Here is a 231,300-nt window from a genome sequence, read left to right as displayed (position 1 = left end):
GGCAAAGGAGGCCAGGAACGCTGTCTGGGATGGCTGGGGCTGCACATGAGGGATAACGTGACAGGCTGGAGTCACTGCAGTGCCCTGCTGAAGAGCTGGGAGGGCTGTGCGCGAGGTGTACATCTGATGGCACAGTGGGAGGGTGTGGGGGCAGGGGAGGAGGAGACAGTTGCTGCTGCTTGGTAGCTGGCTTATAAATGCCCTCTGACTCAGATTTCGGGTAACACAGCTGAGCATCTTGTGGTTTCATCAGCCCCCAGATCCCCGCATTAAACTGGAATTCTCAGACTATGAACCTGCTGTGTTTCCTTAGGCTGTTGGCACAGGCTTAAACCGAGGCAAGAATCCGGCGTCTCCAGTACCGTATGCTTGTGAACACCCCGCAGGGGCGGGGAGGGCTGGGAAAGGGGGGGGGACCAGGCTGGTGGAAGATAAACAAGGCCATGAAAAATTCCTGATGTGAAATGGGTCCTGTGCTGTGGCCGGTCCTCTTCTCCCCGTACGAGCGTGATGTGCCTGCTCGGGCTGGACCTGGGATAATGGGCTTCTCGCTGGGTAGCAGGGGGTTGAAGGTTATCCTCGTTACTCAGTGGTAAACAATGCAGAGTCAGTGAGGCACAGTGGCCAAGTTGAACCAAATAGATTATGCTAGCAGAATTGCGAAGCTTTGCATCGGGCTTTGAATTGCAGCCAGCAGCTGGAGTCTGTCCAGGACTAAAGTGTTTTTGGGTTTTGTGGGTGGAGGGAGGCGGGGACAGGAGAGCTGGGTAGCACTAAAACTAACTGTCTGCTCTGTCGCTGCTGCCGCTATCGTCGTTGCTGGGGGGATTGCTGCCTCGAGCCTGTTGTCTGCTGTGCTGTATTGTGGAGTCCTGCTTTTGTGCTGCCTGCCTCTCTTGATTTACTGGAGCTGCACCTCTCTCCTCCTGCCTGCTGTCTTGCCTTTCGGGGGAAATCTTATCTTTTCTTCTTACCTTTATTTTGTAAGAGCTGATGCAGTTCTCTTGCATGGCTGAGTGACGTCACTGTCAGCACAGTAAGCATCAGCAGCCTGGTCACATGCTGACCCAGTCAGTAATGCAGACGGGATAGGAAGGTGGAGGGGCTGAGGGGGGTGGGGGGCTGGTTTCTGGACATATGGTAGCCCTCCCTTTTGGGGTGCAACTGCTAGTTGCAGAAGCCGCGGCACAAGACCTGGCTCAGGGCTTAACGCTTTGGAAAACTCCTTTAAAAAGAAAAAAGCAGCCTTGAACTCTCAAGCTTCTGTTTGTTCTCAATCTGAGCAGACTTCCAGGACTCTGAAGAAGCAGTGGCAAGCAGGATGCTTTTCCCCACCTCCACGCAAGAGTCTTCCCGTGGCCTCCCAGACACCAACGATCTGTGCCTTGGCCTGCAGTCCCTCAACCTGACAGGGTGGGACAGACCCTGGAGCACCCAGGACTCTGACGCTGCAGCACAAACCAGCACACAGTCCGGTGAGTCTGACGCATGCAGCAACAGTTGTTGGATTCCTTTTATTTTTTGGCCATTTTAAAGCTAATACAGAGCAACTTGCTTGTGTAACAGGGTGCTGGCAGTTACCAATGGGGGTTTCTCGACCCATAATGCTTGTGTAACGTGGCGATTGAGTTGAGGAGGCTGTGGCTGGCTGTGCCACAGCCCCCTCTGCTCTGCTGTCAGTTCACTGCAGACAAGAAGTGCCCAGGCTTATCTTTTTCTCGGTGCTGTAATGCTGGTGGAGGAATAGCCTCACTGAGAGAGGAGAAATCCTCTCTCTGCGTTTGGAGGGAGTAGGTGGGGGGTGTGGTGTCAGGAGGCTGAACATGCTGAGTGGGAGAGAGGCTGAACTTAGCTCCGGCAGCTTGAGAAAATCCGTGGTGGCAGGTAGCTGTGCAGGCAGGGGTTCATGTGCTTGCAGAGGGACCCCCTCTGCCTGACTGCAAAAGTCCAGGCAGCACCACTTGCTCCTATGCTACAGCAGCACCGAACTCTGCCTGTGGGGTGTGGTAGGTGCAGCTGGTACCTGACTAACAACTTCAGCCGGCAGCTCACAGGCTGGGTGGGAGACTTGGAGGGATCCTTCTCCACTCCCACGTTCAACTAGAAATAGCGGTCTGCTCCTAGCAGTGGGCTGGAGGAGATGCAGTGGAATGGCTCCTGGCTTTAACTCTTTTGGTCCAGCACAAACCTACGCGATTGGCAGGGTGTGGGCTTGCAGCCACGCGCTGCTGGCTGGCTTGCCCTTCCCCCTCCATTCTCTCCAGTCTGGTTTTGCAGCTGGATCAGACGGGAAGTTTTGAGGGTGCTGGGTGCTTCCTCAGAGTGATGCAGGGTTCAGTTAACGCATCCAGAGGCACCAGCCTTCTCTGTAAAATCGCAGGAGAAAGGGGTGATGTGTGCATAAACTTAATGTATCTCCTCGGCCTTGTGACAGAGCTGAGGGGGGTGGTGAGACAGAGGGAAGAGTTAATTTCCCAGCCTTTGAGGGCTGTAAAAACCAGTTTTACAAATGGTCGTGTGTTCGTTCAAGTATCAGTCCATGGAAAGATCTAGTGCTTTGGCAGAGTTTGTACAAGTTCAGCCTGGTTGCTACAGAAACTCATCCCTTTATAGCAGCACGCTGCCGCTTTGTTAAAAGGGTAGTGCATCTCTGCACAGACTTGGGTGACACAGGAGGCCCCGGGCGTAAAGTTGGTGCTGACAGGAATGTAGATAGCTTCTGAGGTGGCCTGGGCAGTGCGATACACCCATGTAGATGTTTGGGGGAGCAAGGGGGTGCTGTTGACCACCTTTGTACAGGGGGTGCTGCCCTTGGGATAGGAAGAGCTTCTAGGATACAACCCTGAATGTTGCTAGATGCATTGTGTGTGTTGAGGGGGAAATATCACTCGTGGGGGAGTGGAGTTTGAAACAACAGCTTCATCAGCACAGCTCACTTGGGTTTCTCCATCTAGTGTCTGCAAGACCTAGCACGTGGGCCCTAGCACAAGCACTTAGGCTGCAGTAGCTTTATTAAGCCTTGCTGTGCTCCAGCACATGGTCCTGTGGGCTTCCTCTAATGAACCAGGGAATACCACACACTTGGTATCTGTCCTTCTTTTGTTGCCAGCTGAGGCCTTGATGGAGGAGGGAGAAATGAAAGTTAATAGTGTGCAGTGGGCTGGACAGGTGCCTTAGAGCTGTGCACTGAGCTCCTTATGATTGTTAGACTCTGAGGCACTAAACTTACAGGATCTTTAACATAAAAAGCACCGTTAAAGCAGGCACCATCCATGCTGAACAGTTCTGCTGCTGCTAATCACAACATGCAGGCCTCGGTGCACAGTGGTGCTGCAGAACAAGGGCTGTCGCACACAGAGGCAGCTGCTCTGTACGGATGTCCCAGCCCCACCTGATCTGCTGTAGCTGTCTCCAGTGCTCTCTTGGCCGGCTTCCTGGCAGGCTGTCTTGGCAGAGGTGCGGACATCTCTGCAGCACTCTGGCAGGCAGGCAAGCAGTGTTCACACCAGACCGTGGCAGGCTCTGCACCTCGCAGGCTGGGTGGTGGGGCTGAGTGGACCAGGGTGGTGGCGGAGGTTCACTGCCAAGGGTGGAGGGGCTTCTGGTTTCAGCAGGGAGACTCATCTGGAGATGATTTGAAGGTGCTCTGGTGACCTCCCTGCTTGCAGAGGATGTATCTGGTGTCAGGTGCCCCCGCTGACTGCAGTGCATCGTGCTGGAGCTCCTGCCTGCCGCAGAGGCCTGGGAAGAGCGGTAGGAAGGATCTAACCGCAGGCTCTGCCTTGGGCTCGGGTGATCTGCAGCCAGTGGATGTTTATGACAACTTGTGGTAACAGCTGCTGGAAGGTGGCACCCAGTACTGTCTGGAGAGGCCTGCTTCCGCACCTCTCGCTCCTGGTATTCCCCTCAGTATGTGAGGGGAAGATTGCTAGAGTGTAAAACCAGCCCAAATGCAGCTGTTCTGTTTCCACAGAGGAGCCTCTGGCCTGCAGAGGCTGTGCACAGGATCTAGGGCTGTATAGCTGGGGGTGTTGTGATCCTGAGACCATGTTTTCCCTCTCAATCCCACCTTCCCTTCCCAAGTGTGTGGCAGCTGGGCCAGGAATGCTCTGTTGGCCTGAGCTGCTGTTACTCTCCTGCTCTGTGAGCTGTGGGGATGCCATGTGCTGGCTGGAGAAGTGAAAAGCTGTATCTGTGTGCAGCTGTTACATGGCTTCAGCCTGCCCACACACCTCACGCCTGCAGAGCTTCATCTTTCTCCCCTATGAGGACCCTGGAGTGGGTCCTCCCCTTGGGAGGGGAGACCTTGTAGTTCAGGAGTGTCTTTGGAAAGGCTGTGAAATGCTCCTCTCTGGGTGGCAGAGGAGTGTCCCTCTCTGAAAATGGTACAGATCTGAGGAGCTGGCAGGTGCCAATGCTTCCAGGTAGCCTAGCCAGAGGGAGGATGTGGAGGGGATGCTGCTGTGTCTGGGCACTCCTGATGCCCCGCGCTGAGGCCTGGGAGGCTGCAGCTGGCTGGGGTCTCCATCAGGGTGTCCTGAGAGCAGGTGAGGCTGCGTCAGTGCTGGGCTGTCTCTAGGGACTGGGGAGGGACGGCGCTGCCAAGCAGAGCTGTTGTGCCGCTGGCACCCAAGCGTTTGGAAGGTTCCAGCAGTGACTCAGCTACGCGAACCCGTGGGGAGGTGGCTGGAAGGGTGGAAATGCAGGAAAAAAAAAGCCCTAACAATCAGGATAAAAATACTGCTGATGTGGTCCCCTGCAGTGCCTGTGCTTGAGTGCTGATGAGCTGGGACCTCCTCTTTCTGTCTGCCTAGTCCCTGCCAGCACAGAGAGCTTTCTTAGCCTGGGAAGGACCTTTGGCTGCAAACCCTTCTGGTGTCACCTTGCACTTCCAGGGCGGTGTCACTGTGCAGCTTGGTGCAGTGGGATCAGGTGCCTGCTGCCAGCCTGGGCTGTGCTGGAGGAGGCCAGAGAACAGCAGGGCTGGCTTCTACACTGATCCTGCATAGTCCGCCTTCCCAAAGGCCTGCTGAGCCCCTTGCACCCGGACAAAGTTATTTGTAGTGAGTTTTCCTTCTGGGTCTGGCACCATAACGCACTGAGGATGTGTGCTTAGCCCTTGAGAGTGTGCCAGATGCGCTGCCAGTCCCTGAAGCTGGTATCTGGAGAGAGCCTCTCTGGGAGGCAGCAGCTGCTGCAGGCTTGAGCTGTCTGCATTTATTGGCTGTAGGATTGAACTGCTGTCTCATAGCAGGAAAGGCATCTCGAACCCACTGCTGCCACTAGATCTGTCAGGCTGGAAGTACTTCAGCAAGTCCCAGAAACCTGCTCTGTGGCCTGGGGAGGGGCTTTTGCAGGAAACTGGCCTTGAGCACTTCCAGTCCTGCTGTCCCCAGCTGTATTTCTTGAGGCAGCACTTCCCCTTCTTTAAAGTAGCCTCATAGCAGGCAAACACTTCTGCTGAGACCTGTGAGTTCAGTGCTTTGCGGAGGCAAGGAGGAGTTAAGCAGCAGTAAGATGGGACTGCCCTTGATGGTATCCTTTACCTTCACTGCCCTGTTCCTTAAGGAGCACAAGCAAATGGGGTCTTGATCCATTTTTTTGCCTGGAGAACAGGTGACAGCAGTACACAAGCAGATCTGTCTGGATTTTTGGGTCTCCCTGGCTGGTTTTTAGCCTGTATGCAAGCTGCGTGCTCTGGCTGGTCTGTCCTGTCCTACATTGGGAGGCTGAGGCTAACCCTATGTGGGACAGGCAGACTTGCCTACTGGGAAATCATCCTAAAACCAGTCTGTTAACACTGAGTTTGCAATGCTAACCTGCAAGGATGTTTTCGGGAGGCTCAGCTCTTCTAGACATCCTGTCTGCCTCTAGGTGAGCCCACCTGCTGGTGAGCTCTTCCTGATGGACCACCTTGCTGTATCTGCCCCTCTGCTTGGTGTGTGACCCTAAAGCTGCTGGTGTTGCAACAGGTTTGAGCTTTGTCTCTGATCTGCTCTTGCAGCTGCAGCTCCAGCATTCTCTGCATGGCTGCTGCTGTCTCATTCTCTAGCCTGCAAGGTTACAGCTCCAGTCGCTCTGCTGCTAGGGAAATGGCCTGTGGTAAGGAAGCACAGCTGGATTTTTCCAGCTGTTGATTCTCCTGCTTCCCAGAGCATGGTAACTTTTCTGCAGTAAGCTTGAACATGCTGATTATCTGTAGTTGCTTAAAATCTGCTAGGCTAGAACTGCAGGTAATCTGTTTTGTGTTGCCTGGCAGATAGCTGAGGCCTCTGTGATGAGTACAAGTTGCTCTGAAGTCTTCAAGGCAAAACCCTGTCTCTGAAGGATGAAAGAAAAGACCCGTTGCACAGAAGGAAGCACAGTTGTTGTCATGGACTCCTAGCCTTTCTTCTTGATAACAGTGGGAGGGACTCATAAGCTGTTCCCCCAGCACGGGCTGTTTTCAGACTGTTCTGAGAAATGCTGTGTGTATGGAGGCTGGCACCTGAGAACCCCCCCAGGTGAGTTGCTGATCAGTCTGGGGGTGCTTGTTGCTGGTGAGTACAACATAACAAGCACTGGCAGTTGGTTTGAGCATTCAGCTGCAGAGCTTGAGGAAGACCCTAGAGGGGCAGAGGATTTGAATGAGGGAAGTCCCCCAGATCTGTCTGTTCTCCCTGGCTGTTTAATTTGCTGCTAGACTAACCTGTGCTGCAGCATGGTGCCAAGTGCCTGCTTTATAGCATTCTCTTGTGCCCCTCTGTGTCCTGGTCTCTCACTGTTCTTTTACACTGCTCTTTTCTTTTGGACAAGTGGCTTTGGAAGACAGCTGCTGCCTAGGTGTGCCCTATAGCTGCATCAGCTCCAACAGGAGCATAACCCTTGATTCCTGTGTGTTCCTGCTTGGCTGCATGAAAATTCTCCTTGTGCTAGAGGAGAGCTTGGCATCTAGCTAACTGTAGGTTGCCACCATAGTATCAAAGGAGGATGTTTTCCACCTTCGAAAGGGGAGCTTCAGGTCCAGGGAGAGAGTACTTCACCTTGAGTGAGACTCTCTTCATTGGAGTTCACCTGCAGCCTCACTCAGGTTTGAGCCTTAGTCTGCCTGGAAAACTCTAAAAGATTCTTCCGGTTGTTGGTGTTGGAGCAATGAGGTGAGACCACCTCTTGCTGGCCTCAGACCTGCACCTGACTCAGGCAAGAGGGTAACCAAAGATCTGGTGGTGATGGGGATCCTGAATCCCCATGTTCTCAGTCTCCTTTGTTGCCTTGAAAGGAAGACAGGGTTTGCTGGTAGCTGTATGTTAAGCCCTGGACCTCCTGGAGCAGCCTGCTTACTGTTCAAGGCTTAGTAGTGGGAGCATGAACATGGTGGTGGTGCCTTGTATGTTGAGGTTAGTTATAATAATAGTGTAAGTGGAAAAAAGCTGGGAGCTGGCTTGACTTGCATGGTCTCCTGTATGGTGATTATACTTCAGGCACACCTGAGATGGCCTTACTAAAAGCCTGCTCCATGCCATCTTGGCTCTTGTAGGGCTCTTCTGAGGGTGTGCTTGGTGTGGATGCTTAATGAGCACACTTGAGTGTGTCTCAGTAAGGACTGCTCACATTCTGTGGGCTGATCTCTCAGCTGCTGGCCAGACCCAGCTGTGCTGTGGAGTAGAAAGCAAGGAGTGCTTAATAGCTGCGAACTGCTCATGTGGCAGCAGTATTTGATCCTTAACAGAATAAAATATGTATCAAATAAGTAAAAGTATCAAAACTCTGAGTTTGCAATGGTTTCTAGTGGAAGTTGCTCTTAATCTACCTCTTAAAGCTTCCATTTAAGCAGCTTCTCCTAAACAGACTTATTTTTATTTGCGCTGATGCTGTAAAATAGAAGATGCAAATAGATGAGTAACTGGAACAGGAACCCAACCAGCATCTCTGCATCCAGCTAGAACTGAAGTGGGTCAGGGCAGCCTCCAGTCTTATGCTGGTGATGGCTTGCAGGAGCAGGCATGCACCATCCAAAACCCGCCCCTTGACTTCTATCAGGGAAGGATTCTTTATCGTGGCCTCTGGAGCAACCCTGAGACTGTTGCTGCTGCCTGCATGCTCTCTGGAGGTAACAGTGGATGAGTGTGAGTGGAAGGAAGGCACAGACTTCTCCAGCATCTGATCCTACTCGAAGCCATTGATGGTGCGATGATGAAAATACTTCAGCAGTGGCAAGTTTGCACCCTTCACAGACATGCTGCCTGGTGATGCTGGGGTGTACGGACACATCGAGCTCGGAGCTTGCCTTGTCAGCCTTTGACTCAAGTTGTAGTCTGGAGCACGTGCCTCTTGGCTAGCTCCTGAAGGGACTCTTAACAAGTGTGTTCCCTCTGAGGAGAGCATCAGAGCTGCTGTTGGGTGGCCCTGAGCTGCCCCAGGCAACTCATAGCTTAGTCTTTCTTTCCTGTTGTGATTAATATTGGAGGTAGTGGCAGGGTGGTTTAGGTGTGTGCAAGCTTTGGTGTGGGGGGAGATTCATCCCCAAATTGTGCTAGTCGAATGAGAGATGAGGTGGGTAGGCTTTCTTCCAACTCTTGTACTGCTAGATGTCTAAGCAGCAGATGCGATGCTTGCTTGCTGGGCAGAGCAGATATGAAAAGCTTTGTCTGCTGCAGCTTCATCGGTGACAGTATGGTAGCTCCCTAAAAGAGGCCCTGAATGTGTTTTTGGCTTGGTGCCTTCATTACAAACTCCACAGTGCATGCAGGTCTCTGTGTTCCTGCTTGGAGCTGGGTAGGGGAGCTGCGTGGACTTCTGCATGGCTTTTGGAGCTGCTCTCCCAATGCGCTGGGGCTGCCTGTGGCAGCAAGTAGGAGCGATTCCTGTTCATCCCTGTCCCTGTTGGGACCAGCCCTGAGTTCAGCCTCTGCTTGTGCCTTAGTGTTGAGCTTGTCCCTGGCGCTGGCACAGAACGTGCTGTGGTCCTTGAGCTGCTATCACAGATGCTGTGCGGTGCCACTGCGGAGCTGAATTAATGACCTCCCAGAAGGTGTGGGCTGAGGGCAGGGGCACTGGGCAGGGTGTCTCCAGCCAGTGCCACGTCTTGCATCTCAGCACCTTGTATCCACGTCTCTGGGCTTACTTGCCTTGTGTGTGGTCCCTTAGGCGCTGGCAAAACAGCTGAATCACAGGTGATGTCTGTGCTCCTGCCAGCTCAGAGGCTGCTCTCAGACAAAGCAGCAGCTGCCATCCATTTGAGATGAACACAGAGAAGTGCCCAGCTTCCCTCCTTGCCCCTCTGGCTTCTTTTTGCTCCAGGAGTGCAGAGGGAGGGTGAAGGAAACCCCCAAGGCTGTCATTCTGTACCTGAGGTGTGCAGACCTCTGAAAGGTAGCTGGGAACCTGCAGGCATCACTGGGGGTGCTGGGTGTGCCAGTCTAGCCATTAAATATGTGGCTTTATGCCAGATGAACGTCTTGGGCTTGTGTGCCATTTCTCAAATAAGCTTGCGTTTGGGACTGAAGCCCGTCTTTTTTAGCTCTTCCGTTACTGCAGCCTGCTGCCTTGCCCGAAGGGGTATGGCCAGCAGCCTGCTCCTCTGGTCCCCCTCTAAAGAATGTAACCTTCTTCTAAAGGTGCTATCTTGATGGACTCAACACCCCACAAACTGTGATGCAGCTGAGTGGTGAAAATGAGTCAATCTCATCCTTGTTAGCACATCAAGTAACACGTGCTGCAGAGTTTGCACCCTGGATGTTGCAGCAGATAATTGAGAGGAGTTTGGTACTTAAATATAGAAGTGTTTGTTCCTGAGGCTTGCAAAGATGAAGCTTGTTGTGCAGAATTTGACCTGAATATGTTGGCTTTTAAATCTCTCTGGGACTGATACATGCTAAACCCCGCTGTATTTCAATGTTCTGATCTTTTTAAAGACAAACGCAGTTGTGGCAGCCTGCTTCGTGAATGCAATTACCTGTGCACTTCTACTCCTGAACTGCATTTTACGTGTCTTTACTGACTTTTATATTTACCTTGAGCATCTGTTTTCCCTTCCCAGAAACACGTTAGTAAATTCCCTGCCTCTAGAAGCAGCAAGGCTTGTTGTCATCCAGGTTTCACTCTGTGCAGGAGGAGGACCTGCACTCTCAAATGTTAATGCGATAGATTTCTCGCTGTTCCTAGTTCTGCTGCTGTTTCCATTTTTTCAGGGCATGCCAGAGAAGTAACTTACCATGTTGGTGCCAGAACCAAGAATAGATCTCAGGTGTCCTGACTCTAATTCTGTGGTTCAGCTATGGGATCGTGCTGCTTTTTTTTTATTCCCCTGCACCCTTCTTAGCAAACCAGAAATAACTGCCTGAATATCCTCAGCTCTTCTTTGCCCCAAATGAAGAATCCATCAAGCAGCGATTCCTCTTTTGTAGTTCAGAAACAAAAAGGGCTGTGCCTTAGTTCCTATTTAGTTGGTGGTTACTGCTGGTTTGATCACATCTGCAGTTCTGGGAGCTGCTTTTCTTGAAAGTTGGTTCAGGATGAGACCTCTGTGATGTACAGCTCTGGAGAGGGTGTGTGCATCTGACTTCAGATGGCTTTTCTCATAACAGCAGTGAATTATTTCTCTGGATTAATGAGATGATAATCAAATCAGGAGGATCTGAGCTGGACAAGAGCTCTGGAGGGTACCCAGTGTGCTGCTCAGGTGAGCTCTGAGGGCCTAAGGATGGAGATCCCCTCCATCTCTCTGGGCACTGCCCCATGGCTGTTCCACTTAAGAGGAAGAAACTTTTGTGCCACTTCTCTTGTTGCAGCTTATCTGTTTCTTTGTGCATCTGTAAGTCTGGCTGTTTCCTGTAGCCCCTGTTAAGGAGCGAATAGAGGTGGGCATCCAGTGTCTGCCTTCCCTCTGCCAAGCAAAGCCTGTTTCTGTACCATGTGCTGCAGCCCCACAACTGTCATCGCAGCTTCTGCTGGCCTTGGTTCAGTGGGTGTCCCCTGCACTGTGGCTGCAGGCATGCTGACTCCTCACAGGCAGCGTGAGGTCCCATGGCTGCAGGCGTGAAGTGCTAAAACTTCACTTAAGATTAGTCTGGAGTATTGATCGCCCCTTCCCCTGCGGTGAGCGGGTCATGTTTTAAGCAGCTCAGTGCTTGTGTGTGATGGAGGGGGAAAACTCACTCTGGCAGCCTGTCTGGCTGTGTCACTACCTTAACTACAGAGATGTTAACTGTAGCTGTAGGAGGTGGTTAAGGTGCCCGTTTGCCTTTCAGGCATGCAAATATTTTTTTCTCTTGCCATGAAGTTGCTTAGTTTCTGTAGGTGGTGCTGCTTTTTTGGCTGACTAAAACATTCAGCCTGCTCCCACCCCACCAGGGCAGAGTCTGGCTGGGCGGTAAAAACTGCAGACAAGCTGGTTTTCTGGAACTGCAGCAGGCTATTGTTTGGGACATCAGCCTTTTTTCCTTTACAAGCTTATTTGACAAATGACAAAAGAAACTGCACTGTGTTCAGTCTCCAGGGCCTCAGTCACGCTGCTTCCCTCCTCCGCCACCCTGCCCCAAATGTGCATGTGGCTCTGCAGCCTCTGGGTATGGCAGGTGTCTCCAAGTGGAAGCAGAAGCGCGGTGGCACTGAAACTCATCTCTTCTGCCCTTCTTCCCTTGGTAAGAGCTTTCTTATCAATCCCTTCACCCCTGTCTCTGTAAGGAGATCAGAGCAGAAGGGTGGACTTTCAGCATTAAGTAGTAGTTGGTGGATGAAGGGGAGGTCTTGACAGTCTGCCATCCTTTCTGTGCTGAGTAATCTCTCAGCAGACAAACTTCTAGTATCTCCTCCTCTCAGGAGATGGAAATGTCCCTCTGTCTAACCTTGGTGGTGCCAGCCAGCAAAAGTGACCCTCTGAAGGGCTCGGCATCATAGACCTGCTCAGACAAGTCCTGGTCCCTTTTAAATAGCCTTTCTCCAGCCCTGCGGTGAGCTTTCAAAGGCTGAAATATGTATGCAGAACATGACTTCAAAAGCATGTGCATGTGCTCATCTAGCAGTTGGTGCCACTGCCAAATGCGGTGTCGAGCTGACTGCACATTAAGCATGCAGGTGCCAGACGTCGCTGGTAATGTAAGGATCTGGGACCTGGCATGCTGCTCCACTCAACAGGAGTTTCTTGTGTGCATGCACGCGGTTACATGTGCCTTCAGGCTTGTGAAGAGACTGAGTGATGTGTGTTGCCCTATGGCAAATGCTGTTTTCTTCCTCTGTGGGGAAGCTTTCACTAACATTCTTGCAGTGTGGGGAAAGATCTTGAGCAGAAAGACCTGAACAGCTGTAAGGTGAAAGGATTTTTACTTCGGGCAAGACTCAGTTTCCAGATAACTTTACTGAAACTTGTGTACCAAGGAGCAAAAGGTGTAAGCACTCTGCTGCTAATGTGCTGTTGGCTTGTTCTGCTAGGTGGGCTCATGCAGACCCAAGCTAAAGCTGAAATAATCGTTCAGAGGACAGCTTAATAGTGGCAGAGCTTTTTGTCAATTTCAGCTGTCAGGAATAAATTCAGTGGATACTCTGTATGCTTATCTTAGGTCTTATTCAAGTGTCATTTGTCATCAGTGTAGTGGTACAGTGGTTTATTTACCTAGAGCCCCTCCCTGAGCTGCCAGCATTGGTCAGCCTGACTCCTTAGGGCACATCTTTACGTCGATCTTTTATAAAATGGGCTTAGTCAAAGCTACCAGGAAGGTCTAATTCTTAAATGGATGTAAAGCATAGTATGCAAGGAAGAAAGCTGTATCCTTCAAGGTCCTAAGCAGGTGCTGAAAATCTTAAATTGCAAGTCTAACCAACACATGGAAGAATAAAAGCTGTTCTGAGGATGGCTGGATGGGATGTTGGGCATCTTGCTTTTGGGGTGCGTTTGCCAAGGTGCATGCTGTGAACCACAGCTTGTGCTGGTGGGATGGTCTCTCTGAGATTGGGTAAGTTCACATTAAATGAGGCAGCCCAGTAGTTGGTAACTGGATTTAAGAGATGATTTGGGGTCTACAGGACAGAGTTGGCATAAAGAGTTGAAACTAGTCACTGTCTTGGGCATGATGGGTCCAAGATGCTTGCGCATACTCCCACCAATATCTTTAGGGGCCCCAGGATGATGCAGGAATTCAGAGGATGTATTGCAGCAGCATTGTTCTGATAGTTGAGTTTTCCCTAGTAAATGCTAAGGAGGAGGAGTGGTTTGTAAAATGTTCTTTCTCTAGAGAGCGACCTGAGCGCCCACAATCTGGAAGAGTGCCACGCTGGTATTGAGACTGCTCCACAGAGCTCTTAAATCTGTCAGCGTTTGGCTGATGTGCTCAAAGATGGAGCATGCTGGCTCTGAATCCGGTCATTAAAGCTGCAGCAGTGAGTCAAAAGTCGGAGCTGAGTTTCTATTAAAAGCTATCTTTTCTGCTGTCCCCTGCAAAGGAGCATTGGCATGTGCGTCTCTTGCAGCTCTGAGTGGAGGCACAAAAAGTTCCAGAAGCTCTCTGCAGACTGCCACACTCTGGACAGCAGGGCTGCTCTGTATGAGCGGGCGAACAAGACTCGTGTTGACCCTTCAGTTAAATTTTCCCCCATAGGTGTGAAAAATACTTAAGTTGTTTGTGCTTAGGGTTTTTTTTCAGTCTGAGTAGTTACCTGATGTTTGCTGCTTCACTTTGGGATCTTCAGGGATGCTCTTGACACCAGAAACTGCTGATGCATCTTGCATGTGCATTGGAGATGTTTGTTTTTTCTTCTGCAAGCTGTCTGCTTGGTAGGGCAGACAAGGCCAACTTCCCCAGAAGAACTGTGGGTTTGAGCGGCCCTGATGATTTGAGGGCATTTTTCAGGTGGGCAGTCTTTTTGTCAGGCTCTTGTCTCCTCCCCTCTGGAGAGGTTTTGGTGGCTAACCCTGCAGGCAGGGAGTTAGAGCAGGCTGCCTTTGGGTTGAGGGGGTGAGAAATAAGATTTGGTCTCTTATGCTGATGTTTCCTAGGCTACCTGCAAAGGCTGGCTTCAGGGGATGCAACCTGATTGCTAGGCAAGCATGAAGAAGGAAATGCTGAGTGTGGCTCACGGCTCTCCTTCCCACTGGTGTGCTGCTGTGAGTGGATGTAGGTAGCAAGTGAGGCAGAGTCAGTCCCACTGGGATGATAACAGGGTCTCCCATGAGCTCAGCATAACCTGTGGTGCTGGTAACCGAGTACTGCCTGTGCAGACCTGTCGAAGCTTCTGGAGTGGATAAAACCCGTCTGTGTTAACAGCAGGGTGTCAGTGCTGCCAGGATGTGAGGTTAGGGGTCAGTCAGTTGTAGCTGGCAGGATTTTGCTCGGTGGATAGGTGCTGAAACTCAGATGCCCAGACAGTAGATCCCTGTAAAGGCCAGTAATCCTACTACGTGAATGCATTGATACTGGCCTTACTAGTTTGCTAGCTGTGGTGACAGCTAAGAAATCCTGGAAGCAAATGTGTAAGTGGCTGCGGCAAGGCAGTGTGGTGGCAGAGATAAGGGTGAAACAAATAGGGCAGAGCAGTTGGACCCCATAACACCTTTGGGGGCTCCCAATGAGCCCCTGAACCCTTGCTGATGAATCCCAAATGGAGTTCTGGTCCTGTCTCTCTGATAACCAGGAGATGCGGTGCAGAGCAGCACTGCCTGGCAGCAGTCTGTGTGGCAGGCTCTGTTCTCTGGGAACGCTGCGCACACTGGGTCAGCGCAGGGCTGCTTGCTGCCCAGTGTTACAAACCCACTGTGCTTGATGGCTGAGGAGAAGGGTGTCAGCGCTGGAGTGTTTGTTGGTGGCGAGGCTTGGGCCATGGGATCAGCTGCTTTGCTTTGACTCCTGTACTGTTTAGTGACTAATCAGATTTTTGAGCCTGTTTAACAAATTCAGCTGTCTCCCTTGAACAATACACTGACTGTATTTTTAAACATGTCACGTGGCTTCAGAGAAGTCGGCAAACCAGCGTAGTGCGGCTTGCCTGGGCTGGGAGATGCTCTGTGCTGTGACTAGGAGGGAGCAGTCTCCTCCCCGGCTTGAGTCGTCTGCAACAGCTCTCCCTCGTACCCGCCGCAGCTAGCAGGGCAGCTGCTGCTCCTCGAGCTCTGCCCAGGGTAAGTGCTGTACCGCTGGGCTAGAGAGGCTCTTTTGTGGCTGCGGGGTTGGGTGTAAGAGCAGGTCTGGGAGAGCCAAGCAGATATTCAAAGGGCAGGAGGTCCCTCTCCAAGTGTGGTCAGAGGTCAGTTTGTAGTCCTGTGCTGTAGCCAAGGCACGGGTCTGCATGTCTGTTGGGGAAACTCGCAGGGATAAGGCTCTGCAAATGCAGGAAGGTGCTGTGACTCTCGCTGATGCCTCCTGCGCACTAGCTCTGCCTCAGGATGAGGTAGATACTTCAAGTAGAGGACCCACCTGTACCTGTCTGGGGTTTTTGTTGGTGTGTTGAGGTTTCTCACTGTGTGAGGCTAGAGATGCCAGCTCCCTGGCCGGTGTGCTGCTGGGTAACGCTGGGATGGGTACATTCCAGCATCTTTGGCCACGCTCAGCGGCCTTCTCTGATGCTAGCACAGAGTTGGTACTGGTGTCTGGCCGTAGTGTGCTACTTTGTGGTAGTGTTGTTCTACTCACCTGGTTTGGGCAGTGTTTTGGACTGCTAATCCTCTTCTGCACAAGAGCTACCTGAAAATCTGGGTTAAAAACCTTGTGGTCCTAGCTGGCTGAGATCAGGTGGGGCTGGAAGATATCAAGTGGATCCCAAACTTGCTTAGCTGAAAATGGAAAGCTTCAGGGCAAGCTGCCTTGTTTTGCAGCTCTGAATAATTAAAACCATTTCTGAATGGTTGGCTCTTCTCATTTGGTTTGGGGACGCATTCAGCTTGCTGAGACTTGCTCCTCTTGAATAGAGCTGGCTGGTGTCATGCCCCCGTGGGATCTCCTGTGGCTGAGTCTGCCTGGTGTTCCCTCTCCTGGGTGGCAGCTGACCCATGGAGCAGGATAGGACACTCATGACCCCTCGATGGCCTGGTACTCTGCTGGGGGGGGGTGGCTCTGTTTGTAGGGAGGAATTTGCTTTCCTTGGTGCTCCTCAGTGGGAGGAAACCCTGCTGCTGTGCGAGGGAAGCAGTCTGACGCGTACTTGTCTGTCAGCTCTTGGGCAAGGGCCTGACCAGACAGGCTTGTTGTAAACACGTACCAGGGACGGTGCTTGCTGCTGACTGCGAAGCATCTCCTTTGTGAGCAAGCTGGACTGGCACATTGCTGGCCGCCTGTAGCCAGCTCCTGTTGTGGCTGACGTGTGCAGCATCCCACCTCCAAGCCTGCAGATGCCTGCTCATGGGCCAGGCCTTGCTCCTCTCAGCCTGGCCATTGGTGTGTGCTGCAAACGCTGGCTGTGGGCCCGGTCTGTGCCCACTCATTGCTAAAACTGCATGGGTACCTGCCCCCCCCCACCGTGGTCCCAGCTTGCTCCAGTACAAGCAGCAAGAAATACCGGTGTGATGGTATGGAGTGGGCAGAGGGGCCTGTCTGGAGCACCTGTGAGGTTTGTAATCAGGACATGGGGTCTCAGATTCTGCTCCCAGATGAAGTGGGATCTCCTGTCTGACCTCAGCCTTGGGAGAGTAACCCACCCTTGCGTTTATCTGCTGCACCAGTCTACTGCAGTTGGTTCCAGCTGCGTGGCACCATGCTGCAACCAATGGCAAAGAGCACGCAGCCTTTCTGGAGCGGTGCAGAGGGTTGGTACCTGCCAGATGTGCCACCTCCAAGATGGAGCCATTCATGGGCTGCAGGGAGCCCAGTACCCTCCTGGGCCTCTGCCATGAGAGCTGGCAGGGAAAGGTGCGTCATGCTGCAGCACTGACAGGCTCTTCCTCTGTTGCAGTTCTCAGCATGCTGAGTAACCCTCTCGGGAACGTCCTGGGGAAGCCCCCACTGGGCTTCCTGCCTCTAGACCCCATTGGATCGGACCTGTCGGAAAAGTTTTCCACACCGACGCTGAGGAATTCCCGCCTGGACTCCCGCTCCCTTCTGGACTCCCGCTCCAGCAGCCCCTCGGACTCAGACACCAGTGGGTTCAGTTCTGGCTCCGACCATCTTTCAGACTTGATTGTAAGTTTGGGTCTTGCACCCACTCTGTGGCTCCTGGTCTCTTGCTGCATTTCTGGGGAACGTGGGAGAGCTGTGGGCTGCGGCCTTGCCTACTCAGGAAGGGAAGGGACTGCTGGAAGGATCTGTGATGCCCACACTGACACAGCAATGTTCTTCTGCAGCCCAGGGTTTGTAAGAAGGGCTGCTCGTGCAGTCCTCCTTCAGCACAGACTAGCACTATCCTTGTATTTTGTCTCCTAAATGTTTTGACCTTTTGACTTTGTGCTTTCAGCTCTAATGGGCTAAAGTAGCTCCTGGAGGGGTCTGAATGCTTGAGCTGGTGTGTGGTGGGAGGGTGTCCATGCCTTGATCCCAACAGGGAGGTGATCAATCAGCACGGCTGCTTCCAGGCTCCAGCCTGGGCTTCTTGGGAGCTCCTGTTCCTGCCTTTCATTGCCCTTTCCATTTGCTGACTGCAGTTCTCCGTCTCAGGGCTGTTTCTTCTAGAGCAAACTGGGTCTAGCCTGCTCCTGTTCCCTAAAGCATAGCTAAATTTGGAAGCCAGCAAGTGAGGCGAGTGTCTGTCTTGCTGACCCAGTCTGTGCTGCTGGGTCTGCGTTGCAGTGTGAGTGGCAGCTCTGGATGCCAGCAGGACAGCCTGGCTCTGATCAGCAGCAAGTGCTGCTACGTGGCTTGTCTTCAAGACCTGAGGCCAAAGCCAAGGCTCTGCTGTGACCCTGACCCCCATGTTGGGGTGGGTATGAAGGACACAGTTGGCTTGATGTGGAGTTGATTCTCTGATTCACCCTGGGGAATCAGGATCTCAAGCAGGGGTGCTGTAGGCAGCTGCAGCACCCCAGGCTCTGACATCAGGCAGTGTGGGGTAGCAGGGCTTTGTGCTGGCCTTGTTCCTGAAGGTCAGCTCTCCCCCAGCACAACCTTGGCGTGGGCGGCTGTGCCGCAGCAGCGCACGGCTGGATCTGCAGAGCAGCTGGCACTCTGAGCTGCACAGTATCTTGCATCCCTGCTGTTCTATTAATCTGCACTTTTACTCCTTCCACTCTGGGAGAGGCATGTTAAACCTGTGAGCAGCTGGGTCTGCAGCCACCTGAGCCCACACCCTGCTCAGGCAGGGCTCGGAGCTGGTCTGTGGAGGGGGAGAGCCGGCTGGCTGCCTGCAGAGCTTGTGGGTGCTGCCAGAAAGCCCTGCCTGCTGCAGGCAGGGCCTGAAGCAAAACATGAGGCTCCTCCTGGGGTAGCTGGTGCTTGCTGGGGGTGGCAGCTGTCCTTGAGGCTGTGCAGGCAGGGGTAGCTGTTGGCTTTGAGGTCTGCAAGGTGCCTCCTGCTTAACAATACCCTCTGCTGATAATTTGGCATGGGTTCAGTGGGAAATGGCTGCAGGGACAGGCCTTTCCTATAGAAGCTGTAGTCCCATCAGGCTGCTGGGACAGGTGAGGTCACTCCTTTCTGCTTCTGCCAGACCTCAGAAGGTCTAAAGAGAGCAGATCGCCAAGAGGCCCTTCTGCTGCCATGGGTGAGGGCAGGGCCCCAGCGTGATGCGTGACCTCCAGTATTATGTGCTCTTACTTGGAAGCTGGATTTTAATGTGGACTTTCTCTTGCAGTCAAGCCTTCGCATCTCCCCGCCTCTGCCCTTCCTGCCCCTCAGTGGGGTGTCAAGAGACCCCCTAAAGATGGGAGTGGGGTCCCGACTGGATCAAGATCAAGCTGCCCTGGCTGCAGTCACTTCCTCCCCAGCCAGTGCATCAAAAAGATGGCCTGGAGCATCTGCGTGGCCTTCCTGGGATCTACTGGACTCTCCAGAAGACCCCTTCAGTATTGAAAGAGAAGCCAGGCTTCATAGGCAAGCAGCAGGTAAGCTGGATGGTGGGTCTTGGCAGGCTTCAGTGCCTAGTGGTGGTCCTGTGCTTCTGGGAGGGTGTGTAGGTGGCCTCCATGCAAGTAATGTGGCTGGATGTGAGTTAGCAGCAGGTCAGACCTTTCTCCATGCATGAGCCTGGGTCTGGGTATGCCCGCTGACAGAAGACCAGGCAGAGTGTCTGGGCAACTGCCTGTTGCTGCAGCAGCTCTACTGAACCTGTAGCTGTGGAATACTGGGGTTTGCTTGGAGACCTATGGGAGAGAGGGAAGTAAATGGTCCTATAGTGAGTGTTGCTTGTGCTTGTCCCAGCTGTGAATGAAGCAACCTGCACCTGGAGTGGGCAGCTGCCTCCCCGAAACTACAAGAACCCCGTCTACTCCTGCAAAGTGTTCCTGGGAGGAGTCCCATGGGACATTACGGAAGGTGAGCTGGCCCTGCGCTGAGGCCTTGGGTTTTGATGTCAGGAGGTTGGAGGTGGAGGTTGTTGGGGGGATGCTGACTTCTCTCCTTCTGTCTGTAGCTGGACTGATCAACACCTTCCGTGTGTTTGGCTCACTGAGTGTGGAGTGGCCTGGTAAGGATGGCAAACACCCACGCTGCCCTCCCAAAGGTAATATGCCTAAAGGTAATAGCGACACGGTAGGGTTACTTTTTTCCCATGCTATGTTACAGCACGGATGCTGGGATGGTACGGCTGCATGCTGGTGACTGGATGGTACAGAGCACCCTAGGGTAAATGTCCCGCTCTCACTTGGGTCAGCACCAGGGTTGCAGAGCACTGTCACCTCAAACCTGGCATCCCCACCTGTCCCTTGCAGGGCTGGGCAGGAGTGGGGGGGTGGGGGAAAACTCTCTGGTGCTTCTGGAGCCCCACGTGGGGGCAATATTGCTCTGGGCAATAGCTGCTAGTCCCCTCTGCCAGCACAAGCACCCAAAGCATGTGCACCCTTGGCATAAAGCACACACAGTTAATCCAAATGTGTCTGCAGCAGGCTGGCAAGCTGGGGGGAACTGGTGAGCTGAACAGCCCCCAGGGCAGAATCCTGTCTGAAATTGCTGGGCAGATGTGTTGTATAAGCGGTAATGAGTTCTGGGGTAAGGAGTGGGTAGGTTGTAGGCTTGGTGGTGCTGAACAGCCTCGTTCAGTCACCAGAGCAATGTAAGGTATAGAGTGCTGGCACTGACGGAAATTATTTTAAAGCCCTGAACTTATATTTCTGGGCCAGGACATCCTAAATGTGAAGCAAAGTGTTTTCCTGCAGACCACACTGTGGCCAGGCTGGTGGTCCCCACTTGTCACATCTAGATGTGACTGCGTGTATGGGGGACAGTGGCCCACATGGCACTGAATGTGGGCAGCCTGTCCCCATGTGCTGTGCTGAGTTTGGGCTCTTTCCCAGCTTGGCCAGGCTCTGTGCACCACAGGCAGATCTTGTATGTAGAGTCTGCTGGGCCAGGTGCTGCAAATCACTCCCTCCCCTAGAAGGGGCTGGGGACAGCAAGGGAGCTGCAGTGCAGATACTTTGGGTGGCATTTGGGGGTCATTTTGAGGGTGTCTGCGAGCCAAGATGATCTTTCTCTGCTGCAGTTCTGATAATGGTTTCTTTTACTTTACCTCTAAAGGATATGTGTACCTGGTGTTTGAGTCGGAGAAATCTGTGCGTGCTCTGCTCCAGGCATGCTCCCAGGACCTGCTGAGTCCTGATGGGCTCAGTGAATACTACTTCAAAATGTCCAGCCGCAGGATGCGCTGCAAAGAGGTGAGCAGACCCATGAGAGTAGCCTTACAGATGACAGTGGGGATGCTGATGAGATCCTTGGAGACAAGGGGGTGCACAGAGTTACTCTGCTCCAGGAAAGCAGGGCTAAAACAGAGCAGGAGAAGTCAAACTGACTCTTGGTCATCTTTCATTGATGTATTCTTGCAGTAGGGCCGGATGCAGGCAAGGAGGGAAGGATCGGGTCTGTTTGTGCCCTTCACAACAGCTGGTGTCAGGAATTGTGACCTGGAGCTTCTGGATCTGTGGCAGATCCTGACTTCATGAAGCTGAGCAGCTTCAGTTACCTGGAAAGGAGCACAGGAACAGGGATTTTACTGTTTCATGCTTTGTTCAACACAGCTCTGCTTGCAGAGGCAGACTTTGATCCCTTTGGTGCTTTATTAGACCTCATCTACTTGCAGAGCGAATGGCTTTCATGCTTGCTGCAGGCAGATATTTTGGATCCACAGCTGTAACTGCAGCTGCTCCCCAGCACAGCCTTGGCTGGCTGACTTGTGCTCTGGAGGCAGAGGTGCTGAGGCTGCCAGAGGCTCAGGTTGGGCTTCCAGTAAAGGGGGACCTTTGCTGTAGATCAGGTACAGCTGCACAAGTTTGTGGAGTTAAAGAATGGAGATTCAGCTCTTACCTAGACGGGCACAATCTCATTGTGCTCCAGACAGCACTCCCAGTGTCTGGCTACTGGCAGAACTTCCATGCTTGGTGATTTAGCTCTGGCAGAAGTTTTCTCCTCTTTGGAGCCCTGTATCAGCTGTCTAGCAGATGGAAGCTCCTGTTAAAATTGGCAATGGGCAGGTTGTTTCATTGATTTCCTCCAATAACAGGCTTCAGGCATCTGACTGGGCTGTAAACATAGGTGCAGGCAGTAGGTAAAATCTACTCGTGCATGGATTGTTTCCTGGCTGCCAGCCCCAACAGACTAGTGTTTTGGATTCTGGTGTGGCTGGAAGTGGAGCAGTGTGGCAGTTGGTTTTGTTCCCTTGAATAGGCCTTGTGGGCTCTCAGAGGTGCCTGGAGCAAGGCTGGAGCTTCAGAGCTGTAATGCCCTGGATGTGGACCCTGAGCAGCAGTAACAAAGGGACATTTGCAAGTTGGGGATAAAGTCTGAGGGTCTGGGATGGCTTCTGCTGTCAGCTGAGGGCACTGTAGAGCAGCACAGCCTGTGGCTTTGCAGGCCCTTGGCTGACCTGACCTGCCTGTCTGTGGTTTCAGGTGCAGGTGATCCCATGGGTGCTGGCAGATAGCAACTTTGTGCGCAGTCCATCACAGCGGCTTGATCCCAGCAAGACGGTGTTTGTGGGTGCTCTGCATGGGATGCTGAACGCAGAGGCCCTGGCAGCTGTCATGTATGACCTGTTTGGAGGGGTGGTGTACGCTGGCATCGACACAGACAAGCACAAGTATCCCATTGGTAAGTGGTGATCCCACCCGGATCAGTAGCTGCCCACGGTGTGCTCCAAGGAGGCTGCAGCAGTGCCCTCTGCTTGGTCCCTCAATGGGGAAGACTGCCCAGGGTGCCAGGCTCTGCCTCTGCCTGCTCTGAGAGCAGATGTCCTGGCAGCCTCTTCCACAGGCCATGCTCCTCTTCCTCCTGGCTGTGTGGAGGTAATACAAGCCTTGGGGAGGGCTGGCAGAGCCAACATGCCTGGGAACTGGAAGGTCCTAGATCATTCCAGAGCAGCTTGAGGTTTTTAGTATCTCTTTAGACATTGCTGAAGTGTTTCCTGCCCTTGTTCAGGGCTGTGCATGGCCAGCCAGCTGTTAATCGTAGTCAGATGCTGCTTTAGCTGTTCTGTCCCGGAGTGCAGAGGTGGCTGTGGCTCTTGCCCTGGTTGCTGCTGCCTGTTGTGGTAAGCTTGGAGCCACTGGCTGCTGAACCTTCCTGCTAGAGAGGCAGCAGGAACAGAGCAGGGCTGTGGGCAGCTTGGTTGAATCAGCACTTGTGGGCAGCATCCTTTCCCTACTGTCCTCTTTGGTTCCCCTTCAGGGCGCTGTCGCTTTGGGCTTCCAAGGCAGCTGGTAGCACAAGTGGAGGGGTTTTCCCTGGTCTCCTGACTGGATCTGCTGGGGAATGGTGTGTCCACCTTGGCTCAGGGCATCAGCTTGCCTAGGGTCAGAGGGGCACTGAGTGACTCTTGGATGGCACTCTCCTCCTCTGGGGCTGAAACAAACTGCTGCAGGCAGCGAGTCATCTGCCCTGGGTTCTAGCTGCTGGCCCTGGACAGTGACCTCTGGTCAGGTAGGCCTGCTGTGCTCTTGCGGGTGGAAAGGATGGAGCATCTGAGATCCCACCTCCCAGACAGGGCTGTGTGTTTGAGAAGGCCAGGTCATGAGCACAGCCCCTGTAGTAACCTGGAGAGCAGCCCTGTCCCTATGCCCTGCTGAGATGGCCTCCCAGAGGGGAGTTGAGCACTTGCCACTCATGTGACAGGAATCGAAACATATCAATGTCACAGCAGTGTCCCATGTACCTCCCTGGTGGCCTTTATGGGACAAGGGACAGGACTGGGGTTACTGGTCTGTGTTAAAAAAAAAAAATCTACAGCTTGAGCATGAGGACCAGCTTTCCAGGCTCAGGCTGCAGCAAGTTGTGAATCTCCTGCGTGTTGCCAGGCAGGAACAACGTTAGTCTGGCGCAGAGCTGTCTGCGGCTTATTGCTGTCCTTGGACAGCTGTTGGGTCCTTCTGGCCAAGGCTTGGTGCCCAAGGCCTGGGTTAGGACGTGCTTGTGTTGCTGCAGTGCTTCACTGCTGAAGTGGCTTTGGGGGGACAGTCCTTGGGTGGGAATGGAATTATGAGATTTTAAGCAAACTCTTAGTTCCTCTGTGACCATGGATGAAGTCTTGCATACCAACCTGCCCCGTGCTGGCACTGTGAGGTCCTAGAGCACAACCTTAAAACCTCCTGTGGTTTCATGCAGAGTCCAGGTTGCTCCCTCCAGCTGGCAAGATGTCTGGCTCCCAACAGCAGGCTGGCACTTCCAGCCTTTGTCTTAGAGTTGCAGCAATATGAACTCAGTTTTGGTCACTAAATTGTACCCTCATTTGATTCAGTGTTGATTGACGCATCTCCTCTGCTGTGATGCCCTCCCAGGCTGGCTTGACTGCTGCCCCTGATTTGGCAGAAGGCTCTTCAAGAGAAGGCTGCCGTGTAGAACCTGCACCTCACCGAATCATCTCGGGTAGGGGGTGTCCCCCCTGGAGGCACACACTGTGAGAAATCAGTCTGACTGTACTCACAAGGAGCTGCCTTTGAGAGTGGCTGGTCTGGGTCAGCAGAGAAAGCTGTTGTCTGGATACCTTTCAGGGGTCCTGCTAGGAGATGGAGTTGACCCTCTTAGAAGGAGGAGGAGGATCCCTCTGAGTGCAGCTGCAGTCCCTGTGCGCAGCATAACCCCGAACCAGATCCAGGCCTCCAGCATCCTGTGTGGTGCTACAGGAGAGGAGTAGATGGGTTCTGGGTAGTGCTTAGCACTGTGGCTGTCGGTGGTGAGCTGAGCTTTATCAGCCTGCTGGCATGCAGGACAGCCTTCTAACAGCCACAGTGCCCCTTATGCTGAGAGAACCTTGTAGGTAAGCACAGATGTGTTTTCCTGGAGCTTAATGAAACTTGGCTGGAGATAAGTGGTGCAGGAATGCTGCTGACTGGCAATGAAGCTGCAAAATGCAAGGCTCTGGGGTGAGTGCGAGCCTCAAAATAAAAGCTGCTGAGCTGTCTCAGCACTGGCTTTTTTCAGGTGCAGGCATGGAGCCTGCTGCTGCACTGCCCTCAGCAGTGGCCTGGCAGCCTCCCTCCATCTGCTCGGCTGCTGCCAGTCCTCTTGGGAGTGCTGCTGCCTGGGAGCTCACATCGTAACCAGCCTGGAGGTGTCTGTGGAAAAGGCTTTCTGCTCTCAGCTGCCTGCTATGTTTTCTTACTGCCTGAGGATGGAGGCAGGCAGAGCCAAGCAGGCCTTGGATGTGGTCTTCCTGCAAAATCTCCTTCCCTGCCAGTGGCTGAATGGCACCAGGAAAGGGTGGTGCTGGCAGCAGCTCCCCCTCAGCCTCCCCTGGTTCCTGCCATAGGTACCAGCTCAGTCTAACGCTTGTGGTCTGGCTTGTTCCAGGGTCTGGCCGTGTCACCTTTAACAACCAGCGCAGCTATCTGAAGGCAGTGACCGCTGCGTTTGTGGAAATCAAAACTACCAAGTTTACTAAAAAGGTGAGTGGAGCTGGTGGGGCAGCCCGGGAAGTTGGATCTGTGGGTCGTACTGCTGGGAGCACCATGGCCCACATTCCTTCCACAGGGATATGGAGCAGGCTGAGGGAGGTGGTGAATTGCTACTCTGTGAGCTCTGGGGGGTGCTGGTGATGGGTTTGGGGTACCCAGGGTGGTAGGTTGGTGCCACAGGGGCTGCCCAGAAAGCAGGTGGTCACCCCCAGCACTGCGTCATGCCAACTGCCTTGTTCTCCTGCAGGTTCAGATCGACCCGTACCTGGAGGACTCCATGTGCCAAGTCTGCAGCACCCAGCCTGGCCCCTTCTTCTGCAGAGACCAGGTGAGGCTTCCTGCTGCTCACAGCAGTGTTTGCTTTAGTGTCTGGGGATGCCTGCTGTCCCTCGTAGAGTGGGGTGGACAGAGTGTTCACACAAGAGCCCCAGGTGGGCCCTTCTTTAGGAGGGGGTGCAGCCTTCCTGAGAGGCAGCTCCAGTGCTCACTGGGCTGCAAAGGCAGCTTTCCACCCTGCCTTGAGCTGGGGCTGCTGTGGCTGCTCTGCTGCAGTGCTGTGGGCAGCAGTAGGTGGACCCTGAGGGGTGGCTGTGGCTCTGCAAGCTGTGACAGTCTTGGAAGGTGGAGTGCTGTCACCTTATGGTCTGACCTGGGGCTGACTGAAGTGTAGGGGACTCTGGTTGACCTCTGCTGTGGGCAGAGGAGCTTGGCCAGGGTCTGGCGATGTCCCGCAGGGCCTAGGTGGGAGATGAGCAGCAGCATACTCTGCTCCGCTGGGAGAGATGGCAGTGGGAGCGCAGAGAGTGCTGGCAGAGCCCGGCTGCTGCTCTGTCCGGGTGCTGGGCAGAGGTGCCGCAGCCCCTGCCCGCAGGTGTCCCTGGGGAGGCTGCTGCTGCCCAGTGCCCAGAGCCTGGTATCTCAAACCTCTTTAAAAGGGGCCATGCTGGAAACTCGGCACAACCCGCCCTCCGGCAGCATTTCTGGAATTCCTTCCCTCCCTCCCCTTCAGAGATCAGCTGTGCTGGCCTGGGCTGCAAAACCAGGGAGGGGAGGGATGCCACTTCCCCCAGCGGGCCGGTGCCCGGTTGCCTGGCCTGGAAACTGCTGCCCCATGGCGTTGTCCTTCTGCTCTCCCCCCAGATCTGCTTCAAGTACTTCTGTCGCTCCTGCTGGCACTGGCAGCACTCCATGGAGGTCCTGCGTCACCACCGCCCGCTGATGCGCAACCAGAAGAACAGAGACTCCAGCTAAAGAGGCCGCCGGGGCTCGGGGGCTGCCGCAGGCGCAGGAGAAAGTCCTTTTGTTAACCTGCCAAGTGGAGAGCGCACGAGCGTGCCTGCTGGTGCCAGACCCAGGCTGGGAACGCGCTTCCTGAGGACTAACGGGGAAAAAAAATCTTACATTCACGTTTGCACTTGCTGGTCTTTTTGTTTCTGCACTAATGCACAGTGAATTTTGTCGGGTTTTGTTTGGGGGGTTTTTTGAGGGGGGGGAGCGCCCCTCAAGTGATTCTGCAGTTCCCAGACTTTGGTTCCTAGTTTGCTGATGAGAAGCAAAAAAAAATAAAAGGGCCACGTGTTGAGAAGGTGTTTATGCAGATGCCTTCACCTAGGTTTTTTATTTATTAAAGGCGCTTTTTTACATTCCTTGCAATACTGATGGTAATAATGCAGGTCTCATTGGCTCCATTTTTTTGCAGTTGCCATACAGTGCCTTTCCATTCATTTAACCCCCATCTGAACGGCATAAACTGAATGTTCAGCTGGCGTTTTTTACTGTAACAACAAGGAGACTTTGCTCTTCATTTAAACCAAATCATATTTCATATTTTACGCTCGAGGGTTTTTACCAGTTCCTTTTTACACTCTTAAACAGTTTTTAAGTCGTTTGAAATGAGAGATTTTTTTCTTTCCTGGCAGCTTTTAACATTATTGCAATTTGTGTCTGGGGGCTGCTGGTGGAAAGTTGTAAATCGAGGGGTTTGCAACAGAACAGGACGGGCTTTTTTGGATTTGAAACTGGACCGGATAAACGATCTCTGAGCTGCTGTATATAGTTTTAAATAGTTTGTTGCACTTTTTTAAGTTGCACTTAAGGGGGGTTGATAGAGGTTTTTAATCACACAAAGTCACAGGACTTACTTTTCTTTTGTAACTAGCTAAAAAAGGGCTGCGTTTCGGTGGACAGATGAAGGTTCATAGGAGCCCTTTCTCCTAGAGGGGACAAGTACTTTTCTTTTCCTTTATGAAACGTACAGAGTAATGGTGCAGTCGACTGAAATGCTGCTGCTGGGATTTGAGAACTTTAATTTTTTTTTTACTTTCCCCTCTATCGGAAGCTGTGTGCCAAAGAACCAGTGTCATAATTTCTCCCTTTTTTTTCCTGCTGAGCTGATGTTGCATTGTTGCATATCCCAGCTGCTCTTTGTGGGGTTTTGTGAAGCTGTGTGTGAAGTCTCTACCTCATTGTAGTATATGCAGGCAAGACTGCACTCTCCTACAGACGCGTGGAGTAAGCTGTGGTGTAGTTTTTGGCACATAATAAACACGTTGCAGCAAAAAATCACAACTCTCTTGTGTTCCTTGCTTCTGCAAGATCTCCACGACCTGGAGGGGTGCGGTGTCTCCTATCCTCAGCTCCCATGTTGGGGTGTACAGGTGCTGCAGGTGCCTCTGGGATGCCAGGCTCAGGCTGGAGCCCCCCCACTTCCAGCAGCAAGTCCGGGAGGTTGGTGAGAATGTTACACCCCCTGTGCGCTCCTGCCCTCTTTGGCGTGGGGATAGGGCCCTGCTGTGGGGGGTGAGAGGCTCCAGGGGGTCAGGGCTTCTCACAGCAGGCACCCTTAGGTGCCCCATGTCCCTGGAGGAGGGGAGGGGAGGGGGTTTGGGCTCCCTCCTTGTGCCTGCTTCCATCCCCTGCAGTGAGTAACAAGCTGGCCACCCCTTGGCTTTTTGGCCCCCGTGGGGCCCAGCACCCCTCTCGTGGGTGCAGTGAGTTTGTGTCCTCCTCCATCACAGCCCGGTGTGGAGCCAGCAGCCCCCGCACCAGCCCGGGGGAGCGGAGCGGTGCTGAAGCCTCTGCAACCCCCGACGGGCGCTGGATCCGGTCCCCGCGAGTGCCAGGGAAGCCGGGGGCGCTGGGACCCGGGGGAGCCCTTGGAGCCACGCCCCCAGCCAGGTCACGCCCCCCTTCGCTGTAGGTGTCCTCCGAGCCGCGCGGGGGCGCTGTGGGCACCGCGGGTTCCCGGCGGCCCCGCGTGCCTCCCGCCGTCCTTTGCTCTCTTTCCGCGGCCGCCGCCGACATGGTGGGTGCAGGCCGCGCCCGCCGCCGCCATCCGCCTCCATCCGCCGCCGGGGTCGCTCCGCCCGGGACGCTGAGCGGCTCCGGGGAAGCGAGGCGAGAGGCTGCGGCTCTGCGGCGGGGAGCGGGGACCAGGCGGTCCGGGGGGAGGGAGGGAGGGCCGGCGGGCCTGCGAGGAGGGACCGTTGCCGGGGCTGGGGTGTGAGGCGTGTGGCTGAGGGGCCGCGGCGCTCCGGCGGGCCCTGACCGGTGTTTCCTTCGGCTCCGACCCGCCCAGGGACGCGTCCGAACGAAGACGGTGAAGAAGGCGGCGCGGGTGATCATCGAGAAGTACTACACCCGTCTGGGGAACGACTTCCACACCAACAAGCGGGTGTGCGAGGAGATCGCCATCATCCCCAGCAAGAAGCTGCGCAACAAGATCGCGGGGTGAGGAGCGGGGCGAGGCGGGGGGAGGCGGTTGGGCACGGGTGGCGATCCCTGCCGCAACCTGCATTCGAAAGTGATCGCGGCCTGGCCCGTGGCCCGGTCATCGATAGTGCAGGGAGAGGAGCGCCGAGAGCTTTCCCGTGTTTGGGGGCGGCCGTCCCCTCCCTCCCAAACCCTGTTGCTGTCGGACACTTTCCCGTCCCTGACGTTCCCCGGGGTGGTGGGGCGTGAGTGGTCGGAGCTGCGTCTCTGCAGCCGGCCGCGATTTTGGGGGTGTGAGCGTGGAGAAGGGAGCCCTGGACAGTCCCCTGTGTCCCCCGCAGCTATGTCACCCACCTGATGAAGCGCATTCAGAGGGGACCCGTCCGAGGCATCTCCATCAAACTGCAGGAGGAGGAGAGGGAGAGGAGGGACAACTACGTGCCCGAGGTAAGGCTCCAGCTGCGCTCGGGTGCCCGCTGCGGTGGCGTTTGTCTGTCTGGCCTGTCTCAAGGTGTCCTCACCGTTACTGGCTCGGGGTTTCTTCAGATCAAAACCTCAGCCAGGAGGAGCTGAGGAGGGTTTGGGTCAAGGAGGGCTGAGGTGGATTTTGGCCTCGTATTTGGGACCTCCTTTCAAAACCACTGCCCAGGTTAGGAGGAGCAGCTGACTTGTTGTGTTTTTGCACAGCAGATGATACCCATCCTCAATTTTCCTAACTTAAAATGAGGAGACCTGTAACTTGGTGGGATGCAGGAGGATATTTCGGAGGGGCTTAAAACCTGTTGTACAGTAGGTGTCACTGAAGAGAAGGGGATTGGTGAAACCTCCACTTCTCTTGAGCCTTTATTTGCAAGAGATTGAGGTCTCACCTGTGACCCAGTCACACATGCAGGGAGAGGAGCTCCAGAAGTGTTTCTTGTCTTCCATGGGTTCGATCTCACTCCCAAACCCTGTAGCCTTCATCCATGGCGCATCTCACCCCTCTTCCAGGTCTCCCTGATCACCTTCTGGTGGAGCTGCTGGTTTCTGTACTGCACAAAAATGCTCGGTTCTGTTACCTCAGTGCTCCCACGTTGTCAGTGCTAGGGTTTGGTTACCTGGAAGGTTATTTTAGGAATGGTCTGGGAGGAACAGGTATGATGGGCTGTCACAGGAGCTGCGGCAGCACGGTAAGGTGGGCTGAATCTTTCCCCTCCAAGCTGCCTCAGGAACGCCCTCCCTGCTTTGCAGCCTTGGTTTCACAGCCCAGGGTGAGGTGACACGGCTCTTGGCAAGAGACATGGGCTCGGTTTGACTCCCTCCCTCCTGGCAGCTAGAAATGATGCATGAAACGTGGGCAGCTCCGTGCAGATCCTCTCACAGATGCCTCAGCACCCTGAATTTTAGGTGTCAGCACACAGCTGGTGTCGGGGGCATGGAGGAACCGGCTGGGGTGACTGTCGGTGTGTTGCATGTGGTGACCTTCCAGCTGCCTTTCGAAGGTCGGATGAGGTGGTGCTGGGGAAGAGGTCACCCCTGGAGGGACCCCGAGCTCAGGAGGAACGTCGGCGCTGTGGTTATTGGTGCAGTGTTAGCTGAGTGGGCATTATTGATGTTTTCTTACAAAAACACTGGTGTGATGTAGCCTCCTGGGGAAGGAAGTGCACAGAGATGGGTGTTTGGTGTCCGGAGAGGGTTTGAGGAGATTGCTCTGGGTTTAAAGAGCAGGAGACCTCATGTCCTGGGGGTGGGATGGCCCAGGCGGTCACTCAGCGTTGCTGTGTGGCACTGCGGTGGTCGGGCTCCAGCCTTGGGGACTCGCATCGCAGGATAAGCGTGACTGTTGGTGGTGGCCACTGGGACTGGTGCAGTTGTGAGCCTGACCCCACCTCGGCAGCGTTGGTGTGGAGCTGGTTAGCCCTCAGGTTTCCAAAGCCTTGCTGTAAGAGAGAGCCTTCTCCCTGTGCGGGGCCTTTCTGCTGCCGGGTGGCTCTCGTGGTGTTTTGGCAGGAGAGCTGGACTCCGTCAGGGTCCTCCCGGCTCTTTCTGTTCCTGGAGCCCTTCCCCACAACAGGCAGCGACATGTTTTTTGCTGTGGGACAGGACCCAAGTGGGTGTGCAGGGACAGCCTGATGGCAGCAGGGACATGGCTGTGGGGCCTTGTCAAACTGTGTCCGTCTCTCCTCCGTCCGCAGGTCTCTGCCCTCGACCAGGAGATCATCGAAGTGGACCCAGACACCAAGGAAATGCTGAAGCTCCTGGTGAGTGGCCCCAGCCCGGGATGACCCTGCCAGGGTGGTGGCGTGTCCCCTCCCACTGCCCTGAGGGACTGGATGGTGACGGCTGGAGGTTCCAGTGCTCTGGGCACGTGGCGGGGGTCCCCTCTGCCCTGGGACCTGCAGGCGGGTTAATTCCCCTACGGCTCGTGGGACAGGACAGGCAGGGTGGCTTTGCTGGCACCCCACTAGCAGGGTGGGTGTGCTCCTTGTCCTCCCCTCCTCTCACTGGGTGGAGGTGAACATGGGCTCGTCCCCAAGAAGACCAGATCCCCCCTGTTGATGAGCTGATCTCCAGAGCGGGGCAGTCGTCTCCCCTTCTCTGTGGAGATGCGAACCCACCGTTTGTGCTGCCATGGCACCTGCACCCTTCCCACTTCTCCTGGGAGGAATCTGCAGGCTTGAGCGCAGATGCTGGGCAGGGTGGCGTGACCAGTCCTGATCCCGTGTTGTTTTCCAGGACTTCGGCAGCCTGTCCAACCTGCAGGTGACGCAGCCCACAGTGGGAATGAACTTCAAAACGCCCCGAGGAGCGCTCTGAGTCGGTCGCTGTATGTCACTTTTCCAATAAATGTGGGGAAACCATCTCAGCCTGCCTGGTCTTTGGAAGCCTGCGTCCCCAGGGATGAGGAGAGAGGGCTCGTGCCTTTGGGGTGCCGTGTCCCAGATACCGGGTGTCAGAGGCTGAGGAGCGCTGAATGCCTTCGCATTTGCTGGCATCTTTTTGGGTTCTTTCCTGGCTGTTTGGGGTGTGAGGCGCAAAGCTTTTATTTTACAGGCTCTCCTCTGGTGCGCAGCTAGGAGAGGACAGCCATGGTGGCTCCTCGTCCCCCGTGCCTCCCAGGTTTGCCTCCAGGTGGGAAGCTCAGGGGTCGTGCTGTGCCAGAATGAAAGCTGCTTTTTGTAACCACGTTTGTCGCTTTTAAGTGCTTAAATGGAAGGAAGAAGTCTTGTTGCCGGTTTTCTTTGTGTGAGGGGAGTGAGCTGGGCTGAGCAGAGCGCTGTGTCTGGGGCTGGAAGCTCCCCTGTGGAGCTGGGTCCTGGGGAGGCTGGTGCCGCCCTTCCCCCTGCACTCAAGGCCTCTGCAAACCCATGGGCCTCCCCGCGTGCCGGGAGGTCGCGGTACAGCCCCGCGACGGCGCTGGGTCCCAGCAGTGAGCGTGTACCACGGGTGACTTCTCACCGCAAGGAGACCTCAGCGTGTTCCTCCAAGGAAAACTACTGTTGGCAGTCACAGCTTGGATCCCCCAGTACAGACAAAAAGACAAAGGATTTGTTTTGGGGGAAAATGTCTATATTTAAGTTTGCTGTCGAATTTAAATAGTTACTTAAAAGAAGAAACTGTTGACAGTAAGTGTAGCCAGGTATTTAAATACACATCGAACAGCTGAGCTGCAGCCAAGGTAAGCCAAGCAGGGATAACATATAAATCCCCTGTGTACCGTGGAGATTTTGACCCAGAGTTTGCAGCTCGATACCACCGATCTCTTCGCTATTTAACTGAAACAGGGAGAACACAGACTGATGGGTAAAACAACCGTCCCTCTGCAGAAGAGAGGGAGCAAGGAGGCACGCAGGCATCGAACTACAGGATTGAATTTCCAAATGACCCATAGCTCTCCAGCAGCCCTTACTGAAGTTTTTGATGCAAAGAGCCACCTGTTACTTACAATTTTCTCTTCATTTTAGTCTTCACGTCAGAGTAAATGTTAATTTCATTCTGAATCCAATACACCGCGTAGCCCGAGGTGCCGGGAATGAAATCACGGAGCTCTCCGACATATTTCTTCATGTCACGAGCGGAGGGGTAGCCTATGAAGGGAAGGCACGGTTCTCGCTGGGGGAGCCCCCCTCTTCTCCAGCCAAACAAGGACAATGGAAAAAGCAAAGCGCAGAGGGGAAGGGGGTGATTCCAGTTGCACCCTCAGCATTTCTGCTGCTGTAAGTACTGGGAGGAAGCGAGGAGCGCACTTGGGGTCCCTGCTTCACCTGCAGTTGTTTTCAGGGATATTTTCCACTCCTTAAAAATCTGCCAACACCAAACATTACCTGTCACCATGTTGGTCATCGGGTATTCCTGGAGGGCACGGTATGGAAATTCCCCCTGGGCAGGTGCTCTGGAGCCTGTTTCCTCTTCACTGCTGTATTGTGGGGGAGTCGAAATCTGTGTGTTATTTCCTATGCGTTGGGGATCTCTTGAAATTTGGGGGGCACATCTAAATACCTTTCGGCCAGGTCTAGTATATCCTCTGCTTCTTCCTCCCAGCCTTTTCTCGTCACCTCTGGTTCGTCCGTCAGATTTTCATTGGGCTGTGAGTATCAAGACACATTTGAGTTAAAATTTTGCCCCGAGTACCCCACAAAACACTAGAGATGTGGTCCAAGAGCGGAATTTTTAGGACTTGTGATTTCAAGCATAATTTAGAATCAAATTTTAAATCTAATCATGGTTTTGCTTCAAGAGTACTGATAAGTTGCTTTGAGAAGAGCGGGCAGTGTCTCGGAGCTACATGGGGAAGGAAAATGCCACACGAAAAGGCTGAGCTCAGACCTCGGTGATCGGCAGCCCCGGAAGGACATCCCAGGGAGACTGGGTGTCTGCCTGGGTGAGGGAGAAAAACCCCTCCTGCGCATTCCACGCGGGATCAGGTGCTGTTCCCCTGGAATGTCATGCTAGGAGGGACATAGCGCCACAAGCACAAGAAGATTTGATTCCATATCTGGGTTGAGGGTCTGGGATGAAAACGGCTCCCTGAGGTTCGTACAACCCATATATTTTTAAGCTACTCTTCCTGTAACATAAATTTCTCATCTTACCTGTTCCGCGAGGGAATCATCTGCCTGCTCCCAGATAAAGCTACCGATTTTCCTTCTGATTTCTGCCATGAACAAAAAAAATAAATTACTTTGAGAGCAGTAAATAATGAGACTGCGGCAGTCGCCGCCTGTGCCAGCCCCTGCCTCTCACAGGTGATAATGGAGGCACTCGACAGCCCTGGCAGGAGCTCCCCGCTCACTAATGCGATATAAAAGCTGAAACATTAATTCCTCTGTTCCTGGGGAGGAAGAATCGCTCCCAGCAGACGGAAATTCCCTCCACCTAGAGCAGAAGTACCCAGAGGTTCCGGTTTGCTCCCCCAAAAGGCTCTTCTCACAGGGGAACCCTCAGGGGGGTCAAACCCTGATGGTTTTTTAGCCCTGACCTTCTTGCAGGCAGGCAGGTGGCAGGACAAAGTGGCCCAGAGCCACCAAGGGCTTGACTCCGGTGCCGATGCTCGCCCACACAGAGAGGTAGCGGGAGTGAAAGACTGTAGCTCTGCCCTCCAAGTAATTGAGGCTCTCGTGTATTCTGGAAGAGAAAAACACAGCTGGTTTCCAAAGGTAAGCCTGAAAAAAACCCAAACCAAAAAAGCTTGCAGGAATATCATTGTTAAAACCAACCTGCTCTGATATTTTTGCCAAAAGCACCTAATTTTCTGCAATTTTCTAACTATGAGACTCTACAAGCAATATCCCGTTAGGGTCCCGGCTGCTGGCACCTGAGGGCAGCCTGGAGCAAGGACACCCGGGACCAGGTAAACGTGTATTTTTAGGGATTAAATGGTACCACTCCACAACCTGCTCTTGAGATGAGACCTGTTCTTCAGGGAGGGGGAAAAAAAGTGATTTTTTTTTATTTATTCTTAACCCCACCGGTCCCCGCTCAGGCTCACAGCATGGTCCCCAAACAGCAGCGGCACTGCAGCTGAGTGAGGAAGGGTGAGTGGGGGATGCGCAAGCACTCACCGTCCTCCTTAGAGGGAAATTAAATATTGTTTGTTGAGTTTAAGGATATGGATAACGATTGCATTTTTCCAAGAAATAATCTGAATATATACATTGACTATATAATTCCCCCTGGGGGAACAATTGTCCAGTGGGATGCTGCAGCAGAAGGAAGGTCATCGCTCTGGGTTTCTTGGGATTCCCCTCCCAAAGCTGGTGTGGGTGGCTGAAGGATTACAAAAATCTAAGCCTGTTTTAAGCAATCAAGCATTAAAAGAAGCTGCTTAGTCCAGCCCAGCAAAGCCTGCTGCAGCACATTGCAATAAAGGATTGCAGTTCCCTTTCATGTAGATATATTTACATGATATTTACTATGTATAAATACTCACTGGGTAGAGGAAGATGCTCAACAGCCTTTCCTTACATTTGTGCAAACATTGTTGAGCTCTCTGAATTTTTATTTATTTATTTATTTATTTTTAATTAAGCAAACAGAAGGAAAGTAGCAATTCAGCCCTTTTCCGGCCATTTTTACCCCCAGGTTTGCTTTCACAGGGTTAATGCACGCTGACTTTTTTGCACCTGGTTCCTTCCTTGGGGATGGTGTCACCTCTATTTTAGACTCTGAGTTTTCCAGTAGATCAGTTCAAAGGCAGCAAGAAACCCAGTGCAATTGGTTTAATTTAGATTGGAGTTAAGCCAGCCTAAGGTGGGGATGGTTTTTACTGTTATTTTCTGTTTTGCCTAGGTACGGTTTAGTCTGGGTGGGAGTTTTCAGACCCTACTAAGCAGTAAAAGCCCGGCAGACCTGTACCAGGCACTTCACAAACACCACCCTGGCTTTTAGAAGGATGTTGGCATCCATTAAATACTTTAAATACACTAAAACTGTTAATCTCTGCTTTCCTTTCTCTTTCGCTCTCTACATCCAACCATCAGTGCAACCTCGACCCTCCAGCATGCTGCAACGGCCCGACAGACGTCGCGTGGAGAGGGCTCGACGCTGGTGCGAAACGGGGCTGCAGGGATCTCCCAAGCGAGGAGGGGGCTGCCGCCACGGTGCGACACGGGACGGCCGGGGGACACAGCCCACCTGTGGGTGTCCGGGTGGGCGGCGTCGCTGCTGAAGAGGTAGTCAGCATCCTGCCAGTGGGTGAGCACCCCACCGCCGGCCGCTGTGGGGGGAAAAGGGGGTGAGGAGGACAGTGGACACCCCAAGGGGGTGGCCTGGGATGGTTGGGGGGCCGCAGGGCCGGGGCCCAAAGTGGGAGCTGTGATGGGCCCCCCCCATGGCTGTGGGTCCCCCACTGCCCCACTGAGGGCTCTTCTGGACTTTTCCTCAGTGCGTGGGCACCGTGCTGCGCCCCGGCACTGAGGGGACCTGCCAAACCCACGCCCTGCCCTGCTGCGGGGGGGCTCAGCCGTGCTCTGCCCCACTGCGGGGTGACGGGGCCGTGCCCCCCCGCTCTGCCCCACCGAGGGGATGTGTCACCTCCCCGTTGCCCATCCCCGGGGCTCCGCCGGACCCCCTCACCCCACAGTTCCCGCGGCCCCGGGCTGACGCTCTGCGAGAACCAGGCGCGGTGACCCCGGAACATCGCGGCGGGAAGCGGCGGGAGGAGGAGCCGGAGCCCTGGGGGGCGGCGGGGCGGGAACCCGAGTGCAGCGGCGGGAACGCGAGGGGCGGCGGGGAGGCGCGGTGCCCCGAGGGGCCGTGGCCGTTTCCAGGGCTGTCCGTTCGGCCCCTCCACGAGCGGTTCAGGCACCGGCAAGTGAAGCCCCACGGGTTTCAAACCGCCCTTCAGGTCCCCGCTGCCACCTCCCGGTGCCTGTCTGCCTTCGGCTGAGCCCCCAAAATGGCGGCGGGTGGGGCTGCCCCGGGTTTGCAACACTGGTGGCCACTGCCTGGTCTTGGCTCCTTCCCTCTGTCCCATGGGGAGAAGGAGCTCCCCTGGCGATGCTCTGTGTTCATGTTCTCTGTAGGTGGTGGCAGAAGAGGATGTAATGAGAAGAAGACGGTGTCTCCTTGCCTGGATTTTGTGTCCTCCCATGCTGTCTGCTGGATGGGAGCCCGGAGCTGCTCGCCAGACCTCATCCCCTTCAGATGGTGCAAGTTTTATGCTGCAGAGGGAACAAACCTTCCTGCCAGGCGGTCTGTGATCACCAAACGGGGCAAGCCCAGCCCAGCAGGACACAAGGGCGAGACGCAGCCACATGAGTGCACAAATGAGGCTCGTTTCCTGCTTTAAACTGCCAAGATGTCCCTCAACAACTCCATCTCCTGGGAACTTTGCCTGGAAAGCCAGCAGCAGCAGTGCAGCTGCACTCCAGGTACCTGCCCCGGCCCCCCCCACCCTACACCCCAAGGATGCCTGATGAAAAAGAAGGTTGTTCTAGATATGGTCTGGAAATTCAGATGATAATCAAAATTACCCAGCCTCTAGGACTGGTATGCATTGTTCTTCCCTGGAGGGGGAATTTTTTGAGTAAGCTGTCAAAACTTTTCCTAAGTAAGACCACAAAAAGCCCATAGATGCAATCAGAGTGTGGGAAGATGATGTCAGTTTCCTTTGGACATGTGGTCATCTCGTGTTGTTTTGCCACAGCTTCTTCAGCTTCTGCAGTTGCCTCCACTCCTGTCCTAATTAAGATGAGGTTTTCCTGTTGGTGTGAGGCACCCGGCTGTTACTCTGTGATGGTCTTGAGGATTGTTTTTGCAGGACAAGGCCAAGTGCAAGATCTTGCACATGGGTTGGGGCAATCCCAAGCACAAATACAGGCTGAGTAGAGAATGGGTCAAGAGCAGCCCTGAGGAGAAGGACTTGGGAGTGCTGGTGGACAAGAGGATCAACATGAGCTGGCAATGTGTGCTTGCAGCCCAGAAAGCCAACCACATCCTGGGCTGCATCAAAAGGAGCGTGGCCAGCAGGTCAAAGGAGGGGATTCTGCCCCTCTACTCTGCTCTTAAGAGACCCCACCTGCAATACTGCATCCAGCTGTGGGCCCCCCAACACAAGAAGGACATAGACCTGTTGGAGAGTGTTCAGAGGAGGCCACAAAGATGATCAGAGGGCTGGAGCACCTCTCCTGTGAGAACAGGCTGAGAGAGTTGGGGCTGTTCAGCCTGGAGAAGAGGAGGCTCCGGGGAGACTTTATTGAGGCCTTCCAGTACCTCAAGGGGGCTGATAAGAAAGATGGGGAGAAACTCTTTAGAAGGGCCTGTTGTGATAGGATGAGGGGTGATGGTTTTAAAATAGGAGGTAGATTCAGACTAGACAGCAGGAAAATTTTTTTTACACTGAGGGTGGTGGCACACTGGCGAGGTGTGGCAGAAGACCCACCCCCAACAGGGCTTCTCCATGGGGTCAGCCACTTGCAGAAGAGAAAACCAGAAATGAAAGTCACTGGCATGCACACCTCTGTTTCCCCTTGGCCCAGTTTTACACCACACACTCCTGAGAAGCCTCAGCTGGAGTCCTCCCCCTGGAAGTGAACACCCCATCCTGCCCATCACTCCTTTTCCTCTCACCCAACTTTAAGATCAGACCCAATGTCCCCAAGGTCACTTTTTTCCCTGTTTTTTTAAACCTTGTGCCACCCCCTCAGAGTAACTCAGGAGCCTCTGGCCAGGCAGATCCCTCTTAAACCATTAACACTTCTTCTTTTTTTTTTTCTCCCTTAAAAAAAAAAAAAAAAAAAAAAGGTTCCTGCACCTTTGCAGCAGGGTAAAAAGTGCATGTGAACACAGTGCCACCACCCTCCAGACCCACCCAGCAGCCATCAGAGCCCATGAAATCAGCTCGAGTTGTCATATGACTCTGAAGAAACATTTAAGGACTCCACCAAAGTCTTCCACTTTTATTTAGATAACAAATGTAAGCTTTATTAACTATTTTTTAATAATTGCTTGACAAACCCAGCCAACAGCAGTTGCAGCTAACATGGTTATAGAGAGCAGATGTTGGAACAGAGCAGTATTTTTTCAAAATTATGGGGTTTGGGGGGTATTCATGGTTTGGGGGGTTTTGAATGGTGGGAGTTTGCATGACAGATCTCCCACAACACAGCCAAAATTTTCAGAATTACGCCACCCAACACCCTGACCAGCTCACACTGGCCGCTGCTTCATCATGACCATCAGGCCAGGGTAGCCTCAACAGCACTGCTGGACGCACAGAACATCTGCCACACGCCTCAGGGGTGCAAGCCCACCCTCCCTACATGTGCTTCTCCTGTCCTTAGTGCCTTGGATTTTATTTCCATGGTGGAGAAAGCCAGGAATGTGATCTAGTGGGTTCATAGGAGTAGTTTTAACTACAGGGGACGGTGTCCTATGAAGAAGGAATTTTGCAAAGACGATTACTCTTCTCAGTTATAACTGCAAGCGAGATGTGAATAAATGATAGAAGCTCATGGCTATTTTGACCTGCATGCCAGAATTCTACCAGACCTGTATGGAGGAGAGGAGATTAACATCAGTCACTCTGTTCACACCTTCAGTTATAATTATTTTAGGAAAAAAAAAAGTTTTCCACAAGGCGACTCCAGCAAAGTCACCGATGTCCCACCCTCACCATCAGTGACCTCCATGCCGATGTCTCACCAAAGCCACTGCAGTCCCCCGCTGCCACATAGGCACAGTGCACCCCAGCCCCTGCCCCAGGGCCAGGTTTCCATCCCCGCTGCCCAGAAGCAAGTGACAAACCAGAAGAACAGCTGTATATTATTTTTCAGAGCTCCGTTACCTAGAAGTGTGTGTACTGTATCAAATCATGAGCCTGTTTACCTCAGCATCCTGTCTCAAGAGGCAGTGAGAAGCAAACACTCAAGCACTTGCAGCTTCCCTTCTAAATATCCTTCCAATCCAACTTTTTGGCTCTGGGCGATCTCTTGCGCCTTTCCCCAGCCCCCAGTGCCACACCTCAGCTTTTCTGCTGCAAGTGAAGAGCCTGTCTTCTGTTGTCCCCCACTAGAAAGAAGGTCAACTGACCTCCCTTTTCTCTTCTCCCTGGAAGACTAACATCCCTCCTAGCTGTTGCTGCTTTCCAGCAAGGAAGGGCTGGAAAGCTTTTGAGGGAGAGCAGCATTAGACAGCGGCAAGTAAAGGACTCAGATCCATCTACATCTCCCCAAAAACAAATGCTCAAGAGAGCTTTTCTGATTTACGAAGTTCGCTTGACTCACAATTCTGTCTCTGTTTGAAAGCCATTGATAACATTTTTCTGGTCCAATATGAGGGGCCTTCAAAGTGAGGCCTTGCCAAGGCTTGTCCTGGGTGCAGTTAATAATTATCCAGCCTCTACCAGGGTACGCAACTATGACATTTCAACCAGCACCGCAACTACTTCAGCCAGGCCATGCATCTTTCATTTTCCCTATCAGTTCTGGATTGCTAAACCGAGACCAGTTACGCCTAGATACGCCCAGATAGTTTGAAGAACCCAGAGCCCTCAGACTGCGAGACACTGGTGAATAAAACCAAGACTGCTTCTGGTCTGGCAGCAAGGCACCGATCTGCGCCTCACAAATCCTACATTCCTGAGCTGACACACTGCGCGCTTCCCACCGTGTCCCGGGGATTCCCAGGCATGGCAACTTCCTCCTCCCCAGACAGCAGATAGCACTTCTGGTCTGGGGAAGCACTAGAGGACACGTGACAACTCTGAACGGTATCTGGCAGACATGTGGGGAAGTTTTGCTCCAAGGGGCTCCTTTCTTTTGAGCAAGAGAAACTCTTGTAGGCAAGGTGTGGCTGAGAACTGGCTAAACCTGGGTAGAAAGGGTGTGGGAACAGCATCCCAATTAGCAGCAACACTACTTTCCCCCCCCCCACACTTTTGGGTGGTTGCTTTTGCTCCTTGACTCTGCAAGCTACAGACTTCCCCCCCACAGAACGCAGTTCATGTTCCCCTTACCAGCACGGCACAGAACGCCAGTGTAACTCACCATGATTATTCCAGACATCACTTAGAAGTCTGCATCTGCAAGGAAGAAGGGGAGAGTGTTAGGCTTTGGGGCAGCTGGCACCCCCTCTCACCCACCACTGTAAGCCCACCCCAGCTGGAAACAGCCCCGCTGCAGCAGCCAGAGCTCTCCCCTTGCTGCAGCTGGGTCACCACCACTACATCCTTCTTTATATTCACCAAATAGAAAGCCAAAAACGCTGCAGGACCCATCACTTTCTAGGCAAGTACATCTAGAAAGAGATGAAAGTGGACCATCAAGAACGGTCAGACCCAGCATAACCAAATGCCTACAGATAATACCGAGGTAAAGTCTTCCCTGTCTGCTACGAACGATCTCGTTCACAGGTACGAGACACAGCCTTTTCATCAGCCCAGCTGCGACCAAGCTACTTTTCCACCTACAGCACCAGACCTTCAAAATCCACCCCACTACAGCACCCCATTTCCCAAGGAGGGGAACAGAGACACTGTGGCTGTAAATTAACAAGCTCCGGCTTCCGTGCGCGAATGGTGGCAGGGCTCAGGAAGAGGAAGGCGCACAGTACCCCAACGGAAGGACTGCGGCTCCGAGAAGGTAGAGTGGGCCACCCTGCACACGTAGACATCGCCCTTCCTGGGGGTGAAGGGTGCGTAGACCAGGCGTTGGAAGAACCACTTGTCGTTGAAGGACATGTCAGTGTACTTCACGCCGCTCATGGGCTCCCCGTTCTTCAGGAGGGTGATGTCGATCTTCGGGGGGTGGAAGCCGCTCACGAAGCAGTTGAGGGTGTTCTCCTCCCCGGGGGTGGCGCGCTGGCGGGAGTACACCTCCACCTTCGGTGCCTCTGCAGCGGGGGAAGGGGGTCATGAGATGTTGGGCTCCTCAGAGAAGCCAGTGCCCACCCACCCACCCGGGCACGGAAACTGTAACCGCCGCCCCCCCTCTGCTGCCCCGGGCGCTCACCATCCGCCAGCCCCAGCCCGAGCAGCGCGATCAGCAGCAGGACCCCGCTCCTCAGCGCCAACGCCATGGCCACGGTCGCTCCCGGCTCCGAGTGGCCCGCCCCGCTCCCCCGCCGCTTTTTATAACCTCTGCCGCCCGCGGCCAATGGCGACGCGCAGCTGCCCGCGCGTCATCAGTCTCCAGGCAGACAGGGAGCTGAGAGGTTGTGCCAGCCCGCTCGCCGCGGGCAGTTTCGCTTTCGCTTTCTGTTTCTGGTCCGAGGCGCCGCCCGGGGTTTGGCAGGAGCGGGCCCCCGCCGCCGCTTCTCTGGGCCTTGAGCTGAGCTTCTGCGGTCAGCAGCCCCCGCTGGGAGCAGGTCGTGGCAGAGCAGCTACAAGGTGCTTGCCCAGCTCCTGCCCCTCACCAAAAAGAGGGTAAAAGCCCCCCAAAAGGGCAGTAAAAACTGCCTCGTGTGGAAGATTTTGTAGCCAGGGCTGGTATTACGCTGACGGCTGCCTTTCTGAACCTCGGCTTGCTTTCTTTGGAAGCCTGTGCGGAACTGTCTTGGTCCAGCGGCTGCGGGATGGTGGCTTGACTCCATTGTTCAAGCACAGCATAGACTCCCTGACATCAAACATGAGAACCCCAAAGTCAAACCAGGCTTTCTGGTGCCTCCTCCGGAAAAACTGTGAGCGCCGTAGCCCGGCTGCGTTTGGTATGCCTGCAAACGGCCCAGTAATGCTGGAGAAGTACAGCAGCTTTTCATAGCAGCATGAAGAAAACCAAGGTTAAAAAAAGAAAGTGAACCAGTAGGAAAGAGCCTGTAGGTGTTCTGTACACCCAGGAGCTCATCTGCTTGTGGTCCTACAGGTTGCGTAGGTCTTATGTAGAGTCACTGTTTCAGACTGGGAAGCAGATATACATATGTTGTCGTCCATCCAGTCACACAAGGATTAAAAAGTGAAAAAAAAAAAAAAAAAAAAGAAAGGAAAGGAAGGTCACTACTAGTGGGCAGAAAACAGCAGTATCACAGAGCTCCTCTAGCACTAGGCCCCTTCTTCGTCCATCCCGTTTAAAAACCTAAGAGAAATCAGTAAAGCGCATACGGAGGACATCCCCCACCCAGAGGCAGCAGGTGCTCAGTAGAGACTGAGCAAATAAAAACAACCTGCAAATATTTGTTATCAGTCCCCACTAGGCTCTGAGCTGAGCTCTTGATGGTTTCGCTGGCTGCCCGGTGAGCGGCGCCAGTGGCCGCGCAGCTGCCGCACTGCGCTGCTGAATGCTTTTGCTGTGAGATAACGAAATGCAGCTGCTGCCAGAGCCTTATCGGGGATCTCAGGGCTCTCGCAGAAATAAACACCAATTGCTGTGTCGCTGGCTGAGCTGGCGTCGAGGGGTCGCTGCCTCAGAGCTTGACCCGCGGGCTGGCCAAACTCTGCCCAGGTGAGCGATCCCTTGGCTTGGGGAGGATTAATTAGGCAAACAGCTGATTGCAGGACACAGACCCTTTCTCTGGGCTCTCCCCGTTGGGATGGGAATCCCCGAGGATGACAGCTGTAACCAGCAACGCCCGGCAGGCTTTCACAGTAAAGAGAAGCTGAACCACAAGTTTCTTCCATGTGATACTTCTAAAAGGCTGCGCTGATTTGGTTAGAACACCCAAATCTTCCTCTTCTAGGGTGCTTCTGCTTTTGTTAGTGGAGAGAAATGTTTAGGGAGCACGTGAGGTCCGACACCACTGAGGTGCTCCCAGTGTTTGGTGGAATGAGGACAGCCCCCTGCGCTTGGTGGGATGCAGACATTTTCGCCTTAGTTTTGCTCCCCTGCGGTTGCACATCTGCTGCCGTGGATCTCCGAGGCGCACTGGTTTTGCGGGATGGGTTCGGAAAACGCTCTCACTGCGCCCGGAATGGCAAGAGCAGTAGGAAAAGCCAGGCTGGGGTTTGCGGTTTTACAGCCCCCTTCGCGACCTCCCCCTCAGCTCCATCCCCGTCTCTCCCCGACGGACCGGAGCCACGTGGGCGGAGCCTATCCGCGCGGGCGAGGCGAGGCGACTGCGCAGGCGCAGGATGCAGGTGGGCGCCGCCATGCTGTACGGAGGGCGCATGCGCGGCGGCGCGGCGGCCGGTAAAAGGCGGCGGCGGGGGCAGCCCGGCCCCGTAGAGGGACGCGGGCGGAGCCGCGGGATGGCGGAGGGCGGCGAGCCGGTTGTGAGTGCCCGCCCTGCTCCGGCCCCGGGGCCGCCTCCTCTCCCCCTGCTCCGGGTCACGCCCCCACCCACCCTCGCGGTGCCGGCTCCCTTGGGGCCGCCCCTTCCCCGGTGCGGTCGGTACCGGAGAAGGCGCTGCCCCGGAGGTGCTGGTGGGGTGCTCTTCCCTGCTTTGCGCTCGGATGCTGTTCGTGCCCCGGTAGCGGGGTGTTCACTCTGAAGCTTAATGGTGTCCCTCAGCGCTAGCCAGGCTGGTGCTGTTCCTGCACTGGCCACTGTCGCCTCTGGGCGGCCGCAGCCCTGGTCCCGTCACAGGCTTCAGCGGGCTCCCAGCCAGCGCTGAGCCGGCGGGTGCTGCCCTCACTGGCGGTGCCGGTGGCTCTCGCTCTTCCCTTTCCAGCTGCGGAGCAGCCGTGAGCCCTGGGGGCTGCCCGGCTCCAGCAGTGGGGTGTGGGGGAGGTTGGGTGCCCCCCATTTTGGGGGCAGGTTAGGGATACGCCGTCTCTGCCTATCTCCCTTAGCGGGGACCCTGCTACTTTTGACTACAGATCCTCGAGGACTACCTGTTGGTGGAAGATGCACCTCTGCTGGAGGAGATGGCTGAGGAGGATGAAGAGCTCGACCTGTACAACGAGATGACTTTTGGGTTAGGTAAGATCTCAGGGGCGCCCAGAAGGGAGTGAGGAGGATGGAGGTGGGGGTTGAGGAAGGTCTTCTGCCTGGTGAGGAGCTGGGTTGGGGGCAGCAACCCTGGCAGATGCTGCCCAGGCTCTCACCCACCCTAATGTGCTCTCCTTTTCCCCTCCAAGACCGAGACTCCACTGAGGAGGATGCCACAAAACCCCTGATACCTCCGGAGACGAGCCCCGAGCTGGCCAAAGGGGTGGCAGAGGAGACTGAGGCTGGGGAAGAACTGGGGCCTGGAGCGGCTGAGCAGACGGGGGAGCTAGGAGAGCCCCAGGAGGAAGGTGGGATGGAGATGGAGGTCGAGCAGGTCAGCTTGGAGTTGGAGGAAGAGGAGGAGGAGCTGGGGGCTGAGGAGCAGGAGGAAGACGAGGAGCCCAATGACCTGGGAGACCCAGCGGTGATGAGAGCCGTGCAGAGCAAACCCACACTGGAGGTGACGCGTGAGCGGGGATGGGGGGAGACCCGTGCCTGGCTGGTGGGCAGGAGGGCTGGCAGTGACCCATTGGTCCCCTCTCCATCCCCACATCTGTGGGTCCTGCCTCATGGTGAACACCAGGGAGTGGTTTGGTTTCTGCCCAAAGGAGGAAGACCCCCTGTGCCAGGGCTGAGTAAGTGCCTGTAACCTCTTCTTTGCCTGCAGAGCCAGGACTCGGCGGTACTGGACAGCAGGATTGGTGCTTGCTGGGCAGAGTTCAGCAAAGAGGACATGGTAAAAATGTCCCATCATCTGGTGACAAGGCTGAATGGCCACTGCAGTGTCCCCTGCCCCTCTTCTCCTCTCCTCCTTCCCCATGCTGACCATCTCCCTGTCTTCCAGGTGGCGATGGACCCTGCGGTGTGGGGCTCCTGCCCTGGCAGCACCCCGCCCCACCATGTGCTGGAGGTGGGTAGTGGCCGAGGGCTCCACGGTACCCTGGGCCAAGGGTCATGCAGGCAATTTGGGGGGACCAGGGGACCTCCAAAGCCTCCGCATGGGTCTGGAGGTGCACAAATGTGTCTCTGGGGTGCCAAGGCTGTGGGCACAGGTGCCCACTCTAATCAGAGCCTGGGTTTGAAGGCAAAGCTGTTGAGTTTGAGGGGACCAGGACCCCTATGCTGGCTTTCCCCGTGGGTCCCCTGCAGTTGCACATCACCAGGATGGGAGCCTGGCTCGTGCATGGTCTGGTTGAGCAATTGACCAAAGGTTTTGGTGAGCTTGCTTGATGCTGGGGGAACTCAACTGATCCCAGCTGGGCCCCGTTGCCATTTCCTGCTGCCTCCTCCCCACAGGATAAAGCCATCCTCCAGGTTCTGGAGAGGCCCCCACCATCCACCAGTGTGGCCCTCGACTTCCTTGGCTCTCCCGTGCAGAGGGGCTACGGAGGCTCTCCCCGGCTCAAGCGCCCCAACTTAAGACTGATGTCCCCCAAGTCTTTCCCCCAGCGCTTTCTCCGGCAGGTAACAGGTTTTGGGGGGCTCTTGTGTCCCCTCTCTCTGCCTTCCCCTCCCCAGAGGTGCAGCCCTGAGGACAGGCTTGTCCCAGCGACACCTCCCATCTCCTGCCCTGCAGCAGTCGCCTCTGATGCCTCCCTCCCCGTGTTCCCCTCGGCCCTTCACGCCGGCTCACAGACCCCCTCCGCTCTTCACATCTAACCAGGTAATGCAGCAGGCTGTGAGCCACCACTGTGTCCCCTCTGAGGTGACCTTGGAGTGGCAGGTGATGGGGACAGTGCCTCCCCAAACCTTTGACATCTGGGGCAGGCTTTGCAGCTCCCTCTAATCCTGAAGCCCATCTCTGGTGTCTTGCCATCTGGGAAAGTGGAGCCACCAGTGTAGCTGTTGCTTCGTAAACCTTTTGTCCTGGTGGCCCCACGGGACCTGCATGGGGCATGGTGTTGTGCTTGGTGTCATGCTGCGACACCAGTGATGGACCTGGGGCATGCAGTCCCTGGTGACACCCAGGTCCCCTTGCCCTGCTCAGCTGTAATGGCAGGATCCTTGGGGGTACCACCTTGCTGTAGTGCCCCACATGTCCCCTCCATCCAGGAAGAGGGTGGCCCCTGGGAGTGTGGGAGCCAGAAGCCAGCATGGAGCTGGCAGACCCCTCTGGGACCTTTGGAGGGGAAGACTCAAATACTTGATCGCTTCTCTCACTCTTGCTCCAGACTGCAGGGTATGCGTCTCCAACCCCTTTCCAGCCCATGTCGCCCAACATCAGCAGCCCGTCGCGGCCCCTCGCCATGCACTTTGGTCCCATGTCTCCCTCTTTGGACCCCACTCTCTTCTTCAGTCCGTCAGCCAGTGGCCAGCTGAACCTCAGGTAGCAGGACAGTGAGCGAGGGTGGGACTGGAGGAGCTCCACAAAGCGGCTGGGAGGGGTGTCCCCGCTCTGGGGGTGGCTCTAGTGTGAGTGCTGAGCCCCCTGACCCCGCTCTGGTCTCCTTTGCAGCGCGCCCAGCCATATGACGCAGCTGCACCCCCAGCACCAGCGGATCCTGACCCAGCGGCAGCAGCAAGGCGGGCAGGTGCAGAGGTAAGGGGGTTTCTGGGGAGCTGTGGGGTGGAGGCGGGGGGGCTCTGGGCAGTCACAGCAGCCTGTGATCTTCTCCTGTGGCAGCATCTCCCCCAAGAAGTTGTGGTCTCCTAAAGTGGACCCTTACGCTGGGCTGATGACCTCCAAGGAGAAGGACTGGGTCATCAAGGTGGAGATGATCCAGCTGCAGAGTGAGAACATGGATGATGATTACTACTACCAGGTGAGCTGCTGCTGGCAGCACCAGTGGCTTGTTCTGTTCCGCAGGGCTGGGACTTCATCTCTTTTGGAGCCAGAGGCTTGTGGTGCCTCCCCTCCTGGCTATGCCTGTCCTTACAGACGTACTACCACCGGTTGGAGCGCAAACAGGCGGAGGAGGAGTTGCTTGGTGGGCGCAGCAAGCAGGAGCCTCCCAAGCTGGTCACACCGTTCATCCAGAAAGTGGAGACCTATGACTCCGGTGAGGGGCTGGGGTGGGCAGTGGGGGGCCAGGCGAGGGGTTGTGGGATGCGGTCTCACTGTATTCTGTCTCTCTTCCAGTGGTGCGCATCGCGGGCTCACTGGGCCAGGTCGCGGTGTCCACCTGCTACAGCCCCCGCCGGGCCATCGATGCTGTGCACCACGCACTCGTGGAAGAGGTAGGTGATGAGGAGCTGGGCTGGTTGGTGCCCCAGATGCCTGGGGACACCCCTCCAAGCTTTCTCCAGGATCTGGAGCAGCTTTAGCAGGAGCTGTAGGAGCTGCTGTGACCGAGCATGGGTGCTGCCCTGAGCCATGGGATGGGGCAAAGAGTTGGAGCGGGTGCCACCTTGGTGGTGGCAGCTTGTCCTTTGCCGAGGGGTGGGATGGGGCTCCGGGCAGTCGGAGCTGGCCGTGGCCTCCCTGTGGGATTGCTCTGTATCCTGAAGCCGCCTCTGATCCCCAGGGAGCAGCTGGCCCAGCGCTCTGCTGGCAGCGGTGTCTGGTGCTGACTGTAACTGTTGTGCCTTCCTTTCTCCCCTCCTGAAGGCTGCGGGGAGCCACCGGCTTCGGGCACTGCACAGGATTGAGAAGGTGAGCCTTGATTTGGGGCAGGGTCGGATGATGCACACGCTTGGTGTGCATGGTTTTCATGTGAGGAGCTCTGCAAGGGGACATATGACTGGGCAAGGGTCCTGGATAACTGGCAGGCGGAGGATGCTCCGAGCTGCCTCCTTACCCCATGTGTTTTTTCCAGCTCTTCCTGCAGCTGCTGGAAGTGGAGGAGGTGCAGCGGAAGATGTCTCTGGCCCCGGAGGAGCAGCAGCCCTGCTGTCAGGAGCAGAAGAGCCAAGAAGTGGAGCACATCTACCAAGCCTTGAAAATCAGGGCTTGCAGCAGTGAAGAGTGAGTTTGTGCGGAGGGGAGCAGGTGGCAAGTCCTGGTCCTCGTGGGGCTCAGGTGGTCATGGATGAGGAGTCCTGGGTGATGGTGAGAGTTGGATGCTGTCCTCTGTGTGTCACCGCGGCCTGTGCTGACCCTGCCCATAAGCCTCGTCCTCCACGGGAGCTGATGCTGGTCCTTCTGGATGGACAGAGGTGCTATAGGTCCTTCAGGATCTGTGCCAATGGAGCCTTCGTCCCCAGGGAGGCAGAGGATGAATTTCTGCAACTGCTGTGTGTGCGGAAGGGCAAGAAGCTCACAGCCCGGCTGCTGCCCCACCTGACCCGGGAGCAAGCAGAGAAGATCCTGCTGATCATCACCCACCACCTGCCCTTCCTCATGAAGAAGGACATGTTGGATGAGGTGAGCACCTCTGGCCAGGGCAGTGACATCCTGGGCTGCCTTCTTTCCCCCACTGCTCTTGCTGGGAGGGGCATTCTGGGTACAGTGTTGGCCCTTGCGTCCCCCTCCAGGTGTTGAGATGGGGCTGTGGCTGTGATGGGTCGAAGGGTCTCAGATCCCTGCTCTCCTCTCTTCCCTGCCCAGTCTCTCCCCCTGCTCTACAGTCCATTGAATGAGGTGGTGAGCAGGATGACCTTCAGCAGACTCATCGAGGTCCTGCAGGAGATGACCAGGCCTCTGCCCGAGTCCGCTGAGCTCCCCCTTGCCATGGCCTTGAAGAACCAGGTAGGTGGCCCCAAGGAGGGCAAAGCCGTGCAGTGTCCCCGGGGTGCCACCACCACCAGCTGCCTGTGACGCTCCTCTCGCTCCTCTTGGTGCTTCCCCACAGTTTGGGATCTCATTACTCTACTCCCTGCTGAGCCACGGCGAGAGGCTGCTGTCCTCTGACGCGCCGCTGGAGCCACGCAGTGGGGACTTCGAGACATGGTGAGGGGCCTGGTGAGCAGCGGGGTTGGGGTTTGCCGACCGATGGGGTGCTCACCCCTCTGCGTGGATGCCCCCAGGACGGACACGGTGTTCCTGGTTGCCCGGGAGCTGTCACAAGTGCCCAAGGCCTCGCTGGTGGAGCCTCTCTTCTTGCCCAGCAACCTTCTCTCACTCTTCTGCCGCTACCTGGACAAGCAGACCATCCACCACCTGGAAGCCAAGATGGAGTGAGTACTGCCTGGCAGGGCTCCCTGCCTCTCCTGGGGATCCCCTGGGAGAGGAGCAGCAGACAGCATCGGGAGCTCGCTGCTCCTGGCCCCTTGGGGACCACCCCGTTGGACAGGGGTCTCCAAACCTCTGCTGGGCTGAGCTGATCCTTGTGACTTTGCTCCTGCTTAGTGACCTTGGGGCCATGCCGGCTGGTGCTGGGTTTTGCATTTGCATCCGGCTCATCCCTGCAGGATGAATCGGAGCAGGGGACAGAATCCCGGAGGAATCCCTCCAGCAGTTTAACCAGCAGCTCTTGGGCACTGTGGGGTAGCTGGGCAGGCAGCTGCTGGTGGCCTGAGTGTGACAACCTGATACCCTGACCTTATCCCTTCCCCCAGGTGCTCCCCGCTGCCGTCGGAGGCTGCCATGCCGTGCTGAGCCCCGGGACCTGGGGACGGGAGCCAGGGCCAGCGGGGCTGGGAACGGGCAGGGCCCGATGCTGTGACTTGGAGTTTCAAAGTGAACACTTACCCTGGTGCGGGGCACTCTGGGTGAAGCGGGCACTGGCGGGGCTGGCGCTCCAGAGCAGCCACCAGCCTGCCCCGGTGCCTGGGAGCACAGATGGGGAGGCGGGTAACTTATTTTGGCCTCGCACCCGGCAGTGGTGAGCGCCGGATCACGGTGGGTGTTGAGGCAGGGTCTGCACAGGGGCGCTGGGAGCACCTGGGGGTGAGTGATTTTCTGTACAGCACTTGAAATAAAATAAAAAGGTGATTAATGAGCTCCTCTGGCTCCTGTGGGCAGCTGCTGCTGCAGGCACAGGGGTCCCAGAACCATCGCCTGGGCATGGAGACCCCCGGTGGGGCATGGCGGGGGTCTGACTGTGCAGTAAAGGGGAAGGAAAAGCAGGGAGGGATGCACAGAGGAGGATGACAGGGCTGGAGGAGAAGGCAACATGTTTGGAGCGGAGGAGAGAGGGGATCAGAGGACATGCACAGCTGGGAACAGAAGGGAGTGGAGCCCCCAGGGAGAGGAATGGGCTGGAGGAGAAGGGATGTGCTGGGGAAGATGAGGTCAGAGCTTGCCCTGAGCGGAAAGGAAAGATTTGTGTGTGCAGGAGGGCACGTCTGAGTGTGAATGGGGAGGATATGGAATGTGGGGGGGTAATAAAGCACCTCTTCTCTCTTCTGAGCTCCCGAAGGCTAATTAGGCTAAAGGCATGGTCATGATGAAGCACCTTGGAGCATCTTGAGCCACTTTAACTGACCATGGCTACCCCAAACTGACCCTCACTTCGCATCTAGGGGTGATGGTGTGCTTAGGTGTAATGTCTGGTCTCTCTAGAAATCTTTGTGGCTCCTGCCCGGCTTCCAGGGGCATATGGTTGGATTTCCCCCAACTCTATGGGACATCTGAGCCTAGGACACCTACACCTAAGCACCTGGATGTCCACCCAGAGGTCTAAACTCCACACCCAAAGCCTGGTGTATATTCAAAAGAGGTTTGCACTGGAAAATTGTCTCATGCTTAGACTGGTAGCTATCATATGTGCCCAAGCTCCAACTCTGTGTAGATGAGAGGAGGTGAAACTATGCCTTAAACTGACCTCCTCCAGAGGTCAAACTAATGCACAATGAGAGCTTGCACAAAATAAGGATGTGACCGTTACGGCTGAGCAGTTGAGTGGGATTTACCTCCACAGCTTATCAAGACGGCTCACATCTCAGCTTCTGAAATGCACTTCAGAGGAACAATGGAGATGCCTGAATACAGCTGTACAGAGACAAGAGGTGATGCAGGACCTTGGGGTGACTCCTGCCCTTCATGCTAGAGGTGAGGTGTAGGCTGTCAGTCATCTAAAAAGGTGCAAGATCCAGCTGGAAGGAGCTCCAGATCGTTCTAGCAGCTGCCTCTGTCATCCTAATGCTTCTCCTGGTCCTCTTGGTGTCCTACAGCCTCAGCCTTTCTGCTGCTCTCAAAATCAGACCTGCCAAAAGCAACTTCAAAGCCTTCTCCGCTTGCTCCTCACACTTCACTGTTGGAAAGTTGTTCTCTGAGATAGCCATGTTCATCCCTAGCCATCTGCTGCTATGTCACTTCAAAAGAGTGACACTGGCTGGTTGTCACTGGGGTGAAATCCTCAGTTTTAACCCACTGAGGTAACATGGGACAATATCTGTGTGGTGACCCACCTGTAAGCAAAAGACTGGACTTTGCCACTACACATCCTAGAGATGGTTTCAGACAGAAAGGAACTAGCAGCTGCTTGATAATTTGTAGGAAGAGAGGAGGACACCAAGCGAGTCCTTCAAGATAAAGATAAGCTGTGTTGTTTTTGGTTGCAACAGAGTGGAGCACAGACCTAGCAAGAGTGTGTCTTGCCTGAGAGCCAGCAGGGATGGAGGAGGAAAGCATGGTATGGTTGCAGTCACATATGAAACCAAATACTCCAATCTAGAAGAGCTGGAGATCTCTACTGGACTTTGCAGCTTCATTTCAGGAAGCAGCTGAGATTAAAAAAAAAAGGAAAGTCTGTCTCTTTGGGTTACTCTCCCATGACCGAGGGACTCGTACCACCCAGTAGCCCCCTCACCACTTTCCACCCGGAGGAGACCCTCTCCCTGGGGCACCACCTGGGGAATTAATTCAGCTGAGGGGCGTCCAGCAGGTCAGGGACCCCGTCTGGTTTACCCACACTGGGATCTTCTCCCTTAGCCCAAAGCTGATGATGGTCCAGGGTGTCTCACCTGGCTCTGCTTTACCTGCTGCCCTGCCTGACTCCTCCTAGCACTGTCACCAAAGAGCCACCAGCCCCAGGGGGTGGTGGTGGCCCATCGCCGTGAGTGAGCAGGTGGGCTGAGGGCAGTTGCTGTCTTAGGGATTGGGGGCTCATCCTGGGATATCTTGGGGGTATGGGACTCACCCTGGGACGCAGGGAAGAGCATTTTGGTCTTGCCCAAGACTTAGCATGGGATGTTTAGGGGAAGAATCAAAGGTGGGGAGAGGGAAGGGTCAAGCTGGTTTACAGCAGTGTCGCCCCTCTTGGACTACTCCCTAAACCCCTCCAGCTGAGCAGGCGGTCAGAGCGTGGAGGGGACTGCAGCCGTCGCGGTCAGGACACTGAAGGGGACCATGGCCAGCTGTGTTCGGGTGCTCAAGGTATGGTGACTGTCACGGTGGGAGCGATGGAGGGACCTCAGCCATCTTGGCTGGGGCACGGTGGGTTGGTGGCCGTCTTGGTTGGGATGTCACAGGCACCGGGGTCAGGGCACGGAGGGGTTGGCGGCCACCTCAGCTGGGTCTCGGCTGGGTTCCCTCAGTGAGGGGCCATGGCCATCTCGGTTGGGGCAGCGGCGGGACCGTGACCACCCCGACCGGGGTGCCGGGGGTGCCGCCGCCATCTTCCGCACGCCCCCAGGGATCCCGCCCGGGCCCGCCCGCCGCCCTCGCGGCCGTTTCCATGGAGACAGAGCGACGCCGGCCAGCGGAGGAAAACGGCTGCGGTCATTGGTTCCCCTGCGGGGAGAGGGCGGGGCGGGCGGAGGCCCCGCCCAATCCAGAGGCGGCCCGGCCCCGCCCCGGCGGGTTAAGGCCGTAGCGGCGGTTTCCGGCCCGGCGGTCGCAGGCGGAAGCGCGGAGATGGCGTCGGGCGGCGCATCCGGCTCCCGCTCCCCGTCCCCGGCCGAGCGCCTCCCCCCGCCCTTCCCAGACCCCCACAGCGGCGACAGCGACGCGCCGGGGGCGGCCGACAGCGACACGGAGGGCGAGGACATCTTCACCGGCACCGTGAGTACGGGGCAGGGGGCGCCCCGGGGATAGGCCCGGCCCGGCCGAGTGGGCGCCGTGCGGGGGGCCAGGGAGCGGGCCCGGGGGAGCAGGGTTTCCCCCGGGCTGTAACCTGTCCGTTCTTGCAGAGCCCAAGCGTCCTGAAGGAGCTGAACTGCGCGGAGATGGCCCTGCGCGGCTCGGGCGCGGCGCTGGGGGCAGCTGCTCGATACCCCCGGGTCCGGGTCCGGGTCCGGGTCTCTCAGCAGCCGGTTCGGAGCCTGTTGGCGGCCGTCGCTCAGCAGCTTGTGAGACCTCGCTGCCCTCCCTCAGCGTCAGCTCTCGTCCCTTCAGCATCCAGCAGGTGCTGGTGGGGCTGATGTGGTGCTCGCTGGCTTCAGTTTGCTGGGGGATGAGGTGACAGGGGGCATCCGAGGTCCCCCGCCCACAGTGAGGAGGGTCACCAGCGCCTTGGTGACCTCCCTTCCCTCGTACCAGCACGGCTGTGCAGGAGGGTCTGGAAAGGTTTGATGGTGCTTGTTCAGCAAACCGGGTCACCGTGTTGCTGCATTAATTCCCCGCTGTGGGTGGAGGTGTGAATGGTGAAGGGTTTCAGTGCCTTTTCTGTCACTTCTAAGGGTCTCCTATGTGTGAACCTCTGGTTGAAGGCTGCTGACATTAACTCTTGCCAGCTTTGGCCAGCTGCACCAGTGTTTGCTGTGGATGGTGACCAGCAGACGAGAGGGGAGTTAAGACTGACTGATACTTTCCCAGGCTGAATCCCCCCCCCCAGCCAGCTGCTGGCCTCAGATTTTTGGGTTTGGTGTCTGTGTTGAGCTAGGATCTCTGCTAAGGGGGGCCACAGAAGCTGGCTCCTCCAGCAGGCTGGTTACTCAAGCACCTAGAGTTTATTTCCTAAGCTCTGTGAGCTGAGGGTGGTCATGTTGTCCTCTGTGAGGGCTGATGCTGTGGCCTCTGCCTGCCTCCCCCGGGCTTTTTCCAGCCTGCCTGCTCCTGCTGGCAGGGCAGGAGGAGTTGGTGTCTCTGGCAAAAAATTCTCCAGGAACCTTCTCTGTGCAGTTTCCTAGCCCTGATGTTTTCCTTGTGCGGGCACAAGGAGGCCTCGAGCAGGAGACCATGGCTGTGAACATGCAGACCTGCCTGCTGCTGGGGATGGAGTTGGCCTGGCCAAACTTCTGCCACCACCACAAACCTGGAGCTGTCTCTTCCCCACTTCAGATGAAGCTCCTGACCTGGTGCTGCCCCAGTGTCCTTGAGCCGTGCTCGCTCAGCAGTAGGCTGTCTTCTGCTGGTGGCTTAGCAGCAGGGAACAAGGATGATCTGGGGTGATGTGGTGAGATTCTGCCCCGTGTGAGCTTGTGAGGATGAAACTCACATTGGTCTGGGCCAAACAGAGCTGTGGAGTTGTATGTTTTGAAAATAACACAGGAAAGTGCAACGCTGACCTTGCAAGAGGAAGGTGCTGGTACCTCTGGCTGGTGCTAGGGCACAGTGATGGTCCTGAACTTCTCGGGACCTTTCTTCACTGAAAAACTGGCAGATGTAGTAGGTGGCTCACTGCTTTGTGGTAAAGGCAGCCTACCAAAACGGACGAGTACCAGCTGCTGTGGGCTTTCATGCGAATAAAGCATCTCTTCACTGAAACTGGAGTCTGTTAAGCTAAAGCAGCTTATCAGGTGCTTAGTGTTGTTGTTGAAGCAACTGTCATAACTAATGCTTGGCTCTTCCGTGTGACCCGGTGGCTTTGCTTGTCTGTCTGCCCTTGAGCGTTAGCAAAATACTTTCTGTGAATCAGGGGAGTTGGACTGGTAAGGCAGATCCATCCAGCTGAGTGGGTTGGCAGCGCTTGGCTGTCATACAGTAGCCAGCAAAGAATTGCTTGGGTCAGATCCAAATATAACTGGAACTGGACCTCATCTGTCTGTTGACAAAGGTTGGATCCCTGCATGACCACAGTCCTCTCTAGGGATGCCCTCAAGGGCCAGCTCCTTTGACACAAGGTCTGCTTCCCCATGGTACGTGTCAGGCCTTCGCTGGGGGATCTAGGGAGCTTCTGCCTGCACACGTGAGGCTAAATCAGGCCTCTGAGGTGGCGGCTGTTGTGTCTTGAGCTGATCTAGAAGAGGCCACGGCTCTTATGTAGTAGCAGATGGAGAAGTAGGAACAGGGTGTGGTACTTTCATGGTCTTAGAAACTGAATTTAAGACAAACTGAGAACGAGTCACGGTAGAGAAGCAGATAGCAGTTTTCTGCATTTGCGTTTGAGAGCTGGGAGACTCTTTAGGGAAACTTCAGAGCCCACTTCACCTTTTCCTTGTAGAGGAAACCCCACCCTTGTAGAGCAGGGTTTCTGTACCAGCTTGAAGAGATCCCGCAGAAGCAGAGGATCTGAATGAGACCTGCTACAAATGTCCCTACTGTAGGTCACTGGTGGTAGCAGCAGCCCTCTTGTTGGCTTGGCAGCTGGCTAGAGGTGGTCACTGTGGTGGTAGCGCTCTTGTTGGCTTGGCCGCTAGCTGGAGGTCTGTCTGGAGGACCATATGGGGGTCTGGGTGTGATGCTGGGCGTGAGTCTCTGCTCCCCACTCTCCATCACTAGCTCCTGCCCACAACTGTACTGCTCCAGTTTAGGAGTGGTCCCAGCTTTCTCCTCCAGGAAAACATTCTGAAATGCAGGAGGACTCACCATCAAACGACACTGATGTTTTATGCATCCAAACACTTGGGCCCACCTCGAACAGAAGCTGCATTAGCACCGCTTTCCTCCTTCAGGAGCAGGGGGAACCGATGACTTTTCCTTGCTGAAGAGAGCGCCAAGGAGCTTGTCGGTTCGGAGTCACTGCTAATAGTGCTCCATTTACTGGCTGTCAAAGACCTGTTCTGTTCTCTGCTAAAACGTTACAGAACAGCACTTGCTGCCTGATCCTTGCTTGGAATAACTTGTACTTGCTTGTCTGCCTGCAAAATGAGGGGTGGTTGGAGATGCTGGCGTCCATAGCGCTTGCCTGCAGCAGGAATGCGGAAATAGCTCTGCCTCCTGGTGTGGTGGACTGGTTGGTGTGCGAGCTCTCTCTTCACCTTGTCCCCAAGCCTGTTCCCAGTAGCTGCGTGCTGTTCCCAGTGAAGCTGCGTGCCCAAGGGGCTGTTTGCTGTGGCTGGATCAGCTGTGTTGTAAGTCCTGGCCCTGGGGCTTGGACCTGGTTTGTCCCAGCTGAGCCATATGGGAGGAGCACGAGCTTTGGGTCACAAAGCACGATGTGCAAGATTTTGCAAGCGTTGCTTTGCAAAACACCAAGAGCCGTGCCCAGCTTTAGTCCAGCTGGTGTGAGGAGTGTTGTAGGAGAGGACGATGCAGCTCCATGAAGACGGCTCCCAGCAGCTCTGGAGCAGCAGAGTCCGTGAGCTCCTCTGGGACTGCTTGGAAGTGGAAGTGAGCTGCTGCATTGGAGTGATCTACTGTGTTAAAGCACAGCCCAGCTGCCTTCCTGTGGGCCCTAACCAGCCCTCTGGGGAAGGACAGCGTGGCTCTTGGTGGCGATTTAACTGCTAGCACAAGTTAAGCTGCTGCCAAGGCTCCCACAGTCCCTGGTGTCTTGCCTTTGGGCAAGCAAATTGCCACAGGTCTCTGCTGCTGGCGGTGACAGGGCTGTGATGCTTGGCCTGTGGGCTGCCACAACCCAATGACCTGCTAGCTGCTCCCGTTCTGCTAAAAATCAGGGTCACAACTGGCTCTGAAGTTTCATGGGACACTTGGTGTCCTTAATGATTCAGATGCCTTGGTACAGCCTAGCTGGCAGAGATCATAGTGCCCAAGGGCGGGTGGAAGGGAAGCAATCTGGTGTCCTTTGGCCACTCTGCTCACGTGGAATTTGTAGTAGTGATCCTGTGTGGCAGTGGCTAGAAATCTGAGCTATTTGGTCCTCCAGCCTCCATTCCTCAGCATAAATGACCTCTAGCTTATGTGCTTTTAATTCTTTTGCAGAGCAAGCCCACGGCACCGAAAAAAGAATCTCTTCTCCCTGTGAGCAGCACCTCCAAAGAGAATGGGGTTCGTGTAGAGCAAGATGATCAGGACTTATTTGCAGGTGAGTCTGTATCTACTGGGTGCTTGCTGGGGCTTTCTGAACTCTGAGCCTGGAGTGATCTGCTTTACATCCGTGACCTATTTGTCACGTTTATTCTGAGCTATCGCAGGTCCTTATCTCAAACTTGTGTTCCAGTCTGCTCTGGAAGCACTAAGCTCTGGTGGTGTTTTTGGGAAGGTCGAAGAGCCTCCTCCAGGTCTCTAGCATAATCATGCAGCAAGATTAACTGTTTGGAAACTGAAGAGGCTTAAAAATGGAGTTTGCTTTAGTTTTGTTGCCTTAAACTGTAAGGTGGTGAGTGTCTTCCCAGAGTTAAAGAATTTTGTTGTCTACCTTTTCCGTCCTCCATGTAGGTGGAGAAAGCATCTCTAGTCAAGATGGAATGGGAAATGTAACACCCTTCAGCAGGGGAAAACAAGGAGGGTCAGACCTTTCCCAGCCCTTGCATGGTGGGACATGTCTGGCAGAGGCAGCTGAGAGTCGGTTCTGGAGACTTCTGCTAACAAATGGAAGTTTTTACCTCCTATGGGTGGAGAAATGTACTGGGAAGGAGCCTATCTTCCAGGCTGGCCTATGTGCTGTGTGAAAATCCAGCTCAGCTTTACCTGTTTTAGTGTGCAGCTCTTCTAGCACACAGCAAGGAGGTGATGCCTGGCTCCTTCTAGAATAAGAAGTTCATTGGATTAACGTAATGTTCTCCAGCAGGATCGATCAAATGCTCTTACTGCAGTGAAGGTGCATTAAGTCATGCTCTTCCCAGTGCTTACAGGTGTCCTCCCTGTGGGGTTTTTTTGCCAATTAAGACTGTTGTTACTCCCTAGATCCCTTGAACCTCTCTGAGAACATCAAAATTACCTTTCCAGAAACCCAAATTAGAGAGGCTGACCCTTGCAAACTTCTCTTGACAGATGCCACTGTAGAGTTGTCTCTAGACAGCACGCAAAACAACCAGAAGAAGGAGCTGGCCAAAACATCCAATCCTGCCCCCTCATTAGAAGTAGCTGCAAGCTCTTCTAGAAACCCTCCAAAGAGCTGTGAGGAGGTGAGAACTGCGCTAAGCTTTCCAACTTGCTCTGCTGGTTTGGGTCTGTAATTGGCAGGAACCTGTCTGTTTACTTAGTTGTAAACATGCATCTTAAATGATGCAATTAGTGTAATTGGCATATTGGATGCCCTGGCTTGTATCTCAGGCCATCAGTCTGGGACTGACACTGCTGAAGTGGGGTTCAGGTCAGCCTGACGGCATTCTTGTTCGTGTGGTGACTCAGGCCGCTTCCAAAGTTGAAATAGCAAGCGGTGATCTGGTCCTGAGGGTCTGAGCTCTAGCACACTGTATGTGTGCTAGATGGGGCAAGTGGTATAAGCGCTCTTGTGTGTGTTTTTAAAAGAAACGGCCTCCTGGGTGACATGCGAGTGCAAAGACCTTAAGTGGAAGTTGTAGTCTGGCTGCCAAGCCCAGTTAGTCAGGTGGTACTTGGCCTAAGTCTGAGTTTTCTCCTGTAGAGAGATTGAAACTATTTTGGAGACAAAGCTCCTTTTCTGCCCCAGGCAGCTCTGAGCTCGTGAGGACTGACTCTGCAGTGCCGTCAGGAGTAGCGTCTCAGGTTGGCTTCAGACTGGCTTAAGTGAAGGAGCAATGCGGCACTAGGCCAGGATGCTGAGCTGATCATCAGACCGATAAGCTGTCACCTTCAGGTTTGGAGACCAAAGGCTCTTTGAGGCCAGTTTCAGCTCTGCTTTGCCCAGTCCTTTAATACCATTCCCCTAACAAGGCACTGCAATGCTTGCTAAGCAAGCCTGAAGTTCCGTGGCGTGGCAGAGGCAGTACTGCTGGTGGACCTGCCCACTGGCCTGTAGCAAAGCGCAGTATGACGAGAAGACTTGTTCAGATCGGGTCTGTCTGCAGCTGTACTGGCTCTCCATCCTTGTATGCCTACGCAGTAGAGCTTACCTTCTGCATAGGTTCAGTATCTTACGCTGTTTTGGATGAGAACTGAAATCGTGATGTCAAAGAGCCCAAAGGGAACTAACTCGTGCAGAGCTGAGGCTGAACTCTGCAGAGTTTCACCTCAGAGCTGAGCAGTTTGTACATCGGTCTATGCAGATAGCAGTGTTGTAAAGACAAGTCCAGTTTGGGATCCTTGGAACACGTAGCCTGGAGAGCAGTGAGAAGCTCAAGGGCTTTAAAGAATGGCCTTGGCCAGACCGAAATGCCAAAGATGCCTTGGCAGTGTGACAAACTCACTGTTATGTATGGGACTTGATGGTCTGGAGTGATTTGAAGCCTGACTTTCTAGTTTTAACTTGCTGTCCTCATGTGCTTCCTCCAAACAGCTGGAAGAAGAAGAACAGGAGGACAAGTTTGAGCTGACTGTGGGAGTGAGTGACCCGGAGAAAGTTGGTGAGTTAACACCCTGTCCTGCTGCACGGTGGAGCACAGTTTGACAAGCCAGGCTTGGCAGTAGGACCGAATGCAGCTGTCACCTCCACGTGCCGCAGCTCCAGTTTTCAAGCTGTCTCTGCAAGTGCAAGCTAGGAGTAATTTCTCCAAGGCTTCTTCCGACATCTAGAGAAGATGAAGCTGCACAAAACAAAATACCTGAGTTGTAAACAAGTGAGGCAGAAGCAGGTTCTGGAAAGGCAGGGACCTCAAAGGCAGGAAGCTGGGAGTGGGTTTTTTGGGAGGGTGAAACATAATGCTTGCAGTAGCAGAGCTCAGTGCTGACCAGCTTGACTTGACCTCCAGGCAGCACCGTCCTGTGTGCAGCTGGCAAGGGGGAGGCAAAACTGCCTTAACCTAAAACTGAGTGTGTTATTCCATGCACTGGCACCTTCCCTGGCAGCTGTGCTTGCCGGGGGAGCAGCTCTGGCCTCAAACTGAGAAGCAAGAGGATTTCTCTCTGAAAGTGGGGGTCAGAGGAACTTGGGCAGCTATGTGGCAGTCCCTGGGGTGCAGAGAACACAAGGTAACATCTCGTCCTAGCCGGTGAAGCAGCTTCACGCATGACAGCTTGTTCTCACTCTGTGGCTCATGATTTCTGGAGCTGGGAGGTGCACTGACTTGTAAATCAGAGGTGTATTGGGGATGACATCAGATTTCGTCAGATGCTTTTCAGTTGAACTACCAGGTAAACCCTCCCTTTGCCAAACAAGGGGATTTCTGTGTTAGCCGGAGAAAACTGCCTGTAATGTTTCCAGAATCCAACGACACGCAGCCAGGGGCCGTCTGACTTGTGCCCTCTGAATAGACTGCTTCATGTGCTGTACAGCCGCCGAATTGTTGTGTGCAGAGCAGATGTGTGGAGCCAGCCCAAATGCTGTCGGTGTAACAAGCGCCTGATTGTCGGTGCTGGCTGCCTTAGGAAGTTAAAGGAGGGCCAAGCAGTCAGGTCAGGGAAGTGTCTACTGGGCAGGGGTCCAGGGTCATGCAGTGAGATGCTGCCTGTAGTTCTGTGCAAAGATTTGGGGCTCTATCAGATCAAAGATCAAAATTGCTGAAGAAGGCAAAAGCCAGAAGATTGCAGGAGCCTTGTGCTTTGCATTCAGATGACGGTGGGAAGCGCTGACCTTGTGACACTAATGCCTTGTTTCTGTTTTCTGCAGGGGATGGCATGAACGCGTACGTAGCCTACAAAGTCTCAACGCAGGTATGTCTAACTCATTGATCCTGAGATGGAGTCCCATTATTTTTCCATGCTTGAAGGCAGCTGGACTGTCCTTTCTTAGGCAAGCCAGTGGTGACCTAAATAGAGAAATCTGAATGCCTTGTTATGTGGATTCAGGAGTTACAATCCACTCCTGCAGATCAAAGAGTGAACCTAGCTGAGAAATAGATTTTGAACCTGTTTGAAAGGAGACTTTTTTTTTTTTTTTCCAGCCAGCTACTTTTTTTCAGTCCTGGCTGATATTGGCGCTCAGTGTTGGAGCGAGCAGCAGGAATGACATCTGTTAGAGAGAGCTCTGGACACTGGGACTGTTGCTAATGGTTCTGTGCTGTGATGGTCGCATCAGATTAAGCTGACCAGAAGTTGGCTCTCACTGAAGAGCTGCTGCTGTAGCTGGTTTCACATCAGGACCTGCTCTCTGGGGCTAGTTGCAAGAAATGGAGCCTTCTGCAGCTGCTGCACTGCTTGGAGCTTTGGGGTGCTGCTCTCAGCTCCCCAGGTTGTTCATAGGTGTCTGTACAGCAGCTGCTGGACTACAGGCATCCTGTGGTCTGAAGCTGATGGTGTGTGAAGGAGACTTATTCACCTCCACTCCTGCTCTGCAAACACAGCCCCTGTAGTCTTAAGGTGATGAAGCCTGACCTGACAGCAGTCCCTGTTTCTGTGGGGAGCAGGGATGATGGGATTAGGCAATGGGCAGGGCTTACGAAGCAGCCTGCGGCCGCAATAACAGCTGCTCTGTTATTTAGTGGCATTAGTACTGCTGCTTGGTCCAAGGAGAACTGGTAGCAGGTAAGTTGCTGAAAACCTAGGCCGAAGCTTGCTCTGTTCATTCCTCATGCCTTGCAGAGCTCAAGCTGTCCTACTTCATCCCCAGAAGCGACAGCAGATAGTGCTAGCAAGGCTGTGCGTGCAGGGGCAAGCTTCCCTGGGTGAATCTGACCAGAGTCTCGTCTCTTCCCCCAGACGAGCATGCCAATGTTCAGGAGCAAGCAGTTTTCAGTGAAAAGGAGGTTCAGTGACTTTCTGGGTCTCTATGAGAAGTTGTCGGAGAAGCATGCCCAAAATGGGTTCATCGTTCCTCCACCGCCCGAGAAGAGTCTCATAGGTGAGTGGTGGAGGTGCAGAGGCCTGGCGCTGGTTCTTCCGATGTGAGCTTTGTGCCTGAAGGACAGGCCTGCCTGCAGTCTCCAAGCTGAGAGGGAAGCAGCAGAGCAGACATGGGAAGCAGGTGTGGAAAATAATCTGAGTTCTGTGGCACAGACAAAATTCCAGTTCCATACTTGGAGCTCTGGGCTTAAAGCCTTGTTTGAATTCGCAGATGCCTCCACATCTGCTTGATGTAGAATAAAACCTTATCCTCTGCACTGTCACTGAATTGCTCTTCTTCACTTGAGTCCATACCTGTAACCCTTCCAGTCTTGTCTGGCATTACTTTGCCTCACTTCTGAATGTTGACTTCTGCTGGACTTTAGGTATAAGCAGATTTTAAATTTCCAAGTAGCTCTTGCTGATGCAAGGTCTAATTCCTGTTGTAAAATGCTCACCTCTACTGTCACCCTGACAGTCTGCACTTTGTAACAAACCACGCTGCCTTGTGTGTTGAGTTTGAAGCAGTGCATTAATTGCATCTTCCTTCTGTGCTAGGAATGACCAAAGTGAAAGTCGGGAAAGAAGACTCCTCCTCTGCAGAGTTCCTAGAAAAAAGACGGGCTGCTCTAGAGAGGTACGGACCCCAACAGCTATCCCCTCATGCCTGAACCAAGCAAAGGACCTCTGAAAGGTCAGGCTGGCTGTACTCTCCTCCCTGCATTAGAAAAGCTTCTAGGTTTGCAGCAAACCTGGAGGCTACTGGAGTTGCAACTGCAGAGAGTTGCTTTGATTCTGTAAAACAATCTCCTGCTTCAAAAGTTCCTGCTGGTGTTTGGTCTGAATCTGATCAAACTCCACTGACAAGGCGGGGAGAAAACTGAGCTCTCAGGAGCCCAAAAATATGGGTATTAAGTAATTGTACAGTCTGGCAGGTCTGGTCTTGCAGTCCAGTCTAAGTCCACAGGAAGGCAGGACTCTTGGTGGGTGAATGAGAACAGCTTATTGGGCCTGGCTTCCAGCTACCAATCTGCCATTTCAGAGTAAATAACAAGTGTGTTGCAGCTCACCGTGGTGATTCCGAGCCAGGTTTGCAACAATCGAAGTAACTCTTGGTGTGTTCCTCTCTGCAGGTACCTACGGAGAGTGGTCAGCCATCCAACAATGCTGCAGGACCCAGATGTCAGGGAGTTCTTGGAAAAGGAGGAGGTCAGTAGTGTGGAATAACATATCTACAAGTACTTTGGAAGCGCAGAAGGAAACGATACACAAGCAGTTAACAAGGCATGACGCTTCAAAGCTCAGTGAGGAGCAGCAGAACCGTTTAAGAGCGCTTAACCAGTGACGATGAGAAAAGGAAGCACTGTACACTCATGAAGAACTCTGGCCTAGCTTGCATGCAGCACGGTGGGGGCACTTGTTGAGAGCATGGGTAGTCTTTGTTCTCCGATACCCATGACAGGAGTGTAGCCCGCTGTTTGGAGGTGAGGGGAGTCCTGTGCTGACTTGACCTGGTGCTCAGATGTTAAGGGAGGGCTGGCTTTGTGCTGAAACATGTGGCTGATGTGGTCCTTGCTCCTCCAAGGAGAGCATGACCTGCCCAACCTGATGTGGAGATGTCATTCTTAGAGGCTGAGCCCTGGGGAAACCCTAGCCTGAGTGATTCCAGCCCTAATGCCATGCTGGATGGCTGTGGTGTAGGAGCAGACACCATGGAAACACCTCCCTTTGCTGCTGAGCAGATGCAACTGTCTGGAAAACAATTGTGACTGGTGCAGAGAATTTCTCAGCATCAAAGCACCACTCTGCTCCAGTGTTCCCCAGCAGTGCAAACTGGCTTTTGGAGAGATGCTCCAAAGCACTTCTCTGTGCCTGTGTGACCTTAGGCAGCCCTCCATTCAGGGACTCAAGTAGCATGGCTGGTTCTTACAGATCTGTGTTAGCTTGGCCAAGCAGAACAGGCAGACCCCAGATACAGTCCAAGGTTTAGGAACTCCTCCATTGTTTGATAACCACTCCAGTCCTGTTACTGGAAATACTGTACAGGTTATGCCAGTGATGTCTGGCTAATCCTTTGCAGTAGCTGTGTGCAGAGAAACCCTGCCTATCAAGGGACCCCCAAGGGAGAATGATACCACTGCGGTGGCTGGTCGCCAAGCTACTGTTATCTCCTGGTGAAGTAGACTTTTCTATTTCTTTATAGCTACCAAGGGCAGTAGGCACCCAGACCCTGAGTGGAGCAGGAATACTGAAGATGTTCAACAAAGCTACGGATGCTGTCAGTAAAATGACCATCAAGATGAACGAATCAGACATAGTAAGTATTTGGGCACCTATGGGCTGTCCTCGTCCTCGCTCTGGAGCTGCGTGCTCTCCCTAGCTCAGGCTTTGGGTGTGAGATGCAAGGAAAGCGCTGCAGCCCAGCAGCGATGCCATCTGTGGGAATCAGCTCTGGGTTTACCCGTTTCAGTGGTTCGAGGAGAAGCTGCAGGAGGTGGAGTGTGAGGACCAGCGGCTACGGAAGTTGCATGCTGTCGTTGAAACGCTAGTGAACCACAGGAAAGGTAACAAGCTTGGCACCGCTTGCTCTGTAGCTTGGCCCATAACAGTTAAGCCTTACGTGGTGCCTGACTGGAGGTCACCAGCATGCAGGTGTCCTAGGAGGCACTTCAGAGACAGTGTGAGAGTGCTTCTTTACTATAAGGGACTCTTGGTCTCTTCATCATGGGAGACAGAAGTAAAACGGTAATCCCACCTCTTCTGTCCAGCCCTGCAAGCTTAGGGGGATGGTGCTGAAGTGAACCAGTGTCCTGCTGGATGAAGGCTGCTGTAGCAAACCTGAGTAGAGCTGATCTCCTTATTAATCCCAGGTTGTCCTCTGGCAGGGAGCAGGGATGTTTTTCTTCCTCTGCATGTTTTGTCTGACTTCTGCAAAGCTGTGCCTGTCCTCCCACTCTGCCGCTTCCCTTCTCCCTATCTGGAATTGCCCAGCCCTCCTCCCGCCGTGCTGCATAAGCTGCCAGCTCTGACCGAGACAGCTGATGTCTCCCAGGGCTACGGAAGAGCAGCTCCTTGGGCTGAACTCCAGGCTGGGGCTTTACTTGCAGAGCAGCCGGTGTAGCGAGGCCCATCGGTTGACTCTCTTATTCCGTTCACTAGAGCTAGCGTTGAACACAGCCCAGTTTGCAAAGAGTCTGGCCATGCTGGGGAGCTCGGAGGACAACACAGCCCTGTCCCGGGCACTGTCCCAGCTGGCTGAGGTGGAAGAGAAGATTGAACAGCTGCACCAGGAACAGGCTAATAATGACTTCTTCCTCCTGGCTGAGCTCCTGGGAGACTACATCCGCCTTCTCTCAGTTGTAAGGGTAAGCACTCCTCTGGGGCAAACTCTAGCCTGTGCTGCTGGTCCTAGACTGATCTTGGGCTTAGTTGTGCCAGGAGGCAGCTGGTCTTCTAAATTCAAGCACAGGGCCTAGCATGCGTCTGACCTCTCCAGGCAGAGGGCAGACTTGCTGCTTGTCCAGTTGTGCACGTGTTGGAGTGGTTAGATTGGAAGAGCGGGTAGGTGAGTCCTGCCTGTGCTGCTGTTCTCCAGGGGGGATGTGGAACAATTTCATGGCTTGTAGGTGGCCTCAGCCCTTCCAGAGGCAAATATGGTGGCTACTGTGGAGGCTGTTAGCTGATCATCTGTGATCTAGGTGTTGCAAATAGATCTGCCAAGCGCCTACTGGGGAAGAGCCTGAGTCTTCACAAGTCTGTACAGCATGCCTGCTATGCTGGCCTCCTTGCTGGACACTAAAAGAAACCAGTCTCAAGTGAGCTGCAAGTCTGGCAGGCTGACTTGCTCCTGCCCCAAACGTGTCCTGCCTCTGAGCAGTCATTTCTGGAGGCTACGGAGGCCAGAACGCAGCCTCATGAGTAGGCACGAGCCTCCTTGATCTGCCAGTCTGTACTGGGAGGTGTGGTGGGTGCTCCAGAGCAGGACCAAGATCTCTGATAATGCTGGAGGTAATAAAGACTTACCTGGGATGCTCTGGTGAGGTGTTGCCTCAGACTTCACCTGTCTCTTGGCTGCTCTGTCCTTCTGACCAGGCTATCAAACAGCGCTTACTGTTTTTCTAGCTCTTCCCCACGATCTGGCTGGGTGCGTTCAGAAGCCTAATGGGTCTCGGGCTGGTGATTTGCAGGCCTGCTAAAATAACCTGGGCTCCTGGCAGATGCCTGCAAGCTGGTGCAGGAGCACGCTGTGCGTTCAGCAGGAGCTGTGGGCACTTAACTCTGCAGGAGCTCGTGGTGGAGATCCAGTGTGCGACAGGCAAGGGTAACTGCACTGGCCAATCTTGATGGCAGGACTGAAATGGGCAGGCAGCAGAGCTTGGGGACAGACTAGACACTGCGCTTGGGATGCTGCCAGTTCAGCAGGTGGCCTCCGGCCTGTCCAGACTTGTGCTGAACTGTGGCTGGGACTTTTCCAGTGACTCTCTCCTGCCCAACCCTGGAGCAGGTGGGCAGCCTCATATGGAGGGAGGCCTCAAAGCTGCTCATGAAGCATGAATTGGTTGATGTTGCACCTGGGCTTCTTCACTAGTAGAGCAAGTCCATGCTCTGTTTCAGCTTTGGTTACACCAAGATGGATACAGGACATCAGTGATGAAGCAGCTCTGCCAGTAGCTGATGCCTCCCTTGCCAAAGGCGTGGTTGTCGCTGTCAGCAGAGCTCCTTGCAGTTGCCCGCCGCTCCTGGTGCAGTAGCGGAGGCAGAACAGAGCTCAGTCTCCTCCTTCCTTTCAGGGAGCCTTTGACCAGCGCATGAAGACCTGGCAGCGGTGGCAGGATGCCCAGAGCATGCTGCAGAAGAAGAGGGAGATGGAGGCCAGGCTGCTCTGGGCCAACAAACCCGACAAGCTGCAGCAGGCCAAAGAGGAGATCTCGGAGGTAGGGAACGAGGAGTGTCGGGGTCTCTGCTCAGCTCTCAGAAGGGGACCTTTTGAGCTGAAGGGACAGGTATCTGTTGCCAGGCTTGTACCAAAGCATAAGCCAGCCTTGAGCAAGCCCTGCAGGAAGCCACAGAAGCTGCTTGTGGTCCCACCTCCCATGGTTTCCTTGCTGAGCTTGCAGCAAGCAGAGGATGCAGCTTGCTGTGGTGGCAAGGACCAGAAATGCCAGGCTTTGCTCTGGCAGTGCCTCTCGTGCAAACAGTTGTGGCTACGAAACTGCTTGGAGAGGGGAGCGAGAGCTTTACCTCCCCTCCCCTGGAAACAGCACGCTTCCTCTCTCTGCAGTGGGAGTCTCGTGTGACACAGTACGAAAGGGACTTTGAACGGATTTCGGCTGTCATCCGCAAGGAAGTGATACGGTTTGAGGTACGTTTGGCCTGGCCCTTGGTGTGCAGCCCTCTGGCTGGTTGGCCTTGATGTGCCTTGGCTGGGAAGACCAGCCTGGGCCAGCCAAGAGTCACCTTGGCTCCTGACCCCGCTCCCAGTACAGTAGTTGGCAATATTTGTGTATCTGGACACGCGGGAGTTGGGGTGTCGCTGCCACGAGCAGAGCTCATGTCTTTTGGTTAAGAGGGGGCTTCTGTGCAGAGAGGCATATCCATAAAAATGAAGATGGATGGGCGAAGATCCTCTGAGCCTGCCCATCATGCTGCAGCCAGAGGTGATCATCACCCTCAGCGTCTCGTGCTGGCCTCCTTGTGAGGCTGCAGGAGGAATAGGAAAATCCTGGTGGTTTTTCCTTCCCCCCAAAAAAAGAAGCCAGAGGGTTTTGGTTGGTTGTTCAGCCTTGTAGTCACTTCTGCACCCATCTCTTGCAGAAAGAGAAATCCAAGGACTTCAGAAACCACGTCACTAAATACCTTGAGACGTTACTAAACTCTCAGCAGCAGGTGAGTAGCCCCAGCCCCTGCCCTGGTCTCACCTCTCGGAGCTCAGCAGCGTGAACTTGCACCTCGCTCATGCGTGATCCCTGCGGTGGGTGCATCCTGCTCCCTGGGTGTGGGGAGGGATGAACCCCTAGGGGCTGGAGCAGGGCCAAATGCAAGTGTTGCATCCCCCTTGATGCTTTTTTTGGGGAGGCTGTGACCTGTGGATGGGCTTCTACCTCCCTAAAATGCTTCTCAACTTGTTCAGGGCTTGAAGTGTGCTGGCAGAGAGCCTGCAGACTCCTGACTCTGTCTCTCTCCACAGCTGGTGAAGTACTGGGAAGCATTCCTACCTGAAGCCAAGGCCATTTCTTAATTGGACCGAGCAAACGAGCGTACCTGAACTTGCCTTTTTTTTAATATATACCTCTTCCTCTTTACACACGAACAAACCCTAGTTAAAACACTTTGGAGCTGGTAGAGGTTTAACCCCCAGACAAGCAGCTTGCAAGCCAGTAACTCTTCTAACTGTATATTTTTCATTTAGCAACATATATTTTCTTACTGAAGAGAAACTACGTTCCTGCTTCAAGACCAGACCTGTGGCAGGGGTTAACCGTGTGTGTAAAATGTATATTTTTCAGGCTGGGTTTTAGGGCTCTAATGACTATCTCACTCCTGCAGTGCCATTAAAATTCTGTAATAAAACTTCTATCAGGGCAAACAGGCTCTGTCTGCTCGTGAGCTGGGGGGGGTGGGTAACGGCCGCATCCTGCGGAGGGCGGGGGAGGCGGCGCAGCCTCCTGCTCTGTTGTGACGGGGACATGAGTGACCTTGGGCACTGCCCCAGCCACCTGCCCTGGCTCCTGATTGTGCTCTGGCTCTCAGCCTTGCTCTCTTTTTAGGGACTGAGCTCAGCGGGGCTGCGTAGTGGCCCCACTTGTTGTGGTTTGGGGGGGGGCTGGCCTCCGAGTAGCCAGCGTGGAGCCTTTTGGGGCTGTCATGCCCCTTTCCCCCTTGCTCCTTCAGCCTCCCCCTCGCCCCCAGCCATGGATGTCAGCAAAACCGACCCCCCCCCCGCACCTTAAAAAAAGCAAAAGGCCCCTTCTGCTGACTTCCCACTTTCCTTTCCCCTTGTCCCTGTCGAGCCGGCTCCCTGCGGTAGCTCCAGCCTCTAAATCGCCCTCCAAGGCTGCTGGGTTCGGAGCTGTGGGACCCTTCCCTGGGGGCGGGCTGTGGGGTGCCCACCCCCGCCGGGGGCCGTATCCGCCCCGCCACGGGGCTGACACCGCAGCCGGAGCCCTTCCCCGCAGCCCGGGGGAGGTTTGGGAGTCGCGGATCCCCCCCGCTGCCCCGGGCCATGATCGCCGTCTCCATCCCGGCGGCGGGGCCGCAGGCGGCGGCGCGCAGCCCCGACAAAGCGCACACGGTGAGGGCAACCCGGGGCTATGGATGGGGGGGGCGCCGGATGTTTGGGGGTCACCAGGGGGTCTCCACCTGCCCGGGGAGGAGGGGTGGGGGGGGTGTCTCGCCGTGCCCCGGGGGTTGGAGGTCCCCGCCTGTCCCCGGGGGTCCCGGCCGCTGGTGGGCACAGCCCCTCTACCTTGGAAAAGGGGAGGGCGGGCGGGGGGGGGTCCTGTGGTTCGGGGATCCCCTCTGGCCCCCCTGGGTAGGGCGTCCCTGTCTGCCCCGGGATGCCTCCACCTGCCCTGGGGATCGGGGGTCTCCACGTTCCCGCGGGGGACGCTATCTGCACGGGGGGGGGGGGTGGGGGGGTGGTGGTGGTGTCTCCCTGGCCTGGGGTCCCGGTGGGTTGGGGATTCCTGCCTGCCCCGAGGGGGTGGAGGTCTTTGCTTCCGGGGGGTCCCCACCTGCCAGGGGCACCCTCTGCCCTTGAAAGGGAGGGGGTCCCTGTCCGAGGCTCCCCTCTGGCCCCCAGGGAGTAGAAGGGGGTGAGGGTGGGTGGGGGGGAGGTGGTGTCTGTCTGTCCCCGGTACTCCCGTCTGGGGGGATGAGTGTTTGAGTGTTTCTCGATCTTCCCCGGGGGTGGGATGTCCGTAGGTGCCCCTCGCCCCGGCTGTCCCCGCATGCTTGGGGGACATAGCAAGTATATACAGCTTGAAAGGAGCGGGAAGGGGTGTTCCTGGCCTCGGGGCTCCCCTCTGTCTCCAGGGGGATTTCGGGGGGGGGGCGTGGGGGGGGGTGGTATCCTTGTCATCCCCAGAGTGCCCCACCTCCCCCAGGGGTTGCAGGGCTCAGCCTGCTCCCCTACAACCCCGGGGGGGGGGGAGGGGGTGTCCCGATGGGTGTCCCCCATATGTCCTTGGGCATGACGATCCCTACCTGCCCACTCTTCTCAGGAGGCTGGGTGTCCCTTCCTGTCCCCAGGGTCCCTGCCTGAGGGTGCCCCCATGTACCCCAGGGAGTGGAGTCCCTAAGTGCCCGCTCCCCATGGGTTCCTGCTGGAGGGGACCATCTCTCCTTGGAGGGGATGGAGGCGCGGTCCCTGTCCCTGGGGTCCTCTGTGGCAGTAGGTGAGAGGTGGAGGTCCCTGACCAGGTGGCCCTGGCAGGGGGGATCCCAAGTGGAGAGCCCTACCCGAGGACCCTCTACCCTCGAAGGCAGGGAGGTTTCTGCCTCCCCAAGCCCTCGGCCAAGTGCCCTCTGCTGCAGGGTGCCCTCATCTGGTTGACCCGTGGCGCAGGTATTCAGGGTGGAGGTGCTGTGCAATGGCCGGCGGCACACGGTGGCGAAGCGCTACAGCGAGTTCCAGGCGCTGCACAAGCGGGTGAGAGCCCCGGACGGCCGGGACAGGGGGCGGGACCACCGTGGCCTTGCGCTCATCTGGGGACGGACCAACGAGGCCCAGCCTCCTCCATGGCCCGTGCTCCCATGGCCGTCTCCACACGCTATCCCAGATCAAGAAGACCTGCAAGGTCCCGGACTTCCCGCCCCGCCATGTCCCCAACTGGATGCCCAAGGTGCTGGAGCAGCGCCGGCAGGGCCTGGAACTTTACATCCAGGTAAGGTGCTGGATGGTGGCAGCTTTTGGGTGGGTGTGTGTTGTGTTTTGTTCCCCCCCCCCCCCGTTTGGTTTGGTTTCTTTGGGGGTTGCTGACCCAGCCCTGGAACGTGGCAGGGTGTCCTGTACCATAACGAGGAGCTGCCCCAGGACGTGCTGGACTTCCTGAAGGTGCGACGCTGCCAGCAGGACCCCAAAGCCAGCAGCCCCCTGTGAGTAGACGAGGGGTGGATGGTTTATCCTGGTTTATCACCCATGTTAAGCACCCTGAGACATGGGGAGCTGGGGACAATGGGGCCAGGCAGGGGGCTGGCCTGTGGCTGGGTCACCCTGAGTGAAAGGGGACCCTTTGCCGGGCGCTGATGTCCCCTCTCCAATGGCAGCGCTGGCTGTCTCCCCTCCCAGCGGCCCGTCATCGGCTTCTGCACCGACCCCTACGCATGCCCACTGGGCACCGGTAAGGAGCGGGACCGCGCGTGCCTGTCCCCCAAGCCTCCAAGGGAAAATGCTCTTTTGGACTCCACCCCCCCAAAATGCATTTTCCCTTCAACGGGCCTGGCAGGGAAACAAAGCTGCTCCAGCTCCCCTTTTTCCTCACAGACCTGCTCCCCAACACCGTCCTCAGCGGGGTGCTGCAGGGTCTCTACCTCCCCCTGAGCCGCACTCCCCACCAGGCAGCACCTCCAGCCCCCAGCCCGCTGGGCTCCTGAACACCCAGCCAGCACCCGGCGCCGCAGTGGCGAGTGGCCGGGCAGCGGGATGGATCCCCGTGGTAAAAATACCTCCTCCCTGCTGGGACGGGGCGGGAAAACCGGGTGGGAGAGGCCAAGGAGTATGGTGCTCACCCACCACCCCCAAACTGCCTTCACTGGGAGAGCAGGAGCTCTGCCTTCTGCACGTGTTTCAGGGCTGCAGCAGGAGCCTTCAGACCCTGAACCGTGCTGGAAAATCCCTCAGGGGCCGGGCTTCCGTGCAATAAATGCCTTGGGCTCAACTGGCAAAAGATCGCTGTGCTCCGTAATTCTGCAAGGCAAATCCAGGGCCAAGCAGGGCGCTGCTCTCGGCTTAACAAAACCTGAAAGAAGGGGGCTGGAGGGTTGAGGGACGCCCAGTGATCTGCGCCCCTCCAAGAGAAGAGAGGCAACTCTTTAAAAAACACATTGGTCACATTTATTGGTGCATGTGCTTCTTACAAAAGTGATGGGAAGAGGAGCCCACGCCCCGTCCTGCTCGTGGCCGGCTGGAAGGCGGCAGGGTGAAGGGGAGGCCGAGCAGTGGGCGTGGGGCATAGCAGCTCTGCTGCTGCTCGCCGGCCCCAGGACAGTGGGGAAATGCACGGCAGGGGGAGCAGGGCAGCCCCAGCCCCACAGCCCTTGGCGGGAGGGTCCCTTGCGGAGCACAGGGCCCCGCGCCGTGTCGCGGCGCCGGGAGGGTGGATTACTCTTTGGCGATAGCAAACGGCTTCTCCACCTCAATGGTGCCACAGTCGGCAATGACGACATCCTTCAGGGGCTTGTCCCGGCTGTCTGTCTTTGTGTTCTCCACCTTCCTCACCACATCCTAGGGAAAGCAGAAGCGTGAGAGCGGGGCAACGCTGGACACGGGCAGAGCCAGCTCAGCACAGTCCCCATCCCAGAAGGCACCTCCCAGCCCGTCCTCCAGTGTTTTGCCCCCAGTCAGCTTCCCTGGACAGCACCTGCCTGCTCCTGCTCTCCCTCTGGGAATTGCTCGCTCCCTTACCATGCCCTCCAGCACTTTGCCGAACACCACGTGCTTGCCATCCAGCCACGGCGTCTTCACCGTGGTGATGAAGAACTGGGAGCCGTTGGTGTCCTTGCCAGCATTGGCCATGCTCACCCAGCCAGGGCCGTAGTGCTTCAGCTTGAAGTTCTCATCGGGGAAGCGGTCCCCGTAGATACTTTTTCCTAAGGCAGGGGAAAAAAAGGTTGTGTTGCTCTCTTGGGTAGAGGTAGGGGTGAGGATGGCAGCTCTCTCCACCAGCTGGCTGGGGTGAATGACCACACCGAGATGGGGGACGAACTACCAACACCGCAGGACTGCAGGGAACCGTGAGCTACCAGAGGGAGCTAAAAGCACCCCAGGAGTGGGGCAGGAGGGATCATGCCCCCAGGGGATCCAAGCAGGAGGCTGTGCGAGAGCAGACTGGACCCCATACAGCTGTAGGCTGTGGTGTGACAACGACCAGGTCAAATAAGAGCTTACAAGCCCAAATGCTGCTATCATCAACTCTACTCATGTTTGCTAAGTGCTGGTGGAAGGTTTGAACTCTGCTGCTACTGGACTCAATGTGTCCTGGCAGCCAGGACACCCAGCAGAGGCACCAGCTGCTGCAGAGGAGTTTTCTCAGTGACAAGCTCCAGGTCCTCCCAGGGTAGAGGCCACAGCCACACGGGCAACATTTAGGGACCAGCCAGCCAAGCCTCACGGTGCTCATCCCTCCCCAGCACCAAGCTCTGCTTTGGCGCTGGGTCTCTATGAGCTGTGCACCCACTCGTCCCCACTGTGGCACCCTGCTCCAGCTCCACACTGGTCCCCAGGGGTAGCCAGGCAGGGGACTGGGAGCGTGGTTCCTGTCTTGTATCAAGCCAGCACCTGGATCTCTGGTGTGGGATAAATTACCTCCAGTGCCATCTCCACGGGTGAAGTCTCCTCCCTGGATCATGAAGTCCTTGATCACACGGTGGAACTTGCTGCTCTTGAAGCCGAATCCTTTCTGGGGGTGGGGAGGGAGAAAACGGAGTGAGGCAAAGGGATGGCCTGGAGCTCGCTCCGTCAAGGGCACCAAGCAGGAGGCGCCCAGGGGGCCGGGTGAGGCCTAGCTAGGCAGCCGCTGGCCCCTCACCTCTCCAGTGGCCAACGCCACAAAGTTCTCCACCGTCTTGGGCACCGTCTTCCCAAAGAGCCCAATGACGACACGGCCCACATCCTCCTCTCCGATCCGCAGGTCGAAGAACACCTTGGGGAACGGGGTAAGAAGAGGTAGGTTAGGGGGTGGGGACACTAGCGGAGCGAGCTTCACCTTGCCGGGACAACCCAGCTCGCCCAAGCCTGACTCACCAAGTCCAGCCAAGCCTATTCTCACTGGGCCGGGCCTAACCTCTCAGGGCTGGGCCTTTCCCACACTCCCAGCTGCACACCCCCACAACCTCACCCAGGCATCCCCTCACCCCTCGCCTCCCCCGCCACCAGCCAGGCCCCGCTCACTCCAGACCCCCCCAACCCGCCCCAGCCGGGCCCCCTCCCGACCTTGGCGGTGACCTTGGGCCCCTTCTTGCGCTCGTCGGCCCGCGAGGCCGCGGGCAGGAGGAGCAGGAGAGCGGCGCCCAGCGCCGCCGCTGCCACCAGCACCTTCATCCTCCGCCGCTCGCAGCCCAGCCACAGCGCCCGCCGCGCCGCCTGCATCCGGCCCCGCCCGCCGCTCCCCCCTGCCCCCCGCCGCGCAGTGGTACGCGCCGCGCCCCACTCCCCGCCCGCCCGCTCCGGCTGCCCGGGCGCGACCAACGCCCGTGGGGGGGGGGGGGGGGAGAGGCACCTTCCGGCCGGGCGGGGGCGGTGCCGGCTTGAGCCGCCGTGCGGCTGCCACGTTGCCCCTCGCTCGGCAGCCGCGGCGCGGCCAATCGGGAGGGGGCGGCGCGCTGATTGGCGGCTGCGGAAGAGGAGTCCGGGGAGTAAGGAGCTGGACACTGTGGGCGGGGCCTTGAGTGTGGCGCTGGCCAATGGGCGCGGGCGGCGGCTTATGGGGAGGGAGGTGCGCGCGGCTGCCGCTGGGGTGCTGAGGGGGCGCGCGGTGGCCGTTGGGGCGCTGAAGGGGCGCGCGCCGGCGGTGGCGGGAAGGGGCGCGCGGCGGCCGTTGGGGCGCTGAGGGGGCGCGTGCCGGCGGCGGCGGGAAGGGGCGCGCGGCGGCGGCGGATGCCCTTGGTGCAATTCCCCCCCGCCCGCCCCGCAAAGATGGAGCCTTTGTGTGTGGTGCGGCCGGGAGAGGGGGGCTGCAGGGACTGCCCCCCTCTCCTCTTCCCTAGGGAAGAAAGGAGCCGGCGAGGCTGCGTGACAAAGCCACAGAAAGGAGCGAGAGAGGAGGAACGGTCTTCATCGGAGAGGCCCACGTGTCTCTCAAATACCAGATGGAGCCACGCTGAAAGCACACAGAAGTGTTTGCGGTGTTCCAGGTGCCGGTGTCTAACTTAGCATTCACAAATACTGGAGTTCGTTCAATACCTGAGAATTATGTTTTTTTTTTTTTTCTTAATGTCTACTCAAATAGATTTTAGTCAGTGTCAATTGCCTAGCTTACAAACCTTTAAAGGAATTGTTTGTATGTTTCTAAGGGCGCAGGAAAGAAAGGCTGAGGTTTGGCTTCCTTCTCAGAGCACAAGTGTCCCAAGACTAATTTTTGGGAATGGGAAATGAAAGATCACAGTAAAAATATCACATTTAAGGCTGGGAAATGGAAGGAGAAAAAGCATCCCAACAAAGATCCCAGCATGAAGCAGTTTCTAAGAGTGGGAGTTGAGCTGCAGGTGCTCTCCCTCTTGATACACTGAAAGCTGCTTTTAAAGATGCTATGTTTGGCTGGTAGGTGGTATCTCCTTTTATGCTTTTCTCTGTACTGAGAATAAATAAGCAGCAGCTATTTGCTGTGGTTGATTCCACAGAAGCAGCACAGTGCCTGTCCTTTCCACGCAAGATCCCAGTAAGCGGACAGAGGCGCAGAGGAAGGCGGCACTCCAGGCAGCAATGGTTGGGCCTGCGTCGTTGCCACCCTTCTCTGCAGGCAGGGCTGCCAGCACAGCGTGTGCTTAGGGATTTGGCTGGTGGTTACCTTGGCTGGAGCTGCAGCTCCTCAGTGTGCCCTGGCCAGCAGGCTGGTGTATGCAGTGCCCTTCCACTTGCGGAAGGCTTGCTTGACGCCTACAGCAGCAGCTGTAGACGCTATTCCAGAAACACGGGGACCACACAACAGCACATTTTGGGGTGGTTCATGTCTTTGTGTTCCAAGTAATCAATGGTTTAGCCATTCTGCTACCCAGGATGGCTTGAAGCAGGAATGTGCAGGCACAGGGAGAAGAGGAATCGGTGCCACCATGCCTTGGCCAAGTTCTGTGGGGCTGAACTGTCCATGGCTACAAAGCACAAGGTGTTGCGAAGGTCCCATAAGATCCCACACCGTGCACTGTCCTCTCAAAGGAGGGCTCAGAGCTTCTCACAGGAGAGGAGGGCTACCAAGAGAGCCCAACAGAAGCAAAGGAAAAGAAAATACAAGCCATGTTGTCAGGAGGAGGTAATAAATAAGTCTATTGATGGAGAACAATGCAGCAGTGCAATGTTTTATTGGAAAAAAATAATAATCATCTCACTTGATACCTCAGAAGACTGCATCGCAACGTTGGTGGGCCACACCGTGGGAGAGCTACACCAGGGAGGCCCGCACAGCTCCGGGTGCTCCCCGCCACGAGGATCCAAGAGCCCTCCCCTCATGCCCTTGGGGTCTCCCAGCTGCTAATGACTTCTGGGGCGAGAGGAGAGTTTGCCCAGGTCGGCTTAATGCCCTGCTTCCTACCACAGCATGGCTGGCTCAGTCTGGCTTGTGTCTCCGAGTCACCTCCGAGCTCCCTGGGGACAGCGGTCTCCTCAAGCACAGGACTTGCTGTTAACCTGCTTTATTTTCCTTTCTTTTTGTTTTAAAAAAAGCCACCCCACATCTTTGCCCTTTTGAAGAGTCCAACGTACGATTATAGTGCAAGAGGGCTTGGTACAAGTGAGCATTACCAGCATGCCGTGGGGGGACAGTCCTCCCCTACAAACACATCATCGTAGGATTAAAAGAACATCGTATCTCCAGAGAGAAGCGGTAGTGGGTCACCGTGAAATCGCTTTCAAACCGACCCACTTAAAAACAAGGTCAGGAAAGTTTCTAAACAATCAAATACATTCACTTTAAAAAAACAAAACAAAACAAAACAAAAAACATTTAAGAACAAAAACTGTTGAGATGGCCCCTTTCTCCCCCGCCCTCCCTCACCCTGCAAACACTTACATATGCTGCAACTACAAGCTGCTCCTTGACCGGAGGCAGCGAGGAATGACCAAACACGGCAGGAGATGCAGAAGGAATCAAGTTCTGGTGACAGGCACTTAGTGGGGCTTGGGAGGGCAGCAACAGAAGTGTCTCAGGGCCCGGCTCTGTCTGCAGCGGGCAGGACTGCTCCCTGGGGAGCGCCTGTGCCCCTTTCCCCGCCTCCCAAGATGCCAAACCATGGTTTCCTACAGCAGAGAGAGGAACGCCTATGCCAGAGATGCTGGGCTTCCGGGAGCCACTGGCAGCGGAGGAGCTCGGAAAGAGAAGGGTGGAACGCAGCCACGGTCCCCGTCTTCCCTCTGGCAGGAGGGGATGAGAGGGCAAAGCGCCCCAGCATGCGCCTGCAGGAGGTAAGCTGTCCCCTTCCTGCCCCGGCCCATGGTACGGCTCGAGGAAAGCGCTTTGCAGAAGCGGGGTACACGTGTTTCCTGGTGGACGCGCGAGCAAAGAGCTTTGTGCCTCCAAGCCGTGCTTGTTGGGATAAGGCATGGAAAGAACGCAGCAGAGAATGGTGGAGATGCCCTCTGGGGATCTGGCAAGGGAGCGAGGTTTTTCTGCCCTGGGACCACACCAGTGTCTGCCTGCTAAAGCACAAAGAGCAGCCCAGAAGCTCCCTTCCCAGGATGATGTCCTGCCCCCTAAGCCTGCTTCTGCCAAGCCAGGGGAACCGAACCTCCCGTGAGTGCCGCTCCACAAACTCCAAGCTATGCAGATCATCATTACAAAAATCAAAGATAATGAGATCTAGTCTCTCCCTTTCCTCCCTTCATGTTCTCATTGATTTTTGGGGTGAGCCAGGCCCGAGTTTATAACAAGAAAAGTCCCTCAAGTGAACAGTCCCAGCCTGGTCAGGTGTCATCGTGAAAAGACAAAGTACAAGGAACCAATTCACAACCTCCCAAAAGCTGCTCGAGTTCTCCCAGAGCTCTGACATGTCTGTGGTGACCCCCAGGCAGCCCTGGCCTCCTCAGAGTTTGGAAATGCTGCAGCAGGATGCAAGATTTTTTTTTTTTTTACACATATGCAAAGTGCCCCAAGCCCTTTGCTAGCTATTCGTTTGGCTCAAAAGCGGCGTGTGAGAACGTGGCTTCTCCTGCGGGGCGGGATGGCGTCCCACGTGCCCCAGACCCAGCACAGCTCCAGGCTCACGCTTGCAGAGGACATGAAGGCTATTCCAGTCAAACCTATCTGACCATCTGGAGATGAAATCAGTGTTAAGGCAGTGAAGTATCCTCTCCCCTGCCGGGGAAGCTTTGCTCCTGCTAACATTCACAACAACCCTACCAGAGGGATTTGAGAAGGCTGCCCGGTTGCCCACACCGAGAAACAACTACGCTTTGGGAAACAGCTGCCTCCCAGTTACCTCAATCCAGATCTACCTCTTAAGCCAGCGCAAACTCCTCCAGCTCAGCAAAGCTGGTGCTGCTCCCTCCTGCCAAGGCCGGCTACAGCCCTGCGTCTCCCGGCCGGCTGAGTCAGGCACGGTGTAGGAAACCATGGTAGGGACATTCACCGGCAGCTAGAAAGGGTGATTGAAAATTCAAGTATGCTTTCCTCAGCGCGCGGCCCAAGGCGGGCGTCGGGAACGCCAGACTGGCACAAAGGTTGTGCGGATGTCGTCGACATCCCCACTCAAGGGCATTCTTTGCACCCCACTGTCTTCCCAGCTGAATGTCTGTCTGCGCTGGCGCCGCGTGGCCACACAGATCCACAGATACAATGTGCATCTGTAAATGCTAAAAATAATAAAAAGTGCAACGACGTCAGCTTCTTTAAAACAATCCACATTGCTCTGTTACTGTCAGAGGAGGGAGGTGTCAAGGGAGCTGGAAAAAAAACCTAACTGGAACAGTAGATTGCAAATTTCTCACAGCTTGCATGTTACAGTGTAACTGTTCCCCAGGAGCCGAAAAGGGAACCTGTCTCTTACTGCGGCAGCAGTCAGGCCCTTCTCCCACACAACTCTCCTGCCCGCACCTCATCCTCCTGCCCTCTCGACAGCCAACTCAGCCTAAGTTATTTCTTCGCTTAATTAAGGAGGGAGGAGGACGGAGGAGCAGAGAGCGCAGGGGAGGGAGGGGACGAAAGTGAGCAGGAACTAAGCACAGTCCTCAGGTTTGCGTGAATGATGCCTTCGCCGTAAACAATGGGAAGGAGGGTCAGCCAGCCAGCCCCCCTCCCGGGGCGACCAAGACCTGAGCCAGCCACAGTCCTGGTCCGAAAAGGAGCTTCAGGCTTGGAGTGAACGAGGGAGACTGTTCAGCAGATCCACCCCAGAGTGGTTTGTTTTGGAACGTTTTCTTCTCTTTTTGGTTTAAAATGTCACTTTTTTTTTTCTTTCTCTCTTCCTTCTATGCCTCCTCCTCCCCTCTAAAGAGAAGCCCCTTCCAGTGAGACAGGGCAGGAGCTGCAGGCGCGGTGGTTCCTGCAAGGCCCAGGAGGCACTGGTCACTTGTGACGCTGAGCCGTCTTCTTCCGTTTCCTCTTAAAGAAGCAGCAGCACCTGAGGCACAAAGGACAAGGCAAGTTAGTCCCACACCTGGTACCCCAGGAACATCCCCAACCACCCCAGGCTTCCCTCCGCTCAGCTGCATGCAACAGCACCTCTGCGCGCCCGGCCCGAGGCCCAGACAGACCCGCCATCCAGGGGGATGGTCGGCAAGGTCGGCAGATGCTGGTGGATGGTTGACACCACCAGCCCGGGCTGGTAGACCAGCAAAGGCAAGTAGCCACATGCTGGGAAGTCCCATGGCCCAAAGGCTGTGGGTGACAGTGGGGCGCAGCCCCCGAGTGCTGGGAGCCGGGCTGTCTCCCTCCCGAGGCTTGACTGGGGCAGAAACACAAGAAGCCATCTGGGAAAGCAGTAAAACAAGTATCCAGATGCTCTGCTCCCTCTGTCCGAACCCTGGAGGAAGTGGACTGGGACGGTGAGCCCTGGCTGCTCTTCCCAGCTACAAGACACACCGTTTTCACTACTGTTCACTAAAAATACAAGTTCCAAAGAGATCTCGGCTCGGGGACCAGGTTTCTTTACTGAACCTTTCCCGATAACCAGAGCTTCCACCTTGGATAAATCACCCAGTGCCGATATGCAGAACCTCTGCTTCTTCCCTCATCCAATGTGAGGGAGGTGCACAGCGCGTGGGGATTAGGGAAAGCAAGAAGGATGGATAGCGGAGGCTGAGGTGGGGAGAAAAAGGCCCATCACAGCTGAACCGTTAAGAGTGGTGGTTTCACTTCTGGGATACACTGAGAGCAGCTGCCCAGGTTTTCTAGTCCTGCTGGCTTCCTACTGAATGACTTGGCATTTAAGACGTATCTGCCTTTCGGTCCTCAGCCTGCTGTCAGGAATCCTCTGCACAGAAGAAAGGTGTTTGTTCTGTGCAGGTTCTGCTCCTGAGCTACGTGTCTTTCTCCTTCTGCTGTTAGGGCCATCTCCAGAGAAGCCCGGGTGATGCTGAAAGACTACGTTTTCAGGCTGATGGAAGGGATGCCTGGCTAAGCGGCGAGAGCGGATGTGAGTATGCAAAGACCATTTTTTCCTACAAGCATCTTTTACCAACAGCCAGACAAAAAGCATTCAAAAACACTGTAACAACTTCTCCAAATTATTTTCCATTGGGTCCTTCATGGCTCTGAAATCTCAGCGTTACGCTTCTATCCTCTCAGAGCTGGAGGAACAGATTCATTCTCACTCGCACCCCAGAAGGTGCTTGCCCCTAGATGCATGAGCCTTACTATGGGGTGCAAAAGCGATGGGTGACCACCCCCATCTCCGCTGTGAGCCAAGCCTGCCAGCACAGATTGTCTGCTGGGGAGACTGCCCCTCCCGCCCCACGACATGGAGAGCTCAAACAGCCACAGCAAGAGGAGGGCCACCTTCCACCACACGTTCCTCTGGCCCGCACAGGCTAACGGCCAGGGGAAATTTAACATCCACGATTTGTCTTTAGGTTCCTAAACAGGCCCAATTTGGAGGTGAGCCAAGAGAAAACACAAAGCACTTGTCCCTGCAGGAACATGGGCTTAGAGCAACCTGTGACGACTCCATTGCTACCTGCCTAGCCTGACGCTTGCAGCATGCATCCTGACGCACCACCCAACCCAGGCTCCTGTGCATGGCTGGCACTCTCACCCACCCACCCGTCACTGGTCTTGCATTTTATTGTCCTGGGCCATCTGCCACCCTCTCCTGCTTTAACCACCCTCCTCACAGTATTTCTCTCCCACAGCAGCCACCTTCCTTCATGACTTGGGCAACAGTGAGTAAGGGGGAGGACGTTATGGGGAGAGTGGATGGAAAACGCATGAGTTATGATTTTGCATGCAGTGGTTAAGGGAAGAAGAGGGCTGAGCAGCACTTGTTTCCTTGGGCACCAAACAAAGGGAGCTGTCTGACTTATAGCTGTTTTCCCTTGTGACTGTCTTTTTAGGCTGTTACTCAGAGGTCCAGGGAAGGGTTCAGGAAAGGAAGTCCTGGCAGTTCAGACAGGCAGAGGCAAAACATCAAAATAAAAGAATAAGGCAGGCCGACAATTACAGAACGTGATCTCTCTGCATGCAGACAATGCCCAAGAGAACAGCCCCAGACTACGACATACAGAGAAGCCAGAGATGCCAGAGGTATTGGAGGCAATGCCTATGGAGAGCAGGGCAGAGGCGGTCAGTCTCCCATCCAACAAGGACATTCCTCGCCACACACGGGCCTTGTCACCTCGCTCTGTAGTGATTCCCACCCATCAGCTCTCCTTGGGACCTACAAACTCCTCATCCCGGTCTCCGCTTCGTCCTCTGCTTGCTGGGTATGGGGATTGCCCAAGAGGCAAGGGAGCGAGGGAACACCACCATGGGACACCTTGAGACCGGGACACTACAGCTGCGGCTTCAGAACTCTGATAAAAGCGTACACATGCCTGAGCTGGGCTTGGACCGGTACTAATCCCAACCCCTCGGCCCCTTCTCTCCTGGACAAGCCAGTTCACCTGCACCCTCAGCTGGCAGCTGCAGGGTTTTTGGAAAGGAGCCATCTCCCACCCACCTTCTCCAAGCAGGGGCTCTGTCACTGACGAGGACACCATGACCACGTCTTTCCATCCTCTCTAATCATACAGGCCCTGGCCCGTGCTTCTTCAGAGGAAACTCTCTGAGGAAGCGACTAACTCCCTCCCCTTGATACCCAGCACAGGGTTTTCCCTTCATAACCGTCTGCATGAGGAATTCCTGCAAGACGCTTGGCAAGCCTGGTCCCGACTCTGCCCAACTCCATTAGACATTATCTGTTCACGGACGTAACAGTTTGGGGGAGAAGGTAAGCCGGATAGAAAAGGATTAAAATCCATCTTTTGCATCCATCAGTTCAGAGATCAGCCGAATTGCTCGGCCTAATGCGGCCGCTCAGACATAACCCACACCCTCCCCAGTATGGCATGTGGTCCTTAGCACAGTCCTAAAATCAAAACAGCTCTGGGTTGGCTTTGACTTTGTGCCTTTTTAGGGTTTGGTCAGTTTGATTTTGATTGCCAACCCCAGTCTAGTCTGGTCCGCTCCCCCTTGCATGTGGACTGGAGAGAGGGACTCACCACAAGTTGAGCATTTTCAGGCAGCTACAGAGAGTGTAGAGAAAAAACACAGAAAGGAAGAAAGAGCAATTAGTTCACAGAGGTGGGATGAAAGCATGTCACTGCAGCCATGCAAACATGCAGTGCAGACTGGCAGACACACACCATGCCTGCCCGCCGCCCACCCCCAGCCCTCATACCACCTCTGCCCTTGATACGGCGCCACTGAGAACTGCCACGTTTTCTAGGGACGTGAGGCCTCTGACAAACACCTCCTATTTCCCATGAAGGCACCAGTCCCCTGACGTTCTTATCTGGGATCAGAACTGAGCTCAGGGCCACCAGGAGAAGAATCTGCTCTTGTCTGCTGCAGCTCCAGTGGCCGAAGGGCCAGATCATGGATCTACGCCTGGGACCTGCCCTTCGGTGAAACCCATGGCCAGGATCAGGAGCTTTTCTCCAACATACCCCAAAGCAGAAGCATTTGTGCAGCTCCTCTGCCTGCTGGGAGTGCCAGGGAAAGACCTTTCTGCTACTGCATCTTGTCTCAAAACACAGACCCCCAGCTGCACCTCCTTCTAGCTCTTCCTGGCCCACTTTACTGCAAGGCAGAAACCAAAAGTCCCTTGCCCTCCACATACATCTGAGGGGATTTGTGATCACAGATGCAAAGGATGATGAAGCCAGCCCTCCTTGTGGCAAGAGGAACGAAGCAGACTACACTTGGGAATTACAAGATACCCTAAACCCACCAGTGCAAAGCAGCCCATGCTCTGCTTCCCAGCACCTCCAAAACCAATTTGGGACCACCCAAACAGGGGCTGGAGGGAGACAGAACAGTTCCACAGGTCGCAAGACACAGCTTGGGCAGCCCTTGCATGTTTCTTTTCACTTGTTTTTACATCTCCCCGATACATGGGTATGGGGTCTGGGCCCTGGCCTTGCTGAACAAGATGCTGCAGAAACAGGCCGACAGTGGTCCTATCTCAAAAGCTGGCTCTTCCTTGCATTGGGTTCTTGTATCGAGAACTGTTGAGGGTGGTAATTTGCCCCATGCTTCCTAGGAGCAACCCCGAGCCACATGCCCAAGGAGGACTCACTTAAGTCTGACCAAGACGGAGCCTGTGACGCCAAACTGGTGGTCTCAGCAGGCCACACCACCCGTATCTAAGAAATATTGCTCAAGCCACAAGTTGCGCCTCAAGATCTCCCTCATCTTGATGAGGAGCCTGCACCAAAACCAAGGCTCACTCCTTTGGCTGGGAGGTGAAAGTGTATTTGTTGCTCGGGCACACTGCTGCCAGGATCACGCCCAGGCCAGCTACCAGTGAGCAAGATCACACACAAGTGCTTCCCGAAGGACAGAGGAACAGATGGCAGAAGACCTTCAGGACAACCAGCACTGGCTTCAGACTGACGGATACCTAGGGACCTTTTCCATCAACACACCCTTTCTCACACCTGCCAGTTTTCCTCTTCACCCTCCCACAAGCCATTCCTAACAGAAGTTCCCATAAAAACTGAGACAAACAATGTGGGACAAGCGACATCCAGACAAATTACAACCAGGCAGTTGGGCAACGTCACAGCACTGACCAGTTCAAAGGCAGCCCCGGGGCCTATCTACCCCTTGCATGGGGAGTGTCAGGATGCCACTGTGACCTGCTAGGGTCCTGGTCAAGTTCAGAGGCAGTGAGAAGGTCCCGTGCTGAGGATCATGCAAAAGGTGACATGATGGTGCCAGATGCAGCACGTGTGCAAAGGAGGCCAAAATGGTCAAAGCAGCAACTTTGTACATCAGTTCTCACTCTTCACCACAAACTACAGAGGAGAGGTCAGCTCAGAGGGAGTGCGCTCTTCCCCACAAGCAGGAGGGCTGCTTCTGGTTTCTCTCACTTGGCTTCCGTTGGGCGGGACCGAGAGAATCACAGGGAGAACTACCCATCCCTGCAAGAGTTACTTCAGGACTGCACTGGGTACCTGGCATCCACTTCTTGCAGCCAGAAACAGTGTTAACGTTCAGACCAACAATCTCCTCACTGAGCTGTGCTCAAGCTACTCCTACACTCTCAGCATGAGAGTACAGCGCGTTCTCCTTTTGGAACAGGGGATGCTCATTGGGATTCCTGAAAACAATTCACATTATTTTGGTAATTGTGCTACTGTCTATCTTGCAGTACATGCTCCGAGTAAGAGTTACGTTCTCTAGCCATGACAAGTGTAAAAAAGAAGCAGCAGCAGCACTGAAGGCACCATGCACAAAAGCAGCAATATGCAAGGAAAAGGGCATGGGACACGAGCATCGAGTACTTCACCATGGGTAAATACCCCGACTCGTTTCCCAGAAGGAGGATTAATGACCACACCAGTGGAAAGTCTGTTTGTAAAGCAAACGTACTTAGCTTCCTCCACCACCTCCACCTCTGCCTGCGCTGTTATTGGCGCGTTGGAGTGTGCCCCCGTTGGGTCGTCCACGTTCAGCTCCCCATTGGTCGAGCTAACCACCTGAAACACAAATGGACACCCCGTTAATGAAGTCCCCTTGCACATGATGTGTCTCCACCCACCGGGACACGGGATGCTGTGAAAATGGGAAATCTGCAAAATAACTTCTGTTTGCTCCTGTCTCTTTGCACACTCTTAGCAGGCTGTGGGATGCTTTGGATGCCTTGGATCATGTGCCAGGCATGGAGAGACCAGCCTGGTTTCTCCCAGGCAGAACAGCAGGCAGGGGACCGCATCTGTGTTCACTAGTTCACCCTCCTTGTGTGCCCAGCACAGGTCTTCATATCTTTGGGAGGCTACACCACTTTGGGAGGTGTAGCCACGAGGGTGAAGAGTAACTGACCACCTTATATACACACACAAACTGTATCATGTTTTCTCCCGACACCTTCAGAGGCCCTTACAGACTCAGTCCTGTCACCTGCCACTACTGCGGGAAGAAGGCACTCCAGAGCCTCCAGTCTCACTCTTTACACAACCAGTTTCTGGAATTACATCCTCACCCAAAAGCCACTGATATGGTCTCTCATCTCTTTGCTTCGCAGCTGACATTATGACTTACTTCAGCATCTCCATTATAAGGATGATCATCCAGATCCCCAGCTGCCGGCAGCTCTGCATTTGCCAGGAGAGCACAACATTTTCTGGATCATTCATCATTGCTGTATTGCCACAACAACCGCCAAAGAAGGCTGTATGGGACCAAAGTCTGGCAATCCCTTCCGTGCTCCATCTGGAAGGTAGGACAGGCTCCTGCGCATTGCTGTGAACACCTAGAGCTGCCTCTGGGGTCCAGAACTATAACGATGCGTGGTTCCTCTCCTGCTCCAACCTCTTTGCCTTTCTACAAGGTAAAAGGAGGTTATCTCCCAAGGGGATATTGAGGTGCTACCCAGTATTCCTGGTGGCTCTTCCTTCCCTAACCACCAGACATGAAGGGAAGGAAGCCACTGAAACGATGTCCCCTCACATCTATTAAGTGCATCTATCTACGTTTGTTTTGAATACTTAACTTCTACCAGCAATTGCTCTTTCTGCAGATCAAGTCCTGTGGCCAGTCTCTGCCAAGAACGGTCAGGACTCAGCTCACGCAGTTTTCAGAGCTCTCCTCGAGTGACAACCCCTTGGGTTCTCTTAGCACCGCCCTTCCCAGACTCATCTCACTGTGCCCACCCAGGTTCTCCAGACCCTCACACTTCCCACACAAGTCTGCAAAATGCTAACACTTAATCGTGCTATTCCCAGTGATCTTCCCACACTTTCTTCAGCTACTGGTTAAACTTCATTTTACAAAAGGCTCTGATTTTCCTTCTCTTTTTTTACATGCTGCCACTTTATTTTGATGTGGCAAATTCAGCCGTTGCCTTAAAGGAAACGGACACTCGAAGCTACTGACCTCCCAAGGGTTCAGCATGAGCTGGGGCAGTTGTTGAGAAACAATTTAAGCATCCACAGCCCAGCAGCCATGCACAGTAAAAGATTTCCTGTTCTTGGCTGCAGATAAGCAAAATTTTAATGCTTATGGTGTCACATAACCTGTAGGCTTGTAAACTGCTCAGGCAGGCAACCCTCCCAGTCAAATTCAGACTAGGACTGTCTGCTACTCTGGCAGAGCACTGTTTGTGGGGAGACACAAACAACGTGCTGCCTTCACACAAGGAAACTATTCCCCTTATATTAAAAAAATATGAATAAAAACACCTACTCTGCACTTACTGAGAGCAGAATTCATAGAATCACAGAATGGTTTGGGTTGGAAAGGACCTTTGCAGATCATCTGGTCCAACCACCCTGCCTCGGGCAGGGACATCTTTCACTGGGTCAGGGTGTTCAAAGCCCCGTCCAACCTGACCTTGAACACTTCTCCAGTTTACTGTTTGTGCACATCTGAAATCAGAGCTATAAATACATTAGTTTCTCCTTATCTTTCAGTTTCTCTGCCACTCAGTAAAACACCTTCAAATGAAAAAAGGAATGTGGCTAATCAAGCCGAAAAATCATTGAATCCAACCAAGTATCAGGAATAAGTAAAAATTTCAATCTAATCTGCATTTCTCTTAGAGGCACCCTGCACTTCCCGTCTCCTCAGCTCAGCTCTGTCCCACTCTGGGCAGTAAACCCCACTTCACCAGAGCCAATTTTCAAAGTGTTGTGTCTGACACTGGAGCCCGCTCTCGCAGGCAAATCTCTGCCAAAGAGTTCACCTTGCCAGCAATATCAGACAGTTCTTGTTTGCTTGAATAACTCCTGAATCTTCTCTCTGCACGTCCAGCCATCTTACTCTGGCAGCAGAGCAAGAAACTCCCTCAGTGAGCCTGAGTGACAACCAGGGGCAGGTAAGGTTTCATAAACAGAAGCAGTCTTTTCAGGAATTAAAAAATTTATCTGTAGTGCCACCTTTGATGTTGTCTGGCACTGTTGCACATCCTCTGCTCATCCACCTGCCACAGTGCAATCACCCACAGATCCATCTTGCAGCCCCACACCCTTACACTTCTGCTGGTGCTGGCCTGCCACCGGATCCAAAACTAAAATGCAGGTGCACTGGGGAGCAAGAGAACAGGGTCACCACGCCCCCCCAGTTCAGCCTGTCTCCCCTCCATCCGGAGGGAGAAGTGGCTGTACAGTCTACTCGCACCAGCCATCCTGTGGGCACTTCTCCAGTCTGACACCCCTAGATTTCCATCAAGCTGCAGGAATTCGACCAGAACCTCACTTACCAAGCCTGAACTGAAACAGCTCAACTATTTATTTATATGGTTTATATGCAACAGACCTAATTTCAGCTGTCTCTTCCTACTTAAGAGCATCCCCAAGGTGGGGATAGAGTTGCTTTACAGACCAGACCTGCTAATATACACTCCTTTCTGTGTTCAGTTTCACAAGTCTGAGTTCAAAATAGCTCTCAGAGGAAAAGCCTCGTTGAAGCACTAACAGCAACGATGCTGGCCATCACAGCTTGGGTCCCACAAAACCATGGCTTGCGCATTATGTACAGGACCGGACCAAATCAGCTTGTGAAATCATTCTCCTGACCATGATGTGATTTGAGGAGAATTCAGGGAATTTAACACAAAGTCTCGCATCAAGGCTGTCCACATCAGGAGGAAGAGGTACCTGTACAGATCCTCCATGCCGATCTGCAGCCAAATGAGATGTCAAGTACGAGGTATTCGTCTGCCGGCTTGGCTGGATCTCCCACTCCCCTCGGCGATCTGACGACTCCTGCTCACAAGTTCAGAAGCGCGAGAGAAACAGAAGAGAGAGCAAAAGGTGAATGAGGGGTAGAAATAAACAGGTGCTTGTTAGTGGGTTAGTTTCTTTGCAAAAAGCAAGGCATTTAAACTTTTAGCTGGGCTAAAATTTCTTTTTACCAAGTGCACCTCATACTTTACTTCAGCAGTGTCTGCAGTAATCCACTGCAGGAGTGGATTTCTTCTCCTCTAGATGCTAAACGAAGAGAAAGCTCAGGTCTATTCAATAAGTTATTTCTTTTCACGGCTTCATTTCCATGGGCTTCAGTACAGAAATAAACACACTGACAGTATGTTTAACTACGTCTGTCAGGTCACACACACCAGAGCACTTGGCACGGCAGCAAGACCGGATACACAAGCTCGACCTCCCTAAAATACATATTTTTAAACTCAAATTTGCAACATAAACCAAAGCCATGTTTTATTTCACCAAAAGACAGTTCCACACACTGATTCACCTGTACAGTGCAGAAGGAAACATCCACCACACCTGCTTGACTGGAGAGAGGGTTGGTGGCTTTTTGGTTTTCTGCAGAAAAGTAGATAAGAAACTTTCGCTAACAGTTTCTTCTTTATTCCCAACACATACAAACTTTAGGCAATTAAATTATAAGAATTTGATTTGTTTTATTAGAACCACCACTCTGCACTTGCATGTGAAGCTCCTCACAGGTCGCCCAGCTTTGATGACAACACATCCAGCATTCACCTAAGACCCAGGGTGATCTCAGGGCACCTAAACCCAACCGATTAGCTGGAGGAACACTTCCTAAAACCGGGAAGTGTAAGACAAACAGGTAGATCTGTGCTGGCCAAAGACCAACAGCAGAGGATGTGGTCAAGCCTGAAGTGACCAATGGGACAAATTTAAAAGGTGTTTCTCTGGATGCCGTATACAAATTTAAGGAAACGTTTCAAAGCTGAAGCACAAATTTGAAAGAAGAGAGGGCAGAGCAGCAGAGTCACCCCAGCACAAACACACCTGGCAGGAGGGATGCTGAACAGAGACACCATGGACCTGGCCAGGAAACAAGGGGCTCAAGTGAATAAACACCACTACCAGCAGTAAAGCTGAAGGAGCTACCCAGAGAGGTGCGCACGCCCTGCCTCTTGCCAGCACTACTCTTTCTTACTCCTTGCTGCCACAGATGATGAACCTGAGCCCTGGTCTGAGCAAGAGATAAGCCACAGGGCTAAGCGCCACTGTAAAAAAAAAAAAAAAGAAAAGAAAAAAAAAAGACCGCAAGCAGCTCCACACAGGAGAAATACTCCAAAAACCTTTGAATAAACTCCAGCGCTAACTAGCAAATTGTCACTCAACTAGGAGCACCTGCAAAAGGAAGCAGAATGAAAAAAGAAGCCTGCTGGCATTTCATAAAACATTTGCTATTGTTCTCTTTGCATGGGACCTCTGACTCTCTCTTGGAGTGACCTACAGTGCCGCTCCTCCTTCCAAGCAGGATCCAAATCCAGTTCATAGGTACCATTTCCCTAGACGTGGTCTTGTCCAGGCTTGTCCTATTAAATCTTCTTATTACATGTTCTTCCCGTCAGCCTGAGACACTGCTTACACTTTTTGTACTTGGTGACATGCAAAGGAGAAGCACTTCCCTTGAAATATTTTTTTATTGTCTGCAAGTCAAAAGATTATGAACAACTGGAGAATTTAAATGCACGTTTTAAAAGCTAGCAGAAGACTGGCTCTTTTGAGTGCTGCTTCTTCCAAAGCACTACGCCATCAGGTCACTTGACCAGCCCAGGCGATAAAGTGGTACTATGCTATGTCAGTGTTGGGAGAAGCAGCCTTCCACCAAGGGGCCTGGAAGCAGTTTCCAGGGAAGGCTCTAGTAGCCACAAGAGCCAGATTTTTCTCTTTTAGCTCTACAGCCAAGTACATGATAAACTGGTTTTGAAGTAGGCTTGAGCTGAGCCGCCCAAAACGCAACCCAGGCAGTGACACTGAGGAAGTGACGCCTGTAAAATCTGAAAGCACGGAGTTCCCATTAACACTCATCACCTTCCTACCAGCTAACAAACTGCAAGATGAGACTGGCACCTGAAGACAGAGGGGGCAGGGCTCACCCATCTCTTATAGACAGTAAGTATCTGCACTTCCTAGAGGAGAAAGCTACAAAAAGGAGATCACTCTCTCATCAGCGTCTTTACTGGGATACCAAACACTATAAAAGAGAATCTGCAGTTATTATATCCAGGAACAAAAATACGGCAGTTAACCCTTGAGATCAAGGCAGTCACTTGAGCCAAACCCATGCCAAACCCATGCCTCCAATTCTATTTTTTTCTGCTTTTTCCTTTAGAGAAATTGTTTGCTCAACATGTAAAAGGAACATCCCTTGGAGGAGAGTTGTTTATGTTTTGGCAAGAAGAAACTGTTTTTCCCTGCATATTGGGAATATTAAATTATTCAGCATCCTAAGTAATGGTTAGGTAAAAACAAAAAAGACAAAAGCTGCCAGGCAATACAGCATCAAGACTATTTGACAGGCGCAGAAGAACAAGGACTGAAGGCTGCCTGTGGAGTATTTTGGGAATAGGATAGATTTCTCTGGGCTATGTATTATAATTTGTGAACTAACATGCTTGAAAATGAAGCCAGGCGTCATTTTCCCTCAAAGGAAACAAGATGCCTCATACATACACAGTGTGAAGGTCTGTTTTCAAAGCGGCCAACTAGAGAGTGCCACCCCGAGGAGGGGGGTTAATGCATTAATCAGGCAATATATTAAAGCAGATTATTTTACTAGTACTCACAAACCAGTCCACACTAATGAGCATGCATAAATACAGTACTGCACACGTGCCTCAAACAATCCAGCTTGCTACAAGCAACGCTTCTAATGAGGGGTATTCATCCTGATTGTAGCTGATGGCTTTAGATATATTCTGGTCTACGTTAGCGGCTCTACCATTCAGAGCCCAGCTGGGTGGAACAAGGAAAGCTGAGCCCAGACAGGTTATTACATCTCACATTCGATTCTGCACCCGCAAACTCCAGCTCGCACGAGCTGAGCAGGAGCAGAGGTGGCAGACAAAGAGCTAGAATGACACACAGCAGAGGAGCAGAGCGAGCCCAGAACCACTCACTGGGAAGTAAGAGCACCAACAGCTCTAACTAGGAGCCGGCAGTTGGAGATCTACTGAACTTCGGATCAGTTCTGTTAATACAGAAAATCCAGACTCTCAACACCACCAAAATATTACGGCTACACAGGAAAAAATGGGGAAATTCAGAAACTGGCAGTTCACCGGACCACGATGCCCAGCTTCCCCCAGGGACTCTACCCTGGCAGTCCTTTGTGCTCTGCAACACCCATGCTGCAAACTGGACACCCTGAGAAGGATTTATTGTGTGTACATGAGACACACACATCCTTATTGCAGCCGCAAGGGCAGGCTGCCATTGCCTCAACTGGTTGTATACTCCACGGTCCATGTGCTATGAGTAAAAGCATCGACAAGAATGTTGTTGACCAGATAGGTGAGGTAGCCTGACCAGGCTGGACAGTTGACTTAAACAGCTTACCCACAAACTACAGAAAAATGACCCATTCCAAATTGTACTCCCCTTGGTTCAAGATCCCGAGGAATTCCACTGGCTCATACAGTATTTCAGCAGCCTGTTACTTTTACAAAATTCCGCTCACATCACAATCTCTAAATTAAGCAATAATTGTGCTTGCCATGACCAAGGCGAGAATCATCCCCAGCCACCTCCAATGGCGCAGGCTTTCTGCTTCTCCAGACTAAGAGGAATTCAGAGAGGTGCTAAACAATGCGGCGCTGCTGAATCAGTTGTGAGCAACGTACCTGATTGCGTAGAGCCTGCTGTGATGGTCGATCCCTATGGACATGGCTGTCTCTTGTTACTGCAGACGCCCCAGAATCTACATGAACGGATCCCACTGGAGTAGGCTGGAAAACAAGGCGTTCATTAGGATGAAGCCAAAGCTGAAGATGCCCCTCTCTCTTTTGCATGCACAAACCTAACTTGTAGGGCTGGCTCCCATTGTGTAGAAGCAGGAAAACATCAAAACACTGCCCAAAGGTACTGACAATAACCATGGAAAATTAAAGGCAAGGCTATAAACCCCTGTGATTTGAGGGATATGTGATTTGATGCTGGACACCAGCACCAAACATCTTGTACAAAAATTAATTAAAAATATGTAGTTAGGTATCTGTATCGGTGTCAGATCACACCTAATGTGTCTCACATAGGATTATTACAACTGAAAATATACAGACTTGTTTTCCTCATCTCATCATCTTGCCACTTGCATAGAAACAGGACATGTTAAAATTAAAGCTTCATCTGCTCTGTTCTCAACAAAGTCATAATCCCTGCTCACAGCATCAAAGTCTCCATAGCAACAACTGCAGTTGTCAGCAACAGCACACTTGTCTTACAAGGGGCTTTTTATCAATTGCCTTTGTAATTAAACAAAAATGAGGAGAAAAATCATGATTCACAAAGAGAATGTTTTTTTTTGTGAAGATGAACTGTTTTGGGCACAGTAAACATCGGTAATGCTAAGTATAGTTGAGACGGTAAATCACCAGCAGCGGTACCAAGTTTAGCACTGAAGTCATTTGATCCGGCACCAGTGACAATTAATTTACAGATGCCTTTGCCATTGCCGGTGTACGGCCATTAGCAAGAAGACTATCAGCGGAACGGCAGAAAACACGAGCGACAGGCTGCACTACAGGCACGAATCAGACAGGCAGCCAGCGGAAGAGCTTTAGACTTTTCTACCATGTTTCCCCATGACACATCTTTTCTCCAAGGTCTTCTTGAGCATAAATGGCTTTTGACAATAGAAGCGACACAATGAGATCACGGTGATGGTCCATCTGGTCTCATGGAACTGCTAAATGAAGCTTGGTTACTCGCACATTTCCTTGCCATGTGCTAAGAAGAGCTGGTTCAGCATCCGGAGTAGGGTAAGCCTCAAGATCTTTTGAGCTCAGAACTGGTTTGCTGTTACTGTTCACTGAGCATCCATCAGAACCCTGCCTAGATCTCCCGTACTTCTCGATGAGAACTCAACCATTATGGGAGTCTTCCATCATTCAGTGCTGAGGTAGCAAGTATGCTCTTCTGCTTCAAGATGGATGACTTTAGATATTGGTCTCAAATCCTGTAGTAGACTACAGGAAATTAAGTCTAGTCATGTTCACTGCCACAAGTGGGAAAATCAGGTTTGAGTGCCCCACCAGGGCAAGACCAAAGAGGTGGGATGGAGACTTCTGCCCAGTCAGGACATCTCACTATGTTGAACCTATGTTAGCTAGAGAACAGAAGTGAAAGAATTGATCCTGGGCTCACTGGCACTAATAGAGATTATCAGGAACAAAGAGCCAGGTGGTGGGGAAGCAGCATCTGGAAGGCAAGGCACTGCATTTTGCAGGGACAACTTACAATTGGCCTGCCGACCCAGTCATAGGCGTAGTCAAAGGTGTAGCCTTTCTTTTCAAACAGCTCTGTGAAGATGGTTCGTAAATAATCATAGTCTGGTCTCTCAAAGAAATCTAATCGCCGAACATACCGGAGGTACGTGGCCATCTCCTCTGTTGGAAAAAAAGGAAAAAAGCAGCAGCATCAGTTCTGCTCGCACCTGAGCTCCATCACTCACAAACCACTCAGAGCTGACACACACACTGGAAATATGCCTTTCAAACTCACCAGAGCAACTCATTCATCAGTTTAGAGATTTTTTTAGGAAGTCAAGCTTATGATCATAATTTTTTTTTCCTCATGCTATTTTATTTCAGTGACATGATGCTTAGGGACATGGTTTAGTGGTGGACCAGGTAGTGTTAGGTTAACCTGTGGACTCAATGATCTTAAGGCTCTTTTCCAATCTAAATGATTCTATGATTCAATTAACTCCAACGAGGCTTTCCCACAGCACTAGGCTCAAAGTTGGTGCTCAAAGTTGGACCAAGGGCCAGATCCTCAGTGATGTGAGTTGTCCAGGCTCTGCCAAGTTCAGTTTAGCCATGCGGATTGACAGAAGCTGAGGATATCCAACAAGTCTTCACCCTCAGCGACCTACCCAACAGTCTTTTATTGCTAGATGAATCGCACTCATCTCTCCAGAGCCCTTCTGCTCTGCCCCAAGTCTAATAATAGCCTGCTTTTATTCTGAATCTTCTGAACAAGTTGCGATAAACTAGGTTCTGTGTTTTAGCATTGAGCACACGCTGTGAGAGAATTGTCTGAGCTGCCAGTGCTACTCCTGGCTTTTCGTATAAAAGTAGTGATTTTTAGTAACAGTTCACAACACAAATCAATTCAAGCACTTCTCAAGCAGAGCTGGAAGTCCTACATCTGCTCCACAGAGCTGCCGGCTCCACCTGAAAACCAAGTTCCACATCTAGTTTTATTCTATACATTTGTACAAAATCAAACACTAAAACACACTGTACAATAAATGCCAACTCTCTGAACCTGCCAACAGGATGCTCACGTGTATGTCTGCTCACACAGACATATTAAACAGCCCCATCGATTTCATCTGGGATGGAAAGCAGGACATGATGGTGGGCACCCCGTGGCACACCTGAGCTCCAGCAACAACTAGGGTCTGGCTGCCAGCGCACAGTGCTGCCCAAGGTCATCACGTCAGTTGCAGCCTTGAATATTTGAAACAGAACTTTGAAGGGGAGGCTCCAACATGAACTTACCTGGTGCACACAGAACAGAGCACCCATAACTCATATCCTTCTCCTTCCCACTTCTCCCTCGGCTCACGCCTAAAGCCAAGGTAGGACATTTGTGCAGAGCTCAGTACAAGGCGTGACCCTGTGCACTGCAGTATAAATGACACACCAGCCTGGTCTTTGCCTTTGGCTGACAAAAATAAGGACAGCATCACTTATTGATACTTAACTCTGTCTTTGGCTTGCAGCTTGCGTGTCACGTGGAGGTAAAAGAGGAAAAAAAAAGAGAAGAAAGGTAATGCCCTCTTCCTGCTAGTATCTCTGAAAGGTGGAGGACCAATAGTTTTCAGGCAAGTAAGGAATAGAATTGAGTTCTCTCATATCGCTCCAGCCTAGACCTGCAGGTGTGACCGAGCTCTGAGGAACGAGAAAAAGATGAGAACAGCCAACCTGAAGCTGTTCTGCTTGGAACTAGGTGGATTTTGGATGCAAATACATCTAGGGAATTAGCATGACTTCAGTGAACAACGATCCCCTTCCAGGCTTGCTGCTTCTCATACCAGTAAAGAGCCATGTGACACAATGGCTCCTACAGGAATGGGGGTGATTGTGGGAATCTGGGTCATCTCTCTGGTGTCAGGATTTCAAAACACACCAAAAATACATCCCACTGTGTGAAGGCCACAGACATACCTTGGGATAGGCCACATGGTACCTGGGGAGGGCTTTAACTTTGTGATCTGCTGTCCTAGCTCCAAGGTGGACTTTTGTTTAACTGGAGAAAAGGTGTTGGGCTTGGCTAGAAGCACGTCTTCAGTAACACTCTCCTTAAAACTGCTGTCAGAAGGTGGAATTCAAAGATAGACACATCATCCCATCTTCTAAGCTGGCTACCTACAATTTTAACATCTGCAAAACAGGTGTTAAATACAGAATCTATTTATTCCTCACAACACTGAGGAATACAGAGAGATTGTCCGAGCAACCAGGGATCACATAAGGAAGGCTAAAGCCCTGACAGAATTAAATCTGGCCACGGACATCAAGGGCAACAAGAAAAGCTTCTTTAGGTACGTTGGGGATAAAAGGAAGACCAGGGAAAATGTGGGCCCTCTCTGGAAGGAAAGGTGAGACCTGACTACCTGGGACATGGAGAAGGCTGAGGTACTCAATTATGTTTTTGCCTCAGTCTTCACCGGCAAAGGCTTGAGCCACATCACCCATGTCACAGAAGGCAAAAGCAGGGAGTGGGAGAATGAAGAACTGCCCACTGTAGCAGAAGAGCAGATTTGGGAACATCTAAGGAACCTGAAGGTGCACAAGTCCATGAGACCTGATGAGAAGCATCTGTGAGTCCTGAGGTAATGGGCAGATTAAGTTGCCAAGCCACTGTTCATCATATTTGAGAAGTTGTGGCAGTCTGGTGAGGTTCTCGCTGACTAGAAAAGGGGAAATATAACACCCAATTTTAAAAAGGGAAATGAGGAAGACCCAGGAAACTACGGGCCAGTCAGTCTCACCTCTGTGCCTGGCAAGGTCATGGAGCAGATCCTCCTGGAAACCATGCTAAGGCACGTGGAAAACGAGGAGGTGGTTGGTGACAGCCAACATGGCTTCACTGAAGGCAAATCGTGCCTGACCAATTTGTTGGCCTTCTACAATGGGGTTACAGCACTGCTGGATAAGGGACGAGCAACTGACGTCATCTACCTGGACTTGTGCAAAGCATTTGACACTGTCCCACACAACATCCTTGACTCTAAATTGGAGCGACATGGATTTGATGGACGAACCGCTCGGTGGGTAAGGAATTGGCTGGATGGCAGCACTCAGAGTTGTGGTCAACAGCTCAGTGTCCAAGTGGAGACCAGTGACAAGTGGCGTTCCTCAAGGGTCAGTACTGGGACCAGGCCTGTTTAACATCTTGTCAGCAACATGGACAGTAGGATTGAGTGCACCCTCAGCAAGTTCACTGATGACACCAAGCTGTGTGGTGCCGTCGACACGCTGGAGGGGAGGGATGCCATCCAGAGGGACCTTGACAGGCTGGAGAGGTGGGCCTGTGCAAAGCTCATGAAGTTCAACCAGGTCAAGTGCAAGGTCCTGCACGTGGGTGATGGCAATCCAAAGCACAAGTACAGGCTGGGCAGAGAATGGACTGAGAGCAGCCCTGAGGAGAAGGATTTGCGAGTGCTGGTGGACGAGAAGCTCAACATGAGCCGGCAATGTGCCCTTGTGGCCCAGAAAGCCAACCGCATCCTGGGCTGCATCAAAAGAAGTGTGGCCAGCAGGTCAAGGGAGGTGATTCTGCCCCTCTACTCTGCTCTTAAGAGACCCCACCTGGAGTACTGCATCCAGCTCTGGAGCCCCCAACATAAGAAGGATGTGGACCTGTAGGAGAAAGCCCAGAGGAGGCCACGAAGATGATCAGAGGGCTGGAGCACCTCTCCTACAAGGACAGGCTGAGAGAGGTGGGGCTGTTCAGCCTGGAGAAGAGGAGGCTCTGGGGAGACCTTATTGTGGCTTTCCAGTACCTAAAGGGGGCTGATAAGAAAGATGGGGAGAAATTCTTTAGGAGGACCTATTGGGATAGAACAAAGGGTAATGGTTTAAAATAGAGGGAGGTGGATTCAAACTGGATATAAGGAAAAATTTTTTTACACTGAGGGTGGTGGAACACTGGCACGGGTTGCCCAGAGAGCTGGTGGATGCCCCATCCCTGGAAACATTCAAGGCCAGGTTGGATGGGGCTCTGAGCAACCTGATCTGGTTGGAGATGTCCCTGCTTCTTGCAGGGGGGTTAGACTACATGGCCTTTAAAGGTCCCTTCCGACCCAAACTATTCTATGATTCTAAAACCTTCCATTTGAAAAGAATTAACTCAGTAGATCCAACATGGTCACTTGAGTGAGGGAAAATAACAAGGCCCTCTTCTGAAAGGAAGCCAAGAAAAAAAGCAGGGACATGATGCACTGTCCAGCCTCCTTGATGAGAAGCTAGATGCTCATTTTAACCCATGGCCACAAGCCCTCAGGCCCCGCTAATTTATAGCAGCAGCTCCAGTTGTCTGCCAGCTTGACGAACAACGTAATGGCCAAATACTTTCGGCCAGAGGAGCTCAGAACCATCATATTTAACAATGTATGTCCACCTCCAACTGCACTCAAATGGTCCCATCAGGTCTTTACCTGGAAAGTTCTCACAGAGAACTTCAACTGGAGTGTTTCTCTTTGTGTCCCCAATCTTCTGATACCTCTCTTTTAAGGTGTCAGCCTGTAGCGCACAAAGACAAAACAGTTGTGGAGAAAGAGTTCAACCATGTGATAAACGACATGCTGTATGGGAAGAAAAACAAGGTATTTAATTCCGATTCCGGACGGTATCAGAAGATGCAACTGAACTGCATCCTAAACTACCCTAGTAGGAATACTATCTTACCCTGTATAGCCCTCACTACGCATTTTGTGTGCTATCAGCAAAGAATATCCAGGGACACATTCAAAACATCTTCAGTACTTGAAAGGAAGGACACTTGCTAGTGTCCTACATGGCTGATTTCTTACCAGCCCAGTCCTGATGACTGTGTAGGGACTCTTTTCACGGGACAAGAAGACAAAGCTGCATGTACCATTACTGCACATCAGTACCCTGTATTAGGCTTAGCACCACTGGCAACCAAAATGCCTTCATAAACAACCATAAAAGTAGACAAATTGCAACGCCAATTTGGGTTTTACTGTGTATCACAGAATGCTACCACACAGACAACTAGTTTACATCAGTCACACTTCTCCCAAATCCCATGCTACTCCCACGCTGCCTCTCCTTTCACCTCCAAACTGTCTGTCACTTAGACAGCACTGATCAAACATCTGGTCATCAAGAAAAAACAATTTTCAGTTAGATTTCCCACCTAAAACCCCGCTGAAGCAGAGAACTCTGCTCCAGTTGGCAACCTAAGAATGGGTTTTATTGCCTCAATTTCAAAACATGCCAATTAGACCTGGGAGCAGCATAATTAGCATCGTAAGATGTCCTCTCAAGATGTTAGCACTGTCAGTAGAGTCCAAAAGTGTAAGCTGAAGAAACCTAGAAGAGTGAAGATGCCATATTCTACATCAAGCTGAAGAGTCTGTGTTTGTTCCAGAGCTAAAGAAATGCAGGACTTCAAGAAGGTGTCAACTAATTTTTATAAATTGCAGTACTGAACTGAGAAAATTTTGTAGAATCTTGCCTAAACCTGTAATTATTTTAGAATAATTTACAGGATTAATTTAAAGCAGATGAGTTCAACTAAGCCAGAAACAAAATATGTAATAGAATAACACACACTTACAGAGGTGTGAACAGAGAGTCAGAGAGATTCTGATTTCTTTCACAATCACTTTCATGCTTGAAAAACCTTTTATTTGCTTTTACGAGCTGTCGCCAGCATTTCTGGCACATGGCTGATACGGCTAAGCTGAGACTAGCTCTGGATAGATGGTGACAAAACAGCTTAGCAAGGTCTATCACACAACCCTCTGCCACTGACCACAGCAGCACTCCGCTGAGCAGCTTGCGAGCCCAAAAGCTTGTCTCCTTTTTCCAACAGCACTAACAGGTCTAACAGGAGTTATTATCTTCATTAATAAACCTTCTCCTAACCTGATCAAATTCGGCCCCTTCACAGACTGCAATTCCAAAGTGGAACACAGTAGCTTAATCATCAGGAAAGTGATGGAGAAGGGAAGATGCAGCTACCAATAGCTTCAGAGCCAGCAAATGACTTACTGCTAGTTAATTCAGCTGACAGATGTTAGCTGCAGTGGCTGTAACTCAATTGCTTGCAGCTCTCCACATTGTATATGACATTTCATAAACTTCTAAGCACTGAGTGTCCCTTGTCTCTGGAGGGAAGCCAAGCTCAATACTTCTGCCAGAAAACCAGTTTTTCAAGCTGAAGTCCATCTGCACATCTAAAATCATCAAACTGCTCCCATTATAAACACATTTCACAGATGCAGCTGCGGGACTGTGCGCTGTAATTGGAATTTCATAAACAGCGACTCTGTTCCAGTCGCACTCCAGCTTGGGGCAGCTTCATGTTACAGCAAAGCTGCTCCAGCAGCTCAACGGCCTTCTCATTGCTGTCCCTGTCCCAGCTGCTCATCTTCTCTCCAGACTGCTACTAATTCAGCTAAGCTAACGGTAACTTGAAGTGACAGGTAACATATTTCTATCTTAATATCTTTCCTGTAGGTAAAGCTAACACCTTGTCATTAGACTGCAAGGAAAAAAAGGAGAAAACGGCTTTTCTGTCTGGATTTTGCAGATGTTTCCCCCATCAGATTCTCATTTGGGCAGAGACCAGACAAAGTTTTAAAGGGCAAAACCTAAAGCTCAAACCTACCTTCAATCCTTGCCAGGGCAGACTGCCTCGGAGGAAATACATAAACATATGGCCGAGGGCTTCCAAGTCATCTCGACGGCTTTGCTCTAAAACAGAAGAGATGACAAATTATTGCTGCAGCTGCAGAAAGGTATCTGAGATCTGATCAGCAGTCACATCTATTTCCAAGATAAAGTTATCACAGAGAAGTTCACTTGCTGTCTGTAGCTCAGACCTTGTGCAAAAATACCCAGAATCTGTTACACAAAACCATAAAACATGTAAAGAAAAGATCAACTAGAAGGCATGAGGTGACACAGGAGCTGTAAGACTTACTGCCTAGTTTGAGTTAGAATGGATAAGATGTAAGAAGTATTAATCATAGAGGAATACAGCAGTTCCCCAGTTCTTCACTGGACTGCCAGTGCCAATGGTGCAACTGTGACCTTGTGCTGGGTTATGTTATTTCCTCCGAACTACACAGGAACAGGCAAGGGACCCTTGCAACCAGTTGCAGGGAACTACTGTGTTGCACAGTGCCAGTCCTTTCCCAGTCGCTTCTGCAGCTCATCACATCACAGCAGATCAAAAATAGCTCCTTCTAGCACTGTTTTTCCTTGTGAAACATGTGCTGCTGTAGCCATGCAGATGTTATGATTATTACTGAGGGGGGAAAAAAGGGGCCTCAAGCCAAAGCCAAAAGCATCCTTAAAATAATCTACCAAAATGTATCAAAAAATCCCAAGGGAGGATACAAGACAGAACAACAAATTTTGAGCGCAACAGCATGAGACTGCCACTGTGCTGGGCTGCATCATGCAGACTTCGGTTCGCTGAGCTCACGGACCAATTTGATGCAAACTCCTCTCCTTCAAATCTCAACCTGCAGGCAGACAACGTGCTCTGAAGTCACAGTCCAAAGCAGATCTAGTCATGCAGCCCCCACGCCACGACAAACTGCGTGTGAGCTGTGCCTGATGCTGCATCATCTGCAAGAGGAGAAAAAGGCAGTGCTTTGCACAGCATTACTTCTTCACAAGCAGCAGCAAATTTAACCCTCAAAAGATGCTGGGGTGAGGAGACTCAGCAGAAGGGAATTGAGATGACAGTTCCTGCAGGTTACCCTGATATAGCTGTAAAAAAAGGGTGTCCTGGGTAATTTAGTGCAACGATGCAAATGAACTTCTCGGGAAGATGGTTGAGTGTACTTGTCTTTCAGAAAAATTGCAATCAGACTCCTGTATTTCGCTTGGTCCTGAAATGTGAAGGGACTGACTCCGCCTAGGCTGGCCTCACCAGCAAAGCATCAGCCCCATGAATCCCTTCTGGGCAGAGACAGGCCCCTACACAGCTGGTACCCAGCGTTTCCTTCCTCAGATACATCGGCCCAGAACCATCTCTTCCCCCACAGGAGCTGTAGTGTGAGCTGCAAAACCTGCAGGGAAAAGAGTCCTAAAGAACAAACGTAGTGTACTTCCAATGCAAGTGGATCTTCTTTCCACATTCACTCACAGAGTGCATTCCCGGCACCAGCAATTCCCGAGCCTGCTCCCACTGTGGATTCTTATTCCTCTAGCCCTTCCTGACTCTTCACCAGGTTTTCCAAAACTAGAAGTTGGGCTCATCCTTCCTTAGTCCCAAAGAGAGCGAGCTCTCCAAGAGACGCAAAAGCCAGCGATGCCTTAATCTCACAGCTGAGAGGCTACTCAAAGAATATTCCATTATCTTACTACTTGTACAAGTTTAAGTGAATAAAAACATTTAATAAGGTTTTTTTTTGCCTTTCAGCCACAGAAATGTAATCTTCTGGTATGAAAGAAGGCAGTAAGGAGAGGAGATGAAAGCCAGGTTTAAAATTAGTTAAATCATTAATTTTTTCCAAGCAATCATTAGGTCAGGGAACAGCCAACTCTAACACCTGAAACTGGAAGGTACCAGTACAGAGCTGTGCTATGAAAATCTATTTGGTCACCATTTAGTGTGGCAATTACTCCCTGCCTACGTGCCTTTTATCAGTGCATAGTTGCTACTAGTTATTCAGTTCCTAATTAAAAATATAATTATGAGGCTTCCAACATCTCAACTGTCTCAATTTCTCAAAAGGGGAAAAAAAAGCACCTCACAACTGTAAACAGCACCATGGCATTGAGCGGTTTACAAATAGCTCAAAGGGTATGAGAAAGCCGTAAGCCAAGCCACCGTTGGAAGCCTACAGGACTCTGCATGGCAAGCTCCCACCAATCACACAGACCTTTGCCAAGATGAGTGTTGATGGACATGTATCTCGCTGTTCCAGTTAAGCTCTTGTGTTCCCTGTAAGGTATGTGTTTTTTGGTTTCCGGGTCAATGTACTCCTTTGCCAGTCCAAAGTCTATGATATGAATGACGTGCTCTTTCTTGTTGCCTTGCCGGCCAATGAGGAAGTTTTCTGGCTTGACATCTCGGTAGATGAGGTTCTTCGAATGCACGTACTCCATTCGAGATATCTGCAAAATGACGAAGTGAAAGTTATTTGCGAGCAGATCAGCTACTGTGCTGTCCTGGCTAACGAGGCAGCAAGGTTTTGTTAGCCCATCACCAAGCCGCTGCTCGGTGCTATCTCAGATTTCAGCTACTCTATGAGAAGTGAAACAACAGATGGAGCGAACTGAGTAAGTTACAATAGGAGCTGGGTCACGTCCTCCAATGCAGAGCTGGAAGAGGAATTTGTCATATACTCCTTTATGCGACGACTGTACTGTGCTCGCTGACTTTATTGCTACAGAAATTGCTAAGGCTGTTTCTGAAACGTACCACTGGGACATCGCTCTTGGAAGGATGCCACTGGGAATTGCAGCAGCCTTTTTGTATCGATTTTAAACATACTGAACTGGTTACCAAGAACTCTTCCCTTGCCCACAGCCTTCCCTTGTTGCTCTGTGTCTTACCACCTTCCTCCCTCAACCCATATGTTGTCTTAGACGTGCCAGATTCTTCATGGAGGGGGATTTTTGGGCAGGCAGAAGCCTTATGATCCTCAGCGCTGACTAAAAATAATTAATCTCATCAGTTGTCAACTAGGAATAGCTGGAATATTTTTCAGCTTTTGAGTAACTCTGTCCAGGCAGCATGACTGAGAAGGGAAGGTAAAAGGGCAGGAACCCCACCTCCAATGTGATGGAGGGCCATTTCCCCTCTAACAACGCACCTTATTCAGATGGTCATAATTAATATTGCTTTGGAAATTAAATATATTGCAGGTGAAGTTTGAATAGGTCAGCAAGCAGTTCTCCTTCAGGTTCCTAACTCATTAGATTATTCCAATTGGAAGTAATTCACAATTTCATTTAAGTTAGTACTTCAAAATTTTTTTAAAATAGCTTTTAAAAGAAAACATGTCAATTCCCACCTATGGCTGTTTAGGTCCATGGCAGCCCTGCATGCATGGCAGCTTTTTAAAGCAAGATGCTTCTTTGGAAAGGCCATCTACCCATCTGCATGCAGGCTTGTGACACTATAAAACCATCACAAAGCTCTCACAAACTCCAAATTTTGCACAAACGAGCATCAGTCTGTAGAGGCCACTGCCACATCGTTGTGGTGGACCTCATGGGGAACATCGAAGGTGAGAGCCACCATCAGGTTACCTCCTAGGGAACTCCCTCCAGTGAGTCACTGGTTCCTGAGTGGTTAGGCACTGGGTCGATACTGGCAGGACAGCTCCGCACCTCCTCCGTTGGGCAGGCTGGAGCTCTGGATCACTGAACCAGCTTTTCCCACAGCTGAACAGCTGTCCAGGCAGCAGTTAACCCCCTGTCAGTCCCTCCAACCACCCTACTTGCCTCAAATGTGAGCGCTGTTGGGCTGATAGACCCTGACTGGTCTTTGGTTTCTCGCACTGAATCCAGTTCTCAGCTGGTGAACCCACATCTCTCTCTCTTTACAGATCTTGGATCCACACTTGGCTGAAAGCTCCACATGCGTGCGATTGCTCCATCCTGCTCCCAGAGGTTTATCAGATACCTTATTTTTAAGGAAAACTTGCTGCATTTCCACCACTTAGAAAGAAGTAACAGGCAGGAGGGGGCAGCACTCCTTATAAAATAAAAAGTGCTGTACAGAGAGGGCAGTAGACAGGGAAAGATTGACTGCAGGTGACTGAAAAAGGACTTGCTCAAAGGCTCTTCAAAGAAGGTAACAGCACATGTAGCCACTCCCCTCCCCTCTAAGTAGTGATTTATTTCAATGTGCTGAGAAAATGGGTTTCACGGCTAACAGCCATTATTTCTAATCAATTATAGGATGATGCAGAACAGAGCAGATGCTCTGCACTTCAGCCATCCTTCACGCTTTGAATCACCTACAGGACACAGCAGCAGGGTGGAAGACAAAAAGGTATGTCGGGAGGCAATTCAAATGAAGATGCAACTCTTAAAACTGGAACAAAGCATTTCCTTGCCTCTCTATACATGACGAGCTTTCAAATAGAGCCCGACTGGCTCATTTGGTTTGTCTCTGCTACCAGAGAAGCTCAGTTATTGAAATGGCCAACAGCGATTACACAAGCTTACACAAGAATTTTTTTTGTTCCTTAAAACCTCACAGCAAGTCACACGCGCCAGAACAACAACCTGGAGAGCTGAGATGCCAGATGAACTGATACACTCCAGCAGCACTAGAAGATACTTATTTACCTGCCATTTTTTGCTTCCACCGCACACACAGAGATGCCGTTGGGTGTTTCATATTCCTTTTTCTTTACTTCCACCTGCCTGGATGCTTCATGATGTGCTGCCGGAGAGCTGCACACAGCCAGCGATGGCTGAAAGATGCTCTCCAAATTAGAAAGATGTTTCACGGTGTAGCCTCCACGCTTTATTCACCCTGACAAAACACTCACCCCGCTTGTGGCTGCTAGTGATGAGAAGCCAGTGACTATCTGTGCTGCATCACCCTTCCAGGCAGCGTAACCTCAGCCCAACTGAGACCCGTCGCAGAGCTGAAGAAAAGGAGGAGTGGAGTTCCCACTCCAGACACGCGCTGGATGCAGACACACGGTGCCCACTCCTTTTGTGTTTGAACTACAGGCTGTAATGTCTGGGCACGTCCATGTCATGGACAGAGAAACCACTGCAAGGAGCTGGGACTAACTGTTGGAATTGCTTTTGCACTGGAAAAACAGTGACTGGGAAGCAGTCACATCTGCTCTGTTATTTAACAGTAATAAGAACAAACTGCAGCATTTTATCACAGGGCACAGGAACACTAGGGGTGGATGGGAGACTCTGGTTGTGAACTAAAGCAGGATTTCCATGGCCACGGCCAGCCGAGTCCATCTTCAGAGCCACAAATCTCCATTTTGGATGTCAAAGAAACCCCTGGGAGAGCATGCCCTGGCACACAACAAGACCCCTCCGCTGCAGCTCAGAAATGAGAGGATATTTGTGACATTTAATCAGATGCCAAAGAAACCCATTTATTTTTCTTTCTCCTGTCAAGGAAGCAAGCGTAACAAATCCTCTTTCCCAAAAAAGGTAACTCTTGCAGACGTCATCTCACTGGCAATCCCATCTCTAGACCCTCCTGATAAATCTGAGCCCTTCTTCCACATATCATCTGCTTGAATATAGATCAGATCAGCTGAGATTAAAAATTTCTCCTGTTTAAATGCTCTTTTGGTGTCTCCTATGCAAGATGATTTTGATGGTCACAAGTAAAAATCTTCACCATGACTTGATTCAGATTGCAGCCTGAAGACTTTGCACAGTGCCTGACACAACAGGCCTTGTCTCTGACAGCAAGCACTTAAAACAGGGGTGAAAATAACATTTAATCCTGACAAAACTGAGTTGTCAATGAGCATTGCACATGTTGGACTTGGCCAAGAGTGAAAGCCAGAATACAAAGCATTCTCCCCCAGTCCGAACACCAAATCAGCTCTGCAAAGCTCTAAGGTGAGTTATGGGCTTTAGGGACTCACGTTAGTGAACACGTTTTTAATTGCCAAGCTTTGCTTCGTTCAGAAACGTCAACCACTCAATCTATTCAGCTGCACAGGGAGGATGCAGGAAGCAGTTCCAGTTTGATGCTCCTAGGAAAGCAACACGAAGCATCAGAGACGCACAAGTTACAGGAGTAACAGAGCTGGAAAACTTCCACCAGGAAAGGAAAATCAGAGGGTTTCTTCAATGCAGGTTTTCACCAAGAGGTATGAAACTGCGCATTAGAGTAAGAGCGCTTCTGATTCGACTCATGCTGTGTTTGGTAAGCTGCTGCCACAGCTCTGAACACAACACACCCTTACCAGAAGAACATGCCATCCTGGTGACAAACCTGAGGGCTGCGTGGCTCATCCCCTTCCGAGGCAGAACCTTCCGGGTTCCGGACCTTTTTCCTTGAAGGTCCATCCAGTCTCTATCTCCCTCAGCCAGGAGAGTCTTTGTGACATAAAATCATGTTTAAATTCTCCCACAATCACAAGCAACACTCCTTAAATAATGACAATACATTTGTTTCTCCTAGAGGGCTTCTCTTTCTCCTAACATCTGTAAAGTTAAATGGTCCAACCCAGGCCTAAGAACTTGCTACCTCTCAAGCTAAGATCAGCCAAGCACGTATGCTTACTGAAAAACATCTTTTTGGGATGCTTCCAGTTACAAATTGACCACCAGACACACACAAAAAAGGAGATAAAGAGCCACCACATCGCCTCCAAAGTTCCTGCTTAGTTTTAGCACACAGCACACATGTAGATGTGCCAGAGATGTGCTGCAGTAGCGGTCAGGCTTAACGAGGAAGAGGGGGGAGAAGGCAGCTAAATAGGACCTTGAAGGCAGCAACTGGCTGCTATCCGGCTGAGCCTGCAGCAGGCAAGGGCAAAGAGCTACACAAACAGCAGAGGAGGGACTGGATGCTCCTAGAGACGTGGACATCATTACATACAAGTGAGGGGAGAAAGATCTAGGGGACAAAGGAGTGGACACGTAACATCCCACTAGCTCAGGGCACCCCAGCTGCCAGTGTTGCTGCTTCAACAAGTGCAAAGAAATCCTTGGCAGATGATTCTTTCCTCCCGCTCTGGAGAGGATCAAGCCCCAATACAGGAGAGGCAGCACAAAGGTGACTCCCAGCATCGGTGTCATCTCCTGGGAGCTCCCCGCGCCCCATGCTGCAGAGTAATATTGCTTTACCTTTGGGTGGTTTTCCTGGGCCTAAAAAAAAAATATAATTGGTGACATTTTGGTGAGAACTCAACCAGAGTAGCAGTTTTCTGCAATGTGCTGAGCTGTCCTTCACTCGCTACATCAGGGCAGGGTGCTCCTCTCTGCTGTCTGGGTGGTGCTGAGCCATTCACATTTTTGGAAGACTCCTTAGATATTAGGCTTTGTTAGCAGGCATGGTCAAGCATCAGAGGAGAGAAACACTGCTCATGCTGTGCACTAGATTCTGGCAATGAAGTCTTACTTCTCCTCGTGCTATGGTTAGAATTACAGCAGCTTAAGCAGGCTTGGCTGGTCAAAAGCAAGAGCAAAACATGATTTGTGGAGGCAAACCCACTGTATTTGACAGTTCATCTTTCCTTTTCTGATGTGTCTCCCACACTGGAATGTGACACAGGGACTGCAATGATTTAGTGTAGGAACTAAGATAAATCCAAGACAATTTCCCCCAAAGCCTTGTGGCTGTAGTGAAGGCTTTTCATCCCAGTCAAGCAGTAAGTACCAGCCCCTTCAGAAAACATGTCTCTGAGCGCCAGCTGAGCCCTCCTCCCAGGAAACCTCACAGGGAAGGAGACGGGGCACACCTGAAGATGCTCTATCTGTCTCCTTAAATGCCTAGGATCCAAGCTCATGTAATTTTCCTGAGAAACAGGAAAAACATCTCCCCATGGAAAAAGGAGCAGCACGGCTTGCTCCTTTTGGAGAACATCAACTCCTCCATTTGTGACTACTTTTGGCATCCCCCTGTATCACTCTAAGCATCTGCTTCCCAAACCAGTACCAGTGCCTAAACGAGTTAGCAGGCCAGCTGAGATCACAAGATCAGCAGACGATGCCAGTGAAGATCATCCAAGTACAGAGCTAATCTGCAACTCTAGGGCTTGGCAAAAGGCAGATGGACACAGCTGTGACAAACTTGATTTCCACAGCAGTCTCACAGGAATAAATTTACATCTTTACATTTTACATCTTTACGACCAAAAGGTAATAGAAGCTATATCCAAGGCTTTGCCATCTGATGACAGGCAGGCGCTACTCGAACTTCTGCATCTGTGACCTCAATTTTCCATTTGAGATTCTGCTGTGACAAACCTCAGTTTATTTAGAAAGGACTGTGTTCCTCACTTCCTTACCATTTCTCTTTCCTTCAACGTTTCTCCACAGATCTGTTAATACGACTACACAGTCACACTTCTGCTGTGCCACTTGGGCACGTGCAGACCAGAGGCTGAAAATCAGAAAACTAAACTGAAATGGTAATTGGTTGGTCGTACCCACTCGTGGAAGTCCACTCACCACATTTAGTACATTCAGTTTTCACATCGTCCACTTCTAACACAAACACAAATCCAAGCTGCCACTTTCAGCTTGATTTCTTTTTCTTTAGAGGCAAATTAGAGGCTCTGTGATGCTGCCCTTAGATCTATTCCTTTCCAGTTTTGACCAAATTTAACCAAGGCAAAGACCTCGAATGCTGGCATCTTGGCTAAGGAGACCTCAGGTTTCAGGCTATGAGCAGTCCGTTATCACCAAACCAGTAAAACTCGTAAGAGGAAGGTGTTGTGCTCTCCAAGTCTCAGGGAGTGGGTAAGAAATGAGATGTTCTGGGGGATGTCCAAACAGAGAGAGGGAGCTGGAGTAGATACTGAGGTAGGCATGTGTAAGAGACACAGGATGCAAGTCCATAGGAATCCAGCTTCACTGGTTCTGCTACACAAGGAACAAGTTTTATCATAAGCATAATTTGACCTTCCCTTCATAAGCAAGAGTTTTTCTCAAACGCAAGAAACTTTCTTTTATAAGAAAGATTGAAGAGAGGCTTTTTACCAAGGTCTGTAGGGACAAGATATGGAGTAACATTGTTAAACTGAAAGAGGGTAGGTTTAGATTGGACAGAAATTCTTCATGATGAGGGTGGTGACGCACTGGAACAGGTGTCCAGAGAAGTTGTGGATGCCCCATGACTGGAAGTGTTCAAGGTCAGGTGGGATGGGGCTTTGAGCAACCTGATATAGTGAAAAATGTACCTGCACTAGATCTTTTAAAATCCCTTCCAACCCAAACCATTCTGTGATTCAATGATGGAAGGAGATTCTCTCTCAAACCAAGACACCCCTGAAACTCATGCTGACCCAGCCCCATCCTTCAGCTAACCCAGGACTGACACAAACACACGTTGGCATTGCGGAGGCTGCCGGGCAGAGCCCTGCCTGCTGTTACTCACCAGCTGGATGGCTATCATTAATACCGTCTTCAAAGTGAACGTCCTATCACAGAGGTCAAATAAATCTTCCAAACTAGGACCAAGCAGCTCTAGTACCATGGCGTTGTACTTTCCACACGGTCCGAAGTAATACACCTGGGGAAGCCCTTCAGCTGGAAGAATACGAAAAGAACTGAAATTAGTCAACAGGACCACATTAATACCCTTCCTCCTGGCTGTGAATCTTTTGCTGGGCAGAGCCTTTATTTCTGTTTCTCAAGTTGTCCCTTCTGTTTGATCTAGCCCAGCAAGCAAATAAGTTTTAGCACGCACTGTGCATGAACTGAAGGCCAAATCAGCACAGGCTTTGCTCAGCTACACCCTTGAATAGACAAATGGATTTCAAAGCAATAACACAACCACATGAAAGCATCTAGCTTTGGCAGTGTAAGTGCTTGGATTTCATGGAACAAGACACAGAGTTCCCTACGTTGCACTAAACATCAGGCAGAATACAACCCCAAACAAGGGCTGGCACTTGCCTGAGCAGTTAGGAAGATTATACCCCTTGCAGAAAATGAGGCATGTCCAAAAAAGGGCTGCTTTTTCAACCAAGATAAGATATAGTCATCATTTTTCAGCACAATCTTACACAAAGTTTACACTTATTATACTCACAAGAAAGAGAAAAAAAAAATTCCTATAAAAAGGAGCAGAGATTTAAATTTTTGATCCGTTATCATGTAAAAATATGCAATCATAGTCATTAAGCATATGTGCAAACTGTTTTGCTAAGTTGCACTCAAAACTCTCCACACTCAACTGTCAGGAGCCAGAGCTGACCCTTCCCACCTAAGGAAGCAACGGATTTCTCGCACGAGTATGCCATGTTTATACGCAGCTGACAGTGGCTTTTTGCGTGGATTAACTTTCTGAAAGGCTCCAGAAGAAAAAGGGAAAAAACCAGCCTCGGTGTCTTCAGTCGCTGAGCTGCACAGTGCTCCTTGAATTCTCTTTTAGTAAAAAAGAAAAATCAGAGCAGCCCGTGCAGGGGGGAATTCAGTGCAGGGCTAACTGTAAATTCTTCTAATCAGCATCTTGCACAGGCACTCAGCACCCCAGCAACCGCATCAAGCTGTGCAACACTTTTTTTAAAAAAAATGTTCCCAGTCTACATCTCCTAAGTAGTTCCAAAACACAACAGAAAGGGGTTTGTTTTGGAATACGGGGTTTTGTCCTATGTCAAAACAACATCTTTGCTTGAACACACACAGATACGACGTCGCGCTATTCAGTGCAAAGGCTCAGCACAGGAAGCACTGCTACATACGCAGCCCTTTTTACAAAGTCACATAGAGGTCCGTAAATTATTTAGCATAGGACCTGAAAGCATACTGATTACAAATTTTACAGCATGTTTTAACTAAACGCATACACACACTTGTATTTACAAAACAGATCAATATTAAAGGTAGCAAAAACCTCAATAATTACCAGACTCCAGAATTAAACTGTGTGTAACTGCATGGTTTTGTGTCTGCTCCGTGGTGTGCTCAGGCAGCCTAGCCCAACGAGGGTCAACGCAGTAACACAGGGATGCACTAAGGCTGGAGTGTGTCAGCAACATAATAACTTTAAGTCCTACTACAGATTTAAGAGAGCCTCGTTAATCTGCCCGCCAGAACTCATCAACTTGCCAACAATACAATAAATGCAGCACTGGGATTACTAAAGCTTAAGTATTACAGAACTCATGCTCCCATATATTACTCAAAAAGAACAAAATGCAGCTTGACAAAGATTACCGCAGGATGGTTTTAATCTCATTAACTCATATGCTTGGGGAATCATATCAGGTATCAGTCATCAGGATGCATTAACGAGACATTACAGTGTTGCAGGAATTCCCAGTCTAACTGGAGTTTTATGTCCTATGTAAAACATTTACCCAACCTGGCCTTGGGAGGCTACTGCTCCTAACAGAGCTCCACATTTTAGGAAGCATTAACAGCAATAAAGTCCTCTAAGAAAACAGGTTAGTTTGATGCAGAAGCAATTCAGAAAGCTGAACAATGATGGGATGTGATTCAGGCAGCTCCAAAACATTTTCAAATATCCCCAAACCAACACAAATGACAATTTAATGCCATCAGCTTAGTGCTGAAGGCTTGAATAATTGCAATAGCTCTTGAAGTAACCCACGGCAAGCCATCGAGATTTCAGTGAAACCTGATGAGGACTTACCTACGTTACCCCTAATACCAAGATGATCATCTCTACTTTTTAAAGAATAATAAAAGAAGTTTAAAACTGAGACCATTATAAATTCAATATACACACACAGTGAGTACTTCTACCACACTTTCTACATCAGAATAACAATCTTGAAAAGTGCAAATCAGGAACGAAACCACTTGGGTTAGGAGTGTGCTAATTAAGGAATACGGGAGAATAAAATTGCAGAAAGGCTCTTAAGGAAGGTGAGGAATCCCATACTCAGAGCAAGGGCAAAGGAGTAAATTTACAGCCTTACTTGGTAAAGAGAGAGCACTGCAATTAAAATTGAATTCCTATGGGATGCAAGAGCCAGGAAGATAAACTGCAGCAGAACTGAAAAGATGGGGATTTCATGTAGGGAAGGAAGCAACGCAACTATTTATCTCTCTGGGGTGCTAGCCCCTCGAGTTAGCTTTACCCACTCAAAGCCTTACGAGCACCCCATGAGCCTGGAGTATCCTTCTCAGCTTTGAGCTTCAGGAAGGCTCTGCTGTAGGCGGGAGCCCCTGCAAGGTGAAGCAGTAGTGAAGAACATTAAAAAAAGCATCCTAAGAGCCAGCCTACAGAAGACATTAATAGTTTCAGGCATATTTTTAGGGTTTGATTTCTCTCTGAGGGTTTTCAGCAGCAATGCTGCCAGCTCTGCAGTCAAGAGCGTAAGCTAGAATAAAAATGCTGTAACATTTATCTAGTTTTCATACCCAGGCTGCACCACTCACACATCCTGGACCCAAAGGAGGATGTCTGACAAGCCCTGTGGAGCCTCCCAGCCCAAGCCAGGGCTCTTCAGCTCCACACTAGTTACTGAAATAAAGTCACAAGGAACAAGGGGTAATGCACCCTCAGCTCAGTCAAACACAAGTCAACATTAGTGTCCTTTTAGGAAAGGGTGAAGCTTGAAAGAGAAGTGGTAAGCTTGATGTAATGTTAAAGGGTGCCTGTTGCCTGCAGGACCCAAGAAGAGAGATGAGGCTAGATGATTTCAGGGTGCTTCTCTCCAAACTTGAGACACAAGCATCTTTGGACCCATTCTTCTTATGAACAGTAAAAAGGGGCAGCCTAAGAAAATCTGCATAAAATTTTATTTAATCTCAGCCCATCTGCATAATTCAGGATGTAGCTTAGCTCTATTTCAGCAACAAGCAACGTTGTCCCACCGAGTCCTTTGCCGTGGTGAACCACAGGAACTTCACAAATATCAGCAATAGATCTGTAAATACTTAAGAAGGACGTTGCCAACGAAAAAAATTGATTGAGGAAAAAGTATCTTTTGTCTGGGAAGTCGAACTTGAGGTTTTTAATGGCGAGCAATTGTGTTGGCAGAGGACTGAAAAGGTCAAATGAAGCCATGGTGCTATGAAGCAATCTGTCCTAGACGAGCAGTTCCGGATTCAAAGAGTGCAGGACGAGAAGCCACAGGCAAAAGCCTCAAGATCTCCTCTTGAAGATTCAAAGGTACAACTCAACACTTGAAATGTAAACCATGATCAGTTTAATGTAATTAATGTACAAAATAACATCTAACCAAGGAATTTCTCCATGGTATTAAACACAATCAACATGTTAAGACGCGAAATCTAGGCACGACACGTGCAGGTTCTCCTTTAGAGAAAAAGAAGCCTATTACAGTGGAGGCTGCTGCAAGCAGAAATCATCTGAATTTGCTTAACAGCTTCAGTCTTGCTGCTGAGTGATGTGGCTTGACTGTATGTAAAAGGCCCCACTCCACCCTTGCTCTCATGGGAAGTTTATCACCCCAATAAATACAGACTAATCATTGCACTGGAATCTACAGGCAAAATCCGCTATTTCAGCAGTGCGATGTCTTGGAAAAAATTCAAGCTGACCACAGCGAAAACCTAGGATAGCATTTCAGAGATTAAAGCATTGTGGCTGGAATGAGAACAAATGCAGATATCAAAGCCGGAAACTCAGACTTTGCTTCCACTGTGCTCCCAAGCAGCCACGCAGCTCCGGCCTTGGGTTTCCTGAGATGCTGAAACTCTAACTGCTCCTGCGGGCTGCCACCAAAAGGGACTGTCCCACCCTCACCCGTCCCACCACCTCCCTGTGCTCACGTGGCCGTGGAATAAGTTGGATCAACCCCAAAAAAGGCTTGGTGTTTGCTTGAGCTTGAATGCAAGAACAGGAACAGTAACGAAGAGCGGGACCACTGCTCTTGGAGAAAGTTTCCTTTGAGCTGGATTAACATCAGGGAACTACACCTTTCAGCAAATTTCCATCTCCAGTTCAAGCATCCTGGCTGATTCAACTAGTGCTGTCTTGCTGCCACATGCTTTACAGCATGACTAACGGCCCTAATAACTCGTCAGACATCCAGGGTACTCTAACAAGCCACATTAGTCCAGACATCAGACATACAAGTTGTACAGACAGTCCAAAGCCACTTCCAGGACTGGCTATGAAATGGTGACTGGCTGAGAGACGCCAATCAAAGGTTATGCCCAAGGGAAATCCGATTTTGCCACATCCATCCCACGTGAAAGGCATGGAAAGCGGAAACCATCTGCTGCAGCACAGAATATGCACTGATGCTCTGTATATGAGCATCATGAGAGGCTATGAATAAACCTCGTGCAAGAGCCCAAAATACACCCAAGAACAGATGAGGTAGCAAGTGCAGGAAGCTACATGTGGCATCTACACCAGCGGAGGCACAAAAGCCAAGTCCCCTCACCAGGAGACAACTGCAACCTGTGAAAACCGAACGATACTGGTAGCTTCTGAATCACCATTTTTTTTTCTCCCATAGGAAACTGGTTTCCACTGCTCTTAGATGTGGTGTGGCCAAACAAAGAGGAGCTGACGTCTTCAATTTTAAGAAGAATTACAGAAGAATTTCATAACCTCTCTTCACATAGGCTTCAAAGCCGAGATCTATCGCAGAGGGAGACACTTCTGAGGAACCCCAAATTAGATACCTGAAGGTGGAGGGAAGGGAGGAGCAACCCAGTGACAAGCAAACGACTGATGCTCGATGCAGGAACCCACTCTATGTGAACAGCATGAACTATTCTTCATAGAAATTAACGTGGAGACACGACAGCAGCATTAGTGCACAAAAAGTTCTGCGAGATTTTAAAGCAGCACAGATGAATGGGATGTATATTGTCACGAAATTCTCATTCAGAGCAGAAAGTTTATTTTTACAAATGACAGAACACAAAATTACATGACAAACAGCATAAATAGAAACTGTGTGAGAGCTGAATATCTATAGCTAAAATTAAACATGTTCCAAACAAATTAAAACAAATTGCTTTAGAGTAGTCAACCCATTTAAGCTGATTACACTAATGAGGATCTACCCTTCTCTTAATTTTCAAATCAGAATAAAATCCTGGCTGAAACAGAAGCTTTGCTATCAATGTCGACTGGGCCAAGATCTCATCTTTTAAGCTCTTAAAACACGCCTCATGATAGCAGGTTTAAATCTACCTGAATACACTGGCTAACAGATTACATCTACGAGCTGGAACTACTACCAAGGCTCGTTCTGACCTTCAGGTTTCTGAAGAATCTGCTTCAAAAACAGAAGGAGGGCAGAAAAGTTAAGATAGGCTTGTTACTTGGAATAAAGTTAGCCTAAAGGTCTTTGAAATATTTGACTGCATATGTTCCAGAGATGTCTTATTTCAAAGCAGGACTGCAAAAGGCTTTCAGTGCAGCCCTTCACCTTCAACTGTAACTGGAGGAGTTCGGGGAAGGACAGAGATTGTGGGTGATCGAGAATATTTTCTCTTGTTTGTTATAAGAAAACACCAAAGAGTTGAAATGCAAAGGAAAATCAGCAGAAAATGCAATTTCTGACTCTAGCACCAACTCACTTTCAGCTGTGCTGCAGGTGGAAGAAGACGGGATGACACAGGATCCACCTCAATCTTGCCAATCGTTCCAAGACCACAAACCTTGAACTAGCATCAGATTAGGGAAACAACCTAGAAATAGTAAGCTCATCCAACACACACACAAAAACATCAACGTACACAAGTGGGGCTAGAGCACTGCTGTGACTCAGCAGTGCCTGCAGCTGGAGAATGGTAGGCGCTGCGGCAGCTCCCTTCCCACCACTCTGACGGAGATCAGAGATGACCAACCTGCTGGGGAACCACGAGTGTTTTCAGCCCACCTTATGCCTGTAAACGTCCTGGATAATTTCCTGGCTCTCCTAAGCTTTGATACTCTGGTTTCAGAGCCCATGATTTACCTTTAGTGTTCTCACTCATCTGATCAAGGTGAAGAGCAACTGGACCTGTTCAGAGCATCTGGCAGCATGCCACTGTCTCCTGCCTCCTCCTCTGTGATGCTGCCTGGGAGGCAGCTGGGTCACCATTGACTTTGGCTCCTCTGGGAGAAGGGGCACTCAGCAGAGCATTGCTTAGCAAGAACCGGTCCCAGCTGCTCCTGTCTCTTGCCCAAAGCCCAGCAAGGAAAGCAACGGAGAGGGTTGCCACAGTAGCCACTAAATAAAACACCTCCTCAAACCCTGACTGGCCTTTGTGCTGGCTTTCTCTGCTCCCAGCCCCATTTATTCTGGATATCTCCTCCATAACTGCTCACCCTACTCCAGACGGTATCTCAGCAGCCCTTTTATAGAGTCATTATGAGCTCCTCTTATTCACGCTCCCTCTAAACATCCTCCTGCTCCGTTTGCTCCAACTGCTGCCAGACATTCGCCTCTCTGCTGCCAGCTTTTCACAACATCTTTTTCCTGCCTCAGCTGGGCAATGAATCATCTCCCTTCTAGCAAATGCTAAATGTTCTAGCATCACTGCCCAGCACGAGTAGCTGCAGCAGGACTTTCCACTTAGTTGCGGCAAAGAGCCCGTCAGCGGGCCAGAAGCCTACAGAGCAGCTGCTGAGAGAGGGGAGAGGCAGAGCAAGGTGCTCCCCTGCCCTTGGATGTGGCAACAGCTCAATCACTCTCTAAACTCAAGAGGTACTTGGAAATAACGCAAGGGAGAATGTCACAAGTTGGATCAATACTTTCTCCCTCGATGACCGCAGAGCAAGCTGAGTTTTTAAAGGAAAGAGATGACACTCAGCACACAACCGTACAACAGTTGTGTACAAACCATGAGCAGACACAGCTACTCTCATCTCTGATGTGTTTGCAAGTAAAGCGTGGCTTCCACACAGACTCCAAGAGTCCAGCTTCACTCCAGAAACCCAGCATATTTTGTGCATCTTCTCAGGATATGCAGGATGTACTGAATCCTTGCTGTGTTTTGAGTAGCTTGTTAGTATTTGAATCTACAAAAAAAAAAAAAAAAGGTATGGGAAAAGGAACAGAAGAAAAACAGACATGGGAAGGACAGAAGGAAGAACATATTTGTTCTTGCTGCTGGTAAAAATCCAAACGATTTGATTTTTACTTCAGTTGCAGAAAAACAATTTTTACGATTGTTGTGTTATTAAAATGGGGTGGCATTTCGTTTTCCTTGAGTTGTAGAAGCTGGTTTGCTGATATCACAGCTTGACTCTATTAACAACTTCTCACATACAGAAAGAAGTCATTCCAGAGAGGGTTCCAGGAGGACGTTCACATTTGTATTCATAAAAATAAAAAAAGACTGGCAGGAGAATCAGCCCTATCTGGAAAGGCTAAGCTGCAGGAAGACTTTCAAAATCTGAGAACTTTATCCAGAAACACCCATTTACAGGCAGTTTTTTTAGCTGTAGTGGGTAAACTACAGTCAAGTGAAAGTGTTTCAATTCTTGACAAAGACAAAAGAATAAAGCACAACACAATAAATTGCTTTTTTGGCAAGTTTAGGAGACTGAATTCACATTTCATCTCGGTTCTGGTGGTTAATACCAAAGAGAAATTGTTTCACATTCACTTTTCCTTGGCTGTGTAATTCTTGCATTGGGTCAGCTCCGTCTGCTGAAAGGAATTAAGCAGCATTCTTCATTTTAACCAGGTAACAGACAAGCTGAGATGGCTACGGGTACGCTCTGTGATTGCATTTTTTACCTTTGAGAACAAGTTACGCATCTTAATTACATTACAGGTATAATCTACAGGAAGCTTAAGAAAAACCAGCAGAACTTCTCAGTTGCAAGAGAATGCTCAGCAGCACACAAATTTAACTCCAGAAGCACTGCCAAGGAAGAGGCTACTTCCTGGCAGACGAAAAATGCTAAGAAAGCAGCAATAATAAAAGACTTCTGCTGAATCGCTCCTCTGCTCTCCAGAGAAACATTTTGATTTGATCACACCAAGTCCCAGGTGGCCCCTGCCCTTCATCAGCTCATCTCCATTGGAGACTGTTGGCTGGAAGCAGAGCTCTTACCGGCTCTCTACTTCCTCCCCATCCCCATGCCAAAAATCTATACACGAGTTAAGCGATACTTTAAGCTTGTGGTGTGCTGGCCAGCTGCAAAACAGGGTGAAACCGCTGTGATAGTAATGCAGAGGGAATTAGACAGCTTGAATTCCACCTCAGCTGCAACCCAAATCTCTCTGCAATGACCAGGAGTCATTCCAGCCAGGACGGCACAGCGACGTAAGGCAAAACTGACACATAGAGGCGGTATTCGTCGTTGATCCAACGGCATGCAGGTCTTGGATGACAGATCAGACTGGTCCAACTTAGCCAGATAAAGCAGACAACGGCATCAGACACAAGGGTAGCAGCCCCTGCGTTGGGTGCTCGGGAGTGAGATGATGCTCAGGTAGGTGAAGCTGGACAGTTTCTGCACGTCAGACCATGGCGGGACAATCTGGGTGGCATTTCTGGCAGCACAACCCTACGTGCCATCCCCTAGCTGTGCCGAAACTTGCTTGCAAAGCCGTGGGTGCAGCTCAGCCCCACAAACACTCATGCTGGTCCTACTGGGAGGGCAGTTTGATAGCAGGAATGCTTTGTGCTGCCATCAAAGCTGCTTTAGTGTCACTGCATACCCAACAGGAGGATCGATTAAAAAGCCAAGAGACGGACATTTGCTCCTCCAATAGCATCAAACTAGTAAGTGATGGATGCTGAGAGTCAAACATGTGTAAGCTTTCCATAACAAGTAAAGAGATTGGCAGGAACATGTTACCCACATGGTCCCTCCAGCCTGAAGGAAAACCTCCCATCCCCTATTACAGGAGAACGTCCTGCAAAACAGAAGTTCAGAGATGCTGAATAAGGTTCAACAAGGCCAAGTGTCGGGTCCTGCACTTTGGCCACAATAACCCCATGCAGCGCTATAGGCTTGGAGCTGAGTGGCTGGAGAACTGTGAAGAGGAAAGGGACCCGGGGGTGTTGGGTGATGCTCAGCTGAACATGAGCCGACAGTGTGCCCAGGTGGCCAAGAGGGCCAACAGCATCCTGGGCTGCATTAGAAATAGTGTGGCCAGCAGGAGCAGGGAGGTAATCATCCCCCTGTATTCGGCACTGGTGAGGCTGCACCTAGAGTACTGTGTTCAGTTTTGGGCCCCTCACTACAAGAAAGACATTGAAGCCCTGGAACGTGTCCAGAGAAATGGCCACAAGTTGTACCAGAGGAGGTTTAGATTGGACGTGAGGAAAAACTTTTTCTCCCAAAGAGTGGTCAGGCACTGGAATGGTCTGCCCAGGGAGGTGGTGGAGTCGCCGTCCCTCGCAGTGTTCAAGAGGCGGCTTGATGAGAAGCTACAGGATATGGTTTAGTAGCTGTGGCAGCAATGGTAGTGGGAAGACGGTTGGACTAGATGATCTTATAGGTCCCATCCAACCATGTGATTCTATGATTCTATGATTCTATACTACCTTCAGATATCACCTCTTCGTTTCACCTTAAGATAGCTGAGTACAAGCAGGTAGGAGCAGAGTTCTGAAGGAAAACTCCCACTTTCAGACAGAAAAATTGTTACAAAACTGCAAGTCTCCATCCAAGGCAGAGCTTGGTGAAAAGTTCTTCTGGCATAGCTGGATCCGTTACAGCTCCAGGGGCAGAGTCCATGGCTTATCTTTTAGAGAGGGAAGGAGGTTTTGAATAGCAGGCAGGGCACAGCTCAGAAATGCAAACTCCAAACTCATTTAACAGTTGGTCTTGGCTGCCCTACGTACCAGAACTTCACTTGCGTCAAAACCTCCCTGGCACAGCTCAAACATTTCTCCCTTTAAGGTGGAGAGCACCTTAAAACCTTCAGCATGCCTAGGATGTTTCTGATGCTTAGGAAGCACAAACATACGAAAGGGATGCCACTAAACCAGGCACCCACCTTCCAAAAGGGAATTGGCTTTGTTTGAATCGAGGCAGCACTCAGCTATCCAGAAGGTGAATTGACTTTCATAGCTCTAGATCTCAAATTAGTTTCTATGTGCAGCATCCTAACAGCTTGAAAAATTTTCACAGAAGGGCCAAGAAAAGGAGACAAGCAGAACAGCAAGCCTAACCAGATGCATCCTAATTAATTATTACAGCCCTAATCATCAAACCGGGTTTCCCATTCAACACATGCATCCCAAATCTGAATTCCAAGGTTATCTTCAAACATTCAGTATTTTCATTTCCTCACTCAAATGACACGGGGACTCAAAGTCCCAGGTGCAACCTGGGCTGCTAGCAAGCATGAAATATTCCAGCTTGTGGTTTGCTAGAAAGCACCACAAGCAGCACAGAAACCTTCATGATTAAACAGCCCAGCCTTCTCAGGGAGGAGACAGCTGGATCTTTACAGCAGCTGGGCCAGCGACACATCACACAACACCCTGTCGAAGTAGACGGTGCCGTCTGTCAGAAGAACCCAACAAGGCATCCGAGATGGCTCAGATGAGTCCGACTGCTACAGATTTACGACAACCGTGGGGCATGTCAGGCTTCAAGGAAAAAAGTCTGCAGGAAAGGCATTTTTCAGCTTCCCAGCATCCAGCCGTTCCCCTCCACACACTGCCCGGTGTCGGTGGACTTTGATTTGTGATTACTGCAATGAATATCGGAAGAGTAAGAGATGCATGAGGACTTTTCAAAATATAAAAAGGAAACTGCCCTAATCTCATATTCAAATATTAATGGCCTTGCTTTAAAAGCATCTGATAGCTTCCAATTGACAAAGCCTAAATTTAGCCCAAGGAAGTCAAAACTTCTGATGTTAAAAGAGATGCTGAAATGTGCACATTCAGGAAGCCCTTCCTAACAAAGGAACTGCCACATTAAAAAAAAAAAAAAAAAGTATTTTTAGATAGTAAAATATTATTCTCCAGAGATCAGCAGCAAGTCAGCTTTGAAGCAGATGGGCTTTAACCAGGTGTGTTACAGTAATCCACTACATTTATTTTGCAATTCAAAAGCTCTGAAGTCAGAGATCCCTCAAGTTCAAAAGTTCATTGGACTACACTGACTTTACAATGAAGCTGCTGTTCACCATTCTTCAAGGGTGCAGCTAAGTGTGAGGACTTCCACAAGTTGCACATTTTGTTTTAAAAGGATATTTTCAGAGGAACGAAACCATGCTTCCTTGCTGAGGCATCTCAAACCTATCTCCAACAGCACGTTTCTTTACAGGATTTGAGAATGAAGGCAAAAGAGTTTTTCCTTGCTGTTAGAAAATTAACCCAACAGCGTAAAATGAGCGCTAGGGTCTATCACAGGAATCTGAAGTAGGGAAATGATTAAACACGCAATGTGACCCAAAGGCACAAGCTGCTTTCTGTGCAAATGGATGTCAGTTTTGTATCATCTTGCACAGGTAAGTAACTTATTAAATACAGCAACTGAACACTTTCCATACAATGAAGCAGGACACAAACACACTTCAGGTGATGGCCACATGTTGCTCCGTGCCAGCACAAACCTACTTCGGGGCGCAGAGGGGCAATCCCCACCCAGCAGCAACATTCTGCCCCAAACCAGCTCCTTGCTGTGGGGTGATCTGCTGGCTCAACTCCCAGCCATGGCAGTGTTTCCACCAAGGTGGCAAATATGAGTGCGGTTTCTGAAGATTAAAGTGGCCACAGCAATGGCTAATGCATACGTTCACACTCCTTAATTAAACCAGGGTGTAGACATCTTGCATAAACCCCCACTTACGTGGCCTTGAGTTACTCCAGCTCCCCTGGGGAAAAGTGTTGCACAGAGGGAGTTCCCCACGAAATAGCTGGTACTGGCAGCATGCTCCGCCACAGTGACTTGTTTACATCCATCTGTGTAACAAGTCTTACCGAAATGACCCCTACCTAATTGCTACCTGAATGACAGCATTGTGCAACTGGCACGGAAATAATTTCTTTATAAAGGACACTGGTACGTATACAGCTTGCAGCAGGTCATGATTAAAGCAAGAGCCACACAGAATGAGAAAAACGCGTTCAACGTAGGCAATTCCAAAAGACTAACTTAATACGCAGTATGAAGTAGCAGATAGCCCAGCTACATTGAAAAATATATATGCAAATATTGACTAGAGTATGTAAAAGGCTTGGTTATTTATACCACCTTCATTTTCCTTGGTCCTACTTCCTGACAAGTAAACAGACTGCTTCACTCCAGTGAGTTGTGCAACAGAAAAAGGTCCAAAAGTAAACACACAGATTCCATACCTCATTAGAGGTGAACTTGTTTACAGAACAAGAATTAAAAAACCACAGAATCTGTTGATATTCTATATGTAACGACATACCCCTCCCTGACTCAGTATATTCTGTTTGTACGCTGTGACTCATCTAGTGCGTGGGCTGGGGAGAGTAGAGATCATCTCAGTTTCCTGGGATTCTTCAGCATATCAGACTCCTCTCCTGCTTTCCACCACAACACCGTAGACACTCATTGCTTTTGACATCCACTTGCCAATGTCACCTCCCCATCCTGGGGACAGGCGCTGGCGACAGAGCTCTTGCATGAAACTCAACGCGTGTTGACACCGGACTGCTATGAATCACATGTGCCAAGGTGGGATTGCGAGGGAGTGGGGGAAGGCGTGACTCATCTGCCAGCTGATATAAAAATAAGCTACTACTGAATCAAAAATGCATGACTTCCTCACACTATGTGCACAGGCAGAAGCTGTCACTATGCAGGAACTCAATCATCAGCTCAATGCAGTCAATAGAAACCTGAAAATAAGCACTACGCCATTTCACCTTTCAAAGGCAGAGCTTACAGGGAAAGCATTAGGCACAGCATTAACGACCACAGGGGAGAGATGCCAGAGATGCTTTGAAATCTAGTAACAAAAAAAAAAAAAAATTCCTGTACATCTACTGGTCACTGCTGGAAAGTCAATACTTCCCAGGACCATGGTGAATTATTTATTTGCGTGGATGCACAAGATTAAAGAGCAGTTTCCTGATTGCGTGGAGATGTTTTTCAGCCATGGTCATGTCCTGAGAAAGACGAACTGGGCTCAGAGTGGTACGGTAACAGTCACACAGCAGTGGGCTCCCTGTCCTTAAGAAAAGGCTTAGAATTCGGGAGACAAACACACTTTGGGGAAAAAAAAAACGCTTTGCAAGTATACATCAACACAGCAGACATGTTTGCCTCAACTTCTCAGCAAAGCAAGGCTTATAGAATGAGATAAGTCTTTCCCACCCCCCCCCCCCAACCAGCATAGCTGGAGAGAAAACAAAAAAAGCTTTTGGACAAAGCTCGTCTCAGCATTTGGCTCCCAGTTCCATTGAGAGGCTCTGCAGACACAGATATGTGAGCTCCATGGGATGTGACAGCAGCTGGATGAAGAGAGGCATCAGCTTTACGGCTGCACAGGCAGGTGCCTGCAGCATCCAGCCATCCTCCTGCAGCACATGAAGTGACATGGAACAGCTCCATGGGCTCTGCTGCCATGTCCAGGAGACAGGGCAGCCCAGTGCCCCGGCGTGCAGACAGCTTTGTCACGCTTCTCTTCCCTGGAACACAACAGCTTTCTAGAAGCGTTCTTGAACAGCATCCTCAGTTTCCCTTTGGCAAAGGGATGTTAAACAGCAGACGAGAGATGTGTTTATGGCACTGAGTAAGGATATAAAGGTTCCTACAGCAGGAAACATAGCAGTGTCTTAAATTTAAAAGGCTTCACAAATTTAAAACCCATTTAAAGTGTTTTCTACTGGAGCTGAGAGCAGTAGGATCCATCTTTCACACTACAGGCTCAAGAAACACTGCACACAACCCTGATTGCCAGCCCAGGTCCTGATCAGAGCAGTAAGTCAACAGGAGAGGCCAGTATCTCCATGTGCTGGTTGGAAATACCAGTGTATGCAAAAGGATGTGTGGGAGCTGTGGCAGACTGCAGCCAAAGATCCAAATGATGGGATGTGCAGAGATAAAAGCATGGCCGTGTACTCCTGTATGTCCACATTATGCACAGGAAAGAGCAGCTCAAGGCAAAGGCTGCTGAAGAGTGAGAAACAGAGACTGGGAAATATGGGCACCGCTTGCTGATAAAAGATGAGTTTCCAATAAAACCTTTGGAAGAGACGTTTCCCCAGGAAGTCTGCAGGAGAGTTTAACTTGAAGGAAGGTGAGAATCTGGAATCGGCCTTAAAACAAAAAGACTATTCCTGCTGAAGGTCCTCAAGCAAAAAGAGCCCACAAGACAAAGCCAATGCAATCACTAAGACCTTAGCTTGTCACCAGCAGGACCCAGCTGCTGAAGGTGGCCCAATGGGCCTGGCAGGGCTCCTGCAAGCTGTGTGAACTGCTTTATTCACCCCAAACCAAGTAGGAGGGTCCTGGGATGCTGCTGGGTGGGCAGGGGGCAGTTTGAGCAAAGCAAAAGCTTTGCTTTTCAATACGCTGCCCATGAAATGCAACCATCTCAGGAGAGAGGACCATGGTCAAAGTAACTCAGTTTCACCCTGCCAACACCAGCTTCCCCACCCCAATATTTATGCAGCACCAAACACTCAAACATCAGGCAGGGGTGGGGATGGAGCTCCTCCACTCACCATCCTGCAAGCTGTGGAGCTTGATTATTCAAGATTTTTTGTGAACAATAAGAAGCCAAGCCTTTATTCCACAAACTTTAAGTACAGGGGACAAACGACATGCTTAAGTGACTGATCCAACTCTGGAAACACGCTGGAGACTTGAACTGCTTCTGGCAGCACTAGGAGATGTAAAAGTATCCAGTCAAGTTGGAGGGGGAGCTCCTCTTGTCCCCAAGGTATGGAAGCTGCAGATTTAAGTAGTGGTACGAAGCCTCAGAGCAAGGGGAAGCCCAGCAGATGAGGAACCAGTTTTGAGGAGGAGGGGAACACCTGTAACAGCCAGTCTTCAAAGAGAGTCATAAAGCAAGAGCCTAATTTTGGGGAATACCCATTACACGTGGACTTCTTGTGGATAGCTATGCTACTCATTTTCACACACAGGTAGGTACTATGTAGCAAGAAAGAAAAAAAAAATCAGGACTGACTGTGCCACCACCAGTAAAGTGAGATCCTGGGAACAGCCCAGGCCAGGATGAATCTTCTGTGTCAGGATGTTCATGCATGCTCACATGGATTTTACGACAAAGAGCAACCATGAAACAGTAATACAACTAGTTTGCATAGATATTGTTAAAACTACTCCAGTTATCTTGGTCAGCAAACAAATCGTGTCTCAGATTACTTAAAACCTAAAGGAATTCTCTTTTCGTCCTGAGACACCCTATGGATTGACCATCAGGTCTTTGACTCCGTGCCTGCAGTGTGCTTTTTTTTTGTTTCACTGCCTACATTAAAGCAAAGCAGTCATACACTATTTTAGGTTATTAAATATTTAATTCCACAGTGAGACAGAAGAAACCAGCAGATGGTCACTGTGCAGCCGGCCCTTGCCTCTTCTTTCTTCTTTTTGGGAGGGGTAGAAGAGTTCAAGGAAGAATCATGAAAATCCATTTCTATAAGCAGACATCTCTCCATAGAGGGGCAGCTATTAGTTTCTCTTAGTACAGGGAGGCATCAAAACATCAGAGATAGCACCAGTTCCTGCAAAAGCTCAGAGATGCCGGTTAGTTGGTCCTTCTGACCCAGGACTACCTTGATTGGCTACTTCTGAATCCAGAAGAAATACAGTCTTCTCCTCAGCTAATCCAAGCTGACTAGTGATCTTCATCCCAGTCACATGGCAGACGAAGAAGCTGGTGCTGAGGTAACAGATGCAACTCCGGTGCCTTGTCAGAAAGTCTTTAAACATCGATACTGACGGAGCATGTGGCACAGGAAGCCACAGAGTAGCTGCAAAAGGGAGAGGCAGCTATCACACAACTGTGCTGCTTCCTCCATTCACACAGAAACATCTCACACAGAAGCTCATCCCAGGAAGAGCTTCTGACAGAGCCCTGAATTACTGGGCTATTTGTTACCCTGTTTAACTACACCAAGGACAATGCAAAACTAGACTGAAATAGACCAATTTCACTAGTTTTTGATGATGGCAATAAGTGAAGCAGGTGACAGATACAGACGTACATCCTTCAGGCACTGAACTGTAGAATTGTTCAAAAATTTGTATTTTAAAAGTATTCCATGCAACATATGGAAGGACCAGACTCCAAAGTCACCATTACAGAGCTAACTGCAAACTTCTCTCCAAAAGTAGCACTTGTCCTACCAGTGTGATTGAGCACTTCAAGCCTCCTTAACAACACTGCTTGGGCTTCTGCAGGGGGTTTGATGCACAAAAACTAAGCTCTTGAGTCTGGATGTTGCACTTCTTGATCTGGTAGGTTGCAAGGAATTAATGACCAAGCTTTCTGCAGTCTTTAACATCCAGGAACATTCTCTTGAAAGGTCGACTGCTACAAAACACATCCAGGCTTAGCTAGTCCCAACTTGATGTGGATACATCCAGCCACATACTAGAGATGAAATGCCTTTTTTAACACACACAAAGCTATCCCACAAGAAATTTCCTACTCGACCCATGGCCCAGCAGGTTGGTCCCTTCCAACCTAAGTTTTCCTATTATTAGTACTCAAGAGTAATAAACTTCTAAAATGTTTATTCTGAACGTCCAGGGAAAAGGAAATCACCATTAAAATTCTTCTCATTAGGAAAAAAAAAAATCATTTTTCTCCAAATGCTGCAGGTGATGACAATTTTGACTTGTCATAGAGATGGTGCTCACTGAGACCATCTGGTTGTATACGCAGTTGAACGCAGCAGTTGCACTAACACAAGGGCCACGCTGCTACTGCCGCATTACAGCAATGCTTTCACTAGTCTTAATTTTTAGGCTAACGGTGGGAGGTTTGCAGTCAGCCACGTTATTTGGCAAGATTAATTGGCTAATTTATTGAACAGCATGTCACACACAACACTACTGTTGTTCTCATCTGAGTCATACGGCACCATGGGTTTGGACACTTCTAGTCTTAATTTGGCAAGTCTACGACAATTTCAAATAACCAGTCCTGCTTCCTGAAAGTTCAAGGCTGTCTGTTTGAGATGCTGAAGTTGTTAAGCAAGGACCATTAAGAAGAGCCTGGCATTAACAACATCACTGAGAACAGACTCATCTTCTTTCCCCAGAGTCCACACATATTTAGCATCAATCTCTTTTCACAGGCAGACGGTCTTCCCCTAATTCTCAGCATGGCGTGCAGACACCAAGTTAAGGCTCCCCGGTCCTGGCAGTCTGACTCCACCAAAATGTATTTTGTTCAGCTTCCAAGTTTCATGGACAGACCAGAGATGTGGCTCACATCCTCCATCCAAGCTCCTGGCCTATTTCCAGTTGTTTCAGCAAAACTAACACAAGACTTCTAACAGCATTCAACAGATTATCAGAGCTTGGTCTGCGATGCCCATGGGGCCACAAAGAGATAGAAATAAAAGTCATGTTGTTCATGAGGCTTCTCAGTCTCTTGACAAATATTGGCAAAACGGCTTGAGATGACAGTCAGTTCCCCTCCCTAGAATCAAAGGAAGAGAGATCCTGAAGGCAAGATCCCCATGTCTGAGGGCAGCATACACAGAAATACTTCCATCAGCGTGCATCAGACAGGGCAGAAATCCCTGTGTAGGTCAAAAAATGTCATAGGATGAAAAAGTTTAGATTCATTAGGAACAGCAGAAAATCCATTCAAAAATACTTAATATAACCAAAATAAAGCCAAGCCTCCAATATTTGATCAGCTTTAAAACTCCTCAATAACATCTTGAAAGAGTGATAGAAAGCCACCAGGTGTAGAGAAAGTAGATTGGGATTCATCCACGAGAGACATTCGTTGGGTTATCATAGAGACGGCAAACATCAACTGAACTGAGGTAGGGAGCGAAGAGCCACAATTAAGTGTCTTATTCTGTGAACTTACATTTGATTTATTTACTACACAGGCTTCAGCAGAAACACCGAAGTCTCAAAAGCACAGCTGTCTGGAATTAAGTGATGACACTAACCTATCAGAAGCTTTGTGCACAGTACCAGATACCACCACCAGAATACAAAAGACAGAAAAGAGCACCTTATTTCAGTAAACAAGTGCTTTTTTTTTTTTTTTAAATAACAATATTTCAGTGTTTCCAACAGTGACAGCTTGTTTGGTTCCCACTTCCCAGATTTTACATCCTATAAGGAGCAAAGAAGCCACAAAACAGAGTGCAATAGCACCCAGTCTCCAGAGGATGGGCTACACAACACTAAGGAAACTGATTAGAAAAATTAATCGGAACAAGCAAAAAGGAAAAACGCAGGATGACTGCTCAGGTACTGCATATTATGAGCTCAGAGCCGGTATCTTCCACTCTGTTCAACTCAGTGTTTTCATAATATGAGAGCACATCCTCTGCAAGTAGGAGCTAGGTCCATCCAGGGAAAATACGAAAAATGAAATCAGAACAAAGTGTAAAAAAAAATTTACACTAATGTAGGAAACTTGCCAAAACGCAAGGTCAGTATATGATCAAGGCACAGATGCAGTAGAGAAGGTCTTTGCTTCTGTGAGACTTCCTTGTGCAGTGTGTAGTCAAGGCTGTGGAAATCTTAGCATAGGAAATGCTAGAAATTTATATAGGTTTAAAAAGCAACCATGAATTCATAGAATTATAGAATAGTTTGGGTTGGAAGGGACCTTTAAAGGTCATCTAGTCCAACCCCTCTGCAAGGAGCAGGGACACCAAATTCAAGGAAGAAAAATCCAAACACTACTAGACACGAGCTCAAGCCCTATATTAGGGAAATCAGAGAGCTTGTCAGAAAAGAATTTTTAAAATAATAAAAACCACCTTTGGCTTACCCTGTGATATTCTTCTCATATTTGCTGTAGACTATTGTCACACAGAGGATACTGAGCTCACAGGCTTTTGGACGCTCTTATGATTTAGTAAATATCAACAAAAACAGTATTTCAGGGCTTTATTACAAAAGCTTTATGCTTCTTGCACAACTTCCTAGCTTTTAAGACTTTGTCACCTTTTTGAAATCTGTCATTCTATACACAAATAACTTTCTCTCCATCAAAGGTTCCTATGTTTTACAAACACACTTACATGGGTATTTCCCGTATCAGTCAACCCTCACAAACTTGAGTTTCTGGGTCCGCATAATTACCCATTATCGTTATGGTATTCTGAGCAAGTATCTTCCAAAGCTTGTGTGAGGCTAAAAGAATTTGCCCAGATCAGTAAGTTCAAGTCAGAATTACATAACAAATATGATGGCAATGTTTGATTTAATAAAGAAATCTCAAACTTTCTATAAGTTTAAGGTAGGTTTACTCACCCGCACTTCCAAGTTGTTTATAAAACCTGTATTCTAAATGAAGCTGTGGTGCACGTGATTTTATTGGTTCCTAAAACAGGAAAAAAAAATGGTTAAAATCAGTTTGACTGAAAAAAGTTCTGTCCTATACTTGAAGATTTGTGACTGTACGTAATGCTTCAAGTTTCAAGATAAAACACCCTTGACCAAAAGTCTAACAGACTTCGCCATTAGACATCATTTAAATAAGGTGAGAACAAAAAGCAATCAGACCTGCAATATGCACTCGGGAGGAGAAATAACTTCCTCATTTAAATACAAAGCTCATTCATGGCAGTGAAATTCAAGAATTGTTCAACACAGCTCCTGGTCCTTGAAGAATGACCCTGGCCATTGGCAGGAGGAAAGTCAAAGCTGCAAAAGACCAAGTCCCAAGTTGAGTTTGTGGACTGTGGCCCACAGTATTTTTGTTGGTTACTACCCTCTATGTCTGGAAAATGTTGAGTCCTATCTGTGTTTTAAGTCAGACCACAGTTGTATAATCCTACAATCTTGCTTGCAGCAAGCACTACAGTGCAGCCAGGTATCTAGTAGAAATGTAGGAAGAAGTTTCCCCCTTCAGTAGTGGGTGTCAGTCAAACATCTCAAAGCACTCAAGAATATTATATTTTTATACATAGAATTAAAAAAAAAAGGGAGATAAGTCTGCAATGCACTCAAAACATTACATTTCTCAACTGTTACTCATCTGCATTTTACGTACCAAACTTAATGCTTACGATCTACAAAGGCATTAACATGCAAGATTACAAAGCCTCTAAAAATATAAAGTTGAAATGGACAGGATTAAGAGACTTGAGTAATTACATTTTCAATAAAACTGTGCACTTGGGATAGGCGGTAATGTGGACTGACCTACTGTCCAGACATCAATGAAATGGAAGTTAATACTGGCCTCAATTTTGTTTGATGTTGCTTATTTCCTTGCTTCTGAGAAAAGAAATGCTCCATGCTCAAAACCAGATAAATCTCATAGCACAGCACCAAAATTAGCGTGAATTTCAAAAACCTGCTAAATAGCCCTCTATTTGATGAACCCATCATCTAGAAGTTTGCTTACAAAGGAGCCCCCTAAGATCAACACTAAAAAAAGTTCTTTCATGTTTCTCATCAGCTCAGACGAGTCAGAGCAAGAGCATCCAAAGGAGGTTCAACAAAGAGCTTGAGCCAACACCTTCGATACCGTGGAATAACTCTTCTGTCTGCAGGGGAGGACATGAAGGCTTTAGCTGATCCACTTGTCTTGTTTCACCTCCGGTCTGTACTGCAAGACTAACGTCCACATTTGGCATGAACTCCATGTTAAAGACTTATTTTTAAGTCAGAAGGATTATTTTTGTACAGGAATTCAGGCAGGCAATTTGACTTCCAGTCAAGCTGTTCATCACCAGCTCAAGTCATCCCCTCCATTTGCCAGAAAGGGAGAAAAAAGCTTTTGGTTGCTTCTCAACTTTCTGATGTTTAAAAACTCCAGAAGTCAAATATGACCAACTACTTAGAAAACAGTGGTGAAAAATATTCTGAAGGCAAAACCAAACCTCTACTGAAGACAAATATAGAGCAACACAAACCCAAGTTTGCTATATAAGTCACATTTAAATTAAGATAATTGTTAATGGTGGCTTGAGGGAGTCTACAGACACCTGCACAGCAAAGGCATTTAGGGCAACAGGAACTCAGACTGTTCAGTGGATAGATTATTTATCCAAATAAACTATTTGGATAAAGGTAGAAAGATCAATATATCAGGATGTGAGGCTGCTCATAACAAAATGAGGGAAAGTAAGCCCAAGTCACTTCTGCATCAGGAGCTGCTGGAGCCTGAGCTCTGGACACTTGCCAGCATCATGGCAGCTTCTGAGAAGATCATACCAGAACAGATGGTTGTCCGTAGGCTAAAGGCTTAAGGATGCTGGCAGATGCTGCGTTTCTAGTGAGAAGAACTGAATTGCTACTGCCCAACGTTCAAAATTGACAGCTCAAACCAACGGGCACTGCAATCACTACGAGAGGGGTACAGCTTGGTATCTGTGCTCAGACTACACCGGTATGTTAAATGGGCTGGCTTCATGCAGGGAGGAAATTCTGACTATGTGCAACTCAGCATTAAAAACCGTCAGAAAATTAGGACAGTAAATAGGACTAAGGCATTTCAGAAGACAAAGTTATTCGCAAACCAGATGTCCTTAACCAAATAATGTTCAGATGAAGAGCCGGACAAGGAGCTATATGGTGACACCATACAAGTCAGAAGACAGTGTTCTCCATTGCCAGCAATTTTCCAAGATGCAACACAATCCTCATCCCCAAAAAGAAACCATGAGACATTAGCACTGAATTTCACAGCACTTTGTGATCAGCTCTTTGGCATCCATCAGACAACTCTCCAGTTTTCCAGCTTTAGCATCACGGCAGGAGGCACAAACAGCTGAGACAGCAGGGTTGCAGGTGCAGAAGATGATCTCACATAGCTAGAAGGACTTGGAGCAGAGTTTTGACTTGGTCCAACGATGCAGATAAAAGAAAATGTTGCCTTCGAGTACATTGAATGCAGCAACTCTACCACTAGTCCACAAATTATTCAAATGATAAAGAAAATTAGAGTTAAGTACACGTCAGAGAAGCATAGGTGCTCCTGATGAGGCTGAGTAATTCTTACTCCTGGCAAATACGGTCTAAAATCAGGAGACCAAAAAAACCCATCTCTTTACTGTTCCCTCATTCATCTTCTCAGAAATGGAGTGGGTATGTGAACGTCTGGATGGCCACGGGATGGCAATTTCAGTCCTTCAAATGTGAAGTACCAGAGATTTTTAAGCATGAAACACAACAGAACAAATAAAATTGGAGTGTGTTGAAGAGTAACTGCTTTAACACTCAGGGGTTTTTTTGTTTCTTTGTTTGTGTTTTTTTGTTGTTGGTGGTTTTTTTGAGGGCACAATGTCACCAGGAAAAAAAAAAAAAGGTAAAGAAAAAAGGTAAGATTAAAGTAGCAATAAAGGTAATGCCATTCAGCTCTGTCATACAGCTATTGAAAGGTTTCAGGTTACGGGGCGGTGTCACTGCAGGCACTGTTTAGAGAGAAACAAGCATCCTTTGGGCTAATACAGCTGTGTTTTTCCTGTATTATTACTTCCTTACGCCTTCCATTGCTGTAACTTTGTGGGATTATCTTTGAAAACAAAAGCAAATTAGAAGTCCTATGGATTCAATAAAACATCTTGTCTGTGAATACAGGGCATGTTCTACTATCAGACCTGCCTAAAAAGAGAGCTGCAGAACAAGCACTGGCCCTCCTTCCTGATGTGGATCCATATCCACGCACGTCCTAAGGTCCACTGCAGGCCTTTATTTATATTTAAAGAGTATCTTCTGACATTTGTCAACAGACCTGAAAACAAGTCCCTCCTGCAAAGCCCTAATTATTTTTCATCTACTGTACATCATAAGAGAACAGTAGAGATGCAAGATCTGTGGCACTTGAACGTGATCAGAATCAATGCACCAAGCGCATCTTGATCTTCTGCAATCTGAATGACTCCTGTCATTTTGTGAGGCGGCATCAGTTGGGCAAACAGGCGTGTTTGCTGCTAATCCCAAATTAGTGTTACAAGTTTAACTTCAGATTCTAGGATTTGGATCTGTGATTAAAGAGCATACGGATGAGAAAAGAGCACATCAGCCAAAGACATCAAATTTGAAAATCCCAAGAGGCTAATGAAAGTCTTAGTTTACAGAAAGGAAAAGTTAAGGCATAAAAACAAACTACTGGGCCATGACTTTACAAATCTGGTAGAGCTACGAGTTAAAGAGCTTCCCCATCCCCTAGACTCCTACTTCAAACCACCACTGACTACAGTGCTTTCATGCCCTGAAGCAGTCTTCTGAAGACTTTTTAGCTGGACCACTCGTGGCTCCAGGTAAAAGAAACATCAGAGCTGTTATTGTATGCACCCGGGGAGGGTTACCATCAAACATGGGGCAGAAAATAACCTAACAATTGGTACTGAGGTTTGTAATATAGGATGAGGAGAGAGGTGTGAACAAAAATGCTTGGAGAAGTTCTGAAGTTCATTGCTATTGGGGCTAGGGTTTTTTAATACAACTCCCGAAATGCTTTGGTAAGCCAGTTTGATTCATTTTTACCATCCTATGACATAAAAAGAGAAAATCATTCTGAAGATGCTGTGGCTATATATCCTCAGCAACCCAAACCAGCCAGAGGAAAGACTGACCTTCGCTGAAGTGGATCTTGTTTTGCCTGTTGTATCTGCCATCTCTCAGCATTGCACAAGGCTGAGCTGTGCTATTCTCCCCCAATGGAATTTTAGCCATCGAAACACCCGCTTTCCTGCCTCGTCTCCAAAAACATGGAGGAGCATGCTGCTTAATGCCACTCCTAACCACTCTGACAACAGTCCATCTAGAGAGAGGTCAGGATCTGGAGAACTGATGGAGTCCTGAACAGAAAGGCTCAACCCAGGGAGTGGCAACAGGTGGCAAACCTGCAACTGGTGCCATTCACTGGGACCTGGCAGCCAGCTTGGAAAGAGAGACAAGGCTCTCACACGTATAAGATCTATCAAACCTAAGCTACAGATCATTTAGGTACCAAAAATGTTCAGCAGGTGGAGGGATGGGTCCTTTCCTCATTTTTAGTGTTCTCAAAAATTTATCTTTGTTTAAATGAGTTACTCTAGCTGAGGGTAAGAACAGCATTAAGCCCAAAGTGAGAAAGTTGCTTTTTAACTAAGTTTTTAAGATTAAGTACAAATCATTTAAGAACACCTGAAGCTTCTACTTACCAGTTTGATCGCTACATATTCATTGGTGTAGAGATTTTTACCTGTGAAGGAAAAGAAAAATGTTTTAGTTCCACATTCAATACTTCCAGCTAGAGAGACAACACAGAAGAACATCACAGATGGCAAAAAGCTGTCTTTTCTCTATTCCCCACTGAAGTTCATGCCTTTAACAAAGGGTAAGCCTCACAATAACAAGCTGCAGCAGCTCACCAGGGCAGGCAAACACTGTCTTCCATTCAGCACAAGGTAACCATGTTTTATGGTAGCACTTAACGTTCAATGCAAGTGCTTGAGGAGGTATCCCAGACACATTAGGTTTTATTATCCACATTGTGCCAAAAAAGTCTGGGGAACAAAAAATGAAGAGTCAGAGCATCATTTCTTTCATGTCTTCAATCTGCTAGACACTGAACAATTTTATCCTATGATCTATAGGGAGCTTCACTAGCTTAATCGTGCTATATATCAAAGAGACTACTGCAAGGAAGCATATGAAAATAACCTTTGTACCAACACACAGCTTTTATTTCTTCCTCTACGAACAGGTAAGCAGCGTGTATAAAATGCCTTCTGTATGCCAGCAGCACAACAGCAATCCTTCTAATCTAATAAGGTCAATAATTCTCAGTTGCAATATGGTACCAACGATGTTAAAAAATACGCTAAAAGAACAAAACTCGTTCTTGGGACCCCAAGAAACACAAAGCAGCATCTGGTCCGATACCAACTCTGGCAAGCACAAAGGGCGAGAGCCTAGGACAAGTATAACCAGGCAAGCACACAGCCAGCTGACAGTGTATTGTGGATTGTTGACTTCGAGCCAGAACCGGTACCTGTGTGTGCTACAGCTGGAGGTGAATTTTTCCTCCAGGAACCTGTCTGATGTTTGAACCAAGCCCTTGGCCTCCTTAGTGATCTGTGGCAGAGATGCACAGCCAAACGTGTCAAGAAGCATCTCTCTCTGCGTTCTGAGCTGCTAGTTATCATATCATTCAATGTCCTCCAGTTCCTCTGCTAGGAAATTTGAGCAATCACTCCCCGTTCACGTTCTCCACATTGCTCATGACTGACAGCAAATTCTCCTGGAAGAGGTATCACTGGGGAAGGATGCTCAGGCAGTCCTTGTACCTGATCTGTTCCATCATCCTGACATCTCTGCTACATTTCTGACCTCCTCCAGTACCACTGTATCCTTTGAAGAGGGCAGCCTCCACTGCACAAAGCCCCTCGTGGTTTCATGCGGGGGAGCGCTGAGCTTCCTTTGCTCATCATTCCTAGCACTGCTACAGCACAACTCATGCTTTCACTGAGTGACTGTGCAGCTCCAAAATTCAATAGCAATCTATACTGGTAGCTATCAGTGCCTGTTTGTAGCATCAGCTTTGCCCAGCTCTATTCCACATTTACTTTGCAACTCCTGTAACAGACACTGATGCTCAGAACAGACAAGCCATTGAGACAGTCCAGGATGGGAAGCGACACACTTCAGAGCAGGTAGGAGTGTGAGCAGCTCCAGCATATCTCCACGACACCAGTAAAAAACATGTCCTGTCCTCCTTTGCATACAGATACAATGCAACAGCATTGGAAGACCCAATAAATTTAAAGACATTATGAAAATGAGAGAAGACAAAGTCATCTTCAAATCCTGAAATATCAGGGGAAGTTTATTTCACTTTATAACTTTTCTGCATGTAACTTCTTTTGATACTGTCCCCACTATACCGCTCAGCATAGTTCTGGCCTCCGAATTTCAGACTGGGCACTCCCAATCCAGGTCCTGCACGACTAGGTTGCTTTAACATCCATCAGGATGTAAAAAAAAAAAAAAAAAAAATTACAGAGAGCTTCAACCTGTTACAGTAACTGGCGGTGCTGTTTAACACAGGGCAGGCATTTAAACGTGAGGTTAAATATCCGTAGAGCAAGTGTTTTGTGTAAGCAGATGTGTAAGCTGAGCTTCAGCATTAACCCTTGCACCTCAGTCCATTGAAAGAGGCCCTACTATTTCTTCAGATCTTTTAATAAAAGCTATTACGCCCAGTCTGCAAACAATGGGTAGAAAGAAGGTTTTGCCATCGCATCAGGAACACTCAAGACATTGGGAAGTGGCTTCAAAGCACTGGAAGAGCTGGAAGGCTAAATCAGCAGAAGAGCAGGTGGCAGGATAAACTGCTTCACCCTTTGAGACAGATCAGGGCTCCAGCCTGATGCTATCTGCTGGCTGAGGGGGGAGAACATGCAAGGACATTAAGAGAAGGCAGCCTAAATACACTTACATTATCTACTCTGTTGTAGCTACCAGCAAATGAGTCATATCGGCAGCTCCAGCTGTAGCTTGCCCTCTGACACTTTCTCCTCCCCTCCCCTTGATGAGGATTGAACTCTCAAGATGCTCAGTTTAAGGACAGCGAGCGAAGGGAAGCTCCAGGGCAAACACATGAGAAAGTCAGACGCTTTAAACAGCAAAAAACCCAAGGAGGGAGCCATGGGAACACTACCCCCTACAGATCCCATGACCTCCATCACAGTCTTGGGGATGTACCATTTCAAGGCAGTTTTGGCACTCAGCATAGGGTATAACTCCATCCAGCAAACGATGACCCACAGACCTTCTAGCAACACTTGCGCTCTCCTACCAGCGTAGGATCATAGAATCGTAGAATGGTTAGGGTTGGAAGGGACCTTCAAAGGTCATCTAGTCCAACCCCCCTGCAAGGAGCAGGGACATCCCTGACTAGATCAGGTTGCTCAGAGCCTCATCCAGCGTGGCTGGATAATGATATCGGGGAAATGGTGCTCCTGAAGCTCGTTTCAAGGCACAGGAGGACACTGCTAGCATCCTCCATGTACGCAGAGCCCTAATCCAGCCTATTATGGTCTGGTTCATAAGGCTGAGGACTAGATAGAAGACAACTTTGGTAATGAAATTCCTCACATAAAAAGCTGGGATTGGCAAAGCACTAGTCTGATGTGTCAGATCAGCAGCCAAAGGTAAATGCACTGATTCATTCTCCTGTTCATCCCCTTCAGTGCCTGCACTATGGGGAGACTCTGACCGTGAGGGGGTCCAGCTTCTGAACTCCACACTCTTCCTAAAGCTTCAGCACGAGATGCTTGCTTTGCCAGCTACAACAGCAAAAGTCCCCAAATCTTTGTTGGTCTGCACCAGATCAGGTCTACCCCATGGTTTCGCTGTCACACTGTCCAAGGTGTAATGGTTTCTTCTTCCTTCTACAAGGCAGCGCTGGTATGCAAATGGAAAAGTAAACACAGCACTGCTCACAGGAGAAAGTGAACCTGCACAGTAAAATAAGCCATTAATAGAAGCTGCATCCTATTTTAGTAAAACAAAAGATCTGACACACAGTTGAGATGATAGAACTGTGCTAACAAATGCCTTTCAAGTTCAGACAAAGCTTTGGATGGGGTAACGATTAAGTTTATGCCTCAGTTTTGGGTAGTTCCACTGATAATTATGAACTACATATTCTAAATGAGAAGTGATGCATTAACTCACTGGAATTCACATGGGAAAACTAACAGAGGGGATTTCTCAAGCCCTGGCAGTAAGATGTGTCGAATATACAGACAACTTGTAGACCAGCTGAACAGCCCAAAGTGATCAATCTCTTGTGTGTGTCATTCTCACAGGTCAAAGTTAAGAGCCACAAGTACAAACCTCTCATGAACGACACAAATCAAAAACACTTTGACCCTTCCTTCTAGCTTGTTGCTATATGGACAATACATTCTGACGACAGATCAGGGCTAGGTAATGGGGCAAACATCCAACCAATCACCCTAAAGACCAAGCAGAACTCACCCCAGGCAGCACAGAATCTGCAGAGAGAGCAGATCCCACGGGCGGGTGAACTCGCGAGTTCACATCAGTTCTGTAGTGCCAGGTTTGTTGTCCTTTCTAGAGCACGTGTCTCCAAATAACGGCTGCTAGTGCGCATCCTACACAGGATCTACTCTTACCCATGCCCTCCACGTCTGGCATTATTCTAGTCCAATATTCACATGATTATTGTATTACTTGGGAAGTTGAGACAAAAACAGCCCAATATAAAAAAAAAAAAAAAAAAAGCATTTGAGTGTTTTACTGGTTTTAACGCAGAGCTTCCAGCTTCAAACTGCAGCCTGAGAGTCAAATGGGTGGTTCTTGCTTTTGAGGAGCACTTTCCCAGATCCAATGGACCTGCTCTGGCTCGGTAACACACAAATAAGTGGCTTTTCTTCTAGTCTGGGGTTTGCTGCCAAGACACACTGAATCTTCACGAAACCTCTGTGTGAATCATCTGACTTCTAGGGACCATGCTATTTCTTTGGGTAGCACATGAAAACAGAGACTTCTCCAAAAATCCTTTTGGTGCAGTAGTCTATCAAGGGAGAATACAAGCAACATACAGGAACTAACCCTCGTAACATATTTTTTTTTCCCTCTCCAAACAGAGAAAAAAGGTGCATTAATCATAATTCTTAAATATAATTGAAAGCACTGTTTTGAAAATGCCAGATAATGTTTGCATTACAGCAAAGAGATTCGGCCTTCAGTCTACAGCTCTGCATTCAAATAAGCCCCTGGTTTATTCAGAATGTAACGCTTATTTTAGAAAACTCTCCAACCTACCTTCAACTGGAACAGTTTTACACTAGTAACCATCTAATTCCTTTGCTAAATAAGGGTGGTGAACATTGGGAAAAATTAGACATTTGCATAGGCTTATTTATCCCTAACACAGCTCCTGGTTCAGGATTTCAGGTTAACACAGAAATACTCGCTCCGTCCACGAGTCACTGTAAGGAGGCAGTTTGTAGGCTGAGCTGCTGAGATGTTTTCTATGGGGAAGTTTACAGCCGTGGCTTATCACAGCACTGGATTGTAACAGTGTAAATCCCATTTTTCCTGAGCAGTGAGCACCCACTGACATCACACAATTTTACTGCCCAGCAACCCTGTTCTCAGGCTATTTTACATACCGCTGGTTCTCCTGCCAGCTCGGGGTGGAGATGCAGGACCTCGTAACGGCAGAAGTCACGCAACAGAACTTCAGGCGCACTACAGCTCTCAAGTCCGCACGAGATCCTGGCAGATAACCAGGAGCTGCACAACAGGGCTTGGTACTGCACGAAAGGCAATGAAATCCCATAAGTGCGCAGAATTTTGCCAGGGATGGCAAGCAGGACTCTCCGCTCCTTGCTTGCACAGAATCTCTGGTAGTAGGTTGAGCTGCTTCGGAAAACAAAGTTTTTACACGTCACTGAATCTACAGCCTGTCGGAAGAAAGACCATCCAGTCAATCCCACTTTGTCTCACTACTCTGGGCCAGACACTGAGTTTTGCATTCATCTTCCCATTTGATCTCCTCTACGGGCTGGAATCCAACTGTGCTGCTCCTACGTGTTTCAAAAAAAAAAAAAAAATTGTATCTCCAGGGGTACCTGTATTTGTAGCAGGAGAGAGCAACCCTAAGCAGTGAGCTTGATATTTGCAGAAAACAGCTTTTGTACATACATGTCACCTCCTCCCTGAACAATCCGTCCTCTATCTGGCGCTGGGGCGCGATACAAGAGCAGCTTAGAGTGAAAACACAACACCTGAACAAAGATAAACTCCTCGGGGAATCGGAAAAATGCATCTTCTAGCGTGTTTATCAGTGCATGACTTTGTTCTTCCTCTGTTACTAAAAGCATTCATCGGTGCTTAACTTCTCCAAAACCACAGAAAAAAAGCCAAAAAGCAGAGGGCACGCCACTCATCTTTGCAGGACAAAGAGAGAGAGACTTGTTTGCTTGTATTTCAGATGTGCTGCTTCTCCTCCCCCCCCAGTGATAATTAGCATCACACCTGGGCAACAGAAATATCTGAGCAAAGGCGAGCTGTTAAAGCTACAGTGACTGGTAAAAACCAACACTAACACAGCTTCTATAAGGACCTTACACCTAACTGCTGTTATCAGCGTGTATGGCACGTTGCCCAAAGACAGCGTGCTGCTTAGCTAGCCAATATCAGCAAAACATTTACCAGCGTACCAAAAAAAGCAGCCACTCAGTTAACAGGTGTTGTTAAAATTGAATTTCTCTCTAAACCGACTTTTTCAGAAGTGAAATCTCTTGCGTAGCATCCGTGTTTCGAAACACTACATTAGTCAGAAATCCAATGCTGCTAAAATTTTGAGAAATGTGAAAAAACAACCATGGAAACAGGATCAGCATTTGGGCACCAGAATAAGTACAAGAGCCATTTACCTGGCGGGATCCACTACAGCTGCTGAACCTTGAAGCAGAGCTTGGAATACAAAGCAACTCAACATCTCCACGGGGATCCTACTGCCGTGACATTTGCTGTTGGGGGGAGGCCCTTCAAAATGCCATACAGCTATTCTCATTATGTTACTGTAAGGATCCTAACTTATCTTCAGCTGCCAGTTGCGCTCATGTTCATGAAGGTGGGAGTTTTTGTCCCTGCCCTTAGTTTCTCTCCACCTTTGGAGCATTATCTCTGCTCCTGCAAGTCAACAAAACCTCTCTGATGTAATGCTGAAACCAAAACTACCCGTTTACCGAGACAGATCATAAGCAAGCTGGTTAGTCTTCACGCTGTGGAGCAGTGGCACATCATGTAGATGCAGTAACCAAACCTTAGAATGAAAGATCACATAGACTGGCAGAAACTTTCTAGCGGGGCCTGTTGCGACAGAACAAGGGGTAATGGTTTTAAACTAAAAGAGAGTAAATGCAGACTGGACATAAGGAAGAAATCTTTTACACTGAGGGTGGTGGAACACTGGCACAGGTTGCCTAGAGAGCTGGTGGATGTCCCATCCCTGGAAACGTTCAAGGCCAGGTTGGATGAGGCTCTGAGGAACCTGATCTAGGTGGGGATGTCCCTGCTCCTTGCAGGGGGGTTGGACTGGATGGGCTTTAAAGGTCCCTTCCAACCCTAACCATTCTATGATTCTATGATTTTATGATTAATCTAAGATTACGTAGACTCTGAGCAGGAATCACAAAGATACTATTAGTAGTTATGTGTTATAACCCTTTGGTTACTTGAAGCAATTTCCTAATCAATGTATTTATCCCTTGTGCCTGATGCCCAAGTGATTTTAATTTAAATTCTAAACACAGATCAAGTTTCAGGCAAGTGGTATGTAGAATAGAATAGAATCATTAAGGTTGGAAAAGACCTCTAAGATCATCAAGTCAACCCAAGTCAACTAAGATCATCAACCCAACACCCCCATGCCTACTAAACCATGTCCCAAAGTGCTATGTCTACATGTTTTTTGAACACATCTCCAGGGATGGTAACTCCGCCATTTCCTTGGGAAGCCTGTTTCTATGCTTGACCACTCTTTCAGTAAAGAAATTTTTCTTAATATCCAATCTAAACCTTCCCTGCTGCAACTTGGGTCCATTTTCTCTCACCCCTTCATCAGTTACTTCGGAGAAGAGACCAACACCCACCTCACTACCTCACTACTACCTCCTTTCAGGTAGTCGTAGAAGGCAATGAGGTCTCCCCTCAGCCTCCTCTTCTGTAGACTAAACAACACCAGTGCCCTCAGCTGCTCCTCGTAAGACTTGCACTCTAGACCCCTCACCAGCTTCATTGCCCTTTTCTGTGCACGCTCCAGCACCTCAATGTCCTTCTTGTACTGAGGGGTCCAAAACTGCACACAGTATTTGAGGTGCAGCCTCACCAGTGCCGAGCACAGGGGCACGATCACTTCCCTATTCCTGCTGGTCACACTGTTCCTGATACAAGCCAGAATGCTGCTAGCCTTCTTGGCCACCTGGGCACACTGCTGGCTCACGTTCAGTCAGCTATCAACCAGCACCCCCACAGCAGCTTTCCAGCCACTCTCACCTAAGCCTGTAGCACTGCATGGAGTTGTTGTGGCCGAAGTGCAGGACCCAGTACTTGGCTTTGTTGAGCCTCATACAACTGACCTCGGCCCATCAATCCAGCCTGTTCAGGTCCCTCTGCAGAGCCTTCCTGCCCTTGAGCAGATCAACATTCCTGCCCAATTTGGTGTCATCTGCAAACTCACTGAGAGAGCACTCAATCCCCTCATCTAGACCATTGATAAAGCTGTTAAAACAAGACTGACCCCAAAACTGAGCCCTAGGAAACACCGCTTGTGACTGGTCACCAACTGGATTTAACTCTGTTCACCACAACTCTGAGCTCAGCCACCCAGCCAGTTTTTAACCCATTGCAGGGTACACCTGTCCAAGCCATGAGCCGCCAGCTTCTCTAAGAGAATGTTGTGGAAGACAGCGTCAAAGGCTTTAGTAAGTCCAGGTAGGTACATCCACAGCCTTTCCCTCACCCACTGAGTCATCTGGTCACAGAAGGAGATCAGGCTGGTCAAGCAGGACCTGCCTTTCATGAACCCATGCTGGCTGGGCCTGATCCTCTGGTTGTCCAAACCACATGCCTGGTGAGTGCACTCAAGATGAACTGCTCCATAATCTTCCCTGGTACAGAGGTCAGGCTGACAGCACTGTAGATCCCCAGACCCTCCTTCCAGCTCTTCTTGTAGATGGGCGTCACATTGGCAAGCCTCCAGTAATGTGGGACCTCCCCTGTTAACCAGTTAAACAATGGCGAGTGGCTTGGCAAGCACCTCCATCAGCTCCCTCAGTACTCTTGGGGCGGATCTTATTGGGCCTCATAGACTTGTGCATGTCCAGGTGGCACAGCAGGTTAACTGCTTCCTCCTGGACTATGGGGTGTTTATTCTGCTCTCTGTCCACATCTTTCAGCTCAGGGAGCTGAATACCCTGGGGATAACTGGTCTGACTATTAAAGACTGAAGCAGAGAAGGCATGAAGTACCTCAGCCTTTTCCCCATCCTAGGTGGCAATGTTCCCCCTGGCATCCAATAAAGGATGGAGATTTTCCTTGGCTCTTTGTTGTTAATGTATTTATAAAACATTTTTTTTGTTAACTCTTACAACAGTGGCCAGACTGAGTTCTAACTGGGCTTTTACCCATATTTTTATGTCAGCCAAACAGTCTTCACCACCCTCAAGTTCATTAGCACAGCACTCCAACTCATTCAGCAGAAGAGAAATGCAACTGTTCTGAGAGTCAAAACCATCACAAGCTGTTGCTTCTGATCTACATCAACTACCCCAAAATCACATATTGGCAGCTCAGGGGCATGTAATTAAAATGACCGTCTGCTTCCCCCACCTCATTTAAAAAACAACCATTGTTTGTTTAGGATGACTTAAGAGCCCAAAACACTGCACTGCATTGGGCTCTTAAGTCACCCTAAACAAATGATGCATTAGTGTAGCCATCTGTTTGGGTGACCAGCTGCAAGACATGTGGTTAGGAGACCAACAGACCACGAAAAATCACGGGCTGCTGGGCCGGTTCAGCAGCTGAGAGGCAGCAGCCAGATGGCCGGGCAGCACACCCCACTCTTCGCCAGCCAGCGAGTCAAACACATGGGACAGATCAGGGAGCAGGTGATGGGGCTGAAAGTAGGGCACTGAGGTTAGCAAGAGACATGGAATAGAGATGATGTGTCTGAGTGCTGGGGAAAAAAAAATCTCACCCATTACTTTAATATAGGGCACCCTAGCTTACAAAAAAGAAATTGAAAGCAAGATTTAGCAACCTAGGCAGTTAGGAAGATTTTTTTCACCTTAGACAAGACATTCAGCGCTGAGAACAGTCTTCATTGTTGGGATTGTTCAAGATTTGCATCTTTGGCTTCTCCAGCGTATTCACTTTGACTTTATGCAAATAAAAATAATGCTAACAGTAACATCTTCTGAGCAACAAGCTTCAGGTGACGCAGCTCAACACTTGGGAAACAAGACAAGCACACGCATTTCTCAAGCCAGGGTAAGTTTTTATGTATTTATATTCCAGTGGTGAAATACTAATCTGCATAATGCAGGCCACCAAAACTGTTACTTCTTACCTAGTCTGAGCTCTCCAAAGTTCCCACACCCAATCTTCTTGCCCACTCTGAAGTTGGGTCCCACCATAAGAACGCCAGAAGACGCCGATGAGCTTGGTCGAGAACCGTGTCCACTCCTCCCCGGCATTCCTTTCGTCGTCCGCTGCCTTTCATCCTTTTCCCTATTAGGATGGTCCATGATCTTAGTGAAATATATCTGCCAGCAAGCTGGCAGAAAGGAACTGGAGTGTACACTCTTCTCTTTAGAATAGAAATATATATCCAAAAGTATCTGAGTCAGGGTCCAAGAGAGTCATGGAAACGCATGGAGTTTTTGGCACTGTATCCAGTTCCCTAATGCATCTTGATAATGTACCAAGGAGTCGATTACGTTCTCGAGAACTCAATAAAGGCCGGTTGCTTTTGGTTTCTTACCTGGGGAAAAGAAAAACAATATATGAAGTAAAAATTGTTATTTGAAAATATTGAGCAAGAAATGTATAACAGGGCCGACATCCAGAACTTTCCAGGCCTCGAGGAAATTAACAGCTATACAGGAACTTTATCATTTTCTTAACAATTTTCTGATAAAAAGCCCCAGTGTCGTGAAGAGGTGCAAGTACTGCCCATCTACTGCTTGCTACTGGAGGCACTGCAGCCTGACAGGACAGTCCAGAGGTACCAGCAGTGGTGAGTGAGCTTCCCCTTCACATCCCAAGCAATCAGTAGGATGAAGGGAAAGGCTGCAGCATCTGTACAGACAAAGCATGCCGCATCGCGAGCCGGTATTAGACAGCAGATGCGGACGCTCTGGAGATCCTTGTGGTGCAGTTCTTAAGCACGAACTGGAATAAACATACCTGGAGCTATCCCCCACATCCCAGGACCTACACGTATAGGACTGTACTCCTTTAGAGGACACTGTTGCATTCAAAATTTTCCAGATGCAAATGGAAGAGTGCTGAATAATTTCAGAAACAAGGTTTGTGTCCTACTTCTGCATGGATGCCTACAGCTGAAGTTTCAATATTTGCACGGAAGTTGGCAAATATCTCCAAAGTCAGCAGAGAAGTGCTAAATAAAGCCATGTAAACAAGAGTCAGTGTTCAGTTGCTGATGTCCTTCACAAGATCAGGTATGCCCAGAAACACAGCCATATTTATGAGAGTTCAAAAGTTACTAAGATAATTGGCTCAAGACATTTGTAGATGATTTAGCAAGGGTTTCTTCTGTTTGTTTCATGAGATGGCAAAGCCAACCTACCTACTTCCAGTCATCCAAAAATAAAAGACAAGAATTATTACCCATCCACAAACCAGTGGCACAGAATAAAAGCATGAGCCCTTTTGAAATATGAGTACACTTTCCCTAGCCTTCAGCTGCGGTATAATTTTATTTCTGGAAATTTTTGTTTTGATCTGAGGCATCTGTATACAAGGCAGAAGTAATTCACACTACATCCAAAAAATGCAGGCAGTTAGCAGTCAGAAATTCCAGTTTCTGAACATTGAACTTGTCTTTAGCACAACTCTGACCTTTTCATTTCCATTCACAGTTCTGTATGTTTGCACAGAAGAGGGCATAGTTCTCCCCAGCTTGAGCTTTTTCCCTAAGTCATTTTTTTTTAAATAATTCTGCAAAATAGCAAAGATTAAGTACAGAGAATGCACAACTCTAACATCACTTTGCAATCACTTTCCACTGTTTTTGTTCATATGTTATTGGAGGCTTCTGTATCAGACTGGGAATTTCAAGGACTCTGAACTTCCACAGGAAGGATGCTGGTCCCTCCACCATGCACTAGGGAGACCTTAAATAACTAATATCAGCATAAAGAAACATCCATACAAGTGAATGGATGCTTCACACAACATAATAACCCCACAAACCCACCCATCTTTAACAGCTTATGCTAATGCTCAGAACCCAGCTCAGGCTGCACAGGTTACAACCCACAGGATATTTCACGTAGCCCGTGACTCAGCAGCCCTCTTTTCTAGAGTGAAAAGCAGAGGAGTTTTTGTTGTCACTCTGCACAGAAGTGGATCTCTGCAGAAAATGCCATACAGCACGTCTGCAGCAAATCCAGGAGGTCTGAAAATCATCAGATAACCTGAGAACCACTGTATCGTGTCCATACGACCAGTTTGGCCATACCAACCCAGAAGCTGCAGCGTCAAGCTCCCAGCATGGTGTGCAAAACACCGTCCATGATTAAGCATTGCTGGCCTAGCTAGAGACAGAAGAGTTGAAGATGTTCACATTCAAGAGACTCAGTATTTAGTATCACCAAGCTTCGCCTGTACTTCAAATTAATTCAAGATTTAATACCTAAAACTGAATATGGATTAGCAGGAAGCATCCGTTACTGGCAAACAGGATGAACTGGTTTTTCATCAGACATCCCCAACATACTTTCAGCAGCAGCATTCATTTCGAGGGGGTGAGTTAGCACTGTTTCTCAAAGCTGTTTGCGTAGACGCAAGTACAGTTGTATTTGCTTAGCAAAACCACCTTGCAAAAGCAATGACAATCCTCCATCAGATATCAGGAAAAACACTTTGACTGGACCCCACCCTAGCCTGTCCTGGGAAGAGAAACTTGCTTCAAAACAACCAACATGAAAAATGGACAGTTACTGAAACTAAGGAAGTTTATTGCTGAACAGAAGTCAAGTGTGAGGATGATGGAGTGCTTCTAGGGCTGGATGACTAAAAGATGAGCAGAAGAATCCTATGAACAAACAAACAAAAAAAAAGTAGCACTTTGGAAAACACACTTGGTCCTACCAAAGCCAGAGAGGAGGACTTTTTTCCCACTGGAGACCAAAGTCATTACTTTCATCAAAGTTGGATAATTGATGACCTCACAGAAGTGTAACAGAGAGAAGTCTCTAGCAAGAGCACAACCCCTGCCCGGATCACTCTTGGAAAAAACAATGCACAGCGTTTTGTGACACGTGAAGGGCAGTACAGCTGTGATACTACTGTGAAGGACTACATGGAAAAGGAGCTAAAAACCCTGATAGAAAGAGGCAAAATCTGCATGACAGAGACTGATAACACTGAAGGAAGGAGAAATGACAGAATTTTGATAAAGTTGCAAATAGGTTGTTTTTTTTTTCCCTTAAGACTTCTTTTCTCAGTCAGCTAACAGTTACATGGTCAGTAGAGAGCGCAAGAAAAGCCAGTGTAAGCTAAAACCACTGGAAAGCGTTTCTAAACAACCCTGATGAACATGAGGGGGACTGGGAAGAGACAGGCTGTTTAAGAACGCACTACAGATATTTTCCTGCAGGATGCCAGAAGCTGTTTAACCCCCCTTCTCTCACGAAGTACTACCAGCTTTCAATCTGCAGAGTAGATGGATCCAGATAACGAGGCTGTTTTGCAGCAGAACCCGGTGTGCCTAGGTGCTGATCTTTTCCAGGTTGTTAGGCCACCTGCTGGCACAAGCATCATTATAGAAAAGCATTTTGCTAGCTATAACAAAAAGGAGCTGAAAGCCCCCGAAAGGCAAAGGTGTACAATTAAACACCTTTCAGATAGTCGATACGAGTTAACCTCAATCTTCAGCGACTGCAGGGCTGGCAGTGCTCCGCCAGTGCTCGATGACACAAAAGTACGTAATTCCTGTATGGGCTGCTCAAGCCTCTTGTGAGCACAAGCCCAGTGTGCCAAGTTTCAGATCTGACATCAGAAATACGCTGCTTGGTTTGACACTTACACCTTCCTGCTCAGTGTAGCTCGGATGGGACAAACAACTCAGTTCTTCTCAGGCAGATTAAGCACAGAGCTCCACCACGCATTTTCCAGCTAGTGAAATAAGATGTTAACAGTTACAAGCTACTACATCTCCATCCTTCCCCTGTTCCCTATCTGTATAAGGTCTCCCCAGGGGGAAAGGATGGAAAGGTCACGCCTGACAGTCTGCAAACACTAAACATCCTCTTTCTCAGCTGAAAGCCTCCTGCAAACAGGAATTCAGATCAGCAACGAATGAGTGAACCAAGCATTTGATAACCTCTTCATTACGGCCAACCCTACGAGCAGATCCCAGCTGTCAGTACACCAGCACTTGCACTGTTGTTACTACATACTGAAAACAACTATAATAAATACGGCATCAAACATGGCTTTCGAGGACTAACAAAGTGCTCGGCTTTGGAAGAGGAGTGGCAGAACAATGAAGACCAGACTATAATCTGGAGTCAGTTGCACCAATATTTAAAGACTACTCAGAATGCCAGGACTATTCTCTGCCACAATTCGAACTTTTTCGTAATGATTTTCCTTCCTACCTTTCCACCCACTCAGCAAGATTGCTACTGAAAGTTACTTGCATTTAAACAAAGCTGCATAAAGATATTTCCTTAACGGTGACTCAGTCCAATTCCAGTATTCGTTTCACTACAATATAGCTGGTGACATGGGAGCAGTTATTTAATGAAAGATACAGGCTTGAAAGGAAATTACTTAAAGCACAGTTAGCTAAATAAAAAAAAAACAAACAAATAACTTTGTATCCTACACACTTCAAAACACTTAGGACCCAAGATCTAAATCACAACCTCTTCTCCATCAATAAAACCGCAGCGCTAGAGCTACAAACAAGCTTCTAGGCTGTGCTGAAGGCGGCTGCCATTCTTGTCGTGATCCACAGCACAGTCCAGCACGAAGAAAGGTTTATCACTTACCAAGCGCTCACTACAGCACAGTGTTGCTCACAGCCATCTCATTTTCTCAATGAAATTCTTAAGTTTGAATGCAGCAGCAGTAAAGAACAAACAAGAGACCGGTGTGAAGAAGCCAGAGTAAACCCTATTCCTACCTTTCAAAGGAAAAGTTTGCTTCTCTTGCACTGAAAATTTCTTTGACCTACTTGAGATACTCCGTAGACCCTTCCAAGATAAGAACAAGAGACGTCAAAGTCTTGTTTTGTGGCATAACTTCAGAAAATCCATCCAAACTGAAATTGCCAATGAATCTCTTTCTTCAACTCAAATCATGCAAACCTGATCCAGGTCTGTGTGCAGTTTTAATCCATGAGAAAGCCAAAACATGCTAGAAATCAAAATGCAAATACTTCGCAGATGGATCACCACCCTAAAAAGCCAAAGTAGTTCGCCCTACAATTACTTTTTTCCTTCTTTTAAGGAGAGACCCTCTAGAAAGCCCCATTTTCTCTTGAGATAGGGGATCTCATCCTACTCTGTACAGAAACTGGAACTCAATTTCTCAAAGCAACTCCAAGATCATTGCTTTAGGGCAAGGCACATGCCTCCTCACTGGATTTTCCAACGTCCACCCCACACGCTCGTGTAATACTTTTGGTAAGTTTCTTGATCTGCAGAGTGCTTTCCAGACAAGATCTGCTACTTCCCACATGACTTCAAAGACTGTAAAATCCTCCAGGGCTCTCAACTGACATGTTATAAACATACAGACATGAGATCATCAGCTTCCACCCTCATTCTGTGAAAAAAGAAGAGCCTTCAGCAGCAGAAAGTTTTGCTTACTTTGCCACAGATTGGGACAAACGGTTCACCCTCTGGAAAAAGTACAGCAGCCAGGATGCAGGTAATGAGGAATATTTTGAAACCAGGGCATGAGTGAGCACACCACCCATGTTCTCAGCATCTGCCAACTCATTTTATTAGCTTCTACCCTTAAGTTTCGAGGAACAAGTTGGCTTTGTGTCCTCTGCTTCACTGGATATATCAACAGCTTCCTAGGCATCAATGCTCTTCCTATATTAAAGCAGGATTAGTAAGCCTTTCACTTGCAGCTTTGCTCTCTTCTACGTGGACACACATCTTCACTGGCTTCAGGTGCCTGCAATACCTTCTCATCCCACCGCCTCATCTCTTCCTTTCCATGACGTTACACTTATTGTCCTGCTTCTGCCCAATGCTGCCTTCCAACTGGACCCAACAAAAATTTCACAAGCTAGTAGGAAGGGAGGATGTAGAGGCTGAAAGCTTTCTCCACTCAGCCACGAGAAATACACTTTTTTCCCTTTTTCTCTTCCACTCAAGAGCTTTCTGGTGACCTAGAGGGTCTTCTACTGGGAGATACTTCTCCAGTAAGCCTCCTATTACGGAAGTGTATTTCAACTACCAGCCTGCACCCCAGTAGTACTCCACACTCCCACCACTGAAAAGATCAGCACTTATCTGTGCTTTCCCAAACAGCATTAGACAGATCTGGTTTCAGTGTCCTCAATGTTGTGCAAAACAATAGAAAAAAAACCTGAAGAAGTAGGTCAAAATTCACTGTTACAGTTTGAAACTGGTAACAAAGTTGGCTGCAGACTACGGCAAGCAGGTGTACATCACGTCATATGTCCCACACTTGGGAGGTTCATTCCAACCTTGAAGGCTATAGGATGCCTTTTAAACATTATGAGTTGCTTCTGTTGAATCACTTGATCCAACAATTTAATCTTCAGCTTGTGCAGTTAGTTTTGTTCAGCACTTCACAGGCAGAAAAAAATGCCTTAAAAGATGAGGCATACAAACAGTATTTAAGTCTAAATTGCTGGGAAGGAAGAGGGATGGACAACTGCGGATCACTACACTCATTCGTTACTCATGAATGCACAGGACTGTCAAGCTGACATCCTACAATTACACAGTTTTTACAGAAAGGGATGAACTCAAACGAACTCATGCTGTTTTCCATCCTAGGGAAGTGAACTTCCATTAAGTCTTTTCCTTTAAGAGCTTGTGAACCTGCTAAAACACATTAGTTCTATTACCTTGACCTAAATGCGTTGTCAAGTTACTTTTCCAAATGAGTCTTGGTTGATCGTTTCACCAAGAGTGGTCCAAGCACCCATTCTATAAGTTCATTCCTGAACTTTTTTCTCAATACTCTCTATGGAAACTCAGCATGAAAGCCAGAAATGATAGGGAAGGAAAAAGTAATTTAGTTCTTCCACATGAAGAGAGTCAAAACAAAGAATAGACAATTTTTCAGGGAAGTAGTTTGTGCGACACAAGCTAGATTCATTGACTTCTCTTCCCCACTCGAGTTCAAGCCAGACGTATGCCAACAGCCATGTACACATATTTCTACGCATTTAACAAAGCACTACAGACCACAATCTGCCAGAAAAAGAGTTAATGCTCTTTATGAAAAGTTGCATTATGTTGGAACAGCTAAAGGAACAGTTGAATGCTTAAATAAAATTTAGAAATCCCCTAATGAAACCTAAGCTCTGCATATTTTAATTTTTTTATGCTGGGAAGAGAAAAGAAAAGAAAGGACTGAAGAGCAACTGCCAGAGTAGCTCCCCTCTATCTTCTGAGGCTTGCTGCAGAAGTCAGACACACATCCCTCTGCATAAAAGCCTGACAGAGTGCCAAATCCCTGTTTGTCAGCAGCAAGCACCTCTGAACGACGCAGGTGTTCAGCCCACACACAGCTGCCTGCACACCACCAGCCCCAACGGTGCATCCTCAGCAGCCCCAGCAGTCCTACAGCCCCTGCTGCACCGTTGCCCCAGAAGAGAACTGTCACATCCACAAGATCTCCCTCTTGATAGCTTTAAAATCCAGTGTTTGAAAGGCTTCTTGAAGACTGAAAAAAGCATGACCTTTAGGATATTATCTCTGGCTGCGTAAGGCCACTCAAGATCAGGTTCCAGCAGAAATAGATACTGATGAGGATGCTATGGAGGAAGTGAGAAAAGAAAAGACCTGGCAGTAGCAAAGCATCTGCAACAGACCTGGGGCAGGATGACAACCCTGCAGATGTTCTCTTCTCTGATATCCAGGTATCACATATACCCGTATTTTTTTCATCTTAAAATACCAGGCTGCTTAACAGTAAGAAGAGAGCCTCAGATATACCTACACCACTCCCTTCCTTTCAGGCAACAGATTTGAAGAAAAAAGGGGCAAAGCCTACCAAAGACGACACGACTTCTAGACAGCTCTGTGCATCTTCAAGGAATAACCCGCATCAGGCAGATTCAGGTGCCTCCGTGGTGGCTGATGGATGTAGTTTGCAGTTACTGCTGCAAACGATGAGCAAAGTCCTTGATGAGACCACCATCGTGGCTTGGGCTTTGGAGCAGGCTTGGATCACTGGAAGCAACATCACTTTTGCAGATTTATAGCATAATTTAACACAGATGCACCTCAATAGTCTACGACTGTTTTATCTGCACACTGCCTGGCAAGGAAAAGCAGCCTAGAGGATGAATTGCAGACAGGCTCAGAGAGCTTGAAAAGACTGGTAAATTTGGCGGTTAAACACAAAAAAAAAAAACCCCTTTGCACTATCCAAACCATAAAGTGCTTTTTGCTGCTTTTGGAAAGGAATGCAAGTATCAAGTTCAGAGCCAATACAGCTTTCACGGTGTGTGTGTGGGATGCAGTGGAAAAGCCTCTTACTAGTAGAAAAGTCCTTGTGAACTTCAAAAGACACTGTCAAAGAAAACTGAAGACCCCTTGATAGCAAGGGATAGGTAGAAGCTGCATTAGTGAAACCCAGCTTGAGCTGACAGGCAGCCCTAACAAACTCAAAAAGGCGTTGAGAAGCATTTGGCCACACATCAAGATGAACACAAGCACTCATCAGGCATGTTTCCCCTGTTGAAGAACACATTTGTGTCGAGTGCCACCCAGCATCAATAAAAAGCGTCATTACAAAACACCAATGAAGTGGGACTCAGATGCAGGCTTTCTGCACCTGAACTTAAGAGCAGCTCCAGGCCCTCAGACTTGGCTTATGGTTGCACCCAGGGCGCCTCAAAAAGCTGAGGACAAAAAAGCAGAACAGTTTCCTGGTTGCCTCAGATGAGGGGGACATCAAACCTCGGCCAAGCCTCATACCAGCTTCTAAAACGAGCTCCAGATACCACTGGCCAGATTCAGGACCTCAGCCTCTGAAATCAGGTTAAGTAGAGACCTGGGATGATGCTTGCTAGCTGTCTGAAGCAGCAGTGCACCCTCTGCTTGGTATTAATCAGCACATAGATAAAAAGATGTCCAGTACTTAGCTGCAAAGATCAAAAGACTGCTAGATGAGGAAGAGAGCATGTGCTGTGTCTTGTCAGTGTAAAACATCACATTAACGCTGCTGCTGAACATTTGCACCTGGCAGTTCAGGAAACAGAAGAAAACTAGTCCAGCCTCCCAGAGCACAGAGCCCTAAACGTGGGTGTAAGGGCTCTGTGTCCAAGTGTCCGCTATACAAAGTTAGCAAAGCCTTATAAAAAAAACACTTCCATACAAAAGAAACGAAGTTATGAAGGTGAATCCGAAACTGGTGCCTTAAGAAAGGGAGCTTCACACACGTATCTAATTCAGTGCAAGGGTTCAGGCACTGAGTGCTGACGCAAACCATAAATCAGGCAAGATTCATCCCAGCTTAGGTGTACTTCCAGGGATGCATACCAGCCATCAGCCAAAGCAAATGTGGCTCTAAGAGGCTACGTGCATTCATGTCCTACTGTGGGGACATTCAGCATCACAGAAACTGAAGTTGTTCTTCACCACCGCACAGCCTCATATGAAGAGAGGACGAAAAGAAAAACCTATCAGGGGATGTGACCCAGAACAAGTTCAGGTGGGTAAAAGTCACAAGTACACTCTGTGCGGCCTGTGTAGCCAAACTTTAAGACCCAGACTGGCAGGCACAGGCCATACGCCCCACGGAAAATAGGGGAGTGGACGACCCTGCCAAGTCCACATGACTTCATCCCACAAACTCTTGTTGTTGCCCAACAGACTTGACTTGGCCCCTGTCTCTGGGTTGCTCATCACCAGAAACTCCTCGTAAGAGCTGGTGAATAAAACAAACACAGTGATGTAAGAGATGGTGAGCCGGAATATCTGCATCTCAAAAATAAATACTAATGGTGATGTCAAAAGGAGAGACAAGTAGTGCATTACAAGGAAACAAAAGCAAAAGTGATACTTAATGATTTAATGTGTCTTTTCATTTTAATGCCTGAACTTCACCTTCTCCTTACTTGAATATACTGCCTTTTCCAGCAGCCATAGGACAGAGGATCAGACCACGCTGTCACTTCATATAATGAGATGTTTGGCAGGAGTTCAACTGACACTACCTACATATTTTACTTGCAATTAAACTATGTCTCGAAGAGGAAGCTATGTACCCAAGACCTATATACACAGAGAAATCTCCCCCAGCCTTTAATGTGTGTTTATTTGGAGGCAAATTGCTGTCAAATAGGGGTTACAAACCTTGCAACCGCAAGCAGAGGTTAAAGAGCATACGGTAGCTGAAAAGGTAAGAACCAAGGCTCCTGAGCAATAAATCCTGCTCGTTTGGGCTTAATAAAATACATTGCTTCGGCCTAAGCAAACAAATTTCAAAGCTGCTACTAAGAAGTGGCAATAGTTGCCAGCAACCCAAGTCCCTGTCATTGCCTTATTCTCCCCATCCCTCTATTTTTGGTAGGGTAAGGTTTTTACTGGTATAGCTCACTTCCGTTAAAAACTGACAGAGCTTAATAGTTAAGGCACTGTTACATGCAAAGCCTGAAACGTGCTGCAGCGATTTGTCTTCCCTTCCCATTATGGGATTATAAAAACTCCATGAAGTCAGCACTGCAGCTGTGTTGCAGCCCCAAAACAAGCTGCCAAAAACCCCATTTATCCTACAGGGTAGCATCCTTACAGCATAGAAAGGACAACCTTTCCTTTCTCTCTGAGGCTTAAGATCCCCTTTTCTCAGATATCCCAACTGTGTACCCTTATGAAACAGTTCAGCTGTCACAAAAGATTGAGCTGGACAGCCTACGCGATTGAAAGATGCCAAGAATTACATGCAGACCAAGGAAAATACCTGCTGGAGAAGTACAGCCCTTGCAGGAGGGTCTAAAGACACTTAGAAGCTCTGTGATAGTTTTGTGAAATAATCTTGTCTCTTCTCTCTTCTTACTTTTATTTACTTGATTTTTATTTATTTATTTCTAAAAAAAGCAAAGGTCAATCCTTTTTCTGGCAGCTACGAGCTGCCTCCTCCCCAGTGCAAGGTACAGGCTTGCTTACCGGTTTCATTCAGTGCCCGCAAGTGGCCAGATAGGCTACACCCACACAAACATCATCAGCTCCATAAAAAACCTGCACTTCCTCAGCAGAGCAATTAGGCATAACAATCCCAAGGTACACAGTTACATTTGTTCACAGAAAGTAAATGTTTGTGCCTAGTTATTTCCCCAACACGGCAAGGAAGTGGCCCACATCACCAGCCCACAGCGGAAAGCCAAGCAGAAGCCTTCAGTACTCCAGAGAGCAAGCTACGTGGCTTTAAACATTTGTAATAGTTGAAAGTTTCCATTGTTGGTTGTTTTGTGGGTTTTTTTCTTCCACAAATCTGAAGGTAGCAAGTTGACAGCTGGACGGGTGTTTCAGCTTCGTCCAGATTTATTAGCAAGCACGATCTCATGCTCATCATTTTTCTACCCATGCTTCACAAGATGCAACTTCTTTATAAAAATCACCTGCATCGCTTGCTGAGATTCTGTCTGTGCACTACATCCGGCAAATTGGCATCAGGAGAGGCAGCCTCTTCACGCTGGCATCCCATGTAAAACCATCCAGCATACTGGGATACGTCTGGGCAGCATGAGCAGCCTAAGAGATGGCAACAAATATTATCCGGTTTCTCACAGTGACAGTATTGAGATAAGCTCCAGAGGTTTCTTTTGACTGCACCCATCCAGATGACAGCATTTGCCTTCATGCGCCATCAGGCTCATCAAATTTCCCCTCCTTAAAGATCCTTTGCAGAAGATCAGTCTGGTGACAAGGCACCACCATCCCTCCCTTGTTCACGCTCTTATCCTGAACACAGGTTCACAAGTACGAGTAGTCAGACATCACTCTGCCTTCGCACTGGGTGATGGAGAACGTGCCCAAGATGTGAGAGGGCGTTAATGCCAGCAAGGACATCTGGCAATTCACAAATTCCCTGCCTACCGAGAAAAAAAAAAATATATACATATATAGTCCTCTGCCTCGGCCAAAAGGCAGTCGGAAGGCGGGCAACAAGTGTCCGTCCCCGCCTCGCCCCCCCAACAGCCCAGATCCAGGCCCACACAGCAGGACCACTTGGTAACTCTGCAGCTTGCTAAGCAGCCCCATTTTTCAGCCCCAAACAATGACTCCAAAGCCATATCCAGCTTCCACAGCACGTTTATTTTCATTATCAAAGCCAGGTGTATTCAGCAACGCCACCATGCTAAGGTCATGGTAGCAGATTTAATAAACATCAACCTCTGCTACCGATAACCCTTTATCTGCATCTCAGCACCATCCCACCACCTGATCCTTATTTCTCCAATCAAGGAACAGTAATTAGGTAGTAATTGAACACCTCTGCTACCTTTTTTCCCCAGGTCATCTTGCCATTTTGGTTACTTCCATTCAGATTTGGACTCCCCAGTGCCAGAAGAGGATCCTCACTGAAGTTATTCAACACCTAAACTAAGGATACTGGATGCCCAACCCACGGCACGTTTGGTTTTGAGCAACGACTGTGAGCAGCAGGAACAAGCAGCACTGACACAAGCGTTCAAGCTCACGTTGTGTTTGATGAAACAATGTCAGCTTAAGAAAACAGCATGCGAGCTAGCAGGAGAAATGAGCTGAAGAGATGTTTTGGTTTCTGAGAGGTAATTTTACATGACAACTTTCCCTACACTTCTCTCTTTTCCCTGGTGTTAAGGACTTTGCACAGTCAACAGCCTGGTTCCTCTGTTTGCTGTAAACTTGAGACATGCCTATGTAAAGCGAATATTATGCCAAAACAAACAAATCTTCCACCCACTTGCGGTCCGGCAATCTACTAGGAAGGAAAGGCAAGGCACATACCATTAAAACTATAAATACCACCTAGTTTTGTTAACTTGCGATTAACAAAAAGTAATATTTTGCTCCGTTCCTCAAGGAATTAGACTTGCGTGTTGACTTTAGCTGTGTTGCTATCCCCGTTTTGCAAGCTAACCCATTCATGTGTTTCAATCCCATTGGACAAAGAATTCAAAGACCTTAAATTTCTCCAGCTATTATGATAAAGCCAGAGGAGACCGATTCACATGTGCTCCCTCACAGAGGAAGATAATTGCTCAGTTATGCAATGTAACACAAAGGAATGCACACGGGAGACGAGTTGCTCATCCCTATCCGCAAGAAAAGCTTCACAACTTGGGTCTTATTAGATACTGGATTATTCAAACACTGAAACTACATTTCCTAAGTTGTTCTTGAAGTCATTTACTCCCTCTGCTACAGGACCAGTATTCAAAAGACCCTGGGGCAAAGCATGGGTATTTGTATCTCAGCTAAGATGAGATACACCCTGATGGGTGTAACCTTCCTCCCAAAGCACACGGTATCAGCTAGCTTTGCTGCTGTTCTTTCGTATAAAATAAACACGCTGGCAACCATACAAGCTTGCTTGCCATTCAGCAAGTGGGAGCGAGCACTTGGCAGATATTTCAAATTGAAGCTGGTTACTACGTATGTAAATGAAGGTTTAAGGAAAAAATGGAAACTGAAGAAGTTACAGGAAGTACAGCTCCGTGCTACTGTATTTCCCATCCTATGATGACTTAAAAATTAGTGACACTGCAGAGAGAAGCCTAAAGATTTCTCAAGAACCAAAACAAATGCCTGTGATAAGATTAAGGCAACTCAGACGAGTTTGGTGCAAAGTGATTAGAAGACACCTTATGGCTTCAAGGGGAGAAACTGAAGCTAATGTCCAACAAAGAAACAAACAGTAAGCAAAGAGCGACAGTCAGAGGGAGTCCCTGGCTCCTGAAGCAGGAGGAGAAAGCTAGCTGTTTTACTCTTTCACACTCATCTAGACTTAAGAATAAAGTTTATCTTTTAAAATGAAGTAGAGATGCAACACAGGTACTCGCAGAGCTTTGTAGCCAAGGAAAGCCCATCCTGATGACAACATTCCTTTGCCCTGCAACACACGGCCTTGGACTAGCTATGGCCAGCCAATTTTTTCGTGTTGAGCTTTAGCATTTCTTTCACAAGCACCAATCGTGCTGAGCAGAGAGATGACACCTTATTCCACCCTATTAGTTTTAATATCATGATCTAAAACAAGAAGTGGAGTTTCCCGGCCCATGCAGAGACTTACCTCCTAACCATTGGAGAAATCATGCAAACAATGAAACCTTGAGAAATCTGAAAAAACAAGCTCAATTCTTCAGCCTACAAGGCAGTTCTTCCACGAGGAAAGAGCACCTCTTGACAGCATCTCTATATATACAATACCCAGTATTGGCCTGTACATCAGGTGCTTTTCAAAAGTCATCTTTTGTGTTTGGAAACCTGAAAACAGCTCCGTATTCAGCTACAAAAAAAATCCCTTTGAATCACCGCATGTGAAAGAAAATTCATGCTATTTCCAGCTTAATCTTCTCAGTCAGATCACGAAAACTGGCAGGTGGCACAAGGACATTTCAGATTTTTCAGAAGAAATTCATGCCATGAAAGTGCAGGTGCAATCAGAGCATGAGCAAGCAGAGATGCACAAAGGGCACATTTGGTGCAATACTCTATCTTAGGTGGCCAGTAGCAACACCTAGCCAAGGCCACAGGAGCATGCGAAATACACAGCAATGCTCTCTGTCAGTGCTAAAGACTTGAAGACCGTTTCACAACCTGCAGTGATACCAGTACAACAATGCTGGACTGATCTTCACCACTTCAACGAAATTGTCCTGTCTTTCCAAATCTGTGTAGCCTTCTGGTATCCACAGCTCACAGAACAGTGCTCTGCAGCTTGCATGAAGTGAAGTATCTCATCATCTTTTTGAACCTGCAACCTTGAAAGCTCATTTGAGGTTAACCAGCATCCTTGTTCACAGGACCAGCACTATGTCCCCAAAGACAGCATCCCAGAAAATGTGAAACTATACAGTTTCAGTGTGGCCAACTTAGACATCTACATCAGAAAGGTATTTTCTTTTTTCCAAGTGACATTTCCATTGATATACAAGAGAACAAGAACTGGAAGAATAATGTTTTTTCACTGAAACTGCATGGATTTGATTCTCATTCAGCTGAAGAAGAAAGGAGAGAAGGACACCGAGGACAATCTGACATCTGCTGCCTTTTAAAGGAAATGCTAAAAACCGGACTTCCCAGCATCTGAAGACTGAGTATTAAAATGGAAAATAAACTTTAAACCACAGTGGTCTGGCCATCATCCCTCTGCAGGATGTGTCTCAGGACAAGGTGAAGCCGCACATGGAAAAGGGGACAGCCTACTTAATACAGTCAAGCCCTTGTTTGTGATAGATCATTGCTTGACCATATCTATAAAGCACCAGCCAGATGTCCAACAACCTCCCCGGGGGACCACGCTTCATTACCTCTACTCTCTGAAGTGATTTCCTACAACACTGCAAACCTCTGCTGCTGCTTGAGGGAGAGAAGATGACAGCAACCATGTATTTGCCTTTAGAAATTGCTTACCGTTACTTGTCAGCTGGCTAGGAAGCAAGTAGTATAGCTCCTATCAAAAGCTTATCTGCTTTTCTTCCACAGGGCACATCTGCAAATGCAGCAGAGTACAACCCGATACCTCTCTCATCAAAGGAAATAGAAGATACAACTTCCAGAAGCCATTTATCTGAGCACAGCTGAGTTATAGCAGCCAGCAAACCAGTGCTCCTTAGTCAGGCTGCTCATCACCGACTCAGTCGCCTAGGAGTTTGCTAAATCACTGCTTGGACTCTTTCAATTTCACCTGAAATGTTACTGAATACAGGTGTCAACACCCACGCATTCTCTGACCTCTTACACACTCATATGCTGAGAAAATGAAAGGATTAAGATTTTACAGCCTTTTATGGGAATTATTCCCTGGATTACTGTGGAAGGTGCATGTTAGCAGTGGGCTTTCAGTTGTTTTAAGGAAAGGTCAGTTATATCACATAACAATTCATGTATACATATAAGAAAGGAGTTTATACCTGATCTAAGTGGTGATCACACACACACTGCATCAATTAATAAGCTTTCGTTTTTCTGGTGTTTTTTTTTTTTTTCCCCAGGAAAGCAATCAGTGAGACTAAGCATCCATGTGCCGCTCAAAAACAGCTTTCACAGATCTATTTACGACAGCACAACCACAGAGTTTGGGTGCGAGTCAAAGCTCCATATGTACTCTGCTTCTGATTTTGATCTTATAGTAGCTCAGATACACGGCGACATGTTTGATATTCTATCAACTGCAAGTGCTGAAGCACAGCAAGAGGGTTCACAGTGATGAAAAACCTCCAAAACCTTAGAAGTGAAACAATTCAGTATTTACCTCTAGATTTCTCATGACCCAAGGGAAACAGTAAGCAAACTTTTCTCAGACAAATATCAGTTTATCCCAGTAACATTTTCTTTCCGCTTTCCACGCTCTTCCTAGTGGTTACCCTCAGGTGAATCCCCAAATGGCTCCACAAGTCCTGTACAGCACCTCGCAAGCCTGAAACGCTGCTTCCACATCACAGAGCGGTTCAGACTCCTCCACCCCATCCCTGGGGATGTAACAGACCATGATTAGTCTAGACTATGGCAGCTTTAGCAGTTCAGCAGCCATGCTGAGACAGGCTAAAAATTGAAATTAAGCAAAGACGAGGTAACTCCAGCCCAAAGGAGCCTCCCAGAGTCAGCAGCCACAGGTGAGGGTCACAGCTCTTCAACTACAGGGCAACACCCTGCCCGTGAGTACAGGACAGCTTCACAAACGGCACCAGCAGCACACTGGCATGCTACAAACCGGGGAGCATGGGACAGACAAGTAGTGGGAAGCACCGAGTCCAAGCACTCCCAAGCCTGATGCTGGGTAGGAGGGAGAGATTTATACCTTGTATCCCCAGAGCTGGGTCAGGCAGAGCAGAGCAATGCCCGAGTGCACCATCACCTCCCTGCTCCCATGCACCTCATCCTGACCTTGCCTGTTCCCAGCTTCCCACTCTGCCCACATCCTAGGTGCAGGGAAGGACAGAGTGGTAGTCAAAGCCAGGCTTTAGGTGTCTCCTGGGGGCTGAAGGAGACAGAGATGAACTGGTTAGAAGAGCGGAGTAGCCCCTAGGTTACCAGAACAGCCATGACTGATACATATACATCAGATGGCTTATCCCATTTAACATCTAGCTACCCTAAAAGGCATCTTCCTGCTCTTCAATTCAAACACCCTCAAGTCTCCATTTCACCAGCTCCAGCACTCGTTTGACCTTTCAGCGAGCGAACTCCAGAACTGCATGGCTTTCTGTCAGGTTCCCAAGCTGAATCGCTACAGAGACGTTAAAAAAAAGCCTCAGAGACAGCCTGAGGAAAGGTAGAGGTAGATGGTATCCTTCTTTTCAGCAGCAGCAGGTTGTCACACACTGCTGTGCCATTAAACAAACAGGTAAGGAACCTGCAGACACTTGGACATTCATGATTCTTCTAACATCTCAAAATAAATGCATGTACTCCAGGAGCTCTGGTTCCCCTGTTTGGTAATTTTCAGCAGCTCTTTTCATACCCTGTATAATAGTAGAATGTCAAGAACATAGAGACTTCATTTGTGTTAACTGCAGTACCAACAGCTTTCACTGAAGACGCAGCCACATCCTCCACCCTCACATGTTTTTGAAACACTGGGATGTAGCACAGCCTCCCTCCCTCATTCCACCAGGAGAAAACAGGATAGGAAATGCTGAATTTCAAAACTGGCATATATTTAGTAAGCAAAATAATTTGGCAGCATTTTCAAAAGGAGTTATCTAGCATGTACTTACAGGAGAAACAAACGCGACTCGTGCAAGGATGACAACAGCTGGTAAATGCAGTAAAATCCAGCTAGTGGCCAGTGAGCATGTGGTCCCCATGAGCTCATTTCAGCAAAGTCTTACTGTAAGTATCCCCAGGTACCAGCTTTGAAAATTATTGAAAACGTGATTGTGATGCAAGCAGTACAAGGGAAAGCAGTTTGAGGTACTGCTTCGAGTACCAGTCTCATCTTACTAGAAGAAGAGAACATGCAAGTTACCTCCTGCTCAAGCTATGTCAAAATTTTGTGGGAAGGCATCTAGAACTTCTGAAAAAGCACCAAAGCAAAGGCTAGCATGGATCAAAATCCCCAACTGTGAAGACTGGAGCATCCACACTTTGTCCTGAAGCACTTCCAGCAGTAGGTAAGTATTAGTTCCAGCAGAAGCATCTCTAACCTAAACTTTGACCTCTGAAATCTTGAAGCCATTTGCAGAGCCACGCTTCTCTACTCAATCTACACTTCTTCGGTATGAACCTGTCACCAATACTCCCAGTTAAAGTACAGTAGATTTATTCTTGAAGACTATCTGTGCAGCTTTTCATGCATTCAGATTCTTAAAAGCTGCATCATACCCACACCAACCATGCTGTTCAGAGACTGACTGAAGGTCCAGCCACGAGACCACCATTACTGCCACCGTAGCTGTCCAATACACACACCTTCACATCCAAACTGCACAAAAGAAGCACCATGGGATCTGGAGCAAGATATCCTTATGGGGAAGGGAAGGCAAATGGTACAGCTCTGCTTTGATTTATCTAGTCTCTGCAGACACAGGGGAAAACAACAGAACCAAAAATCCAGGTACCAGATCATTCAGCCCCCGCAGAAGAGTCCCTGTACAGTCTTCTCCCATGCGGAGCAGTCTTGGAAGGACAGTGCTACTTGAAGCCCTAGAATGAGGATGTTTCAGGGACAAGAGCTGTTTGGACCTTCCAACAGTCACCATCAGGACTACTCACGCCATGTCCCCCCCAGTAAAACACTGGAGCACTCTCTTCACCCAGCTGGAAAACTCGGTAGGAGTAGGTCTCCCATACAAATATGAAATAGTCAGTCTAGCAAAGCACAAGGGCTGATCACAGAAGACCTACAGGTAGGTCAGAAGCCTAGCTGGCAATCAGAATCCATAGGAGGATCAGCACGGTGGCAAATCTGCCAGACAGACCTAGCTCATACAGTGCTAATTGCCTGAATAATGTTAATTCTCATAAGACAGCTTGATCCCATCCTCCCCTCCCAACAGTACATTTATGGAAATATTAAAAACCATGGCAAAGGCCTCACAGAATACCACAAAAAGTAAGGATCCGTCGCTGCTCGAATGAAACTGCAAGGCTTGCACTGGGTTTTTAGCAAGGAAATGGAAATAATGCTGACATACAATTGTTCCACCCCCGTGCTCGCCTTCACACATTTCTTACAGGTCAATTTTAAAGAATTAAGTCTTGTTCAGCTAAACATCTGGTGGCTGTTGCTAGAGGAAACAGACTATCTGCAACATTTGAACAAAAATAATGAGTTACATAAAAGCCAGACTGCACAAGCAAGAACAAGTGTTTTGCCAGTCTATGAATCTCAAACATTACGTGAAACCCTGTGTTTGATTTTTGGGTTAGAATACAATGAAGTGAACCCGTACGCACTACAAAAGTCAGGAATATTTGAGTTTTAAGTTTATGAGAATACCATTGTGCTGCATTGTAACCAATCTTCTAGCTAGCAGCTGTCCTAAAGATTTTCCATAAGCAGAAGAGACAGATGAATTGCAGCTTAAAAATGGTCCAGTTCAGCTGAAGGTATTTTCAAACTTAGATCAAGTCTAAGAAGAGTTACAAAAGATGGTTTTGGTCACTATTTGCGTTAGGGGCCCCCACCATACCTAGTGGAAGAATATTTTTCCTTAACACTACAGAGAACCTTTCCAGTCTCCATCCCCTTTTCCTTAGGCTTTATCTGTGTCTGGAGACCAGCACCCAAAAGTTGAAGCTACGCTGCAGCGAGCAAGAGGCGTGATTTTGTGGAAAAAGTTGAGAAGTAGCTCTAATGGCATCACCATTCCAGTCCCTAAGACCAACTAGAAGCCTTGTTAAGATTACAAGATGTTTGATAAGGGCTTTACAGATCATGAAGTCCCACAACAGGAGAGGCAGCATTCCTGAGAACATCTCAAGCAGCGTAGCTCTAATATACTGGAATTGCACTTCACATTATGTACCTTTCTACAAATAGATATTGCTGTTCTTTGAGGAGAGCTTCAGCACTTAAATAATCCAGAAGCCTGATGGATGACTAATACACCTAGAAAGCTTCTTGTACAGAAAGATATTTTAGCTACCACACATCATCAGGACCGCTCTCAATACACAGCCCAAGAACAGTAGAGGCACATACAGCTTTCACTGCTGTCTCCGTTTTTTTGACGTAAGCTCCTAGAGTTTGGTTCCAGCTAGCTTCCTCCAGTACCACCTGGGCAGTCCACTCTCCAGTCAACCCCAACTGCTTAGATGGCACAGCATTCTCCTGTGCAAGCCACCACCATTGGTCCAGATCTATCACAATACCACTACATACTGTATCTACTATGATGTAGAAAGCCACTCCAGCACACCACTTAGTGAGCACAGGGGAGATATGCCACGTGAGCAACTGTAGGAATTTAACCATTTAATCAGCAGCTGCTGCGCTCATTCGTTTATGCCATCCGGGAAAAAAATCTGCTCCTAAAGCCAGATTCTTCAAGCTGGACATACTGGAGGACAACACAGCAGAGCCAAGAGCTAACTCCTCACTCGCACGGACAATGCCTGTTTCTGGAGCACAAACACAGGAGTGGAAGCACCTGGAACTGGTTTCACAGGAGCTGGAAAGTAGTCAAGCCAGCACACCTCTGCACGGAGATCCCAAGGCAGGGAAAACTCAGATGAAGACACAAATGCTCCTTGAATGAGCAATGATGTGAGCCAGGGTGCTAGCTTATAGAGAAGTACGGGCAAGCAGAAGTCACGAAATGGGAAAACCAGAGCTTCTTTGAATATTAAATTTAAATATACAGAAAGATAAAAGCAGGCAGGAACAGTGTCTCGGAATTGATAAAGAATTTCAGTGATGTATTGTCAACTTCTACTGTATTAAAAAAAGACAAGACAGGTCTCTTCAACGCATCATTTAGCATTCATGCTGCCTAGCACTCTGTGCTGAGAATCCACGTTCTCAGGAGTAAGTGGCTGAACAGAAAGCAAGGAGGGGAACAAATTAGACATCGTGAGCTGTGTAAAAGCTTCGCTCAAGTGAAAAAGCAGGCTACGATCCCAGAACTCATGAAAATAAGTTGATGTAATTAAAAAGTTCCCAAGATCCCAGACATGTTACAGTCAGATGAAGAAAAACAAGCCAGTGACTTCAGTCACAAAAGAAACCCTCCACAACATCACATCAGCAAAGCTCTAGACATCAGGGGCTCATCCTTAAGGCAAAACAATATAAAATGAAGTGCAGTCAGATGACTACAGTCTCTATTGGACTCATATGAAGATATTAAAAGCACTGTACCGCACCAGTCTGAATTGCTCAAACTAAAGACTCTTCAAGCAATTAATGGCACTCCTACTACTGGCACCAAAAAAAGATAAATGGGTTTTAGGGGATGAAACTGCAAAACAATTTGAGATACCATATCAAGCAAAATTGAAAACAGATTTCTCCTCCAGGCTGGAAGTTACTGAAAGCATGAAACTGTTGTTCATCCATCTGCCCCCCCTCTGCTGAAATTACCAAAAGGCAAGAGCTTTCATTAGGCTTTCTACCTACAAAACGCAAAATGGAAGTAACAATTTAGAAAGAATTTGGTTTGTCACGTCATTTTGTCCAAGAGCACAAACAGTATTCACAAAGGAAGATACACAATTATGGCCCCAAACAAAATGCCCCAACTACTTAATCAGTATCACTTAGTCCGCACTGGCTTATGGATCAACAGAAATAGTTTGTCACTATGTATGGTTTTTTCAGAAGTCCAGAAAGAGAAACCTAGTGCCAGTTTCACTCCTGCGGTACTCATTATGTACACCCAAAAAACTTCTCCTGCCAAGCAGAGACTTGCACTGCTCTCAAGGTCATCACTTTTATAAAATCAAAACACTTGTGTGTTTTGTTTACTTTCATTGCTATTACCTGTTTCACGAAATCAAGGTATCTATCCACACTGGAGTCAGTCAGACACTCTCACCCTACAAGTGGTTTTCCCTTTGATTTCTCTGTTTTGGAGAGGAAAATTTCCCCAACATCTTCAGTTTCAAGTTTTCCACTCATTTCCTAAGTCAGTTGTAATAGAATAGGCAACCTACCCCACATTTTACTGTCACGCTGTAACAAATGCTTAGACACAGAGCACATCAACTCTCCTCCCAGTAACAAAGTCAAAGCAGTTTTAGAGAAGCCTCAGTTCACCAGGAAAGCCTTTGGACTCTCCCCGTCTTTAATCCTACCCAATTTCCTTGCTGGAGATATTCATCACTGACAAGCAGCATTGCAGCTACCTACTTCTCAGCTTAACACACATTTCTAAAAATAAAGCCAGGGAGAGTAGAAGAGGGATGCAAGTTCCCGGAGAAGTTACTTCAGATGAAAAATGCTGACAAAATTGAGACAAAAATATTATTGAAATAGAAATAAGGAATAAGAATTGAAAAACTTGCATTCAGGTCTCCAAGCATCCTTCCACAAGCTTGACAGATATTTTACATACCTTGGTTATAAGTTACTGGATTTTATAGTGTCTTCACTTATATATCCTTTCTGGGGGGCTTTTTAGGAAAGAATATTTGAGTTGCATGATAAGATGATGCAGAATATCAAAGGCATATGATACTCATCACACATTTTCTAACTCACTACTTACGTTTGTTACCTGAAATCACAGGGTAGCAAGTGCTGGGGCACAGGAGCAGCAGAGCAGCCAGGCGGTCATATCTGTACTGAATCTGGAAAAGAAGAAAGGACATTTTTAGAAAGTATTAATGCTCATAATGTTCATACAAGCAACTTCCAATCTTGCTTTATTCTGCTAAAAAAAAACCAAACACAACAACAAAAAAACCAAACCACACACTGTTTGCAGTTTTCACTTCAATACACCAACTTCCAATATACTGTGGATGAGTCAAACACCACTTCTTACAGGAAAATCTAGTATTTCTCCTTACCCCATGTCAGGGCAAACTAATAGCTTTCCATGCAATAATATCAATTTTGGTTCAGAAGATGACAGTGTTCTCTTAAAATATAGATGTTTCCAGCTCTTCAGTCATTTTGAATTTTGATTTTGGTAAACTGTGTTTCCCCACCTTGGGAAACAGGTTCCCAAAATGAACTCCCACGATGCAATGTCCCTGGGCTGGCTCCATCTGCTGCGACGCTCCAGGTACTTTGGTTAGAAGGAAGCATAATACATTTTTATTTGTGCCTTTTTCCCCCTAAATAACACTCTCCAGAGCATACAGCTCATTGGGCCGAATAGGACCCAAACACTAGTTTCCAAGGGGGAGTGCGTTGTAACAGGGATGTGAAGGTTGAGCTAAAATGAAACTGTTCTGGAAAACTCTGCCCAGGCTGACCAGAGACACGCTGTTCTGTTCCGCATTCAAAACTCAGGCATTTAACTTCCTTCAGAAGTACATGCACAGATTGTTCTAACAAAAATTAAACTTTTGTCGTGGTTTTGTTAGTGAGGGGGGGCCTAAGGTGGTAGCTTCTGTAGGAAACTGCTAGAAGTCGCTCCCCTTTGTTCAGTGGACTCGGCTGGGCCTAGGGCGGACCTGCTGCTGGCCAAGGCCAAGCCGATTGGTAGCAGAATGTCCCGTGATAACGCCTCTGCGATAACGTATTTAAGAAGGGGAAAACAGAAAAAAAAAAAGAGAGAAGAGAAGATGTGAAGAAGCTGAGTGGGGGCAGAGGCGCAGAGGGGGAGGCGCAGGCCTCATGGGCCTTGCAGGCCTCACCCTCTGGCCTCTCCCCAGGCAGCCGACTGGGCCCGACTCGGCCTGGCCCAGCTGCAAGAAGTGGAGAGGAGATGAGAAGTGAATAAGATGTTAAAAAAGATCCTGAGAGACATCTACCAGCCTGTTGTGAGGAACGGCTGCAGATGCCAAGGTCAGTGAAGAAGGAGGGGGAGGAGTAATGCGGCTCCTGGCCAAGATTCCCCTGCAGCCTGTGGTGACGACCATGGTGGAGCGGGTTGTCCCCCTGCAGCCCACGAAGGTCCACGGAGGGGCAGAGATCCACTTGGAGCCCGTGAAGGACCTCGTACCAGGGGAGGTGGATGCCTGAAGGCAGCTGTGGCCCGTGGAGGGCCCGCTGGGACAGCTGTTCTGGAGAGACTGCACCCGTGGAAGAGATGACCCACGCCGGAGCAGTTCCACAAAGGACTGTGGCCCGTGGGAGGGACCCCACAATGGAGCAGGGGAGGAATGTGAGGAGTTCTTCCCCCGACCATGAAGCAGCGGCCTGAAACAACGTATGATGAACTGACTGCAACCCCCATTCCCTCTTCCCCCCCTGTGCCGCTCAGGAGGGGAAGGTAGTAGAGATAATGTTAAGCTTGGGAAGAGGGAGGGGTGGGGGGAGGTTATCTTGTTCTCCGTCTCATTATCCTGCTGTTTGTAGTAATAAATGAATAGTTTTCCCCAAGTCGAGTCTGTTTTGCCCATGACGGTAACTTTGAGGATTTCTCCCTGTCCTTATCTCAAACCTCGAGCCGTTTTTCCTTATATTTTCTCTCCCTGTTCTCTCGGAGGGTGGGGGGAGTGAGAGAGAGACTGAGTAGTCTGGTCCGATCGGGGCTGAACTACGACAACTTTTAAAAAGTAACTTTAAGTTCTGAGAAGCTCTGACCATTATCTAGAAGAAAGGTTCTTTTGATGCGCTGCAGTACCGCCTCGGACTCCCTTACACGTGATGCCGATGCACTATAAGCAACCAGGCTCCCCAGTGCCTATGGACATTCAAAGTTTATGCTTAAGCTGGGACTTTTATCCTTATTTTTGTAACTATTACAGTAAGGGTAGAATTTTAAAGGCCCACACTAACCTTTCAAGCTGCGTGCTCTGTAGGTGCATGGGGAAAAAAGAAAACTGTTGCTCTTTACCCTGAACACAGCAGAAGGAAATCCTGTCCCAGCGAGCATTTTTGCTTTCTCCAGCACCGATCCAAGACAGACAACAGCGGCCATCACCGCGCTGCCAAGAGATGCTGCTTTGACAGAAGCGTACAGGAATTTGCTCTACCTCTGCCCTACGCTTTCATAAACTTGTTGTCAGTCCAGTCCAAGTCACATGTGAGCTCTTTCAATGTCCTTCATGATTCCTGTCCTCAGGAAGTTAGGAGGATTGCTCAATGGCGTTGCATGAGACTTCAAAAGTCTCCATGAGCTCACAACTGCAATCATTAATTAATCTTCATCTACAATTACCCAGCACCAACTCCTGAATGAAGCCAACGACTGGCGTGAGGAACGCACACCACCATGTCACAGCTTCAGCATACAAGCGGTGAGTGACATCCATTCCTCTAAAATGAAAAGGAATTAGGTAGTTTAACATATCCCCCAATATTAAGTTTATTGCAAAGCACTTAAGGCAAGCTTTTATTCTACTTGACACTAAAGCTGTGAGTTATTTGACTGGGTCAAAGGCTGCAGCAAGGAGGAACCAGCCAAACTTGTCCCAAACTAAGCCCTCTAAGGAAGGGAGAGCACAGGCACCTCTTTCACAGGGAAAGAGGGACTGCAGCTTTATTTAGTTACTCGACATCACAATCCTAAAAGCACTTTTGGGCAAAGAAGACGACCATCCCATTAACATCAATCCACATATTTAAATGCTGAACACCCTCTGACCTGGTGAAGCTTGCTCTTTTGCCACTTTGAACACGTCCTGATTAAACTTAGAAGGAAAAACAAGAGTTGTGCATAAAAATTCCAAATAGAGGTCATTGGCCAGGAACTGCCTCACTTTCTTTACATAAATATCAACCTCCAGTAAGAGGTGGCATCTCCAAACAAGGAAGCTAAATGCAAGAATATTTATAACTCACTCTGTGCTACAATGATTTACTTTAGGAATGAAAGTAAATAAATCAACTCATGCTATCTTACAGGTCAGGGTCGAACTGGGGGTTAGATATTATTCATGTTCTGCTTAAAGAACAAGACAATAGGCGCGTTACGTAGGAGCCAAAGTGTAACATGAGAAAATCCCCTGTGTTGGTCAGCCTCTGCCACTTCCTACTGGCAAGGTCAAGTGACAAAAGCCTGTCCCCACCTCATACAAGACATTTACTGACAGTCTGCAGCCCAGCAGACACACCTCCTGCCATGTTCGCACAGACAAGACTCCAGCATCTTGAGAGCACCTGAGGTTCAAAAGGCAGAGCTCCTTTTCCATCCTTTCCCTGTCTGTACACTGACGGTGCTGGGCTCACTCAGCAATCCTGACCAGTAGCAAGATGGCTCAAGCAAAGCGCTGAGGAGCTCAGAGTAACGAAAGGATGTCAGTTCATGACTGCAGCATGGGTTAAACCCAGCCAAGAAGTCAAGGACCTCATTTAGCCACAAGCACAGCATGATACAGAAAGCCACCTGTCGCAGCAAGAAGTGGCAATGGCTAACAAGCGAGAATATGTGGACGACCCGGTTGGAGCAGCAGTTTATCATGGTAAAAAGCTCCAGTCTTTCCTTTTCCAGAAAGCCTCGCTGCCCAAAGCCTAACATTACACAGAACCCAGAGGACCACGTCCCTTCTTGAAGGGAAGACTAAGGCGGGTGAAAGAGCTGCTATTGAAAGAAGAATGACAGTGAAAGAGGCAGTCCAACACAACAGACAGCAAGACGTCTAGCTTTTGACAGATAATTAAACCTTTTCTGTGTTTAATTAGTACCTCCAGACACTGAGTCCATCTTCTGTGACATCTCCTTGATGGCACTAGCTAGGCTTGGAGACACACATCTCGGCGTGAACTCAACAGACCTTGGCTTCCTACAACCACGCAGAAGTAACGCAGAATCCTTCCCACCAGGCAACTCACATCCAGAAGAATAATTACTTATTTCACAGAGTGCCAAAACCAGAAGGATACAAAGTGTCCAGGGGTGTGGAGCTGGGCAGAGACGGGTCCCATGCACCTGTATTCAGGACATGCTCCTCTGTGTCACTCGACATAATCACAGCAAAGCTGCCTCTTCTCAGCACACTGCTAACAGTAGCATTTCTGTTCAGCCTTCAAAGGCCACAATATTCAGATAAGCACCATCACATCACTGGAGAAGCCCCACAGATCCCCAAAACGTCTTCCAGCTGTTAGTAAAGAGAACAAGGAAGCACCAGAAGGTTTAAGCCTTGCAAGATGTTTTTCACCATTACTTTTCAAAGTAAAAAGCAAATGAGAACCTTGTTTCAGTTGCAGAGTAGAAACTGAAGTCCCTGAAGGCAGCTTGTGAAGAGATGATATTTGCTACCTTAGCGTACACAACCAGGCCTTTCATCTCCTCTGGGGGCCAGGGAAATCTGTGTCAGCCTGAATCGGGAAATGTGATTTCCAAGGCACAGTGCTTAAAAGTTCTAGGTATCACAGACTTTTGGCTCCTGGAGGAAGACATCGCTTCTGCAGCAGCAGGGGAGATGACTCTACAAACCCGCTCCTTATTAGTTCTCTTGGGAAGCTGGCACACAGATAGTATTTGGAGCTTTTGTACTTCAGCTCATTATTATTTTATTACCAGTTAGCAGCACAAAACTCTGGATAATACTTTTAAAAAGCTTGTCATATTTAGACTCAAGGCATTTATAGCCTTACCCAATTAAAGCACGGGAACAATACTAAAATTTCAACCTAATGGACACCACCCTACTCCAAAGCCTTCATGCCGTCCAGCATGGAAAAGAGGTAAGACAGCTCCCAATGGCACTAGATGATGGAACAAAAACCTCAAGAGCAAACACGATGCTCCAGCACTCATGTCAAGCTTGAACAAGAACTGCTTAGCAGTGCATAGAATGTGTAGTTCTCCAGAAACAACTGCCTTATTTGAAAAGCAACCCATCAGTCCTGGATCAACGTATGTTCAGGTGAGTAGATTTTCAGCCAAAGAGTTCCACGCTCATGTGGGAAAAACAAGGTCTCTGTAGATCATTTCTGGTGTGCAGGAGAGCCTATTCAGGAGATTGCAACACTGCCAGATCAACACAAAAAACTTTAAACATATTTCTGTTCCAAGTCAAATCCATAAGCATTCAAAAGCCTTGTCTAGAAAAAGGCTTGCATTCCCTCTTAGGAGGTGTCACTTTTCGGAAGGACAGAAGCATGCAAACAATCCCAGGGTAAACACCATGTTCATCGGCTTCATTTCACAGCTCAGAATTTTGTTCTCCTTTCACAAACCTTTAGTCAGAGCTACTAAAAGAAAATCTGGAACACTTAAAACAGCGAAAACAAACTCCAAAAATATTAAGGCAGTTTCAAAACTTCAAGGGGTACTGACATTTTTAGAGACTCCACAGGCAGTACCTTTAGTGGCTAGGGGAAAACTAGCAAAAGCGTCTTTATGTATTAAAGCCTCACCTCAAACAAGCAAGCTCTCTCAAAGAATCTGACTAATGGTTAAAGCCATCAAATTAGTTTCTAGCATGAAACTCCCTCTCCTACTCTGCCAATGCACAAGGAACAGCTGTTCAGGAGTAACAAAGATACCAGTATGACAATTCAGGATGTCCAGCAAACTTAAGTTGCACGTTTAACGCAAGCAAGAGGAAGGAGCGAGTCCCCATTTTTAAGTTCAATCAGATAAGAGCAGCTAGAACGTATCACCTGCACCTCCATCCATACACTCCTCTGGTTGCTCACCAGTTACAGAAACCATTAACAGATACAGCTCAGAGGACAGCAGCAAAACACTTAATGCTGTGTTCTCCAAGAGTGAAAGAGGTGAACCGAAGAATATGGCGCATCTAACTTAACCTCCAGCGTGAAAAAGAAGCCAGAAGCAGACATCTGGGAGAGGGAAAGAGGAGGGTAAACATACGTAACTTCACGTGCTCTTCCACCTCCAGTGGTTTTTTTTTCTGGGCCTTTCTAAGACAGTTTGTGCTTCTGGGTGTTCAGGGACGTTTGCTACAGCCTCTTCACAAGCACGTCCAGTTCCTCTATGAACTCACCTGAACTTTTTGTAGCCACCATAGCCCTTGACTAGTTCAACAAGTCTCCTACTCTCTGCCTGGAAAACAATATCCTCCTTCTTCTGAACCCACCTCCTGTTAGCTCCATCTGACCCTCCCCAAATCTCACAGCAGACCATTCTCCCACATCCACCACTGATGATTTTGTTGAGCTGATCTTACCCCCTGGTGACCCTTTAGCTAGACATAAGCAACCACTTCTTGTCAGAAGGGAAAGAGTAAGAGACTAACTTTGATTCCATAGACTGAATAAGCAGCATTCTGTGCCAACCGGCTGTGAACAAATAAGCAGTATTACTTGCCAGTTACCAGTAGATACTAAAACTTACGTCTACTGGACAGCAGAGCAGCAGTGAAGCAGAGAGGACCCAAACTCCACATTAAGGCTGTCTGCCCTCAAAACATGGAAAGTAGCAGTGTCAAACGGGGAAGAGTCATACTTTGGGTTGATTTTGCTCTCTTTTCACCAAAACCAAACGCATTTAACACCTGGAAAAGAGCTGGACAGAAAGCTGGATGCCTTAACAACCGTACTTGAAACAAAGCTCCTGCTTGGACTTGGGAATTTGCCAGTTCCTACCTGAAGACACCCCAAAGTTGACTTCTACATTCATTCTGCTCAACTGAAGAAAGAGAGCCAGCTTTTATTCTGACATTGTACTTGGTTATTGCTCAGAACAGTATTTATCTGACATCTAGGTTAAAAAAAAAAAAATTGCTGTGTGCAAAAATCATTTGACATCTCTCAATTCCCTTAACTCATGAGTAGCCTACACATTTCAAATGTAGCAAAAGAGTGCTGCAAGCAGGTTTAGGTCTCAGTTTTGCTTTTACAAAAGCAGAATAGGAAACAAAACTTTGAGTTACCAGCAGCATGCCTAGCTGCTATTCTGCATGTGTAAAGGTTTGATATTCCCAGCAAGCTGCTGAAACCCGCATGTACTTTAGTGCATAACAGGAAGCCTACCTTTTGTTAACAGCAAAATATTGAAGACTTCAGAACTGATGCCAAAGGTCTTTGTGATGAAAGGGAAGAGAACAGTGTCTTGAATGAGACAAGGAGACTATAAAATTTAGAGAGAATGTGGATAAGTTCAGATAGAGTCTGCTTGCAACACAGGAATATAATGAAATTAAATAATTTAAGTCTTTTGACCCATCCAGAACAGAGTTCTGCTTACTCGAAATTAAACTCCATTACGTAAAGCTTTCCTGCCTATAACTTCCTTGAGATATTCCTGATAGGGAGCCAGGCTGTGTCTCCAGCGGTAAGCAAACATTGGGTATTACGTGGTTCAACGGTACCTCAGCCTGAGCGCGCAGAGATGCTATGACCTTGCCGAGGATGCTCACAGAGATAACTGTATTGTATCCTTTGGATGCTAGCCTCCGCTCCTGAAACTCTGACCTGCTTGAAAGTCTCCAAAACCTGAAACTCAAACTGGGAAAGCCCACCCAAGGAGTATTTTGCTTTTCACTTCCAGATGATTCAACCTTTTTCCCCCTGCCCTGCAACAGCTGCGGATACTGTGCAAGAAACAGTAGCCTGGGAGAAAGATAGCATGTGGCTCTGGGAAAAACAAGCACGTATCTTAATGCGAAACATCTGCTTTTTACTTTTTTTTTTTTACCACAGAGGAGGGGAGAAAAAAAAAAAACAAACAAAAAACACAACACATTTCCCTGACTTCCCTTGAACCAAGAGCAGAGCGTACCCAACGGAATGGCACTGAGTAACGGTCTGGGTGCCACGAGTTCAGAAGGGAGGACTGAAACAGCACCCACCTTGATTAAACATTGAGTTATGACAAATATTTAAAAGCGGAATTTTGAATTCTCTCTATCATATTGAAAAAGGCTTTAAGGAACACTCTGATCACAATCTTACGAGCATCTACACAGCACTCTTACCTCACATCCTCCTCTGAAACACACAGATCACACACTACCTATTATTGTTATCACACTGCACTTTGCTCATATTTTGGCTTTTTTTTCTTCTCTTCCAAAGATCCCTTCATGGATTACAGGAGTCACAAAGCTGATATTCTTCTAGCATCTGCACAAGAAACATTTCCACTCATAGTCCCTCTGGGAGAAGATGTAAACTCCTCATAAGTCTAAAAGAAATTGTCCCAAATAACTTCTGTTTTATTAGACACTGTAAAGTTCACACTCCCAAGGTTTCGATCCCAGCCTGGATCATGCAATAACACTCAAAAAAAGAAAAAATCCCATCTAGTCTAAGGAGTTTTCTTGCAAGACCTCAGATTCCCATCCAAAGACTAGTTTCTTCAGTTCATCACATGCTGCTGAGTAAAAGGGTAACCAAGCTCTATTATAGAGCACTCACCTCTCCCAGTCTTCGCAGCAAAGATGATTTGCTCCACATTCCCCCACTACACTGGTTTACTAAATCATGAACAAACTAAATCAAATGTTCTTTAGAACAGTTGCCTGCTCAGCTCATATTTCTCCTCAAGCCTAAGCACGAGCCAGTAACCCAAATGTAGCTACTTGGGATCTTTTTTCCCTACCTGACAGATTCAGAAAGCTTGCCACATAGTCAGGTGACATCACTGGCCCCCTAAAGAGAGAGGATGACACTTTCCAGAAGACCACTCCTCTTATCAAGGTCTACTGCTGCTCCTTAAGAGTTTTTGTAAGCTTTAGCTTCTTTGCAGCTTCTGGTTATCTCTCATGGTTCTCCTCCACATGTCATCTCCATTTAGGAGAAACCAACAATCCACACATGCCCCAAAATCTGGTTAGATGCTTGCAGTCTGGAACTTGCACCAGGATGAAAGAGATCTTTGAAGGAAAACCCAAGACTGCTCTCCATAAGATGGAGCAACCAGAGAGCTGAAGCTACCCCAGCAGGAATTCCTGCCGGTTTCTCCTCTGCCTGTGCTTATCAGACTCATTCACGAACAAGTCTAACTCATTATAGCGACAGGAAAAAAAACAACCCCACAATATCTGGAGAGCTTTGTGCCGGGTCAGAGAGTTAGGGCAGCTCAGGAACAGGTTTGACGAGCACCAGCAGCAGTACATGGGAAAGGCAAGACCAAGATCTCCCCTTTTGGGCACAGCAGCTCCCACCACAGCCTTGCAAGCTTTTAACACTCCACAACAGGATGTTTCTGTACCAAGCAAGGTATTGAAACACCAAGTTTCATGTTTAGGTACAAAACTACATCAACAGGTGCTCAAATGTGCTGAAAAGACAACTGGTTTCATAGTCCAGTTTCTGATTAAAACCAGATTTTTAGCACAGGTCAGCAGCTAAGAAACTACAAGAGCAATCCACAGTTGGTCAGCCACGACACGAACACCAAATAGCACCAGGGAAGCACTGAGAGATCATCACTGTATATACCGATGTAATTAGTGTGACACAGAGCAGGACATTAATATGTGCATGCTTCGCTCGTTGTTGTCCCTGCTCTGGGCTATCAGCCAATCACCGCCTGCAAGGAACGCCCGGCTGCCTGCTGGTCACAATCCCACACTAGCAAAGCTGAAGAGAAGCATTGTGAACACCTCCTCCCACTTTCTGCATAAAAAGTTTCAAGGGTTTTTTTTCCCTTTTAAAGAGACCAAGAACTTCATGTTCAATTACTTTCTTCATTTTTTTTTTTTTTTCCCCTCTCCTGGTTTCAGTTTTACTTACCCCACCTTGAGACGCTTTTACATGTGAGCCACAGTGTTCTTCAGTAAATCTTCTCTGAATGTGCACAGCACGGGAGATCTGTACGTACGTACAGTATGCTGAGAACCACTGAGATTTTCTTTCCAGCAAGTATCCATAAGGCAGCTTCCAAAGCTCTTCAAAAATATTGCCTCTGCACCCTGTCCCAATATTCTGGAAAGGCAGGGGGTTCATAAAGTTGGAATAACTGAAATGAGAAGCGTGCTCCTGTTCTTCTGTCTCCATCCATGATGATCATAGATGCTGCAGGGAGCAGGAAGCTTTTCCAGTCTGCTCCAACATCCACAACCGCTGGATTACAGATGTTCGTATGGACATGTCTGCCCAGTCCTACCAGCATTAATTTTATGGACCTGCTGACCACAGCTTTGTCTAACTTCTGAATGCGTCTAAACCACCAGCTGCCGCAAACTCCTAGAATACCATGATCCAGAAGTTTGTTGCTTGCTTTTTAAAGAAATGCTTCCAATCCTAAGAGCCTGAAACATTTTAGACTCCCCAGGATAGGCAGCTGCTCCTCTGCCTTCAACTCTACTGCCCTCCTCTATACGTTCTCCAGCTCCGCTGAAGATGCAATGACCAGAAGTGTACAACATAGTCACACACTCACCTATCAAAATTAACTCAGCATATTACTCAACAACCCTAGTCCTTAATCAGATTAATATTTCAGCCCTCCAAAAAAACTAAACAATGTGTACTACCTGTAGCAAACAAGAGGCCAGTATGCCAACAATAACCAAGTCAATGCCAGGGAGATAAATCCCGACCGACCCAACTGGCAAGCCATGCCCATGCCAAACAATAAGGATTTTGCCCACTCATCTGCAAAAGAGTTTCTTTCACAAGCCAGCAGAACCACACCACTCACTGCACTCCCAAACATAAGCAAGCACAGCAGACACTTGAAAATCCTGTTCGACTTCCCAGCAACAAGTTCTCCCATTCAGTTGGCAGCATGCTACCAGCTTCTCTGAAGTTTGGCATTTTCAAGGATGGCAGAAGAGCTCCAGAAGCCTGATTACACACTGAAGGCACCTTCTTCATTATGCTCGTAGGATGAAGTATGTATTTAATTAGAAGCAGCTTTAACAAAAAGCTGCTAAAGTTGAACACGGAGGATAAGTCTCACTTCACCCAAGGAGGCAAACCCACGCAATGAAGCGGATGCCAGAATTGTCCACCTCTCTGTACCGTCTCACACACACTAAAAACTTCTCCCAGAAGCTGGAGTAAAGTGCTATTTTGCACAGATAAACTTAATGTTACCTCAAAAGCAAACACTACCATTCACACAATTAGGAAACTACATCTATATGAAGCCACTTGGATTCAACTTCCACTTTCGATCCCTAATCTTCAGTGTAGCTGTCAATTAGAAGTGTTCATTACCAAGTAATCTGTTCTATGCACCAAGTAGCATCTGTCATCTTTGAAGCCTTAATATCTGCCAGTGAAGATCACTTTGTACCAGTAGATCACCTGTGAACCCTTTGAACTGCATCCAGGGACAGAGTTAACCACTGCCAACAGCAGCACTGGAAGTGTCAGCCAATGATCCAATGCAAAAAGCTTTTCAGCGTCACTGAGCCCCAAAGCTCCATTCGCCAGAGAAAGTCAGCATCTATGTTTTGATATAGACACAAGCAGAAAGTCCTTGTAACACAAGGTCATACCTAGCTTGCTAGAAGACTAAATTTAGCCACCTGTGCCTCAGGCAAGTCTGTTAGTTAGGGGAAGCTCAGATGCTGGTGTTAAGCACTGGTCCAAGCGTAAATCCCTTGGAAGGCCTGACTCCATTTAATTGCAAATGATCTCAAAGTTATTAACAGGGAGCGTGATCTCAATTCATCAAAGAGGAGATGTATTTAAATACCGCACAAAACTCGCATCTGGACATGGCGATACTGTTATAAGGCTGGTTTGCTTGTGGTGTAAATTATTACTACGTTCAATGTTAAGAGTTGGTAAGAGAGGAGCTCAAGAAGATTTAACAGATGGGGCTTCAGCAGAAGCGTATTTTAGAACGCCTCCTTAGCAAGCACATTTCCTACTCCAACACACCTCGCGCTACAGTTACAACATGCTATAGAAGAGCAGATCAGCAAGAACACAGGGATTATTCCAAGCTTTTGTAAATGTTAGCAGAGACCAAACAGTTTGTGAAGACAAGTCCCAGTTTACCAAAAGGTGTCACAGCGAACAGCTTTGTTAAACATCCAATAGTTTTCCAAGCCAAAAAGATGTTGATGACTCAGATTTTTCAGCTGTGTTGGGTCTTAGGATCAGTATCAGCCATGAGCCCACAGAAGGACCACAGCACTCAAGTGAGGTTCGACATCCAGGATCACTGCAAGCATTCAACAGAACTTACCCATAGGAAAAAAAAAAAAAAAAATAAGAATTTGGTTTCAAGGCACCCCTGTGGAATATCTGCATTATCTCCCTCAGCCTTGCAGGCCTTCAGAGACTCCAAAGAAGCTATTTTGGTGTAAGAAACCCAAACAAGACTATTAGCTCAATCACACAGACAAAACCAGGATTATTGAGAAGACTGCATCAAGTCCAAATGAGCACAAGGTTTCTTACATAGACTCACAGAACAATTTGGGTTGGAAGGGACCTAAAGATCATCTAGTTCCAACCTCCCTCCTATGGGCAGGGACACCTTCCACTAGATCAGGTCGCTCAAAGTCCCATCCAACCTGGCCTTGAACACTTCCAGGGATGGGGCATCCACAATTTCTCTGGGCAACTTGTTCCAGTGCCTCACCACCCTCACAGTGAAGAATTTCTTCTTATATCTGATGAAAACCTACCCTCTTTCAGTTCAAAGCCATTACTGTAGCTGTTGAGTATTACCACAGATGTTGAGTATATACGCTCCAACTAGACACCTCTAAGTCACATTCCATCCCCTTGAGTCTCTGCAAACAGATGGTAACACAGAAGCCCGCCTGAACATCCAACGTTCACCCCACATATAGCTGCTCTTACACCCAAACCTGTCCCTGCAGCATCCCCAGTCAGGAGGATGCTGAGACCCTCAAGTCCCCTAGCCTACATGCTGCAAGCCAAAATCCTCAACTATCACCACAGTAGCCAACAAGTTACCCTCAAAATCCTGCCTTTGATCACGTTGCCTCCTTAATGTCAAAACACTCCGTTTTCTGCAGAGACCAGAAAGAACAGAACAAGTGGTTCCAAAACACCATGCTCCCAATCATAGATCTCGACAATTGAAGGCACTCTGGCACACGCAATAGCTAACATTTAGAAATGACAAAAAAACACCAAGTACCAGTGCTGTATCCAGTAAATCTAGACAAAAAAAAAAAAAAAACCACCAACAAAAACAACAACAACCAACCAAAGAACTGCATATTGGTTTGGAGCATAATACCAGTTTTGGATCTTAACCACTGAGTAACACAAATTTCAGAGATATTCTTCCTGCAGAAGCGGAGCACAATCTAACTAAGACTTACCATCACTGGTGTTGCATCTATCACCAGTAAAACTGAAGCCTTAGTGCTGCCAACACTGCACAGAGCTTTTTCAGAATTAGAAACCTGTCAAAACCTTTCCAAACAGAGGACAGCTGGGAAGCAACATCAGATGCCAAAGTGGCTGCAGGCCTGATCTCAGCTGCAGGATAATAATCCAGCCAGCCTGAGGACCTCCGAACCATCTAACCTGGTACTGAGGCCAAGCCAGCTGAGGTGGTCCATGGCTAGCAAAATGGGACTGCAACCATGGAGCAAACATTTTCAGGGTGAGGAAGAACCTCCCTACCTGGTGGATGCACACACAGTACGTATTTTGGAAACATTTATTTCCATCTAAGAAGTTACTTAATGCATGTGCTGACACAATCCCTCCCTCCCAGTGCAAACCAGTGTGTTGTTACCTGCCACTGCAGCCCTGCCAAAAAGCGACAGCAAGAACAAGCCTTCCTGAGCCTCCTAAAGGTGAGACCTTTGAAGTCTAACTTGGACTTGAAAAAGAGACAACTACAAAGTATGTGGTTTCTGCTTCATTAAAGAAAGATATTATAGGTTCTTAAAAGAACAAGTTTCAATGAACAAATGAGACTTAAGATCTAGGAAACAAAAACAAGCTGTAGAAACTAGCCTTGCACATCACAAAGGAAGACAGTTACAAGGTAGCCAAGGACAGCTAGACTAGCCAAAACCAGGCCTGCTACAAGACTTAGAAGTTTGCTACAAGTTGCTTACTTCATAAAAGCTGCATTGTTTCATTACACTTGCCAGAACTGGCTCTGTCAATAGAACATTATAAGCTGTACTTTAGAGGACTTCCTCTTATTTGCTTTAATAGATCTAAATAAGCAGAAGTCAGATCTACAAGGAATCTTGAGTCATGAGGAATGAAAGCTTGAAGACTCAGGAAGTCCGACATGCTCGAGATTGCCACGCTTCAGAAACTCACCCAAAGAATTTTATCCAAGGGCAGTAATAACTCAACTCACATGCTCCTCCTTGCTATGAGGAAGACAAGACAGATGCAGACAAATTTCCTTCAAGTCAGTTTTTTCTGTAGTGTGCTCTCCATTAACATGAAGGAAGACAAATGACTGCATCTGAATCCATCCTCTGATTTTAACTCAGAGTGAACACGCAGCAGCTAGCGAAGGAACACCAAGGTCAGTTTGTTATTTCTACAAACAAGATGTTACCCTAATGACAGGTGCAACAAGGAGAAGTATTTAAGAAAACACACACACCAATTTCAACCTCCTAAGCACACAAATTTTTCTGTTATATTAGACGAGTTAAATTATGAACTGAGCTCCACAGCAAATCACTAAGATGGAAGTGATCATATTTTGCAACACAAAATAAATAGCTGCAAGAAACACATACTTCAGACCGGCTGGCTTCACAGAGTTCAAGTAGGTTTTTCCTACAACTTAATTACCCCGGCTCCAGCACTGAAGCACAGCAATTCCTTGTGGGTTGGAAAAATGGAGCAGCTCTACAGAAAGCAGGTATTTCAGTTTTCTTAGCATCATCATGAACTGTATGATCTCACCAAGCTTTATCAATAGACATTAAAGCACATATACAGGACAGCATCTACTCAGGACATTTAATAAACTATGGGGCCTCCTCTGATGTACCATGCACAATATGGTCAGCTCATTTTAGAAGACTGCAGAAACAAGACAGCTTCAGAAAAAAGGACAGCAGATTCAGGACTCCAAAGAAACCTTCACTTCTCTGTAAACAGCCACAATTTTCCCAGCCTAAAGGAATGTCATAATACAATCATAAGAAGGAAAAAAAAAAAGCAGTATAGCAGAGGCAGACAGTTTTCCCATCTTACCACCAAATATTCATCCCATTAAATGCTAGGAGTAGCAAATCCAAGCTATTCAATTGTGTCCCACAAAGAAGAAACTATTGGGCTAATCTTCAGGGCAGAACTGCTGTCAGCTCTTCAGGCTATTAAGTTATTATCCGGAAGAGATTTGCTCAGAGATGAGCAAACCAAAACAGAAGATTGAGACATGTAAGACATCTATCCATTTCAGAAGATGAGCTGCTCTAAATAGATTTAACAGGAAGGAATAACATATGAAAAGCCAGCAGAAGATAGTGGTAATCTCACACTGATTGCGTTTCATTGTTGGCTTCCTCAACTTCTACAAATAAGTGGTCTTTTAAAAGGTGGGTACCGTCTGATGAACCAGAAATCAAACAGGTATTTTAGCAATGAGTTAAAATGCCTCCTCCTCCTATTAAAAAAAGAAAGGTCTAGGAGGATTTAATATGGAACATAGTGATGAAGTAGCCACAACAAGTCTGAGATTTTACCTCTTTGCAGAATCACTGAATGGTTTGGGTTGGAATGGACCTGTCAAGATCACCCAGTCCAACTCACCTGCTGTAGGCAGGGACATCTTTCGTTAGATCAGGTCACTCAAAGCCCCACAAAACGCAGCCTTCAACACTTCCATGGAAGGGGTATCCACAACCTCTCTGAACAACCTGTTCCGGTGTCTCATCACCCTCATCATAAAAGTTTCCTATGTCCACTCTAAACCTACCCTCTCTCAGTTTAAAACCATTGCCTCTCATCTTGTCACTACCAGGCCCTAGTAAAAAGCCTCTCTTTGTCTTTCTTATATGCCGCCTCTCTATATCAAAATGCTGCTGCAAGGTCTCCCCAGAGCCTCCTCTTCTCCAGGCTGAACAACCCCAACTCTCTCAGCCTCTCTCCACAGCAGAGGTGCTCCAGCCCTCTGACCATGTCCATGGCCTCCTCTGGACCCACTCCAACAGGTCCATGTCTTTAGCGCACTGGGGATCCCAGAGCTGGATGCAGTGCTTCAGGTGCGGTCTCACAAGAGCAGAGGGGGAGAATCACCTCCTTTGAGGCAATTCCTTTCCATCCTGCAGATCGTGCTTTCCACGCTGGCATTTCAGCCACTATAGACTAAAGTCTTCAGTCATCTCACCTCTCTGCAGGTCAAGGTGACCACTGTCATAACTTCATCAAAATCGGGAACTGTGCAGGACTCCAATGGGTGTATGTTCAGTCACCACCTCTTTGTGCAGCAACACACTACTAAATAACATCAGGAAGGAGCTGCTGCCCGTGGTCCATAAAAGTACAGCTAACATGATGAAGGGAAGCTTCTGGAAACAAAATTCAGGCCGAGAATACGAAGGTTAAGGAACAAGACTTGTGTGACAGCTTCTCAGAGAACTGATCCCACACTCAAGCTTGGACTCATCAGAAACTGAGTAGTTTTTTTGACAACCGGAAGCCCATACAGGAACGAGGACTGAATTAACCAAAACAGCACCTGGATACTCACACTAGGTATCAAGACCGAAGGCTCCTCTGACACTTCAAAAGAAAAGCAGAGAAAGCCAGCAGAGAGACAGGAGTATGTATCTGAGGATGATACAGATTTGAGGGGAAAAGAAGCTGATTCATAAGAACTTCAGCTCCTCAAAAACCCCTACAGATGGAACAAGAATTAGCCATGTAAAAATCCAAAGCTAGAAAAATCAATACGGTACAAGTAAAATAAGACAGAAAGACAAAACCGAGGCACAAGTGTGCTTCCTCACAAACACTGCAAGTCTAGAATTAAGATGGGAAAACTCAAATGTCTGTTTTTAAAGCAATAACATGGACATAGTGTGTTCATTCAAAACACAGGGGAGGGCAGACAAATCAATGGGACATTCAAAGCGTACAAGGACTAAGTAAGCTTTTAGAGGATCTAAGCACTACCATTTCAGTAACCCAGGTTCACTGTATCAGCAAGAAATACCCTATAAATCACAATTCCAAGCTTAAACCAGAAAACTATAGTCTCTGCCATCCAAGCAGCGATAGCACCGGTCACGCTATCACCAGGGGGTTCTACAAGCAGGAAACTTGGCATTAAATAGAGACTTCAAAAGCCTCTGCGTAAACTGCGCAAGTGTCAGGCCAATATATAACACCAAGATCAAGTTCCTCAATAGCACAAAGTGACTCCTCCCCAGCAGCAGATGAGAGAAGCAGTAATTCTTGCCTTCACCATGAACGGCGGCTGGAGTACTGTTGTGAGAGCCTACTGTGCGATCTGACTGTGCCATAGAAGTAACAGGAAACCAATCCAGCCAGTACAGCAAGGCTAAATGTTCAAGAAGGAAACTAAACAAAAATTAGTACGGTTTTAGTATTAAAAAAAACCAAGGAAATAAGTCCCACAATTTATTACTGGGTTAAACAATTACTAGACAATGTCTCCCAAAAGTTCAAATTGTGTTTCACACCCAACGTGTTGAGCTTGGCCATCTCTACTCTCCCTGCTTGACCCCAGTAAAGCCAGCCCAGCAAATAAGGCTCCAAGTGGCAAGGGACTACTTGGAAGACAAGGCGCCAGCAACAACCTCACTTTACACAGCAAGGCACCCAGGAGGGTGGAAGTTCCCTGCATAGTTTCTCGGTTAAAGCTGCACCAGGTACCTGAAAGACACTTGCAGCAGCTTTTACAGAGGGATTCAGAGACATCTGAGCAACCACAACCCAGGCAGCCATGCTGGACAAATCAGAGTTGTCGTAAAGAACGGGCTAAATGGACGCAGGGCTAATTATATTTTATGAAATGAAGTAATGTCTCAGGAGTTGTCTGTCTTTTTTCTTTTGCAGGAGGCAGAGCACATGAACAAGGAAAAGGCAGCTGATACACTTCATTGAAAAAAAATCCAAGCATACTACATGACAAGATCCTTCAAAGCTCTTCAGAGAATGAAACTGCTACAGGATAAAAGGAAAAGTCCTTCACATACGTAAAGAACTGGTTAAAAAAAAAAGATAATGAAGGGGGAAGAAAGGCATCACTGGTCAGTTTTGTAGCAGACGGGACTCACCAAAGCATTCTGCTCTGCTCAATTACGTTGAGCCACGGAAGAGAAGGCAGAACTAAGACGACAACGTTTGCTACTCTGAATAATTCAACATGATCAGTAAATAAGAGCAATGACTCTAAGGAATTGCAGTAAAATCTCGTGATACGAGTGGGTGATAAAATTCAAAGCACAGCACGTCAGGAACAACCACCCTAACTTCAGCTTAAAAAAAATATGACAGACTGAACTCAAGCCAACACTCGGGAATAGGACACCAGGGCTACAGCAGAGCCTTGAATTTCTTCTGAATTTGTTTCTTGCTAGTTTTTTTGGACATCTGCAGCTCTTGTTACATGGCCTACAGACGAGGAAGAAACGGAAAACAAGCAGCCTACACACTTAGTGTCCAGCATTGTGACTCTCTATGCAAGCCAGCGAACATCACGACGGTTCAAAGCGAGCGGATAAACCTGTGAAAGAGAACTCTGAAGGTTACTAGATTCAAATATTACTACACACGGTTGAGGGAGGTCACAAACTGTGGGAAAGGTAAAAATAAAGCAATACTTCCCCGGATTAGACCAGCTGTATTTGTGGACTCCCCTCCCCAGGCATCTGCTGCTGGTTACTAGTGAGCAGGATACTGGGCCAGATGGATTCCTGGTCTCATCTGGCAGCACTTTTTAAGGCATTACACAGGGTTTCATCTGTTAACCTGAAAACATGCAGTAACTGATTGCCTCAGAAGAGCTGGAAATCAGTTTACAAACCACAAAAAAGGGGGGCAATCCTGGTGAAAGGAAGGCAGCAAGTGGCTGCAGACTAGGTTGCACTTACAGTCTCATCCAGATAGCAACCCTTCTCACAACAGAGCTCTGTGAACCTGCCTGCTCAATCAATCCCACCAGAACATCTTCCATTAGCGGCTTTGACATAGAAAGTCAAATTGTTGTCAAACAGAGAATAGGGAACAGCATAAAAACTCTTATGGAAGAGTAACACAGATGGACTGGAATGAGGCAAGGTTATAGACTTAAGACGTCGCAAGAAATGTTACTATGAACTGGAAAGCTCTTTAACTGAAGCAAAAAGAGACACACACACAGGGTATCAGCTTGTCACTGGGACCTGTGAGTCACAGACACACAAAGAAATTACCTGCGGGCACCGCACAGCATCCCAGAGAGATCTCCCCTGCCACGCTGTGCCCTGCACCGGTCAGCGATGTTCAGGGATTAGCTTTAAGCAAATACACGCATGGAAGAGATTGACAGAGAACCTGAGAAAGAGCAACTACAAGGCTGGTGTGCACGGTTTGAAAATAAGAAGCCAAGAGTTGAGTGCTTTTTGAAAGCACCAATGGAGAGAAGAGCTGTTTTTATAAGAGCCAACACCGGTACAAACGCAGATAGGTGCATACTGGCTGCAAATATCATGAGAATCAGGTGCAAGTTTCCAGTTGTCGTGTCCAGCGGATAATAGAAGAACTTTCCACATGAAAAACACAGCAAGAAGCCCAAATTGGCCTAAACCAGCAGGACTTCAGGCCAGCAGTTGAAAATATGCTGCTGTAGACTTGCAGAGTAAAGCAGAGAGTTGCGCCTTGTCTTTCTCACAGCCCAAAAGCTCTTAAAAAATAAAAAAAAAGGCACCAGCTGGACGCTTTGCTGAGTTCAGAAAAAGCAATTTCAGGGCAGGCAACGTTTCAAGAAATACTTACATCTAAACAAAGGCTAGGTACTTATGCAAGGCATAAGTGTAGTCTAAAATTTCATTTGAGTCAGCAATATTTTTGCCAGAAGGTTGCAATATCAGCTGCCAGGGTACCACCACACCAGCAGCCGGAACTTCAATATGGAGAACAGCGATTTGCCTGGCCAGTTCTCACCATGATCCTCCACGCTTTCCAAGTATATCAGTTTTTTTTTTTCTACTAAGATTTTTTTTTTTCGCTACACACTGATATTTAAATTCCTTTCTTATCTGATCACGCCTTGCTCGCAGTCACCTTCCCCGTACAAGAACCCTTGCTGATATTTATCATTGGCAGCATCTCCAGCTCCAAATAGAGAACACTGCTTTGTGCATCTCTCTACAACAGCCACGTCATAAAACCCAAATTCTCCTATCAGTAGTGTTTCACTGCCTAGGCAACACTTCCAAAACTTCAGCAACTGGCAAGCAGTGAGGAATCCCCCATGGCTTTTGCAGCCTGAAGAAAGCAATCTCCCCAAACTCGTACCTCAAAGGCGCTCTTTGTATTTTTTGGAATGCGACTGTGGGAAAGCGCTACTAATATTTGATAAGAACTTTGCAACGGGAACAAAGCTCATGCTTCTCAGCTCACCCATCGTCCTCTCCCAGCAGGCTGGCAGAGACGGAATTACCAACAGAGCATTAAACTGGGGATGTAGAGAAGATGGTTTATTTAGGTAAATCACAGCCAGGAGCTAGGGAGCCGAGAGAAGGAAAAGGTAAGTCCTGAAGAACTTGGGGAGTGGCAGCACAAGCTGGTTACACATATGCATTAGGTCACTGATTAAAAAAAAAAAAAAAAAAAAAAAATCAAGTCTGAGATCACACCCGGTGACAGCCAGGCCACTATGAGCCCGGTAACACCAAAGGGGAAGGTGGAAAGCCTCACATGGAGTCAGGACACAGCAGGGAGCAGATATTAAGGACTGACCGCGAGCTTGGACTCGATACACAACACTTCCATCACCGTTGAGAAGGCTGGAGAGGAGAGGACAGTCACCAGTGGTGAAATGGATTAGGAAGGGAAGATGACAATCCCATGAGCAATTTGGACAAGAAAATAAACCCCAGCACTGAAAGCTTCATACCGTGTCGAACAGCACACATCCAAGTTTCACAGATAAGGGGGAATATTCAACTTCTTCACACAAAGAGGCCGTACACAACTCGCTTTGTTCCCCTCAGAGCTGGGGCCACGACCAGGTGTAGATCGAGCTCCCAAGCACCCACAGCCCCTCCTTGGCAGGTGCCCTGCCCCACGCTCCCGGCTGGGCTCGGGGCTACAGCCCACCAGAGACGCTTGCCCACACGCACCCCTCCACGTGCGCCCACCCCTCCCCAGTCCCCCCATCTGCTCGGTCAGCCAACGACAGCCGACTCGCAGGGGAGAAAGCCACGGGGTCACCGCACCCCTCACCAGGCCGGTTCCCCTCACGTCCGCCGCGGGGCGAGGCGAGACCAAACCCCGGCGCCTCTGGGAGCCCAGCTCGCCCGGCAGCCGGACTCCCTCGGGCCGTTCCAGGGGAGCCCCCAGCCCCGGTCTCCCCCCGGGCCGCTCCACGCCCCAGCCCCCGTGCCTCCTCGGGGGTCGGCAGAACCGCGACCACTCCCCGCCCTCCACGCCTCGCCCCGGGGAGGGCTGAAACGGGGAGCCCCGCGGAGCCTCCTCCGCCGCCGCGCCAGGCGCGGCCCCGGGAAGGCGGCCGGGCCGCGCCGCGGAACCAAGCGATCGCCCCCGCAGCCACGGCGGCCCCCTCGCCGCCCCCCGCGCTCGTACCTGGCTCCGGCGGCGCTGGGCTCCCCGCGCTGGGCTGAGCTGGGCCGGGCCGGGCCCCGCCGCTGCTCTCCCCGCGCCCCGCCGCGGCTCCTCCCTCCGCCGCGCTCGACGGGGAGGGCCCCGACCCGGAAGCGCTCATCGCCTTGGCCCCGCCCCGCCGCGAGCACCGCCCTATGGCAACGGCGCGCCCGTATCGGCCGTAACCGCTTCCGGGGCGCCGCGCCGGCGGGTCGGCCTTAGCAACCGCGTTCCGTTGCTATGCGGAAGTGGCGCCCGGGGCGGCAGCGGGCAGGCCTCGGCGGGGGCGTGGGGGGGGGGAACCTGCGGCCCCACGGGGCTCAGCACCCCCCCTCGCCGCGAACCCGGTTCCTCCCATTCCTTCCGCCCTGCGAAAAGCCACCGCGTCTGTGAGAGAGGAAAACCTGGCCCTAAAATGGGAAAAATACCCACAGAGAGCTGGGGGATCCGTTAGGGAGCTTGAACGGGGTGGTGAAGTAATCGTTGCCTCGAATCTCCGCCGCCTGCAGCACCCCCGGGAGGTGCTTGCGACAAGGGCTGAAAAGCGCTGAAAGCTCATCATTTCCCAACTTTCAGCAGCCACCGAGGAAACGTGACAGAACAGCAGCAGAAACCCACCACAGGTTGTCACCCAAACGCTCTCGGGCCGCTTCCGATGAAGAACTTGACATTTTCCAGATGAATATTTTAAATTGCAATAAGTCTTGAAAATGGTTAAAAAACACCAGGAGGAAATCCTTCGTCCTCTGCCTGTGGCTTGCCAGCCCCCGAGCCCGCGGGCAAACTTGTTAACGGGCCACCCAGTCAGAGCTTGTCAGCACGTGGCCCTGCCAAAAATGGGTTAATTTGGAAAAATCACCTGGAAAATTTGTTTAGATCCAGAATTTAGGTGCTAAAATTATATATTTTCCCCACAACCTGTATTCCCGAGGCCGGGCTTGTAAATTTCCCCCCAGGGCCACAATTAAGCTGAAAATAAAGCCCAGTTTTACCAAAATTTGCTAATATTTCACTTTAGCTTTTTTGCTTACTCTTTCTTTCAATATATACTCACAATCTGGTGATTCGGTTACAATATTTGATCTTTTAAATCAGTGGTAGTATAAAAAAATAAAATGTCTTCATCCATCCAGCCACCTAAACAGCCTGTCCTGGCACTGTCGTATCTGACACTATCCTGCACCTCTGCTCCGGGACGAGCTTATTTTGCACTTTTTGTCTCTTTTGTCATATTACTAATGAAAAAAAAAATTAGCATCACCCCATATTTGATAAAAGGAAGAGGCACTGGGGATAAAGCACTTTTATGACGTTAAGTGTCAGCACTCCCATTTTTTAAGTGCCACAAGGAGAAAATGGTACGGCTTCACCGCAGCACCTGATTTTCTGGGGCAGGACATGCATCCCCATGGGGCTCAGGGGCAGCCACATCCCTGTTTGCATTTTGCGTACTTCAAAATGGTACAGAAATTGTACTATCATCTGAATTCTCCCCATTTCTGCTCTGAACCATCCAGGAGCTCCCAAGGAGTATCTTAGTTCTGAAAAACTGTTGTCATCAAACAATTTTAGTCCGAGTAATTCTTTTGGCAAGTTACATTAAACATGCGGATTCTCGTTAGCCCTGTGATAACACCCTGGGAGTTTATCAGAATACAGGCCTGCCTGTTGAAAGACGAGTGGGGGTGAACGGAGCTCCCAGCTGATCCAAAACCGTTTTGGGTGGGTTAGGACCACCCCACCGGAAGTTTTAGCAGCCAACACTCAGCTCCTCATCCTCAACCAAGACAGGTGAGAAGCCAGCCCGATTCCTGAGCGCCTTACTATTAACGGAAAGGAAACGTCCTGCTTTTATTCTTGAAACTGCTGCAGCGTCTCCAGTTGGGATGAACCGGCTCGTTGCGGCAGGGCGGCTGGCGGGAGTTGGTGGGCAGGACAATGCCCCTTTGTGCGTGGCAGCGGGAAGGACAATGAAGCCCCTGTTCAGAATCAGGCACAGGGAGGCACTACCCCGGCACAAGCGCCGGAGCAGCGTGGGCAGGGGGGAACCTCACCGGACAAGCGCAAAGAGAGCTTGTATCCTTCTGTGTAACGCTGGCTCTAAGTGAGAGAAAAAAAAAAAGTCAAAGAAAAAACAAAGATCAAAGAGCATTTTTTGACAGGAACATGAGAGCAGAGGAGTAACCATGCAGAGTGAGGAGATATCAGGGTCTCATCGAGATATCAGGGTCTCATCCTCCTCTCTCTCGATGGAAATGGCCCCTGTAAGCATTCAATGCAGAGCAGGAATATACATTAACAGGCTTGGCATTTACTGAAATTAACAGTGCTCCTCTGCGAGAGAGTGTCCTGTGTAACTCCCTTAGCTTAAGCAGGCAGCATCTGAACTCAAAACGGCAGCATCTGCAGCAGGGAGGCTTTATTTCAAGGAGTGGGAAGTAAAAAAGCCAACAGTATTAAGTGGACATTGTACGTGGCACAGGGCAGCACAGTCTGGTAACAGCGTTTTTTTTAGGAAAAGCCTTGAAAGTCAGAAAGAGATGAAAACTCCTCACCTGGGGGGGTGAGGTCCCCAGGGTTTCGCATTGGATTTCCCATGGCGGGGTGAGAACGCGCAGCCTGACAGCTGACAGCCCTTTCCCCCCTCCCCTCTGGCTGCGTCCCGGAGCCAGGGACATCTGCTCTCCCCGCCGAACACCTGCCCCCCTGCACATCCTGGCTGTGGGAGCCGGGGGATGGCCTCATCCCATCGGGAGAAGCGGAGGAGATCCTTCCAGCCCAGCCTAGTCAGATTCAACAGAAATGTTCGGTCTGTCCTGTTCTGGACGTGAGGACAGAAGCACTCCACCAAGAAAAGCTTGAAAACGCTCTGAAGCAGCAGGACTTTGTGATTATTCCACGTTACTTGAAGGGGGGAAAGCAAATAACCCTGCACGCCTTAGGCTACGGGGATGGAGAAGGACAAGCTCCACCCTGGCACTCACTTGGCCAGACAAAGAAAATTTTGCCCCCTAAGATTTGAAATTCAACATATTAGACCCTTAGGATTTCTTATCTTCTAAATGCTACTAGCTCCTCTCCTAAACACCCTGGTTTTGCAGTTGTTTTTGGAGCACCTACTAGAAGACACATGCAGAAGGGGCCTTTGGCCATTCCGTGGGGAGAAACCCTGCTTCTGCCAGCCTGGGTTGGCTTGACAGACCAAGAGCCATCAAAGAGCCAGGACCAGCAACGAACTGCTCGCAACATCAGTCCATCCAGCATCCCCCAGGAAAGGTCCAGGTGCCCCAGCCTGAGTCAAAAGGAGCTCGGGGACATTTCAGGCATGGGTGGGGGTCCCAGCAGAGGCTGTTCAGGGCAGTTTAACGTTCATTAATGCTCTCAGGGCTGTGATGTTCTCAAAGTCAGGAAAACAATTTGACCTATCTGCAGAAAACTCCATGGGCTGGAGATGGGGAAAAAAATAAATCAGTTTGGGGAAGCAGGTTCCCCTCACTGCCCATCCCTGCTCCTCCAGCGCAGGGTTTGAGCAAGCCACGGTGAAACAGTGGGTGATTTTGGTGGTGCCATTTTTCTGGGGAAACCATTACCTGGTGAAATAACACTGCCTCTCAGGAATTAATGAGCGATTTCAGTCTCTCATCCATACCCTTACACACTCCTCACACATTACCTAAATAAATATTTTGGAAGAAGGCAAAATGAGTGTTGCCCTGGTCACTGACACAGCCAAGTTCAGCAGCTGGAGATGCTGCTGACATCTATTGTCAGCTCTGGGTACTTTTTTTTTTTTTTAAAGTGGATGTTTGTAAGTGTGTTAATAAATTGAAATTAATAAATTGGTCAGTGCTGGGTCAACAGCACTAAACTGCTATTTAATGAAAAAAAAAATTGAGCCTTAGCTTTAAGATTGCAGTTCCTGATGTACAAATTAGGGTTTTCTTTTACCTGTGAATGAGCATATTTATTTTTATTAGAAGCAAACCCAATTTTAGCTGCTCTTTAATACTGAGTTTTGCTCTTTTATGAGATTTTATGGTAGAGTAGACATGTATCACGTAGGCAACTATTTATCCTGAGCTGCTTTTGTGCGTGCTCTTCTCATCCCATCCTCCCACAGCATGTCATGTTCCTGCTCCAACAGATTTTAACTTTTTAATGACTTGGCAGTCAGAGCGATCTAGAGCTTGTTTGTTAAAGTCTGCACCAGTGTTGTTCCTTGACCGTGGGCCTGGGAGAACAGCCCTGGTTTAATTTCGTCAAAAGTAGCTCTTAGACCTTCTCCCTTTCCCAGCTCGCAGCTGCTAAACACAATCAGCACAGGAGTCGATGCCGGTGACACGCAGATCTGATAAGAGCACAATGTTTTTTTGCTGGCTCCCAGGCAGCTTTAAAGGAGAAACCGCGATGGAGGCCTACAGCTCGTCTGGCAGGTGAAATGGCAGAGAGAAGAGCCGCCCGCGGTGCCTCCGTAGCCGCAGGATGGGAAGCAGCACGGGCACCGCTCAGCCGTAGCTGCGATTGCCAGTTTGGGAATGCCTGCCCCAGATCTCGTTAAGTGCAAGCATCTGAACTGTGCCAGCCCATATCTTCACATAAACGAGCCCTCAGCCACACCAGCAGGACTTCTCCCAGGCTAAGGAAGTATTTCTGTCCCTTGCCAGAAGGGCTGAGATAACGAGCAAATTTACCCAGCTCATGAAGATCTTCCTGGCTGCTCTGCACCAAGAAGGAAAACCCCAGCTCTCAGAGCGCTGGCTGACCCATTTCCTGTGTGACGCAGGTACCAAACTGTTTGCGACGGGGAACGCCGATAAGATCTTACGCAGCTGCTTACAGAGCAGCTGGTCGGTTGTTACCTCGCTGGCACTGTGCTTCCATTCGCTAAAAAAAATCAGCAGAAAGCAAGTTTTTTTGTTATTCTGTGTGACATCACGACAAAGTAGTCTGTAGTTTTACAGCACGTTATCACAAGCTTATTGCCCTTAACTTATAAAAATCTTTTAAAAAAATTCTGCTAAAGAGAAATCTTCACTTGCTTCTTCTCATCGAAACACCTTTAACTGCTTTTCTGTAACAACACTCCTTGTTATTCACCAAGTTTTTAGGAAGAGGCTTTCAAACAGTGCTAACTACTTTCCCCATGACAAATACACCAGGCTGACCAGCTACAGCTGCCACTACCTTCTCCTCACACGCAAACACTAACCTTTTAATCACCTCAACCATACTCAGATAATTTGTGGTGCTTCTAAGGAAGAGCAGAAGCAGAACCCCTGAGAGTAAGACCCACTGCTTCTCTTCTACAAGACTCCACTCACTCTTTCACATAAAGTACCCCGAAAGCTGTGTTACAGCCTCAGGCCCTTCATGGTAGCAAGTTTTATTTATTTTCAGCAGTTTATTGCCTCTCAGGCTTTCAGGGTTTTGATTCACTAGAACAACCCAGTCTGTTTTAATTAAACTTCACCTCTTAAATTATAGCAATCCACATCACCGGTGTCTTTTAAAATCCAGCTTTCCTGTCTTCAGACAAAGGTCACCATTAACAGTTTTCACTCCAATAAAGACATGACACAGATGTATTTTCTGAATGCTTCAGTGTATTAGAAAACTGAGGATCTGCTTTCTAAAAAGAGAACACGCACAATCATTCAAGTCTCAGGCAAGCACAAGGCAACCAAAAGATAAAAGCCGCACGGTACGCAGGAGTCACTGAGGAACTCAAGGAAACCAAGATAAAAACTAAAACTGAGTTATACTGAATGCTAAGCTTCAAAAAGCACATACAAAATTCACCAGAATTTTGCCACAATGTTCCTGCAGTCTGTCATACTTTTAGTTCTGTACAACAGCAGAATATAAGCCATAACACACTCTATAAAAACTATACAAATATACAAACAGCTGGAGACGCGTGGTTTATCATTACAGTCAGGTTCAGATCATGTCTACTCTTCTTCAGAGGACTCCCCATCTTCTGCAGGGTCTGGTGGCAGGGGCCGAGCTCTGTAAGAAGCGTTACCGATTCAAGAGTTAACAGAACTCAACCAACTCTGTTTGAAAGGCTACAGTGTACAAAGCCCTTTTGTTAGAGGCTGAGTGACTCAAATGACTTCAATTAGCCCTAGACTGCCCTTGAGACATTAGGACCCATACAAGCTCCTTCACCCTAAGTGCTAGAAGCCCAAATGAAGCAGCACACACCTGCCTTTCAAATGGGAAAGCCTACTTCAGTGCAGAGGGCCACACGCAGCTGCCACACCATTTCTAGGAAGCTGAAAATTTAACTCCTCTTTCATGCTTGAGTTTCAACCTGACTAACTTACCCGTGTGACTTAAAAAAAGTTGTGCAGTTCAGTGAGTACAGCTCTTGCTTCTTCCAGAACACACTGGGAAGCTGTATGTTGTTTTAGGTGGTGACACTGTGTGCTCTGCAGTGTTATCACCATCTGGGCCTTACTCAGCCAAACAAATTTCAAATGGAAGAAACGAAACTTTTGTAGAACTACAGCACGCGTCTTTAGTTTCTCTAAGAGGTAGGGTGCATTTCAAAGACTTTGCTTGTCCTTCAAGACACTTCAGGACTCATTCTTACAGGGGCCTCCCAGACAGTTCAGGATTGTCTATAGTTGGTGACAAAAATCCCTTGCCAATTGAGAACAGAGCGTCTGTAAGACAGCGTTTCACACCTTTTTAGTCAGCAGTGCAGCCTACAAGTTAATCTTTGAAGCGTCAGCTGGTTAAAGCAGTTCAATTTCTGACGTACAGAAGTTGCTAGCAGTCTCCAAAGCTTTTCTGAAACAGAGCTGACAGCCACAGAGAGTCACATCGCTCTGGTCCGTATGCAAACGAAGCCTGTCAGAGCACAGAGAATTTGCCTAAACTACCAACAACTGCATCCACTTTTAGAAAATCCCCACAAGGTCAGTGGAGACAGACTTTTTTTACCAGACTTTGCTCAGAAACTTTATTTCAACCAGGACACGAAGGTTAACAGACACGTCAACTTTTCAGCGGTCGCTTGCCCCTTCACAAATAAAGCAGTGTCAAAGCACCCGCGGAGGAAAAAACAGACACAGTTTGTTTCAGACACAGTTTGTTTCACCCACGGGCGCTCTCGCAGCCCTCCCGCAGGCACCAGGCACGCCGCTCTCGGTGTTGTTTCAGAGCGCCCGGGATTTTGCTGTTCAGTGTCACCCCGCAGACCACACTGACAAGACTGACACCAGGTTCAGAGTATCGCCGCGGCGCGCTAGACGCGGCCATGGCAGCTGCGTGCCTCGCTGCCGCTCTGCAGGTGGTTTTAGCTCTGTTGCTCTTCAAATAGTTTTGTTTTTTTTTTTTTTTAAGGAAGTGAACACTAAATTCAAGCCCCGCGTCCCAAAAGCTGGGCTACAGCCGACCCCCAAAACTGCTGAAGCATACAAAACCCGCTCGGGAGCACCTTCCGCCCCCTGACAGGCCCGGCCCTGCCCGCCCGCCCCGGGTGCGAGGCCGCCGCACCCCCCTCCGGCCCCGCCCGGCCGCCGTTCCTGTTCCTGGGGCCCCGCGCGGCTGCTCCCGCGGCTGCGGGGAAACCCGCCATTAAACCCGCTCCTGAGAACGCCCCCGGCAGCCTGGGGGGGCCGGGGCTGAGGGGACACAGACGGGGGGCTGCCTCCCCCAGCCCCGCGGGGCCCACACCTACTTTCTGGGGGCCGGCCCCGCGCCGCTGCTCCCCGCCGCCTCTCCGCCGGGGTCCCGGTTCTCCTTCTGCAGCCGCAGGAACTCGCCGATGCCTCTCTGCCAGACGGGGACGGGCCTCACGCACACCGGGTTCCCCCCCACACGGCGGCCCTCGCCTGCGGGGACAGCGGCCGTCAGCCCCGCACGGGCGGGGAGGGCGCGGGGTAGGGGGGGGGAGCCCCGCTCTCACCTCTCTTGGCGGCCGGTAACGGTCCCGCGATGGGGCTGCTGGAGCCCAGCACCTTCCGAGGGGCCCGGGCGGCCAGTACTGCAGGGAGAATGGCGCGTTGAGCGGCGGCGGCGCGGTGAGCCCTCCTGCCGTGTCTCCCCCCTCCCGCCCCGCACCTTTGCGGTAGGCCCCGCCGCCCGCCTTGGTCCGCACCATCCCGGCCCCAGCGCCACGCGGGAGCCACCGCTGCCCGCGGGGAAAAGCTATTGGCCAGCGCCCGCCAATGGCAGCGCGCCGGAGCGGCGAGGCCCCGCCCCTCGGCGAGGCGCGGCGGGCGGCTCCGCCCAGCCCGTTCCCGCCAGCCCGGACCCCTCGGGGCCGCTCCCCCGCCGCTGCCACCGGCTGCCGGCAGCCGCGGCCTCCGCCGCAGCTTCTCCCCCCAACTTCGGGAACGGGGCGGCGCTCGGGGGTCCCGGGCCTCCCCTCCGCGGCGGCGGGGCTCTGGCTGCCGGCGGCTCGCTCCCCGCTGCGGGGGCCGGTCCCCACCTGGCACTCGCCCTGAGCGGTACCGGGCGGGGGGGAGGAGTGGTGGCCCGTCGGGGGACGGGCGGTGCCGAAGGGCTGTCCAGGTCCTCTGCTGCCTGCAGGCAGCCTGGAGCTCCCCTGTGAGTGAAGCCTCGCCCTGCAGAGACGGCGCTGAGCAGCGCATGGGGAGGAGGGCCAGGCACCCCAATTTCAGCTGGGACACGTTAAATCTCGGTCTCCCCGGTGCCGGGCTCCCCCGCGGCAGCTGCGAACGCGGTGTGAGGGTCTCACTCTGCTTCAGTCTGGCAGCTGCCGGGACCAGAGGCGAGGAACCTCGCTCTCCGATCCCCAGCCGGCGCTGGTTTTTCCTAAGAAATCGCGCTGTCCTCCTCCGGTGTGTCCGGTGCCTCACCGAATGTCGGTGCCAAATGCGTTCCCTCCCTTTCCAGCGGTTCTTGCTCCCTTTGCCTTTTAATGTTCGTCCTAGCGTGTGTTTGCTTAGCCAGGCTTTTAGGGATGGATTTTTTTTTTAAATGACAGCATAATTCTCCATTCCCTTCTACTTTGTGGTGCTGGCACACGTGAAACGTGAGCTAAGAATACTTTGTTGTTACTCTGCTTGGGATGTGGGTTATTTTTTATGTTTTAAAGAGTGGACTGTGACACCCTAGGCCTAACCCTAAACATTCCCTCATCTCCCTGCAAGCCTGTGTAGAACGGTGAGCTGCCTTTATTTTTAATGCAAACTTACACCGCTTCTGCCCTTTCCCTTCAGCGTTTTTCTAAGCAAGAGAAGAACTGGCTCCGCAGATGTTTCCCAACTGGGAGCCAAGGGAAGGGAGTGGGTTTCAGCGGCACAAGTGCGCGGGGCTGGCGGTGAGCGATCCTGGGACACGGCGAATCTGTCTGTGGGCGAGAAAAGCTCCTCGGTCAGTAGTCCGCAGGTAAGAGCAGGTTTGCGGGGCGTTCAGAGCGCACCTAGAGATGAGGGTGCAGCCAGCGCTTCGGGGAAGGAATCCCCCACCCTGTTTGCAGAGGGAAAGGCGCTGCGGTCACCCCCACAGCGAGATCACAGCCAGCCCTGTCCCAACGCAACCCTCGGCCCTTCCTTTCGGGCAGGGCAGGAGGAGGCCGCTCGCACCGGCGGGAGCCAGCCGGCACCTCGGGGCACCTTCCCTGTACCCCGCCGGGCCCCCCGCTCCCCCCGTCCTGCCAGGCCCAGCCAGGCCGGGGGGAGGCGTCTCAGCGAGGGCAGGGGCTGCTGTCTGTCCCCCACCCTCTGCTCCTATCCCTGCCCCATCTCCTCAGCAGCGAGGGGGGGACAAGGGCCGCAGTCGCTCGCCGTCAGCCCCGGGGTGGGGTGCGGGTATCCCCGCGGGGAGAGCCGGGGCCGGGGCCCGGAACGGTCGCGCCGCGGCCGCGTTCCCGGGGGGGTTGGGGAAGGTGTTGGGGCGGTGCGGCGCTGTTTCCCTTCCCCAGCGCGGAAGATGGCGGCGCCCAGCCAGCTCCTGGCCTGGTGCGTCCAGCACCTGCGAGGGGACTTCGGGCTGGACGTGGGCGAGGAGGTCGTGAGGTGAGCGGGCAGGAGCCACGGGCGAGCCGCGCTCTCCGCCGGGGCCTGGCGGGTCCCTACCCTCCGGCCCGCTGTGACAGACCACTGTGGCGCCTCGCGTCGCCTTCGGGGCCCCCTCGGCCAACACAGAGGGAAAATGGTGTTTTCAGAGCCGCTTTCGGGGAACTGGGGGATTTGTGTCCTGCGTGGGTGCCCCATGAGGGGACTGGGGGGTGGGAGGTGGTGGGGAGGGGTGCGGGGTCCATGTGAGTGGGTGAGGAGGGGCACGCTGCTGTGTCCTTGTGTTTAAGCAGGAGCTGCTTGGTTTATGGTTAGACTTTTTACGAGACTCAGTGGGAGCTGGAGTCTCAGGGTGGATTTTTTTTTAGTGTTTGGCAGAAGGGTCAAGGGGGATGTCACTCTGTGCTGGAACACAGGAAGAAAGATAATTTATCTTCCATTTTTTTCCTGTCAAACGGCCACAAGGGATTTCCCCAAGTGTCTGTCTCAAAATGTCACAAAGATTTCCCAAAGCACCCAGGTCAAAATTTGGCTCATAAACCCATTCCTTACCATGGTCTCTGCAGAAACCTGATCCGAAGAGGGGAGATAAATTGCGTATGTGTGCGATTAAACTGTTGGTTTCCTCAGAACAAAGGCCCCGTTCCCCATTTTTCTCCATCCCATGCCCTTGCAGGTACATCTTGTCCATAACAAATGAAGACGAGATCCGGGAGTACGTAGTTGACCTCATTCAGGGGACCGATGGGAAGAAGAGTTTGTTTGTAGAAGAACTGCTTGCCAGGTGGCGGAAGTCCTCCCAACTGCCATCTGAGTCTTTGCCAGCGTATCGGAAAAAGGATGGTAAGTGGTACGAGGAGGAAAGAATTCAAGTTTTAAATAAGTTTGTCTCAATTATTCTGTTTATAAACAATTACATGCCACGAATGCCTGTGACTGGTCATTTTTCTGTATGGCATGACAGTGTAAAGCTCACTTTCATTCACCAAGAAAGAGTTTGAGCACATCTTTCTTTTACTGGTAGTTACCCAGCCTTTCTTTGTGCTTACGCACTCTTCCAGAGACTGCAGAAGTGCCTCGGGCTGGGGACCACGCAAAAAAGGGTAAACGTAAAGGGAGGAACAAGCAGGAGACACCTGCGTACGCTGAGCCAAGTGCACACGTAGAGGAAGTAAAAACCCCCCTTGACCTGGCCAAGGTGAGTGTGTCTGGTACGTGGGGCAGGCTGTGCGTCACTGGGTGCTGGGGCCACGCTTTGAGCCTGGGTCACGGGGAAAGGTAATAACGAACACTAACGAACACTGCTATAACCTGAGCAAATAATTGGGCAGCTGTTGGGATAGGCGAGGGCTGCAGGCTGCAAGTGCACTGTCCATGAGTTGTGTGTCCACCCAGTTGCAACAAGAGGGGCTGCTGTTCCTGTGCATTGACTGTTCAAAGCTGACCACGGATTTGGACAGGCTGTGCTCGTACCCTGTGTGTGTGTCCAGGAGTCTTTCACTGCGGCGGGGCAAATCATATGAGGGTGGGAAAAAAGATTGTGTATGTTTGCGTCTATAACAGAGAGTAAAACCATCATCAGGGAGCGATTCTGGCAAAATGGATTTTACTCCCTCTCACAGAAACCTGGAGGAGAGAGCGGACGATGGAAGTAGCTGCTGTAATTAGGAATAAAAGGTATTTTTTTTAAAGTGGAGGTGTGAAGGTTGAGGAATTACAGAAGCCACCAAATGGACAGGACTTTCCTTCTTGCTGTATTTAAAACTTCCTAGTTGCACTTGGGTAAAGAGCAATTAAAGCTTTAATTGGCAACTGAAATATTTCAGGCTGCTTTAGGGAGCTAGGTAGAGGAATCAGAGCTGTAGTGAGTGCCTTCCACTCCTACACCTTTAGTGCTGAGATTGAGATCTTGTTCGATTTTGTGGAGACTTTTTTTTTGCAGTGTTCATAAACAGTCTGAGCTGCAATGAAAGAAACTGCAAAATAAGAGCATAGAAACACTAAAAACCAGGAAACTGCTATTTTCAACCCGCACAAGCAGCAGTTGCCTTTCTCTGTGACAGTTAACTGTCTTTTTGCAGCAGACTTGCTTTCTGTTCAGCAGAACCATTCCCACGCTCTGCACATCAAATATGGCAAGCTTTGTTGTTGTAATTACCTAGGCTGAATTTCTGGATTTAATTTCTAATGTGGGTTTTGACTCGGAGCTGCTTGCTGGGAGCCCAGGCTCCTTTCTGAGGTACGGATCCAGCTGTACGACTGCGGTGCCAGGTTCCATCAAATACAGCAGATTGCTCTGTCGCTGTCTGGGCACAAGAGCGTGCTCCACAGAAGTAAGCATGTGGGTGTGCAGCACCCCTGGATTGTAACTTTGGACTTGCAGTCCTTCAGCTGTAAACACTGAGCACGTTGCACCTCTCAGAATTAAATTCAAGGATTTATCGAGGTGCAAGCCTGCCTGAGCAACATCAAAATCCTGAAGGTAAGGAAAACATCTAAATAAATGGTGGAACTTAAAGTTATGTTTTTCAGTTGAGGCTTTTGTAGCAGGGAAGCTGCAAATGCTTAAAAAGGTTGTAAAAGTATTTGTTTGAAAGATAAAAAAAACCACATTTTTTGAACTGGGGGTTAAAAATGGACAGTGGTGTTCCATTTCCGTGTAGTTATCTTCTAATTAAAAAGAAAACTGAGAAAGCTCTATGAAAGTTTGCTTTATCTGGGTTGGTTGGGTTTTTTTTTTTTTTTCTTTTTTTTTCTAACAGTAGTGTTTGGATCTGGCAGTTGGCTGGAACCGGGGAGACTGGAAACACTATGTCCACTTGTCACTAAACCAGTAGCCTGCTGCTGTTGAGAGCCGGTAAAAAGAGTCAAGACAAGAGGCGTCCTAATGCCACAGCATGGCGTTGTCGCTGAGAAAAGCAGCGCAGGAGGACGTGGGATGCAGAAGCAGTGCTAGCTGAGGTGTGGGTCAGGGAGTGAGAGCGATCCTCTAGCTTACAGCGAGCAGAGAAAGCGAGTTGTGTGGTGAATAAAAGCAGGTTTCCTGGGAAAGTGCTTCTGAGAAATCCTCTTCTCTATTGTTGAGAGAGACTGTGGAGAGGAGAGGCAAAGAAAAGCTGCAAGAGGATTTTCAAGTGTATCACAGATAGGACAACTAAAGGCCAGAGAGTGCATTTATGTTGGAGTGCTGGTAGCTGGAGTAGATAAAGGTAATAAGTCCTCGTTTTCCTTGGCCATGGCCAGCATTCGTGGTTGAAACCAGCCTCATCTCGTGTTACAAGACAGATTTGTGCCTGGAGTGTATTGTGCTGACTTCTCAAAGCATCTGGTTGTGACTGCTGCCAGAGAAATGGTAGCAGTTGCCTTTGTTCTGTTCCTCTGGAACGATTTCTGTGCTGTAATTAATTCCTACAATTACCTTCTCAACAATTCCCTTCTCAGCTGGTACCTGTGGGAGATGTCAGGTGGAGGAAAAACCCTTTGTTTCTTTGATCAAGGTGTAGGGTCCGAGAGAGAAAAATCGAGAATTCCACTGTTAGATTTTTAATCCAGCCATCATCTAAAACATCTTGCTTTGTTTCTGATTAGGGTTTCTCTACTTTGGCCTGACCGAAAGCTTAGATATGCAGTCTCGGATTGAAACTCAGAGAGGCGGATCACAGAGTCACTGACACCAAGTCACGAATGAGGAGAAGAATTTACACTACAGCTGAATACTTGAACATGCAGTGCATGTAAAATCTCTGCTCGGGTATCTGTGCCGGGTAGAAAATTTTAAAAGTGCTGGATGGTGAACTGGCTGTGAATGAAGAGGACCTGCTGCCACCAGCAGCTCTTTTTCTAGGGCTAGGCACACACGGGACTTCGTAGTTACACACAGGGTGTTGCTCTAATCTAAATAGCCCTTGAAAATAAAACTGGGAGTGGCTGAGCTGCTGTTTGAAGCTGTTCAATAGCCGTGGGCTGATGTTGCAGATCCAGACGACTGACAGCACACCTGCCACCTAGACCCAAGCAGTTTTAGCTTTCAGAGGCATCAAGTGGCTCAGCAGTATCCTGGTGTCCTTGCTTTGTTTAGATTCCTTGGCCCTTTTCTGGCAGGCTTAAGCTTGTGTTTCTGTTGAATCTGGGGCCTGGTCCAAGTTTCATTCCAATTAGTCAGAATAACACTTGTCTGAGTCTCCCCAGCCTGTTCAAGGGTCAGTGCTTTCTCTTTGCTGCTGGTATTGCAGTGTGAATACAGTTTGGTTGTTTATTTTTTTTTGCTTCTCAGGCACAGGAGAACAGCCATGGAGTCAGCAGCAGTAGCAATTCTGCTAAGAAGAAGACAAAATATGTCAGCCTGTATACCAAGGAGGGGCAAGACAAGCTGGCCGTTCTCATCCCTGGGCGTCACGCCTGCGAGTGCCTGGGCCAGAAGCACAAGCTCATCAACAACTGCTTGGTGTGCGGGCGCATCGTCTGCGAGCAGGAGGGCTCCGGACCCTGCTTGTTCTGTGGTGCTCTGGTTAGTAATGAGGTGGTTTTTAATTGCCGTACTTAAACGTGATGTCGTTTGCTCAGGGCTTTGGAGTGGCATGCAGCTGAATTAACCTCTCCTCTCTGATCAAAGCTCCTCTAGGAAAGTTCTCCGAGATCTAAAGCTATGCCAGAAAGAACCTGTACTGTCTCCTTCTAGGGGAAGGAGAACTGTTGTGGCTTTAAGTCACTTGTGTTTCTTTTGTGCTGTGCCATATCAGAGAGGTTTCCCTCATAATTTACATTATTTTGGAGCTTGCCTGATTTATGACAGTCTCCTGTGGCTGTCCTGTGCACTGCAGGTGTCCAGCCCCATCCTAGGCACAGCCCTGTTAGGCCTGTAAGGGGCAGGAGATGTTGCTGTGGCCAGTGTACTGACTTTTCTTCAGCACTTGCGCTCTGTGCCTCATTTGGGATACGTGTTACACCCTGAGTTTGGTTGAAAGGGCACCTATTGGAGAAAGGAGGAGAGGAAAACATTGGTTGGAAGAAGAAGATGTTTTAAATCAGATCAGTTCCTATTTTAAAAGGTCTGTTTAACTCCAAATGACCAACCAAGAGAGCAGACCTCTGTGTTAAGCGTTGTTCTCATCCTTTAAGATTACCTAGCAGTGTGCTCACCCACAGAACCAAGAAAGAGCAAGCTGTACATTTCTCATGGGTTGCTTTTAGTGAAGAACGAGCTTTCGGAATTCTCACCATATAAATAACACTGAAGGGAAGGAGGGGTGGAGTATCTTGGCCATTTTAAACAGCTTACCCTGAGCTGTTGTCCAAGGCTCGGAAGTTGGTCAAGCATGTGATGTCCTTCCTAAGTCTTTGTTTTCTTTTTTTTTCCTTAGGTGTGCACTAAAGAAGAGCAGGATATTCTTCAACGGGACTCAAACAAGAGCCAAAAGTTGCTGAAGAAGCTCATGGCAGGTCAGTAGCAATTACATACCTGTAATACAGTTAATCCAGTCAGCTGTACAACAGCAGGCGCCCTCCTCTTCCTCACTCTGCTACGGTTGCCTTGATGTTGTATAGGAATGAGTGTGCCTGTGCCCTGGTGCGTAAGTTATCTAGATCCATTCATCCAGATTTTAGAGAATAGCTGGCAAGTTCTAATTCTTTCCCAGGAGCTGACACCTGAATGTTTCTCTGGGATGTAAATTGCCAGGATGGTTTGTGAACTTTATGTGCTTCAGACTTCACTGAGCCACTTGTCCTCACTGCTGCACGGTGTCTGTGGTGGGCATTAAGAGGGTGCTGGGAAGCTGGCTCCTTGTGCAAGCACTCGGCAGCATTTGTGGCCTTCAACAGAGGTAAAAACTGTGAGTGTCAAATGGCAGTGTATAGTGTCCTTAGCCAGCGGCCCCAAGGCTGCTTGTTAGGCATTCCTGAATCAATCACATGAACTGGATCGTTGTAGCAGTCCTTGGAAATTAGGATAAGTCTCACGTGGAATGTGTGTTGTGGAAGATGAAGTGCTGCTATCTTATTTGCTGGGTCTAGAGAGGTGATGGTTAATATTTTCTAATGACTCTTCTTGTCTAACACTTATCTTGGGAGCTAAAAATAGGAGCAGAGCCAAGGAAAGCAAGAGGAAACAATACCCGGTCTCCCAGCAAAGACCTGTGCATTATGGGGATGTTTGTCTGAGTTTAGCTGAAACATAGCCAAGGTCACAGTGTTCTTGGTTGAAAAATACACTTTGCTGAAGAACTGGGGAAATATTTACCCTGGGTCTCAGTGTCAACTTCTCTTTAGAGCTGCTGAGGTGGCAGGAGGTCCTGTCAGTCCTAGAGAGTAACAGCTGATCACAGAGTTGGTCTGTTTTTAACCTTCCTGTAGACATCCTGATGGACTTCAGGATCCCCTTTTCTTACCCATTTTATCAACCTTCCCTTCTGCCCCGGCCAGGTCTTGCTTTGCGCATTGTCTGTGTCGATGAAAGCTGAAATGTGGAAGCTGTTTGTCTTGGGAGTGAAAAAAGTGGATTGGCAATGACAGGGACATAGAGGCTTTTTTGTTTCCCTGAAGTAAAGGCGTTAGCCTGCGTGATGTCTTCTGTGAAATACACTGGTTTGTTCCATTGTGGCTTTGATGCAAGCCCCTTTTTTTTTCCCTGCTTTGGTTGGTTTGGTTTTCAGCCCCTTGCCAGAACTGGTTGCTGGGAATAGATTTCTCCATGTCTGATGATAGCTGGTCTGAAAAACCAGCTGAGGTGTGCTGGGGGAGGATTTCATTTGTGAGAGGTTCATACAGCAGCAGACAGAAGGCTTGCTCTGTGTGTAACTGGGAATTGTCGGTGATCTGTCATGACCAAGTGTCTCTTTGTGGAGTTAAAAACACTTAGGAAAGAATTTGGCTTTTAGGAGGGGACTCAAGGCCTGTGGTTTGGGATGGGTGGGATTTGGACTGCCCAGATTGTTAGGGAAGGGTGAAGCAGAATCAAAGACCAGGGCCTCTCTAAACACTACCTAGACGTTGTCACTGTAGTATTTGAATACTTCCTTCTCTTAGGAGGAAGGAGTCTGGGAAAGGAGCTAGAGGGAAGATCGGGCCTTGAACCTGCTTTGGAAAGGTGCAAGGTTCCTCTTTTAGTTCCTTGAATGGCATTTTTCTTAGGGGGTGTTTCTGCGGCCAGGCTCACCAAGACTGGGCTTTAAACAACTGACTATTGAGCTACGATTTGTTTTCTCTCTCAGGTGCTGAAAGTTCAGGGAATTTGGATGCCATAAGCAAAGACTTACTGCCTCGACAAGAGGCTAGGCTCAAAGCAGGCCTGGAGATGGCTGTGAAACACAAAGAGAAGTTGCTGGAATTTGACAGGACAAGGTAAGATACAAGCTGTGAAAATATTGTGAAATAGCATACATTATCGGTCAGACTAAGCTGCCTTTAACAGAAATGTTACAGAGTTTCTTCTAAAACCTGGGGTGTAGCTACAAACAGCTTAATGCTGGCATTTGGTGGAAAAGGAGTGAACCCCTTGAGTGGGTCCTGTTTGGAAGTCCTTGCTTTGTGTCCCTGACAGTCCAGCTTGCTAGAGAGAGCAGAAAGGAGCTGGTGGGAAGGCACGTTTTGGGTAGGCAGCGCAGAGTCACTGTTCTGCTGAGCTCATCTTCTACCATTATCATTGTTTCTCACCAGCGTGCGCCGAACCCAGGTCATTGACGACGAATCAGATTACTTTGCCACGGACTCCAACCAGTGGCTCTCCAAGCAGGAAAGGGAAGCTCTCCAGAAGAGAGAGCAGGAACTGCGGGAGCTGCGTCATGCCTCTCGGCTTGCCAAAAAAATTACCATCGACTTCGCTGGCAGGCAGATCCTGGAGGAGGACGACAGCATGGCTGAATACCACAGCAAGTGAGTGAGAACTGGCAGCGTGAAGGCGTCCCCGAGAGCAGAGGAGTGAAAATCATTCCGCATGGTGGTCTGGCTGAATCTAGAAGTGTGTGTAAGGAAAGCTGAGCAAGCCCTTCACTTGAAGGGCACCTCTGACACTGGGATGCGGTTTTGCATCCTTTTCTTCCTTGAGGGCCGTTTTGGCTTGCAAGGTATCATCTCTTTCAGCCCAGCTCTGCTGAGACTCTCTCGTAAGCCTCACTGTGCAAGACTTGCATGGGGTTTTAGTAGCTGTCATGTCTGTTAAAGATAAAGCTGCCCTGGAAAGAGATGTTGCAGAAGGCGTATCTCAACAGAACCAATTAATCTCAAATTCAAACTAGGCTGAGTTTCTGCAGTAGAGAAGAGTGACTGTTTAAATTATAAATCAGATTGAGCGAGGGAATGATTTAGTTAGGGGAGGTGGTAAAAAATGACTTTGGGTCAGAAGTGTTTGTGTGGGGAGAAGGGACACGTTGCCAGGGAGAAGCAGGGAATTTTCATGCATCTTGTTTGTGCTTGCAGACTGGATGAAACCATTGAAGCCATTAATAGTGGCACGCTGAGCAAGCCAGCTGGGAGCCCAGAAGCAAAGATGACTCTGAATTCTGGTGTTTTAGTGAATCCTCATCTTCTTCAGCCTGCTCCTTTGGTCAGTATGAATTTAAAGATTTACACCAGAGTAATGACTAACTTGGGGACAGCTGAGCTTAAAAACTGAATTCTAGCGTGTTTGTAGTACCTCTCCCCTCTCCAGTGTCATTAGCCCTCTGAGCTGGGGATGGAGAAGAATGCCCTGCTCTGTTCCTTGCTCTTGGAAGGTTTGGTTTATCTGGGTTTTAGTCTCCTGCCTTTCAGGAACTTGGAAAAATTCTGAAAGCCAGCCTGAGGTTGTCACTTTTTTAGCAGATTTGTGAAGCCTTTTTCTGCCAGATTTCAAATTTCCACAGGGCATAATCTCTACCCTCCCATTCCAGTTCAATTGTGGTGTGTTTGGTGCATGCTAAGCATTTGGAGGTTGGACGATTCCCAGTTTTGACTGTTGATGGCTGTGAATATGCTTTGAAAATTGTATCTTCCTGTGAATGCTCTGAAACACCAGCAGGTAGATTTATTCTTTAAATGGATAGTTTAGCTGTGATGCATAGAAAGGAAAAGCAGCATAGAGTGGAGCACTACCTTGGCTTTTCTCCTGCCAAAGTGTAGCATGTGAGCGCAGTGAGCTTGCAAGGAAGGGTAATCCCAATAAGAGTAATACCTCTGTCCTTAAATGAAGGAAAACTTCAAATAGGATTTCACTTGATATACATTTTTCCTAGAGAGATGCTAACCTTCTTCTTTTTTCTTTTGAACACAACGAAGTGGGTGGACCAGACTGGTTCACTGCCACACAGGAAAGCTATCCATTCCATGGATGCTGCAAATGAGTCTGGCTCGGAGCGGAACAGGTTGCGAATTCAGGATCGAGAGTTGCAGGAGATCTCGGATGATGGCTGGTGCCTCAGCATGCACCAGCCTTGGGCTTCCTTGCTCATAAGAGGAATCAAAAGGTAAAGGGGTGGCCTGAACTGTGATGTATCTTTGTCAGCTCTTGCTTTATAGCTAAAATGGAAAGTTGTGTTCCTCAGAGGACCTCCGTGGACTTGCTTGCTTTGTACAGTGGCTGATGCCTACTGATAGCTTCAGGTTTGGAAGCCATGCTTCCTCATCCACTGTACCGAAGGTCTGAGAAGCTGATGAATCCAATTTTCATAGAATCATAGAACGGTTAGGGTTGGAAGGGACCTTCAAAGGTCATCTAGTCCAACCCCCCTGCAAGGAGCAGGGACATCTCCAACCAGATCAGGTTGCTCAGCCTCATCCAACCTGGCCTTGAACATTTGCAGGGATGGGGCATCCACCACCTCTCTGGGCAACCTGTTCCAGTGTTCTACAACTCACATTGTAAAAAAATTTTTCCTAATGTCCAATCTAAATCTACCCCCCTCTATTTTAAAACCATTACCCCTCGTCCTATCACAACAGGCCCTACTGAACAGTCTTCCCCCATCTTTCCTGTAGGCCCCCTTGAGGTACTGGAAGGCTGCTATAAGGTCTCCCCGGAGCCTCCTCTTCTCCAGGCTGAACAGCCCCAACTCTCTCAGCTTGTCCTCATAGGAAAGGTGCTCCAGCCCTCTGATCATCTTCGTGGCCCTGCTCGGGACCCTCTCCAACTGGTCCATGTCCTTGTGTTGGGGGCTCCAGAGCTGGATGCAGTACTGCAGGTGGGGTCTCACCAGGGCAGAGTAGAGGGGGAGAATCACCTCCCTCGACCTGCTGGCCACACTCCTTTTGATGCAGCCCAGGATGCGGTTGGCCTTCTGGGCCACAAGGGCACATTGCTGGCTCATGTTGAGCCTCTCGTCCACCAGCACTCCCAAGTCCTTCTCATGAGAGTAGCGAACCTGGCAGGTACAAGCTTCTTCACAGTGGGTAAATTTAGAGAGAGGCTGAGATTTCCACATGTTAATTGGGGCATACTTTTCTGGAATTTGAAAGGCAAATAAGCTGAAAGTGTGAAATATGTTCTTCTGGTCTTCTTGTCCATCATAAAGAAGCCAACAGTGGCACCAGGCTTTGTTTAAAAAAAACAACCACATGCGCACACCCCTTGCCACCACCTTCCCCCTCTGGGCTAGGAATCAGGGTGCAAAGAGAAGCTCCTTCAGCCCAACATCCCTGGCATGTTAATTCACCTTTCCTACCATTAATATAGAGCAAATAATTTCTTTAGCCTTTTTTTTCCTTTCCTTCACAGATTTTTTCATTTTAGAGAGCAAAGCTTTTTCACTTCCCTAGCTAAAGATGCTGTAAGTCTTAGTGTGCCTGGCTTCTGCAGCCGGGTGCTCTGGGGATGCTGTCAGCCGCTCCGATGCAGCTGCAGCACTGATGCCTAGCGCCCATGCTGGGATCCTGGAGAGCTGCAGCTAACAACCGCTTCGTACAGATGCGTGGTCCGTTATTACTCCCCAGATTGCATGCTTACTGTGCCTAACTTTGAGCTTGTAAGGGAATTGTCTGAGCGGATTGTCCTACACATGTGTCCGACAGGCAGAGGATTGATGTCCTTTTTTACTGTTGCTCTAAAGCACTGAGGACATGCTCTGCTTCTGGCGTTATTTCTTGCCCATCTTAGCTTTTCTCTGTAGTGCTGACAAGTTGCTTGAGTTTAAACAGTCAGGGCAAAGCTTAGCAGCAGGAATTCCATAGCGAAGTGTTTGGTTGAAAAACCTGTCCGCGTGGCTGATTTCTGCTGAAATTTAAGTCCCAAATTCTCCTTTGTTCTCTAGGGTGGAGGGCAGGACCTGGTACACATCTCATAGAGGGCGGTTATGGATTGCAGCTACTGCTAAAAGACCTTCCCCTCAGGAAATCTCTGAACTGGAGGCCACCTACAGATTGCTGCTCCAGAAAGGTGAACTTCTCTCCTTGGATCTTTGTATTATTTGGTACATTGAGCCACGTAATGAGCAGTGTCAGAAAGCCCTTTCTGCTGAGCAGCTATTACCGCTTCGCTTTTTAATCTTCTGTTCTTGAAATTCTCTTCATCCTTGCTACATTTTGTCAGCTGAATGAATACGGTGGCAGATTTTAACTCCGTCCTTTAGCTCGTCACGCACTCCAAGCACAGAAATCGTCAAATTGCGTCTGACTTCTGTGATAGCTTTTGACAGCAAAGGACTTCATTTCGTTCTTGGCTCAAGCAACAAGCTGTTGAGTGTGTGCTTGCATGCGTGTGAGGTGGCTTGTGCTTCAGTCTGTTTACAGTGATGTTAAAGGCTTTTCCTGTGTTCTGACCTTGTGGAAATCGGGATTGAAAAGCTGCGGGTTCTCAGGAAGATGTTATTCTCTCCCGTGGGTAGGAGGATGCTGGTGGCTGCACTGCACGCCTGTTTGTGCGGTGTTTATGCACGTCACCCGGCTTAAATGTCATACAGCAGGATTGTCTGCTCCCTCACCAGGACCTGGGGCTCCGCCTGCGCTGTATGTTCTTCTGCCAGAAGCTAAGCAAGGAAAGGTGGTTGTATAATTAAATCTCCCAACATTAGTCCTGTCGTGGTGAAGATCCTGGGCTGGAAGAAGAAAGGGTGTTAAAATTGCTCTATGTTTTATTGTGCCTCAAAAAGTAGAAGTGCATGGTGGGAGGGAAAGGCACCTGGGTTTTAGAAGACCCCAGCTATGTGTGTGGGTATGCGGGCCTCCTTAAGAGATATTTCTTTCCATGCAGATGTGGAATTTCCAAGCGACTATCCCTCAGGGTGCCTCCTAGGCTGTGTGGATGTGACCGATTGTTTATCACAAGAGCAATTTAATGAGCAGGTGAGTACAGTAAATAAACCTTTACAGGTTTGCATTAGACAGCAATTTCTAAAGTAGTGTAACTCACCTCTGTGAGATGTTCTAGAGAAGACATTGAATGGAGATTTCAGACTGTGTTGAGAGGAGACACAGCTACTGCATGATCTTGTATGGCTAAAAGGAGAATGTACTGAGAAAATGCATTTCAGCAATGGTGGAAGGGAGTGGTGGACTGATACAGACTAAATCCATCATCAGCCTCTCTGGCAGTGAGGTAGTTTGGTTGAAACTAGTTTCTCACATACTCTGAAACTCTTTTTAATAAGGACTCATGCCTGTTTAATTAAACCAACACTGGCTTGAGGAAGACCATGCTGCAAGGGCTCACAACAGTCCTTGCTTCCCTTGCTGCACAGATGGATGTGCACCAGCTTGCCGTGGCTGTGCTGGACTGTGGAAGACAGGAACTTATCATGCATTAATGTTGCATTTCTGATTTTCATCCTCATTTGGCAAACTCGGGAGCTTACATCTTACCTGGATGCGGTTCCTAAAGTGCTCATTGTTTCTCTTAAAGAAACTTCAGGGGCTTGTAATAGAAAGAATTGCTCCAAGTTTTGCTCAGCCAGGCAGAATTTTTTTCCTACCTCTGGATATAACTGTGCTGATTTTTCCATCTCAGGGAGGACTCTGGATTAGGAGGGGTCAAGTACCTGTTTGGCTGCTTTTGGAGGGCAGGTAAACACTCCCTCAGCACAGCTAGCAGAGACTTTGCAGTTATTGCAGGGATTTGTGCCCTTGTATAGGGCTTGATAGTGAACCAAGAGCATCTTGTGAGACAGAATAAATGGATTCCTTGGGATGGAGGAGGAGGACACACCAGGCTGATCTGATGGGTGTGTTCTTGCTATGAAGAGTTGGAGAGGCATCAGCAGCTTGGGGCTGTTTCTCATGAAGTGCTCTTCTGGATTTCCCAAACCCTGGGAGGTTTTTTAGCAGAGAGAAATGCCCAGAAACGACAGATGAAGAGAATATTTTTGATGAGGTTATGTCTCTTCTCAGTCGTGGGTGGAATGGGGAGAGATTGGAATATGAGCAGCAGAGGGAGCTTTGGGACTGGGATACAATGAAATCTGCAGGAGTGTTTGGCCTTGTATGGGAGCAAGCCTTGGGAGAGACAAGAGGAAAGGACACTGGGGCCAGTGTAGGGTTTTTGGTCTGCATCATCTGCTGACTTGCAGTTTGGTCTTAAATGGAGATCCTCATCCTTCTTCTGCTGTCTGCAACATGGTGGGAAAAGATATCCTGGTCTCTCACAAGTACTTTTTTCTCCCTACCAATTCCTCCTCTTCCTTTGTGGATACGTTCTTCTGGCCTTGGTAAAATGGCTGTAACAGCTTTTTACAATCTGGAAATCAAGCTGTAGGTAACTAGCTTTTAATCTTCCCATAGAGGAGCTGCACAATTAGCTGTGTTCTCTATAAATTCCTCCCAGTTTGCTGGCACCGCTTGGCTGCAGGGGCACTGGGGAAGCGTAGTGTATTCCGGGAGCACTGTTATCAGACCAATGGTGAGAGATTTACCTCTCTTCTCCATGCCATGATGCCATGGCAGGTACAGGTGTATATCTTGCTGGCTTTTTGCTGCTCCCATGTTGCAAACTATTTATGATTCCTAATTTGTTGCCTTTTTACAGTGGTCCATTTTTTTTTTTGCCCTGGATCGCTTTATGCGGCGTTCATTTCCCTAGCTTATAAGATTGGATTCAGAGACCTGAGTGTCCTTCTGAAGTTGATTTATGAGGAAATGTGTGTGTTTGTGGACTATCATAAGCAGCAAGTACATCAGAAGGAAGCTGAGACTAATTTAACTGCGAACGCTAGCAAGATAAAGTGTGCAGCACCAGCTCGGAAATCTGAGTTGGATCTCCCTGGGAGTAGGAAATCCGTGTTGCTCGTGCTGATGATTCAGCCCAGGTTCATCAGCAACCAGCACCAAAGCCACATGTCAGCAATGTGATCCAGCCGTTTCTTGGTGCACAGACTCCTCCTCGCTTCAGGGGAAGAGGGAAAGGAAGATGATGTATTTTTGCTGTTTATGGCATGCAAAAAACATTGAATATTTTCTAAAGATCTGCAGTATGTTAGCAAGTAAGGTAATGTGATGCAGCAGCAGAGACCTCTTGGAGATTAAGCCACTGCAGACCTCTTTTCAGGCGCTGTGCTTTGACTCGCACCTCTCCTCCTCACCAACTCTTGTTTGAATCTTCTGCATTTTCTGGAAGAAATCATTTCACAAGTGCAGCGCAAGCCACGTTTGGAGATTATACCTACCACCCGAAGATGAAATAGTTCCTTGTCTTGTTCATTGTCTTTTGATGGTGGCTCTGCCTTTTTTAGCAGCTGCAGAAGTTTATTTTGACTCTTGAGACCATTCGTTTCCGTAGGCAAGGGAGAATCTTCCTGGTCTGTCCCTCCTGTGACTTTTCTATTATTTCTCAGTATTTTTAATGCTGTCACCCACTCCCTATTTAGTACCGTCTGCAGATTTAATTTCCTTGCTGTTTGCATGCTCTCTCAGGTTGCTAATGAAGATGTTAGTGGCACCCTGCTGATATTTTTCTATCATTATCCTCATCTAATTTTTTTTTTTTTACACTTGTACTTGAAAACAAAAATCAAGCACCGATGCCCCGTTTGCTGCATCAGCAGACTCAGACCAAGTCCTGGCCCTGAGAACTTATATTTTTATTAGGCACTGGTTATTTATCTGCATTCTTGGTGGACGTGCAAGTCTGGCCTCGCGTCACCCCTTCAAGAGGGGTTAGTCCTGCAGCTCTGCCCTCTGTACAGTATTTGAAGACCAACTGACGTTGTTGAAGTCGTTTGCAGATCTTCAGAGCCGCATAAGAAGTGATGACAGCACAGGATCTTGTACGCAGTAGCTGGCAGAGAGCAGAGGAAGAGCAGACCAGAGGTGTCCTTGTGATTAAAATCAGCATCGTGTTGGATGACATTGCCCTAATCCCAGTTGTGCTACTAATTGCATGAATTAGTTAAATCTGTTCCTCTGGGTCTCGTTCTCACGTGGAAAATAAAGCAGTGCTTCCCTGTCAGAGGTTATATACACCCCATTTTACCACTCAAAGCTGCAATCTTTTAATTGAAGCTGCTCTTGGAGAGGAAGTTGTTATCAGGTAGGAAAGTCCACCCCAGGTATCGAGTGTCATCTGCTTTGTGTGCAGGGAACTGAAGCAAAAGCTGCTTTCTGCACTCAGCCCTGTTGCTGAGGGTGGCTGGTTGGCTGGTGCCCGGAGCTCCGTCCGCATGGCTCTTAAATCTCAGTATTTCCAGTTGAGCTTTGCACATCTTACACCACCTCGGAGCGTGTTCTGGGCTCGTTTCCTTCTCTTCATGGCAGCCACCCAAAAACCCTTGCTTGAGACCAGAATGATCCCTTTGTTACCCTTTTCGGCGCTGAGGTTGACCTGGAAACTTTTTTTTTTTCCCCTGTTGAGATCTGAGGGTTGACGAGACGGCTTTTCCTTGCTCCGGGGCTGACGTCACCAACACCTTGGGCAGAGCAAGGAGCTGCCTTTCTTTTCCTGCGTGAGGTGTCGGTGACTTCAGCAGCACTCGCTGGGGAAACATGGGATGGTGCAGGCAGGGCTTGGCGAGAGTCTAAAGCAAGGAGGGAACTGTTTACATTTATGCCGTTTTAATGTGCTCTGAAGTCCATGTTCATTTTGCTAACGACTTTGATCCAAGAGACTATTACTTTAACTGGAAAAAGAACATTTCCGCTGCGGCTATTTTAGTAGTTGATGAGTGTGTTTGGACTTATTTTGAATGCGAGCGCGCACACATGCCGATATCTAGATGTAGCTATTATCTCAGGTTGAAATATTGGGTAATTACATTTGACGGGAGTAAAGTGTTTATTTTTCATTTCTAGGTGATCACTTAGTGTCCTAAATCTGCACAAGGGAACACATCTAAGCTATTTTTGTGCCACAAGATTGAAACTATCATTTAAATAGGCTCCATCTTTCCCTCTCAGGAAATTTGCATTTAATTTCTTGCCCTCCTCTTCCCTCCCTGGTGAAAATAACAGCAAAAAAAATGAGACTTGGGCGCCAAGCATACAGGACTTGCTTTAAATGCTCAAAGAGGAGAGAAAAAGAAGGGTAGAAATTTTCTATGTTTAGACTCCAGAAGGTGCCTGGATAGATTATCTCCAAATAAAGGAACAACAGCCCGCTGGCAATATTTTTCTAGGAAAGAAGTTAATGAGAAAAACACAAATATATACATTGATGTGTACTTTGAAGAACAGTGTAAATACGTAGGGACTTTTTATGAGGACCTTTTCCCTAAGGTAAAGGTTTCCTAGTGCAGGTTCTGAGTGAGACAAATGCTCATTTGTGTGATGCTGTGGCTGTCCTGGCACCTTCATTCATGCCCCTACTAACGAGATATTTGCCTTCTCGTTCCCGAGGCTTAGTTGTTGCACCTCTTGCGATGACTGGTGTTCAGCAGGGTTTTGAAGGCCAGATCAGATATACTTCCTTCTGCAGCAATCTAGGTGGCTGTTAATGATTGCAACTGATGAAAGGCCTTTGAACTTTACAGGTCCCTGAATTCTCCTAAGCTGAATTTGTCTTTCACGTGTAGCCTGATGTTAGATCAAGAGGTATCAGGCATTAATCTGGCTTGCAGGGACCTATGGGTGATGTATCTCTTGATTCAGTTTCTCACCGCGTAAAGCCCCCCTGGTTTGTGGTTCTAGCAGTGGAGCAGAGCAGGCATGCAGCTGGTTTGGATTATAGACAGTAAGAGATGGGGGAGTTTTTCCTTGTGTGAAGAGCTGTGGTTTTCATCAGAGACTCTTCGAAGGCTCCAGCTGCCTTGCGTAAGCCAGCAGGTTTACTGAGGCCACTGCTCAGTCTGTTAAGATGAAGGAGAGATTGTCACTTGATGATGATTAATTTAGGAATGCATTAACATGCCAAAGAAATCGAATGATAGAGGCTAGCTTGCCCTCTCCTCCGGTTTCCTAGACCCTAGGGAAAAAATGAAGCCAAGGCTGAAGCGTATGACTTAATTAATGATGACTGTGGACTTAGCCTCTGCTACCATTTCAGCAAACCAGTCAGCGATGTGGGATTTTTTTTTAACTCCCTTCAGATGTGGTCACTTACGATACTTGCCATCCTCTCGGTGTATGGTTTTTATTAATCCTGAAAGCAAGTGTTAGATAAAACTGACCTCGAGCCTACCTCCTGCTCAGGTGCCCCACACCCTTGCCATCTGGTTGTAGCTCCACCAGGTTGAGCTGTGACCACTCTTTAGGTGGTGACCCTGAATGACAGGGGAGCTGGCAGCTGCAAAATATAACCACGGCGGTAGATGTATGGGTGCCCAAGGACTGTGCTTGCTTAAGCTGTCACTGGCATGTCATCGATTTCATAACCCTGAACAGACCGGTCGCTCAGATGTGGATCCTGGTTCTGCCGCGCGTTGGGCCGTGAGAAATCCCGTCACGCTGGTGGGATTGAATCAATAGCTGGAAGCAGCCACTGGCGTCACGCCTCCTGGGGGAGTAGCAGCAAGGGTCAGTGTGGGGCGTGGCAGCTGCTGAAGTAAACCAGGGCAGGGCTGCCGGTGCCTTGTCTGTGCAGGGCTGTGTTCACCGGAGTTAGGTTTTTTTCAAAGTTCAGCTGATCTCCATCACCTGCTGTGCTCGGCTGCGCCGTTTTACCCCTTTGCTTTGCAACTCTGATTTATGGAAGGACTTTATGGAGCTGACTGAAGCTGTCTGACTGTATCTAGCAGGGTGCAGGCACTGTGAGCTACTTGAGCAGAAGCAGGTGCCCTAGTTTTCCCTCGTCTCCTCCTTCCCATTGCCTCTTTCCTCCTCCTGGCCAGGTCTTGTCCGACAGTGTGGGTTGTGGGGCTGCATTGCAGCAGAGGTTAGTCCTGGCTGTACCATCCCTTGGCACAGGCGTATGTAAGCGCCTCTTTCAGCTGAGCCTGGTACGCTACCAAGCATTTCTCCAAGTCTACCCAGTTTCCCCTGATGGTCATCAGGCACTCCGTGAACATCTCAAGCATGGTTTACCATGGGCTGGGATTGGAGCTGCAGAAAAGGGTGTTGTGGCCGTAGGTCCTGCAGTGCTGGTTCAGGGAGAGCAGGGGTCATGTAGCGTGCCCGGTGTTCGCCCGCCCTGCTGGGTCCTGCAGGTCTCCCTGTGCACTGGAGCCATGGCATACTGCTCAGTGTTTTAAAATCTGAGTGCACCAGCACGAGTTTGAATATTAAATCTACATTTCAAAGTCCTGTTATTACTTATTACATTTTAATTGCTTCCCTTGCCCTTTGAATCAAAGTACAGCTTGTGGTGTAGGAACATGACGAGAGCCGAGCTGGAGGCTGGGAGGCGGAGAACACCCACCGGATGGATCCGACTGGCTGGGGGAAGGATCCTGCGGCGATCTCAGCCTGCTGTGTCTGGATCTGGTTGCGTACCAGCTAAGCATGCGAGAGGCAGAGCAGGCAAGGACTGACAGGCATCATTGTGGGAAGAAGGGGAAAGGATGGCAGGCTAGCAAAATTTCTTGTGCATCCTTGTGAAGGGAGCCTATGCCAGCGCGTGATCTGCCAGCAGCAGATGTAAGCTCTCAGAAACAGCAGGGAGGATGTTGACTGCAACAATGCATCAAGGCTGCGGTTTGTAACCTCAATAGTAAGGCAGTTAACTTTTTTTTTTTTTTTTTTAACAAAGACATTTTGATTGCCAAATCCATAACCATTAGCAGCTGTGGTTTCGAGCTGTTCCTTCCTCACACGTTGCAGTCTAGACCTGACAGGCTTTCAAACAAAAGTTTGGCTGCTGGCTTTTGTTTGTGTTTTTTTGTGATCCTGCTTTTTTTCTTCTTGCCTGTTCTGTTAATTCAGATTCAACGTTGGCGCATATCCCTTTTCTAACCTAGCCTCCACAGAGTGGCTCCTCTGCATCCATGTCATCTTCTGTGGCCGAGGGCAGCATGTAGAGTTCCTGGGGTGCCTGTTCACAAGGCTGCAGTACTGGATGTTTCTGCCTCAGGCTAGAAAAATTGGCATTTTTAGAAAGTTGAAACTGCTTTGGGGTTTCTCTTTAGGAAAATGCTATGTTTCTCCTGGGCCAAAGGCTGGCTGGCCTGTGCTAAGGCAGAGGGAACGGGTCTTTAAAAGATGATACTTGAAAATGTGCTCCAACTTGAAAGTGTGATGCAAGACCATGTTGTGAGGGAGAACAAACCTCAAAGTGAAGCACTTGGTGCTCTGCAAGCTCTGTCCAAAACTGGAGGTCTGAGTCAGGAGATGGTGACACAAAGCAGTGGCAAACCTGGATCTTCTGGCTCAGGCGATAGCTCCTGTTGCCAGTCGGGTGTCACCTTTGGGTGAACGTGCTCTGGAGCCCTTCAGGATGAAGGCTGGGTTGGAACATGGGCTAGATAATCCCCAAAAGTGAATGTCCTTGTAAAGAGGCAGCGGAGACTACCTCTGTTAGAACAACAGACGGGGAAATGATGCTTCAACACCATTCTCCTTGGAAAAGCGACAAGGACGGATGCTGCTCGGGCACAGCAGTTCTCGAAGGCTGATCTTGCGCACTGCAAGAAGATTGAGATTTTTTTTTTTTTCCTCTTGATATTAAATAACTGCTACCTGCAGATGGACCACAGAGCTGAGAACTGAGTGTCAAGGGCTGGATTGTTTTTGGCTGCAGCTGTACTAAGGCAGCTCCATGGGGTTTCTGTAAGCAGGAACAGGGATTATTGCTGGTGGTGCCCAAACTGTAATTGGGGAGTTTGGAGCACCCACAACTGGTTAAGCATCATCTCTAATTTTTGAGGGCTCCGTTTCTCCTGCGTCTGTATGTCCATGTTGCAGATCCTGCAAGTGCCCCTCTTTGGCTGTGGCACCCCCATCGCTCGCCAGAAGCTCTCGACTTTCTTTTCCCCTTTTCAAACCACTAAAGAAACATTTTCTAGCTGGATGGTGAGCAATTTCCCTCCGGAGAGGAGGAGAAAGTGGCTGTTTAGTAGTTAATTACCTGTTACGTTAGTCTGACAGCTATGAAGCTTATGAGGCGTGAAAGAAGAGCGGATCCGCCTTTCCCACAAATCACCAGGAAAACGGGGTGAAGGAAGTTGTGCCCGGCGCTCAGGGGGGTGCCTCGCATCTCGCTCCTCTCCCTTGCACCTGGCCAAGGGGCTTCTCGTAACGCCTGGGGAAGAGCCCAGGGTGAGTTTTTGCCTGCTGGGGAAAGCTGATTTATTGCCACTGCTGGTTACGGCAGCCCTGCTCTTTCAGAGGGGACACCATCTCTGCCAAGATTATTTTTTTTTCCCTTTGAATGCATTTTACGGTGAGCTCTCTTGCCAACACATGGGCTCTGCTTGCTTTTATTCTTTCCAGACAGCGTTGCTTTCCAGCACTGCCTCTTTTATTTCAAAGCTCTTAGAGAGCAGCAGGGAAATGAAGACTGGAGCTGGTGTCCTGGCCCAGGCTGCCTGGCAGAGTGAGCTGTATTTCCCCTGTTGTTCTCCGCGGAGGCACGCCAGGAAAATGATTCAACCCTTTCCACTATTAACCTTGCAGAACATCTCAACCACCTCCTCGCATCCAGTGCCAGCGCCCCAAGGCCACCCCTGGCAGCCGTAAGATGGAGAGGATGGCGGTGACTCGCCAAAGGACTACAGGTTCCAGCGTGCAATTCTCCGCCGCGCTCCCGCTAACCGGGATGCGTGTGGGGCCGTGTGCTCGCAGGCTCAATGGGCAAGGAAAGCAGAGGAGAGCTCAGGCTGCATTGCAGGACTCTGTAGGCCAGCAGTGGAAAATGCCGGGGGTATTGCCACCCCCTGTTAGCATTTGGTCTCTTGTGCCATGTTTGCTTGTCTCCTTTTGTGTCCAGAGACCTTAATGAGAGCAAAGGATGCTCTTGAAAGGTCGCTAACAAAGCTGCCAGGGGAGTGTTTTGGCTTTGTGCTGCACAGAGCCGCTGCTCCATTGCACGTGGTGCCTTTGTTCCTTCCTGGGATGCAGCGGAGCAGAGCTCATCTTGTTAGCGATGGTTTGGCTCCCTCCCGGCACATTTTCCTTTGGCTCTTTTGATTCCTCTGCCTTCGGTTTGTGGCACTCAGGCTCAACTGAAGACGGCTTGATAGAGAGGGGTGAAGAAATCTCGAGGAGCTTGGGACAGCCCTTCTCCATGGGTGTTTTTTTTTTTTCCACTATTGAGACAGGATCTGGACGAGCTAAGGGTCCCAAACCCCGCATTGTTACCAGCGATGCTGGGCAAGCCTGCATGGCCCCTGCGTCCTGCTGCAAGCTTTACCCAAAGTAGGGGGGAAAAAAAAAATATTTTTTTTTAACGGGTTGGTGGGAGGAAAAAAATAAGCAGGGTGGTTCTTTTTTTGTTTTGTTTTTTTTTTGTTTTTTTTTTTTAACTCATATGTCAGAGAAGGTGGGTTCACATCTCTGCTGGCTCCGAGCTGGCTTGTCCCCTCCTTTGCTCTTTTGCTGTGGGCTGTGAAGTGGGGAGGCTGGGCAGCCCTGCTGCTATTTCTGGTGGTGACGAGCTGGTGACAGGAGAGGAGGGACGGTGAAAACAAAGTGTAGGGAACATTCATTAGCAATTATCCCTGCTCACAGCTTGATTGGGGTGGCTGTTGGGGACATCTGATAGCCACTTAATGTATGTTCAAAGTGCCAGCTCCAGCAAGAGGGCAAATCTGTTGGCTGGTTTTCGGAGGAGCCCAGGGCTCAGCTCCTTTTCCCGGCTTGTACTGAGCTGCTGCATTTAACCTCGAGATCTTTCTGTGTGTGGTAAGCTGCCTTGAGATCTGCTTTTTTCTTTTTTTCCCCTGCTAAACTCTGCAAAGCTATGATCTTAGAAACCTGTTAGCAGCAAATTGAAGCCCGACAGGTGCCGTCACAGAGATGGGATGAGGAAGGAGGATGGTGGTTGTGTGGAGAGCATACGTGGGGTTTTCAACTGTGCAAAGCAGTGGGCTGGAGCAGCAGTTGGTGTGCCGTGCCGTGCCGTGCCGGCTGTTTGCAGCCCACGGAACCCACCATCCTCCCAACTGCCTTGTTGCAAGTCCGCTACAAGGTGGCAGAAGGTCTGAAAGGAGACTGAATAATTTTTTTTTTTTTTTTTTTACACCATGGTTACATTGCATAACACGTCGCGTTTGAGCTTTCCTGCTTTTCTGTAGGATTAGAGGGGGGTGGGTTTTCTCCTTATTGAGGGACACCCTGGCCTCTGGACTTTATTTGTTGTAGGGGGCTTTTTTAGCCACCTTCTCCTAAGTGCTGGCCTGGTTCCCAGTAGAGGCAACATCAAAGCCTGGAGTACTGGCACCTGTCTTATTTACATCCGCAAGATTATAACCATGAGTGCCACTGAAATTAGGAAGGAACATCCCCCATCAGACTCCTGGCTGAGTTTCATTCTTCGTCTCTTGTGGAGAAGGAGTGTGGTTTCTCTCTAAATGGACCTTTTATTTAAAAAATTGCTGCTTCAGATCCTCTTTACTGGAGATATGCTCTGTCTTCTCTCTCTGGCACACTGGTTGTGGCTTTTGGGCTTTCACTACAAGTCTCAGGTTTGCTGAAGCGCTGATGGGCAGTGGCCACCATCTGCAGGGTGTAGTAGTTGGAAGGAAATTTGTTCTCCATCTCCTAAACTTAGTGCGTTGCAGATGCTACGGTGACTCAACTGACCTTTTACAGCAGAAACATGAGAAGTTAGTTTTTTACTCATTAGATACTTGGGCAGCTTTGGCAAATGTAACAGAAGCAGTTGTGTTTGCTGTCTTGGTGGCAGCGTCTCCGCTGAGAGCGTCAGTCAGTTGCCAACAGGAGAGGCGTCTTTGGTGCGGGGCAGGCAGGTGCTGATGTCCCAGTGCTGAGCTAAGCTGCAGAAGAGCCGTAGAGGCGGAGGAGTGCTGCCGTTCAGCCGCGCTGTCTGTCTTGATCTTGTTGATGACAAGACAAGATAGTGTAGATACAGTCCGTAGGTGTCTACAGGCGACGTTGCTCATGGTGATCGTGCGTGACATGAAGAGTGAGCGCTGTTTAGGGGACTGAATAGGAACAGGGAGAGATTTTTGGGTAGGAAATAGTAACAGCTCCAGTGACTTCTAGGAATGAGGTCCGTGAGGTGGTTTCTAAACCTCTTACATTTTGGCAGCTTGTTACAGGTACACTAGGGAGGGGCTGTGCTCTTGGTCCTGGTGATGTGTTGTGTGGCAAAAGAATATCTCGCTATTTCTCTGTTCAGGTTGCAGGCAGTGGTTTCAGGAGGTACAGTGGGCATGCCTAACCTTCTCTGAGAGGAGTCTCGGTTCCTACCAGCCCCCGCCATGTTCTCCTGTTGTTCACCCACTTCACCAGACCCTTCTTTGAGCGGTTCAGCCGATTGACCCAATAGAAAACTGACTTGCCCCAAAACCTCCCTAAATTTCTGAAAGGGTTCGAGTTGAATTGACTTGTGGAAGGGACCGGGGCAAGAGGGGAGCCTGGCCATGAGATTGGCTCAGCATCTTTTGGGAGCTCAGCCCCGTCTTCTCCACCTGGGAGCATCTTGTCTCTAGGCAGAGGAAAGGGTTGCGGCTTTTTCTCAGCTTTGGCAGACAGAAATATTCTGCTTTTGTTGTTCACCAGGATGGGATAAGAGGTTTCCGGGGTAGGTACAATAGGAAGCCTTAAATGTAGCGGCTGGACGAGGGGCTCCTTCCCTGCCTCCTGGGAGTGAGATGCCGGAGGAAGGATCGAAGCTTTTAAAATGCAGGACACAGGCAGATTTGGCACACGTACAGAAATGTACCCTGGGAGCGAAGATGAAAGGCTGCAGTGTGGAAGCGTAAGCCTAAGTTGCAGCTGTGGCATCCACCTTGGCCTTCAGATTGGACTGAGCTGGAAGCTTTTGGAGCTGAAGATTTGATCCTGGTTTTGGATGAAAGCGGTGGAGAAACCAGCCTGGCTGTTGCTTTTGCTGCCTATGCCTGGGTACCTGTTATGGGGACAGTCCCTGCATGAGGGCCTGTAAGGTGCGTGAAGGGGGACACGGTGATGTCCAGGTCCACATGGGAGATGGTGGCTGAGGAGATTTGGGAAGCAGCTGTACTCCAGGCAGCAAGACCTCTATGGCACAGTGTTCCCGGACACACAACCTGGCTGAAGAAGCCACTGGCAGCACCACGTGTAGTAGAGTGGGGATGGACCACCTCTGCGACCACATCTGGGTGATGGCTTTGTGGTGTGACCTTCGGAGGCCATGCTAGAGTGGGAGACTTACCTGCTGGGTAAGTCAGGTCCTCTGGCAATGGAGGGGCCACCAGTCACCCGCGTGATGCTGAGAGCAATAGAGCGGCGCCAGCATTTCACACTCACCAGGCGTTGGCCGGGGATATTCACATTGGCTCTTTCTAACCTTTCAAGATCCTCCTTCCCCTGCAGATGGGAAATGAAAATCCCTGGCTTTGGCAGGGAGCAGTGGAAGCAAGTCAAGTAATGTGGCCCAGCCGTAAACAAAAATAGAGGAAGAAACCTGTCCAACCCCAGATCGGTACAGCAGGGCATCCGCATGCGATGCAAATCAGTGCGGCTCTTTCTCCCCCGGTGTGAGTGTTGTACAGAGCAGCTAAGTGCACGTACATCTCTCTCTCTTGCTTGGTGAACAGCTCTTACACGCTGTTGTAAAATGAGAGGGGCTGGAAATGCTTTCTCTGGTTGATCCAATCCCAGTGTTGGGCTTCTGTAAATCTCCCCTAACCGCTGGCAAGGCTGCCAAACCCTGCTACAGCACAGGGAGAGCGGGTTGCTCCCTGCTCCCTTCTCCGTGCCCAGCTGTTCCAGGGCAAATCCAGACTCATCTTGGCAGGTCAGTGAGAGCTTTTCAAACACTCAGCCTAGGAGTCATTTGTTAGTAACAAATGGGGGATTTGCCAGGGCGCGCTGCTCCATCTGGTCTGGCATCCTGTCCCCTACAGCAGCCTTGACGGATCTGCTCGAGGAAGGCAGGGGAGAAAAAAAAAAAAAAAAAAAAAGGCAGCTTTCCCATGGAAGGAAAACCGCTTCCGCAGTCTGTTTGCACAGGGTTTCCTGGGCTGGAGCACCTTCGCCTCAGCACCTGTCAGCACAAGGTCTGCAGTTAATGGAGAATCTGAAGTATATACATGTTTTATCACTGTTTTGCATTTCACTTCTGAACAGCAGCGTGGCTGAGCTGCATCCAGACAGGACTTTAGTGCACTTCCCTCACTAAGTGGGATTTTTTTTTTTCCTCTCCTTTTTCCCCTCATGGCTAATGAGAGAAACAATCTGTTTATACTCTTCCTATAAAATTCCCCCATGTCTTCATTGCCATGAAGTCTCCCCATAGACTCCATGCGCGGAGCCAGCCCTGCATGGAGACAGCCAGTTTCTCGAAGACGTCACCCTGGCAAATTGCAAGCGTTTTTTCTGTTGCTCACTCTTTAGATGCAGACGAATCTTGAGGGTTGCACATCCTACTGCAGGATGGTGCACCCTCTCCAAATCTCAAAGCCCTGGTGTTTTGATTGAGCTGCGTGGGGAAGAGATGGGGATGTACCTGTAGCAGGGGCAGCTTCTTCAGTAGAAGAGGTGGCCACCCTTCTGGTGGTCATCATCTCGTTGGGTTCACTAAGCCGTTTTGGTTGAGGTGCTGGTGTGCTGCCCATGAGTGGCTGGGGTTCAGCGGGGGTACCTGCAACCCCACTCAGCTGAGTCTGGGAATGCTTTGGGCTCAAAATCAGTCCCATACTTGACCCAGCGCAAAGCAGGCAGTGAGAGGGCAAGCTTGGGAGGGCAGAGCCCCCGACTGCCTCTCTGTTGACACCCCATGCTCTAGATTAGCATAAGTCAAGTGTGAAACCACACCTTTTAGGTGGCGAGGTTGGTGCTAAAGGAGGCTGAAAATGGTTAGGGAGCACACAGAGAAGCAGCTCGGTGAGCTGATCCGAAAAGGGAGTAAGCTCTGGCAGAGGTGCGATGAGAAGAGGCTTAGCGAGGGGCTCACTTTGATTAAGACCCAAATCTGCAATATTTTTTTTTTTTTCCATTAAAAGTTCTTGAACTGGTTTAGTCTGAGCTGCTACAGCCTAGCTGGAACTCGTATCTTAAATAAAAATTTCACTGCCTCTGACCGCCGAGCTCCTTTCACGCCCGTGGCAGTCGCTCTGACTCTGTTTTGTGTGTGTGCTGTGTTTCGCAGTATCCGGATCTGAGCCAGGAGTCCGGGTCTCCATTTGTCTTTATCTGCACTAATCCCCAGGAGATGGTTGTGAAGTTTCCCATCAAAGGAAAACACAAAATCTGTAAGTAGTAAAGTTTCCACAGATGCCCCCCTTGGCCTTTCGTGCCTGCTCTCATCACCACCTCTGCTTGCCTTTGCCAGATGAGTTCGCAACCTTTGCCCTGTGCTCTTTGATCTGTAGGTGTTTGTTTAATGACTCGAATACATCTGTAATATTTTTTTTTGTCTTCGGTTCCCCTTTCCCCAGATGTTGCTTCCTTCAAAATACATGCCTCTTCCTGCCTCTGCAAACACTCTGGAGTCAAAGAGTGCTCGTGTCTGCAGCTGATCTGCTTCTGGCATCAGCCTGGGTCAAGACACGAGCCGGTGCAGCGATGCTCGGGCAAATCCACCCCTGCTCCTTGCCTGCGGTTTGAAATTACCCTCTCGCCTGTGAGGACGGTGAGGGCTTGAAGCAGCAAGAGCTGCAGGGCCAGATGGATGTTCTCCATCCGCAGGCCGACGGGATGGGATGTCCTGGCAGAGCTCGCGGGGAAGCGCCGCAGCATCTGTCCGCGCTCCGCTTGCCAGCGTCGTTAGTCCCTTTTATGAGCCACCAGCCCTTCCGCAGGCTGCCAGTTATTCCTGCCCGCTGCCATAAAAAGGATGGAGGAGGGATGCAGCAGCTGGGGAGCCTGCAGTCAGCTCTGTCCTTATTAGCAGCCTCCCCACCACACAGCCTGGGGAAGGCACCGTACACGCTTTCAGGGGATGTGAAAAATTAATTTGACGGGCTAAAAGCAGCATGAGCAGAAATAGTCTTGGCTGTTTGTTTAGCAGAGCTGACAACTTGGTTTTCTTTCTCGTTTGCAGCATGGTTCTCTGGGAGTAGCTATCTAGCGGCGCAGGAGTGGCAGGATTTCTCAGGACCGGTTAATAAGGGCTTTTGAAGCACAGTGTAGGGTTATTTTTGTTGGGTTTGAGGTTGGTGGTTTTTTTTTCCACCTCTCTGCTCAGAGAAGCACTGTTCTTCACAGCTTCAGTCTCTTCCTGGGCATTAGGGGTATTCCTGCCCTGCCGGGGTATTGAGCAGGGCAAAACGATTTGATTTCCTTCTTGCCTTTTGTAGCAACATCTGGGAGGTGCATTCAGCGGATGGCAACAAACAATGCTTGGTGAGCTGCAGCGCACGAGTCTTGCTAGCAGCACTGTCCTCCCCCAGGGACGGGTCTTTCCCAGCGCACCGCTGAGCAGGCAGCGCTGCGACGAGTTATTTAGGATTCAAAGGTCTTTGCTGCGGTAGAACAGCCTTGTCGCTGTTGCGTGCTGGAGCAGCTGCTGCATCTTTTTTTTTTTTTTTTTTTTTCCTTTTTTTTTTTTCCCTCTCCATATTTTAACCTCTCCTTGCTCTTGTACAGGCTCTCTCATGCCCCTTCACTGCCGCATCTGCCTCCATCCGGTCACGTTCAGGAGGAGAGCTGCTGGCGGCAGCTGAAGGGGAAGCTGCCGTGAGGTGTGAGCACAGGGCAGGCAGCTTCTGCGTGTCTGCCTCGCCGGGTGCAGTCGCTGCTGGTTCCCTCCCCATCTGTCACATTGTCTCCTTTGTGTTGTGACACTTTCCTGCTTGGAGAAGGATCAGTCTAACAGCCTGGAAGGAAGCCGGCTGTGCTGGCGGCTGCCTGCGCTGCCCACTCCTGCTGCTGGCCCTGCCTTTCCTGCCCTCCATCCCGACAGGAGCTGTCAGGAGAGCAGCGGTGGGGGGCCTGTGGAGTTGCACGTTCCCCTGCCGGAGGGGACGTCATCCGTCTGGGTGATATTTGTGACAGCCTAGGGAAGGAGCAGGGAAGGCTTTGACCTTTCACTGGGGTAAGGCGCTGTTTTAATAGGAGCTGGCATCACATCCGAGGCAGTCAAAAGCTTAATTCTCCGAGCTGGAAGCAGAGCAAGGGGGAAGGCACCGGCTCACATCCCCACCTGAGCTCGCTGGCTGTCCTGATCTCCTTGAAGCCTGGCTCAAGCCATGACAAAATGCCAGTTTGTCTTGTTGGGAAGCCAAGCCAGAGTGTTTATTCTTGCCAGATAACAGCGTGGACCTTGCCGCGATGACATCTGAATGCTTCTGCGTTGCAAATTAGTCATTTCTAGCAGCCCAGGGATGGGGAGAAAAAACCCAAACATAGCTTGATTTTTGCTGCCAGGGTTATTGTTTGTGTGGAAGGGATGAGCACTGTGTTTGCATCATATTTGGGAGCACGGCTGTCCCCAAACACATCCCCACTTAGTTTCAGTGCATGAGGACAAAGCTCGGTGGCAGTTCTCGTGGGAGATTTCCTTGAATCTGGGCCAGGCTTCCCTGAAGCCTCCCTCGAGCATCGCTCAGAATCCTCCCGCGGAGCAGCAGGCGAAGGGACACGTCACAGTGCAAGACAAGAGTCCTGAAATCACTGAGCGGAAAGAGAAGGGGACCCTGGGGCCATTGCCTTATTTTTAGCCTTTTCCTAAGGGTTACCCACGTGATGTTTTATCTTTGCCAGCTGATAGAATTGAGGAGCCTCCTGATCGCTTTTGGGGTCTGGGTGGAGCAGGCAGGCACATTAAATGTGAAGCTTACACCCCCAGAGGGAACACAGCATTGGTGGAGGGGGACCAGAGCATGGAGCAAATGTGAACACGCCGCCTTTCTCCTGCCAAAAACCCCGCGGCTTGGCGACACGGTGGTCCAACATGCTGCTTCCAGACAGTCTGGCCGTGCTGGCTTGGCCTCATTGAGTGCCTACTGCTGTTTCCAGCCATTGCAAGGAGGGAGCTTCTTCTCCATCCTTAGGCACGTGGGGAAAGTCTTCTCCTGTACAGGGCGGCAGAGAGGATTGTGGTTCTCGCAGACCTTGTAGGAGAGCGTCTTCCAAACTCTGAAGCTCAGGGTGAGAACACTGAAAACAGATGCTTCAAGTAATGCCCTATTTTGCGCTTTCACTTGGCCTCAGATTTAATTTTCTCATTTGTGATGGTGGAAGAGCTTTCTAGAAGCACTTTTGTGTTCCAAGGGCTGCAGGTTGGCAACTGCTGCACCGAGACGTGGTCAGCTTCTGGTTCCTGCTTCCAATGTTGACCTGACCGTAGCTGTGTTTCAGTTTGTGGATCTATAGCACAGTGATGTGCAAACCCTTGCTCACATTTGTTTTGAACGTGTTACGGGTTTGATGTATTGAACTTCCCTCTCAAGCTCAGACAAGAGATAGGCTGGCCCAAAACTCAAGCTGAAGGAGGAGGACCAGTTTCAGGGAAGCTGGGTTGTGCTGGTGGTACATCCTGAGGGAAGCAGTTCTGTAACCTGCCTTTCCTGGGAAAAGCATTGTCAGACTCTTTGTGGAGCTGAAATTGAGAAGTTTTCTCAGTTTGAAGAGAAGGTGATGGTCTCTGGCTGGTTTGGAGCCATTTTCCTTGGACAAGCACCTGCTTCTCACGGCACATGGTGGCTGCCCGTGTCCCTCCTGAGGGATGCAGAAGATATTCCCTAGGAACTGGGGCTGCCCTCTCCAGCTCACCACAGGCTCTGCAGTTTTTCCTGCTGGCTTCTGCAACTTGCTGGAGCCCTGTCCCTGCTCCCAGCTACAGACAGAGACAGGATGAGGCTGGCAGTTGGAGCATGGGAAGACACAGGGGAGCAGCAGCAGGGATGTTCCCAGGGAGACGTGGCACTAGAGGATTTGACTGGTGCTGGCTGACGGCAAAGCCTCTCCGGGAGGCTGGCTCTTTGCCGTGCTGCCTTGCTTAAGGTCACCTTTCCTTTCTTCCTCTCCCTTTTGGAGGAGGGAGCTTTGCCTGGGAGAGCGAGAGCATCCTTGCTTTTTTATGGGCAGGGAGAGGGGGACAGGGACACCCTTCTGAGGTGGCCCACTGCCCTCCCAGCTTGCTCGCTGTGCCTGGTGCTTGGCTTCTTCTGCAGGAGTTGCCCAAATCCCATGTGTTGGTGTCCTGCTCCTCTCCCAGGTGGAAAAGCGGAGCTGGTAACGAAGTCACCAAGGGCTGTGAAGCTTGGTGGGACGAGGGAGGGTGGCTTTTGCTCCAGGTCCCATCGGAACAGCTGGGTGTGGGCACCTGGACTCCCCAAGGTGCTCCCCAGTGGCAAAGGCAGCGCAGCCCTCCCAGATGGTGGCCTTGGAGGCCACCAGCCTAACGCTTGACAGCACAGAGTGGTCGGTCCCCATCACCTTCTGCGTTCCATTCCATTGTTATCCCCAAGATGGGGGTTTATTGTCCCCAAGCCTGGCTTTCCACCACACCATGGAGAAATGTGTCCCCAACATGATGCTTAACGGTCCCTCATCTCCCTCAAACGCGAGGACACGCATCCTGGGGCAAGCAAAGGGATCAGTTTTCCCCCTGGTAGCAGCGGATGAGCGCTGGATGTTAATTTACTCTCCTCCTTGCTGAATTTCCCCTGCTCCGGCGTCTCTTTGCCGCATCAGACATGCTTGCCCCCGGCTCCCCGGTGTTGCGCCTGCGGAGGGAAGCCACAGCGGCTGGAAACGCCTGGCTCCTCAAGCAGGATAATTGAATGTGACAGGAACACACTAACTAGGAGACCTTGCTGCCTCCAGCTGATTTGCATTGCAAATAGCATTTAAAAAGAAAGAGTGATGAGGGTTTGTTATGTTTTTTTTCTTAATCCCCTCTCTACAGGGAAGCTGGATGCAAAGATCCATCAGGGAGCAAAGAAGGGGTTAATGAAGCAGAAAGCGATGGGGTGAGCCGAGGGGGAGCAGCGATGGGTTCCCACGCAGCACCTGTCTGCCACCGAAGGGTGCCGGGATGGTCCTCGACTCTGAAAGCAGGTGCAAGATGGATCCCAGAGCGCTTTTAGGTATTGCTTTATCTGCTGTATTCCAAAAGCATTAAAAGAGACGTGTTTTCACCGAGCTCTCACCGAACAGCACCGTGCTTGGGAGGTCACATGCTGTGGACACAGGTGGGTGGGAGATGGAGCTTGATGGGATGGAATTCAACCAAGTGCTGGCGTCTCCTGTGAGCACCGGATCGTCTCGGCAGGCAGGGGTTAGCTCCATCCTGGCTTGGGCAGCATCTCCCTCCTCAAAATGTGCCTTGAGGTCTTTTGGCTGGATGGAGTCAGACACATCGCGGTGCTGACCTCACAAGAGAAGGACGAGAAGTGGGGGACGAGGGGGATGGCTCCCAACAGCTGGAGAGCCCATGCTCGAGGATGCAGGGGACTCAGGGTGAGAGGTGTGCTCTGTTCCTGCTCGGAGGCTTTCCACTCTTGGAAATGCCGGGAAGTACCCAGCCTTAGATCTTCTGTCAAAGCAGCAGCTGCCCTGCAAAAGCTGACCCCTCCTCCAGCAGCTGTGTGCATCAGTGAAAAACCCGCTCTGCCTTATGAATAAGATTAATTTCTCTTTTTTCTTTAATCCTTCATATTCAGCATCTCCCCACGTTGCGTGCCTGTGCTCGTTCAGCATGTGTGTTTACTGGGCTCTGAGCTTTTCGTGCCACATTGCTCCAGGGTCTGCCTTGCCATGGCCTAAGTGC

At 49.5% G+C, this 231,300-nt stretch overlaps 11 protein-coding genes and 1 non-coding gene across 20 annotated transcripts; 7 read left to right on the top strand and 5 right to left on the bottom strand.

Moving 5' to 3' along the window:
• The first annotated feature begins 843 nt into the window (after window positions 1–843).
• CPEB1 (cytoplasmic polyadenylation element binding protein 1) lies at window positions 844–26,985 on the top strand. 3 transcript variants are annotated; one of them, XM_086757121.1, is made up of 11 exons: window positions 844–1,036; window positions 1,287–1,475; window positions 16,855–17,081; window positions 18,685–18,934; window positions 19,251–19,364; window positions 19,462–19,515; window positions 20,565–20,701; window positions 21,932–22,130; window positions 24,825–24,919; window positions 25,176–25,256; window positions 26,069–26,985. In XM_086757121.1, exons 2-11 carry the CDS (start codon window positions 1,322–1,324, stop codon window positions 26,177–26,179), a joined length of 1,422 nt encoding a protein of 473 aa, XP_086613247.1. In that variant the 5' UTR covers window positions 844–1,036; window positions 1,287–1,321; the 3' UTR covers window positions 26,180–26,985. The 3 variants fall into 3 exon arrangements, with proteins under 3 accessions (XP_086613247.1, XP_086613246.1, XP_086613245.1); XM_086757120.1 differs by having other exon boundaries at window positions 19,462–19,551; XM_086757119.1 differs by having other exon boundaries at window positions 19,462–19,566.
• A 1,173-nt stretch (window positions 26,986–28,158) lies between these two features.
• On the top strand, window positions 28,159–31,481 carry RPS17 (ribosomal protein S17). Its single transcript, XM_086757402.1, has 5 exons — window positions 28,159–28,232; window positions 28,506–28,657; window positions 28,981–29,086; window positions 30,814–30,879; window positions 31,355–31,481. Exons 1-5 carry the CDS (start codon window positions 28,230–28,232, stop codon window positions 31,433–31,435), a joined length of 408 nt encoding a protein of 135 aa, XP_086613528.1. The 5' UTR covers window positions 28,159–28,229; the 3' UTR covers window positions 31,436–31,481.
• Window positions 28,717–28,848, top strand: LOC147599288 (small nucleolar RNA SNORA71). The gene has a single exon (XR_015259958.1). It is a non-coding gene; the product is annotated as a small nucleolar RNA SNORA71 (small nucleolar RNA).
• A 106-nt stretch (window positions 31,482–31,587) lies between the features above and the next one.
• On the bottom strand, window positions 31,588–36,257 carry TERB2 (telomere repeat binding bouquet formation protein 2). Its single transcript, XM_086757557.1, has 7 exons — window positions 36,194–36,257; window positions 35,753–35,930; window positions 34,098–34,243; window positions 33,712–33,773; window positions 33,119–33,204; window positions 32,944–33,035; window positions 31,588–32,706 (listed from the first exon to the last, which is right to left on the bottom strand). Exons 1-7 carry the CDS (start codon window positions 36,255–36,257, stop codon window positions 32,561–32,563), a joined length of 774 nt encoding a protein of 257 aa, XP_086613683.1. The 3' UTR covers window positions 31,588–32,560.
• Window positions 36,258–38,488: 2,231 nt separating this feature from the next.
• B2M (beta-2-microglobulin) lies at window positions 38,489–41,688 on the bottom strand. The gene is made up of 4 exons (XM_086757477.1): window positions 41,569–41,688; window positions 41,171–41,449; window positions 40,606–40,640; window positions 38,489–39,109 (listed from the first exon to the last, which is right to left on the bottom strand). Exons 1-3 carry the CDS (start codon window positions 41,633–41,635, stop codon window positions 40,627–40,629), a joined length of 360 nt encoding a protein of 119 aa, XP_086613603.1. The 5' UTR covers window positions 41,636–41,688; the 3' UTR covers window positions 38,489–39,109; window positions 40,606–40,626.
• Window positions 41,689–42,857: 1,169 nt separating this feature from the next.
• PATL2 (PAT1 homolog 2) lies at window positions 42,858–50,235 on the top strand. Of its 4 annotated transcripts, none has more exons than XM_086757673.1 (19): window positions 42,858–42,993; window positions 44,308–44,410; window positions 44,569–44,879; window positions 45,087–45,155; window positions 45,264–45,329; window positions 45,716–45,883; window positions 45,996–46,082; window positions 46,591–46,745; window positions 46,875–46,958; window positions 47,043–47,181; window positions 47,298–47,418; window positions 47,499–47,596; window positions 47,967–48,011; window positions 48,175–48,323; window positions 48,563–48,722; window positions 48,906–49,046; window positions 49,150–49,247; window positions 49,325–49,474; window positions 49,856–50,235. In XM_086757673.1, the coding sequence occupies exons 2-19, from the start codon at window positions 44,356–44,358 to the stop codon at window positions 49,893–49,895; spliced, it is 2,136 nt and encodes a 711-aa protein (XP_086613799.1). In that variant the 5' UTR covers window positions 42,858–42,993; window positions 44,308–44,355; the 3' UTR covers window positions 49,896–50,235. The 4 variants fall into 4 exon arrangements, with proteins under 4 accessions (XP_086613799.1, XP_086613801.1, XP_086613798.1 ...); XM_086757675.1 differs by having other exon boundaries at window positions 42,885–42,993; window positions 44,281–44,410; XM_086757672.1 differs by lacking the exon at window positions 42,858–42,993 and adding an exon at window positions 43,726–43,760.
• Window positions 50,236–53,087: 2,852 nt separating this feature from the next.
• On the top strand, window positions 53,088–68,667 carry SNX1 (sorting nexin 1). The gene is made up of 15 exons (XM_086757194.1): window positions 53,088–53,243; window positions 57,225–57,327; window positions 58,236–58,369; window positions 59,662–59,728; window positions 60,931–60,974; window positions 61,959–62,100; window positions 62,640–62,718; window positions 63,215–63,290; window positions 64,285–64,398; window positions 64,552–64,645; window positions 65,241–65,446; window positions 66,872–67,015; window positions 67,363–67,443; window positions 67,896–67,967; window positions 68,269–68,667. Exons 1-15 carry the CDS (start codon window positions 53,097–53,099, stop codon window positions 68,317–68,319), a joined length of 1,554 nt encoding a protein of 517 aa, XP_086613320.1. The 5' UTR covers window positions 53,088–53,096; the 3' UTR covers window positions 68,320–68,667.
• A 454-nt stretch (window positions 68,668–69,121) lies between these two features.
• SNX22 (sorting nexin 22) lies at window positions 69,122–71,970 on the top strand. The gene is made up of 6 exons (XM_086757712.1): window positions 69,122–69,372; window positions 70,648–70,731; window positions 70,862–70,966; window positions 71,083–71,177; window positions 71,349–71,422; window positions 71,566–71,970. Exons 1-6 carry the CDS (start codon window positions 69,304–69,306, stop codon window positions 71,673–71,675), a joined length of 537 nt encoding a protein of 178 aa, XP_086613838.1. The 5' UTR covers window positions 69,122–69,303; the 3' UTR covers window positions 71,676–71,970.
• A 142-nt stretch (window positions 71,971–72,112) lies between these two features.
• PPIB (peptidylprolyl isomerase B) lies at window positions 72,113–74,403 on the bottom strand. Its single transcript, XM_086757711.1, has 5 exons — window positions 74,233–74,403; window positions 73,829–73,942; window positions 73,606–73,699; window positions 72,706–72,890; window positions 72,113–72,525 (listed from the first exon to the last, which is right to left on the bottom strand). The coding sequence occupies exons 1-5, from the start codon at window positions 74,386–74,388 to the stop codon at window positions 72,403–72,405; spliced, it is 672 nt and encodes a 223-aa protein (XP_086613837.1). The 5' UTR covers window positions 74,389–74,403; the 3' UTR covers window positions 72,113–72,402.
• Window positions 74,404–76,284: 1,881 nt separating this feature from the next.
• On the bottom strand, window positions 76,285–189,343 carry CSNK1G1 (casein kinase 1 gamma 1). 3 transcript variants are annotated; one of them, XM_086757707.1, is made up of 15 exons: window positions 189,208–189,343; window positions 167,258–167,339; window positions 144,554–144,967; window positions 134,598–134,638; window positions 129,754–129,823; window positions 109,864–110,015; window positions 102,692–102,926; window positions 100,462–100,547; window positions 98,258–98,342; window positions 93,826–93,974; window positions 92,211–92,315; window positions 88,243–88,350; window positions 85,019–85,125; window positions 82,642–82,665; window positions 76,285–79,565 (listed from the first exon to the last, which is right to left on the bottom strand). In XM_086757707.1, the coding sequence occupies exons 3-15, from the start codon at window positions 144,729–144,731 to the stop codon at window positions 79,511–79,513; spliced, it is 1,395 nt and encodes a 464-aa protein (XP_086613833.1). In that variant the 5' UTR covers window positions 144,732–144,967; window positions 167,258–167,339; window positions 189,208–189,343; the 3' UTR covers window positions 76,285–79,510. The 3 variants fall into 3 exon arrangements, with proteins under 3 accessions (XP_086613833.1, XP_086613834.1, XP_086613836.1); XM_086757708.1 differs by lacking the exon at window positions 82,642–82,665; XM_086757710.1 differs by lacking the exons at window positions 76,285–79,565; window positions 82,642–82,665 and adding an exon at window positions 88,841–88,911.
• A 5,463-nt stretch (window positions 189,344–194,806) lies between these two features.
• On the bottom strand, window positions 194,807–197,381 carry PCLAF (PCNA clamp associated factor). Its single transcript, XM_086757529.1, has 4 exons — window positions 197,299–197,381; window positions 197,144–197,221; window positions 196,916–197,069; window positions 194,807–195,234 (listed from the first exon to the last, which is right to left on the bottom strand). Exons 1-4 carry the CDS (start codon window positions 197,336–197,338, stop codon window positions 195,177–195,179), a joined length of 330 nt encoding a protein of 109 aa, XP_086613655.1. The 5' UTR covers window positions 197,339–197,381; the 3' UTR covers window positions 194,807–195,176.
• Window positions 197,382–199,124: 1,743 nt separating this feature from the next.
• TRIP4 (thyroid hormone receptor interactor 4) lies at window positions 199,125–230,672 on the top strand. Of its 2 annotated transcripts, XM_086757527.1 has the most exons (13): window positions 199,125–199,220; window positions 199,897–200,063; window positions 200,282–200,418; window positions 203,494–203,727; window positions 204,581–204,659; window positions 206,429–206,558; window positions 206,874–207,089; window positions 207,633–207,759; window positions 208,470–208,657; window positions 210,437–210,561; window positions 211,375–211,466; window positions 225,733–225,835; window positions 230,437–230,672. In XM_086757527.1, the coding sequence occupies exons 1-13, from the start codon at window positions 199,135–199,137 to the stop codon at window positions 230,502–230,504; spliced, it is 1,752 nt and encodes a 583-aa protein (XP_086613653.1). In that variant the 5' UTR covers window positions 199,125–199,134; the 3' UTR covers window positions 230,505–230,672. The 2 variants fall into 2 exon arrangements, with proteins under 2 accessions (XP_086613653.1, XP_086613654.1); XM_086757528.1 differs by lacking the exon at window positions 225,733–225,835.
• The last annotated feature ends 628 nt before the right edge of the window (window positions 230,673–231,300 follow it).

This window comes from Chlamydotis macqueenii, chromosome 12 (assembly GCF_036417535.1).
Source record: "Chlamydotis macqueenii isolate bChlMac1 chromosome 12, bChlMac1.mat, whole genome shotgun sequence".
NCBI classification, from domain to species: domain Eukaryota; kingdom Metazoa; phylum Chordata; class Aves; order Otidiformes; family Otididae; genus Chlamydotis; species Chlamydotis macqueenii.
Note: the sequence above shows the minus strand (reverse complement) of the source record. Positions and strands in the feature narration are given on the sequence as shown.

What these genes read in the sequence shown, in the direction of transcription:
- CPEB1 (XM_086757119.1), top strand. Translation starts at nt 1,322, where the DNA reads ATGCTTTTCCCCACCTCCACGCAAGAGTCTTCCCGTGGCCTCCCAGAC. An exon ending in ACCATCTTTCAGACTTGATT is followed by an intron (nt 17,082 to 18,684) that starts GTAAGTTTGGGT and finishes TTTCTCTTGCAG; the next exon opens with TCAAGCCTTCGCATCTCCCC. An exon ending in GCAGGATGCGCTGCAAAGAG is followed by an intron (nt 20,702 to 21,931) that starts GTGAGCAGACCC and finishes CTGTGGTTTCAG; the next exon opens with GTGCAGGTGATCCCATGGGT.
- RPS17 (XM_086757402.1), top strand. An exon ending in GGGACAACTACGTGCCCGAG is followed by an intron (nt 29,087 to 30,813) that starts GTAAGGCTCCAG and finishes CTCCGTCCGCAG; the next exon opens with GTCTCTGCCCTCGACCAGGA. An exon ending in AGGAAATGCTGAAGCTCCTG is followed by an intron (nt 30,880 to 31,354) that starts GTGAGTGGCCCC and finishes GTTGTTTTCCAG; the next exon opens with GACTTCGGCAGCCTGTCCAA.
- TERB2 (XM_086757557.1), bottom strand. Translation starts at nt 36,257, where the DNA reads ATGTTCCGGGGTCACCGCGCCTGGTTCTCGCAGAGCGTCAGCCCGGGG. An exon ending in GCCCACCCGGACACCCACAG is followed by an intron (nt 34,244 to 35,752) that starts GTGGGCTGTGTC and finishes TTTCTCTTCCAG; the next exon opens with AATACACGAGAGCCTCAATT. An exon ending in GATGACCAACATGGTGACAG is followed by an intron (nt 32,707 to 32,943) that starts GTAATGTTTGGT and finishes TTCCCTTCATAG; the next exon opens with GCTACCCCTCCGCTCGTGAC.
- B2M (XM_086757477.1), bottom strand. Translation starts at nt 41,635, where the DNA reads ATGGCGTTGGCGCTGAGGAGCGGGGTCCTGCTGCTGATCGCGCTGCTC. An exon ending in CGGGCTGGGGCTGGCGGATG is followed by an intron (nt 41,450 to 41,568) that starts GTGAGCGCCCGG and finishes CCCCCGCTGCAG; the next exon opens with AGGCACCGAAGGTGGAGGTG.
- PATL2 (XM_086757672.1), top strand. Translation starts at nt 43,737, where the DNA reads ATGGCGGAGGGCGGCGAGCCGGTT. An exon ending in AGGGCTTGCAGCAGTGAAGA is followed by an intron (nt 48,324 to 48,562) that starts GTGAGTTTGTGC and finishes CTTCGTCCCCAG; the next exon opens with GGAGGCAGAGGATGAATTTC. An exon ending in AGTGGGGACTTCGAGACATG is followed by an intron (nt 49,248 to 49,324) that starts GTGAGGGGCCTG and finishes GGATGCCCCCAG; the next exon opens with GACGGACACGGTGTTCCTGG.
- SNX1 (XM_086757194.1), top strand. Translation starts at nt 53,097, where the DNA reads ATGGCGTCGGGCGGCGCATCCGGCTCCCGCTCCCCGTCCCCGGCCGAG. An exon ending in CTCCAAAGAGCTGTGAGGAG is followed by an intron (nt 58,370 to 59,661) that starts GTGAGAACTGCG and finishes TCCTCCAAACAG; the next exon opens with CTGGAAGAAGAAGAACAGGA. An exon ending in AGGAAGTGATACGGTTTGAG is followed by an intron (nt 67,444 to 67,895) that starts GTACGTTTGGCC and finishes CATCTCTTGCAG; the next exon opens with AAAGAGAAATCCAAGGACTT.
- SNX22 (XM_086757712.1), top strand. Translation starts at nt 69,304, where the DNA reads ATGATCGCCGTCTCCATCCCGGCGGCGGGGCCGCAGGCGGCGGCGCGC. An exon ending in GCCCCGACAAAGCGCACACG is followed by an intron (nt 69,373 to 70,647) that starts GTGAGGGCAACC and finishes CCCGTGGCGCAG; the next exon opens with GTATTCAGGGTGGAGGTGCT. An exon ending in CCCAAAGCCAGCAGCCCCCT is followed by an intron (nt 71,178 to 71,348) that starts GTGAGTAGACGA and finishes CTCCAATGGCAG; the next exon opens with CGCTGGCTGTCTCCCCTCCC.
- PPIB (XM_086757711.1), bottom strand. Translation starts at nt 74,388, where the DNA reads ATGCAGGCGGCGCGGCGGGCGCTGTGGCTGGGCTGCGAGCGGCGGAGG. An exon ending in CCGTGGAGATGGCACTGGAG is followed by an intron (nt 72,891 to 73,605) that starts GTAATTTATCCC and finishes CCCCTGCCTTAG; the next exon opens with GAAAAAGTATCTACGGGGAC. An exon ending in GCAAAGTGCTGGAGGGCATG is followed by an intron (nt 72,526 to 72,705) that starts GTAAGGGAGCGA and finishes TGCTTTCCCTAG; the next exon opens with GATGTGGTGAGGAAGGTGGA.
- CSNK1G1 (XM_086757707.1), bottom strand. Translation starts at nt 144,731, where the DNA reads ATGGACCATCCTAATAGGGAAAAGGATGAAAGGCAGCGGACGACGAAA. An exon ending in CTTTGGAGAGCTCAGACTAG is followed by an intron (nt 134,639 to 144,553) that starts GTAAGAAGTAAC and finishes TTTCCTTCACAG; the next exon opens with GTAAAAATCTCTACACCAAT. An exon ending in TGCCCTGGCAAGGATTGAAG is followed by an intron (nt 98,343 to 100,461) that starts GTAGGTTTGAGC and finishes TGTGCGCTACAG; the next exon opens with GCTGACACCTTAAAAGAGAG.
- PCLAF (XM_086757529.1), bottom strand. Translation starts at nt 197,338, where the DNA reads ATGGTGCGGACCAAGGCGGGCGGCGGGGCCTACCGCAAAG. An exon ending in GTTACCGGCCGCCAAGAGAG is followed by an intron (nt 197,070 to 197,143) that starts GTGAGAGCGGGG and finishes CTGTCCCCGCAG; the next exon opens with GCGAGGGCCGCCGTGTGGGG. An exon ending in GCGGGGCCGGCCCCCAGAAA is followed by an intron (nt 195,235 to 196,915) that starts GTAGGTGTGGGC and finishes CGCTTCTTACAG; the next exon opens with AGCTCGGCCCCTGCCACCAG.
- TRIP4 (XM_086757527.1), top strand. Translation starts at nt 199,135, where the DNA reads ATGGCGGCGCCCAGCCAGCTCCTGGCCTGGTGCGTCCAGCACCTGCGA. An exon ending in GTGGGCGAGGAGGTCGTGAG is followed by an intron (nt 199,221 to 199,896) that starts GTGAGCGGGCAG and finishes ATGCCCTTGCAG; the next exon opens with GTACATCTTGTCCATAACAA. An exon ending in GCTGAAGAAGCTCATGGCAG is followed by an intron (nt 204,660 to 206,428) that starts GTCAGTAGCAAT and finishes TTTCTCTCTCAG; the next exon opens with GTGCTGAAAGTTCAGGGAAT.